This window comes from Catharus ustulatus, chromosome 4 (genome assembly GCF_009819885.2).
Source record: "Catharus ustulatus isolate bCatUst1 chromosome 4, bCatUst1.pri.v2, whole genome shotgun sequence".
NCBI lineage: Eukaryota > Metazoa > Chordata > Aves > Passeriformes > Turdidae > Catharus > Catharus ustulatus.
The window spans coordinates 62,592,579-62,864,576 of NC_046224.1; the positions used below are offsets into that span (position 1 = coordinate 62,592,579).

Genomic DNA, 271,998 nt, shown 5'->3' on the forward strand with positions numbered 1-271,998 from the left:
AGACCTGTACTTGTGAGTTTCCACAGGGCATTCATCACAGCAGGACCTCCCAGTTTTCTGTATTGGAGTTAAAAGCCTCACTATGGCAGCCTTTAAAATTTGGGTTTCCCTCCTGTAGGTGGGGCTGCTGTTCCACCGCCAGCTGTGCTGCAGATGTGGGCAGATGTGCTGGAGAAGCAGCCTGCATCCAACTGCGATGGCTAGCAAGTCACCACCTCGTCTAGCAAACCAAGCAATGCAAAGTGACCATAGCTTTAAAATATTTTGTTTTATTAAATGTTTCAAATAACATAAACATCATATTAACAATTTTATGGCTGAGGTTCACGTAATTTGTGGTTTGATAATTTTATCTGATTTGAGAGCTCAAAAGGTTATGCCTTAACATTAGAAACTCTGTAATTAAGATTTATAACAGGAAGTTGTCTCATAGCTAACAAGAGGATAGAAATAGCAGATAGAACCATAGAAACTCTGGACAGTGGGAAAGTACATATTTTACTATAAACTGGGGTCTCCCAAGATCATGTGAGACAAGAAACCTTTTGTAAGTGGCTTTATGTTCATCTGAAAAAAACAATTCATAGTTGGTTTTTAAGCAATAGAGAAAAGTGGGATAGTACATCTTTAATTATTCCCCAAATACGTTTTATTTTTTGGATTTTAATTCTCTTTAAAAGTTAATCTGTACCACCTTCATACCAATATTTAGCACCATGTAATGGGGTGTTCACCACTTACCTTCTGGGGAATGTTATTTGCTCTGTGCTAGAATAAGGGGTCCAATTGTACTAAAATTGTACTGAAAGTTCATCCTTGTTTTCAGCGGTAGAACGTCAATGCTGGAAGAGCAACAGCATGCTTTCAACCATGAAGCTGTAGCCTATTTACAAACAAAAGGATGCCCCCCTCCCTCTTTTCCCAGTTGCTTATTTGTGATAATGACTCAATTAACAGCTACAGGTTAGGTTCCCTTTACACTGGAAATGAGGGTATGTTTTAATTGCTTCCTTGTGAACTGAAGTGGAACAGGGCACACCAAACAAGCACAGCCTGGCACTTCAGGATGAGCTCCACTGCTTTTACCATGTCTGTTGTCTGGTGGTGGAAGATGCAGCTGTACACACAGGCATATGTACTCATGCTTCCTTAGAAAATGTAAAAGAACACATTTCTGCCGGGGGTGGGTAATGGGCCAACAACCTGTGATTTATCAGTGGGTCTGGTTACCCCTCCCTCCCTTCTGTGGATGAATTGTTTCTCAACAAGGAATAGAGGAGGGTGAAAGGGTAAGAAATTTTTTTTTTTTAGTAACAGACATGCTGAAGATAAACAGCTTTGGTTGTCATTCAAAAGGCAGTTAAAACACAGATTAATTGCAGGGATTTGTTGTGGTTGGTTTGTTTGTTTTGTTATCGCTGTTTCATTAAAAGAAGATACTTGTGAATTGCAAGCTTCTGCCCATTGCTTGATGGTGAAATGATATACTCAGTTTTCTTTCAGATATGTTCCCCAAGGCTTGGGTTTCTTCAGAGCACAAACAAATCCACTGAGGAGCACAAAGTAAACTATAGAACATCAGCCACTGCTTGAGGTGAAAACAAATTCTTATGCCCAGCTCCTCATGATGACAGTCACAACTGGCACTCAAGGGCCACTGCCACACATCATCCCCTGCATGAGGCTTTCTGAAATATGTCTGTGCTTTAGACAATCAGCTGGAAACATCTCAAGCCACAAGAAAATGTATTAAAGATTCAAGTTCCCCTGCATGTTACGTGTGTGTTAAGACAAGCTAACAGCTTGATCCCGCCCCAGGCAAGGCCAGAGCTCTGGAGCCAGCTGCTGGCAATGCTGTCTGGGCTATTCAAGGTCTCCAGAAGAGCAGACACCATCTGCAACAGCTCTGTTTTTCCAACCCAAACAACTCCTGCTGTTTGTTTGGGGCTGAGTAGCTTTTCTGCAGCTGTTTCCTTCAGCAAAATGCTGAAGAGCCTTAAAATGTCACACCACTACTGTTCTGAGCGCAGCACCTTTTTGTGTGTTCAGAAAACCAGGTCTGGATATGTTCAGGGGAGCAAAAAATACACCTCAGACTTGTGGGGACAATACAGCCCGTGCATACAACTGTGAATGCCTGCAGGCATATTGTGAGGAATCCCTGGCATGAGTAAGAGGGGAAGAAAAGGTGGGACACTTTACTCTCTGGAGAGCTGACTGATGTTGGTGTAGCAGCTCTGCACCTTTGACTTTTCTGAGACCGAAGCTTTTGTCTGTCGCGTGCACAGCCCAAGACTTATGATCCCTACTGTTGCTTCTCTTTGTCCATAAGGCAGGCACTTAAAAAGACTTTCAGGATAAGTGCTGAAATGATTTCTTAATGTTTGAGTGGAAGTTTGTTTCAAAGTGATCTACAGTTTCAGTTTGCTTTGTTTTTCAGCCTTTCCTATGAGGACTGCAAGCCGCCTCTTCCTGGAGGGAATGCACTCTTCCTGGAGGAATCCCTGCAGCAACCTGCTTCAGCCCCACCAAGGTAGCAAAGTATAGTGCCATAACCTTCACCAAAATATTGCTGTGGCAGCACTGGGCAGGAAGCGCTGGTCTCCAGCCCCTAAACGCACAGCTCCAGGTTTCTCAGGTGCTGACACTTTGCACAGCATGCCCTGAAGCTGAAAACACTCATCCAACAACCACTTACGCTACAGAAAGCACATTTCCAAGGCAAGAGCTTCAGAAATTTGCATCTTTGTAAACTGGGTGCTTGACCTATTTCAGCACAGATCAAAAGCAGTTTGTGACAAAGCAGAGGTCTGTGGCAGGCAATGCCAGGGCCCTGCCATCCTGGACACCACGTTTCTGGTCAGGTTCTCCTGTAGGCACCCTTTGGAAATTGCTTGGAACCAGATCTCTGGGGCATATGGGGCAAGATTAATTCCTTGAACCTTAAGAAAGATTTCTGAGCCAGCTCGAAGTGCTCAGATATCCACTGTCATAATTTGCTCTTGCCTTCACTACCAAAACCAAGTAAAACTTTTGAGGAATGCCAGTTTTGTAAATTCTCTGCTCTTCTCAGCTCACAAAAGAGCAACTGTGTCACTTTGTTGTGTTTTTTGTGTATCGTTATTTTTTCAGACAGCTGGCATGACACAAGACTAGAGAAACTGGGTGCTGCATTGAAGACTGATCATCTTAAAAGCACCTGTTCAGTGTTATCTGAATAAAAAGTATTTTGGTGTAAGATTTGACACTGAAAATCTGACAACACAGTACATTTGTTGTTGTTGCACCAGCTACTTTCAAGAAGGCTCTCTCTCTACCCTCAATTCGCTACAAGAAACAAGAATCTCCAACAGCCATGAGCATTGGGAATGTCCTTGGGTTCCTTTCCACATTGCAATTTAATTCTAAAACTCTGAAAATCAAGTTCTGAAAATTCTAACTGCAGGACAAAGTGTGTTACCTTCACAGCTGCATGACTGTTCTTACAGAGAAGTCAAAGAATCACAGAGCTGCTTACGTCAGAGAAGACCTTTAAGATCATTAAATCCAACATTTAACCTATTCTCAAGAAAAACTGGTTTCAGACTTTTTAATTCCTCCTGACAGGAGTGGCAGCAGAACAGGCCCAGTGATGTTTCCTCCATGTATGTTTTTACACTTTCTTTGCTGGTGGAAATGATCAGCTGCAAAGGGATTTAGCTGTAATGAAAGCCCAGTATCAGGCTGGTTTTGAGCTACAGGGAGAAAGATTTCCGGCAGGGGAAAAAAGACCTATACTTCAAAAATAATGATGGGTTTCTGTATTTTTCTTCCAATTTTTATGAAGTCTTCTCTTCATTCTCAGAATTAATACAGCATTTTCAAGACCCCAAAAATGTTCCAAGCAAATGTGATAAATGCAAGACCAGGAATTTTTTAACAGACTGAAACCTTAACCACAGGGAGAAAAGAAGACCTCTCTGTAAGAAAGCAGCTTGTGAGTGAGCAGAGTTAACACAAGTGCATGAATTCTATGTGTCTTCAGGCACGGCCTGAAAGCATCAGTCCTCAACAGCAATACAAGACAAGATCTGAAAACTATTCCTTGTGTTCACTGGCCTTGTGTGACTGATCTTTCCTCCTCCTAAGTTTAGAAAAACTGAGAAGGTGCAATCTTGTTTTTGCAATAAGGTACCATTTCACTAAATGAGAAAGAAGGAACAGCTGCTAGAAAGACCTCTTACAGGTTAATTTCCTTGGCTGGGTCTTCTCTGGTAGCACCCTTGTCTTTTCAAGGTCATACTTTAAATTTGCCTCTTTTGAGGAAGAAGATGGGATTAAGATAGTCTAGGGAGTAGTACATGGGAAGACAATGACTTTGGTTAATCCTTACTCTTGCACATGACTCTAAATGAGGGGTCCCAGCTTGACCTGTTCCTAAAGCTTCAGTTATGGCTTTAAAAATTGGCCTGGTCCTATGGAAGAAAGACCACCATGTATGAGAGCATTAGTTAAAATTGAAAAGGTGAGGATGTAACAGTGTACAATAAATGCCAGCTGCTGTTGGAGGGAGTGGATTTTTCTGCTACTTTCAGACCCCGATGCCCACAGTTGCTGATCAGAGGAGATGGAGGTCCTTCTGGAAGAGGCTGGTTGCTGATGGATGGCTTCAGTGCCTGAGGGTGCTGGATGCCCTGAAGTAGGACAGGAACTTGTAGCAGAGGCTCACCACAAAGTACCAGATGTTTCGAGCCATCTGCGACCTCGCGATGAAGATGCGCCAGATGATCACGAGAAGGGTGGTGTTGAATGCATATCGGATGTTCCTCAGCCTGGGAAAGAGGCAGCTTGTCAAGAAACACACAAACAAGAAGCTCACCAGCTCCCTGCATTTCCTACAGGTAGTTCAGGAATAAATCCTATTTACAAATGGCCCTTGGGCTTTTTGCTATTCCTGTTTTAGTGGAGGCTGTGCTGGAGGTCCTTGGTCTTGCCAAGGACTGCGCTGAAGCTGGAGCACAGTGAATAAATAGTTCATGGTGTAGGTGGAACAGCTGTACTAGAATTCTCTCTTGTTCTGTACGCTCATTTCAAACTAGAGCAAAGTCATATGGGGAGGTTTTTCTTTAGGACAGTCTGAGTCCAATACTTTCTGCTTTGCTTTCACGTATTGGTTATCTCTCACTTTTCAGGATTTGAGGCAGGCTAGAGAACCTTCAGAGGAATTGACAAGCAAGGTTCTCTTGTCTGGGTGAAACCTGTCTTTAGAGTTGTGAAATTATGTAATGATCATAAATGGTCTTAACTGTTACAATACTGCAAGGATTTGTTATATTTCAGGGGGGAGTGGGTTAGTTTACAGCATCAATTTCAGTGGTATTACTGAATTTTTCAGATCCTAACCATCTTGGCTTCTTTTTGTCAGGTAAAGTTTCTGCAGTTCTGTAATTGTCAATTTTCCCAGTACCTGACCAAGGGAAAAAAGACATCTAAAGACCGCAAGACTTGCTTCATTTTTATAAGAGCCCTTTTTTTAAAGCTAAACTTTATCACTGCACCACAGCCCATGGTCTGAGGCAGTCAGTAGCCCATTCCTGAGGTCATTATAAACCTCCTAAAAGTGATCCATGTATGATGAACTTGTTTAGGATTCCTTGCTATGGCAAACTATTCCCTTATTCTGTGTTTGTAAATACTGACAAACCGCTGTGATAAGAAATAAGTTATTTATCTCAATTTTAATTAATAATAATAATAATAATAATAATAATTTTGCAATGTAGCTTATTTTCCCCAAAGGAAGCCAGGAGCTCTTATCTTTGTCCCTGGGTGTGACTTACTTGCGTAGATGCTGCTTTGCTGCTGGAATGCCAGCCATGTCCTCGTTTAGCAAGTACTTCTTAGCACCTATGCAGTAGCTCTCGATGTACTCTGACCAGTGCAGCTGGCGAACATCAAAGTTGTATAACTGGGATTTAAAGACAAACAGCGAAAGCTGAACACTAGAGTTCAAAACCAGTTCACTTGAAGCATCAATTCTTCATTGATCTCTGTTCCTGACAAGGCCCTCTCTCTGAAATTCTCAAAGCCACCAAGGCACTGCCAGACTGTGTTTCACAGCTGCTGATTAATGTCCCACCCAGATGGGAATCTGGGCAAAGCAAGCAGAAATGCAGTGAAAGTTGGCAGAAAATAAAGGTGTTTATCTTTCAGGTGGCAACTCTTCCATAAATACATGTACTTGTACACACACACATACACACATAAACATGGAAGAAAAATGGTATTCCACAAAGGCAAACAGATTCAAATTAAAACCTCCACACAGTTTCAATGTGTCACTAGAATTATGTGTAAATAAATTAACTGGACAGAGTCAACAGGTGCCTCTGCATCAGTGTTACTCTCAGCTGTGCTGTATTCTCTTTTGGCAGCTAGATCAACAGCAGTCCAGGAAATGGGTCACTCTGGTGTTTGGCATAATCAAAATCTCGTTGCAGAGCCAACTATCCCAGTTCATTTTAGGTACTCATACTGGACAAATTAGCAAGCTCTCAGGCATCTGTTTGTCTCCTAGAGCAAAGAAAGGCTTTGTAGAGAGGAAGTAGTTTGCACAGAATAGGCTGGGTTGTAAGTGACCTGAAAACATTATCTTGTAATAAATGGAAAGCTCCTGAAATAAAGAAATTATTTCAGATTAAAATAAATCCAAATCATCCAGATATCATTTAAAAGCTCAACAATACAGCAAAAATAATTGCTGCAGATGAACAAAATCTGAAATTAACAATTCGTATTCAAAACATATTTACCTTTCTGTCTTCTGTGTTAAGGTGACTCATTAACATATTCATATTATCTGAAGACCAGTTCCAGGACTGGGTGGAGAAATACTGCAGGAGCGTCATAGACTTGTGCAGCCGATTGATGATCTTCATCATTCTGAAACAATGGGGGAGCATCAGAGGTGAGCAGGATGTCTGACCTTATGTAGAGGCTGCTGGTTTGTGTTTCCACCAATTAGGTAAATAAACATTGCAATTCCTCCTGAGCACTGCCCTGCTACTCACTAGGCTGAGAACTTACTCAGCAAGTCCAAACTGCTCCAGCTGAGCCCTTGAGCCTAGAGCTACCCAGCTTTTATTGTCGGCTCCAAAATGGGAGCAAATGTGTCTGCCACTGATGTCCAACTCACTGGTCTGACCTAAGCAGGGGTAGGAAGCTGCATCTACCTCCTGTCCTGTTGTGGAGGGAAGAGCCCATCTGAGCTAGCATGAAGTCTGCACCACAAAGGTACAGTGCTTCTCTTCCCAAGGTGGATACTTTCTTTCTGCCACAGGAATTCTCTTCTGCTCCCAAGCCTGAGTTGTGTACTGAAGCAAGGATCTGATTTTTGGCATTAGCTCCAGTATTTGGTGACCACATCTGCAGTGTGGACATTGAGCTCAGAAGTTATTTGCCCGACTTCAGTTTTCAGACAGAATCAAAGAATCACAGAGTGGCTTGGGTTGGAAGGGAGCTTAAACATCATCTGGTTCCAACCACGGGCAGGGACACCTTCCAGTGTCCCAGGTTGCTCAGAGCCCCATCCAGCCTGGCCTGGAACACTGCCAGGGATGGGGCAGCCACAGCTTCTCTGGGCAACCTGTGCCAGGGCCTGCCCACCCTCACAGAGAAGAATTTCCTCATATATAATCTAAATGTAATTTCTTTCAGTTTGAAACCATTCCCTCGTCCCCCACGCTATGATTATGCTCCATGGTAAGAGTTCCTCCCCTTCTTTCCCCCATGGCCTGCTTAAAGTACTGAAAAAATGTTACCAGGTTTCCCATGCGCCTTCTCTTCTCCAACCTCAACATTCCTGGCTCTCTCAACCTGTCCTCACAGGAGAGGTGCTCCAGCCCCTCTGACCATCTTCATGGTCCTCCTCTAGACCCACTCCAACAGCTCCATGCTTTTGTTGTCTTGCTTCAGAGGCAAAACTGCTTAAGGACTTGGGAAATGCAGTTTCAGGTCCTCTCATGTGTCTTGGACTTTTCTTACTAATTTTTTTTATATAAAAGTGGATGACAGTAATGCTGTCCTACCCTGCAGGATTATTTCAGTTGTCCCAGTGGTCATGGCTAAAAAAGGCCTCTGGCAGTTGTTTTGAAGTGTGATGTACAGAGCTTGGTCAATTCTGAGAGGACACCACGTCCTCTCAGACTGGGTAAGGGCAAGAGAAAGCATTAAAAGGCTGATTTTTGTGGAGAACAGAGCTGTTTTCATGCGAAATATTGAGCTGCCCAGAGGGGAACACAGTTGCTGTGACAAATAAAAGGCGGCAGTCTGGGGGAGAATGGTGCCAGGCTGGCCTCTCCCCACGCAGACGTGACTGCCACGGCGATAAGCACTCAGCACAGCACAGAAAGACACAATGAGTCCATCAGCTCAGAGCAAAACTGTGCAGCTCAACCAAACCAACTGGAAAGAGCACTAAAACCTTAGACAAGTGGTTTCATTTTAGAAGCAAAGCAGGCTATCAGATTAAAGGAACCTTCATTCTGAATAATTACGTGCATGCTGACTGAATGCAGTTTATCTGAACTGCTTTAAAATTATTTCAGATTAATCTTCCCATGTAGGGCAAACACCATGAGGCAAAGCTTTGTGAATATTTTAATATATTTTAGGAACTTGGGGAAAAGAAATTATGCAGCTAGATTGGAAAGATCTGAAGCTGCCCCTCAAGCTGACTCCCCAAAATCTTTAAAGTGCTTAGGACTAATGGAAACTGACAGGGAACAAAAAGGGTAAGAGAACCAACTCTTTAGTATATGGAAAAAATTGTTCCCTGTGAGGGTGGAGAGGCCCTGGCACAGGTTTCTCTGAGAAGCTGTGGCTGCCCCATCTCTGGAAGTGTCCAAGGCCAGGCTGGATGGGGCTCTGAGCAACCTGAGATAGTGGCAGGTGTCCCTGCCCATGGCAGGGGTGAAACTGATCTTTAAGTTTCCTTCCAACCTAAACCAGTCTGCGATTCTATGATCTGACAAGGTGTCTGTAAAAACTGTGTTTTATGTCAACTGCCTGAGTTCAGTTGTTGTGACCACATTCCAAACACTGACTAATAATCTGTACGAAGGAAAGGTCTTCTGAAAAACATCAACAGAGTAGAAACATGGCAAAGATTTCTTACAGGAAGTCTCATCCTCCACTGTGGAGGAACTAAGAGGAATAAATTGAGTATTAGCTCTCACTAGAGCCACACTTCAGACATGCATTTTGTCTTCTAGGAAACTGTTTACAGCAATGATTTCTTATTCGCTCCCATACAGAGCCTTGCACGAGCAGATCCTCAGGCGAGACAGGACTGCCCCAAGAGACTACTAAGGGTATAAACCACATTATGCTCTAAGTCATGATGGATGTGCAGCACTCACAGGAAACCATTTAGGGCAGTTTTGCTTGGTATCTGGAATGTTATGTGAAATTAACTTACACCTAAAAAGGCTTTTTTTAAAATTGGATGTGGTTTATTGCTTGATATCTGGAAAGTTATGTGAAAGGAGCTTAAACCTAAAAAGGCTTCTTTTATTTGATGTGGTTTACTGCTCTTAGACCATAAAGGTCTGATATTCAGGTAGCTGGGAAAAGAAGAAACAATGAGCTGCTACTGTGCTTCCTACCACACTGCAGCAATACCTAGATGAGCTGAAGCAGTGTGTAAAAATAAAAGGAGAATTATATTAAAAAAAAAAAAAACTTAGAAAACTCCCAACTTCACTGGTGAGCCATCTTTGCTGATGCTGCAAATCTTAAAGTTCAGAAGATCATGCAGAGGCCTTTTTGACATTTAACTACAGCACTGCAGGTAATGTCCACTGGTTAATTATGCCAATCAGCTTTGTGAAAAGAAATGTCAATTGTAATGGCAGTGCCAAGATTCTACTGCTGTCCATTTCAACAAAGACTAGAGATTCCAGCCTTATTTTCAGTTTACCTCTATTTCTAGGATAATTCTTTCCTCCTGGATAACTGAAAGTCTTTTTACAGACCAATCTGCCTCCGAAGCAGAATGTCAGGGATAAATCAGAGCAATGCCAGGGATTTCTTGCAAACAGCTGAAGCCAGCTTTCTAGCTGCAGAGGAGCACAAGAGCAGCTGACATCAGCTCTGGCATCCTGTTCTCACATTGCACAATAAATCCTCCTCTGTGGTGGTAGGGAGCAATGGAGGACAATGTCTGGAGTAAAGTTACTTACAAGAGGATTCCTTCCACATGGGACATGGATATTGCTGTTTCTCCAAGCTATACCACTGCCAGGGCTCAAACACCACTCATAATGGTGAACTGCCCTCCCAAATACAATGAGAATTTACTCATACTCAGAAACAACTGCTTCCTAGATTTCAGGCCAGTGGTGGAAACAGCTACTTAGACATCTGATTTATGGGGAAAACACGTATTAGCTGGTACCTTCTAAACTTTTTCAGTGTGAAGTCCTTATGCAAGCTCATGCCAGACACGGGTGATCTCACTGGAAAGTTGAAGTGGTGGAGATCTGGATATAGATAAGACAGAAGACTACCAGCCCTCCTCTGCCTTGGGAAGCTCTGAAGTGTGTAAAACTGAGTTCAAAACTTGTGCTGGTCTCCAGGTGGTGGGAAGTGTGCGAGCCCTTAGCTACAGCCACGCGTTTTCCTCAAGAGGTGGAGACGGGAAGAAGCTCAAGGACTCCAGTTCTCATCACAGGTGCAAGCTCTGCTCTCCACAGGAGTGGCAGGTGTGCAGAGGCTGAGGGCACCATTCCTTACCTGGGCTTTCTCCCCGTGAGCCTCATGTACAGGTCGTAGAGGATGGCGGGTGCCTTGTGGCTGACAGTGATCCAGTACTGGTTTATCAAGTAGCTGGAGGTCATGTGAGCGTTGGGGGTTCGGAAGGCCTGCTCCAGGGGGTTCCTTTTGAACGTGGACATGACATACTGCCCTGCAAGGGAACATGCATTTGTCACTGGCAATCACTCACTTCCAGCTGGGCTGGAACCACGGTGTAGCACAGGCCCAAGTTGTTGTGCTTCACACCTGCAGCCCACAGCTCTCTGAACTGTGTCACCAGAGCTTGGACCAGGTTGTCCCTTCTGCCATGAAAATTGATGACTCCATCTATCGCCTGTTTGAAACCCAATCCTGCTCCACACTTAACACTGGCAGACAAAAACCTCCTCGTCAAAACACCAAAACACAAAGGAGAGAAACCAGGCAGCTCTAAGAGCTTTAAGGAGATGCAGTTCTGCTTTCACCTGCAGCAGATGTAAAAGAAATTGTTAAGTGCTAACATTTCTTTAGATCACTGAAAGCAAACTTTGATCTGCTAGCATAAAATAAAAATGACATTTCTAATTTCCAATCAGATTTTCCAAAGGGCTGATGTCCGCGTTAGTCTGTGCTTACACAGGGTGATAGCTTTAAAAAGACTTCATTATATCCTTTCAAACCATATTTGACCCACACCACCAAATGTCTGCCTGTTTTCAGAAGATCTCTGGATGCTCTAAGGCAGCAAACCGTCTCACTCTTAACTGAAAAACAAATGATAGGGTGGGAATCTTCCCTTCCCTTTGCATTTTGAGGCACAAAATATTCTGGGTCTGATTCTGAGCTCTGGCAATGGCACAGTGCCACGAAGTGGTATCTAGATGTGCATATCTGGGGCATTTGCATATTGCAGAGGCTTAATAGAACTGCAGTAGTTGAGTGTGAGTCTATCATCCTAGGGACTGATAAACAGATGGTGCTGCTATTCCCTGAGCCCCAGCAAGCTCAAGAAAGAAGAATATGTGGGCTTTTTTCACTTTCTAAAAAATTGATTTGAGAGTTAACGACATCAATCTGTGCTCATATTATAGTTTAGTCTCTAAGCTTATGTTACAAATAGAAAATCAGATGAGAATTTGCAAGCCACAAGAAACATCCAGATCATCCTCAGATAAGTAGATTCCAATTGTAACATTCAGACAGGACTCTCCAGTGTCTATGGTCAGCTCATTACTGCATTTCAAGTAGTGACTTTTGCTGCATTTCTTCTAAGCACCCCAAACCAGAAATCTGTCACCTCTAGGAGCTACTGCAATGACTTAGTGGGTGGTCTTTCCCCTCCAACCTCAACAAAAAAATGCAGCAGCAAATTTTACAACTCAAAGGCAGGTTCTGCAGGGGAAGAATCAGACACAGGTCTCACCCAGGTAGACTGTCAAGAATAAATTGAACTTAATTTTTGCTATGTTGAACATAATTTTCCAGACTCTTTTAAGGTTTTGTTTTGAGGAGAAACTGCAAAATATACTTCACTAAGTCAGACTAACCAGATTCACACTGCAGCAAAGCAAAATATGCTTCTTCAGATACAAATTTAGTTGTTTGACCACATCTTTGTAACAGCAGGGAAAGTAATGAGAAAGTATGGGAAAAAACCAAACTCAAGGCATAGCATCATTTAGAAAAGAAATAAATCAGTTAAGGTGCCTTTTAACACTAAGAGCTTTTATCTCTGTCTGAGGAGCTTTAGAATGAACTGCCTTACAATGAATGTTTAAACATAAACTCTCTTCTAGATCTCTTTCTCCTCCCTCTCTCCTCCAAGCTCATCACTTAGAGCATACTCAAAACGTCACCATCTCAGTCACTTCTGTTCCCAACCCTCAGTATCCTCAGCCTAATCCAGCCTCAATTTCCCTGTTTTATCTTTCTTCCCTTGAAAAATCCCTGCTCCCTTGTGTCCACTTGTCACCCCTAGAGCACGTCCTGGTGTCACCTGGTCCCATGTTTGCTTTGCACTAAAATGCTCAATGCCAGGTGACTCCCATTCCCCTCCCTGCTTTCTCAGCAGCTTACAGACACTCAGGACCTTCCACTCTGATGACCAGTCACACACCCTGACTCCTTGAACAGAATAATGTCTGTTTCCCAGAAAGAAATTGGTAGGAGACTTGAATTGAGGATTCAGACTGGATGGCTGCAGTCATAAAATCGTGATGCAGTAAATCTTTCCCAAACTCATTTTTTCAGCCATGCAACATCTTCAAAGGCAAAATTTTGCACTTTAATACTCCATCCTAATTCTCTGCAGCATGCTGCTCTCAGGAAAACTGTGGCAACAACATGAAAGAGCTTCACAGTGTCATCCAAGGAGAAAATTTTGCCTTCAGTTCCACCACAGAGATGAGCTGCTCAGGGAAGCTGCTGCTGCTCCCAGATGATTTCATGGCTAAATCCACAGTTATAAGCAGAGGAACAGAATAAAAGGAGGAATGAATAAAACGCAGAATAAAACAAATTACAATACACTAATACATTGCTGTTTTCATCAGTAAATCTACATTGAAGAAAGGCAAACCTCAGAAAGTGGTGCTATGGTGGCTTTTGCTGAAGTAGCAGCCTTTGAAGAGCTTTGCATTTACTCCTGTGAAAAAGCCACAGAAGGTCTGTGACTAACCACAAAATTTTATCTCACATTAAAAAAAAAAAAAAAAAAAAAGACAGGAGCTTGGTGTGATGTCCTTAGCACTCAGTCAGTTGCTGAAACCTCTTCCCTGCTAGATCAAATATCATGGTTAAGACACTTATTCTGTAAATGCAATTTTGGTCTCTTTCTCTGCTGACTTAGTTTGCCATGTAAATAATGCAAAGGGAAAAGCAAAGCAAAGGCTGAGAGATGGAGTAGCCAGCCTCCTGTATTTAAAGCACAGAGATATGAATGCAGGGGCAACAGAAAGTAAACCAGGCCCAATACATCTGTCCATGAATGTACTAACTGTACACAGTATTTCACAGTACACAGCTGAGACAAATCCTGCTGCTTAGCTTCAGCATGAGTTTTTCTCTGCAAGCGTGTGAGGATCTGTCTCCCTTTCTTTCACCCCTACCTTGGAAGTACATCCACTTAAAGAAAAGTCATCCATGAAAATAATTTGATTTTTTTCCCCACAAAACTCATGATGAAAATACAAACTGTTTTTGAAGCCCACATGTCATCTCAGTGTTTTCCTCCTCAAGTGCAAACCTTTTACTTCTGTTCAGAATTTTCTGATGGGCAAGAAAAACCACTTCACTTGTATAGCATCACAGAATCCTAGAATGGTTTGGTTTTGAAGTACCCTTTGCCTCACAGGACCCTCACCCACTGCAGCTGGTCCCCAAAATGCAGTTTGAATGGCAGACACTGAATGCCACCTGAACTGTGGAAACCAATTTTTCAAAGTATAAGGAACACTATGGATGTTCTCCATTTAAATGAGACCTTACCCATTTCTCCCCAGAAGAAAGGGTTGATTCCCCCTGTTGTGCAGTTGTACACCAACAGGTTTTTTGGTCTGGAAAACAGAAAGAAGTATTATTTTGAGATGTGAAGAAAAACTCAATTTCCTAGGACGGGATTTAAAAAATCAATCAATTTCAAGAAAATTCCCAGTTTAATATCAAAAGTTTGCATTTTTTGGTGTGGAACTAAACATGGATCACACTAGTTTTATTTCTTCCTTCCAACTTCCTTCAGTTCTTCAAGTCAAGAATTAATCCAACAGTTTTCTTGACCTAAGCCTGCCTTGCCAGGGGTGTCAAGTGATGACATCAATACACCATTTTTCTTACTGTATGCTTAAAAACTGCAGTTTTAATTTGGTGGATTTCTTAATAATGCTTTGAGGGGAAAGCTGGTGAGCTGCTCTTCAAGGTCCTTTCAGGATCCGTATTTAACTTACTGGATGTAGCTCTACCATCAGCTCAGAGGGCTTGCTCTGTCTTTCAGAGTAAGACACTTCTGCCTTTTATTTGCCTGGGTTTGATTTCTCAGAGTTGCATAAAGCTCCAGAATAATTCATGTGGTTTATTCTCTGTACACCTACCTAAATGATTAAAGGCCATGCCAGAGGTTCACAGGAAAATACCTTAAATCCTTAGTATCACTTCTACAGACTCTTCTCTACAATGGAAAGAAGGGGGATTTTTTTAGATCATATAACCTATAAGCCCATAATATATTTACATTGTGCAGTGTTTCCCAAGGAAAACACACAGAGCTTTTTTACCAAGAAAACTCCCAGAAGACACTTGAAAAGCAACTCAATGAAAAGGAGGCCCAAAAAACCACTGCTGCAAAGCTCTTGGCCTTCAGAAGAGTAACTTCTGAGAGGCAAGGAACAGGTCTCACCTTAGCTCTAGAGATTTCCTAACTCTAAGCCCTGCCTTTACTGCATCTACGCGCTCAGTCCTTGCCCCACCACAGGGAGAAAACACCAACCAGAAAATCAACCAACCAGCCTCATGCACTGGTTTTTAATCAGCTCCTGGTTCCTTTTAAGGCACAGGGAGCAAGTATTCCAGGTGTGTGGCCAAAGAGGAATGCTAGGAAGAGGGATGCCCTCCCACCTGTGCACAGCCGTGTACCACCCGGCTGCCAGAGTCAGGTTGATGGCGACGTCGACAGGAATCATGTCTGCCACCGCTTCGTTGTTGGCAATGACGCTCCGCAGGATCCCTTTGCCTGCCTGTGGGACACAGGGACACAGTCACCCACTTCAGGCTGGGTTGAGATTTAGCTGGCAGGACTCCAGCAGCATGCACCGGGCACCGGCCAGCACCACAGCAAGTTTTTTTTTTCTGCTGCAGATTATTTGGTTTCTGTGACAACAAAGATGGCTCAGCCCTGGATCCCACTGTCCTGCATTTTCAGGGGACACCTGGAAACATGATGATGTCTGTGCTGTGTACAACAAGAAAAGCTGGGACTCTTAATTTAACTCAACATGGAAGAAATACCCAGGGAAAGAAATGTATCTGAATTTGCTGCTGTTACATTTTCTTAAATGACACAGGCAGACAAAGGCCTGAGTGTTCCTCAGAGACTGCAGTCACTTTGGAAATGACACCAGGAAAAAAGTTGACTACCTTTCCCTTGGATGTATTCACACACTCCTCTTTTCCAATACTGTCTGTTAAACACAAAGATACAAAGGATGGCCCCTGCCTTGAAGAGCACATCACTCACCAAAACTCACTAAAAGGAATCAGTGCAAATACAAAGTACTGACAACCAAAAAGAAGAAATAGGCAAGAACAAAAAGATTTCACCTTGCTTTGGTTGGAAGTGCATTTTTCAGGGGATCAGGCTCTCCAGAATATATACATTTAACCTGAGTGCTTATCAAGGGGTTTCCATGATGACCAGTCAGGCTTTGGAGGTTCCACAGTCTGCCATGGCAACAGCACGGCAGACTGGATCAGAGAGGACAAGGTGAAATACAGAAATGTGGGAGTGAAATGGGGTGAAGGAACTTTACTTTGTGTGTCATGGATGAGGGCTGAACAGAGCACAGAAGAGAGGAAACCCCACATGGCAGAGTCAAGGTTGCAATCAAGTTATTTCTCATGTGGGAAACAAGGCAGTGAAGCTGAGGAGATGGGGAAAAAGCTGAGAGGATAAAAGTGCTGGTGAAGCAAGGAAGGATAAAAGCTCTTGTAATTTAGATCCGTGCAAAAGCAGAGGGAAGGCTGAGTGAAGGGTCAAAAGAGCATCTGCTACAGATCCATCAATATTTAAAAGTTACGGCAAAAGAAATGTTACAGCTTTTCTTAAATTATTTTTATACAATCTGAAACTCCAATTTCATTATAAAATAGATTAAATTTTTTCTACAGCAACTAAACAGGAAGTGCCTAATAGTGGAAAACCTTGCCTAAAGTTTAAGGAGAGAAAAAAAAGTGATTAAAAAAGCATTTAAGACTTGCTATTAACCTGTAATGCACATGCCATTGACTAGTAGTTATTGGTGGATTTTAAGGGACACTATCCCCTTTGTGGGAGGTGTTTATCTTTTGGGGTCATTTTGGTGGCTGTTCTCCTCCTCCTTTCCCCTTCTGCAATCAGATGTGTTTGTTACATTTCACAGCTTGCAAGCAAGGGAATACCACTCCTGACTGATTTTATTTTATTCTGAGCAGTCCCATCTCATCCTCGGTGCATGTGGCAGAGGGATCGAAGACTCTGACACAGATAACAGTGCAAGATTCCCCACACGGCTCACTCCATCCTCCTCAAACCTGGGTCATGCATCGAACTCTGCTGCCCTAAGCTGAACTATGGTTAGGCTCAAACACTAAAACTTCAACTTGCAACATCATGATTTTCTTTGGGCTCTTACTACTGGGTTTTTTCAAGGGGGGAAAAAAAAGGCTGAAAGAAACAAAGGAGTCAACCAAGCTCAGCTCTGAATTTTCCACTGCTATGAACACATGCCCACTAGAGACCACTGTGTGATCAACTATTACATTTTCACACTAAAAACCTTTCTGAGGTCTTCAAAATGAAAATGTTTGATGGATCTGCTGTAAAATGTGTTCAGAGCAGCATGTGATGGTAGTACACACATGAATGATTTGGAGATTTCCTATGTTTTGTATTTAACAAAGGCTTGAGGTTTATATTTCTTAGGCTACTTTTTACATTGAAAATGGTTCAGTGGTACTTCCAGCAGGTATGGCTTGCTTTTCATTTATGGATGCTGACATTTTTCTCTTTAGTGAAATAGAAGCTACTGCAAAGTGAAGCCTTCAAAATAATTTCCTGGTCAGAGTCTGATGTTTCTGGACAGCCTCTCAGCTGAGGTGCTTCGGGGCCAGTCACTGTCCAGACCACAAATCAAACCAGTTGTGCCCTACAGCTTCACTGCCTTGCGGGAGGAAGGTCTCTGCATGTAATAGGGAACAGGGAGACAAAATGCCTTAATTACACTCCAGCAGAAATGTAATTAATTTCATTTTGGTCCTCAATCAACAAACACAGCTCCCCACAGCAGCTGGAGCAACTGTAGGCGAAATAAACATAATTAGATTATCAAGAACAACTCGGACTCCCATATTTCATGAATATTTAAAAGAAATGTGTCTGTTTATGGAATGAAACGATCAGACTAATACACTGCAACCGAGGAAAAAGGCTTTGCAAGATCTGGAGTCCAGATTCTGCCCAAGTGACATCAAAGACCATCTGAACCAAAGCTGGGGGATTCTCCAGTTCTCCATATAGGATGAGCTTGGTCAGAAGTCGAAAGTGAATATTTTGGTATGGAGAAACACTTAAATGCACAAAACCAAACCACCAAAACCACTTCCCTTTTGCTTCTTTCAACACTTAATTAAAGCAAATAAAGCTACTCATCTAACAATCACAGTTTAAAATACATTTGGCCAGGAGAGCTGGTTGTACTGACACAATTTTCAGGTAATCAAACTGATGCATCACTCAGACCTTTAAGGGTTCATTTTTAAACAACTCACCACATTCAAGCACATTAATTCATGCACTTAATTCCACCCCTTCAAAAGAAAAAGGTCTCTTGGGTTCCTAATAATAAACACTTCTCCCTTCCGGAAAACGTTCCAAAAAACTTTGTTTCTACACTCTGCATCCTTATCATTGTTTTTTGTCTTTTTGTTGGCCAACTCTCAGTGTAGTTACAGATCACATTTCAACACCCAACAGCTCAGTGTTCATGACACAAATTTTATTGTCTCTTTTTCTACCACACTGAGAAACCTCAGAGCTTCAAACCTGGACCAAAAAATACCACCTCTTTTTCAAATCTCAGTGCAAGTCTAATCTCTGATATAAAAAGAGAAGCTATTTCCCACAGAGACCCTAGAATCTCATAATCTTTGCATTCCATGGAGCTAGCTTGGATCTAAAGATACAGGCTGCATCTGCATACAAAACCTGGCCAAAGACTTCTTGCAAAGCAGTTCTGGATAAATTTTGTGACAGGCATCATCAAAAGTTATGATTTTAAAAAAACCCAAACACACCAAAACAAAGAAAACGCCCAAAAAATTCATGTAATTGCAAAAGTTAGAACCTGACACATGAAAATGTAAGAAGTGCATCTGCAAAATTAAGGAATTGCAAAACATTCCTTGATCTCGACAACATCACGAAAGAACCCAGAAACCAGCACAAGATGCTGCGACTAGAGCAGAGAGGCAGTACAAGCTTCTGGAGTGTCAACAAGGAATAGAAGGCTTTTCTAAAGAAACTGTGACATGATCAAAAGTCAATCATTTGTGAACAAAAAGTGAATGCCTCTGAAATGTATAGATGGGATTCACATGAAAGCATTATTTGTCCTGTGCATTCCACAACTCTAACAGTTTCTATTTATGCTCTACTTCAGATAAAAATGAGCTTTTTTTAACAAGATCACATTTGGTTTTTATTCTGCTCTCCTATGACTGCAGACCTCTAATCCTTTTATACACTGCACCAGGCTGATTAGAACACATTTTTGACAAATTAATGAAGTCGGACAACTCATACATGAACATAAATATCTGCCCAGAGCTATACAGCATTATGGATTGACAGAGAGACCTAAGGCAGTGATTTTAGTTCAGAAAAAAAAAATAAGGCAGGAGAAAAGGTATGCAACTTTACTCTTTCCATGTATTAATTGTAATGATTATTTTCATCTTAGAGGCAGTATTTTATCAAGTTAGGAAAAAACATAGCAGATTATCCATGTGACTGGCAGAGTCTGAATCAATCATACACATTATTTAGGTGTAGTCTGTACAGGGAGAAATCCTGTACAAAGCAGTTGCAAGTGGGAGCAAGAATCTTCGGTAATGTGGAGAGATAACAAGAGGATTTGGAAATAATATACACAGAGACAAATGGAAGGATATATACTGCTGCCTTGTATTGACAGTGTGGTAACCGGGCCTGGAAAATAAAGTTATGTTAAAAGATTCAAGCTGTGGCACCTGTGAATTACCCTCATTTCAAGGATACATCTTTTGCCTTTTCTTTGAAAATTTGGCCAAATGTGTCCAAATCTTTGGTTTTTTTCAGAGTTCACGTTTTAGTGAACCAGCAATATGAATACTTTCTCATTATCATTTTTTGAGCTCAGCACAAACAGACCATCCTCTGGATCCTGCTGGCTGACAAATGTGTGGCAAGTGTGTGACATCCTTCTCCCAGACTCAGAAAACTCCTGTGGTCCTTTATTGCACACAGTTTCTAAGTGAGGCTGTGGAGTAGCATCAGAATTGTTATTTTAGTAATTCAAACTCTGCTTTAAGGGGAGCTTAAATAGTAACCAGACGTACCGCAATAAATATTCCACTGGTCCCATTGAAGTTGTCAATCCAACCCTGTGGAAAAGAAGAATGATTAGTGCTCCCTTCAATGATGTACTGCTTACACACAGTCTTCTAAAGGATGACAGTGGTGTAGTGTAGACAAAGAAGGAAGGAGAACACCAGTTTAGATGGATGCCAGCCCATCTGGGACAGCTGCCAGGATGCCAACCAGTACCAGGGGATGCATTGCCTGCAATTTACTCATCAACAACAGAATTCAAGTTTGTTCTTAGAAACCACTTCTTTCCTATCCTCTGGCCTCAGGAATAAAATTTGGTTTTAAACACCACAGTGTCTTGGTGCTGCCACACTTGCTGAAAACAGCTGGAGTGATACTTACCCTTTACAGACAACATGCAGCTGTCACCAAGAGTGATTTGGTCACTGCAGCTAATTTCACCAAACCAAACCACACCACTCATATTAAATCCTACCCTACTTCAGGTCAGGGAAGCTGCCACTTGTGGGAGCTGGAGCTCAGAGCAGTGATGAGCTGTTTGACCTGGAACAGGTTGTGACACCAAACAGAGCTCTCTGCCTTTCCAAGATGGGGAGCTTGGCCCAGAGCCTTGGCTGTATCTCAGCCATCTCTGGCACAATTCAGGCTGCATGAAAGCCAAAGGTGACTTTGTACTGCCTTTCCAATTTGGCTGCAATGTTAGGGCACGTTATTCCTATTAGTATATTTAGCTTAATGAATGATCTCATTCCAAAGTACAGCTGCATTTAATTACTGAGTGCCTGACATTTGTACCTCAACCAGAATGCACCAGGAGTATGACTGACCCTCAGATCCCACACTCTGAGCACAGAAACTCCCCTCGTGTGCCTGAATGGACAATCAATTGCAAGACCAGCATTCTGCACCATAACTATCCCAGATCTTGTTATAATTGCTTAAATTTCACAGGAGTTCTTCCTGAAAATGCTGAAGGCAGCTTGCTGCTCTGCTCCAGCACAGGATCTCCACCTCTTCCACACATTTCCCTATGAGGTGGACACCTGTTTCTCAAGACACTGCTACAAGAAGGGACAGATTCCTGACAGTACCACAGCTCCAGCTGCATCCAACGGTTCTTGGTAGGGAATTGTGTATTCATGCTTACCGGGAAAGGCTCATGCCAGCTGGCTCCCACGATGGATGGCCTGATGATAGCAATGTTCAAGTTTCCTTTCTCTTGCTGAATCAGGTACTCTGACAAGGCTTTGGTGTAGGTGTAAGTGTTGGGCCACTCCCCAAGCAGCTTGGGTGTGATGTCTTGAATGATGGATTCATCCAACCACCTACAGGAAGCAAGGAGAACATCATCATCCACCTGCAGGGACAGAAAAGACTTGGGCAAAACTGACCAGTGAGACAGGAATCCTCACCTGAAACACATGATAAGCCAAAACTATTTTAGGTTTGGATTTAAAACAGCTCTGTGTGAGAAGGTTACTTTTGTCTTCAAAGTGAAAAATAAACCCAGTGAGCTTCATGGTACAATGTCCAGCTCCAATTCAGGTACTCTACAAACTCACTTCAGAGTAATCTCTTGCAAGGTTAACGCTTCACTGCAGACTGTAACATAAATATTGCCATGGTCTACAGCCTGATGGAACTCTCCCAGCTAGGAATCCCACCAGGCAGTGCTCATCCTTAGCCAACACAGTCCCTGTATATGCCCAAATATGTTTCTGGATATTCCAGGTAACCTAGAATTAGCAAGTCATGTAACAACACAAAGGTCTCAAAAGCTGGAACAACGTCCTACAGGATATTATTCCAACAGTGGATTTCCACCATTTGCAGTGTTAGATGTTCCTTCTAGCAGGCTTTCCACAGGTTTGTTCACACATGAAACTGCTGGTGCTTAAAAAAAACCAACCAAAACCAAACCACCAAAAAACCCCAAAAGAACTCAGCCAAGTTGTTTTCTATTTTTTGAAGATATTCAAGCACTTAATCTGTCAGAAGCAGTTATGCAGATAGCTTTTAAAAAGCAGCCCTTACCACCATGGAGCTGCAGGAAGGGCCTTACACCCAAAGGCTCTTCCCTGGCACAGCACCAGGACCTCACAGGGCCTGCCAGCATCTGGGTCTAAAGGACAAGAACTGGCTGTGCTTCCAGAGCCCTCGCTGCCAGTCCCTGACAGGCTCCCAGCAGCCTGGTGTTACACCACAGAATCGAAGATTAGCTCCTATAATCCAATTTGTAATTAAGTCAACAGACTTACGGTTCAGTCTGAAGGGGTGGACTCTTCCCAGGGGCATTGCAAGGATACTGCTTCCTGCAGATCCTCACTTCACCCCTCCTTGTCTTGAATTTCAGAAAAAGGCAGAGGTCAAGGGGAGAGAAATACGATGCTGACTGTCACACCTGAAAAATTGCTCGATCCTGTCAAGCCTTCAAAGACAGGTGGCTCAGGTGGCACAGCACTTTTCAGATGGCTCTCATTAGGCACAGATCGGAAATTGTTTTATGAGAAAGCACTGATTCACAGGAGAAGGCTGGACACAGCAAATCTCACAGTTTTGGAATGCATTAAAAATGGAACAATTTGTAGTATATAGGATATTTTTCTTTAAATAAAAAAGCCCTATGGAGGCACAAACACCTTCCTTTGCAGGCCTGGTCCGTGCTGCAGAAACAAGGCAGAAGAAAGCATTTGAACATAAAATGTGAACTATGCAGAGGTTACAAGCAGCACTTAATATTGACATATTCTGCAAAGCCACTTAGGCAGCCACTGAACCTCAGGGTCTCAGCTAAACTGCTACTGTTTGAATCTGTGGAGTAGCTAATTACCAGCATACCAAAAGGAGATGGCTATTTCTACAGAGCCTGCAGGAAGACTAAGTTAATTTGGGAACTCAGGTTAAGCTGTATGCAAGTCTTTTTGGCCTTCCCTTTTTGTTTTTCATAATAGTGTGTTGTAGATTTGCATTCTCACCAAGCAAGAACGGGTGTAGAAGTACAAGCAGAGGCAATTTCCCCTTGCCCTTATCCTTCCAGAGAGGTCTCTGCATTATCTGAGGACCTGTCCCAAGGGTACTATCCTGCCAGGTGATCTGATTGACCAACATTCCCATCAGGGAAGCTGAGCTGACACTTCAGCAAGGGGAACTGCTTTGTGACCTGCTTGGAAGATTCTGGAATGCTAACTCACAAAAGCTGCTGCTTCTGTTAACTGCTGCATTTGGCCCTTCCTAGCAAACAATGCAAATTAAACAATTAATAACTTCTCCATTATATGCACCAAATTACTCTACCATGGGGAAACACAACTTTCTGTGTTAATGGCTTTGCATTAGTAAGACTCTTGTAAGCAATGATGGATCTGTATTTTCTGCAATAACCAACCTCAGCTTCAGCTGAGACTTTGCTGTGTGCTGTGTTCCTTACCTCAGCACACCCTTCAAAGCTGATTTCCTTCAGCTTTAGATTAAGGCAAACCATGCCTGATGCAGCAGATTACATGTTTCCCCTATTGGCCTGGCAGCACTTAGAAGTGTGACTTTTGGTTTACACAGCTTAAGCCTCAGGGTTTACTTGCAGGTTAAATATCAGAATACTGAAACAGCAAGATGTAACAGGAGGACAAGAGCAGAAAAAGAAACAGCTGGGAGTCCTCCTTGAGACTTCAAGGGAATAAGTAATCATAAACACATATCACGTGCATGGCCAAAAGCACTGTTAAATGGATGTTATTGCATCCAGTTGTTCAATTATCCCTCTTAAAGCACTTGCAGAGCAGCGGCTTAAGACAAGGCTGGCAGTGAAGGGAATCATCCACAGCTGGCTGATGCAAAACATAATCTGTATTTCTCCCCGTTTTTGAAGGTAGTTTATATTGCCTTGTCTGCTTTCCCTCCCTCCCCTTCGAAGGTAAAATTCTGATCCTTCTTACTCCTCTCTCTGAAACCTTCTGTATCCTGATATCCACACACTATTTCTTTCACTTGCATGGCAAATATTAAAGGTGCATCTCAAACATCATCCTCTCTGCTGCATTTTCAAGCTATGATACATAAATTCTTAATGTTTTATATGAAGCAGCTCAAGTAACAACCTCTGAGGTAGCCAAGCCCTTCTCCACACTTCTGACTAGCAATCAGACCTGTGCTGCAGTCTTTTTTCTAATCTGAGCCAGCAACACTAATTGTTTTCAGAGTTGCGAGTGATGATAAGCTTTTTGGGACAGTGAAATGGAGTCTTGACACTGATGAACGCCAAAGGACTTAAAACTGAGTGAGTGAGCAAAAAGATGACAGAGCAGCTTTACTTTTAGGGAAAAGCAGTCTATCAGAACTGGTGTTAGAGGTTGCTGAGCTCAGAACTGGAGACTGTAGCTCTTGAATCACAGCTGACAGCTCTGAAACCTCCCTGTCAGTGAGTAGCAGCAGACAAAAAAACCCCAAAAAACCAACTAAATGCTGGCCATCATCAGGTACTGAGAATGAGACCAGCGGTGTAATTTTGAAGCTATTTAAATAAAACTTTGAGTGACCTCATCCTGAGTACTGCATGAAGTTTTGTCTGACTCCACAGCTCAGGGAGGGAGTAAAGTTAAAGAACAGGTAGAGAGGAAGGACAACTAACATCAGCACATGAGGAGACAGTAAAAAGGCTGAGACTCTTCAGCTTTCTGTGAGGGGAACAGAAAGGAGTATCCAGGCTGGTGCAGTTACCCTAAATAGCATCTCTCAGTGACACTCTTGAGGGCAAGGTACTGGGCCAGGGAGCCCATTGCTCTAATGCACTGAGACATTTCTCAAGTTTTTATCATGCTCCACTTACTGAATAAATGATAAATCATTGATGACTGCTAGCTGGAAGTAAACATACCCAAAAACATGGGCTACTAGAGAAATTCAAATAGAAAAACTAGTTTGTACTAGCTTTTCTGGAGTGGTGCTTAGACAGTTAAATTATTTCTTAAGATAAACTTTTATTAAAAAAAATAAATTAAAAATCAGAGGTTCTCTTGGTGGATATTAATTAATTTCATCTTCCATTACCCTAAATAAAGAAGAATACAGATTTTATACCAGCTTTTTGGGTTAAGAGATCACAGATCAGTTGCTTACATCACCCACTAGAAAATAATGAAAATAAATCAACAGTTGTAGGAAAATTATTTTAAGGAGAATGTCTCCTGGGGCTTTTATCAGCTGTTTTTGTTATTCTTTCTAATTATTCTTTATTTTGGTAAGTTCAGTTAACCAAACTTTTTTTGTTGTTTCATCGAAGCCCTGTATTCCTGTCCAGGTTGAGAGGACATAGCCTCATGCTGTGCCAGAAGAGGTTCAGGTGGAAATCACCAAGATTTTCTTCACTGAAAAGGCAGCCAGGCATTGGAAGGAGTTGCCCAAGCACATGGTAAAGTCACCAATCCTGTAAGTGTTCAAAACCCAGCAGTATGTGGCACTCTGTGCTCTGGTTTGTTTGACAAAGTGGTGATCAAAGCTTGGACTTGGTGATCTTAGAGGTCTTTTCCAACCTAAATGATTCACACTGAACTGTCTAAAAAGGCCTGTTTCTTACTCATCCCCATAGAACTCCAGTTAAGTGCCACAGGATTTCTGAATGAAATGGAAACAACGTTGGGTAGCTGAAGAGATAAAAGAAATAAGGTATATGAAAGAAATCAGTTCTTACTAAGGCAGCAGCAGAGCTGAGTGTTACAGAAAGCGGCAGCTCCATTCCGGGCAGAAAATACACTCCTGCACAACTTAATACTGCACTCTCATGAAAACAGAGTCTTTAAAAAAACCCAAGAAACAGCGGTAACTAAACAGAAATCCCACTTGATCCTGTTCCCAGGAACAGGAACAGTTCCTGAACAGTTCCCAGGTCTGCTGCAGATGAAGGGAAGCCAGCACTGGAAGGGGCAGTGCAGTTCCTACTTACTCTACTAAATCAAAGAGCTTCTGGGGCTCGGCTGGGGGTGGGTAGATGATCTCCTCGATGCATTTCCGCACGCAGTTTGCATAGGCAGTGGAGATGTGGATGAAGGCCTCGAGGTTCCGCATCTGCCGGGCCAGCTCGAGGAGCCGCTGCGTGCCCATCACGTTCAGCTGCAGGGCATGTCTAAGGAATAAGAAAAAAGCATTTCACTGGGAAGAATGTATGAAGGCTGAGCCTTACCTAAACCTCATCGTGGAAAGGGAAGTCAGGGAAGAGCAGGGGGCATGGGGGAGCAGAAAGTGTCAGTGAAATGCAAGTGTGAAAGCAGCTTTGAAAGCAATGCTGTTGGATTCACTGCTCCAGACACTGAATGTCTCTCAAATATTACTCAAATATTACTCAGTTTGAAGGGTCACAAGACCTCACTCACATCTCTAAATGTGACCTGGTGGCTACCCCTTCCTGGAATATGACCATGTATTTCTCATCCACTGTGGCACTGTGGTTCCTATGGCACACATTCAGTCTTCTCTGGAAGACCACTGCCAAGTCAGATGAACACATGGTTTCAGAAAGCAGGAAAGGGTCCTTGGGCCCAGAAATAAAACAAATTCATAGCATCACAGAAAGGGACCTTACAGATCATCCAGTCCCACAGGGACACCTTCCACTAGCCCAGGTTGCTCAGAGCCCCATCCAACCTGACCTGAAACACTGCCAGAGATGGGGCAGACACAGCTTCTCTGGGAAACCTGTGCCAGGGCCCCAGCACCCTCACAGGGAGGAATTTCATCCTAATATCTAATCTAAACCCACTCTCATTCGGTTAGAAGCTACTCATAATCAAAGAAGACACAATTAGAGATAACAGCTTAAGTTCCCAAGGAACGGAGACAGAAACTGATAAGCATAAGAGAAAGAATGTCCTGGTTAGCAAGGCTGACCTTCAAGCACTCAGCATAGCTAGAAGTTGTCCTAGAGACAATCTGCAACAGATCTCAGCCAGCAGACTCTGCTGCATGCTTTCTACTGGAATAGAGACACTTTCCTGTACAGAAGGGAGTAGGCTCAGGAATATGCAATCTGCTCAGCCCAGGAGCAGAAGCTTTCAAAGACATGTACAGTGCTAGGAATTATGCCATCAAGCACAGAGTACACTAAAAACACTTAATTATGTTGAAGAGAAATTGTAAATAGTCCAAAGGAATGAAAACATCAACTAAAGAGCATGATCAATATTTGGATTACAGTATCTAAAACTAGAGATACTTTTCTTTTACATGCTGCAATTAAAGAGAAGCATTTTCTGTAGATTCTAATTTTCTCCCACCCTTCTAGCAGGATGAATACTTCTACTTGAGCTACCCTTCTGACAAAACTTACTTTTCTATGCACATTTCTTTTTGACTGCATCCCTTCTGAGAAGTGGTAAACAAAAGTGTGTTCATAACATGGGCCTAGCACAGACTTCTGCTGAGTTTCTTGGAGGTCCTTTAGCCTTCCAAGGGAATATCATCTAACCCTGGTGGGTTTTTTTGCTTGTTTCTCCAGCATCTTCACAGCAAAGCTTTTGTCCCTTCCTTATCTACTGGCTTTACATACTCTGCTGTTATCTTGGAGTTTCTGCCACGTTGAAAAAATAATTATATTTGTGTCATCATCAAGTTGCTGCTCAAAATTCTTAACTGAGTAGCAATATTGTGCTTCCACGTTGGTAAAACTTTTACCCATCTGGTATATTTTATTATTCAGTCAGGAATAATTTGAGTTCAAGAACTTCTCATATTTTGCCTTCTAATCATAATTTTTCTTGTTCTGTTAGATTTTGACAGATCACATACAATCAGTCTTTAAATAGTTTCTCCACTGCCTGCAAGCTGATAACCTTTTAAATTTTTAGCTTCTTTCTAACTATCCTCCCTAGTAAAAATGTGGTTTCCCTTTGATGTTTCATGCCACAGAGACTTATTTTTAAAGTGAGCTAATTTGTGCATTGATTTAAGAACATTTGTGGTTACTTATGTATTGGCTGAAGACCACATCAAGAGCTGCTTTCTCTCTGGAGTTTCTCTAATTAGTTGTTTTAAAAAGCAAGTATTTATGGTGGACATAGTGGGTATCTCTTTAGCTTATGAGCAAATAAAGACTGATACTGTGATTGATGAATTGTGTTTTCTACTCTCACAGCTTCAGTGTTTTTCAAAAAGAGTAGGAGGATCTGGCAGTGCAGATCATCCACCTTGGTTTGAACCGGACAATCTGCACATAAGCACTTACACATCTAATCTTGTTTCAGTGGTTTATTTCTGCTAGTTTTTCTTAATGGAAAAACCTGCCTGGACAGGCATTTCCAAAGGAACTCCTTCAGAAACCAAGCACTTATTGTAAACAGTTAATTACAGTGAGAGCTGGGTGTTTTAAAGGTTGTGATGGGCTGTTCTCTCAAACCACAGCTCATTTCCCTCTCCAGCTACTCAGCGACAAAGAAAGGCCATTAACAACACCAGCTTTAGAGACAGACACAACACAGTTTCACTTCAAGCTGTCTCCAGCTCTGCCAAAACATCTCCCTGATGGCTTAAACCACACATTTCCCCATCCAGTTTTAGGTCACTCCCTTATTACAAGCCAATCCTGCAGTTCTTCCTTCTGTTCCCGTGGGACTGTGCCAAGACAGCTCCCTTTTGACATGCATCCACACACGGCCTTTTCCGAGCACACCCCCTGCACGTTCAGCATAGAACCACGGGGAGCACGAACATGGAAGTGGGGAATTAGCACTGCAGCCATGCAAGGGATGCTCTGGGCAGTGCCATGGTGCACCCTGGATCACACTGAGCACACACAGACAAGCAGGACGTACTTGAGGGGTTCGTCAAAGCGAACTGTGGCTGCACAGTGGAACACAACATTGACCCGGGTCAGAAGCTCCTCCTCGTCTTCAGCACTGATGGCCAGCTTGGGCTGAGTGAGTTCAGCATTAATAGGCTTAATCTTCTCGTGGAAATTAGGGCAATCTTCTCGGACCCTGTCAAAGACCTTGAAGCACAAACAGAGAGAGATCAGGTACAGAATTAGGCTGCTGAGATCGCTTTCATTAGCAGCCAGTCTGATTACATCAATCAATGCAAAAGAGAATTCCTGTCTGGGGGGACACAGGTGAGACAATAAAATAGTCCATTCACCTGTTCCCTCACAAGGGAAATAGAACAAAAATACAGGGGGTAATGCACGGCCCTGAAGAGATATATGAATATTCTCTGTCACCACTCATATCCTCAGAGAGCCACCAAAATTCCTGTGTGTCCACATCTGCAATCACTTGCTACTTGACCTCGAGGGCTGCCTGTAGGACCTAAACAGGAGATAAAGAGCAGGAGAGCAGAGTGTGGAGTGGGAAAGCCTGTGCAGCATTAGCTCAGGCTAGGTGGTTCTACCAAGGACTTGCAGAGAGGAGGGGAACTGGGCACAGTCTTGCTCCTCCTCTTCCTTTGCTGCTCTTTGTCTGCTATCACTCTTTGTTCATGGCAGAGGAGTCCAGTGCTTTTGGGATGAAAGTATGGGGCATCTCAATAATCCCCACTCCTGAAGCTGCTGAGTGCCACCAACAGTTTTAACTGAATATGTGTGCATCTTGTTTGCCTCTCAAGCCATCTTCCAGCCCTTTTTTCCTATAAGTATGATCCATAGCTCTTTCCAAGACACATTTCTGTAGGATTGTACGTGAGCCATTTCAAGTGGATTAATAGAAACTGTTAAGTACAAAAAGATCCTTTCCTTTTTTTTTCTTTTTCCATTTTTTTTTTTGGGGGGGGGGGTGGGGGGGGTGGAGCAAAGGGACATCATGAAAGGTAGAAGGAATCAATAGCACAGAATGTCTGTGGGATCTGAAGAGGTATAATCTAGATTCCAAAGGATAATCACACCTCCAAGGTAACAAGTCTATTGACAGGAACACATAATACTGAGAGAGGGTGATTACTGAGGGATACAAAGGATGAACCACACCACCTTTGGACACCTTTAAGAGCTGCCTAGATAAACAGTGCCAGGAAAGGCAGGGAACAGCTGAACCTGCCTTGGGGCAGGAGGATGAACCAACTGACTTTTCAGTAGCTCTGTGTTTTTGGGGTGTCTGCTTTCCTCTGTAGCCTACACACCAAGTGTAGCAAGTGACACCAAGTTTGGAAATACCTTCACTACCATAGCTTCTTGTTTTCTTAGAGTTTCTTCTGCCTTTGATGTGCCCAGTGCTTATAAACAAGCAGAAATTGTGTGACATGAATTAAACGTATTAAGAGACACATGAAAGATTAAACTGATCCTAACAGCAGTATTTTTTTGTTTGTTTGACTAAAGGATTATCATCTTCCTGCTTATCTGACAAGCAAATCCAGATAAACCTTGAGGATCTTAGGGATGAAGAGGTGATAAAAGAATCATTAGCCTTCTCCATTATGCACAACAGCTCTGTACTTAAATTGCCACACAGCTGCACATCCTTCGTAAACATGAAACTTTAGCCCAAGCTAGGACAAGACAAAACCATTTCACTGTTCTCAGCTGCCCCTGAATGCACACATCTTTCATCAGTGTGGCTAGGCCAGAAAATAGATAGCCTTATTAATGGGCAAAGGTGTTGGTGAGAGCTGGCTGGACTGTAGGAACTGAATCCCCGGGCACCAACAGCCCTAAATGTCTGCAAAAAGCTTGTTTTCTAACAAAATGCTACACTGGCTCTCCAAATATACATCATGTCCTGAGAGATGCCAGCAAACCCTGATGGGATACAAAATGGAAAGGTTTCTCAGAGAACACATGAGACCAAAGCCATCTTGTGGGACTCCCAGAAATATTAGTTCACATTTGTTCTGTTGCAAAGAGGGTGGCAAACACCATGAAATGAGTTATTTTCTATTTGCTTGGCATAAATAATGCAAAGGCAGAGAAATAATGAATCAGCCCTTTCTCCATTTCCGTCACAGCATATAAAGTAAGAGCAGCACTTCTGCAGTGCCAGCCTTGGACAGTTAAATTCTTCCTACATCTCCTCCTGACATTCCCACTGCAGATTCCCTTCGGCTTCTGTGCCTGCTGCTACCACGTGCCACTCAGCTGCTGCAGTTTTTCATCCCCTCCAATGATTCACTGCATTCCTCTGAAGGATGAAGGCAATTTCCAAATGCAAGTGCACAAGTCAGCACACTGCTTTGGAAACCTTCTGCACCACAGGAACATTCAGTACCATTGTCACCATTAAATCAGATAACAGGAGCAGCTGCTTAATCAAAGTCTGCTGCTTCTTTTATGGGAGCTGAAGGGTTCAGACTTGTCTGTGCTTTACAGGGAAATGAAGGGAGATTTAAAGGCAAAACAAATGCAACTTATTTTATACTGCTTCCTGCAGTTCAAGGAGTACTTAACATAAAGATGATGCTTAGTCTGAAGGTAAACCGTAATTGCATCCCTAAATTCTGATGAACTCACCAAGAGCATAAATAATAAATCCCCAGTAACTGTGTGAGGCCTAAGGATTGTTCTGTGTTTTCTTTTTAGAAGCCATCTGCCAATATAAAACACACTCAGTGGACTGGCCTGATGTACTGTTGGAATTACATGAAGAGATTGGCCAGGTCAGCAGCACTTCTGAAGGGACTGCCACAAAATTACACTGAAGAGAAAGGAAAGGCCTTTGACTTCAAGTTGTCCAATATTATTGAAACCAAAAACCAGTAATAACCTTACCCTGATTGCAGTGTCTTTTTGAGAATCCTAATGCTGCTATTCTCATTTTTAACCTCAAGCTAGGATGTAAGTTCAGTATGGGCTGTGCTGCCCCTCAACAGAGGGGAGAATTTCTTATTTCATATTCTATAATCAGGAAATTCCCATTTATAATACTAACCAGAGCTCTGTATTTTCACCATACATTGTCAAAAATGTGAAAACAGGACATCTGGAATTTCTCCCAACATTCTAGCTGAGTGTGTCTGATGGACACTTCCCCTAGTGCTGCCCTCCTAAGCTCTGACCTCCCTTTCCAAAGAACATCTGCAGCTCTTGGTATTTCCTGCTCTTGCCTTGAAGCATGCGATAATTCAGAGAGGTTTCTGCCTACCAATCCTTCAATCAGAAATTTTTCCAAAGATACAAAAACCTCAAAGAAAGGGTAAATTGCACATCTGTGGAACAGCACGGCTGAGAAATAAAGGAACCACTGAGCAGTGCAAAATGTCAAAGGCTTCACATCTTCCTCAGGAGGCACTTTCAGTGAAGCAAATACAAGGTAATGAAAAATAGAGTGCCTAAGCCATGGTCCACTTTAAAAAAAGAGCTTACGTGAGTTAGCCTTATCAAAGCCTTCTCAAAGGCCTGGGTATTCCTTCCTTTTCTGGACAGCACTCCTGGATCTCCCTCCACCCCATCAGGCATTGGTGACTGATCCAGAAAGCATCAAATTTTTAAGAGTGAGCAAGACAGACAACCTTTTTTTCCTCAGGTGTGTGGTGTGTTTAATAGGCGCCAGGAAATCAGCTTCTCTAGGAGGATTGGTAGCTTACATCACAACATGAACATTTCAAGGCATGACAACCTTTAAAATGGAGAAAATCCAATAATTTTCACAAAATGGAACTCATATGTGATGAACCAATGAGAACATTAAGGTTGAGAGAGCTCAATTGAAAAAAAAAAGAAAAAATAGTAAAAATCTTCCACCTCTCAGACAGAGAACTGGAAGGGATTGCTTTGCATGATTCAGGAGAATAAAGGCAAGAATTGCTCCTTGTGAAGGAAATAAATAACTCATCCTAAGAGAGACACAGGCCAAGCAGTAAAATATCAGGCCAAGAATTTCTTCAAAGAAAAAGGTGTTCACTGGCTGTGTGGAACAATTTTAAACCCAGGGTGTTTGAAATCCCTCTTCTGAAAAGAGCATTGGTATACAAATGGAGGGGAACAACCTATGTATAAATACATAAAATAACACCCCCAGGGTGTTGTCCCTCAGTGATTTCAATGACAGCATCATAAATATACAAGTGATCATCACAAATTCCAACTACTGAAGGTACAAAAGTCATGAAAACAACTCTTAAAAAAAAAAATCAGATGTCTGCAGTTTAGTGCTGCTGAAAGGGTTTATCAGACTTGTGTTTGCCATTGATAAAATCCTCCAATACATTTAAGGAAGGAAAGTACACAACTATTCAAGAATTGCCATTGTAGCGAATTTGAGATATAACTGGGCAGCTTCAAAGTAATTAGCCAGCAATTAATCTTTAGCCTGGAAGATTTCCAGCAATAAACACCAGGATTATTTAGACAAGAAATGTGCGAAAATGCAGATCAGGAAGCTTTAATTGGGATAGAGACTTCCCCCTCCTTTTTGCACTCTCTGCCTCATTTTCTCGACAGAAAATTGATTTTAAGTACAGTTCTTCTCAAGGCAAATAAAGCATAATTCATCTCATCAGTTGCAAAGCAGGCAGCAGAGCGTTCCTCATTACAGAAAAACAAATGGCTTATGCTTCAATCCAGAGCTATTACTTTCCCCTGAGTAAAGCTAATGTAGTGGAAATACAGAACCCACCACCACCATCTAGTAAACAAAACAACTGATTATTTAAAGATGAAGACTACAGAAACAAGGAGAGGGACAGAAAGTTTCAATAAAGGTCAGCTAAGACTAATATGTATATTTAGCTATTTGGGATGTGGTTTTGAATAGCCAGTTTCCTTGAAAATTGGCTGCTGACCAAGCCTGCTGTTTTCTAGCAAGAATACTCAAATTACACAGCAGTGAATCTGGAACATGGAATTTCCAAGTCAGATGCTGTGGACAGGAGCATGAGGGATTTGAGAGACATGGAAAAGCTTTCCATGATCTCTAGGGCCATGTTACAGGTGGGTGGATAAGTCATGGATAGAACAAGGAGTTTTCTGATGTTTATCACAGATGCTCCTGGTGCCCCATGGGTGGTACTTTGACATCAGCATCAGTGTTTGACGGGGAAGGAGAATAACAACACTTGGAGCTTTTCCTACAGGAATCACTGAAAATGTTTCTTCTTACACATTTCCTAGGACTGTTTTCCTTCTCATCCTTCTCCATAACTCTGCCCCAATGAGGCCATGGGTCAAGAGGAGTCAATTGCTAAAGCATGTCAGCAGTCACAACCAGAGTCAGATCCCTGTGCCCTTCCTCAGTTCCTGCCCTGCAGAATTTATTAACACTGGCTTTGAGAGTCATTGTATGGACTTGGAAATATCAGTAAGGATAAAGTTATCCCAACATGAGATCTTTCTCTGCTTTTCCATATCCACTGCTTTTAATCACAGATCTTCAAAGTTTCACTGCCACATCTGCTTGGACACCAGAGAACTTCAGGAGTGTTTGCTGAGAGTTCCTGAGGATAACCAGCCAGGATTAAGGACTGTGTCAAACAGAGACGTTTTGGAGATGTTGTTAGAAATTACCAAGAAAGACTTGGAAAGACATTTAAAGAAATTATCAAAAATTACTTTCCCATTTGAGAGCATATTGGCTGTCACACAGACACAGAGGAGGCAGCACTCTGTAAAACACAGTGCTAGGATGCAATTCCAAATTTTGCTTCAAGGACAAAACATCTGGGCCATTTAGCTCCTAGGAGCACATCTGGGCAAGTCCTGAAATGCAGTCTTCTGAACTTGGGTCCCTCCAAAGAGCTCTTCCAAAGGAATGGCAGCTTAGGGTGGATGTCCTGCACTTCCTCATCCATCCTCCTTCTGAGGCAGAAAGCAGAGAATGTCACCATGAAGAGGATTAGGGGTAATGTGGGCACCAAAGTGCACCTTAATTGAAAGGGTAAAGGGAGGTAAAAATTCTTTGATGTCACACACAGTAGAAGCTGAACAAATCAAGAAAAATGAATCAAGTATTTAAAGTTACTCAAATAAAAGACAAAGATTCTTCAAACACTGCAGTGAGAGGGTACTCAAGTGTAGAGAGCTGAACATCAGGGAAATGAGTACAGTAGAATAGTAATTCAATATTCTAGAATTAACTGTGCTGGAAGATTACCAGAAAAAAGAACAAGTCACTGGTCACAAGTGAGGAGTTAACCTGGAAAAGCCAGGGCTTTTCCCAACAGATATCCTACCTGTGGCCATGATGTCTTGGAACGAAAGAAAGCTTTCTGGCACGAGTGTGAGCCATTTCCTGCCAGCTGGTCTCAGTGACTGAAATTCATGCCAAGAATACTGAATTTATGAACATGTCAAACAGTACAAGCAATTAAAGATGGAAGTTTTGCAGGAGGTTCCTGGAATGTATTGATGAGAACTTTCTTCTCCAAGTGATAGAGGAGTCAATGAGGAGAGGTGTTGTGCTGGACCTTGTTCTCATCAACAGGTTCACATGGGATATTCTTGGCAATTCTTCCCTGCGAGGGTGGGGAGACCCTGGCACAGGTTGTCCAGAGCAGCTGTGGCTGCCCCATCCCTGGAAGCATCCCAGGTTGGACAGAGTGTGGAGCAAGCTGGTACAGTAGAAGGTGTCCCTGCCTATGGCAAGGAGTGGAACTGGTGATGGTCCTTTCTAACGTAAACCATTTGATGATTTTGTGATTTACCTAGGACAATTTCTCATTTCAGCATTTTTCTTTTGTGCTCATCTGACACAAGTATTTTGGCCTTCTTATGTCATCACACATATGTTTTTGTCATCTCTATCACGACAACATAATTTTTGAGCGGTGCTTAAAAGAAAATCCCTAAGTTGAGGTACCCCAGCCTGTTAAATACCTGCCTTTTTTTCCTTCCTATCACTTAACTAGTGAACATATTCCCACAGTCAGGCTACAGGCAGCAAACAGAGTGAGAAAACTAACAGGAAAATCCCTGAGAGATTATCAGAAGCTAATGCAATTTAGAAGACTGATAGGAAGAGCAGGGACACTACTAGAAGTAAGGGGCCTTGTGAATGAGGGACCAACCCAGTGAAGAAGAAAACAGTTGATACTCTATGAAAACATCCAAGAAAGGATGTCTTAATCATTGTAAACCGATTTTCTGTAGTGTCACTATTCCAAGCAAGCAAGGAAGTAAGAGAGTTACAAGTAATCCTTGATTTCCATCCAAGGAGCCTTCAGCTTAGGGAAATTAAAACTTCTCTAAGAAGATAGAACCATCTGTCCAAATAGAGTCAGCTACTTGCAGCACAGTCTAGCTCTACAAGTACCCCTGCTACTGGAGACAAACTGTAACCAATGCCTCTGATTATAGCCAGCTCTCAAAAGAATCCATAGAAACCTTCTGGATATGGTTATAGAAGCTCGTCTGGAATCACAGATCAAAACTTCTCTCTGAATCCAGCCTCTTTGTATGTTATTCAAAATATGGACTTCTTTTTAATCATGCTTGGCTCAATTGGTTCTGCCCATAATGAACATTCTTAAAATTCACCAACTGCTGGCCATGGGTAAAAACAAAATAAAAAAGAGTTATTAATAAAATCAATTCCACTGAACTTCGTCAGATTATCTGGATGTAGGGAAAAGCCAGAGCTATCCCAGGAAGTCTGTAGCAGCCTTTTGTCACGCAGACTGCCTTTTCCAGTCACTTGGGTCTCATGAAACAGGAGGTGTTGTCTTGTTTCACAACAAAGATACCTGTTGTCAGGAGGGCCATTTCCCGTCAGCCTGCGATAGTAACACGTCTGCCAGGAGCAGATGTCGCTCACTTCTCTGTACAAAGATCAGAGCATTGCCACAGATGGCTCAGCTACACCCTCTGAAGTGTTTCTCCCTCTCTGCCATTGCAGTTGCACCCCACTAGAATATTCTGACAGGCCTGATTGTAAAAGACAAGAGAGGTATTTCACACACCCCACAAGACTGTTCCTCTCTAAGGCAGGGAAAGATGAGTTTTGTCTGCAGTCAGGTAGCACTTTATCTGTGTTTTGTTTTCATTGTCTGTTTTTGTCTGGTTTTTTTAACAATAGTGAAATCCAGTTATTTTAGTACGGAAAGAAACACATACATATTTTAAACAGTATGAAGAAAGCCATATCAAATGTCCTTAAGCCAGGCTCAGGTTTTAGCTTGCTCTGGCACCTCAGAGACTACTGAGGGTAATCAACAAGCCTAATTTATAATCTCTGGCACTCTGCCAATTCTTCCAGTTAAACCAGAATGTTAAAACTTTCTGAGCACAGGATTTGTGGCTCAAGACATCTTTCACACTGACGTGCATTTTTCAATGCATCTAACAAGAGAAAAGTTGCTTTTCTCTGCAAGTATATTTTCAACTCATACTGCTTCCAAGGGAGACCAAAGAGGATAATCCATGTAAGCTGAGCTGGAATTCATGCTTGCTGCCTTTAGCTTCCAACTCTAGACTGCACCAATTAATTTTGTGTTACCCAGTCCATACAAGGCAGAAAAATGAACACTTGGGCTAATTATGCCTCAGGTGTAACAAATCACTTGACCTTGTGTCACCAGAATGAGCAATGTTTCCAACCAGGTTAAACTGTGCAGGGCCAGGAGTTGGATTTGATGATCCTTGTGGACCCTTTTCAACTCGGGGTATTCTATGATTCTGTGAACAACAAAAAGCTGTTTGTACACAAAAGCCTCCCCATCTGTCTGAGCAGGGATTACCAGTAATGAGCCTGTGTCCTTGGCCATGGTCCCACGAGGTTATAAATTCTTTTAATGCTTTAATCTACTGGTGAAAAAACCCTGATAGAAGGAGAGGAGGAGAAACAAACAGAACATACCCCAACCAAGCATCTAGAGGTACTGAAATGCACCTCTCCTCCCACACAAGTAAGAAATACACAATGTTTGCAAATACTGCTTGCATGAGGCTATACTCAATCTCCTAACTATGTATTTCACTGAGGGAAGTACAGGTCATTTCTCCACCTGTTCTGCCACAATCAGTAGAGGCAGCCTACAGGTTTTCCAGATTCCTGGGGGAAAAAACCAACCCAATACATAAAGATCTGCCCTAAACTACGTGGTTGTAAAGTTAGGATCTCTAGAGAATACAGTACAGCTACCACAGTGGGATAAGCTGTTTGAAGGAGGTCCTGATGGAGCACCAAAAAATGCTTCTTCTGAGAATTTATGAAGAAAAATATTAAAACAGCTCAAGAACAACAAGCTGCAGGAGCACAAAACCAGAGTGTGACAAACACTTTGGTGCTGTGTTATGCAGGCTGTGCTCAAGAGGAGTAACTGCTTGTCCTTAATTAGAACCACATGGAAGAGTCAAAACTAAAATAAAAGTGTCTTAGTGAGTGAATATGGTAAACAATATGAGCCAGCATGAAGTGGATACTGGCAGGGCAGTTTTGTGATGCAAAGTCTTCAAAGCCACCTGTACCCAGGCAATCATGCAAGTAAAACGATACAAATCAAGACTGCCTGAGTAAAGGCACTGAAAACATTCACCAAACTTGAGTATGAATACAGCATTAATGGGATCAACTAGGAGAAAAAGTAACTGGAGACAGACTATTTGAGAAGAGCTGGGATAAAGTGAAGTGCAAGTGTGGTCCAAAAACCAAACATCCAAAAACAGAAAACAGGAAGATATAAAATCAGGTAAAAAATAAAAGAGGACAGGGTGGTTTTTTTGTTTTTTTTCTTCTGGAGTGTGGACAACTACAGATGGTGATGAATCCAAGTCCACAGTAATGTAAAAAAGATCCCTACTGGGTAATTTGTTGGAGTTTCCATCATGTCTTCATCTGAAAAGACCTGGTATGAGACAGTGGAGAAAGTGGGGGATAGACATGAAGTGATTAGGGAGATAGATTTATAACGCAACTGAAGTTGGATATGATTCAGAATATTTATAATGATAATTAGTAGTTTCATAGTTGCGTGTGCTTTTAGATTAGTTATCATTTAATTCCTTTATTAGTCCCTTAGCAGTGCATTGCCTAATTTAATATCATCATAATCTCTTAATTCTGGTTATGTCTCAAGCCTGGACCCTGCAGGGGAGAGCCAGGCTTGTAAGGTAACATATGGCTACCTGCTTTGGCTCAGCAGCCTGAAAGACCAGCTCTATCCTTCAATCAACAGGCACAGCCTTCAACCCACCTCCAGATGGATGCTCAGCCTCACACCCAGCCAGTCTCTGTCTCCATTCACCCACCAAATCACACCTGTAATTCCAAATAACTTGTAACAGAATGAGAAAACACTAATCTTGGTGTTCTTGGATTTTCTGTGCTCAGCACATGACATTTCTGCTTCTCACACTTGTACAGGAAAATGACAAGCCCACTGCTGTGTTTTAATCTAAGAGAGATTCTGGAATTGTTTTGTGGTGTCATCCCTGTCAGCCTGAGGGAACCACAACAGCACAAGCAGATTTTCACCACTGAAGCTGCAATTGTGATGGGAGGACTCTCATACTCAACTGGACTTCCACCTTCCTCCGTGCTCTTCTTTTGCAAAACCCTTTTTTGGGGTTGCCATACCAATGAATCTCCAGCTCTCTGGGACTCTTTGTACCTCCCATGAGTCAGGGTCCCCAAGCAGCCAAATGGGGTGCCCAAGCAGGAAAGGAGAAATACTGCTGTGCTGCAGCTGCAGAAATGACCTCTGAAGTGGCATGTGCCCCGTGGTGAATGTGTGTTCTGTATTCTCCAGCAATATCTGAGTTAATGGCCAAGTATCTCACATACTGATTGCTCTAACTGCAGAGATATGCTGCTTTCAGACTCATTTTCACAGCAAAAAGGTTTTAGCTCACCAGGTCAGCAGAACTACGAGGAAAGGAAAAGGAAAATCCTGGTCCATGCAATTTTCCTTATGTGAAACATTTTATGGCAACTCACCCCTTTCAAACGAAAGGCATTCAGTTTTGGCATCCTCTCTCCGGGAATAACAGCACATCTATTATCTCCCCATCATTTGGCCAATTCATCACTCAGAGCATTTCAATTTTGTCTAAATCAGAGAGAGTAAAAACGTACTAAACCAAGAATATCTTCTTCCCTTTTAAACTGGAAGAGATGACTCTCCAAAACACTGTTTTTTCTTCCCTCCCACATGCCCAAAAGCATCTCCTGAAAACACTCACTTTATATAATAATATCTGATCATCACTCTCTGAACCAAGAGAAATAACAACTAATATACAACACTGATAATGCTGGAGCCATCTGTGTTCTACAGGGTAGAAAGATCAGTGATGTGCCACCACAGAAACAGGAGATCAGAAGATCATCTCCAAGATTAAAGCCTGATTCCAAAAGGATGCTAATCTGTGTTCAGTATTGCAGCATGGAAATCTGCATTTCTTTGCATGTTGCTCAAAAGACCTTGCCAGTTTAGGTATGATTTTACCAGGGCAGATTCCATTTCTGAAACATTACTGCAGGATGTTTTGTACTGGATAGCCCTTAGTCCTGCAGTTTAATATCAGTTTTTGTAGCTAAGTATGGTTTAGAGCATATACTGTCATTCAATTTAAAAATGGACATTTTTACTGTAATGTCAAAGGGAAGGAGAATTTAAGTCTCAGACTGCTTAGCATTGCTATTAAACCCGAGTGAAACTACCTTGTCTGCTACATTTTTAGTAGCAACTGCAGAGTATCCTGGACTACTGGCTAACATAAGAGGTTGAGAATTCCCTACTACATTGCAGTCAGCCCTGAACTGAAAAGTTTGCCATAGATATGGACTTCTAAATAATCTCCCCTGAGCTGTGCTGGGTCTGCAGGCCTAACAAACCTAAAATTGCATTTCAATCAGTACAGCAACCAAAGAAGTCCTGAAAAAATACTGCCATATAAGAAAGGGCCACTCCATTGAACCACTTTCAGATGTCACACTGGGACATCACGCTGAGATGCTAACTCCCAGCTGGTGGGATTGCTAAACATCCTGAAAATGAAACATCAGCGTATCAAATGGCTGACAAGGAGCTCTTAAGAGATTATTCAGGACTGAGCAGTAACCCACAGTCCTGGGCACTTATTTTGTAGAGGAAAACCCGTTTCATAGGGAGAGGCTTTAATTCCTGACTCGGAGATTGTTCGGTATCGGTCATTAAAGTCGTTATCAGCGCCAGTAATTAAACCATGACCTTTAAGGGATAAGTGTGGTTTTATCAACACTAGTGGACTGAAATGAGCTTAAGAATTTTTCCCTTCCAATTGTATATATTGGTGGATCTTCCACCCTTAATGGTTTCCACTTCAAGAAGGCAGACACAAATCTGTGGATGCAAAGTTTCGCCTAGTGCAGAATTCTTTTTTTTTCATTCTGAGTTTTGAGAGCCTGGTTTTCTGCCCTCTTGTTCTCAATGATAAATAAATTTGCATTTGAAAAAGAAACAGCTTGGAGAATCCCCTTCATAAGAGAGCTATTAAAAAGCAATTTCTTTACCAGGGAGAAATACTGCTGTCAAGCATGCAACAGGCAGCCTTGCTTCATCTTTCATTTTTGCATTTGTATTATGGTTATTTTTCCTATTTCTGTTCATCTGCAAATCAGCTTGATAGATTAATTCTTTTTTGAGAGTCGGTCTTAGTCACTGGAGTCTGTTAACCAAGAACCATCTGTTCCCCAAGATTTCCCTCCCACACACCACAGCAGAATTACGCCTACAACCAGTTTCTTGTATTAGGAAAGAAACGACTGTAACAAGCTGGGTGATGAGTCCCCAGAGAGACAATACACGAACTCGTAACTTTGTTCATCATTATTATAAAGCAATACACATTACTCAAAGACTGACTCTGGAGGGTAAGTGAACCTGTCTACCCCTTCCCTCCCACTCTTCTTGCTACAGTACCAAAAAGTCAAGACCTGTCCAAGAAGTGGGAATGGGGAAGACTGGATCATGTCCTGGCAGCCCTTCTTCCTCTCCCACAGCCTGGGCCCCAATTTCATGGAATGTTTTTATGTGTGAGTTAGGGATGATGCTCCTCAAATTCTTTCCTCTGCCTCCAACCTTTTAATGATCATGCAGAAGTCTCCTAATCTTTCTGACTCCGACTCATCCCATCTACCCTACCTAAGCAGGTGACTGGGAGAGTTTAATCAGATTAAACTGAACAAGCTAATAGATCTATTATGAAGGTATCACCTCACATCAAATCCATGACATCTGCCAAACAGCAGCAGTGAAGTGGGAGCCTCATCCCAAGTGCAGGACACAGGCAGAAGGTGGACTGCAGCCTGTGCCAGGCATTCCAAGGCCAGGATCAACTCTGGGTAGCTGCCACCTTTGCTCCTGTCATTCAAGCAAGAAGCCATATTGCCAAACTGCAGTGGGGGACAGAGCGAGTAAATACGTGCCTGGCCTTCCACAGCAGACTCTCTCCTGGGAAGGACTGAGAAAGGGAATTGCTGGTTTCAGGTTAAAGACAGCACTTCTCTTCCCTCTCACCTCCACAACATTTTCCCTCAGTCCCTAAAGTGACCTGCTGAACCAACTCCCTGGAGTGTGCTGATGTCAGAGAAAAATCTCATCTCTTTTAATAGAATGTTAATCTTTTCAGAACAGAAATGGCATTTCTTGCCACTTCCTCTTTTCAGTGCTGCAGCTCAGAAGTCCTGGCACCTTCCCAGTGCACAGCCTCAGCTGTGCCTTTGGAGCTGGAATCCATCTAGCCTTGCAGGCAGAATAAAAACTAACAAAAAGAAGGGAAAAGGACTGGTGAGTTAATTAAATGCAGCTCCTGTCAGAGGATGGGAGCACAAAAGCAGGTGTAGGCAGAGAAATTATCCAGGGGCACAAAAACTACCATGCAGGAGCACAGCAAAGATGTATTTGATTTGAGCCACCATCTGACAAGACCTACAAGAAATGTTTCAAAGAAAGATGTAATTCAACAAATTACAGCCTCCTCGTCAGGTCTCATCATGGTTTACAGAAGGCAGGGAGTGGTTTAAGTGTTAATTTGCAACATTATCTTCCATATATTTTAAAATATGTATTTTTAACCATACAAATTTTTAGTGCAGCTTAAAGCCTCATTGACTAAGCATCATACATAATTAATTTAAAAATCTAGCTATTATTTAGTAAAATACTCTTTCCTTCAGTGCTGAATAACTTTCACTGAATGCTGCCTTTCCTGGACACTGAGCTTATCTTACTTTGGGTTTATTTATTTTTAGCACAGCTGTCTCTCACCACTCTGGTTTCATGTTCTACTGATTCCCCTGATGCCAGGGATTTGAAAATCTATTAGTACCTGAACAGTCCACAGACAAGCACACAAAGCTGACTGCTTTCCTAGAGAGCACCTGGCACTCCAAGGAACTCACTGCTTCCATGGGTGCACACAGAAAGCAAACTGAAAAAGGATGGTCTCAAAGTTGTATCAAGTGACCAGGGAATGACACTGATTAAATGTCCCTCAACCTCCAGATTAGATATTAGGCAGAAGGGAGAGAAGGGTAACTAAAGGTCTCCAGACACGTATTTTGCATTTCAAATATTCAAAATTCAGTATTTTTTAAAAAAATTAAATATTCCATTGATACCTATTACACAGTCTTCTTAATCAGTAAGTTCTTTATAAAGAAGAGGCACATAATTTTTCACAGGAAGAGACACAGATTCGAAGTGACTTACTCAAGGTCACACAAGTGGAAGGAGAACCATATGCCTTCCTTAACCAAGCGCTTCTTCCCTGACAGCTGCCTTTTGAGGGCCAAATTAACATCAACATTTTGGCCCTAACTCAAAGCCTGATCTATGAGTAAAAATATATATATACCACACGTTTAGGCTTGGGAGTATTATCTCTCTGTAACTGGTTAATAAGAAACTTTGTTTAAGAAAGGCAAGACTCATTGGGGTGAATAGTAGAAAACCTGGGTAACAGGCTTGTATAAAAACCTGCTTGTTTTTGTTGGTTCCATGTGCTCTCCTCACACATTGTTCATTGCTTTTCCAGCCCTTTTTCAGCACAGGGCCCCAGGGAGAAGCAAGGGAGAAACACGTGGGTGAGGCAGAGGAACATCAGCCCCAGAGCACCTACCAGCCCTGAGAAAACATGAAGTTAACTGGAGAATGCCTCTTGCCTCCAAGCAGGCTGGGAACATCATTCTTTCCAGCTCCAAGCTTACTAAGAAACAGGATACAAATAACTGCTTTGCTCTCCATGCCTTTCCCACCCACCATAAACTGCTTTTGACCCCCTGTGATCAGGAACTAACATTTATCTGGAGGAAAACTGCCCAGAGGTAGCAATCCTGATGTGTCTGCAGAGTTAACAAGGAAAGGAAACACAGAAATTGCCATTTGGTGATCTGGGGGTTTCATCTAAACCAAAGGAAAGCAGCAAAACCTGTCCTCAGAGGACACATCTGAGAGGGACCAAGGATTGAGTAATGTGTGACCAAAGCAGACACTGTAAATGGAAAAAATTGATGGATAGCAACTAAGGCAGGAAATCAAAAGAATCTTCTCTGCAATGCATAGATGAGCAGAGGCAGCTGTACCAACTCTTGTTTGATGCAGCACAGACCCCAAATCAGTGCTGAAATGGTACATGAAAAACACTGACAGAAAGAGTCACAGATCTCAAAAGCACCTATTCCAGAGCTTTTCAGAGTCCTTTTTGTGCTGATGGATGGGTGGCACACAATTGGATGAGGTTAATGTACACCACTGCTATAAACAGCAGCAGGGAAGCGATGCCTTGGGATTGCTGGTGCTTGTTTTTCCATACCCACTTCAGCAGGAGGTTAATTTTTATCACGGACATAAGTAAGGTTTCAGTTTAGCCACACCTCTGAGCCTCTAGCACAAAAAATGTTTGGTCTTATAACAGTTGCTCAGTCATCCCATGCTCTTATTCCAAATAAGGAATCCATTATGTTCTCTAAAATCTGGATCCTCCCAGGAAAACTAACATTACATTCCATTTTGACAAATTACATACCACTGCATTTCTTCTGCAGTTCATTCTGTCCAGCACAATGGCTAATTTCACAGCATGTATTTCTGTGTAAAAGTTAGGACTTCTACCTGAATTATTTGCTTTCTCCTACTGTTACTGGAGAAATGTTCATCTCTGAATCAAAACCAATGTACAAATTCATAGGAACACAGAGACATATCCCACATGCACCTACTTCAGGTTATGCCCTGCTATTTAAAATACACAATAGCACACATGGAGAGTTAATACCACATACAACTGGCTTCCCAGTTAAGTGGAAAATTTAACATGAGAGAATTTGGTTTTCAGCCCGGTTTCCTAGGAAACATTTCCAGCTACTATTGGTGGAGGCTACAGGTTGACTGTCAAGCCGATGATTTCCTTTGTTCCCAATCCATCAGTTTGATTTCTTTTATCATCTGGTCTTCCCTACTGAAATACATCTAATATAGGGGGAGGGGTTCCTTAACACATGCAAAATAATCAGTATTTCCCAAACAGCCTCCCCAAAAGAGAGACACAAAGTGATTAAAGAAGAATAAATGAAGTTATTAGTATCAATTTAAAATGTGATATCCAGATTTGTATATATTTGAGTCTGCACAATGTTGATAAATATCTGCTAGAGATAATCTACAATTTTACTATTTACCCCTAACAAACAGATGGGCTTCTGCATTGCCATTTACGGGAGTATAAACACATTCTGAAAACAAGAACAAAACAAGGAAGAATTTAGGAATATGTGCACAGGTTTTTAACCGAATGTGCTGTTACTTAGGTGAGACTTTATAACCCTTTAGAACACCTGCATTTTCTAAAATTAAAGCATTACAGATAATAAGGACTGCAGAAAATCTATCCCCAACATCACTGCTCTTTGAAGACAAGAGGCAAAACACACTGGAGTATATCTACAGGAGAAAAAACAGGTCCCAGTCCCACAGACAGGCACTGACCTGGGCACGGTGCCTAGGTCTGGAACCTTCCTGGTTTTGTTTCTTACCAAAAAAAGGGATTGGTCCAGAGAAAGAGAAGGCATCTGGATATCTTCATGCATGCAGAAATGAAGCCTTGCTTGCAGTGCTTAATGAAGTTATGCAGACTCAAAGGTATATCACTGCTTCTGTTGTCACTTGCCTTTCTGCTCGCTCTTTCTTTGAGCCTTGGCAGGGAAAAATATGGGCAACTGTGGTGGTGGATCACTACTTCTTCCCTGGTGGAAGGAGACTGGACACCTCCCTTCTGCCCAAGAAATTCACCTGAGCTCAGACTGCAGTATTTTTGCAGGTCCTCTACCTGTTCCAAACCCATGGTAGTGGCAGAAGGCTGGTACAGCTCTTTCTAAGGACGCTATTAATATCATCCTTCAGACACCAGAGAAAATTTCTAGTAGCTATTCCCTTTATGCCCATGGAATAGCCAGTCTCCCTCCTCAGCTGTTTCAGTCATAAAAATGGGCATACAAGTGGGTATTGGTTTTGTGGTTTTTGGGGTTTTTTTTGTTTAACAGACAACATTTCCAGTGCCTTTCCAGCATACTTTATATGACTCCTTCAGCTTATGTACCCAGTGGTGACTAAGGCAATCAGGAGTAGAGATTAGAGACTGTGCTTTACGTTAATAGCATGATTGTGGGTGATGATCCAGGCCTAATAACCTCAAAACTGGAGAAAGACCTGCCCTGCTCATGTAGAAATACCAAAGCTGCTACGAGCCGAACCTGCCCTTGTGAAATGGCCTCCTTGATTCCCACAGAGCAACACTTACTCCCTGAATTTTCCCTTCAGACATCCATAATTTTGGATTATGAGGATAAAGGTGAAACTTCTTCAATCATGTTATTGAAACAGGAATGCCAGAACACCATAAGAGCTCACCTTTCTCTCCTGAGCTAAACTACCTGGAGATACTACATTGTTATGAAAAAACTGTGGGTAGCACAAGAGCAGTATAATTTTTTGGTACTAATCACTGAAATTGTTGGAGAAATAAAATGCTGTCATTTCACTTAAAGCCTGCAGCAAAATCCACCTAGTTGATGGTGCACATTACAAAGGTTCATTTATTTTATGCCTTTCAATTCTCAGCATGACACACCTTCTATTCAGGGATGTGAATATATCTGCAGTGTACCTCAGGAGATGGAATACATCCATCAACAAATTCCACTGTTTATTCATGGTTAATATTTCACAGCAATAAACATTAAATATGTTCCTGTTCGATAAGATAACAATCTGAGGCCAGCACCTTCCCTTCTGAGGCTCCCAGTAAAATGATAACCTTTGAAACACATCAGCTGCCTGATGTAAAAGCTGAGAACTGTCTCCACCAAACAACTCAATAACTGATCTATATCTTTATGACTACAACTTCTCATTATGGAAGATGTAGATACCACCTAAACCACTTCAGTAAGACACAAGCAAATGTGGGGTTAGCTCAGGTTATCAAGACACTGAAGAGGAAGTTCTGCTGGGATGTCTTCCCAACTGGACAAATCGCAAACCACAGGGCATTTTTTTGGTATCAATGGGCTGCATAGCTAATATTCCTGCAGTGCACTTCAGCTGTGAACTGGAAGAGAGGCACACAAAAAATCCAAGAAAAGGAAAAAAAATAGTTAATCCCATTTGGGAAGAGGGCAGACACTCAGGAATACAAGGTTTGTATTAAGCTGAGAGGCAGCACAGATGTACAGACTGGTATGGAATAAAGGACTTAAAAGGAGATGGCCTTTAGTATCACCTGGTTTAGTGAAAGGTGTTCCAGCATGGCAGAGGGCTGGAATGAGATGAGCTTGAAGGTTCCTATCACCAAACCAAACCAAACCAAACCAAACCATGATGTGAAGATGGGACCAAGCAGATCATGGCTGTAAGGAACTGCAGATCATTAAACATATATGAGTAGTAGAGCTGCACATTGGATTTAGGGCAGAGCTGACTTGGAAAAGCTAAAGCTAAAACTGATGATGATTGAGTGATGTTCTGACCAAAACCTTCACTAGAGATTTCTGGGGTTAGTGTAAAGTGGGGAAGTGGGTTGTGAGGCCCCAAGGCAGCAAATCCTCTCTGTCAGAAACAGAAGAAGTGATAGGGGAAGGGCAGAATGAATGATCGTCTTCCAAGCTGCAAAAGGAAAGGCTGAAGGGCAGAATTTTGGAAGGATGACAAAATGATTTACTGCTTCCATGCCCTATGGAAGCTCAAGGTCTCCATGCTGCTAAGAATGGTTACTGTCTTCTCACTCAATGTACTGTGCACATAAAAAATCTGACAGGGAAGAATCTAATTATCATTCCCTAAAGGCTCAGAGACTCTCCATTGATAAAACTCCATCAAAAGCATACAGGCACTACATTAACAATTCTGAATTGCAGCAAACTTGATTTATTCTGTATTCCTGTCCTGTTCAGGCTGCAGTGCAGAGTCCTGATGCCCTTTGGACATCCCAACAGAACCCAGACCATTGCCTTTGATTAGTTTGTATTTCTGCTCACCATGAAACAGAAACAAGCAAAATCAGTACTCAGGATTCGTGGAGACACTAATCTTTTAAAGGATCAGGTTTAATGGTTTAAAAATATTAGAATGAGACTCATATCTATGTGCCACAACATATTTTTAGCACATACAGGACTTCACAGACAAGAATTCTTTCCCCCTCTGAAATTCCACGCTTTGATCTCTTGTGCATCCTTTCTTAGTGCAAATCCTTTAAATAGATTATATTTAAAGAACCACTCATTTGATGCTAGGAAGAGATGCTAAAGCAATATTTTGGCAGGTGTTTATGAAGTGATTAAAATCTTCTATTTATTCTGCACAGATATAAAAAAAGGACGGTCACTTATTTTGCTAATTGATATGAAATGGTAAGGACTAGAACTTTAAATTGGTGGAAGGAGAGAAATCAGAAACTGATTGTCCTTTCTTCACTGGACAAAGCAAGAGCCCCATGCAGAGAAAATCCTGTCCTTGAGGAACCTGTGCAGCGACAGAACAAAACAAAACAAAACCCCAAACAAAGGAACAAACCAAACAAAAAACACCGAACCTATCTCAGCTTTTCTACTACCTTCACAACAATAAAACAGCAAATCCTATTTTCAGAGAGCAAATCCTTGTCATGTTGTAGGTTTAGGCCTTACCTCTCAAAAAGATGCATCACTTTCCTGATATTACATATGTGGAGAGAATGTAACATGGGAAGTAGTCAAATGACAATGACATTTTAGAAGAAGAAGTTACAAGCCTCACCTCCAACTTCTTAGAACTAGGTAACTTGGATAGGGTACTTGGAAAGCTGAGATGCACCTTGGGCATTAAGTTTGGAAGAGAAACCAGCTGGCAAGAGCATATTTGAACAAGCAGCCACATGAATGAGCTCTCAAATACATTCTGGGTATCTCTGGCAGCACAGTGTGGAATTCTGTGGCTGTGGAACTTTACCCACAGCATGGGAATAGATTTCACAGCTTAGTATTCTAACTGGGGAAGATGAACCCTGCTCTTACAGGTCTTGGATTAAAAAAATCAGAACTCATGAGACACAAGCTCCTTGCTTGCTTTCTGCTGACACAGGTCAAATAAACCTTGCTCCAGTCTAAGTAGGTATTTTAGTTAAAGGATATTTGTTGAAATGGGAACTCACTGCAAATTTCATATGAGCTTCTGACACACTGCATCTGTAAGACACACATCCGGTTTATCCCACATAAAAAGAGGGAATACAATTTTCATTTATTCAACAGAAGGGGTAACTGATTAATCTAGATATTTAAACAGTTGTCCTTGAAGGAAGAACAGGAAGTTTTGATGTATTTCATATCTTCTCAAGTCCTTCTTCAGCTTTCCCATGAGCCTCCTTTAGGCACTGGAAGCACTTTGTCCTTCCTAACCTGCTCCCTGGATAGTTGAAATCCCCCATGAGGACCAGGTACTGTGAACGTGAACTTTAAGTGCTGTTAATGGCACTCCCTCTGTTTTAATCCCTTTCCTGCCAGCTACTCACTTGCTTCACTATCACCAAGTGCAGTAATTCCTGTGACTTAAAACACCCTGCCAGCACATGCTGAGCAGCTGGGAGAGCTTATCTCACTAAGGTTTGTTTAGGGAGTGACCTCTGGAACACAGAAACTTCCTTGTAATGAACACTGCCCAGCAGAGGCAGAAAAGCAAAAGCCAAAGGATGTATATAAGGACCAGGAAAGCTACCAGCACCCAGGAGTTCAGAGATCCAGATCCTGTTTCCCTTCTCCAGCTTCTTAAATTAGATATTACTTATGACAGCCCTGCCAGACACCAGTACAGCCTGTGGCATAAAGAATGCACTACAACCTGGGGATTTTTTCTTTTTTTAGGGTACTAAACATGGTAAGTTTCCAGACAAACCCTCAGGGAATTCTGCTTATAGGCGCCTCCAGGCAAACCACGAACCATTAAACTCTTGCAATCTGAATGTCCAGCCAGATTTCTTTTCCCCACCTTGACTATAATACCCTTATCTGCATGTTGGCAATGTGATGGAGACAATGAGGAAAACTTTGCTATTGACAAGGTAAATGTTACCCATGGCTTTCCCCTCATCCACAAATTCAGTCATTTTATCACAGGACCAGATTGGTCCAGCTGTGTGTACCATAAAAGGGTAAACCATAAAATCATGGAAGGGTTTAGGCTGGAAGTGACTTTAAATATCAGGGATCCAGAGGCAGCCACAGCTTCTCTGGACTGCCTGTCCCAGGCCCTCAACCACCCTAAAAGGGAAGAATTTAATTCCAATATCCAAGCTAAATCTATTCTCTTTCAGTCTGAAACCATTCCATCTTGTCTTGTCACTCCAGGCTCTTGTCAACTGAGTCTCTCCATCTTTCTTGCAGGCTCCCTTCAGGTACTGGAAGACTGCAATTAGGTCACCTCTTTTTGCAAAACCATGCTGACCTTCAAGTCACCTCCTTTTTCTTCATGCACCCAGAAATGTGTCAAAAAAAATCACACCATGATTTTCTTATTCAGAGACAGAAGTGAAACTGCCTGGTCTGCAGCTGCCTGAATTATCCCTCTTGCCCTTTCTGACAAAGGGTGAACATTTGCCCTTTTTTCCAGCCATGTCTCCAGAATGTAGAAATCCTGAAGGCTTCTGAAATAAATGGAATACACAGTTCTTCATGCTCTCTTTACCCCCCTCTGGCAAAGAAATTTGCTGCAAAACATACCCACACACACAGAGTTCTGGTAAAGTCAGCTTCCTGGAGATCAGAGAAAGGGCAGCAGCTTGGGAACTGCCCACATCCAACAGGGAATCAACTATCAGGGAAACAGTGTGCCTCCAGGCATGGATACAGCCCAATAAGGAACACATCAGCTTTCTGAACAGGTTACTGCAAGCAACCTCCCCAAGCAGAGATCTACCCATAAAAATGCTTTTCCCTCCTCCGCCACTGAGAATTTTGACACACTTTGTATGGAAATGTCCTTCCCAGTGCTGAAATTATCTGTGGGTGGATAGTTCAGGTGGTTAATTCCTCGGCTGTGGGCATACATACAATGCCAGAAGTGGCACAGCTGTATTCACTTGGTCTTCTGAAACATGAGCTTATCACTTGAAGAGTCATAAACCCTTTTCGTACCCTTTTCTTACTGTTGTGCTCTCACAGTCTGCTTTATACCTGAACACCTTGAATAATGAGTGAGGTATTCCTAAAAAATGTTTCAAGATGTCAGACTGAGAGCTGTTACAGAAAGTATCATGAAACTTTTGAGTGGAGGTGTAATTACCCATACTTACAGTGTGTGTGTGTGTCTTAGCAGATTTTGATACAACTTTAATAAATAAACCATTAATATAATTTTCAGACCAGTACAGAGTCTTCTGGAAACACTAATTTTTCAAGATACAGTCACTAAAAAGAAGAGAACCTAAATAACTTATTCTTGCTTCATCCAAAAGGGTAATTTTCAATATCATGGAAAAAACAGGCAACTGACTAGAAATTTTTGTTGTAATTTAAAGTTCTAGTTCCGCAATTATGAAAATAAAAAACTGAAATAATTAAAATAGTAAATTGTTACTTTAGAAGAGTATTTTGAGGCTTGGGGATTTTTCCCCCCTCTTTCTAGAGCCCTGGGTTTGGAGCTCTACCAAAGCAATCAAGGTAATTCAAGAAAAAAGTCCAAGTCCATTTTGCTTGTCCTTATCCGTATTTTCTATGCCAGAAAAACATGTGGGAGACATTTTTCTCCCCTGCCAACTAGGAAAATACTGAGTGTTCACTGTAAACATTTTATTATACAGATGAAGTATCAGTAGTATTATATACAACTGTAATCCCAGTGATGCCCAGTTTGGAACCTTGTTTTGCTGAGTTCAGCAGCAGATTGAAGGCTTGAAAACACATTTTAGTGTTTTGCAGATACAAAAACAAAAAAAGAGACCTTTGTTCCTAAACTAAGCTATGAAATCCCACTTTTAGGATGAGCTGGAACACAAGGCGACAACTGGCAGAATAGACAAGAAAGATGAGAAGAAGACACAAAATAATAGAGATCAAAAGTACACACACAGTTAGTTAGTATCAAAGGTTTGTTTGGTTTTTAAACAAGCCACAAGTCAGTGATTGTTTTTGTTATTCATATTTGCTATTCCTACTGCAGCAGTGCCCAGAAGTCCCATCAGGACATCCCATGCTCAGTCCCTGCTTTTAAATCTTGATGCAATCAGACACTGACTATCCCAAAGCTTCATGGAGACCACTCTAAATTTTCTCTCTTGTCTATCTCATACAAATAATAAGCTACACATTTGGAAAAACTCACCCAATTCAGATTGTAACAACACAAGGCAAGTTTCTGTTAACTCTTCAGTGGCACCCACTTTGACACAATCTCCTTGAATGTGGGATAAAAGACCCAAAACTGCAGCACAAGACTGATGCACCACTGAGGACACACTAACCTTCTTCAATGAAAACAAGTCCAAGTACAGTAACTGAATATATAGGGTCAAAAATCAGTCTAATGATAATTTTCAATAGAATTAATAAAGCATGCCTTGATTTAAAAAATATTTAGCTAGACTAGCAACCCTTTGCCAACTCCAGATCAAACACAAATCAGGCAAAAACAGCAGGCTCTGGACAACCACCTCCACAGTCCAGAGTGCAGCAGTGAATCATCCCTGTTCCCAGAATTAATAGGGTTTCCCTCTGCAGAGTCAGACCAGCTCAATCTGGAAATGTGGCTGCAGACAGTTTGTGCTGTTCAGAGTCACACCATCGTTCACATTTAACTTTGAATGGAAGAGCTGTTTCATTTCGAGAAGCAAAATGAATTTACAACACTAATAATACTCTTGCTCCCAGTTCCCTTAAAAGAAAACAAAAGGCCTAATACAAGCACCCAGAAAATTACCAAAGCCCAGTTTTCAGGCTTGGGTTCCTTGGCACAATTTAGACATTTTGATTTGTGTATGCAATGATACGGGTCAGAACCTCACAGTTTTTTAAAGCAATCTCCCTAATGTATTTGGCAGTCCTTATGGGTCTGGTAGTTGTAGTAAAAACAGCAGGTTGGATTTGCCAGAGTAAACTGCAGTCAAAGATGACCTCCAGACAACTTTTAAGCTGTGTGATCCTCCAGAGGATGGATTTTAGGATCAACTGTGGGACACTCAGAAGATCAAAGGCTCTAGATTGTGAATATCAGGACATACCCCACAAGTGGGAGCTCTCTCAGAGGCCCAAAGGATCAAAGTACTTCCCCCACTTCTCCCCAGTATTTCAACAACTTTGTTTATCCATGCACTAGCCAGGGCTCAGGTTTTGAGAGGGAAGTAAAAACAGAAGTTTAAAGATTCTGCCCCACTATTTTTAAGATTTCTTCTTAAACTGCTGTGTTGACAACAAAACGTGTTTCTTTGCAGGGTGTCCCATTCAACCCACAACACAGGGTCTTCTGACAAATTTGGTTTTAGCCTTCGTCATTCAGTCACAATCTGCTGCCAGAGAAGAAAAAATACTGGTAAGGAAGGCCAGAGTTCAATTTAGGAAAACAGAAAAGCTGTCTATAATAAAAAAATTGAGGATAGAATGGAATAAACATCAGACACAATGCATAAAGCATGAGTTAACTTTACATTGTGTAGAATGACCAAATAGCCAATTCTGCTCTTTGGGTGCTGACTGATGGCTCTACTGCCAACCTACTCCAGAAAAAGATGAGCCTGTGTCCCTAGCTATGATTTGCAGGCCCTGAATCAGAGGTTGTCTGAGGTCAGCTGTCCTCATTCAGCCCCCGTTCCAAGCACAGAACCCATGCCTGCAGATGAGCTGTGGTACACGAGCAGCTCTGCCGGCATCCAGAGCGGTTCTGAAGTGCAACAGCCCAAAAAGGAATAGTGCCAACTCGCACACATCAAGAGCCAAGTCCCAGGCTCCAGCAAAATGACAAACATTGTTTAAAAACGTGTTTGCTGAAGGCCTTGTTGGTGAACGGGTCACTTGGCAAAACTCTGAACACAAGGCATGCTGTGCAGCTGCCTAAAAGCTCAGCTCTCCCGTGTGCCTGAGCAAAACCAGGATCCAGGAGGAATCGGCAGCTCACAAAGGATGCCCAACAGGACTTCTCTAATGACGCTGCTCCATGGCCTTGCTGCCAGCAAAAGCTGCTGGGAAATGGCTCTGATTTCTGCTACTGATGTAAAACCCTCAAGCCTGCATAGGAGAGGTTTTCTCTCCAACGCTCTTTGTTCTTTTCCCATTCCTCTTGAAAATGCCATGCTGAGCTCCTCTATCCCTCTTATGCACACTGTCCCACTTCCTTGACTTTTTCCTTTAGGATGTGTAGACAACAGTGGTGGTGATGCTGCAAGTTTTATCCTGGCAAGGAGACCTGGAAAGGCACAACCTTCTGGATGGAGAGATCTCCAACTGGCATAACAGTAAATTTTGTAGATTAGAGAATCTAAAGCTTCCCTTTAGTCACATGAAAAAAAAGTCTAACATTAGGATACTATTTCCATCTCCAAATCAACACACAAGGCTGAGTTCAGATGGAATCATGTGGGGAAAGAGGTGGATGAGAGCAGTACCATAAAGGTGGATGGTCAGCAGTACAATTACTTCTTGGGTTTGGTAGCTTGCAAACCCAGAAACTGTCTAGCTTGCTTAGGCTCCAAGGCTGGAATCACACAGTATTGATTTCCCAAATTTAGAAGTGTGATTAACTGCATTTTAATTTCTGTACTAAACACTTTCCCCTGTGTTTAAATAACTATCATCTGAAGTTGAAATACTGGCAGGGAAATCAAACTCATACATGTAATCATCCTGAACAACACCAGCAATGCCACAGAATTAAAAGGACAACTAGTGAACTACTTATCTGGGCCCATCACCTCTTTGAAATCTACTCTTCACAAGAAACAAAACCAAAGCTAAATGAAGGTACCAAGAGAAATTGTTCTGATTCCAGGAACAGGGCCTTGGCTGCAAACCAGAAAGTATGCAGGCATAACAGCAAATTCAAGCAATGAAGATCCTTTAAAGCTGTGACTCAACTGCAATCGTAGTTTGCTATCTCCCTTATGAGATTCCCTCTTTCTTCTGCATGACACCCATGCACATTAAAGAAAAAATATTGTGAAGTTACAGGCTGTAAGTGTCCCAAAATATCACTGCTTATGGAGCACTAAAAACGTATTTCATTTTACAGATGGCAGCAAATGCAGCTTAACTGCAACCTCTATGGTGTTACTGGCAAGAGAAAATCTTATTGTTGATGTTTTTTTAATTGCATCATTCTCTAGGTACTGCCTGCTCATTTGCTTTAAGGGATGAACTTTCATTTTGCCGTTTATCAGCTGGCAGAATCTCCACTGCAGAATCTTCACTAACAAAGAAATCCCTTGGGATACCCACCAATAAATAAAACAATAATGGCTAGCTTGAAAGATAGTGCCCATATGCATTTGTGTCTGTATAAACATGTATCTATTAATTGGGCTGAAGAGCACAGTTTTGTGCTGGTTGCATATGGAGCTTTTCCATAACATTCCTTGGACAAAGTGAGGTATCTGACCATCAGAGTTCTCAGATAGCAGCATATGATTAACCACAATGTCTTTACAGATTTAGCAGAGTAACTGAATATTAATATTTAAACATGTGCACAGCTCTTGTTAGATATCTTACGTGAAACTGAGAAAATTCTCCTTTGTTTCCAGCTTTTTTAAAACTTTACTGCATGAGCAGCACATGCATTAGCATACAGTTGGCTACAGGGATTTTTCTGGAATGCATCTATTTGAGGCTCTGTATTCTCTCCTGGAGGTGTTGCTGTTTAGATCACGATCTACTTTACATCATGAAGGGATTTTAAGGGGAAAAAACCCAGACAAACGAAAAACCCATTCTGAAGTCTGATGATTTACTGTGATTCCAGTCCAGGCCACAGAAAAGTTGCATGAAACCAAGAAGTAAAAGATAAAAGTGAGGGGCAGCTTTTACAGATTGCTCTGCAGGTGGTGGGTACGCGTGTAGAATGACATGAAGACAGAAACCATTAACCCCCTTGCTGTTGCAGCTGAGCAAGTAGGCACAGAGAAAGCTGAGCTGCACAAAAAGATCTTGCTACAAGGCAATTTGTCTCTACACACACCTTGCAAAGATCAAGACTCTGCTGAGCTGGCAGCTGCTGCCAGGCAGGTGGCCCCTGGTTGATGCCAGACTACCCTGATTCATGCTGGGTTTCTCTTTCCAGTGGAAGATGAGGAAACTGATGTGTCAGGTTTTGACACCAAAACATTTTTCTTCACAGAATGATGAAGACACTTGAACTGAGAAGTATCTTTGCTTTTAATGACTTACTAATTTCAGAGTAATCCACCTCATTTCTACAGTTTTATATAATACTGTGCTCTTGTTTTTCATTTAAAATCTTATGTCATTTAAACAGTCTTAATTCCGTTGTGATTTACTGTGTCTTTGTGCAACTGGAGGAAACTGAAAATTGCAGTCTATTTTTTTTTAAAAAGAGTTGACTTTACTATTGTGAATACCCGCAGGAGCAGAAGGACTGAAGACAGTTTGCAAAGATGGAGCATTACACTGTGACCTCTCCTTGACAGTGATAAAAGTGAGGTTTGAATTCTGCACCATCTGGCAGAGCTTGTGACCTGGAGACAAACGGCATCCCCCAAGGCTTGTCTGGGTTTCAGCAGCATTGTTTCTTTTAATAAAAGACAACGTGGCACACCATTAGGGTCATAATCCTTCCTAGAGCTTCCAGGACTGCAAGTTCTGCTTTTAAGGGGCAAGATCAGCAGGAACCATGCTGATAACATACAGAACTGCATCTCTAAGTGGTCAGAGACTGACGTTTCAGGCAGAGAGTCATGAAGGAGTACAAGGAGAAGCCATGTAATGTAAGGGACACAGCTCCATGCAGTCCAAAATGCCTTCGGGAAGGGTCTAAAGCACAAGTCTTAGGAGGAATGGCTTAGAGAGGTGGGGTTGTTTGACCTAGAGAAAAGAAGGCTCAGGGCTCTCTACTACTACCTGAAAGGAGGTTTTAAGAAAGTAGGGGCCAGTCTCTTCTCCCAGGTAACAAGTGATAAAATGGAAAGGAAATGGTCTCAAGTTGTGTCAGGGAAGGGTTAGACTGGAGATCAGGAAATAATTTTTTCATCAAAAGGGTTAGCAAGCATTGAAACAGGCTGGGAGTGGTTGAGTCACCATTCCTGGACGTATTTAAAAGATGTGAAGATGTGATGCTGAAGGACATGGTTTAGTGGTGGACATGGCAGTGCTGGGTTAACAGCTGGACTCCATCCATGATCATAAGAGTTTTTTTCCCCAAGACAACTGATGCAATGACTCTATGACTCTGTAACTCATTTGTTTGAAGAAGACAGAAAAGGTATTATTTCAGTCTTAGCCTTGAACACTTCAAGGGATGGGGCACGTACAGAATCAGAGAATGAGTTAGGTTGAGAAAGATGTCTGAGATCATCAAGTCCAACCCATGACCTAACATCACCATGTTCCATCAACCTAAAAACCTCATAAACCCTGATCCAAGTTCAGGCCCCTCTACAGTGGTCCCAGCAGATTTCAGGGATGCTGTTCCAGATGGAGTGGCACTGCACCAGTTTGGCATGGAGAGCTTTTATTGCTTATGGTGATGAGTGAGGGGGCAAAGACAAGGACAGTCATAGGAGGAGGAGAAAGATAAATCTGGAATAATGTGCTGAAATGTACAGGGCCTTGCTGGATATTTGTTGATAAACATAGCACACTTCATGAGGAAATACTGAAGAGACAAAGGTGTCTGATAGGATTGCCCATCCCAATGTGCAGCTCCAAAGCTTTGTAGGGAAGAGAAGCTCTGTAGCATCCACTGTAGCTAGAAGGGTTAACTGGTTGGACGACAGGAAAAAGCAGCAGCATTTTACAGTCACACCTAATTTCCCATTTTCAGCAGCCTCATTCACAGCCTCCCCATTTTCTCTCTGAATTATCAGAGACATTAATAAGAGCCTTTTCCACTCTCCACTTTGTCTGATCTTTCTAATTAGGAACACTGAACGTACGTATCTGAGAAACAGCCTGGCAGCAGCAAGTGGCCTTGGTTCACTGCATGCAGGGCATGGAAAATGCTCTGCTCTCCCAGGGACATGGAAGGCGACAACCAGTGATTCAGCATTAGCCCAGTAACTGCTCTCCAGGGAATCCAAGACAACCCTCCAAGCATTTCTGCCTATTTCTGTGCACAGAGGGATCAGACAGCAAAAAATGCTCCTTGAAACAATTCCCTGCTTCTGATAAAGACACATCTCCCATCAACAAACAATTATATAGTCCAGGCAAGCTTTGCCTCATGATCCACATCTCTGGACACATCCAGGCAGCAGCCAATACTGAAATCTGGGTTTTTTTGTGTAACAGCTGTGCTCTGTGCAAGGCAGACGTGGCATTTCATTAAACACAGGGTAATAGCTTGATTCCCTTAGGGACTTGCTGCTGGAAAATAGAACATCTCCTTTCATAAATAGGCAAGGTCACCATGCTTGTTTTGGATTTGATGCTGAGATAATTGAGTATCTGTTCATTATACATTGAATACTAATGCACTAATGCACCTGCATGTAAAACTTATTTTACTAGACCTAAGGAAAGCAACCTTATATCAAATTTCAACACCTATTCAGCTACAGAATGCAGTCAAAGAATTCTGATTTATACCCAAACTATTTTCTGTATTTTTTCTTTCCATGTTGGATTCAGAAGTTGAAAAATTTCAAGTAACCAACTGTTGAAAAGCACAAACTAAATTATTTTGCCTGTTCACACTGTACCACCCTTTTGTAACCCACAGCTGCTTTTCTATTTAACAGGAGTCATCTTCCAGCATATTCACATGTACACACTGTGAACAAGACAGCGCACAAATGTGACACCTCAGTGTTTAAACCCCTGTAGATATAATGATAAAAGCCACACAGATTTCACAGAGATTTAGGAAAATAGATCAAAACTCTAGGCAAGTTCTTTCAAAGTATTTCTAAGTACTAACAAAACTCAGGAGTCCCCAGAGGACCTTACCTGAAGAACCTAAACATTATGCAACTAATTCACTTCAATCTTACTTCATCTCAAATAGTCATTTTATCTCTCTGTTTAGAATGTTTAGAAATCAGCAACCTATATTTTTCTGTTCCTTTGGTTCCTGGAATACTTCCTTTCTGGGTGTGCAAACAGGAAAATCCAGAACACAATACTAGGTAAAAGCTAAATGCAAAAGAAGAAAGTTACTTACAAACTGAAAGTGTCATAGGTCAGTACAAAAGATTGCATAGGGTAGGATATGAAAGAAGAAATAAAGTGTGTTCTCCTAAACTCAGATACAAATATTAAATCAGTTGGGAAAAGGAATAATTATTCACTAGAGTTTAGAAATCATGAAGATACATGTAAATAGTACACATAAATAAGAAAAAGGATTTTATTCTTAAGTTTCCTGTGCTTACTCCAATATATCTCAGCAGAGATTATGATCAAAAATTTCAAATGGGAATGCTGTCTGAAGATCTGGAACAAAATTTTGCTGCATTTTTATTCATTATATACTTCTGGGATTTCTCAAATTGGAAGATGCAAACCACAACTGTAAATGAAAGGGCAGTCTCTAGATTGTGATCAACTAGAAAAGAGCTGAAAAAACATTAAGAACAATGTTTCCTGCCCTCATCTGTCATTAAATTAACATCTAGTGGAATTAACAGTTTCATTTCTAGAAAAAAAAATCTGCAAGGGTGTCAGCATTTGTACATGGCAAACACCTGCGAGGAGTAGGGTTTCTGCCTCAGGCAATGATTTTTGAGTAATTTTTAAATGATCAGCATCAGAAAGACACCTTCCTTGAGAGGACTTGGATGACTTGTGAAAGTTTTTTTCCTCCCAAGGCTGCAGCAGCCTAATTTAGGGCTCTGCCTTCTCCTTTTGTTAAATTTGAAACACGCTGGAGCAGGCTGCCAAAGGTTCAAGGAGAGGTTATCAGGTCCTGTTTGCTGCTGGCATGTCTAAAACTGCTGACACATGCTAGGAAGAAAAATGGGTACATCTAATAGAGCTGCAGCAATAAAACAGTTACTAGGGAACCTCACCTAGACCTAACAACACCTCCAAGCTGTGCTGCTCAACTGAAGAGATAAGCCAGTATTTACATTGCAGTATTTATACATAAAATGCAAATAGAGCTTACAGAAGTCTTTATATATACACACCTAGGTTTATCATTTCCTCAAGTGTTTTAAAACACAAAAGGCAAAAATACACCATATTTGGGATTTTGTTGGTTGGTGATAAAAAACATTATCCACTATGATGAAAGGTGAGGGTGGACTTGGCAGTGTTAGTTAAGGGTTGGACTCAAAGACCTTGAGGGTCTTTTCCAATCTAAATCATTCTATGACAGACTTGTAAAAAGCAATGAAAACAATCTACCCTTTGTTAAAAACACACCAAAACAAAACAAACTCTGTTCTTGGACATACATAAGATTTTCCTAGCTTAATGCCTCAAAATATTAAAAGGAAAAAAGCATGTTTTCTGACAGACCTACTTGTCTCTAAGTCATTTACTTTACCTCTAACTTCTGCAGAAGGAGGAGATTCTTCCAGTCAAGTCTTGTTTAAACTTTTAGAACAATACTCCATAAAGATATGTTGACATTTCTCAGATTAATTCCAAGTAATTCCTTGCCTGCTAGGGTCAGATCTGTCCCTTCCTCTCATTTCACATCAGCTATGTACAAATTCACACTAGCATTAGGCATGAGCTTGAACTCTGGCATTTATCATAGCTGGAGGAGTCTGAGCAAGTTCACAACCTCACTACTGGTTTAAGATCCAGAGGATCTTGAGAATCCTGGGAGCCTCAGGCCAAGTCAGTGCTTCCTTACAAATGTTTACATAAAGTACAGCAACATCCTTCTTGCCACTGGAGATTTCTTCGCTGGGATGGCAAACTAAACAGGATTAAGACACATGGGTGGAGGTGATGCAAAAAGGGATGTAGAAAGATTACAATGTGACAGTGTAAAATGCTGTGGCACCCATCACAATCAGACATTTACAGGTTTGTTCATGTACAATTCTTTTGGCTGTTCGTCTTAGACACAGCAAAAATACACAGTTGTTAGAGCAGAAGTCAGCATTTTGTTCTTCATGAACAGAGTAAGACAGCAGCACTTTGCTCCACCCAGCTAAATGGATTTCAGATGATATTCCAGAATATACCATATGAATAAACCATATGAACTTACCTTACATTTCAACATGTTGGCCACTCTCTCTTGCATTGACTGTCCAGCCTTTGGCCTGACAAGAATGTAAACTGCTTTCACTTCAGGGCTGGAACGCAGAAGTTTTTCCATCAGCACTTTGCCCATGAAACCTGTAGCTCCTGTGATAAGTACGGTCTTTCCATTGTAATAAGCTGAGACTGAAGACATGGTGCTTTCTTGTTCTGTCCCTTCCTGCAGCAGGTACCTGAGAAGATGCAGAAATAAAGATTTACAGGCTTTTGGGATAACCTTTTTAGTCACATACCTCAACTAAAATTAGTTCAGTCACTGGCAATTTAAAAATTATTTTTCTTAAAAAAATCTTTGTTGTGAAAATAAACCACAAATATCAGAGAAGCTAAAAAAAAAAATCTAGCTCAGCCCTATCCTCCATGTGATACCACAGCTGTACAGAGAGGTCAAACACAGCTCATGCTGTCCAAGGCTCCCAGCAGGAGATGCTCACTGCAGTGCTGAACTGTGTTTATCTGCTACTGTGAAGTGGCAGCCATGAAGATATGCAGCTATTCTTACAAGACAAAGGAGAAAGAGATTTCCTCAAAAACACTGCTGTGTTTTCCACTTCAATTCCACTGTGCCTATGGCATTTCTTGTCAGCCATCACTCATTGACACGCTCAGCCTTTTCCTGTTGCCTTGGCTTGGAATAACACCATGAAGAAAGCTCTTCCTCATGGAAGATACAGTGCAGTGACACTGCTCAGCACAACTGCAATACCACGTGCAGGTCACCACACCTTATGAGCTCTTATGTCCAGAATTCATCCCAGTTCACTCTAAGGAGTGTAGATGTGATAGGCTCCCCTTTGGAGATCCACTGACCAAGCTCCCACATGACGTGTCCCAGTTAAATATTTTAATTAGATGCAATGGTTTCAGGTCTGAATGTTCCCAGCCACCCTGATTCAAACTCTTAAGTTGATTAAACGCAAAACAAGGCCAGACTGAATCCTCTTAGAAAAGCCCCTCTTCCCTTATTAGCCTAATGGAAGCAAAACAACCATCTCTGAAGTGGGGCAGACCACAGCAAGCACGAAACACACACTGCAAGGAAAAGGCTAATGAAAAATGCCAGTAAATGTTTTGAAAAAAGCCTACTGAATTTGAAACAAAAAGAAACAAGAATAGTAGAATGCTGTCAATCATGTATTTAAGAACCAGAATGATGATTTTCAAGTATCCCAGAAAAACTCTTCCTCCAGTAGAAGCTTCAGAGACACAAACTAGGGATTCAAGCCTAACAAAATATTACATTTCTCTCCCAGTGCTGCCTGGGACCACAGTATCCAGTACCAAACAAATGAAAATCTCCAAATTTCTTTATCCACAACGAATCATCAGGAGTAGAATCCAGTTCAGAAAGTGGGCCAAGCAGAATAACCTCTCAGGGACACTCTTTTACAACTAATAGCTGTGGGTATTCTGCCTCAGTGAATTTGGTTATTAGCCTACTTTCAGATGTCGTCTAGATTATAACTTAGATGAATGCAGAAGGCTCATCTAGGCCTATTAAAAACCTGTTCTTATTAAAGAGCTGGCCACTTGGGAAGTTAAACCAACAGGTTAAAACTATTGGATAATTAACTTATTTATAACAAAATCTCACATCTTGTTCCAGTTCAAAAAAAATGACTCATACTAGAAGACAGAAAGTTGAAGAGCCTGGAAGCGAGTGAAAGGTGTGTAGGGCCAGAAGGAGGTTGTAGTTTAGCCAAATGAAGACAAAAGACCTCAGAAATTTGGCATGACACGTGCAATGTAGAAAAATGAAGAAGTCCTTAGTCACTAGAGACCATACCAATCCCACTGAAAAACAGGAAACAAAAAGATAAAACATAATGACCACTTCCAGCTACTGGATACTTGCTTTCAATTCGGATCCAGAAGATCAATCTGCACAAACAATGGTACATTTATAGAGTACTTTGCACCACAAACTTGGAGACTACCAGAGGAGTTACTCTCCTTCCAACACTTCAGGAGTAGAGAGCATTTCCAACCTGCATCACAAGCATTGCTGCTCTGCCTTAAAGAGCTGTAGACAACTGCATAAATAACTGTGAAAGTCTTCCAAGTGTGGACATCAATTTATTATGTTGTTTCATTTGGGTTCCCTGCTTCAGTTATCTAAAAAGGGCTTCATTTGTTTTGGCCAGATGCTCAACGCCTGCTAGAATAGTTAAGTAAATAAATCACACTACTTTGAAGTGTCCCTATAATTAACCATGCAGCCATGTTTCATTAAGCATTTCTAACAAGGACTACATGCACATAGCTGACAGTTCCTCTCCATCTAGTCTGAGACCATTTTGAATGTCTGACTCCAAACAAACCCAAAAATTTCATCTTCCAAGCCATTCTGGTATGATGAAAATGGAAGTACCAAACACAACCACTGAAAAAGTAACTTTCAAGGCAATCTCCTGTTATTCTTGATTACTGGCTTATCCTTCTAGGGTTAAAAGAAAAGAGAAGAAAAATCCCATCCTTTCTATTTTTCATAATAAAGCAGTCCAAGTTAGGCAGCCCAGAGTTAGTAGGGCCAATTTCAGAGTTGGATCCAGTTGCTCAGGGCCTCATCCGCAATAGAAAAAAACCACAAAAAATGAGACGGTGTTTGCCTGTTATGGGAGCAGATTTGTATCTCTTTGCACTACATTTATTTTTCTATTTCTTAAGTGAGCTTCAGAAAAAATTATAAAAATCTTGTACCCATCGGATGCCATGCTAATTATCAGAAAGAAAATCTGTGAATTTGTTTAATGTACACAAAGTAAGTCATGTTTTGAGATCACTACACAAAAACCAGAATGCTGCCATTTGAAATGTTCAGACAGATCCCTAAATCTCCACTGTTCAAGTAAATTTTAAAAGAGGTTTTCATTACATTCAGTTCAAAAACAGATTCCAATTTATACATAGGATTGCCAGGACATTTTCCTTTCAACTTAGTCTTGAATTTCTCATTTTGTACAACTATCTTTGGTTTTTTTATATTTTTAAGAGTGTAATTGATTTTTCTCTGTTTTTATTGATTTTGCTTGGCCTTTGTAAAGAAAATACTGAAGAACATATGGAGATTCTAAGGAACCAGAGGATTTCTGAGGTCAAAGGGCATGACCCAAGTAATGCCTGCTGACCTGACCCTTTGGAAGTCTACCTCAAACAAGGGAGAACTATATCCACGCCTTTTTGGCTTTTTACACTCAAATTGTTTCCTGCAGAAGGTTATACTTGGCCTTTCATTTTAAGGAATACATAGTCAATACTAAGCACTGACTATTTTCTAGTCAATCAAATTACAAGGGATTAAGTGTCTGGTAGAACTGTTTGAACTACAGCCAGAAGTTGCAGTGAGGTGTCCCTTAGTGAGGTACAGAAGGATAAAGACTATTTCATAGGCTGAGGTTCCTGGCTCTTCCAAATCCAACTGGAGGTGAGAAAGCCACTGAATTGTGGAGAAAAGCCTACACAAAGGCATCCTGAAGCCCAGTCCGAGTGTATAGGCAAGTCAGATGTTTTAGGCACTAACTAGAGCAAGAAAGTAATCACTGATGCCACCTGAATCACTGAGCACAGCATCTCTGCAGCAGCACAAATCTCTCTGATGCTGACTCATCTCCAGCCAGAGCATGAAAAAGCCACGAGCCAGGCACCCCACTGAGCCAGGAATCCCACTGAGCATCTCTGCAGACACAAGTGCACAAGCTGCTCTGAGGGTACTGCTGTCTCTCACAGTCTCCTCTGGATCAAACAGAAAGGACGAGCTAAAGCACTGCATTACAAACAAAGCCGTGATGTTGTGCCAAAGGACAAGCAAAGGGAAAGGTGGGAATCCTAATCCTACCAACCTAACACATCCCTCCTGTGAAAGACAACCCTTTTATCTTCACCTGAATAGCATGGGAGAACTTACCCCAGCTGAGAGCAGGTATGACTGAGCTGATATTTAGCAGAATGACTACTCCACTGTCCTCATCTTTTAGATAGTCCAGTGATGCCAAATCTGCACCCAGACTGGCATGGTGTAATGCAGAGAGTGGCTGCTCTCAGAGCCAGAGTGGAGGGAAGGGAAATGTGGACCTGAACCTCCCTGAATGCTGCCACTGCCCACGGCAGCCCCATGACTGCAGGGGTCAAGGAGGGACAGCAAAAGGGAGGATGAGCAGTGGAGGTGGACTATTTCAGTATGGTTTGGATCACTGCCCTATTCAAACAGGACAGCAGCCATTTCAGAAGCTTATCGGTTGAGATATATGTCTTTTCAACTTACCAGCATAAAATGAAAAAGAAAAAGAAGTTCTGTGCAAGAGTAAAACACCATACGCCTATAAACGTACATCTAGATTCAAAAATGGTCTCTCTGGCGTCTCCTTGTACTTAGGCTGGTTTTGATGAGCTTTATGCAGGGATGGAACTGCCATAAACAAGAGGGTCAGCCTGTTCAGATGAGTCTTTCAGAGATCATATTAAACGTAATGAACCGGTTTCAACCAAAATTACACTAAATGGCAAGCAATAGTTTTTGAAACAAAGCTACAGACAGCAAGAGTCCTTTAAGACAAAATAATTCCTGGCCACTTTCTGAAAATAAATTTTTAATCTTGAGTAAAAATATCCAATCATACCTAAGACAATTTTCTTTAATCAGGATTCTGGAAGAGTTATAATTAACCTGGAACATGCAGAGAAAGAATAATTCCTCTGTTGTTTCAGAGAACTTGTATAGCTGAGGTCAGAAAAAGCAATATAGACTAGTCATAGACTATTTCCATTTCATCAATTTACTTCTTCAGTCTATTAATTATTTTATGAGTTTTAAATGGACTGAACGCTAGGGATGTCTGAAAAATACATCTTCATATAATTATTTTCTCTTTCACATTTTGTCCCAGAATGTATTACAGAGATTCTCCAAAGTAGGCAAGTAATTATAATACATAAAAGCAATTATTTCTAGTATGTGGGGTTTTTTTGCCTGAAAGCATTTATTGCTTGTTTAATCATCAGAAAATACACACTATGCATGCTAGATATAGCTGAAATACTAACTTAACTCCTGGCTCCCCAGGAGTAACACCAGAAGAAGGTCACTCAGCTCGCTTGATTTCATTTCTCTGGGCCAAACTCACGTGCAGGGAAGTTCCACTGCAATGACCAACGTTGCAACAAGGATTAATGTGAATTATCTTAGATCTGAGCCTTTGGATTTAAAATATTTCCTGCATTTTCAGTAATAAGCAACAGTGAATCAGAGCAGAAAATGGCTGTAGTTCAACACTGCACACTATCTGTGACAACAGCACTGCTGACACAAACAAGCAGAAAGCACCAGCAAGGAGGCACTGAAGTTACATAACGCATTTCCAAAGGTCTTTAGGCACAGAAAGATTTGTACAGCCTATGAAGGCAGGGAGAATTTACTGATGACAGAAAATGAAGCAAAGAGGATGATAAAATGGTTGTTCTGCAGAAAAATTAAAAGTTCCTTATGGTTTGTTGAACTTCCACAGTTATTTAACATCACCTAACAGCCAAAACAACGATTAAACTCCTCTCATTTAGCTACAGAATTAAAAGGAAGGTCATAATCCACCTTTTGTACAGGCACTATAGAAGCTAATGCAGCATAAAGAAATAAAACCCTGTGATTCAAAGATGGGCACATTTACAGCCAGACTGAACTCCTGATGATAATCCTCTTCGCAAAAGAGATTTTGCTCCAAGCAATTTACACCAAATATAAATGTTGTTGTTAGAAGCCTGAAGGTTAAATCACTTTTCTCCAGCTAATACATTTCAAATCATTTTTTTGTTTGGCAACAGTAGCAATTCAAATCCATAACAGCATCCCCAAGTAGCAACATGCAAGTAGAAATTCATTGCTCCCAGAAACCCTTCATGACTTGAAAAACCACACCAGTTTTGCAATCCATTTTAATTTACAGCAGTTAAATCTAAAGAGACAGGGAAGTGTGACAGCATAATTAAGAGTTGGAGACAATGAGTAGCGTGCACAGCTGGATCCTGCAAACTGCTGAGCGCTACATGACAGGCAGGCAGACACAGAAACCTCTGGGAATTGTGGCTGCCAGGTCAAAGACCTGCCCCCAGAACAGATGTGGGCAGGAGCTGGAATTTCCAGATTGCTTAGCATTACCTACACAGCTTCACAGATGTTCTGACTCTCCCAGGCAGCACAAACTGTCTGACCACCGTGAAGAAAGAGAGAAAAAAGAAAGAAGCAGAAGGGCTGCTGATGCAACACAACACAGGAGGAGCCTCTTGATTTTTTAGTAAAACCTGTTAGTCTTGCTCAATTTCACAATGTTTTCTCTCTAAAATTAAGGAAAACAAGTCTGTAAAGATTCTAGAGCTGAGACAAGGCAGTGGTGTTGAGGACATACCTACGTGTGTCACGTAGGATTTTAAAGAACAAATATTTCTCAGTAGCCCAAATATCAATATATTCTGCCTCAACCCTATTTAATTATCCACCCGGTAAGAAAAGTAGCTACCAGAGACTTCAAAGAGGCATTTTCTGCAAGCTCCTTTCTGCATTACATAGTCCAGCATAGGTATCCACTCTCTCTTTTTTTTAAAGCTAGTTGTTGCAAAGCCATTGAGCAGGTTACAGGATCAAAGCATAGATCAAGACTAGAAGGAAGTTTTTGCTCTGCCTCAGCATAATTAAATGCAGACATCCTACATCACAGCTTTTATGCAGGCAATCCTTCCCCTTATCATTCCCCCAATTCACACTTCACAGCCGTTTTCCTCTCTCTACAACCAGCAGTCCTCTCCCAAAACCCTAAATCAAAACCAATTGCCATGCCCTCTGTACACCAATCACTCTGTACCCCAGCATTGCACAAGTGTGGTCTCATTGAAGTCAGGAGTTGATAACTCTGTGTGATAACAGACCTGTCTGGCACATTTATTTTATTTTAGACATCTCAGTTGGTAACTACTTATTAGCATCCAACAGCTAATGTATTAACAATGTTTTTCTGTCCTTTTTGCACTACTCATCCTTATCTCCCATCAAAAACAGTGGCACCAGCATTTATGACATTTGCCTTTTTTTTTTTTTCCCTCCTGAAGTAGTTATCAAACATTGGAATAGGCTTCCCAGGGAAGTGATGGAATCACCAACCCTAGAGGTATTCAAAGATGTGCAGTTGTGGCACCTGGGGACATGGTTAAGTGGTGGACTTGGCAGCATCAGAAGCACAGAACCACAACACGGTTTGGGTTGGAAGGGACCTTACAGATCATCCAGCTCACCCTTCACAAACTGAAAAGCTGTTTTAAGGTCACCCAGAGCCTTCTCCTCTCTAAGCTGAACAATCCCAATTCCCTCATCCTTCCTTCTCAGCAGAGCTCCTCCATCCCTCTGATCCCTTGGTGTCCCTGCTCTGGCTCCAGCAGTTCCCTGTCCTTGATGTGCTGGGATCCCAGGGCTGCAGGAGCTCTGCAGGGCAGGGGTGTCTCACCTGAGCAGTGCAGAGGGGCAGAATCCCCCCCCGCCCTCCCCTGCTGCCCAGGCTGGGGGCTCAGCACAGCACAGGGGTGGGGTCACTGCCCACTCACACATTGCAGAGACATGCTGAGCTCTGCGGCCACCAACACCCTCCAGTCCCCTTCCTCAATGATCTTTAAAATCTTTTTCAATCTAAATGATTCTGTGGCTCAGCCAGTTCAAGAATACTCACAATTTGAGGGTAACCAGTGGCTGAGGTATTTTGGTGGTTTTTTCCAAGCTCCACTTTTGGAAAAGTCCAACTAGCACAGCTGCTCTGAAGAACAGCAGCTGCAGGACTGCTACCTCTCCAGCAATTTCCATATTTCAGCACTTATGGAAAACTACCCCATTGTGGCCCCAAAAAGGATTGGGTGCCTAAAAACTGCCTACATTTCTGTAACAAATGAAAATGAAGTGGTGATTGACAGCAGCAGTGCAAATACTTCCGTGATTACAGCAACCACATTCTTCACAAAGGCACTGTCATGACATAAAGAAGAATGGTCTTCACTCAAGATTTAGAGTCAACAGCAATACTGATCCAAGTAAATCAATATCACTGATCATTATCTAGAGAGTAAATTTATGCCATGGAACGATGGAGAGAGTGCCTTCCTGAAACTGCCTTCCTTTTTTCTACTGTCACTCCATCCAGTGCTCCTGTCAAGTAAATATCTAAGCACAACACTCCAGTCTTAATGAAATCAAATAAAACTGAATTTCTATGCTTTCCTAAGAAAACCTAAAAAAAAAAAAAAAATCCCTGCAGAGAACAACAAAAGAAGAAACTGAGAACAATGTATAGGAACATGGTCAAAATGATGACCCTCCTAATGACCATGCTTTTAAAAACAATTATCTAAGCCATGCTACCTTTCTATTTTCACAACTTTTCTCCCACAGCTATGTCCAGTGGAAGATTTAAATAGAAAATACAAGTAGCTTTGTAGTCCTGTGCAGATTTATCACTAGAAATGTATATTTTTTTTTGTATTAAGCTTCAAAACAGATGCAAAATAATTAATCATTGACTGAATAATATAAGCTGAAAGAAAGACAGCTGTGAGGATTCAAACATCCATTTTTGGGTCATCAAGTCCACAAAGGCAGTGGCTACAGAATACCTCACACTATGAACTTTTACAAGCTGTAACAGGGCAAATATCCCTTTTCCTCTATCCCTCTATAACATCTGAATTTGTTCATACCTTCCTTATAAGACAGAAGAAACCACTTATCAGCTGAGAAGCTTTTGACATGTTGTGAGGGAAATGTCTCCATGAGTTCAGATAATACAATAGCTGTGGTGACTGTAACCAAGAAGTTTAGCAGTCCTGTGACAGAAAGCTAAAATGACATTTCACACTTCAGATCTCAGATCTAACAGAGTGGAAAAATTACCTGCTGTGTTCAGACACAGATTTAAGGTTAACTGTAATTATTTTTCTTTCCAATAGGAAGCCAAGCTCAGTAGTCTGAGTAGTTTTATATTGATGTTTCATTAAGAAGTGCAGTCTAGAACCCCACTCTTGTCTTGGTTGGAGCTGAAAGACAAAAATGCATGAAGTATTTCCCACCAAGAAGACTCTTAAAAGGATGACCAGATGAATATGAGAGTCTATACTATTAATTTCATAGCAAAGCATATATATAGACACATATTTTCAAACCCAAAGATTTAAGATACCCACAGGTTGGGCTTTAACTGCAACCTGAAAGAGAACGTTATCAATCAAAAGATCACAGCTCTGCCTTTTCCCTCACACAAACAAAAATCTTTTTTTATTTATTTTTTTTTTTTATTTTATTTTCCCCACATTTCTCTATCTTTCAGACTTAGAGCATTTGATGCACTGGCAAAGCTGTTCTGCCCAGAGCTGGATTGAACTCTTCAGGAGCAGGGAAGAAGTGTGACCAAAGTCTATTTAATTCCAGGAAGTCCACAGGGAATTTTACACTGGTTATTGCACACTGCTAGCTGGCTTATTCTGCAGCAAGCTGGGAAATCAGCACCTGTGACCAGCCCTCCAGTAACTCTCTGCATCCCCTGTTTTTCTGAAGACAATTCTGGAGCTACTGGAATCAGAACCGTGACACACTGACAGATTTGCTGTTGGAGTCTTGGAACTGGAATAACGAGGCAACACAAGGTGCAGAGACTATGGCAGCTCCAGCCTGGTTGTTGCCTTGTCACGACTCTCACTGCGCAGATGCGATGGACTGACAAACACCTCGCTCCCCCTTTGGAAAAGCAAGAAACCACAGTGAGGAGAATCTAGGAGGCTGCTTTCTCCTACAAGGATCCAGAGTTGGAGCATTGGGAAGGGGCAATGGAGACACTGGTATGGGGCTTGAGGGCTTCTGGAGAGAGAGTGGAGAAAAGGCAGAAGTAAAAAAAATTAGACTTCATGTGCATAATGTAGAAAAATTATAAACTGTACAAGTTCTTAAGATATATGAGCCAGTGAGACACAAGGCACTTCCCAGATTCTGCATATTTCTGCCTCCCATTACACCTCACCAATTTGGGTAGAATTTCCCACTGCTTTGTCTGACTGTCCCTGTCTGGACGCAATCCCAACCTCTTTAATCCTCGATCTAGTGCTTCTAGCAAGAGATACATGGAGTTGCACACACAGTGATCCCTGCTGCTCCTCCTGAGGATGTGGGATAGCTCAGGGTCAGGGAATGAATGAGATGACATGCCCAGTGAGACTACTGGTTTTGCCTCTTCCCCCTCCAACAGCAAATGTTATCCTAAGAGTTTGCAAGTTTTGTTTTTCAAGCACAGCACACAGGCCTTCGTCTCTGGAAACTCTGACAGGGAATACAGAAGCAAGCCAGCTAAGCCAGAACTTTCACTGGTCGTATCAAAGCGAACCATGCAAGTTTTGTTTTTCAAGCACAGCACACAGGCCTTCGTCCCTGGAAACTCTGACAGGGAATACAGAAGCAAGCCAGCTAAGCCAGAACTTTCACTGGTCGTATCAAAGCGAACCAGGTATTAATGGAAATCTCCAAGGTAGCTACTCAGATTTTCAGAGTAAAGACAGAGTAAAGCACTGTTTGATCAAAGTGGAAAACTGAAGACAACCAAGTGTGAACAGGGTGAACATGTCTTGGAGATGCTGCAATTGCAAAATGAACCTTTAAAAAACCCAAAAAAAGTAAGAAAAAGTAAGACAGCAGCAAAGAGGAGAGTTTGCAGTCCTCAGTGATTAGTATCTGAGTCAGTGTGTTTGTGGAGGACTTTCCATTCAGCTTCTACCAGGAGGCACCTCACAGGAACTGGGAGTGCCAATCTCCTCACCCAGCCATAACCAGAATTACTCACAGCAGCTTCAAGTAGTTCTGAGATCTCTAAACACACGAAGCTGAACTACTCCTGGGAGATATCCTGGCAGTCTGCAACATGGATGAAGTGGAAAAGGAGCTCTTCCAGAAAACAGTTTCCTCAACACTGAGAAGAAATTCAAAAACACCTATAAGGGTCTCTTCACATGCTCTGGAAAATTCATCCTCCTCATGGAATTTGCCAAGTGGCTTGCTGTGGATAGCTGGCAACACAGTCTGCTAACACAGGTGCTGCTCAAAGCTGGCTTTGGTCAAGCATGGCACAGTTCATTAGGAAATAATTTCCTGGCATCTGACAGCCACTGTCATAACATTTTGTGACAGATTTTAAAGGTGCAGTTCGCAAGAAGGTATAAACAAAACACAGAAACCATGGTGTTATTTGCACTTATAAATGTATTAACACTTCTTTTTCTACCCCCATCAACTCTTCCCTAATTTGAAACTCAGCTACAAGTATGCAGAGAACATTCTCCTTCTCCTGCTGCTAAAAATGCTTTTTTAAAATGCAGTACTGTATTTGTGCAATCCTTGTTTTATACACCTCAATTAATGATCTCTGAAGTACCCTGGTGAGACAATGTAAACATGCATTTTATTATTCCCATTATCAGAAACACGACCAATTAAGGGGCTGGCAATGAATTAATGATGCAGTGCCCACCAAACACTTTCTTGGTGTTTTGGAGAATTGTGTTTTATTCCTTGATTGTTTATGTCACACTGTAACAGGGATCAGAAGCAAGACCCATTTCACAAGCCAAAGAGCCCATCAGCAAGATAGATCACACATGCTGTAACATACTGTAACAACAAATTCGATGAAATCAATGTATAACAATTTCATCATTACTGACTGAATATATTAATTTTAAGAAGCATTTCGTTGCTGTTGTTGTTTTGGTTCTTGGTGGTTTCTGGTTTGCTCCTACATTTTTTTTTGCTATGCAGTTACTTCTCTCACTCGAGCAAAAAGACAAAACTGTGGATACAGGAGGGAAATGATAATTATATGTGGAAGAAGCCAAACTAGAATATCAAAATGATATCCTTCCAAATTAGATTTTCTCACTGCAAGGAAAACATACCCTAAAATCTCCTTGGTTTCTGTGGAAGACAGGCAGCACAGCCTGCAGATTTTTCTGCCCTAAGTTCTCCAAGAAACACAAACATTTACTCTGCAGATAAAGGGAAAAGAGCAGGAAAAGGAAACTAAAGAGAATTCCCTGGAGTTAGTGAAAACTGCATTAAGGAACTTTCCTCTTCACATCAGCAGCTCGGAATAATGAGGCAGCAGAAAGCTTTGCAGCACTGGGAGCCTTTGAAACACTTCTACAAAAAGAAGAGACAATAAAATGTCAATAGAAAATGACTCTTGGTTGGCACGCACTGGTACAGTGAAAACTTTTCCTCCTTTTGCACATAAAGGGACCAATTCTTTTCTTCCCCTCTTCTCCAATATTTAGAAGACAAGCTGATGAGAGATGACAAGGCACATTTACAGAAGTTCAAAAAAACCCAGTACTGAATAAAACATAAGTGAAGCATCAGGAAAGGATATTCAGACTGTACCAATGTCATCTAATACATTCTCTGTGCACTGACATTCAAGCAGGGAATAGAAAGAAGAAATTCAATGATGATTTGGTCCAAAACCTCTGAGAGAAGTCTGAATTAAGTTTAAAGCACTTGAATAATCCTGTTGTAATCAGTGCTACATTCAAGTTAGTGTAGAGGTTTGCTTACTCACAATCTTCCTTCTCACCCCTTAGAAGTTCTGCATTCAAAGTTTCCACTATTAAATTAAAAATACTCCAAAATTAGAGAGAATAAAGGTTTTTAATTACTTTTATTATATTTAACAATATCTTAATTATCTGATAAAGAAAAATACCCACAGTTTACAATGCTAGATTCCCCCACCCCTCAATCTCATCCTAGCATGATCTATAAAATAAAGAATAAATAAAATAAAGAAATCCTTATTTCTAGGGAATCCCATATGGCCCTATTAAAAATCGACTCAATTTAAATTTTGAAATAATTTTAAACCTGAAAATGAGGTATGTGCTGACTTCACAGGCCTCAGGAAGTCCAATCCCATGGAACAATCCAATGTCAATCCTTGCATCCTATCTGGTGGTAGTGCCTCTGGAGGGACTAATATGTCCATGCCCTAAACTCACAGCACCACACAAAGTTGGTATATTAGCACAGCTTCATGGACCACAAAGAGGTACAGAAATAAATATGCCTCCTGATTGTTCTCTTTTTCAAGTCTTTCCCATTCTTGCAGGGACAGGAGATTGTTACATGCCAAAGTGAAGGTATTTCGGACCCATCTAAAACGAAGGATTTATTTGTATAATTTGAGAAAAAAACCAACTTATTACTCAATTTTAAAAAATATATTTTTTTATTTTTTCCAATAGATCATGCCTTCTTTAACTTTGGTATGACTTCATGATCTTGGAGACAAAGCCCAGAATCTGAAGATGGAAATATCAAGCATTACTAGCTCTGAAGAACTCCCAAGCTGCTTTGTGCTTTTAGCTCCATCACACTAAGACATAGAAAGCGGGCATACTATCTTAAACCTCTCTGTTCTGTGTATTTTAAACTTTGATATTCAGAACAAGCCACATCTCCCTCTCTTAATTAATCTGTGCCAAGCAGAAATAAAAAAGATCTGCATCTTACATCAGTCTCTTAGCTCCCTACATCTCTGCAATCACAGAATCAGTCTGTCGTCAGCCCAAACCCTGGAGATGCTGTGAAAATAAACATCAAGTGACTTAGTGCCGCAACTCAACTTTTACAAATCCCTGCTTTCTCCGAACAGCAGCCAAAAGGCACAAGGTCCACTTGCTGGTGTCACCAACTTAATTATTATTCACATTCTCCAAACCTTGTGACATTTGTTGGCTATCCCTCATCCTGGATTTCTTCCTGCTAATCTCAGGTCCAGATAAGAGTCCTATTAGGAAGGGCTGACGTGAGGTGCACACAGATTTGCCAGGTTGGAAAGTTGCTGCCAAAATACACAGCTCAGTTGGCCAAGGGACATAATAAGTAGCATGTAACCCCACCAGGCTTGCCACAAGAAAGAAAAAAATTTTGTTATTAACAGCCAAAACATACACTGACCTTGACAAAGAGAAGTCTTTGAGGCAGGATACTTTGTGCAACACAGAGACATTTACTAAAATCTGCACAGAGATTAGGGCTCCCACTCAACTACACACTTCTTACAAAAGTAGAAGAGTTTAGTACATGGTAGCAGCAACAGTATTTTTTTTACAGTTTAATAGCATGAAACAACTTCTCTGCTGTCATGAGAGCAAAGAAAAACAAAGCAGGAGAGGTGTTTCACTCTGCTCAAAATTTCAGTTCTTGAAATCTCTGTAGCACAAAATGCTATTTTTAGGAAAAAACATATTTTCCCCCACTCCTTCCCCGGCAGTGCAAAACAGCCTGAAACTCAGCATATTTGGCTTCCTGAAAATTTTTCCTGGCTAAGTACTGACAGCCTACAGAGATTCTCTGTTAAAATTGTTGCCAGTTCTCTTTCTTGACCCCATTCCAACAGGATGAGAAGAGAAAAAAGGTGGCAGTCAGAGAAACAGTAGAGCCCAAGGATGCCTGTTTTATCTAAAGGTTCTTGAAACCACAGTAAACAGTGCACCAAGGTGGCCTTAATTTGCACTGGAAGTCGGTGTAGGTTTTGGGAGACTGCCACCACATCCATTGTAGCTTTTGCCACCCCATCCCTCCTCTTTGATCCTATACTGCAGACATGCCAAGAAACCTAGATTTTAACAACTGAATGGTAGAGATGTCCTGCAAGAGAGAGAGTCCTTAATGACCAGAAGGGAAAGAAATCATGTCTGGGAATGCAGCGTGAGCCTTTTGTTACAGAAGAAGTTCAAACACAGATACAGGAGGGAGATGGCATGTGATTTGTGCTGAGAGAGAAAAAATCTTGTTTAGATGATACTTACTCGAGAATTATTTGATCTAGCTGCAATCTCCTAGAAACACATGATAAAATGGTTGCTGTGAAGACATACAAACTGAGGGGCTGAACAATAAATGCAATAGAGTAATCCTGTGTACCCCAACTTCAAAGAATATAGAGATCAAGTCTAAGGAGACTGGATGATCGTTTCTTACAAATTAAAGGCATTTTTGTACATTTTCATGCCTTTCAGAAAACTTCAGCATTCAAATTCAAGTTAGAAAGTCACAGTGTTTAGCAGGACAGAAAGAATTTAATGTAAGTATTTCACAGAACAAGTAGATCATCTTAGAAACAGTGACAGAAGATGAAAACTTATCTCTGGCCTAGAAGTCAAATGATGACCACACGGAAGAATAGAAGAAAGGCACCTTCGCACTGCTGGTTGTGGGACCTCAGGTTTGCCAGGTGCCAAACACTCCATGAAAACTATTAGCAGCTTTAATCACCATACAAAACAGTGATGCCCACAGGTGATACTGAAAGTTTTAGATAATCTTTACACTACAGAGAAGTTTTCCTACAGCAGGTTGATTCTTCCAGATTTTTTTACCCGTAGTTTAACCCTGAGACAGAGCCTGGGCCAATGCATTTACTAAAGGTGTACACATTCATGAGCCTTAATTTCAACACTCTTCAGGTCTGACAGCAAGCCTAAGACAATCTATGCAGTATATTCACAGGGGAAGCTCATCCCAATCCTCTGCTGCTCTCTTTTATGAAACCCAAAATGCACTATGCTTAAACACAGAGGGTTTGGTCGTAGCTTTAAGGTTTTCTAGAAATTCTTACCTGTTACAATTCATGTGTGAAGAGGGACATGACCAGTATTGCCATCAGCCCTTCAAATGGCATTCCCACCAGTCCTTTATCAGCAAACTCTATATGCCTTCTTCTCTTAATGAACTTCTTTCCTCACAACTCTCACTCCTTCTTTCATAGACCTCTCTCTCATGCAACTCTGACTCCTTCTTTCATAGGCAACTTCACACAGTACTGATTCCTTCTCCTACAGCAGCTCCACACAGCACTGACTCCTCCTTTACCTTTGCATGACTGGATCAACCCAAGCTGTCCCTTTCCCAGCCACCTAACCCCAACTGTCCCTCACACAACACTGTCTCACCATATCTGTCTCTTGCACGACCCTTACCTCCTCACAGCACAGCCAGCAGACTCCATCCCAGACTGCAGCAGACCCCGGACTTCAAGCTTCAACTCAAACTGCAAGTACTTGTAAGTGGTGGTTTCATATCCCCCAAACTGATTGGGTAGACACTCCTGCAAGTCATTGTGAAAGATTCCCTCTTGCACTATCCTTTCAACCTAGCTACCTACATTTACCTTTAGCAACTCAGGCCACATTTTTCTTGTCACTTTACACGTGTAGGAAGAAATCTTGTGGGATCAAGTTTTGAATTAAACAAATACACCAGACTGGTTTATGATGAGGCTTGGAGAAAGAGCTGTGTCAACACTGCTGAGGGGTGCAGCGAAGCAGCAGTGGGATGAGAGGCAAGGGCAGGAAAGAGCAAGAATCTGCTGCTCCTGTATCACTACCCAGACTTTCCCTCAGTGAAAACACTGGCCTCTCCAGGAACATTTCATCCACCTTTTTTCAGCAAGTATTCCAGTTTTACTGTTTAACAATCATAACAGTTACAGCAACTTTCTCCTGGATTTGCATGATGCCTCAAATAATTTCAGATTATCTCTACATCTCCTTGTGGATGTTTTGCCAATACTCTGCTAATTCTCCTTCAAAGACTTTCTTTTCTATCCCTTTATTTATAGAATCATAACTTTGTTTAGAATGGAAAAGACTTTTAAGTCCAACCTGAAGTTTTGTCTCCTGAACTGTGAAACTTAAGGTAGGAACAGATCCTCTATGGCTACAAAGCAAGAAGGAATAAAAGAAACTCCTGATAGCCACTATCAGCCTTAATCCATCCCTTCTATAACAGAGTCACAGCCAGTAGTGGAAAAGTGAGGACCAAGGATCACTTAAAAGGGAAAATCCCAGCCTAACACTGAAGAAGAGGTCTACTACCACTTATAAGGCAAGGATTTAGGAACACGACTCACCTGAAAAAATCAGCTGCTACCAAAGTTTATCTGCAAGTAGTTAGTTTGGTCTAAAAAGTCAGCTAAACTCTCAGGTAGCATGGGAACATTTATTGCATAATGTGGAGATCAGCTAGCTTTGTGTCTGTCACGAGGGAGATACTGGGAGGTTTTCAGTAGAAGCCATCGGTTATTAGGAAATAAAATGGCTCTAAGGACACATGCAATCGTGACACACCACACAATCATGGTGCACCATGAAACACACTAAAAGAATTGCAACATCTGCAGACAAGTTGACACTATAGCCCAGGTGAGCTTTTTGTTTGACAGCTATTTCTAGAAGATATAACCTGCTCTTTCCGCAATAGGTTTAGCATTTTTCATTTTCAGCTGAATTGAAAGGTAAGTCACTTTATCACAGAACAACTCCAGCATAGTTCAGGTTTCAGCCTGTCAGAGAACTATCGTGCACATAATATAATCTATTAAGACAATCTGACACTCCTTTCCTAATGCCTAGGAAAAAACAGCCCCTTTATGCCAGAGTTTATTGCATCTTTATTTTCACTGAAATAGCCTAATATGATGCTTTCATGCTTTTCTCCACATATCAGAGCAAACAGATCTCAGGCTATAAGTCTTCCCTGTGCCCTATCTTAGAGCAAAATCATTCAGTTCAGCAAGAAAGCAGAAGAAACCCAGGATAAAAATAAAAATTTCTTTCTTTCCCCACAGAGAATACTTATCTCAGCTGTATCCAACGTATTTTCTTGAAAATCATTGTGAAGTCCAAGTGAAAAGATGTTTTACTCATGCAACTTGCCCTCCCACTAACAAAGGACAATATTGACACAGTCAAGATATACAAGAAGAGCTTGCTGCTGGTACTGTAAGGACTTTAAACTACAGTCCTAAGGAAACAGTGAGCAGCTTCTAACCTCCTACTGAAACCAGCCTTCCTTGACTCCCAGGGCATTGCTGTGGGGAGGAAGGTGGGAGAGAAGGGCATGAAACACCTTGAAAAGCAAGACCAATGATCTCTACCCTGTGTCTCTTGTCTGCTGGCATCAGCACAGGGAACCTCCTCACTCTGAGATCCAGGAAAGGGCCCTTGTTTCCAAGGAGGCTTCCAAGATCTGCTGGAATGCTGAACCACCCAAACACAGTTCTGGATCAAGGGACCAGCCCCGAGCCACCTGCACTTCATTATTCCTTACCCACTGTAACTTCCATTTCCCTTGCAGGAGTCACTTTAGCCCACAGACTAAAAACTAATCAAATAATAGTTTGATTATCTTTGTAGCATGACACCTCAAATGAGCTAGCTGGGCTTTTTTCCCTGTTATTGTGACTCCTAGGGCAGGTGTTTTAGAGACTCTCAATGAAGAAAGAAGTTTGTGTGAGCTCCTACAGAGGCCTTTTCTCCCTAAAAAATTACATAAAGAGCATCTCAATTAAATCCTATTCCACATGAATAAATATCCCTTTCACAGAAGTATCTGTTGCAGAGTAACAGCTGATGCCTGCTGTACAGCCAGTAGATGAAACACACCTGCTGACCTGGAGATCTTAATGATAAAAATGACTTAAACATGAACTTCATAAAGGGTTGCATAAATGTCCTGCTTTTCTCTCTCATTATAAAACCTACGTGTTATCCCAATAAGCTTCCAGAAATGATGTATTTTACTTTCCCTTTTCTACCCAGAACACCATGTGTCATGGTTTTCCTTTGAGAGCACACACCACCTTCCTCCATTTCTTACACACATGACAATGTTCCCCCCTTTGTCACAACCTACAATCCATTATCACTATCAGCTGCACCTCTTGACAGGCTGTATCTCCCAACAGAGACACTCTCAGTGCTGGCATGTGCTATGACCTCCACTCTGCAAGAGCTGGCAGAGCAGGAGGTGTATCAATATCCCTCACCAGGGCAAAATGCTTGGTCAGTGATCAATGTAGAGATCTCTGAATTGCCATTCCCAGGACTCATTCAAAGTAGTGGGGGAAGACAAATGTCAAAATTGGTCCTTAAAAAAACCTCCATACTGTCCTTTTGAAAACAAGGGGTTTTCATAACCCTAGATTCCAGCACAGAAATTAGAATTTATTTTTTTTATTCCTATCCAACCTAAAGATAAACGCTGAAGTTAGGAGAATTCCCTGAGGGAAGGAAACACCAAGTTTTAAGTCAGCTCTAATTATTCCTCCTCCTCATTTCTTCTCAATCAGTGAGACTGACACTCAGATAGAAGACTATGTCTTCTACTATTAACTGTTTCTCATTTATATTTCCCAGTCAAATCTTTTTGTTTAAGCTGTTCTTTAAAAACTCCTTCTGATTTGCTGACTGTTACCAGAGTGAGATGAGGTACAGAATTACAGTCCTCCCTCCCAGGGAAGCATCACAACACCTTTGCCTAAACACATGAAACTATACTGGGTTCATCTCCATTCCATATTTCAGCAGCTTGGGAGCTCCTCTTGCCTGATTACTACAGAACAGCATCTGCCTTTTTATCAGCCCTCCCTGCTGGACTTCATTTTATTACCTTCTGTGAGCCCTTAATTTCTTTGGACTGCCTGTGCAGAAAGTGAAAATTGTCTTGGGTTGCTCATAAAATCCATTCTGTCAGAGTGGAGCATCACCAGTTCCACCAGTTACAGAGGCTGGAAAATTGTAGGGTAGGACATGCTCAAGGCACTGCACTCTCCTAGCACTGTACAATCACAGCAGGAAAAGCAGTCAGAACTGCAAAAAGATTAAGTTAGAAGTCTTCACTTTGGAGGTAAAAAAAACCCCAACCAACCAAACCCTCACAAGCTTTTCAAAACCACTCCAGGTTTCCTGCAACTTGAAGGTGAAATGAAACTCGCCATATTCCAAACTGCTTTAGATCAACTCCACATGGAAGTTTCTGTGTTTAAAACTCAACATTTTAAATTGTATCTTTTTATATAGTATGTGAAAGTACATGAAATACGTATTCTTTTTCTAATTATCACTCTTTTGATTTTTCTTCATTTTGCCTTCTCCTTCCCTTTGTTTATGCAATGTGGCAAATCACATTGCATACTCCAGTATAATTAAGCCTATAATTAAATAATTTTAAGTGAAAAAATGATGAAGTTACAGCTGGTTTTGCCCAGTTTGAGTGGAATAAGTTATTATTTGCAAAAATCCCAAACACTGATGCATGGGATGTGAGAAAACCAGGGTTCCATCAGTTAGTCCTTTTTTTTTTTTTCTGCTAAATTACTTAAGTCCTGATGTCCATTCACAGATATTTGGATAGAAACTGTAACTTCAGTAGAGTAAATTCTCTTAATTTTTGCTACATCTGTGTAGAAAATATGAATTTGTAAGTCTGCTCTCTAGACTTCTCAGGTGCCTGTGTCTCATAGAGGAATCTGAGGGAGAAAAGTGTTACCCCTGGTACAGGAAGATGGAGTGTGGCACTGGATGGGAAGCATCCAAGGGGCCTGAATAAAGTTGTTGATGTCACTGGAAGTAAACAATCTGGTATTTTGGGAATGCCACGGAGACTGAGAACAGACCTATGGACAATAAAAGCCAAATGTCCACCTTCAGGATGGGGAAGGAGAAAGAAATTTCCAGAGGTGGAAGATGACCCATTCTGTATTTCTGTAGTTGTGTGTTTCATATTACTCTGACTGTAACCACATTTCATAGCATTTTTTCCTTTGAAAAAGACAAGGAAGAAGAAAACAAACACATAGAATGGGAAAGAGGAGCAGAAGTTTAGTTTCCTTTCTGGGATGGCATTTGGTTTTTGCTTGCTGTAAATGGTATGCTGGCCCCTGGGAAATGTATCCAAATACAGGCCTTAAAAACAGCCTTCATTAACACTAATGAAGATCATGAAAAAAAAATAAAACTCAACACAAATCATCCTGTAGCTTACGCAAAAACAACTTAGACATTATAGACAGACATAAATACGACTAATTTTTCCATGTAGTTAATTTTTCCAAGCTAAATAAAGAACTCTATCCAGAAAAGAAGTAAAAATACTTACAAAACCACAGAGTTACACAGAGTTATGCAACTTCTATAGTTTTGTTTTCTTTAGTGTACTAATCAAACACCTAGATTCTGAGTATGACAATTCCTGGTTTTGTACAATAGATTACCATGGAGCCCAACAATTATTTTGGTCAGAAAGGCTTTCCTGAGATGTCTCAGTCTCCTGCCTCAACCTGCTCCCCAGAAAACAATTCATTTTCATTGAGGGAACACTGCTTGCTTAATGACAACCAAAACCAAATATTTTTATCTTTCCCGCATTGGGAAAGCCTCCAAATAGCTACTGAATGACTAAAAGCAGGGAGTGTCCAAGCAGGGAGACTGAATCAGAAAAAAAGGCTTTGTCTCTGCTCTCTGGAAGCCACAGCCTGTGAGCTAGCTTATTCTATTCCTGTTACCCTGGGAGCAGATTTCTACATCTTTCTGAAGGGTTGTTCCATCAGAATGAAAATCCAAAATGTAACCTTACTAGTCCAGTGATGTTTCCATTAAGGCTTCTGTGGGAAGCTGGGATGAGCAGGGGCTCTGTTCCATGAACAGCCAAGTGCTGTTCTTCTGGTTGCTGCTGTTACTCAAGGTCACTAATGTGGACAGCCCAAAATACAAAAAAACCCCAAACAAACAAACAAAAAAACAGCAAAAAAATCCAATGGAAATTCTCGAATTCTGACTCTCCTTGTTGGACACTTCACTTGAAAATATGAGAAACAAGAAGTATTTGGCCTTTAACTTTGAGGTCTCATATGCAAGAGCAGAGAGACTACATATTACTATTTTACTGTTACTGACACTAGCCCCAAAAAAGGGCCACAAAGTGAAAGAGTACAAAAAGTAAGAAATAAATCAGCACCTAGAGCAGAGAAATTATTAGAGATGAATGACTGTTTCAGATACCATATAAATAAAAGAATATGTTTAATTGAAGATGTTCTGGTGTGTCAACAAAACAAAAGCAAAAAGGTATTGGTGAGGAGGTTGTTTTTTTGAGAGGGTGTCTTGAGAAGTTCTTTACAGGAAAATAATTTCCTGACCACCAAAAGATAGATAAATTTTGGTTTTGTTTTGTGAAATATTTATTACTTGTCTTGATCATTCTCTGTCTTTCCATGATGCTTATGCTGCTCTGGGGTTTTTTCTTTTTCTGCAGATCTCTATCTTTCTCCCCAGAGTGCTTTTTCCCTTAGCTCTGAAATATTTCACTTTAAAAATAAATATAGAGGAACTGCTGCTTCCCTAGAGCATTCCCAGTGACAGCTGTAAAGGACTTTCAATGTAATTCTCCTTCCTGGGTCATCCACCTGATCTGGCCTTTTCTTCATTAAGTCAAATCAGAAAATACACAACATTTAAAAGCCCTGCAAAGTGGGAAACCTGCATGGCTAAAATTTAGAATTCTTGTATTCTCTGTAAAAGACTGCCAAGAAATGGTACCATAATATAGCTGCCTGAATAGCTATGGTAGATTTGAATTAATTTACTTTAAAATGCACAAAATACATATTTGCTGCTGAGAAAGTTATTTCATGTCACCCTGCAGCTTTTGATTTTCACCCTCTGACTTTCCCACACAAAATCACAGTTAAGGAATAAGGGAAGGTATGTCCATCTACTTTCAGAGCTGCTTAAGGTGCAGGACAGCTGGTAGTATTTATTGTAATATGCACTGCAGTAATTAATTGACTTCATGACAGGGCTTTGGATTCAAGAAGGGCCTCTGGAAGACCAGACCCCACAACAACTGGACTCTGTTTCTAGTCATTGCACTCTTTCTAGACAACCTTTCAAGTCAAATCCAAAAAAAGCTTTATGATTTTTTACTAACTTCTCCTGCATATTATACTGTTCTAATCTAAGCCATACATAGCAGTTTCCAGCACACTGCATCATTGTAAGGTAGAGAAATAGTGCTGCATTTAATTTAGATCTCTTAATCTAATAAAAGAATAAGGAATCTGATCAAAGGAGACAGCAATTACATAGAGGAAAAAAGGAGGAGAAACAATCTGCCCTGGTGGTTTTCATTCTTCTATAGTGTTCATTCAGTGCCCATTAATTCAGGCTGGAATGGGGATGCACCTGGGTTTGGGTGCATTCCCTCTGACATAATAGGAACATTGTAAAGCAAGAAATATCTAACAAATAACAGATGCAAAACAATTTTAGTTGCTGCCCAGCTATGACAAAAACCTTGTTCTTATCTGCTTAAATAGAGAAACTGAAAACAGCTGTTGGAGCTGCTGAAGATGATGAGCAATTGTTGAGTGAAATTGTTATGGCAATTGACAAAATCAGACTGCATCCTGCAGGCTGGAGCTGGGTCAGGGGAGGGTCAGGGTGGATATCAGGGAAAGGTTCTGCCCCCAGAGGGTGTCAGGCACTGCCCAGGCTCCCCAGGGAATGGTCACAGCCCCAAGGCTGCCAGAGCTCCAGGAGTGTTTGGAGAACTCTCTCAGGGATGCACAGGGTGGGATTGTTGGGGTGTCTGTGCACGGCCAGGAGTTGGGCTGGATGATCCTTGTGGGTCCCTTCCAACTCCAGATATTCTACAATTCTAGGGTTCTAAGGAGGGATTCCAGAGAAAACTGAAGGAGGAAAAAACCTGGAGCGAGAAGCAGAGGACAAGGCATTGTTGACTGAGCAGTTTAACACACCAGCTGTGTCCTCCAGGGAGCTGTGAACAGTGTGCAGAAGGCCACATGGTGAGAGGAGAGGAAAGCAGAGGGTGACTATGAGTGCAGCCAGAGCCTGCTGAGGACTAAAAGCAGCTCCTGGGTCAAGGGAGGACAAGTAAAGGCACTGACCTCTGAGGAGTCTTCAGAAAAAAGCATTTTTCTGCACACTTGAAATACTGATTTTCTAATTGCACCAGAATGACCAGTTAAAGAGCTTGTCCTGCAAAGTTATTAACCTCAACAGATATTATTAAGCACCCAGCTTCTAAGTGTTTTAGATCTCCTTGGAGGGAGGAAAACGGAACACGGTGATAACATGACTTTCCACTATTAGGTATGACAACTCTGTAGCTGCAGAGGCTGATACTTGCATAACCTCCTTCTTCCAACTCCAAAACTGAAAGAGCCAAAATTGTCAGTGCAGTTGCACACAGTGTGAACTGGTTTGTCCATTCTTTCTCCAAAACCACAGCTAGTTTAGAAAGGTAACAACAGAAATCGTTGTTGAATTGTAACCTACCCTTTATCATTGTCTGAAACAGGATTTCCTCACCTGTCCTGGTTAACATGCCACAGACAGAATTCCACTTAAAGCCATCTAAAAAAAACCCCTTATTTGCAGCCCTTCCTACACAAGGAGGCTCTTGGTAGTCCCAGAGAGTTGGTACACAAACAGACTTCATCTAACTTAGAATGGCAAAAGAAAAATCCATAAGTCTTAAAAATATTATTAAAGCACAGTGACATTAGAGTGCTGCTTCCTTCAAATCACTCACAGCATCAAATCTTTTCTTAGGTTGCTCTCTCTTCAGTGAGGGATGATGGGATGAATTTGGCTGAGTGCTGGGAAGGGAAGCTTGCTGTGCTGTGCAGAATTAAGCACTGATACTGCATTAGGGCCAGGGAGGGAGCAGGAAGCATGGAAAGGTAAGGAACACAGGATACATGCTGGGGAGACACATAACAGAAAGAAAATCAGGGGTTAACAGCATTCACCTAGAAACTCAGAGAGGTTGAGAAGCCTGACACTTACTGCCAGTGAAGCTGATCTGGAGGCACCAAACTCCTCCCAGAGCTAAGTCACAGGCAGGCCTAGGAACACTTCAGAGTCAATCAGTAGAACTAATCCAAGCCTAGACTTACAGTTCATTCAATTCACAAGTCAGAAAGGCATCTATAGTTAGAAATAAAATTTGCTGGATAACCACTGGTAGAACTTGTACAAGCCTCAGACTGTCTTCACATGCACTGAAGAATCAGGCTTCTTCTCTGTCACCAAGTACATACTAAAAATACTGCTTTTAATCTTTTGGCATTGTTCAGGGAACATTTTTTATTTAAGGCCAAGTTCGTTTATGTTTTTATATGGGAACGGTTAAGTAGGGAGTTCTTTGAAAACCTTGATGCAATATAAATATTTAATCCTTAAGTAAATCCATTGGAACTTGCTCCTCGGTTCTCAAGCTTAGAATCTACCAAAGGCAGCAACAGAAATGACAGAGTTCTGTTGTAATTCCTAAGAAAACAAAGGAACTCTGTCACAGGACAGGTGTTTAGCAAGCACATTTGAAGATAGCAATACACACTCGTGTAAGCAGAGGTTACGCCCACACACAGACACCTGTAGGACAGAGAAGATGAGAATTGGGGTCAGAATTCAAAGCAAAGCTTTGGGTGGCGGCAGCGTGTTCAAGTCAGTGAGGTATTGCTTTTACAACTACTTTCAGACACACAAAAAAAGTCAGCTTTTAAAAAAATACTTCAAATGCTGGAAAGCTTAAAAATTTGCTTATTTCATAACGATGTAATATCTACCATTTCAGTGTCATCTGAGAATATATTCACAACCTTTCAATGAACTTTTGTACTCCAAACGTCACTGCAAAGTAAAAAACTCATTACTTCATTAAAATAATGTTCTTGCTGTGTCTAGAAAGGAATAGAAATAGGATAAAATCCTATGACACGCCTGTCATTTTTTAAATTATTTCATAGCTGGGTGCTTTTTGTATACGTCATTGATTAAATTAGAATAACAGTAGAAGTAACTATAAAGTTTTCCATTCTCAAAATTATTGATTTCTCTGACATAAAAGTCAGAGCTATTAAACACGGTGATCTGGTTGTACTGTCCATTCAGAGGAGTGTTCCAAACTTGTTTGTGCAAAGGAACATCTGTTCAGGTAGGGCAGCTTTCCAAATTTGCTCATATATCTGGCTGCCCTAACAGCTACGTTGCCATCCTGCCACCAAAGCTGCAAATGACCAGGAACTTCATGAGGGAAAATAGTTCTTATCTTACAGCCACTCGTGGACAATTCTCAACTGTAACTGTAAATATGAGCAATGCTTTCTTTTCCAGTCCCCTCCTGAGACTAAAACACGGCAAAAGACACACAACCTGAAAAATCCTGGTTCTGATGTAGACATTGGTGAAGGACTGCTCCTTCCAACAGAACTGAGGATTCAGGCCCTATCTCCAAGCCACCTGACCATCCTGTCACCATCAGAAACGCCTCCTCATTTTCTCACAACAGCCTGGAAAAAAGAGGCGTGGATTTGTCTGTTTTCAATTGCATCAGTCAATTAATTGGGAGAGGACTTGAAACCTTTGTTGCCCAAGACATCTTATGTGACAAGGAAGGTGTCACCTCCTTCTCTTCATCAAGAGGAGGTAACACCTTCATCTTCTCCCTCGGTCCAGGGGCCTTCCCTCCCTGCACATCTTTGACTCTTCCAGTCAGAGGACGCACTTGTTTTGCTGAGCACCAGCTGCACTCTTCAGAAAGCTGATGTCACCAAAAGTGACTGAATTAGTGCCATTCTCTGCCGTGAACCTCTGCAGTCTCTCCCAGAGCAGGGTAAGGCAAGTCCCATGCCACTGCATGGGAGTGACCATCGTGTTGACCACTGGGTCACTGGCCAGTTTTAAAATCTTTCACATAAATATGAATCAATTCAATCTGTCCCCTTGCCGCTGGCAGCCCTGTCTCCTCTGACTGGATCCTGTAACCTTCCTCCTTCTCTCCCAACTATTATGCCTTTTTTACCTGCTTCAACTCAAAATGTGGTGGGGTGTGGAACAGAAGTAGCAGGAAGCACCCAGGAGTCTTGGGTGACTGCAGAGCTAAAAAGGAAAGCACAAAGCTCAATGAATATTCCTAAATATTTCTAGATTACAGGAAGAAAGGAAAAAAGAGAGATGAAAGCTGACCTTGCTTCTTAAACAATCAGCAGACTGCAGTTAGAGAGGAGGGACATGTTGTTTTCAAAACAATAAAACACAACAAGCACGCATCATTCTGCAACTACCATTCTTAATAGCACTCTTCACACAATGCTCTTCTGTCACACACTAAAACCAGATCCTTTGTTTCTACTAATAAAAAACCAAAACACCAGTGTAAGAAAACAACAAACCAACCCAAAAAACAATCCCTTCTTCCTACAACAAAACAAAAATGCCCAGAGGCAATCCCAGCATTCTCAGTGCTCTAAAGACGTGATACACCCACCAAAGCAAAACAGATAGAGACATGTTTACCGAACCCTTTCACTTGTAGCATCCAAACCATCAGCCAAGGGGAGAACATCCTGAAACGACCCTGAAGCCGCAGGGGACTGCAGGGATAACCTGGTCTAGCTGTGATCAAGCTGCTTCCTGCACCAGGAGTGCTAAAATCCCCTCCAGACAGCACTGCTCCTCAATTAATTAACACTGCTCGTTTAAGCCATGTGCCAGCTGACACTTTGGATGTCCCTGTGAAGTTCTCAGCTCACATCATGCTCCAGCTCTGCCAGACTAAGGTGCAGCACAGACGTGCCCTCAGCTGACACAGACCCTTATCCCTTTTTTTTTAAACATCTCACCTAACAGCAATCTCCTTGCACAAGGGAAAGGCAGCCACCTCAGCCAGCAAAAGTGACAGGCTTGGAGCAAACACACCCTGCTGCTTGCCCCAAGCCAAGCAGAGCAGTGGATTTGAATGCTGGGGCAGTCATTCTGGATCTGCATGAAGAATGGCAAGCAAACAGATGTGATTTGAGAGAGAATACAAATATGAGCATGTGCCACATTTAATGCTGCAAAAGACTTAGAGCTGTGGGCAGTACCTTCCTATTTTGACCATTTCACATTCAGAGAAATGGGGCTTTGCAACATAGACAAATCCTAATCCTCAGGAGGAAGACTCTTAAATTTTAATTAGTCAAACCATATTTTAACCAGATTACAGTAATTTCACGATTATAAGCCGCACTGAGTATAAGCCGCACTTCTGGGTTTCAGCAACTTTTTGGTTTTTTGTCCATACATAAGCCGCACCTGATTATAAGCCGCACGTTACAATACAGAGTGTGATAAAAGGTATCTGTTCTATCACCATCTGTTGAGGGTGGGGGCAGTGATCCTTATCTCAATGGCAGATAATCTGCTAATGGGCCATCCATTGAAACCAGGCAGGGCATTGTTCTTTATCTTTTCACAACCCATCCTTCCTCCAGCGAGTTGTTTTCTGCTAATGGCCCAGTGAGTCCCACTGTGGGACTGATAAAATTACTGCATCCCATTGGAAGTTGCTCCAACCAGGGGGAAGAGCCCAACATTTCTTACCAAGATAAAAACAGAGGCTTTGGGACACTAAGGTAGCCCTTTCTCCACTGGACTCCAGAGGAAAACTGGATTTCTCCACATCACCACTGGACCTCCGGAGGGAAACTGCACCTTCTACAGGAGCACTGGCTTCAACTGAATCACATCTGTCACTGCAGCAGGATGCAGCCACCATTTAATGGGACTGCTACCAACACCCTGCCTGATGGGGTGTCAGGTTGTACTCTGACTTTGTCAGGGTTTGGAGTTTGTTTCTTTGTAGCACTGTATTTCTATTTTAATTTCCCTAGAAAAGAACTGTTATTCCTAATTCCCATATTTTTGCCTGAAAGCCCCTTGATTTCCAAATTATAATAATTTGGAGAGAGGGGGTTTACATTCTGTATTTCAAAGAGAAGTTCCTGCCTCTCTCAGAAGACATCTGTCCTCCAAACTAAAACAGCAACTTTTTGTTCTTTGTCCATGTATAAGCCGCACCTGATTATAAGCCGCACTTTGGGTTCGGACCAAAATTTTAGTCAAAATGGTGCGGCTTATAATCGTGAAATTACTGTAAGTTGTTATAGGATGAGGATTTCAAATCAGAATTTATGCCTCAGCCATTTCTGTGCCTACGTGTCGATTGTCAGCTCGCCCTATTCGCCAGCAGCACTGAAGATCAGAGTTGTGTAAAGACAAAAAAACCCACTAAGACACACCAAAAAACCACCCCAAAACTTGCCAGACTTTGCCAGGAACTTGTCAAGCCAGTAAGTGCGGGGGGTTTGTTGGAGACGGTTGTGAATGTTTCCTCCTCTTTGCATTGTCAGTAATTCCAAGAAAGTTTAAATAACAAAACTTCTTTTTGCTTTGTCACAACTTAATTTGAATCACTGTTCTGATAAGGAAGAGTGTGTGACTACAGGAGTAAATTCTGCCTACTAGAAGTCTTTCCACATGGGTGCCACGGCAATGGGACAGCAACATAATATTCTCTCAAGAAGAACAAACGTAGCTTTATTAGGAGAAATACAACCAGGAGAAAAGATTAAATCCATACCATTAATATTATAAGAAATTGCCAAACAACTGAGTTTTACTCAGTGCTAGTACTTAAAGGGTTTTGAAAAACCTATAATTTCCTTTCTCAAAGTCCATGATATTTTTAGATAGATCTATTAGAATTCTGGTGGTTTTCTCATAACAAAATGAAAGGTAGAAGGTTTTTTTCCTTTCTGGAATATATATTTAGGGGGAGTTTTCCTATGCTAAAGGCTGCATTCCAGTTGGCAGCAGTATGAGGAGTGTTAGTGTGTTAAGCCTAAGATAATGTCTACTTTAATATTTTGTGTTATCAAGGGCACAGTGACAAGAGGCAGTAAAGCCTGTCATTACAGGTCAGCCCTTATCCTGAGCTCTGTTCCCAGCTTGATCCACCTGGAAACAGGTATCTCAGCTATTGTGTCTAATCTAGATGGATATGATCTGATTTGGGCTGCAGAGATTAAAGTGCTCTGTACCCACTGCAAACTGGTACTTCACCAAAACTGACCCAGGACCTTCTTCCTAGATTGATTCCTTTAACAGGAATCAATGCTCTCCTCATAAGAGAGCAGGAGGAATCCCAAGCAAAAGTGAGAGGGAGATGAAGTTTTGCATGAAAAAAGGGTGTAGGAGTAGGAAGGCATCTGTGATGCACTCTGTAATGAAACATCACTGAGGTGCAGGAGTTGAGACATATGCTCTGATTCCCAGCTGGCTGACAAATGTGTATCCAGCCCTGAGGCTTAGGACTGTTTCCAAAGCAGCTGGCTGGCAATATAGGAAGTTCTCCTAAGGTGAGGAGAATTTTTCTAGGACTGACCAAAGAACAGAACTGATGCTCCTTATTACCTGCTGGGAGGAGTCAGGTCTACAGGACTGATTTAATGCAAAACCTGGGTGATGAGTTTACTAGAGCAGCCACAGCATTGTCCTGGTGTGAAAGGAAGACAGCCCAGCACGTGATGCTTCCACAAGACTTGGGATCTGCTCCTAGAGCAGAAATTGAGAGGCAAACTGGAGAAAATCATAGTCATAATCTCACTTACAAAGCCAAGACAGACAACTGAATTGTCACTGCTGTCTCTGTAAAAGGAACAGATACTCTCAAAACTACGTTAATTATACGTCATAGGTTTAGTACTTCAGGGTGATGAGCAGACTTTCAAACAGAGAACCGTAAAACTGTAACTGTTTTTATTTCAAAATTTAAAAACTGAAACAACTTTTAAAGTTTTAAACTTTTAAAGTGTAAACTTTTAAAAAAGCTTTCAAAATGTTATCTTTGTGATAAACTTTGGTTTATCACTTGGGGTGAGGTGGCTGACAACCTGGACAGTTTAACGAGAACCGTTTTCCCCCTCAAATTCACAGGCCAGTAATTTTTCCTCTCTGATTTTTCAGATAGCACTGAATTCTAATGGTAAATAATCCTTATCCAACACCTTCACCTGTGTAATCTGCCCAGAGACATTTTGTTTTGTTTTATCTTTCAAAATACTGTAGAAAACCAACTAATCCTTCCTTAGGAAAGGAAAAGATAAAGAACTTGTAGAAGGAGTTTCTTTTTGTTCTGCCCAGCTCCCACCTGCACCTGCAGACAAAATTCAGGAGCAGAATGGGGGAAGCCAGCCCAGAATGAGGGATATGAAATGTTTCCAGCCATCCACATCTGAGTTGCAATGTGTTCCCCTCCTCCTCCTCGCCAGATGGGTGTGAAAAATCAAAATGTGGAGTAACTGCTCAGGTTCTAGCTTCTCCCTCCTAATCCACAGAGGAATGCAGCCTCTTCATTTATCTCCATACTTTTCTTACCTGCCAGCACACGTGCTGTGGTGTAGCAAGGTGGAGGACACTTACTAAGTACACTATTATCTGCAATCTTTGCAAAATGTTGTCCCCCCTTCTGCATCTCCTGTGTTAATTAAACATGCCTTTAACCAATGGAAAATTTAGAAATTATATTATTGCTTGTGCTATTTTAGCTTCTTGGAATAACAAGCTTCTATTACATATGTGCCTTCAACTCTAATTTAAGACCACAGAGACTGCAAAGATGTAACAATATTAATTTAAAAAACCCTCTTGACTCCAAGAATATTGTTCTTACGTATCATTAATACAGCCTTACTGACATTTCCTGTTGGACATAAACAACCATAGAAAAGGAGGACAAGACTCCCCTCCACTGGAAAAAGATGAAGAGTTATAGGTACCCCTCTACATTCATTTTGTCTTTTACACTGCAGCCTGTGACTGTGCACGCCACCAAAGAAACTGATTTTTCATGTCTTTCACTGACAGGGCTGTTGAAAGATGAACTGTCTGCTCCCAACTGTTATACTATTCAAATTCTCTTAAACTCCTATGAGAAAAGGCTGGGAGAGTTGGGATTGTTCATCCTGGAGAAGAGAAGACCTCATTGGAGCCTTCTGGTATCTGAAAGAGCTGACAGGAAAGATGGAGAGACTCTTGGCAAGGGCCTGGAGCGACAGGACAAGGGGCAATGGCTTCAAAATTACAGAGAGTAGGTTTAGATTAGACAGTAAGAAAAAATTCTTCACTGTGAGAGTGATAAGATCCTGGAACAGTTTATCAAGAGAAGCTGAGGCTGCCCCACACCTGGAAATGTTCAAAGCCAGGTTGGTGGCGAACTGGAGAACCTGGTCTAGGGGAAGGTGTCACTGCCCATGGCAGGGGATTGGAACAAGATGATCTTTAAGGTCTCTTCCAACCAAAACCATGCTATGACTCTGTGATTCCATATCCAGTACCTGGAAAGCACCTGCTGAGCAAAGCAGATGGCTGGTCAGAACAGACTAGACCCTCAGAAGAATACAACAGTTCTCCTAATAGTGTTTTCCTCACTTGGCATGCAGGACTCCACAACCTGTATTTGGTAACAAGAGCAGCATTTCCCCAGGAGGCTGCAGGTAGAAGGGGTTGCTGGAAGCAGGTTCCCTGGTTGCACTGCTTCTCCATGCCATCACACCTTCGACACAAACCTGGCTGATCCCCTCACGTTACATGAGCAAGGGAATGATTGTGAAACTGCCCTCAAAAGCCCCAGAGAGGCAGAGAGAGTACTCCAGAGTCCCCCTGCAGTTTATGTAACTTGTTTGGTCTGCACACATCTTGCAGTCTGTTACATCCTCCAGTGTTTCACAGGTGCTCCAAATTATGTTAGGAACTTTGTCTTATCATGGGTGTGTGCTGCTGCGCCCACAGATGTCGATAGACAGAAAGGCAATTTTTTTTCCCAAGCAATCCCAAGGTTGACTAAAACTGTGCATCAGCATCTTCATAACGTACTTTATAGTGCACAGTCCACTGATGACACCCTTGTCTTGCTGGTGTGCAAGGATAAGCAGCTTCTTTCTGACAGTGACATCTAGATCGCTTTCTGTCTTCACGGAAAAGCAGGACAACAGACCCCTGCATCACACAAGGACCGTGATTCCTATTCAAGAGCTGCCTTGAGGCTATGGCCTCAAGGAACAGCTGTTACCTTCACCTACTCTAGCAGGCCCCTGGACTGCAGAATTCACTTGGCAAAAGGCATTGGCATGGAAAACATAAGTAACCAGTACAACAGCAAAGCTGCAGATTACCATCGTGAGGCTGATACAATGGCTGTGATGATAGCAGCTGATAAAGTGACTGGTAAGACCAAGTACAGCAATCAGTGACTCTTACCTAAGGGTGGAGGATGATGAGATGAAATGTTTATCACCTTGTTATTGCTGTTGGCTGACATCAGGATGAAAGAAAGGGTGGAAAAATATTATACAGGTATCTGATACAAGATGCATAGCCCTTCCCACTTTATAGCCCCTACAAACTTAATTTTTAATTACAGTCTTACTAGCAGATTGATCAGATTGGAGAAAAACAAGAAAAAGAGGTGGCAGGCAGAGATTTTTACACTAACACATATCTACCAGTATTTTAAGAAAAATAGGCAAAGAAAACAACAGGAAAAATGTCAACCAAGTGCACACAGTGCTCGTTAAACATAAGTGAGGACCTTTAACTTGTAGGTCCTTCTTGGATGAAAGAGAAACAACTTACAGCTCCAACTTTGGTGCTACTAATTTTTTCAGTGATTTAAGAAGTTGCCCTTGGTATTCCTACAGTTTGGTATTCGGTAGGCATTTGGGCTTCAGTGCCTAACAGACAGAGATAACTGTGAATCAGGTAATTTCCTTTGTGTGATTTAAGACTGCAATTTCTTTATAGGTACATTTATAGGAGTGAAACTATCCCTTCCAGGGGTGAAAAGGTGCAATTCTCAGTCTAAGAATCCAAAAATCTAAAAAAAGAGGTGACAACCTGGCTGGCAGAAAACAACAACCTGCTTTTTATCAGACAGTGTTTTTCATTCTATTAATCTGTTTCAGAAAGTTTACCTGCTTGTTTCAGAAAGGTATAGAAAACCCTGTTTCCCAAGTCACATCACTAAATTCCAGTCATGGGCCCAGAACTCCTTATGTAAGTCTGCATCAACACAAAGGAATGAAGCAGTTCCTGACCAAAAAAGCCCAACTGTTTAAAGCAGTACCTGGAAGAAGTTTTGACAGTGAAAGTATGCATATATGCATATCTGGAAGAAAATATATTCCAATCAGTTCTACTTAACACATTATGCAGGAGCAATAATTTATGAATAGCAGTTTTGTAATTAATTATGTGTACCTGACACACCTAGTGTGACACAGTATCATATGAGCTTTCTTAATATGCTGCCTGGGGAAAAAAAAGTATTATACCTCTAAATATCATGCATGCATTTGTAATCATCTTTTGCTAATGGGAAAACACGCATGGAAATGAAAAATCTGTTTTAATATTTGCTATTCAAAAATTTAAAAAGAGGCACAAGCGAGCAATCTAGAATTGATCATCTTCTGCTTATTTTAGGATATTGGAGTGGAGGGGGAAGCAAAGGAAAAACTTTCTGCAGATCTCATTTATGGAAAATGTGGCATTACATAAAAAGCCAATCACAGCGGGATTCTTTCCATTTCTCAGATACCTTGAAATGCTTCTAGGAAGCCACATTAAGAGTTATTTTTAAGAAAGATTTATGACTTGTTAAGAACTTCCAATTAAGCTTCCCACCCTTCCATGGTATTTCCACGAAACATTTTTAAACAGCATTGAGCAAATGCCTCCAGCTATCCCTGTCTGGCTGCTTTTTAATTTTCATCTTTCCAGCTACTGTGGAAAAGCAACTTAGTTTATCTCCCAGGTTTCAAAAGCCCTCACTCCTCTTCCCTTCCCGCAGGGGGACAGGTGATGGAAACAATTAAATCCTTACCATCTCCAGCAAGTGGATTTGTTGGGTGCATACCCTGCACGTGAATGACAATAAAACTCCAGGTAGTAGCACCTGACCTGCCAAATCAGTGGCTTTGAAGCAAGGAGAACCAAGAAAGGAGCAGCTGCTTAGTTTTCTCTGCTGAAAATCACTCATTGCATAGCTTACAACGAAGATGTTTTCAGCCTGACACTATCAAATCAGCAGGCAACAAACACTATTCTTTCCTCACATCTCTCTACAGGTTTCCTGCCACTGATCCAGGTCCCTGACTGTGGCCACAGAGACTCCTGTGGGGATCTATGAATCACTGTCAAAATCTGCAGGTAGAAGGAACAGAGAGAGATATATTGTAATATAGGCGATATATTGGAGTTTCCACAAAGATATTGCAATTTCCACAAATCAAAAAAGGTTCAGAAACACTGCTTACGCCAATTCCATCAATTTACTGTGCACCACACCAGGTGCTGAGACTGGAAGGCAGTGAAAGTAACATCAGGTCCCAAGTTGATGCTTTCATAGATGCTGGTACCTTCTGCTGTTTTTCATGTCACCTTACCTTGGGGCAGTATGGAACACATGAAACAGTCAGTAAATGAGTAGATGACAAGTCAGTACTTATCTGAATTTTCCATGTCTTTGCCCTCAGGTTTGATGCTGTAATTCAAGATTGCTCTCATGTTATCACTTCTACATACTCTTATCTAAACCTAGACTCACCCCTAGAAGCTTTCACACTAGCATTTATTAATAAATTAAAAAAAAAGAAAATACTCTAGTTTTTTACAGTGGTAGAAACATAATTAAAAGAAAAATATAAAATTAAAGAGAGTTCAAGATGAAAGAAAAAGTCCCAGAAAGCCAAATAAACAGCTACCATTAAATATAAACACGATTATCTTTTTAGGCTCTCTAACATAGAGGTCACAATAACCTTGATGTATTAGCACCACTGAGACACAAGATGAAGTTCCTGTGCTCACATGGGTCTACTTCTCTTTGAGCCTGCCATGCTGGGATGGTGCATACACGTTAAGAACTACTGCTTTTCACCAAAAAGGTAAAATACCATGTCTGCCAAGGCAGTCATTACTCCATAATGCTTGGTGTAAAAAAATCAAACAAAACAAACAAAAAACCAAAAATTCCTTCTTTTCTTTCCTTTTCCTTTCTGCAGTGAAAATTTCTTGAGAAGATGGTAAAAGAAGGCATTCTTGTTCATCTTTTCTTATATTTACCAGTACAAACAAGATAATCCCTTTATAAATAAACAAAATATTTCAGGAAACCCATGACATACAGAAGCATGGAACAAACCCAAATGAAAAAATGCATATCCATTTTTTCTAGTTTATTCACCTTTGACTTTGTAGCAAGCACATTCCCATCCCTGAGATCTGCTACAGGGCAGAACATGTGGGAGGATAATGGTACAATTAAAGTTTTATCAGGATTTTAAACAAGAGAGACAAAAGCAGTAAGTCAGCCTGAACACAGAGTCGTGATTGCACTGTGGTTAAGATGTACTTTTATCACTAATTCCAGAGATCATTAGTTTAACAACTGTTCAACTGAGCCAAAAACCTTTAGAGTTAAAAGAAGGGTTAGTGCCCTGGCAGAGATGTAAAAAATATCCTACCTTCCATCCTCTTACAGGTGTTAGACAAATCAGGAAAGAACTGTATATATTATATACAGGGCACATACACACTGTATGGTCATAAACTTAGAGAATGGTTTAGATTGGAAGAAACCTTAAAGACCATCTCATTCCACCCCCTCCCATGGGCAGGGACACCTTCTCCACTATCCCAGGTTGCTCAGAGCCCCATCCAGCCTGGCCTTGGACACTTCCAGGGATGGGGCAGCCACAGCTTCTCTGGGAAACCTGTGCCAGGGCCTCAGCACCCTCATAGGGAACAATTCCTCCCCAATATCCAATCTAACCCTGCCCTCTGTCAGTGTGAAGCCATTGCCCCTTGTCCTGTCACTCCAGGTCCTTGTCAAGAGTCTCTCTCCATCTTTCCTGTGGCTCCCTTCAGGCACTGCAAGGCCACAATGAGGTCACCCAAAGCCTTCTCCTCTCCAGGCTGCACAATCCCAATTCCCTCAGCCTTTGCTCCCAGCAGAGCTGCTCCATCCCTCTGATCCCTTGGTGTCCCTTCTCTGGACTCACACCAACAGATCCCTGTCCTTCCTGTGTTGGGGATCCCAGATTCTCTGGAGTACTACTGTGCTCCTGTAGGTGGATAGTCAGTAATTCCTAAGGACTTTCTTAGTTATTTGTAATTACTATTTTTATCAGTATTTTTTGGTGTTCAAAGATGCTACTGTACATTCATAGCAAGATGTAAGAAACACCCAGCAGCTCTTGGCTGCAGTGCCCTTCCAGGAAGACTAACAGTTCCAGGAGCAAAACAATCCCAAAAACCCTTTCAAATAATTTGAAGAAGGACAACAATAACAAAAAAATTCTTAAATTATGCCAAAACCCGTAATTTCACCTTTTGACACCATGCCCTTCCCATAAAAAAATCCACAAGTATCTTTAATACACAGGTCAAAGAGTCTCAGGATTGACCCTCACAGCTCTCTGCTCCACAGAGCATTGAAGGTTGAGGTCACAGCCTTCAAACTGAGGCTTCCAGGGCTTTATCCCTTTCCCTCTCCATGACAAACACCCTATTGTCCTGGGCCAGGCGCTGCCCACAGAGCAGCAGTATTTGGGTGCTGTGGATCCTTCGGAGGCAGGCAGAAATGTGCCAGAGCACAACATTTGCAAAAGTTGTTTTATTGGAATTTTTCCAACTAGATCTGATTATCAGATCCCCTTTTCCCATATATGTAAATGGATTGGTTGAAGTTGTAAAACTGGGTGCCTGGCCAAGTGTCAAAACAGTTCCAAAGGCATAATTCTGAATAACAGTGACAAGGTGCTTGTTTTGATTCTCCCTGGCACTTACGGGGAACAAGCCTTGGTCAAATGAAATGCATGACAAAAAAATTGTCCAATGTTCATAAATTCAGAAACAGTTCAGAGTTAAAAATCAGAAAGACAGCACAACAAACCATGTTAATATATTCCCAAGCCAGTCTGAAAACTGACTTTCCTAAGGAATTTTTCCTCCTGCACAGTTCTACTCAGAATTAGCAAAATACAAATTCCTAACTTTTCCATCTATATTCTGAGCCTGACTTGTGAAATGAATTTTGAACAGTAGCTTTAAAAAGCTTCTGAGTTGTCTGAAAGGAAGCCTGTTAGAGAGATGACTGTGTTCCATAATGTTATTAGGTTTTAGCTGTTCTCATGAATCAAAGAAATGATACCAGGAATGCTCGGCTCCAAAGCCAGTTAGGAATTATGGAGATGGCGCTGCCCTTTCCAATTTTCAAATGCACATTTATCAGGTCTTGTGGACCTTTTACAGTCTAGTGAAGCTTTAATTCTAAAAGATACAGACATACAGCTTAGTAGAAGTGGCATCTTCAGTCTCTGTTTCCTTATCTTCTCCAAAACAGCTTTGAGAGTTAAGCACATGGATTTTGCAGAGTGCTGCACTCTCATCCCCCATTTTTATCAGCTGTTCAGCTTTGAATAGCAGTTCGGTATTCACCGTGTCAGCAGTACTGCCCTCCAGGAGCTGCATCCCCAGCCAAACCTCAAAAGAAAGAATCACTTCTTGGCATAGGCAGCTCCTCACAAGCTGCTCTGCTTCCTGCCAGCCACTGTGGGTCAAGGCTCAGCTTCCACCACCCAGTCACAGAAGATGCTACCCATAGCAGCACAACTGATGCTCTCGACCCACCCAGCTCCTCTCATCTCAGAGCAGTACCAGAAATAGTTGCAAAAATCTGCAGTGGCTTAGAAGACCCACTTGTGCTCTGGCAGGATTTTTAGGGCACAAATGGAAGGCATCTTCTTACGGTGATAACTTTTTCCTCTGAGGGAAATGCTCAGTGGAAGCTGTTTTCTTTTAACACCATTTCACAACACAGTCTGTGCCATCTGAAGTTTAGCATTAAGCAGAAATTCCTCTTGGTTGTCAAGTATTTGTTTGACTCAGATCCCACTGAAACACGTTTAGCATGACTGGGATAAAAGAGGTTTTATTTTAATGTACTGCTTAGCAAGGGGGAAAAAACCCTATAAACAACTAAAAAGCCAACCACATCCAAAATTAGATTTAATTGCAAATTAGCAAGGACAATTGAATAGCACTTAATGCAGCCACAGATCAAGAGAGAAGATTCAATGGTTCACCAGAGACTCCTTGAGATACATAATTTTGTAATTAATGGCACTGTTTTCTGTACTTTAGGGTACAATGTGTATCACCCCTCCTGGAGCGAAACATGGGTTTTGTTCTGTGGTTTTATTTAAGCACACTGTTGACCAAAATTACAGGAATAGAAATTATGCATTTATATGTCATCTAAATTAATGGTTTTTTGAGAAGTCTTTCAGATCTCCCAAATACCAAATCAAGGCCCAAAAGTAATTCAAGCATGCTATAGGCATGCCCTAAATATCGACATGCCATTTCTGAGAGTAAAACCAAATCAAACCAGAAAAAACCTCATCATCAGGTTAAATAACTCTGTTTCCGCTGGAAGATCCCCTCAGAACCAAAAGGGTGAGCAAGAGCAAGCTTCTCTCAGGAGAGCTGGTAAAGGCCTTGGGGCATGAAGTGCAAGGATTTTTCCAAGTGCATCATGAAGTTGTAAGCTCACCACTAATAAAAGCTCACACAAGTAGAAGATGAAGAAATAAGGCAATTCATGTCAGAATAAAGCCCTTGGTGGTCTGTATTTTGAGTGGTACTGAATTCACAGTTGCTGCTGCACCAAAACTGTAGCATTCCTTACCCAGCTTGGTCATACGTCCTTTCTCCTAGGAGTGCATGTCCTTTAATTATTTCTGGTCAGACTGCAATAATCTGTAAGACAGGTGATGTTATACACAGTTGCTATAAATGCTCCTTAACTGTCAGGATGGCTTTTCACTTCAAGTACTATTTTCTGAACTCATTTATTTAAAAAGAAACAGCGAATATGAATTCCTTACATCTAAAATGCATGCTAGAGTACAATTTCTAAGCTTTCTATGAGCATAAAGAGTTTAAAAAAAATTACAGAAATGAATCTGTGGTTAGTAAACCTCTTCAAAACAATTACAGAGAAATTTCGTAACACTGACTTTTGGAACATACTCTGCTTGCTTGACTACATTTCAAGAATTACAAATGTGTTTAATTTTATTGGCCTCATCTGAAAAATTATTGTTAAGAGTTTCATAATGAATGAGCTCGTAAGAGAATTACAAGGACATAATGCATTGCCTTAACATAGTAAAGAATAAGACAGGCTGACCTCATTAAATCCATGAATTTGGGAAATGTTCCTGTTCATGACAGCATCTGAAGCACTTTTTTCAACTGGACACAAATTATAATGTCCTAAAAGGTTACTACTTCAATGAGTTTCAGGACTATATGTACCTGTTTAGATAACAGGACTTTAGCTGAATATGAATTACAGAAGACATTAAATATTCAAAAGCCAAGGTGCTTAAATGCAAAATATTAATAAAGTACAACACTGTCTTTAACTCTTATGATAATTCACACTTTAAGTGAACTTCAGATCTTTGCACTTCACTGTCAGATACAGACTGTAAGTACCTGCACAAGTCTGCACGAAAAGAACAGACACTCATGGGGTTGTTGTTGTTGTTATGCATGCCACACTTCCTTTCCCTTCCTGATGAACACCCATCTGCTTTCACTTAGAGTAAACTTGTCAGACAGCAAAATTAAGATGTTCCAAAATATTTAATTTCACTGGCCTGTGGCAAATAGTCAAAAGAAAGATTACAGCACTACATGCCCATCCAAATTTGCAAGTAAAAACCATTACACTCCATGATATTTTTAATGAAAATTAAAGTGAAAGTAAATTGTTTTGTAAATCAAGATGCTACATATTAGATGTGGAAGTCCTTGGAATGGAGACAATAAATATTCCCTACTGAAAACAAAAACCAACGAAACAAACCCCTTAGGAGATGCTTATGTATAGGACTGCTAGATCTTAATTTAAAGTTCACCATGACTGCCGTTGAAACACATCATTCCAGCAGTTGTTACATCAATTAAATCAGCAGCAGCCAAACGGTGTTTATCAGATAATAAAACTGCACAATGCCCACAATCCCACACATAAAGCCACATAATCTGGTTTCAAATGGTAACTACCCAGATCAAATTTGCTAAAAGGAGTTTAGACATTTACTACTAAAATCAGAAGTTTACAGATGATTACCATATGAGGCTGGAGAAGAACCTGTTTTATTTCCATCTTCAGCAACATCAAAAAACAAGCTTGAAATGAAAACTGAGGAAAACAAGGGGTTGTAAGATGACTGATAAATTAAAATTCTTGCTCATGCATGAACCAGTTGTTTCTCTCCACATCCCGTTCTACTTCTAAAATACAAACACCCAAAGTCTGGGGAGCAAAAGAACACTTGACTGCTTATCACCAAAATTTGTATTCTGGTAAAAGCTTTGAGTGGATACATGGATACACAGCATGCTGTGCCCAAAGGAAACAAACAAACAAAACCAAACAAACCAGAAAGATCAAAATGAAAACTACACAGAGTTCAACCACACCTCGTCATGACCTTTTTGGGTGAGGTGTGATTGTATTTGCATCAAGGAGAACAGAGAAGATCAAAACAGTTGCATTTTCTGGCAAGTTTTGCACTCATAGCACAACAGTTTTCGCAATAAGTAACCCCTATGTGATTTTAGTGGTTTCTTCCTTCAACTAAGTAAAACAGAAACATTGCCCTGCATGTAAGCAAATTGAATTGACAGCTTATGTACGGAGAAAGCTTAGTCTACAAGAACCAGTAGACATCATCCAACACACCATATTGGTTTTAGCTGTAGCTAAAATCTGTTACAGACTATGCCCACATTACAGTATTCCCATCCTTAACAATACCAGAGCAATACCTGCAGTAATACTTTTGTTGAACAGCCAGCTCCTGGACTCCTTGATTACATGTGGATTTTGCCCTTCTCGCCTCAATTACTGCAGGGAAAAGACTAAAGCTCAGGAATTCAAACAGATTTGCTCATTTGTCTGATTGTTTTCTCATTCAGTGCTTTCTCATGGTTTTTTAGGACATGCTTTACGTTTCCTGAATAGCCAAGCTTGGCAAAACCAGCACCATTTGAAGATAACAGAATCTAAGGAGAATCATCCCTGAAGCTGAATCAAAATGTCTTCGAGTCAGGCACAGAGGAAGGGTTCCAAGGTTATGCACTCCCAACTCATCTGCTCAGTTTATAGGTTTCATTAAGCAAAACTAAATTTACAGCAGCCAAATTTAAAAAGAAAAGTGACAGTTCACTTCGCAGATGTATTTACACAGCATTTCATAACACTCTGTAGCAAGAAAATGAAGCATTTTCAAAAACTTTAAAAACCCCTAAACTAACACAGTTGACAAGCCTCATACCTGAATGAAAACCATTTACTTGAGTCATTTAGTAAACTTACATTCAGCTTGACAATGCATTTCCCTTTCAGTCTGCAGCACACAGACACTAATACCCTCTAGCATTTGGAGGATACACAAGGCAGTTTTGAGGCATTAGACCTACCCAAGTAACTACCATGTAGGACAGTACACTCCCTTCACTGACCTTTTGAACTATTCTGGTTCATAAAAACATGCTGAATACTTTTACAATTAGGAGATTTAGTAAGGCGCATAACACAAAAAACCAAAGAAAGCTTGCCTTCAAATTTGGCCAAACTGTATTTCTGCAGTTAGTAGCGTTTGCAGCGTGCAGACTGACTCCATCCCATGGCAGCAGGCCACAGAAATGCAGACTGCTGCTCTGGTAATGCCTTGTGGTTTGGGTTTTTGCTGTTGCTTAGCAGTTATGAAAACAATCCACTTGACAAGGTCAGAATTCATGACCAAGAAGTGTGGCGAGCAGAGCAAAACTTACATATAGAGCCCTATCTTTTGAAATACCAGTTAAGGCCTTAAAAAGAAAGTTGCTGTAGTCATGATATCAAGGTCACAAATAATGTATTTTCTAGTAGGAAATCAGAACAAACCTTGACACTTTTTTGCTCCCCAACTTATCCCACACTGATGCACAAAAAAAGATTTTTGCTGGTTCCCAAGTTCTCTGCAATTCTAGCTCACCTAAACATCTTTTTTAACCATGAAAAAAGTAAACCAAGAATCTTCAGCGACCATAAACCAGTGCACATCACTCATTCTGCTGAAATCCCATTGTAAATAAAAAAAAATAAAAATCTAAAATTAACATCAAAATATTAAATGACACCATCCAGGTTATTCCAGCACCAACAGGAAAGCAGACTCAGCACTAACATAGTGGAAAGAAGTGATAGATCACGGTCTTGAGGGCACATGTTAGGCTTTCAGGTCATGAAGAAAGTGAGCATTCCATGCCCAACATCTCACAGGCAGGCTTGGCTGGAAGGCAAAACCAGTCCCACATAACGTTGTCTCTCCAGCACTACCAATATACCACCAGCAGTAGCCTGCAGTCAGAGAAACTATCCACAAAGAATTTTAGAGAAGAGAGGCCAGTGAACTGAGTCTTACATGTGAAGCATGAGACTCACAGGCCTGTGTCAGAAATGGCTCACAGCCTTTGGGACCCACATTCACACATAAAAAGTTTTGCCTACAAATGCCATGTTATACTTCGTAATCTCATGCTGATGTTCATATAAAATTTCCATTAGGAAATTAAAATTCCAATTTAAAATTAGCATTCCAAAATGACAACAGGCTGCATGCTTGTCATATGTATAAAGTTCATGTTGACTCCTGGGTTAAGTAGCTTGCAACCAGTTTAACTACAAGATTTAGAGCACTGGGGTGCTTCCAGTAACTCTGCGGTGGCCACATGGTGATGACACTAGTCACATACCAACTAGCTTTGTTTTAAACATGTCTGGGCTTAAAAACTCATCTGTGCAACGTGATGCTCCCTGATGATAAAGCTTTAGCCATACGCTTCACTCCTCTCCTTCTCTCCAGCGACACAAGTGATTTTACCTCTACCCTAGAGGTTTTTATGGCATAACAAGCATTTCTTAATTCCTTTCAGTTTAGAGCACCAAGCACCCAGAGAGAGGTATTAGCAGGGCTCTTCTGCAGGGGCAATTTCAGGAGAGGGGCAACTAACTTATACCCTGAGGTAGAGATGAGTCTATTCTCAGAACTCACTGAAAAATAAAGAGAAGGGGTGGGATCATACTAACACAATGATTTTTGTACAAGGGACCCAAAACCACTTCTCACCTGTTCCACAGAGACAAAGGACCTTCAGCAAATTGTATTTATATCACACCTTAAGAGCCTTGACTCTCTCAAATAAAATCCAGTCTAAACTCTAAGCACGAAGTAGAATTTAAAATGAACAGGCCACTTATTACAAGATAAACAGAACCTAGAAACCCAGGTAAAGCTGGAATTTATTTCAAAGCTATGTGACTGCAAACTCAGCTCAGAATTCCCAGCTGGGCTGCTCAGAGAAGAAAGAGCAGATCATATCCAAGAAATTAAAACTAATTTATGCTTTTGTTTTTATAACAATGACCCCTCAGCTTCTTGAACAAAATGCAATTACAAATGACTGATTGCACTCTTACCTTAGATGCTGTCACTCTGCAGTTCTTAAGTTCATTTCATAAATGCTCTTGCATAATGTACAGGGTTTAACCAGAATCAGGTTTGTATATTCTAATTCCTACATGCTTGTGGGTTTATGCATGCAGTCTAACAATGAGATTTGCTGGTTGCAGTAACACAGTTCACTTTCAGGCAGCACACACAAGAAGACAGGTACTGACCTTCCCATCCTTAAGACACCCCTTGTGCATACCCCTACTTCTGAATTCTGGACTGAAAACAGAAACATGAACAAAGACATAGTCCTATTACATTAATAATGTGATTTACACAAGAAATGTTTACCAGGAACATTTTCTCTTTGAAATACACTTTCAAGATGTTACACATGTAAATAATTTCCTTTTTTTCATCTGTCTCCTCTGAGATCTATACAAGGTCATAATTAACCCACCAATATATCCAGCAGAGGCAGAACATTCCTAACAAGAACCTTTCCAGTAAAACTGCCACAGTGAACACTGATGCTTAAATTAAGCTACAATAAACATACTAAATCCAGAGACTGAAAAACTCTATTCACATCTAAAAACAACTTACTGAAAAACTGAATTCCTAAAAATAAAAGTATTTTGTTGATATGAAAACTGAGGTTTGGTGGGGGGCGAAGAGGAAAAGCAGGTATTTATTTCATTTGACATTTATTGCTTAATACAGATATAATTTATTACATAAAAGATCAATGGTAACTTTTATAATTACAGTTATGGCTTGGAGGGAAATGTTGCTATAGCAATACCAACCATAAGAAGGAAATCCACATCTCCTCAGAGCAGCACTTCCACATTGTGTTATTTTTATAGCAAAGCCCTTTAGCACAGAAGAGTGCAGTAAATGAAGAGTAACGCCAATTTTAATCACACAGACATAGTCTGGAAAAGTATTTCACAGAAATGTCCTGAATGGGGAAATGATGACCACACATCAAGTAAATTTTTGTTCGGTTTCGTGCTTTCATTCAGGTTATGTCAAAGTCAGGAGTTTAAATTCAGGTTTTCCTAAGCCAACCTCTCCTGCATTCAGAACACAAAATATTTAGGGGTTGGGTGGGTGTTTTCCCCCTCTTCTCTACATAATCCCAAGCAACCAAAACGAGATCTGATCCTCCTTAAAATGGTTTGAGTTAGGTCTGCAGGGTTGCTTGGCTCAGGCAGTAAGTGAAAGAAATAAAACTGGTTTGGAACTGCAATCAGCCCTGAAATGAATACAGCCACATTTGCATGATCCTACCCCTGGTGCAGCTGGCATCTGTGTTGATCTAAGAGTCAGATAAAACAGGAAGGATGACGAACATACCATTGCAATACCTTCTCCTGGCCAGCCTCAAGGGAGAGAATTCCCACCCACAGGTTTCTAGCAATGGCACTTGGACTGTGGGTTTGGGGAACCAGGAATTTGGGTGTTTCTTCTTATCTTGTCAAAGGTTGACCCCATTCTGTCTCTGCTCCTACCCTGGATTACCGATAAAATCATGCTTCCAATTATCCTGCCTTTTAAGCTGACTACTTTTTCACCTTTCCACGAGTTGGCCTCTTCAATTAAATCTTGCAGCACTCGCAATCAATCACAGTCAGATTTAAAACAAAGATCAAATCAATTGAAAACAATCATCAACACCAGTCTGTGAAAACAGATCTATTATGATTCTGAGAGCTGATTTTCTCACATCTCTTTCTTACTTTTGACAAATTAACTTTCAAAAACAGATTTAATACATTTCTACAATTCCTAGAACACCTACAAAGAGAGAAGCAATGACTACAGTAGACACAATGCTCAATAAATAACAAACGAAATAATTCTGATAAAATACAAATTACCTGGCTTCCTGTGGTCACGTGAAAATTGTGGTGTTTATTCCCAAGGCACGTCAAAAGAACAGAAAATTTGAAAATGGCTAGATAATATAAACTCACATCTCATACAACGTCAAGGACTCCCGTCCATGGATACATTTCAAGCTGACAGTCAGGAGGAAATCTTTATAGAAGGACTACCACTGTCCATCATTTCATATTCACCCTCCTGGACAAAGGAATGTCACAACTGTACAAATTTCTTCCTCTGCACTGCTCAGCCCTGATGTCCTGGGCAGAATCTCAGAAAACCACAATAATTCTTTGCAGATCAGCAGTTTGTTTCTCTGCTGGGAGAAGGACTCCCATCAGTGCTAGACGAGGTCTGCCCCAGCTTGGTCCAGCTGAGTCTCAAAAACACCCAAGGAATGATTCCATCACCTCTCCAGGTGGCAAGTTAAAACTCTTAGGCTACTCAGTGGTGAAAAACATTTTCCTAATGGCCAGTCTGAGCTGCTATTTGTGGCAGTTGTTCCTTGTTTTCACTATCTGCCACAAACAGGAGTTCATCTCCATGAACTTGTCTTCAAGAAGCCACAGGCTTCTATAAGATGGCGCCTTTGCCTCCTTTTTTGGCCAGACTAAAACAGCCCAAGGACACTAACCTCTCCTCATTAGTTATGGTTTCCATGGCTCAGAATCACCTTGGTAGTCCTCTCTCCATTTTCCAAACACTTGCTTTTCATTTGAGGAACCTCAGGATTGACAAGAACCAGAGTACTCAGCAATGCTGAGAAGGACAATTACTCCCCCTCATCTGCTGGTCATGGAGGCCACTATGCTGTTTGCCTTATTTACAATGAAAATGTATCTTTAACTCATTTCCAACCTGGCAGCAATCATTATATCCCATAGCTTCCCCACAAATGCTCTGTTCAGCTACTGCCTCCCAGACTATGCTGCTGCAAGAAGTTGATCTGGATCTGCACAGGCACAGAACTTCATGTTTATTCTCACTGAACTTCATGAGCTCTCTCTTAGCCAAATCTCAGGGTTCCCAAGACTCAGCCGAATTTCTACCCACTTAATGCACTGAACTCTCTCTGGTGCAAATTTAATGTGATCTGTAATTTTTTCCAGGTGCATTCCATCTCACCATCTAAGTAATTAATAGAGAGGCGACATCACTGGCCCAACACCTCACAGGCCACCTCTTATTTGTCTCCAGTGAGACACTGAGCCATGCATCTACATATTTGGTCATTTAATTACAAAAGGCATTCAGGTTCATCAAATACGTTTTGCCCCTGGTACATTTGGGTCAACTATTCTCTATTATCTTCTCATTCTTCTCATATTTGGAAACAAAGTCCATGGAGACATGATACATAAATATTTCTAGAGATTGCAGAAGGTTGACTAGCCCTGAACTACCCTTCTTTCTCTTTGTAAAAAGATGGGTGTAATAAATAAAGCCTTTCCCTAGTTTTCAGGAACCACTCAGATATATTTTCACAGAGAATTGCAATTACATCACCTATGGCTTTCAGCATCCCACCATCAAGCCCAACCAGCCTGAGGGATTTGAACCTAGCCAGCTTTTTAAAATAGTTCTGAGTAGTAAAATATTCTGTTTCCTGTGCTGCACTGCTTATTTAAGTTCTTCTCTTTGCTCTTCTACAAAACTGTATTCGGAACAAGAACATATCATGCCTCTTGCTTGGTGGGACAAATTGCAAGACAGGCACCTCTTGCCTGTGCACTCAAACCCACACTGCTTGGGTTCTAAGGACACAGCATTTATCCCCACCCTTATAAAACAGGAAAGGGCTCTACCCTCAAGCTCCATGAGCAGCTATCTACCAAAAAGTGCTTCTCACAACTAGTCAGTGATATTAAAAAGAAGAGAATCCAAATATTCAGAGCAATAGCCTCAAAATACTGAGAACAGAGCCAAGAAATACCCACAGCACAAAGAAAACTTTCAAAGCTTCTCTTACTTGGTATCTCCAAAGTAACTGAAGGAATTAAGAAAAATACTAACTCACCTTTCTGACAAATGACCTTAAACTTACTTAACAGGACTAAAATAACTACATTCCATGCAGATTCTACTAGGATGTGGCTCCCCCAGGGGACTAGCAGAGACCCAGCGAGACTCCAATGACATTAAAGAATCTCACTGCTGTCTTGACAGATCTGCCAGGTTACCTTCCTGGATCTCAGTGCAAGTTTGCTACCTACCCTCTGATTTTACCAGGGACTTGCAATCTGGTGCAGACTTGTCACTACTTGTTTCTGAGTAGAGAAACAGGAGGACCCAAAAGCCCACTGTGCAGTTGCCAATTCTCAGTGCTCAGAACAAAAGAAGGAAGCCCTTTCCACCGTATGCAGTTTTTGAACACTGTTCCCTACTCCATGTGTTCAGACAATGCATACACTCTGTTTCAGAATCCCAGGATGGCTCAGGCTGGAAGGGACCACAGAGGGTCACTGGTGCCACCTCCCTGCTCCAGCAGGGCCATCCCAGAGCACAGGGCACAGCATTGTGTCCAGCTGGCTCTGGAATATCCCCAGTGAGGAGACTCCACACCCTGTGTGGTCTCTGTTCAGCACTGCCCAGGGAAGAAGTTGTGCCTCCTGTGCAGGTGGAACCCCCTGGGCTCAGTCCCTGCCCGTGGCTCTGGTGCCATTGCTGGGCCCCCGGAGCAGAGCCTGGGCCCTGCTCGGAGCCCTCCCTGCACACAGGGACACCCAGGGCTGAGGGCCCCTCTCAGCTGGGGCTCCTCTCCAGCCTGGACAGCCCCAGCTCCCTCAGCCTTTCCCTGGCACAGACGCTCCAGGCCCTAAATAATCTCCACAGCCTCCGCTGGCCCCGCTCCAGGAGCTCCCTGTCCCTCCTGTGCTGGTGATCCCAGAGCTGGACACAGCTCTCCACATGTGCCTCCCAGGGCTGGGCAGAGTTAATCTCATATTCTTTGTTAACAGTGAAGTGTTTAACACAAATGCAAAGCACTGCCTTGCTCCTCTTCATTCAGCCTGTGTCACACTGGCAGACCTCTGTGTCTGATTCCAAATCTAACACGTTTACTTAATTTACAAATACAGTAATTTCACAATTATAAGCCGCACTTCCGGGTGCCAGCAACTTTTAATTCTTTGTCCATATATGAGCCGCACCTGATTATAAGCCGCACATTACAATACAGAGTGTGATAAAAGGTATCTGTTCTATCACCATCTGTTGAGGGTGGGAGCAGTGATCCTTATCTCCATGGGAGATATTCTGCTAATGGGCCATCCATTGAAACCAGGCAGGGCATTGTTCTTTATCTTTTCACAACCCATCCTTCCTCCAGCCAGTCATTTTCTGCTCATGGCCATTGAGTCCCACTGTGGGACTGATAAAATTACTGCATCCCATTGGAAGTTGCTCCAGCCAGGGGGAAGAGCCCAACATTTCCTACCAAGATAAAACAGAGGTTTTGGGACACTAAGGGAGCCCCTTTCTCCACTGGACTCCAGAGGAAAACCGGATTTCTCCACATCACCACTGGACCTCCGGAGGGAAACTGCACCTTGTACAGGAGCACTGCTCCAACTGAGCCACATCTGTCACTGCAGGAGGATGCAGCCACCATTTAATGGGACTGCTACCAACACCCTGCCTGACGGGGTGTCAGGTTGTACTCTGACTTTGTCAGGGTTTGGAGTTTGTTTCTTCGTAGTACTGTATTTCTATCTTAATTTCCCTAGAAAAGAACTGTTATTCCTAATTCCCATATCTTTGCCTGAAAGCCCCTTGCTTTCAAAATTCTAATAATTTGGAGGGAGGGGGTTTACATTCTCCATTTCAAAGAGAAGTTCCTGCCTTTTTCAGCAGACACCTGTCCTCCAAACTAAAACGGCAACTTTTCATTCTTTGTCCATATATAAGCCGCGCTTCGGGTTCGGACCAAAATTTTAGTCAAAATAGTACGCTCTGCTACATTCCCTTTGCTTTCCAGTACTAATGCCATTTTCTCTTACAAAGAAAATGCGTATCTCCAATGAGTGTGCAAGTAAACACGAAGTGCAGACTTAACAGGACCACTAAAATCAACATTTTCTGACAGAAAACATTCTCAAGAGGATGGAGACCACACTACCTGTGGCCCAGCATATCTCGTTCTTGTGGCATGCAGTCCTGGTGGAGAAATATTAGCAGAACTTTCATGTTTATGCTAAAACATCAGAATATATGTTCCCCTGCTAACACTACACCAGATATTTATTTGCAATATATTAAAGAAATTATTTAATCAATGAAGAAACAGTCAAAACAAACAAAATCCAAAACCAAAACAAAACAAAAAAACAAGAGTTCTACAGCTGTAAGCTTACAACTTATGAGTAGGTGGACAATAAAAACAGAAAATTGATATATTTTACCCTAACAGTGCATTGAGATCAGAATTTGCTTTTTAAAGGAATTAAGGTAAACCTCCATAAAATATGAAAAACATGGCATTTTAAAAAGTTATGGCAATGAAGTATGACCTTTTCATCACAGAATTAGTTATCCTTACTGTATTTTCTGGGCCTTAATCTTCCTGAACTTTCAAAACAGTTATCAAATAGATGCAGCATCTCTATTAGTGCAAGTGGAACTTTCTTGGTTGCTAAGATTTTTGCACAGCACTGTACAGAATAAAAACCCATCTACCTATGGAACACTCCAGTGAAAAGTCTGTAAATGATTTAAAGGAAGCTGCTGCTAGCAATTATGAGCACTTCAGATAAAAAGCATCTCAGACAGGATATTTTGGGCAGTATACTTTGTATGGAAAGGACATAAGGTTGTACATAGCAGGTAGGATTTTTGAAGTCTGAAAGACAGAAAAAAAGGAGAAAAAATAAGTGCAAGGAAGTACCCATTTTATTTTATAAATGAGTCAGCAGTACTGGGTGGTATTTTTACAAAGCACCAAATGCTGCCAATGCTACTCTAGAGTGATAATATAGACACACTGAAAATTGTATGTTTAGAGTAAAAATCCATATGAGGACTTGCATGCATTTCATAAAACCAAATCCTACTGTCTTAATTAATTCCAAAAATCAGATGTAATAAATCCAGCTTACTCTTCTTGAGAGGAGACAAGGTACCAGTTTCTTGTTCTGTATCTAGGAATGCTGAGACCTACTTCTAGAATTCCACTCTTTATCTAAGGGCTCACAGTCACAATCATATTAGTCACACTCAGTGTAGGCGTATGTAGAAACTAAGAGAACTACTCTCTTTGAAGGCACCCTGTCATTTAATGAAAGGCTTAGAGTATTGTGACTGTTTTAACATTTTGAACACATGAACCTCAGATCAGAAACAAGCTCCCAGGAAGGGCTCCAAATCACCTTACTTCATCTTCCAGAACAAGACTTACCTAGGCTACCAGAGAAATTAAATGTTAGTGACAAGCAGAGGAGTTGGGTTTTGATAAATGCAGATTATGTCACTTCAGAAGGCAAGAACTTCCCCATCTTCAAGGATGCAATCCACAGTCAGCAATGGAATCTCTAGCACTGTGTATTATTTTTTTCTTTTTTTCAACATGCTTATCTAATTTTTAAGGTTAAATACTAAAAAAAAGCTAGATGTGCCAACCTATAAAGACTGGAAGTTTAAAACCATATTGAATGTCAAGAGCAAAGCAACATGTATATCAGCATCCTGGGCTGGGGGAATTCTGCCTTCCAGAAAAGGTGGCAAATATGTTCAGTATTAATGCAACTTCAGCCTGCTGATGATTCACCAGCAGAGGGGTGACTATTGAAACACAAACATTCATTACTTGAAAACAAATGCTGCAGTAAATGGAGCATTGACAGGCAAAAATTTCCAAGTGGAACCTGAGAATTAAGACACACACCCCCTGTCCAAGTAAAATAGTATGAGCAGCTAATGCATCTGTAGGCTGTGATTGACTTGCTGTCAGATCACAGTTTCGTTTTGCATATGTGGTTGGTTCAACAGTATTACTGTGTTGGCAGAGTCCAGAGATCTCATCTTTAAAATATGGGTGGGTTGTCATCACATCATCTTGGAAGCACACAGTTCCACCTTCTCCTTGATCTGCTTACTGGGAACTCTTTGTGAACAAGTTTATCGGCTGTAAGCAATGCCTTATCAGTCCCTGAGGCAGCCAAAGCAATAGGCTTTCCCCTTGGTGGAAAACTGAGCACTCCCAATGGCAGGAAAACAATCTCAGCTGTATATGGGCCAATACAAACAGCCAGCAGAAAAAAAATGCTGGGACAAAACACCTGAGGCCCCATGTATGGAGCATTCCAGTACCAGGAACTGATACTTCTCCACAAATCAGTTGATTTGGACCCTGCAGCAAACAGCAGAATGCCAGATTTGAGACAGGTGCCTGTAAAAGCATTGATTTTAGTGTAAATAAAGACAACTTTAGAACATGGTGAAGATGGGTTCATTTCTACTCTGAGCCAAAGAGATTAATACACAGTTAGCAGTGTGCCTGACACTACAGAGGAATTGGGGTCAGGAACAGGCCAAAACAAAGGTGAAGTGATACACCTCTGGCAGGAAATGAGTCTTTGTGGACACAGCCTGAGCACTCTCAGCTTAGAGAAGTGACAGCAGAACCACACAAAGGAACAAACCAAAATGCCTGGGAAAGGACACAGATTAGGAAATAAGGGAAATGAGAAAATATTAACTGAGAAATGAATCAAGGATCCAGCACTTCCTATGAAATCATCAGTTGTTTAGGGTATTCTGAAACATTAAATTCAACTATAGTAGAAACCCACGGGTTGCTTTCAGGATGCACAGCAGTCACAACATAAATGTAAGAACAAAGAAAAACTAAACCATAGCGAGACACTGTAATAGCAAATGTTACTGGTTATCTGCAGAACCACAAAGGTTTTCCAATGAGCTGGCAAGTTCAAATACTGCATCTAAATGCGAGATTTGGTTACTTTGCCACACACAGCAGAGCATGGCATAAACACCCTGGTAAGCCCTGGGCTCCTCACCCTCTCCTGTCTGCAAGCGTCATCAACTTCATTTCACATGCAAAGAAAGGCTCAAAGAAGTGCAGAAGTGACCACTGACATTTTGTAATGTACTAAGAATGTATTGTTCTGGAATATCTAATGAAGACAGCAGCAATGAGGACTCAAAGGAGGTCACCAGTGCCATTCAATGTCTGTAACATCTTGACCTGGGATTTCACTTCTTCCTGCAGCAGGGCTCCACAGGGAAGTAGAAGCAGAACCACATCAAAGCCATAATGTACATCACTGGAGAAGGCATCACAGGGCATGTAAAGAGCTAGGCTGAGAAGTTCCAGCTGCAGTCACAGGAATAAAGAAGAATCTACTGCACACACAGCATGGCTATCAGAGCTCCAAGGCTGCATAAACAGATCTTTTATCACAAAGGCAAGCAGCTTGTTTCTTTTCAGACTGCAGAGTCATAAGTAGAGCAGCAAAGATGCAGTTATATGAGCTGAGGGTTAACTAAGGGTGTAATTCTGTCTGTCACAATCAATTTAGGAATGTGAATACATTTCACATGAGTTTGGGTGTCTTATTAATGGCCTGGGGACCAACGGCCTCAGCCTCTTCAACAATTTTTTGTCCAACAAAGGAGTTGAGTCCTTTACAGCAATGACATTTAATTCAATAGCCTAAGGAAATCTAGAAGCAGTCCTGGACTGTGATGTTCCTCTTGACTTAAAGCTAGAAGCAATGAATAAGCTGATGTCAGTATATGCAATAGTTTTGCTAAGGGCTCCTTCTGTAACAAAATTTCACCCTCAAAATTGTCCTTAAAATTAGGTTTAAACAGAATCATGCCATGCATTTCAGACCAACAGATAACAAAAATAGAAGAGCTCTGTGAGCATCTACTACATCAGAAAGTGCTTTATGTCAGGGAGGCAAGTCCTTTTATCTCTCTCCCTCCACTCTCCCTCACAACACAGAGCACTTCTGAAACTCCTCCATTGTATACCCACAGCTCAAACATGGGACTGCAGAAGAAACCTATTTATTCCTGTACTTACAAAGAAAGATTTTTAATACTAATGCCCAACAAGACCGCATGTTAGTGAATAAGCAGTGACAGGTGGTAAAAGCAGATGGTTTTGAAAAGATTTGTGGCAGTCCCTGGCTCCACCATCCTAGAAGCTCCACAGGGTACTGGCAGAAGTGGTTCTCTTTTCCTTTTCTTTCCTTACTCAGCAGCTGATCTCACTGGTTGCCACAAAGGCAGGAAAGGACAGGCCAAACTCACTCATGTTCTTCATCCCACCTCCAAACTGCTTTTGCCTCTCTGTAGAAGCCCAGCTGAACACAAGCCTAGAGCCTTGTTGCTCTAAGTTGAGCAGCCAGATGTCCACCTGACAGGAGACACAAACCCACCCCCGTGTTTGCTGGTCCCAGCCAGGACCAGAGTGGCAGAGCTTTGGGGTTTGGCAGTCACTCACCACAGACCAGGACCACTTTGCTTCCAACCACAGCAGAGGACGGTACCTAATAGAGAGCATCATAGCACGCCCCAGTGCTGAACCCCGGCACACACACCTGCCTGCCTGCCAGGGCTCTGCTCAAAGCACCAGCACCTGTTTCTGAAGGCCCTAGTGATGGAGGGGACTTCTCAGATGCTGCAACCTTGCACAGCCAAACTTTGACAAATGGTGGATAACTTCATGTCAGTTAATCATAGAACAATACTGCAGTGGGAGCGAAGCTCATGGCAGCACAGCTATTCACATTACATGTCAAAACAGAGAAGTGGGCCAAAAACCCCATTATTCAATGTGTAAATGACAAATATTTCCAATGAGTGCTGTGTGCTTGGCCAAAGCAATGTTGACTCCTACAGATGCAACCTTCTCCTAGTTACTGCTATTTATGCTCGGGGAACAAGGATCCACTAATGACGAAGAGTTTTGGGCACTCTGCCTCAGCTGGAGCACAGCACCAGCTCCAGCCAGCTGTAACTCTCCTCTGAGCTGTCACTGCACACCTGAAAAGATGACTCAGACGATTTCTTATTCTGCCAATGAATCACTACATGGTGCCACCTCTGGCTACTATCAAAGCCACCTGTAACCATCTCAGCCATTAACTCCACAGTACACCCATTCCAGAGAACCTTTCAGAACACTGTTCTGCTCTGTCAATACCCACACATTTTGTGAGTGAATTAAGAATTTCTCTTTCAGCATTTACTAAAGTGAAGTATAGGAACTACACTCCTGAAAAGGCCTGGTACTTTTCCTGCACAGCATCTCCATTTTTCAGATTTCCCTTAGAAACAGGAATGATTGCCTCAATAGCAACATAACATTTATTTTTCCTTTACATTTCTTTAAACAATACAACTTCATCGCTTTTTCTTGTTGTTTATCTATTGAACTGCTTACAAATTTGCAGTAAATTAACACTTTCATAATTTCACCCACAGTATCAAGGTAGTTTCTGAAGGAATATTCTGGAGAGGTTTGTAATACTACAGTGGAATTATATTCAGCAGCCTCCAAATAAGAAAAGGCTTTTTTGAACCATCTACAGCAAAATAACCCCCCCCCTTTACAATAAATGAGGGAACCTTTCCTTCAAACAGTTAGGTTTATGGCTTCTTTTAGGAAGGTAAAACAGAAAACAAACAAACAAAGGAATTGTCAGTCCAGCCAGTCCCGATTTTATACTGCACAAACAGTACCGAAAACTGAGTCTGCTACAAAGGTAAACACAAGCCACTCAAAACTGGAATCAAAACCTTGTATTTGTGTCCAGAGAACGCCCCATGGTAAAACTGCCTCTTACCTTTGGACACAATAAAACATGGATATGGGCTTGGAAAAAGGCAAGGCCAAAAGATGGGTTTAGAAATCACACTGCAAGCATCCAGGCATGAGACCAGTCCTGTCATTCTTGAATGCATTAATCAGCCACCAAGTTTTGTGGTTGTTTTTTGTTAACCCCACAAGACAACCACCCACTACTCAAAGAAGATATGGAAGATGGATACTGGTATAGAGGGTTAAAGATCAATTGTTGAAGTATGAGGAAAAACCTATTATAAACCATATTTTATGGGCACAGCTGCACCACAATTACATTGTGGAAGGAGAAAAACTAATTGGGAAGGAGAAAACTTTGGAGTCAAACACAACAGCGTATTTTTGAGGCATAAGATACCTTTTTCTGTGAGCATGGGTGGAAGAACAGAGCCCCATGCAATTTTCAGCCACTTGAAACTGCCTAAGCAGAGGTAAACACAAAGAGAAACACATTCAAGTAACTCTTGCAAAACACAGCTAATACAAGCTTAGAAGAGAACACAATCATGACTGAATTACAGGTATTTTTGCCAAACCTTCAATATGCCTCATGCTTTAACAACAAATGCAGCCAGAGATTTGAGGGAGAAAGGGTTTCCAGTTTTCAGTAATTATCAACAGAACATTAATTACATGCCTACTGTTATTATTCCACTATGTAAAGACCTAGTTGGCTGTAATTTTAATGCTGCCTGTCACTCAAAGACAGCTCCATTTTCTAAAGAAAGCCTTAAAGCACTATGAAAATAAGAGTTTTTTAAAAACACCACAGACAAAATGTCTGCCTCGGATGGCATTAAAAAATGGGAAATACAGGCTTACCATTCAAAAACTGAATGGAAAAGAACTGTAATAAAAGAAAAAGCATCTGCTGTAGCTCTATCTTGAAGGACATGAAGTCTCCTCTTTGGCTCAGTTCAGCAGACCCTTGAAGGGTATGTCTACACAGGTGACTGGAGACAGGAGGCACCTCTCCTCCCTATCCAAATTGGCCAGATAGGAAGCCAAATTACATCTGGAGGCTGTGCAGAAGCATCAGCACAGCACCAAGCGAGCTCCTGAGGCTGAAGGTCCCTTTCTGTGAGCAGGGGGGACCAAGTGCACCATCCCTGCCAATTCCCAATTCCTTGGTGTGTTTTAGTCAGGCGTTCAGTCAGACCCAGGAACTCACCCAGCTGAAAACCAGGCCAAGAGCAACAGCGAGAGCAGATCTGCATTTGGCCAGGAGCAATAGTCCCATCCCAAGCAGGAGGTCGGGAATGCATAGCCAGAGGTGCAGCAGGCAGGCGGGCTGACCCCCTGGCCAGGCAGGGGCCCACATTTAAGGAGCAGGGTTTGGGAAGTGCCAGCACAGCTCCACACGGGCACAGGTGAAGAGCTCCCAAACCAGGATTGCCTTGGTGAAACAGCTGCCAGAGTCAGGGAAGTGAATGTGCTTCAGATTATTCTGATTTCCAGACACATCTGGTAATGCCTGACTCTTTCCATGACCCACTCCAAGTAACAGATAATTTTAATCTCACTGGACAATACTCAAACTTCCATTTCCAAAGCCTCCTTTGTGGACTCCAGACCCTTAAGGAAACAGAATGCTTTAATTTTTCATAGTGATAATGCAAAATAACGCAACTATAGGACAATGCTAACTTTATCCCCTGCAGCTGTTATTCCCAATATTTTCTTCCAAACACAGCAAAATGAAAAAACATAGTACGATAAGCAACAGCCCCCAGATTAGTCAGGTACTAATCAACACAGTTTTCTCTACCCCAATGAGTTGCTCACATGCTCTGTCCCTTGAATAGGTCAAAATAACTTGCTATTGAGGGAAAACCTGGCAAACTCTTCAGAACTAGGATCTTTCTATGTGAAATGTTTGGGGGGGAAAATAAAGGGTTTTTTTCCACTGACAGTCTAATTCTGCAGGTTGCTTCTCTGGATCAAGGATCTACACTCTTCCACTGGACTTGAAACCATCACTATCCAGAAGATTTCTGGAGACAATGACCACTTGTGCTCCCTACTGCATCACGCAGACAAATGACAGTTTCTGTACCTTTGGTCCTACTGCCAACAGTGCCTGTCACAATCCTTCTGCCCTGTCATCATCCATGCTCTCCCTGCCAGCACTCCCACACCTTCCCAACTCACCCACCTCCCCAAGATTCAGGTTTGTCTGAACTGACTGTGGGGAAAGTACAAGCAGCTTACCAGTCCAAGCTGCCTCTTGTAACAGAGCCACAACTTTGTGCCTCTGTTCAAAGAGGCCATTTCCTACTATTTTTCTAGCAGTTGATCTCTAGATATTTTTCCCAGCTGACATGCTATGGGTTCCATTTACACAGCCTTTTCTCACATGTACTTCAAGATGTTTTAAAACTACATTTTCCCACCACTAATTTAAAGAAGCCTTGACAGGGATTAGACTTGAATCCTAAACTGGAAGAACTGAAGAATTTGCAGCTTTGTTACAATATCAGATGCACCCTCAAACATACTCTAAATATAGTAGAAGGCTGGCCTAAATCTGCTATTGCTCCATGTTTAATTTAGATAGCTTTGAGTGAATACATCCCAACCCCCCTCAATTTTCTCATCACCTATGTGCTGAAATTTATGTTGACTTCACCTTAGACAAACAACCCAAAACACAGAGGAAATGTTTCAAAACACTATGCAGAAACAAGTTGTCAGAATAACAGAAGAGATCTAGAGGTTAAAGCATTACATTGCAGCAGGGATTTTACAACTTCACTAAAGCAGTATCAGTAATTTTTAAACTGTGTAGCTCCTTCAAAGAGAAGACAAGTAGCTAACTCGGTAATGAACAGACCTTGCACATTTCTAGTCAAGAACATTACAAGTAAGCAGAAAGTGACGATGCTTTTGATACAGCAGTACAAATCAAAACAAACTCCAGCAGCAAATCTCTGGGCCACCAACTTCTTAAATGGGGATGAAGGCTCCCAGAATGCCAGCACGCACAGAAAGTTACACTCTAAAGTAACAACCCAAAACAATGTGAGCCTTGGTACTGAAAGTTTCTGAAAGGCCTTGCAGTTATGTTTCTGGGATCATCTTATAGTTCAACCATACACTTGTTTTAATACAAATTCAAGTGAACCAGGATTAGAGCTGATATGGATTTTGGAACACATTTTTCTAGCGTAATAATGACCTTCAGCGATAGCAAACTCTCAGTCTAAATTAAGACGCAAAATTAGCCTTTTGATTGAATTTATAGTGCAACATTTCTGGGTGAACTCCCACTCAGTTTTACTGCTTCCCCCCACTAGATAGTGGTCTGTCCTTAGTTATTTGTTTCCCTAGCTATGCCCTTAAAAGGCTCCAAGGCAAACACATAAAAACAAATTGTTCTGAGTAACATTACTGAAAAGGACTGTATAAGACAAGACAAGGTCACATGTCTGTAGCTTCCAGAGAACCGAGGATATCCTCACAGGACCCTGTACCAAAATTTCTGTTTGTGGTGCCGTGCGGGTGGGGGGTAGCAGGGATATCCAGTCATTTCCCAACCAAGAGACAGAAAACAGCACCAAGGCTCTGCGTAAGGGTCTTTCCTCATATGATTAAAACTCTACTGCTGTCTAATACTACACTTCTGGTAAAAAAAACCCAACACCAACGTGTGGGCCTAACAGCAGGAAAACAAAAAGGCAACCCTCCCCCAAAATCAGATTAGATCTTCCTTTATTTTTAACAGCATCGCACTGACGATTTACCCCCAGCCGGAGCCAACCCTGCGGCGAGGCAGCGCGGGAGCCGCTCGCCACATCCTCTCCTCGTTCACGGGGTCGCAGCCCGGCTTCAGCTCACCCAAGGAGGAGCCCCGGGGCACGGCCCGGTGCCAGGGGCCCGAACCGGCCGCTCCCGGCCCCCGGTACCTGCCCGGCCCGGCCCGGCCCGACCCTCCCGGGCATCCTCCCTCTCCAGCGTCGCCTGCTCCTCTCCCTCGCCCCCACACCACCTTCCTGGGTGCTTTCGGGTTTTTAAAATTTGCTTCCCTCTGCCGTGCCCCAGCGGGTTGTTACCTTCAATTGCCGCTTTTCCGACCAATTCCTGTTTCCAAAGCGCTGCCCCCCACCTTCCCCAGCACGCAAGCAACTACCGGCAAAGAAGAGGAGGAAAAGAGGGAAAAAACCCAAAACCAAAAAACCCAAATAAAATGAACAAACCTCTCGTGGAGCTCGGGGTGTGACAGTGTGTATCCGGCCGGGGGAGGAGGGAGGCGGGGAGCAGCAGCGCCTGCCCCGCTGCTCCGAGCGCGGACCGGGGAGGATGCGCGCCCGCCCGGGGTGCGGAGCGGGGCCGGCTCCGCGCCGCGGGCTCTGCAGCAGGAGCCGCCGGGCACGGCCGAGGAGGAGAGCGGGGCCAGCCCCGGGCAACTCGGGCCCGCGTGTGCCCGTGAACCCCCGCCTCAGGCCGCCCCTTCCTCCGCGGCCGCCGTCGCCCCTCAGCTGCGGGGCACAGGCGCGTTCGGCGGCCCGGCCGCTCCCCGCCGCGGCCGTGCCGCAGGAGCTGCGGGCACGCCGCGCCAGCAATGCAGGAACCAGCAGGGCAGGCGACAAGAGGCTCCCTCTCTCCCTTCCCTTTTTTCCTCTCCCTTCCCTCTTCCCCCTCCTTACCAGGCTGCCGGGGCTCCTCTGCCGCCCTGCGGGCTCGCTGGGGCCGGAGCGAGTGGCAGCGGCGGCTCCTCCTCAGCGCCTCCCCGAGCCCCTTCCCCACCCTGGTCCTCCCCCGCCCCGCCTGCGCCGGCGTGAGCCGCCGGCCGGGAATGCGGGCAGCGCGGCCGGCCTGCGCCGGAGCCCCGCGGGCAGCCGGGGAGGGCGGGGGAGCCCCGAACGCCCCCAAACCCACGGTGAAGGGGCAGGGCGAGCGGTCCCTCGGGTGTCCTGCAAGGTTATTGCACCTCCTTACCTTCTTCAGCTTACAGCAGAATTTAGGGCTGCGATTAAAATGACCACGAAGAATGCTGAAGAAACGGAGTTATAAAATAGGCATATTAAGTTAATTACGCAATTTGTCTTATAAGCGTTAGGGGAAAACCGAGATATGCAGCATACCTACTCAGCCCGGAATATCTGCTTTTGCCACCAATATTAATTTTCTCGCTTTGGCAATAGAAGATACACCCTTAGATCTTTTCAACTCAGCATCAGAAACAGCAAGATGTGACGTTTTTATAGCCTCTTATTACACTTAGAGCATGTATGAATATTCATTAATTTTACAAGGTTGTGTTTATTTCATTATTTCCTTCTGTTTATTAGTGCTGGGAAAAAGCCAGCCCGAGAGAGGTTGGGTAAGATGCTCGCTGATGAGTGAGTAGCTGAGAGCTGTCATCAGAACACCCCACACAAAGGGACTAGGTACTGCACCCCCAGCTCTTCTAGCTCCGTGCTTGGGGAATTTACCAGCTGCAGGAATTAGAGATTTACGGGAGTTATGGGCTACAGGTGCCTGCCACTTCCACATGAGACCTTAGCAGCACCTGGGCACACCTGGGCACGATCTAAGGCTAGGTGGAGTCTCCAAAGTCTCTTCCTGCTTTCACCTCGTTCTGCCAGGTGTCCTTGCAGTACACGTGCCGCTCCCCTTCATGTCACACAGGATATAGGGCTCTAAGGCCCAGGCAGACCATAAAAATCCAGCCATGACACAGGGTCTGTGTCACCTGCTCTCTGCATTACACCTATGGATCGGAGAAGGGTCGTACAGAGCTTTGCACTAATTCACCCCACAGAAATGGGAGTGATGTACAGCACCTTGCCTCCATAATTCATACAGATGGAAGAAAAACTCTGCCTTCTCCAATACCCAGGTGCTGTCACAATGGTTTGGAGCACTCAGAAGGAGAGTGGAAGCTCTGTTTCAATTTCATTTTTGCATTTGCAAGGAAAAACAACCTACAGCTTCTTTTACGGTTGGACTCAGTGATCTTAAGGGTCTTTTCCAACCTCTGTGATTCCAGCAAAGGAGTTTCAGATTTCATTCAGTGGAAATGTAGCAGGAGGAAACTTGCAAGGAAAGAAACCACAGGATGTGGTTCTGCCGGAGTAGACCCCAGCTGTCTGCAGAAAGTGACTGATGGTTGCTGGGATGGTTCTGAGTAAACAGAGTTTTGGTTGCCTGCATCACAGGCATGTTTTTTAACATAAACATCGGCCTTGACAGGCTGGCCAGGCTCTGTTGAGACTGAAAAGGCCATCCCTGAACTGATGGTGACTGTTTGACACCAAAATGAGGAACAAGTAGACAAAGAACTGAATTAAAAGAATAGTCAGTGAGGAGTGGCTTTGTTCAAACCGTGATCTTGCTGTTTGAAAACTAACCAGATGGAAAGTTTTTTGGAAGCCCAGAATGAGAGAGAGCTATTGCAAGTATTATCTTTCAGGACACCGAATAAAGAACTTGATAAGCATCAGTTCCTTGAGAAACTCTTCCAAGAGACATTGAATAGGGGACATACATATCTGCAAACTTAGAGAAATTTCTTTGGGAAATTTCCAACAAGCAGGCAGGCTAGAAGAACAGTTCCTAACAGAGAACCAATTAGGACATTAAATTGCTCGCGTGTCAGAGTCGTTTCATGACAACTTCCCAGAAATCTCTAGAAAAAAATGCTGAGAGCATGATTTGATTAAGGAGATGAAGAAACTTCAGGGAATTGCGCCAACCTGAGGAGGCTGCCCTTTGAACCCAGGAAATGAAGGTAGCAGTGAAGCTCTCAAATGTGTCAGGGGCTGGGGAGAATGTGGAGGCTTCAGCTTGAGAAGCAGTAATAATCTGTCTGAAGCCTTGTGACAGTTTGTAGGAGAAAAGTGTTACATGCTTTTTTGGAAAGAGATGGACAAAGATGAACTGCGTGAAAAGAGCACAAAGTCAAAACATTGGCAGGTTCCTCTGAAGAGGACTGCAAATAGTTTGATACACTGGGAAATATGCTACAGGTCTTTCAAACTCACTCTGGAGCATCTATTTTTTTGTTGTTTTTTATTTCATTTAATTAAAAGATAAGCTTTCCTTGGCTCCTTCCCAGATGTCAGTTTTCCTCTGAATTCTTGCCAATGCAAGCAATTCAATCTTGGTGAGGTACTCACTCTGAGCAAAGCAATCATTTTTCCATTAAGCATCCTGAGGGGAAAAGAAATATAACAGAAAACATGCAAAAGTAATTAACCTTGATTTTTCCCCCAGAAATTTCTACCTGTAGCTTTGCAAAGTAGCAGCTTGATCTGTGAGATTTGTGTTGCTTCGAGGCTGACAAAAAAGAAAAAGAAGTCAAATGCAATAGTTATTAAGTTTATTCTAAGCAGAAAATCATGTCTCTATTAAAATGATTTTTACCTACCACTCACTCCTACTTATGACTGCCAAGCTTCAGTGAGCTGAGGGGTTGAATTGAAATCTTTTTTATATAATGCTTATTTAGCAACAAAATGTTAAATGGACACTTGTTATCTCTATGACTCCCAATACCTACTTCTTATATTTCTGATTTAGCAAGTCAGCTTGCCCTCTAACCTTTCCTCCAGTTTGGTTGTTCCTCTGGATTTGGAAAGCTTATATCTTCTGCAGTTTTTAGATGCCCCAGACTAAATGATTCCATGATTCCATAATACAGACCAAGTGAAGCAAACTGAAACGTAAAGGAAGATGTTGATGATTTTTGAACCATCTATTAGACAAATACTGATCAATGGAGTGCCATATATTGAAAAGTCATAAAGGAGTCAAACTCCAAACAGAATATTAATTGCCACATATTGCAAACATGTTTTTAAAAATCATTTTGCTACTGATAAATATTTATTTCTTTTTCCTTGTGAGAGGGAGGGAATTAATTAAGTAATGTTGCTTTTATTTTCTTAATACAAGGAATTCACATTCCACTTTTTTTCCAATGATGTGTTAGCCTTCAGCCAAAGTACAGGTGAAGATCAGGGACTCTGAGAAGAAAATTTTAAAATAAAGCCTACAATTAATGCAATTAATATTTAAAAGTAAGAAGATGTTATTAACAGATCTTGTCATCTGTCAGCCTGGTCAAGTTGTATCAAACCTGGTGTTTATGATGAAGGAAGATCATAACTATGCATGGAAATCTGCCTAAGAGACTTTGGACAGGTTAATTTAGTAAATAATAGTAATTTAACTGACTTACAGCTTCCTCATGTGGACATAATACCTGAAGTGAAAGAGAAGGTGGCAAGTTGTTGAGTGCAAATTAAAAAAAATAAAAAGACAAATGTTGATTTTTAAAAAGAGGATCCTACTAGTGCAAGTACTGTAGTGCACAGAGGGGGTTGGGCTCTGCTCCCAGGGACAAGCAAGAGGAAACAGCCTCAAGTTGCACCAGTGGAAGTTTAGATTGGATAACAGGGAAAATTTCCTCACTGAAATGGTTGTCAAGCATTGGCACAGGCTGCTCAGGGCTGTGGTGGAGTCCTATCCCTGGAAGTGTTAAAAAACACATAGATGTGGCACTTGAGGACGTGGGTTAGTGGTGGGCAGTGCTGGGTTTAGGGTTGGACTTGATGATCTTTACAGGTCCTTTCCTACCAAAACCATTACATAATTCTGATTTGAAATTCCTTGCTGCTTTTCACTGATTTAGTGGCATCACTGAGTACTGAGTAACCAGTAGTGAAATGTCATAGTGCTGCAAATAATTAGTTAAATATCTCATGTTTTCAGGTCAAATTATGCCTAAACGGATAACAGTCTGTGCATGTCTGAAGTGCCTCACATCACAAAATGTAAAGCCACTTTGCATTAAGTGATTGATGCCAGACACAAATAGGCTCCTTGTCACATAAGCCTTAATCTTGCTTTTTTAACCATAAACCTTACAATGTTTGTACTGTAATCTTCCAACTTTTTAATGGGAATCCAAAGATAGATTGGTTATTTCCCAATTGGCTGATCTGTAAACCTGTAATTCCACACCTGTGAGCAGTTTTCTGCTATGGCAAATTTTTAATTATTTTGATCTGTATCCACAACAGTTTGATCTGAAAATCAGGACAGAAAAGTGAACTGACAACGTCCCAGTATTTCCTGTATTTCAGAAATGAAACTGAGCTTCCAAAACCTTACAGAAGTCAGGCAAAGCCCAGTCCTGGGGTATGCACTTACAAGATTTTTTCATTTTATTGTATTTTGCCATCCTGGAATAAAATTGGAGAAATACTACCATGAGAGAATGCCTAGTAGTATTGTTCAGAAAGTCAGAAATGCACACTTCATTTTCTGTTTTTTTTATATATGTGAGATCATGCTATCCATTATTCCCTACTAATGTCTGGCCTATGATAGTCCAGATATTCCTTGAGAATACTAGAGAAAGTGTAGACACATTGGTAACCCCTCTAAAGAAAGCATAAACCCAGTTTATTAATAAAATTACTACAGAATATTCATCATAATAATCAGCTACAATATACAGCTTGTTACTTCTATGCCTCATTTGGTAGTATTAATTTTTTACAAGTTCAGATGTTTTGTCTTTTTGCAGTTGGATAGCACAGGCTCTTCCTTCAGATATTTTCAGTTCCTCACTGACATTTCTTCCTGGTACAATCCTTACTATAAACTGTCTTTGCATGAGTAGGGAGTTTCAGCATTTCAACAAGAGATTCACAGTGTGGTAAACTCTTAGTAAACCATTAGAAGCAGACTTAAAACACCAAATGGCTGATAAGTATTATTAAATAATTATGAAATGTTGGGCTCCAAAACACTTAAAAAGGTCCAGAACAAATGACTGTGCCATGTACAGGAGTTCACCTATCCCTGACCACTGCCTGCCTTCTAAAAGCACAGGCTGTGTGATCTCAGCAAGCTGTGAAAGAAGATTTTTTTTTGGCTGAGTTTTTTTTACATCTTGTGCAATGTACATAAAGACTGAAGTGAAATTGAGACAGCAGCGAGAGAAAAAGAGAATCAAGAGAAAAAAGAGCGACGTGGAAAATAACCTCAAACTATAATATTGTAAGTCAGAAGTCAACACAGCAAGAATTAGGATGATCCTGTTTAAATAGCAGAGGGCAATGGTTTCCCAATGGATTGCCAGCTGCCCAGCCAGCAAGCCCAACATCTGTGTGCATGGGAGTGGTAGGCTTTTTAGGAAAGGCAGGACGTGTGGGGTAGCCTTCTTGAGATTTATAGGATTCCTTTGCCTCTCGAGATCTCTATTCCCAGCATTTGCCCGATCTAATTTGTCAGGAAGAGGAAAGACAAGAATATGTTTGAGCAAATTGCCATCCTTTTGTTAAAAAGTAATCTAAATGAGTGAAAAGATGTGTGTATTTTATGAAAGCTGCACTTCTCAACATCCTCAGACTGTGTGGAGAACTTAACAAAGTAGAACCCCTTAAAAGCAAATTATTTGACTTAAGAAATAAAATTTTCAGGAAGCCTAAATTGCCCTGATGAGCTTTCTTTATGCATTGTTTTCACTGCAGGGAGATATTCAGATCACAGTAAACACAGCTGAACTAAGACAGCCGTAGTTTAACAAAAAGGAACCTCAAATTACTAATTATGCAGGAGTGCAGAAATGAGTTGTCAGAAAAAATCAGGATCAAAGGTTTTTCAGTTTTCAATTTTTCAGAATTCAAAAGAACACTCAGCTATTTTAGCTATTCCTCTTTCAAAGGGCTCTGATTGTGAACTGGAAAAAATTAAAATGAGGACCACAACAAAAAGAAGACAACTTGTAACTGAGACAAAGATGAGAGAGCTCAAGTACCTGTGGTAATCTGGGCAGTTGAACTAAGATGTGGAAAGATGACTGGATGGTTTTGGTTTTGTCCTTTTAACTACCACATAACAACAACACTGTGAAAAACGACGATATATGTAAAAACATTAAAACACAGACACGACCTTCTGAGTACAAAGAGATAATAGCTAGATATTAATAGTTATTTTTCATATGTGACCCAGGGTCTATTTTCTTTTAGTCTGGTAGGAATGTTTTTTATCAACAAATCATTATTTTTCCTTTATAAAAGCTTACAGTGGCAGTTCATTTATAACAGGCTGCTTCATTCTCTTCTGTGCTGCTCTATTTAGTTACTACAGCATGGCATTACCTGGGGTAGCCAATACTGCATTTGGAATAAACAACAGCAATTTATTGAAGCATGAGATGATGTTATTCATTTCCATCTCAGGCCACCATGTGCACACATGAAGTAACAGAGCACTGAGCCCAAAATACCTTAGAAGGTCCTGTGCATGTGTGTGTGTGGATTTTCAGCAATTCCATTGCCTACTAAATCCTTCCACCTCTTCAGCTTCCAGTGATTTGATCAGATTTGTGATCAGCTTTGTTGCTCAAGCCCTCGTTTTGACTACCCTGTGTAGAAATATTCTACCACAACAGAAGCTGATAGGATGGCACATCAGTCAAACCTTGTGGGCAGTACAGCAAGGTACTTTCATAAAGTAAATTGATTTTCATAAGGCAAGAAGAGACAAATGCATCAACCTCCTCTATGCATAAATACTCTCTTAGCAAATGCTTTTTTGGGGCATCAGGATGGAAGCACCTTCACTGATAATTTATTGTCAGGCTCTACCATTTTGACTCTGCAAGCATGGCCCTCAGGAGGTTTCTGAGGGGGTAAATCTGGATTGAGTTTTAGCACTTAAAAATGTTAATAAAAAAATCAAAGTAAAATAAAAAGGAACTCCAAGCTGCCTGTGTGATTTTGCAATTGGTCACTGAGAATGCTCATTTTTCTCACATGAGAAGTTATTTGTTTGTGTGAAAAAGAAAGCAAGCTTGAGAGAATGGTAAATTTGCTTGTCTTTCATTATATAGAAGAGAGAGAGGAAATTAACTTTCAGAAATTACAAATAAAAAGTATAGTAAGTGAAGCCATAATCTTCTACTGATTTCATGATGCATGTGATTAAAAAAAATTATAAAGAAAAATTGTATTTTAAATTAAACTTTAAGAAGATTTGTTGCTGTTTGTAGCTCTTTTTTAGTTTAGAAGTCCTTATATAATGGATTCTAGACAGTAGAGGCAATTTCAGCAATCTGGGTTTTTTGAAGGATTACTTTTCCTGCTTCTGAATTAACTCGAGTAAAGAGATTAGATTTCATAGCAAAGATGAATATATATACAAATTTCAGGAGGCGAGACAATACTGAAACTGAATTATTCCATCATATCCAAGAGGATGCTAGGAGAAAAAACAAATCACCAAAACCTCCAGGAAACACTGTGTGTGGAGTAGGAAAGGCAAAGGCTTAGTTTAATTAAAAGATTTGGTTGGAGAAGAGGTTGAAGAAACTCACAGAAGATGTTAGGCTGCACCAGAGAGGCCTGGGGGATTCCTGGGTTATCTGACATGGACAGAGCATCCCATCTCTATCCACTCCTTTTTCAAACAACACCTAGGCTAAGCTTTGCAATACATGGCTTAGAAATTGTCCCCCTTGAAACCTGCAATGCAGAAGGCTGAGCACTTTCCTTGCTGAAGTTATGAGGCAAAAAGAAGAGTTATTTATCATCCAGCTTTGGAAGAAGTTGGAGAAAACAATTCCCTCCAGTTCAGATAGAAAATGCATTGCATGATTCAGCCTCCCTGTTTGGATCTGAAGGTGGTGACATTGAAGTGACACTGAAAAATGGGTGTTGAGCGACCTCACGGGTGTCATTCAAACCCTTCTTGTATCAGAGTCTTCAGGACAAATGCAAGTGTCCGACATTTATTGGACCTGCAAAGTTGTTTGAAAAGCATTGTTTGAATGTTCATCAACATTAGGCAGAAGAGAAGGGAAGTCCTAATGGAGGCAGGATGACAGCTTTCCACCCTGAGGGGGAGATTTACTTGGCAGCAGGAGCCTCTCTTCTCCTGAACTCCTTGCAGTCCTCATCCATACCAGTCATCTGGCTTTGAAACCTCCAGTCATCATTATTCACTCTATTCCTAGCATGACATTTTCTTCAGCAGAATTTCATATGGCTTCTGTGGCATGTTATTGTTTCTTTTATGTATGTTAATAAGATTTTCCTGAAGGGAACTGGGGAAAATAAAAAAATTTAAAAGAAGAAATTGAACAATTGAACTCCTGAGGAAAACAGAAAGGAATAAAAAAAATCAATCAGTAAAAACAGCTCTAGATTTTAAATTAAAAACAAATTTCTTCATCTACTTTAATAAAAGATTATCCTAGCATCTTGAAATGTTAATATGGGGGAGTAGAGAATTAGTATCATGTTGACAATGGAAGACATGGGTAACTGAGAGGAAGGTTGTTAAAATACTTAAAATGAAATTTGTCTTTCTTCATTCATACTATTTTCAGGATTGAATTTACATGTAAGAAACAATCCCATTGCTAAACACTTACTATTACCATTGCTTCAGTAAAAATGTGAGAGTTCAGGGGACATATGTGGAATATTGCAATCCAGGGAGGAAAGGAAGGAAAAAATAACATGCTCCTGGGACTTCTGAGGAAAAAGAAAGAGCACTCCTGCCATGACTTTAAACTGCAGTGAAAATGTATGCTGTCTATTAATCACTGCAAAGTTCCAAGGCGTTTGAAAAAGAGAAAAAAAAAATCCTTCTGCATATAAAATAGCATTATTAATTGTTTTACAGAAAAGCAAAAATGCATGTACACAACATTGGCTTGTAATTGTGCATCAGGTGGTGCAGCATTAACTCTGTTTAGTAAGGATTCTGCCAGAATCAGTTCCCTGGGGGAGAACTCAAGCCTTCTGCTGTTTCCAAAGCAGCACTTCTTACAGGGGATGGAGCATTTCTTTACTGGTGATGTGCTGCCAGTGTTTGAGGCTGCAAAGTGACACTGACTTCGTGCTGTGATGAAAATACACCCTTGGGGGGCTGTGTGCTGACATAATGAACTGCTCCTAATAGATATTGTCTGACTACTACCCAAAGCTTTGATCATTCTTGAGCACAGAAGAACCTCCTACATGGGGGATGAAGAGGCAAAGTACCTAGTTGTTTATTTTTGACTGTTGTACATTAATTATGATCTCTTCACTTTGTTTTATTCAAACCTCAGTTTTTCCCAACAGAAAATTGATATACTAAAATCTGTCAGCCTCATAAATGTGGCAGGAGGACTAATCAATCTGCTTTTACAACAATCCTGGGAGACTAGGAATTTTTGAGACTGTTTACTTCCAGAAACTTTTTCCTTCTTCAGCTGCCTACCATTTTTAAAATATGTTGCTCCAGCTTTTCGGAAACATTTTTTTTAGCTACAGATCATTTAAAGCAGAGGAAAATTCTAAAAATACTCTCAATGTGTGAATATAGTCCCTCAAAGTTTATTTTCTTAACTGTATTTACTAAAGCCATAGCACTTCAGAGATGATGTAAAAATATACATGAGGATTTGCAGACTTTTGTGACATGCACTTTTCCCGACAAATAAAAACTGTAAGGCTTTACCAGTATATTAACTAAAACTGTGCACCTAGGTAGGGTTTAAATCATGAGTATTTAAAGATCTGTTGGATCAAGATCCATATTCTTTTTGAAAACAGATGTTGCTATAAATAAGACTCCTCCATTTTGTAAGAAGTAAATTTGTGCATATACCCGAGCAAGCAGGTTTTCAGTATTTTGCAAAAAGTGTGAAATATCTTATTTACATCATTCTTTCTGAAATTCCAGGTAATTTCCCCAGGAGATTTTGTGGACATGCACATCCCAGCAGGGCTCTCAGGAAAGAAAGGTAAAAATGGTGTTATGATTTCAGTGGAAATACTAACAAAAGCTAAATCTTGAACATGACTTTTAGAGCTAGGACTTTGAAATCTCTGCCTAGTGGTCTCTTTGGCAGCTTGAAAAAGGAGACAGCTCATAAAAACTGCTTCCAAGTCATTATTTAATGGATCAAGGAAAAATATGTACATCAATTTAATAAATTTTTAAAAAGAGTCTTGAAAAACCATCACTGGGCACAAGATGCCCAAATATCTCAATAACAGGCCCCAAATAAAGATGATTTTGAAATCTTGCTGTGAGTTCAAGGGAACAGTTAGCAGAGCAAATTAAACACACCACTTGAGGGATGATATTTAGCCATACATTTTGGCAACTTCCAGCAACCACAAACTGCATCACATTATCAGAATCTAAATTAGTATTTTGAGCTGGGGCATCTTCTGCCCTTGGAGCTCCATTCTTCTGGATTCTGTAAGAAGGGCACTTTCCTTCTCTAGATTAATATTTTAATGTTTTTTTTTTCTAATTGTTCTGCTTGCTGCTCTGAGTTAGATTGCCTGGAAGCAAAATCTGTGTGACTCAATCATTTGTATATTCTAAACAGAGATTGAGAGAGGGGAAGGAAGTAGCATGAATAAAATATAAAAATAAAATGCATTGCTTTGTCTGACCTGCTTTAAATGCCAAATTAATGTCTGCTTGATTTAGGTTTATTTTTTTCCTCTTGTTTATCTAACAAATGGTTTCATAGCAATGTGTTGAACACAGTTTAATTTTACCACTAAAGCCCTGGATCCCAGTAGGGGTTATTAGTACTACAAAAGGAGCTCTAAAAGCTCAATACCATGAACACAAATCTTTTTAAAGAGAAAAGATTTCATGTGCATCGCTCCTGAATCAATTTAACTCTAAAGCACCTTCTCTAAATTGGAATATGTTTCCTATTCATTTCTTGAGCTATTGTGTTTAAATAAAAGCTTCCTTATGGTCCATTTAGTTTTACTACCTGTGCTTTAACCATTGGACCAAGGAACACAAAGACCTGGCAGTCAGGATGCCTGCTCTCTATATCCAGCTCTGTCATTCTCCTAGCACTCCTTGCTGTTTCAATTTCCTCAGCAGAGAGGGAATAGGTGATAAAATTTGCAGATATTTAAAGCAATTTATACCAAGTCTGTGGCTGTTATTAAGTTCCAAAAGGTTGGCTTGCACTTTATCTCTTACCATAATAAATTCCAGTGCAGAAACATTTTACAAATTATTATTGCAAGTTATTGCAGCCCTTCTTTTAGAAAAAAGTCAGAAGGGATCTCATCCTGTCAGCTTCTTTTGCCCAGAGAAGCTGTGGGTGCCCCATCCCTGGAAGTGTCCAAGGTCAGGCTGGATGGGGCTTGGAGCAACCTGAGATGGTGGAAGGTGTCCCTGCCCATGGCAGGGGGTGGAAGATGGGCTTTAAGGTCCCTTCCAATAGAATATGGTTCTGTTATATAATTTAGCTATAAAATACAGCATTCTGCTGATACTCATTAGTAGAACTGTTTAAATTTCCATTTCTGTTTTTTGGTTAAGTTTTGAAATTTGTCGTTGTTTAAACAACGATTTAAAAATCAGTTTGTGGAACCAGTTTGCCTTTGGTTTTGTTTTGCAGAGCTAAGAAAATGTCATTGAAGAAAATTGCTTTAGGGAATTTGCAATTTTTCAATTGCACTTTGAAATATGAAGTGTCAACCACAACATGGCCTTTAAAAAAATATTATTTATTGATTTTTCACTACTAACAATAACAACATTAGAGTAATAGTGCTTCCAGTAGTCTACTTTAGTATGAAATAAAACATTTGAGGGCTTTTAAGTAGTATGGACATCCAGGTGATTGTGGTGTCCTGTGTTTGATCTGAGTAAGGCCAGATGAAAGAGAACAAATAAATGAGGAAAACAGAGTAGGATAACCCTCATCTCTGCTAGTATTAATTCAATAATTAAGAATTTACTCTGAGATAATCTGTGAGCATGTTGTTCATTCTCAGGAAAGGAAAAGGATGGAGGGCATATGGGGGTTGTGTGTGTGTATTAAATTTCTGTGAAGTGCACACTGTGTTTAGAGTGAATGATTAGGACAGTAATTAATATAGTTAAGCTTCCTCCTCCTCCTTCTCCAATGGGCAGCTTCAGCCAGAGCAAACCTGTCTTCACAGAGCCCTTCTGCAGTCCCTGAAAAGAGGGAGGCTCATCCAGATTCTGACACAGCACATCTCTTCAGTGCTGAAAGGCACACTAGGACAACCTCTCCATTTTTTCCTCAACCACAAAGCAATAATCCTATCCTGTATTCCATGGGTACCTCTAAGGGTGCTGCAAGGTGTACCTCAGAGCAGCAAACATTTTCACAGTGTATTTGAATTCGGCTTGCACACAATTTTTCACCTGCAGTCAGAAATTGTTAAGGACTGCAACGAAAAGAAATTGAAAATCACCGCTTTAGATGCAGCCTAGTAAGATTGTTCTTGTGGATCTAAAGTTAGCTGCTGTGAAAAAGATTTATATGCTGTTTTCCATTTTCAAAGCTGTGCAAACGTGAGATTTAATCCGCTGAATGAGCTCTGTGAAAGCTTAGATCTTCCTGCAGAGTTGCACTGTGTGGTGTGACACACTTACATAGCAGTTCTAGGATGCACCCAATTACCAATGCCTTACTCTGATTTCAGCTTACTGCCCTACACTGCTTTGGCACATTTTCTCTCTCCTTTTATTTTTCCTTTCTTAAGGATTCTTTGCTGCCATCTACCTGGCACAGTCAATTACAGCAGCCCAAAACGCTACCAAAGCAGAACAGAAACATCCAACCTTCACTTGAATAAGGTGCAAATCAACTGAACGAGTATTTCCCTGTGTTCTTTTTCTTTTCTTGAACACCTTTTTATGACAGTCAAATTCTTTCAGCAGAACACTGAGGTGACTGCTGCTTCATAGTTCATCAAAAGCAGTTTTGGAAAGTGCTGGAGCAGGGCACAGCTCCTTTGAAATCTATGAAAATTTATAGTGGCGTTGTGCAGTTGGGCCTGGGGAGATTTATTTTCTATTTTGCATTGTTGTGTATTCAAATTTATTTTGTTGATAATGCAGGAGAACATCTGTGCATTTCCAGGTCCCTATTTCTTCTCGAAGCTAAGGAAGATACATCAGAGGGGTTAATTCACCTTAGTCACCAGCAGGGAGGAGTGGAGACACAGTGCAGAGAAGGGATTCACCAGTGAACTGCTGCTTTCTCCATCCCGAGGCCTTGAAGATGCACCCAAGAAATGCTAATGAGAGATGAGGAAGGTGTAGCAACTCCCTGACTCTGGTAAACACAGTCCCAGCCCAGACAGATCAGTAATCTTCCAGCTCACTCTTCCATCAGCACCTCAGCTGGCTCTGCCAGTTCTTGCAGTGAGCTCTGATTAAGCTGTAGCAAAATATATCAGTCGAGGAAACAAAGGCACCTTTCCCCTTGCTGCGTCTGTGTTTGCAGAACAGCAAGCATGTCAGAACAGCCCTGCGTGGTGGCTGCGCTGTGCTCTGTGGAAGCAAGAGGATGAATGGAAGGCAGTGTTTCAGGGCAGGGCTGCTTTGGAAACCATCCATCCAACCAAAAAACAACCCCAAACAGAAACAGGCAGCGTTCCTCCTACATGGCTTAGTAGCCAGGTCATGTTAAATGGCAGAGATCAGGTATCCCCTATCTTATCAGGGGTTAAAAGCTTGAGCTGTCACAATTAATTTGATATGGTTGATGGGCGGTAAGAGAAGAAGTTGTGCCTCATATCTAAAATTACATTCAGGAGACTGTAGGGTTTTTTTCAACAATAACTTTCAGCCTAAAGAACAAGAATAGCAAGAGAGCAGTATCACATATGCTGGCTGTATTGTCTGTTGTATGATTACCAGGAATGGATTTTATACATGCTACCACTAAGCAGCACCAATGACAAGTAACTGGTTTTGAAATGTTTTGGCTGACAAGGAACTTGAAGATTTAAAAAATTATTTTAGCAAGGGATGTAAAGGGTGCTGTCTCTTCCAACCTTTTTTTTTCATTTTTTAATTTTTAATTTATTTAAATCAGTAATTTCAGTTTATCTAGTCTGTTCCAACATTCTGGGCAAAGAGGATGCTTGTGATCATCTAGACCTGTTTTATCACCCTGGTTGGTGATATCCCACAATAAACTCCAAAGGGTGTTCCAGAAAGAAAGATATCAGACATCTCAGCAGGCTGCTGAACGTTTTTACTTTCCTGATTTGAGCTTTGTACTTGCAGCATAAAAGAAGACAGACACGACCAGGTTCTTTACAGGATTTGTGTGTGAGGACGGTAAGAGGAGGAAACAGGGAATGACAAAACGCCCACAAAATGACAAAAGCCCCACAAAGCATCTAGAAAAGCCCACAGAGAAACAGGAAAAGTGAAGATGGTTAAGATGCATTAATTTCTCAGGGACTGGGAAGAGGAGACTGTTGGATGGCACACAGGCTCCATGCAACTTGTGAAGGAAAAGCTGACATACAAGAAAAGGTGTTCTATAAGGGATGTGCTGTTCTCTCTCTTCTCCTGCATCGGGTTACATCATAGGTGGCTAACACATGAGTGCTGCTGTCAGACCTCATTAGACCTCTTCTTTGCTCCTGGGGTTCCCCAGAGCCTTTCTCCAGAGCTGCCTTTGGAGTCCAGGGCTGAGGAGGGATATGGCACATGCCAGGTGTTCCTGGCAGCTCAACAGGTGCTCAGAAAATGGACCAGATGAGTGATTGCAATGCTGAGCACAGAGCTCCCCAGATCGCAGGGGTGTCTCCAAATGTTCCTCAGTACCCTCATCCTGAAGCAAAGTGGCTTCCTGATGTCTCTGTAGACCTATAAGGTGTTGACACAGGGTAGAATTCAAATTTTAATCGAATTACCTTTGTGAAGATGTCACTGAAATGTAAAGATAGCCCAGTTTATTTATATGTGAAATCATGTAGTACATGAAATCACTAGGTTGTCCTGGGTTTGTTTCTGTAACAAAGATGAAGGCTAATTTTAGAAGTACCTTTCTTAAAGAAGTGTTATTTATTGCAAAACAATTTTGTTCATTTGCTTCTCTAGTGAATTTTTTATTCTGATTAATTTACTCCTTTAGCTATGTTATCTTCAGTATAATGTTTTGCTAATTTATTATGTCTGTTCCTGACTTTATTGTGTTGTTATTTCAGAGATACTACAGTTCCAAAGGTGCAATAGGGGATCAGCTCAGTGGAGATTTGAATTCTGTGCCCCTGCACTGGGCCATTAGGTAATGCTGCCTGCAGCCCCTAACAGCAAATCAGTTGGTATTTACAGCTGTGGTACTGTTTTCTGAGATCCAGAGAACAAAGAACTGGTTATCTTGAGAAAACAAAACCTGAAAAAATAATTCTGGGAAAACTTCTTTGCTTGTGAATTCTCCCATTGGAAGATCAGTGCTTTCTTCTGGACTATCAGTCTTTTGCCAGAGTCAGAGATTTGGATGACTGCTCACAGCAGAAATTACATAGAATAACCACTGTAGTCTAAATTAACACTTTGTCCTAGCCTCGTTTATTAAGGTGTATATATTTAATATAATTTCCTAAATAAAATTCCATGAGAATCTGAAAGAAAACTGGTTTTTTTTGTGGGGTCTCTATGAGAACTATTATGGCAATGGTTTCATTAAAATACCCATTTTTTTGATCACCTCTATACCTTGTTATAGACAAGGACACTTTCATAGGGGAAGGCAGCCTCCAAAGGAGCTGTGCAGGGACACACAGATGCCAAAAGGGGCTCTAGGATAGTTGGACACACCCCAGCCTCCTGTGCTGGGGCAGGGAAAGAGCTTGAGGAGGCTAAAATAAAAATAAAATTGAAGAATAAAACCAGAATATAATAAAATGAAGAATAAAAACCCGAAAAGTAGAACTAAAAACAAAGAAGGAAAAATTAGGGGAAAAAAAAGAGAAAAAATGTAAATGAGAAGAAAGACTGAGAATAAGATACCTGGAAAGAGAAGAAAGAGGAGAAGAAAACCAGGAAGGTGAAGAAAAACAAGGAGGAGGAAAAATAGCAAGAAGGGGAGAAATGAGCCAGAGGACCAAAGCCTAGGACAGAGCAGTGATTCCCAACACAAGTGCTCAGCACCCTCTGCCTGATGCCCAGCCAATCCCACCAGGGACCAGCCTCTCTTGACCACCTTCCCCAGTTGTTAGACTGAGCAGGACATCCTGTGGTCTGGAATACTCCTCTGTCCAGTCCAGGTCAGCTGTCCTGAACATGCTCCCTCCAGGCTCTCTGCCTCGATGGCAGAGCACAGGACATGGAGTGGCTTGTAGGAACCAGCAGAGTCCTTGAAGAGGGCAAGCCCTGCTTAGAACCAACCAAACAATCCACAGCATTCCCAGCTTGTGTCTAAACCCAACACTGTGCCAGTTTCTGGGAAGAAAGGAAGCCCAGTGAAATCCAGAACAGTGGGAACACTCAGTTCTCTGCAAAAATCCTAATTTATTTAACACCAATGCTGCTAAAAAGATGTGGCCTCCATCTGTACAGATACAATTCATACGGAAGCTTGGAGTCTTCCCCACTGGAACAGCCACTGTGTCTTGGGAGCTGTAGGCTCTGAACTAAGTGGCTCAAGATACTTGCTGCTGGGACACATGCGTCTAGGAAAATCATCTTGGAGAGAGCTGGGATCCCATTTTTACTTCCAGGCGTTTCATGGCCATCTGCATCCTCAGGGATGAGCAGGCTCAGCTGATAGCCACAGCTCTGAGGGAGCAGGGACAGCTCTTCAAAGGGCTGCATCCCTCTGCAGTCCAGAAGCTCTCACAGCATTCTGGGAGTGGTGAAGGCTCTTGACAGAAATATCCCAAGGCTGGAGATCTTCCTCTTCATGCTCCTGCACTGCTGATGGCAGGGCATGGCAGGAATGAGCAGCAATCCCTGGGCTGGTGGACAAGATGTCTCAGAGAACTCCGCGACTGTAGCTGGAGCTGCTGCATGTCCCAGCAGGGCAGGGGTGCAGGGCTACAGTGCAGAGAAACACAGAGCAGTGCCAAGGAGCGGCAGGGGTGGGGCAGACACAGTGGGCTCGGGATTCCCGGAGCTCGAGCACATGGGGATAGGTCCCTCCTTTAGTGAGGTAGGTGATAATAAGGTCCAGGGTCAGGGGCTGCTCTCATGAGCAGAGGCTCACCCCACAGACGGCGGTGGTAGCGAATTCCCTTCCCCAAAGCAGCAGCTCTGACCGTCCTCCTCTGAAGCCCAGAGAGACAGCGACTCTCTCTCTCTCTGCCCTTTATCTGCCCACTTCTCAAGGTATCTCTACCCCTCGGAGAGAAACTCCCAGATGAGAGAAGTTCAACCAGATGCCCCCCTCCCACAGCTCGATTACTTCTTTTGTTTTCTTAAGAACCCAGTTCCTAGCAACTTATGGGCAAAAAATTCTGTAAATAAAAAAGAACAAAAGGAAAGAAACCGAAACCCCAAAAGAACGCTATTCAGTCAAGGCTGGAGAGATGTAAAAAATTTCTAAACTGGAGTAAGTAGCAGACATACAGTCCTTTGGAGAAGAAATTGTTCTACAAGCACTTGTCTTAAGGAAAAAGACTAATGTTGCTACTAGGGAATTGACCATGTATATTATTGCTTAGCTGAAAGCTGAGCATTTCTAATATAGCCTATCCAGGCTCATGCTATTCTAACCTGACAGCAAAAAAGCTGTCAGCAAGAAAGGCAATATACTCTTCTAAGAAAGGTTTCCAGTTGTATCACAGCTGCACATGGGAATGCCTGCTGCCTTGTCTTCTGGACGATCTGGTCCAGCAGCACCAAGGCAGAACATGGCACAACAGCATTTTCCACACAGTCAAACAGTGGCAATTTGCACTTCCAGCATATTTGCACCTGGGACACATGGTTCTGGTATTGTCTTACTGCTATGGGCTGGACTCACAGCTTTTTCTTTCAGGCTTTTCCTGCCCATCTGCACCCTTAGGGATGAGGGTGTTTGACCCATAGCCGTGGTTCTGAGGGAATGATAGCTCCTGGAAGTGAGCAACAGCAAGACTCTTCTTCTGTGGCACCGTCACTGCATGGTAAAGCCGTGGCCTAAGAAGTGACAGCTCCTGGACATTGCTGCCTTGTCTCTGGCTGCAGGAAACAGCTTCTGGAATGGCTGTGGCCCCCAGTTTTATCTTCTGGATTTCCTTAGAAAATCTGCATGCTCAGGGAAGACCATGTCCTGCAATTACAGGACATGGGGAAGTTACATGCAATTACATGGGGGAAAAGACAAAGACAATTTTGAGTAAGAAACCAATGCCCCCACCCTCAACAGATGGTGATAGAATAGATACCTTTTATCACACTCTGTATTGTAACCCAAGACAGTTGCCAACACCCAGACGTGTGGCTTCTAATCAGGTGCGGCTTATAATCGTGAAATTACTGTAAGTAGCAGAAGTAAGGTTGTTTGCAGAAGAAATTGTTCTACAAGCACTTGTCCTAGGGGAAAAAATTTGATGTTGCTGCTAGGGAATTGACCTTGTATATAATTGTTAGCTGACAGCTGAGCATTTATACTATTGCCTACCCAGGCTCAAGCTAATCTAACCAGATAGCCAAAAGTTATCAAATTTAGGTACATTTTTAAGAAAGCCTTCCAGATATATGAAGACTGGGTACGAGAATCTGTCCTACCTTACAGATGCCCATGGATCTGAGGGTGCAGGCAGTTCTGTCCAAAGGGCTTCCTCCCTCTCCAGTCTGGCAGCTCCCATGCAGGATCTGGGAGCTATGGAGACTCTTGCCAGAAGTAATCCAGTTCTGCAGCTCTTGCTCTTCCTCCTCCTGCATTGCCTGCTCCAGACACTGAGCTGTGTCCAGAGAAAGGAACTGAGCTGGGGCAGGCTCTGGAGCACAAATCAGATGAGAAGTGGCTGAGGGAGATGGAGGGCTCAACCTGCAGGAAAGGAGGCTCAGGGAGGACCTTCTCTCTCGCTACAACTCCCTGGCAGGATACTGGCTTGGAGGGGATTCCTAGCGATCAAGTACCTATCCCATGACCCTTTGTGCCAAAACAATCATGACTGTGTCTTTAGGATTTGACAGCAGGAAGCCTTGAGCAGGATGGAAGGATTTGCTTGAGGGCATGTGTTTTTAAAGGCTGCCTAGGCAGTTGCACTTTGTGCAAAAGGTGAGACTTGTGGGGGGTGGGTCCTGCCTGTCAGAGACTGGAAAAGGTAATCTTGTTGAGACATCCTGAGGAGCTAGGGGGTGGATCAGCCCTTGCTCTGGGGAGGCAGTGCTCTGCCCCACAATGTCAGCCATGGCACACTGGAGGCAGCCCCAGTTTTGCATAACCCAGTCCCCGAGTGGCCAAGAAACCAGAAGTCCCTCCTGGGAGGAAGGCCTAGGATGGGCTGAAAAGGTTGGGGGCCACCATAAGGAAGAAGGGTCACCACGAGGCAAGCACATGGCCCTTTATCCCTACCTTCATCTTGGAGTTTTACATCACTGGAACCCAGGACTCGGTAGATAGAGGTTGTTTTTCTAGATCTTTTCTGTCTTTCTGGTTTCCTCCTCTCAGCCACCTTCCTTAGCAGACACCTTCCCTTTTTAAACAAGATAATTTGTTAAAAAAAAAAAAACAAATCTGGGAAAATTTCATGATTCCGTTTACTACATGATTCACATATAAAGAAACATATAAAACCTTTCAATTTCAGTGGCATTTTCACAAAGGCATTTGTGCATTAAAATTTGAATGCTACCCTTTTCTTCTCCAGCAGTGCATTCCTTTGTCTTCAAGTACAAAAGCAACAGAGTCTTTACAGGTAACAGTGGCAAAACAGGATGTGTCACTGTCACAGAGACTCCCAGCTCTCTTCACCAGCTCCTCTCTGTTGTTTACCACTCCCTCATGAAGAAGAGTCACATTTTCTTTGTCTGATTGTCGAACATCATATCCTGCTTCTACCAGTTCTTTGCATTGCTCTGGCACTCCACTCCTTAAATGAGGAAAAAAAAAATCCATTTACTTACCATTTTTTCAGTATTCTCCAATCTGGAGACGGTTGCATTCAACAGAAAAAATCCATCACCCAGAAGTCCCTACTTGAGCAAATTCCACATGGCATTCAAAGGAAACCTTGTAAAAAGGGTGAGGTTGTACCCTGAGGAGTAGAAGTTTCTACTTAATACACCTGCCTGAACTGCTTTTGCTTTATTTACAATAGTAGCTGTGATTTTTTTTTCTTCCACTGCAGGGAGAAAGTGAAACTGAAAATGTTTCCTTTGTAAAGTGGAAGCTTTGTAACAATGGACATCCTGCTGCTGGAGAAAATGTGTCACGTCTCTTGAAGAATTGGCAGTCACCACTCACAAGACATTAGAAAAGGGATAATGATCACTCTCAGCTCAGCCTCCAGACCAGGGCTGACACACAGCTCTCACCAGCCTCTCACAGTGGGGTCCTGGCTGGAAGCATCAGAGTTCAGGTCAGGCCTTTGGATAGAGACATTCAGGGTACAAAAGGGTTGGCAGCCCTCTTAAAAGACAAGAAAAATGAAAGCACATGTGCATTTATGGAAAAAAATAATTAAAAAAAAAATCCCCCAAACCCTGTTTTAGGAGGTCAAGGCAGTAGACAGAAAGTGGCACAGATTTGTAGCTGGCACCTGGGTGAGTTCTTGTAACTAGACTGGTTACTGTACATTCCATCTCCATCACTTGTTTTTGGGGTAGAAGAAGATGTTTTGGAGGGCACAATGGGCCCAACACCATGGGAGCAAGTTCAGGATCTCAACAGCTTTCAGTTATGAAAGGGGAAACAAAGAATTAAAAAATAAAATCCTTGGAAGCAAAGCAGATAAAACCAGAACTAGGTGGCAAAAATAGTAAATAAATGTATCTCTCTGAGCAGTGCATGCCCTATTAAAATCCCTCCCTGATTTCTAGGTGGTAAAGCCGTGCGGGCAGCTGGCTGCCAAGCCTCTTCCATGATAGCAGGAATCTTAGAAGCAAGGAACCATAGAATGGTTTGGCTTGAAAGGGTCCTTTAAAGGTTGTCAAACACCAAATCTTCCTCAAAGACCATTGGTATAAATTTCTGAGGCTCAGTTACTTACCACAAGATGCCCACACAGGAAAGACCTTTCCCAACTGCAATTCCACTTGGATTGTAACTCCCCTCCAAACTGAAATTTTCTCCAGAAAGAGGATTTAGCTTTCCTCCTTTACAACATATTTTTAGTGAGTTTCTGCTCCTTAGTAGAGAACCACCATACACTAGATCACTCACAGTTCTTACTCATGGGAAGCTTAAACAATTTTCGTGTTTTCTTCAGCCACTGTTCTTGCTGCTTCCCTTATGACAGATGATGAAGCCTACTCAACAATTTTACATTTTGTCCTGGCTGGTTTGCTCCAAGTCATGCAAGTCTGTAACTTCCTCAGCCTTCCAGACCCATTAATTTTGGGAAAACTTCTGACTGATCTTAAAACCAAGATCTGTGGCCATTTCATGAGGAGTGTTGGTTCAAGGTATTTTTTTGATTCTGAAAGAGAAAGCTTAAGTCATCCCACAGTCATGTCAGTGCAGAGCAGCTTAAGGGGAAAATGCAGAACAGCAGCTTGGAATGATGAGAGATAAGCTCTGTGATTAAAAATTTTCCTCACTGGCATATTGGCTAGTGGGGTGCTGCTAAAACTTCATCACTTCAGTTGATTTTCCTGATGCATTCAGTGGTGGGCCAGGGAATCAGCTGTGCCTCAGCTGATTCCATCCAAGAGCTCAGACTCACCATACCAAAGGATCTGTACAGCCTGTGGCTTTGGGCCCACCATTATGACTTGTGAAAGCTGGTGTTTGCTGGGTTAAGGAGGGGCAGGAATTATCTTCAGTATAATATTTTCCTTGGTCTCTGAAATAGCCTCTGCCTTGTTTCAGTCTCATTTCATCCTTTTCCCAAATTACATTTATACTTGTTCACTTGTAAAATCCCTGGAGTTTTTGGACTGCAGAGCAGGAAGAGCTAACTGTTGACTTCTGATACTTGCTTCTTGTATCTCCAAAGGCCTTTCAGAACATGGGGCAATGGTTTGTGCACTGCATGGAAGATTGCTTGGGAAAGGGTTGCTGTTCTAAAGAAGGACATGAACCAGACGATGACTAGAGCATGCTCTGCTCCAGAAACTGAAACTCTGGCAACAACAGCCAACAGGCTCAAGGAATCCCATGAGTGTGCAGTGTGGAGAAATTTGTCTGACTGGGGACAAGGTGTGAGTGGATGACTCCTGATTTCACTTATTGCCGCAGACTGGAGCCAGCTGATCCCTCCAGAGGGGAGGTCATGCATTCCTCGGGTCACTTCCCCTTTATTCCATCCTGGAGGCACTGAAAGGCGTTCAATGCATTTGTGCCCTGGAAATTAAGAGGTGTATCACAGCTGGTTTTGGTGAGGGTGGTCCCAGTTCTGTGTGTGCATGATCTGCCTGACATGTGGGACATGCCTGATGGCTGTCAGTTTGCCTAGAACGATTTTGACTGATGTTCAGGATGTGTGGAAGGGTCACAACTTACCCAATTCCTTTGGCCATGATAAAACTTCAAGGGAATGAAACTGTTTCCAAGACACTTGCTTGAAGCCATCTTTGATCTGCCTATCCAAACACCATTAAGTGAGTGGAAACAGTGAGCAGAGACAACAGTGTATTTTATCTTTACCTTTGTTTAGCAGAGTCTTGCATGGTAGCACCATTGCTGTGTTAAATGCAGGAGAAGTTTGTGGGAAAGGGAAGAAAAATCTGGATGCAGAGAAATATAGAACATCGCCCAAGAATTTTTATGTGTGGACCCTTCCAGACAAAATATCTTCTTGGTTATAAATAGAAAACAATAAAAGAAAAAAGAAAGAGAAATAGAGAAGAAATTTCTTTTTTTCCATTCTCTTAGCATTCAATTGTGTAAAAATGATACAATGGTTAAGGAAATGCAAATAACAAACATTACAGCCCATATATGGGTCTACAGCACTTAAACACATCACTCATAATTCCATTTTGAAGTCAATGTGAATTAACTGTCTATATTTGGTTTGGGGACTTGAAATCCAGCTCTGATTTTCTTGCGTTCATTTCACTCTAGCAAACTCCTCAGCACCAGAGGAGAACTTAGTACTATCTGTTAGATAATCCTTTCAGTATCCAGTAGCTGCTGTTAAAGCTTTATTGGTGTTATCCCTGCCTCTGTCTGAATCTTTGCACCTTCCCCCCCACCTGTGCACCACAAGCTGCTCCTTAGAAAAAAAAAAAATAATATCACCAGAAGTGCACAGGAATTCCCACAGAAATTTTGGATGGATCACAGTATAATGCCTCCATGGGGAAAAATATACTTTTGGTCTGGAATTAGGTAAGCGCCACTGGAGCAGCACTGCTCTATAGCCCAGCTGGATTTTTCATATGAGCCATCTTTCAGAGCTATATAAGTAAGGAATAGTGGATTCTAGTATTTAAGTGGCCTACAGAATTACTTGAGTGATGCCCACCCACCCACTATTATTATACCTACTTCCTCCCTATGGACACAGATGCTAATGTTTATGTTAGCTGGTCTAAATTTTCTACTGCCATTTATCAGGAAGTGAGCACTAAGTTGGATTTGGGAGCAGTTCCAAATTCAGCCAAGGGAGTTTATTTTCCAAAGAAAATACTGTTGACAATAGAATCAGAGTTTACACACAGGATATTCTGAATGCACAGAGACATTCAAAAGCTGCTCCCTAAAATATGGAGTAAATACATGAACTGGCCTCTACTTACTGTCCTAACACTGTCCCTGTGTATTTGTGCTTTTGAAAAAAGGCTCAAGGTGAGGGATTTCAGCAGCTCACAAAGTTTAATGTTGCATGGCACAGTCTGACTTTTTGCAGGTTTATATTGGCCAATATTTATTGAATTTTATTGAAGAGCTGTATTTTGTTTATATTCTGGCTGGGATTTTGAGATCCCTTCGCCAGACACCCACAAATACCTAACTGCTCCTAAAAGTACAGGTTGTACAAGAAGAAGCAAGAGACAGCCTGTCAAAGCCACGTTAAAGGGAACAGAGCGTTACTGAAACTCTGATCCTGCAATTTTGGTGGCACTGAGGGCCTTTGCAGGATCTGCCCAGCCTTGGTAATTTAGCACAGGCTGTAGGAGAAAGACCTGGCAAGACCTAGAGAGGTTTCTGGAGTCTCCAGGAGCACAGAAAGAGAAGGAAGCACAAGGCTAGAGCTGGGCTGAGACTCGTCCTTGCTGCACAAAGCCAACTCCCACAGAACAGGGAAGAGCCCATCCAGCCTAAAAATCTCTCAAGGAGCAAAATCACAGGAGAATAACAATAGGAAAAGAGCCTTGAAAACTTTTCCTTGGTTCTTAAAATAGCTCTTCCCTGTGTGCCTGCTCCCCTGCCCTCCCCACCATTTATTGGCAGCTCTAGCAAGTAATTAGAAAGAGACTTTCATACTGGGATAAACATGCAGAAAGGAAAACATTTTACATTTTTCTTTGCCAGTATGTATATTTCTGAGTAAATATTATTAAAGATACTTGCATGAGCAAGAGAACTTCTTCTCCTGGAAGCCAGATGACTTTTTCTGGTTTTATTCTGTAGTTGACAAGATGATGTCTGGTTACAGTAGAGTAATAAAGTAATTATTCCCTGATAAAATTATAAAGAAAGGTTTCATTTTACAATTATCCATGGACAGAGTGAAGGAGATGCTGTTGTATAAATCAGAAAGAGCATTTGTCAAATATCAATCACTACAATATACCGTGTGAAAGAGAAAACTGGCTTAGACTTTTTTAGACTTGTGCTTTTCATTCTTAAATTTGATTTCATTTTCATTTGGAAACCAAACAAACTTGACCAGAAAAAACTCCACCAAAACCAACAAACAAAACCTCCCAAACCCAAGATCAGTTTAAGAAGACTTTTAAAAACAGCATATGCAGCAAAAATCCTTTCCAGAAAAAAATTTGTCTGGACCAGGGAATCAGGACCACTCCTGGAAAGACTTGTGTCAAACTCATTCAGAATCAGTGGTCTCCTCAAAGGATTTATTTTATTTTCATAATGTTGCAGCACAACCCAATCTTCCACTTTAGTTTACTGCTTGTTTTGTGATGGAAAATTGTCCTTCCACAAGAGCAGCATCAGCTTTAGTTTTATAAATATCTTCCTCCACGATCAAGATTTATGTTTATAAAAATATTTATGCTTCCTCTCGTGTTAGGAGAGGAAAAAATTTATTTTATAATTAGGCAAGAGCAACAAACAAGATGCGTGTTTGTATTATTAGCATGTGTGAATTCAGAATAGGAAGCCCTGTGAAGCTTTGCTCGGAAAAAAATGTCCTGGGCTTGCACAGTAGGTGACTGTTAGCTTGCCAGCTCTTGCCAGTCTCAAAATACCAAGACTTACCATAGTAGTTCACTATGGGTCAGAGTCATTCCCCAGCAGTGGGCACTCACGTGTTTATTAGGTCTCACTGAGCCTATGACAGTGGAACATCAATTATCCCTTTTCTACTTGTTCTTCTCTTCCAGACAGGTAAGCCTAACAGCAAAGAGACATATAAAGAAATGAAATAAAAACAGCATCAGACAAATTTTTAATTTATGTATCTGTAGAAATATATCTGTGCATGTTTATCCCCAACAACAGATTTGCCTTCTTAACTTCACGGACTTCCACTATTACCAAATATGAAAATTCATAAACCCAGAGAGATTAAAATATATTCTAAAAATGTTTCTTTATGGCTGAATTAAAATTTATAACCTTTAAAATAGCCCCTAAGATTAGAGAAACTATTTAGCCTAATTACGTTTTAGTGCTGCACACCAGAGTTACATTCTAGCACATAAGATAAAAGCAGGTGCTTTGCATTAAAATTCCTGGACACCACCTCTTACACAATAATTACACTGAGGTTTAGCCTTTGGATGCTGCTACTTTGAATAAGCAAGCTGAAGTTTGTATAAGTGCTAGTTTAACCAAGTGAGGTTCAGGACATGGTCTGGAACCTGGATAAGAGTAGGTGCTGGTTAGCCAGGGAGAACAATTTGCAGTATGTGGCAACATGTGTTACTTCTGTTCAAAAGGATTTTTGTTTCTCCATCAAGGCTCAATTGTTTTGTACTCTTGAATAAAATAATGTAAATTTACTATCTTTTCTGACATCAGGGAAATACTTGTGAAGTCCTCCTCTTAGCAAAATGCCAATAATTAATAAATGTCTTTTTCAGTTTGAGCATTTCTGTTAACAGAGTGCAGCCACTATAGCAATTAGTGCATACCAAGGCAGGCATGAAACCACCACCCTTTAAGAGGGAATTTATGACCAGCTGATGTGGTTTTAAGCGTGTGATGCTTCCAAAGGGATTACTCCTGCCCTCCCTCTACTCACAAATACTAGAAAAGAGTCCTTGTTGTGTAATTTATTTCCTCATCATCTGTGGACAAATGTGGTCTGCTGGGAGTGTCCTGTAAGTCCCCAGGGCAGCTCAGAGCACCAGGGACTGTGACAGAAACAGCAGAGAAGGAAACTCCTCATGGGTATTTATCCAGCTGTAAATCCGGTGTGCTGAGTGAACTGGTTGGGTGTGTGATGATCCCTGAACCCCAGAGAGACTTTTGCTTTGGCTGTACCCACTGTCCTTTGTAATGTGTGACCCCATGAGCCTCCCTGCATGGACAGCCCGTGGCGGGGACCTGCTGGACAGATGACCACTGCTGGTGGATCTTACCTGGGTGCTCAGCCTCCTCTACAAGCTCACAGCCAGCAGTGTGGGATGGCTTCAGGTCCAGTCAGGTCATCTGGATCTCTCAGGGACTTTAAATAAGTCCTGTAAGTCACCCATCACCTTCAGGCCACACTGCTGTGTGAAGGGAATGTCATGGACAGCATTCAGCCTTCTTCTGCAGGCTGGCTCACCCTGGCACTCCAGGTGCACAGAGGATACACCTCACCCTCAAACCTTCCAAATAAACAGGAGCAGAGGCTCTGTGCTTGCAGGCAGCCCGTCAGGCTCTCACAGGTGCAAACAATTCAATGTTCAAGGTGAGGCTTAATTTGCTGGGCTGTCATTGGGCTGCCATTTGTGATCTGCCCAACACAAGCAGCATGTGGTTGGCTTGCCCACTGACATTTAGTAGCTGTATATGCCCGCAGATACACACACCATGCATGGATACAGGTTTCTTTTATAGAAAATAAATGTATTTTATTTCTTTTCTATAAAAGAAATATATCTATTTCTAGAATATAATTTTATTTTACAATTATATTATAACTGTATTATAACTATATATAATATTTTACTTCCTAATTATACTTTATAACATATTATATTTTTATTTTATGGCTGAGTTTCTCTCTGCTTGTACTTCAGCACTTTCCTGCTGACAGTTTTATTCTGAAAACCAAGCTTCCGAGGAGCTGCCACAGGAGGGCTCCCGTGTTTAAGGTTTCCAGATAGGAGCACATTGGCAGGGCATGCAAAGGGCTTTATTTCCCTTCACTCCTCCCTTCAGCACTAGGGAGGTCTGGCTCACAGAGGCAGGGAACAAACACTTGTACTTTGAGCCACTCACAGTGGCTGCTATGACCAGGCTGTGTTACACTGGAGCTCACCCTCCATGTCTGTCCCATTATATCACTGTTCCCCTGGCCTTCACAATTTCCTAATATTTCCAAACTTAAACTCCTGGTGTGGTAAGTTGGATGATATTCTTAAAGAAACACATGATGGAGACCTGTAAAATGAATTTGCCTAATTCACTTTCACTGGCTGAAGCAATTTCTCTGCTCAAGTTTAACCAAATGCAATGGCTTTATCTTCCTGGTCCTCTCATCAGATAGGACTAACCCTGCTGGATCACTCTGAAGCAGCTGAATGAATCAGGAAGGAGTTCCAGGAATGCTACAGCCCACTGGTCTGTATAATTGCCCATGGGGAAAGAGAGCTCAGCTATGACAAAGGCTGTGGCCCAGGATCCTCACAGAAAGGTTTAGCTCCTCAGACTGGTTTAATGAAACAATTTCCTGTCCAAAGATGCAAACATTAAATGACTTTTTGGAAAAGTCTAGAAGATAAAGACCAGAAAAAAAAGAGATGTGGAAATATGAACTCCTACCTTTTTTTCCTTCTTTTTCTGTATGAAAATTTCTAGCACATCTTAAAACTTCTAGTACAAGATCTTTTCCATTTCTTTCTCACTAAGTTTTTCTCTAGACTCAGCAAAACAAGCTCCATTTATTAATGTGAGCTTGTCCCAAGGTCTGGTTTTGCCAAGTCTTGAGCATTAGAAATCCCCTAAAAATCCCTTCCTTCTCATCCATCCTCCTAGCCCTTCTCTCCCACAACATACACAAGGCACTTCCTTAAGGTTTGCTCTGAGATCAGAGTTTCCTCAGGATGTTCAGCCTCAAAACTCAAGAAACACTGCAACACATTAGTCACCTCCCTCACCACAGTTCCCAAACAGCAGCAAGCCAGACTTCCAGCTGATGCAATTCACCAATATTACCCTGTCAAGTTTCACTAAGGACCTGATCCATGGCCACTTGCTGGCCTTGTTTTGTGGGTAACCAGAGAGGCAAAACAAAAGTGGGAGAAACTCATCCCGTGTGCTTAAGGTCATCTGAAGATTAAATTTTTGCTTGGAGTCAGATACAGATAAAAAGAATGGGATTTTTGTATATGCCTGTTATTGAGATTTGTAGAAATGTGTTGATAGTAGTATTATCCTGTAGGAATCTCTTTGCCTTTTGTGTCCCCCACTACTAGAAACAATAAAAGCACATACAAGAAACGTCAACAGAGGGAGTGCATACCAAATGATATTTACTTAATCATGTGTGAGACTTCACAGTGGATATAATTCATCCAAGGTGAATTAATTATTTTTCTTTTCTCTTGTGTCCTCTCTGGATTTCCAGGTTCCCAATGCCATTTGCTAGAGGACAGTTTGTACAGCAGAGCTGTGGTGTCTGTCCTGATGTGGGGCAGCCACAGGGTAGGGACTGTACTTGTTGCTTACGCAGTGGTGACACTCACATTCCTCTGAGGAGCAACACACTCGCATTCCCAGCACATTCCCAAAGATAACTCCAGTGCTGCGGTAAAATGCTATCTAACTCCATTGTCCCCTAACTGTGCAAGCAAAGGGTGAAATCAGGAGAGATGAGTAAAGAGATGAGGAGAGATCAGGAGTAAATCTACAGGAAATCATGTCTTTAAAAACATCTAATCAGCTTCCTCGTCAAAGCCCAGCTGTGTTTTCTGCTTGTGTTTTTCTCACTGGATGTGCAAGTTAATATATTCTTAAATAATTTTCCAGAGAAGTTTTGTTTTGTTTTCCAGTTTCACAGGATGGTTGAATGGATTTTCCTCAGACTTTCTCCCAGAAGCCATTGGCTGAGCATAGTGATGGAAAATTTCAGCCTAGAAAGTAGAACCTTTCAGAAACTCAGGAGCAAGGGAAAACACTGGACTTGGAACAAAAACTGTTTTGAAGCCTTAACTACAATACTACATCAACACCCATGTGGGTGCTATGGTACAGACATAGCATTGATTTACACACACGAGTTTTGAGGCTGAGGCAATCCGTGTTAGTTATTTTATGGACCAGTAACACAAGAAAAACAGAAGATGCACACAGCTGGGTTGTGCTGCTGGCCTGATTTGACTCACCAGACTTTCTCAGGAAATGCTTGAGCGTGTTTCATTCAGCAGGTACAGGTGGCAAGCCTGGGCAGAGCACCCCTCTCCTGTTTGATGTGGTTCCTCGGGCTTGCACATCCTTTGTATCACACCGGCTCGTGGGCGCTCGGGGCAAACTGAAATTGGCTGATGATTAAATGGCAGGCAAATACAGTGGCACCCTCCTGAAGTCCTCTGATGCTGTTGGAACATACAAATCAGAACCTGGGTGACAAACTCATCTCTCAGTTCACTCCCTGAAACCACATGATGGTGCAGAGGAGGAGAAGGAGCAAATCTAAGGCCAGAAACTTGGTAAGCACTCATGGAATTTAATCCTCTGCAGGGACACCATCATTTATCTTCTGTATGAGAATCAGAAGACAACTTGCTTGTGGGGGCAGGCAGCAAAATTATTTGGAATCATCCTGGATATGTGATGTAGCCTTCCCATTTTGCTTTCATCCTCTGTGAAAAACTTCTGCTGATAGGTAAGAGAGGGTTTGCTAAAACAGCCTTAGCCATCGGATTGCAGCTCACGCTGCTTCATATGGAAGAACTCAGAAGCCTAATTGTGCAAGAACAAGTGCTCACAGAATAGCAATCACTGTGTCCTTCCATGCTGTGGAACAATTATTGCTCTCTTATAATACCAGCAGCAGCTCAGGAGAAACCCATTTGCTGCTGCTGCACTTTGAAGGAGGAAAAATAGTTAACTTAAACAGAAGCAATCTAAACAAAGTGGTCTTTGGCCTCAGTAGCCGGAGCTCCTGCGTTAATTTACAGCTTGGACCACCAGTTGCCAAGATACTTTTTAGTCTTCAGGTTGGTAAAGCGGTTTTGGGTTCTGTGCAGAAGGTGTGGGGGTTTTTTTGGTGAGCTTTGATCTGCAATGAAAAAAAGGTTTTCATTTTACATTTAAAAGGCAGAACATCTAGCCATTCCTTTGAGAGTAGGAGAGGGATTGATTCTTGCATAAGCTTAGCATAAATACCCGGAGAAGAGAAAATGTATGTTCCCTACCCTAAATGCTTGTGGTTGCTTTGTCATTCTTGTTTCCATTAGAGGGTGCCCTTGTTTCAAAATTCCCCAGTCTGGGGTTTCTTCTGTCAAAGGGTTGCCTTTAAGCAGGTCTTCAAGTTAGGTGGTCCAGTCCAGTTAGCAAATGCTAAGCAAGGTAGAAGACAGCATGATTAAACAAGATAGCATTACTTATTTTCCCTGCTGTACAAGTCAAGAGCACCGCAGACATTAAAGATCAGGAGGCAGCAGCTGCTCTCCTTGGAGTCTCTCATTACACAGACCCTGCACAGAGCCTCACCAACAGGCTAAAAACACTTTTCACAATTTCATTCTTTCTTTCTTTTCAAAGGGAAGAAGCCAAAGGACTGTTTACATTTGCATTTTAAAGTCCATTTATATAAAAACCTTCCACTTTTTACTGAATACTGGAAAGAAGGTGCATCTGATATTTACAAGACTTTACAACTAGGTGCATTTTAAACAAACCAAATAAAGGACAATCAAGTGCTGGATAGGTTTTTCTACTGTCACGTTGGCAGCAATGACTCAGGAAGAGGAGATGCTTGGTCTCTGCAGCTGTCCAGCCCAATAACCTGCACATGATATCCTCCTTCCTGCAGAGCCTTCCATCTAAAAGGCAGCAGGATAATATTTGAGGGAGATGCTGGCACAAAAGGCACAACACAGCCACTTTCCGTTCCTCTCTTCCCTTCTGTTCTTCCCAGCACTGTTTCTGTAGATGATGCAAATTGCCATCAACTGTCCTCAATAGGTGTCCTCCTTCTTCTTTGCTAGCACCTGGTGTCATGAAGCCTGTATCCCAGCTCTATCCTGACAATCCATATGGATGCTTTTTTTTAAAGTGCTCAGATTTGAATGATTTTAAAAGGAGATAGCAACAATGACATCAAGTTCCTGGAAGTACAGTGTTGGCTAAGCACTGTCAATAATTGAGAGTCTTGCAGATAAACATGTCTGCATCTGCCTTGGAGAAGAGGCAGTTGACCCTTCAAGCGTTGTGGAAGCCCACCCCACCCCCAAGATTCAGCTGCAGGCTGGGGAGAAACCAAACTCTCCCAGCACTTCAGTTTCAGGCTTCAGCATTTGCAAGTGACACTCCTGGCTATGATTTCTACCAGTGCTCAGCAGCAGCTGTGCCCCCAGCTGGGAGCTTTCACTTTCTATTTTTAAAAACAGTGAAATCAGGAGCATATGTGGCCTATAATTTACCATGTATTTTTAATAATAAAATCCACTCAGCAGTGTATCAGTCTGTAACTCGCTGCAGTAGATGCTTTGCTCCCTAGGAGATCCTTTATCAGGGTTTAATATACCTGCTTATATTGGGGGACTGATATCCTCTGCAATTTGCCATCATCAAACTACACAGTACATCACACAAAAGCCTAAATCATACAAAGTTTGTTGCCCAGAACCAGGCTCAGAAGCAAATAAGTGAAAATAGCTTCTCACTTTGGTGAAATTGGAAACAGCATGACAGCCAGTTACATCCCAGATATTCTCTTATTCCTGGATTGTGACACAGTTAGTGAATACAATATATTTTGATTCACATTTGTGAATTTAAGTGGTTTGTTCATTTAAGTGCACATGTATTTTAAGCATTGTTGTATTTTCAGGTGGAACTATTTCTAGCTAGAAGACAAAATGCAACAGGAGAAGGAGGAAGGAAAGAAAGTAATATCTGGCTAAGGGTGAAAAGAAAACAAATGAAAAAAAAATGGCAAAAAATCACTATAGGTGACATAATTTTTTGCTTGCCACAAACAAGAGTAATTTGGGATTTACCGTGTCAATTTATAGTGTTTTGCTTTTTTCCCCTTTGCCCCTTAGAATTAAGACTACCTTTTTCATTTCAGAGAGGTGTAAACCACTTGTGCTACAGCCTAATCTGTGTGTCTATCAGAAACAGACCTGCTTCTGACTTAGGTTGCTCTAATGTTTACATTGAAAGGTTTTGGAATAATTTTTTGTTGAAGTCAGTAGAGTTACATGTGTAGTCTGTAAGAAAAGCTAGAATGGCAAATCACACAGGCCTTAAAAGAAACACAGCACGTTTCAAGCACCTCTACATGGGCAGGTAAGCAACTAATTACATAGCAACCCTTCTGGTTTTCCCATGCATGTAAAGGTTCTACCTTTAGCCAAGAGACCTTTTTATGTTAATTGTCTTCCCTAGGTGAATTTAAAAGGCCACCCAGAACTTTCTACAGTCTGTCCCTGGGGTGCTAAGAAGACTTGAGTAGGCTTATGAGGTTCTGATTAGGAATGATCTCTGACGTTCAAAGAGTGCCTATTTCTCATTTGCTTTGCCTTATTATGATTTGCTGTAACCAGTTAAGCACTTAAGATTTCCGCTGGGGACCATCCATCCTCCTCTGAAGTGCCAATGCAGAGGAAACATGTGGCCCTGAGGTGCCACTGATTTGCAAAGGAATCAGTCTTGCAAAGACTTCTCACACATTCTCTATATGTTTGCTGTCAGACTATGCCCAACAGGCTTTCCTCTTCCTGGAGGTGTTATGTGGACTAAAACCTGGTCAGGTCTCCATCCCTGGTATACCTGATGAGTCTTATAGTCGCTCCTGGAATGAAACTGAGCTACAGTTGGTGGTGATCTCCTTTAATGACCAATCAAGTTTATATTCAGTCTCTCAGTAGTGTTTATATTATATCATATCACTGCACTATATTGTAGTTTTATTCTTGCTGCCTGGAATGGAGAGTGGAGGAAGGGGTAGAAAAATTCTGCCTACCTACCTGTGTAGAAGTTGTCATATCCCATTCATAATTTCATTATAATACTGCAAGGAAAGTGACAAGTATAAGTGTTCAGATGATTGTTTCAGGGTCTTACATCTAGGATCTGGGAAATTATATCTTTGACTTGGAGGTTTGACTATGAATGAGATGGGCAATGAATTCCATCCTCAGGACTAGGATGTCCTGACAGGACAACCGGGGAAAGTTTGCCAAGCTGCTACCTAGCTCATAGGTACACAGAGAAGCCAGCATCTAAGACTGAAAGGCCTGCACTTTTCAACAGCTCTAAATTCATGTGAAATAAAATAATGTCAAGCAGAAAAGACTGGATCCTGTTGGCAAACACCAAGAGTGGAACAAAACTGATGAGAATGATGTGGACAAAGCTCCTAAGTTGAATATCTCTAGACCTTGGAGCCAGAATTGTTTTCCCAGTGTGATCTCCCCTGCTTTGAAGCTTCTGGGTATGATGTTGCTGACAGGTTTAACCCAAAGGTTAACTGGTGAAAAATAAACACGACTTCATAGAACCTTCTACTCAGTCATCAAATTGTATTTGTGTCTTATTTGCTTCTCCTCTCAAAATATTTCCAGCTTTCATACTCAGTTATCTGTGAAACTCACAAGTAGTAACTGTCTCACTGGGACCAGTACTGTTTGATATCTTCCTTAATGGAGCAGACAAGGGATCAAGTGCGCCTTCACCCTCACAGGGACACCAAGGGATCAGAGGGATGGAGCAGCTCTGCTGGGAGGAAAGACTGAGGGAATTGGGATTGTTGTGCCTGGAGAAGGAAAGGCTCCAGGGCATCTTTCAGTACTTACAGGGGGCATATAACAGAGGCAAACTTTTTATCAAGGCATTTTTGACAGGACAAGGGAGGATGTTTTGAAACTGAAGGAAGGTCAATTTTGATTAGATTTGAGGAAGAAATCTTACAATGAGGGTGGTAACACCATAATAAATTAACCAGAGAGATGGTGGATGCCTCATCCCTGGAAAAATTGGATGGAGCTCTAAGCAAACTGGTGTGGTTGAAGATGTCCCTGCTCATTGCAGGGGAGGGATGAGTAGCTGACCTTTAAATGTTCCATCTGATCCAAACTATTATATGATTCTATGGTCACTGTCCAGGACACCACTTATTTACAAGAGCAGTGCTCATTATTCATAAACATCTGCTCAATTCTGCTCAGAACTTTGTAAACAAGGCTCTGGAGAACCAAGCAAACTCTTTAGCTTTTACAAGATTAGACTGTTCTGCTCTAGCACCATCTGATATAGATATGGTCGACTCACTTAAAAGACAGAAGTGGAAACTGAAAAGTAAATTGGCTAATAATATCCCATACTTGAACCTGCTTTGGCAGTGCGTTAGATAATAAAATGTAATAGGGCTTTTCCTTCTCTGGTTTCTAAAGTCACCATAGGACTCAGGAAATGGTGAGTCAACCGTTTAGGAGATACTTTTGTTTGTCTGTTCTGCTGGCTTCTTTACTTGCTCTGCATCTCCTGGTTACCCTGGGAATAAAAGAAAACCCCAAAACATATGATGCAAGCAGGGAGACACAGAGGTGTGAGACAAATTAGGTTAAATAAAATTTTCTTATTACACGCTTCAGAAGGTAATTAATTCTGAGCTGTGCTTCAGGCTGTCTGGGCAACCTGGTTCAAAAATCTGCCTGAACCAGGCACATGAAATCAGAAACAGTTTTCATCCATGAAAAATGCCTTTCATATTGACAGCAAATTGACTGTCTTTCAGACCACAAAGACAGAATCCTTTCCAGAGGTGGACATCTATGAGGATTGCTTGATTTTTGTTAGTTAGGACAGGAAAGTGAAGGATTAGTGGTTAGAGTAAGAGTTGGTCGAAATCCTGGGATAGTTTGTGTGTAGAGATGCACTCAACATTGTCAGTGCATGAGAAAACTCCTGGTTTTTGAAGCCTGAAACTTTCCTATAAGCGGTTACCAAGCAGTTTAATTTCTTTGACAAACACAAACCTACAAAGAGCTAAGAAGAATGTAACTTAGTTATATTCACTTTTTGACCTGAGGTAGAAGTTCAGCTCATTTACCTGACAATGAAATGGTCTCAAAGCAGCCATTGTCTGTGTCCAAGATATTCCAAGAACAAAAAAGACAAAAGAACCCACCCACCTCATAAAATGCAACTTTAATGCTTAAACCCTCTGGTAAAAGAAGAAAGAGGAATTGAGGTTGAATTTTGGAACAGAGACTTCCAAGAGTAAGAACTACTGTTAGAAAAATAAAGAAACCAGACCAAGGCACACCCCTTTTTTATCTCCTGTTATGCCAGGGGAGGCTACTACTCCGATGAAACAGTGGAAGGGCAGAGGTATAGAGGAGACTCCGAGTAAAACTGAATGTGAATGCTGATGTCGGCAGTAGGTAAAGCAGCCCAGGGCAGAAGGTTCCAAGTTGCTCCAGTCAACTTGGCACATTCACATGGCACAAAGCCTTTCTGTGATACTAGATCAGGTCCAGCAGTACAGCTCAGCAGCCTCAGCTCTCCTGCTCATTCCATGGCGCGGTGAAAATAAACCCATTGTACCACCAGGGCTGAAATGCTGAGCCATTATTTTTCTTTCATAATGTCCATTTCTAAGCTGGCTGTGCCTCTGTGCCAGGTGTACTGTGGTAACGTTCACTGTAAAACACTGGCAGTGAGTGGGTCGTTTTCTAGGAGGCTTCTTTGCTCATTGACAGAGAGAAAATACCTTCTTCATACCCCCACACATGCTCTCCCGAAGCAACAAAGAACAGAGCAGTGCCTTTTCCAGATATGCACTTGACAGGTCTGTTCTTTAAAGAGCCTGCAAATCCCTGGGAGCACCAGGAACACTACCTGGAATGCCATACATATCCTACAAGATTCATTAATTCATGGATGTGCAGTCCTCCCACCTAGACTGTGCCTGCAGCCTCTTCTGAGACTGTCCCAGGGAGAACTGCTCCTGGCTGCATGTCCAACAGGAGTGTGACATCACCCAGGATCGCTGACAATGTCACTCACTGGCTGGAAACTGTGACACTGGAAAGCATGGTCCCTCTTCCTCCACATCGCCGCTTCCACTCCTGGCTCTTCCCATGGTGTCATCTGCCCAGCAGTGGGTCTGGGCAACTCAGAAAAACAGAGCTCTGCCTCTCACAGCAGGAGCTGAGCTATGCATTAAGCCTGCTTAGGAAGATTAAAGAGTAAGGAATATTAGGACCTTTTGTATCCTTCCTCCCTTTGTTCAGGTAAATGGCTCCTAAGAGGAGACAGAAGACCTCACCTTAAGCTCTTTCCAGAAAGAAAGCAAGCAAGCTCCCCTACCCAAGTCTGTCTGTTAATGTAAATTGTCAGGAATTATCCTTTTAAGTGATGAAGGGGAGAGAAGGAACAGAGAATATGATTGTGCCTTGCAGCCAATTTTAGAGGGAAGCTGATCTGGGTTTGGCATAATGCTGGCTCAAATTTCACCTGTAAAAGACCTGCAGACATTAAAAAAGCATTCATTATACTCCCAGACACAAAAACTCATTATGCACTATTTTTCCAATCTTGCTAACTGTGTTCTTGCTGAAGGACAGTATTACCTGCTTCCTTCAGATTGCATGCATCTCCTGGGGTTTTTTTTAATGACACTGAAGGGTCTTGGCTGAGCTTCTCCCAAATGACCATGGACCTACATTCCTGGTTCCTCTTTAAAGTGTTCAGGTACAACATGATCCCAAGGCCTGCCCATCTTTGCCATTTCTTGGGATATTCACACATAGCAATCAAGGGACTTGTTGCCCATAGCCAAAAGAATCTGATAGCCCAAGTGAGGTGTTTTCCACAGTTCTGAATATAACAAATCCTGTGCTATCTAACAAAGGACACTAAATGTCTTCCATGATCTATTTAGCCATTTTTCTACTATTTCCCTCCTGGATGGTCGAGAAAGGTCTATCCTGAATTTAATGATGAATGTAGACATCCCTATTAAAGGCTTAGCTGGACCCTATAATTAGGTTTTATTTCAATTCTGCTTAGACTTTTATTGGCACTTTGGCTTCAGGTGGAAATATGTTGTAGCTATCCTTAACCATGACATCACAGCTGTTAGCACAGCAATAACCTCCAAGAACCACAGACAGTGTTTTTTCTTGAGCAAAGGCAGCAATTGTACCTGATGGTCAGATGTTAAGAGAAGTTTTGGCACTTCATTATGCTGCAGGGCACACGTACCACCCTGGGTGTGCTGCCTGCCAGTCATCTCCAGGCTGAAGCCAGGGTCTGCCATCTGAAGGCACCAAGTCTGTCTGCCTACCCTGGTCACAGCAACCCCTGCAGCTCCAGCCTGGGGGCAGAGTGGTTGGGAAGTGCCTGGTGGGAAAGGCACTGGGGTGCTGGTTAACAGCAGCTGAAGATGAGACAGGTGTGGTCAGATGGCTGAGAAGGCCAATGGCATCTGGCTTGGATCAGCAATGGTGTGGCCAGCAGGACCAGGGCAGTGATTGTTCCCCTGTGTGGGCACTGGTGAGGCCACACCCCAAATCCTGTTTCCAGTTCTAGGCCTGTCACTGCAGGATGCACATTGAGGGGCTGGAGCACGTCCAGAGAAGAGGATGGAGCTGGGTATGATTTGGAACAGAAACCTGATGAGGAGTGGCTGAGGGAGCTGGCGAGGAAGGGGCTCAGCCTGGAGAAAAGGAGGTTCAGGAGGAACTTTCTCACTCTTCCTGACAGGAAGGTGCAACCAGGTCGGATTGATCTCTTCTCCTAGACCACAAGCAACAGGACAAGGGGAAATGGCATCAAGCTGCACAAGGGAGGTTCAGGTTGGACATCAGGGGATATTTTTTTCTGGAAAGGGTTGTCAAACATTGGAACAGGCTGCCCAGGGAGGTGGTAGAGAACCCATCTGTAGAGGTGCTCAAGAAACGACTGGACTCAGTGCTTTGGTCTAGTTGATGTGGTGGTGTTCGGTCAAAAGCTGGACTTGACCTTTGAGGTCTTTTCAAACCTGAATAATTCTGTGATTCTATGGCTGTGTAGACAGGACTTTACTGAGGAAACACCTGGCTTTTTTTTGGTGGCGTGACTAGTCAGAAATTTCTACCCAATTTACACCACCGCAGAACGTCTCTGCCTTCTCTGGGGCTGCTCTGCAAAGACCTTACACCAGAGCCATGCTGGTAGGAGGGAGAAAGTGTGTGGCACAAGCAGGGAGTTTGCTCTGGAGCTGAGCTTCCCAAAGATGTGGCACCTAAAGGCATTCTCTGGCTTGTGTCTGTGTGTGACAGCTGCTGCCTGTTCTATGAGAACTGAGTGCTTTTGGGAACCCTCACTCTAAGCATATTGCAGCTTTTTCCTCAAGACCCAAAGGTAACTTGGAACTACATTTTTTTCCTAAGAAACATAACTCTAGCTTGAATATGTACTTCTGTGGAGTTCTGATTGAAGAAAAGCAGTCACTGGCAGTAAGCAATGCTTAATAAAGCAGGTAAATGCTACCTAGATTCCCACAATGTGAAAGCATGACAGAGAGAGAGGTGTAGGGGAGGATTTTCTTGCCTTTAGGATGGCTAAAGGCATCCTGTGCTGAAAGGGTTTTTCCCTGTGCAGATTCCTCAGAAGAAAATAGGATGGTAGACTCAGTGGGACACAGTAGATGAATCACCTCTTATCTGGAAACCCCAGTCCCAGCGTGAATGGTGGCAGACAATTTGGTGCCATGCAGGATGAGATGGCCCCAGAGCCAGAGAGAAGCTGTGATGTGATGCCAAGTGAAGTGCCAGCCCTGCATTGATGGACTGTGAGACAGAAGACAGATGAGGGAATCTTCAACCAGAGATTGTGAGACTTGGCAGGTGCAAAGCTGTTGCAAAACTAGCTTGAAGTGACAGTGTTGTGTTTAAAGAATCTTGTATTTTCTGTACTTAAAAAGACAACAGAAAAATCACCAGCCTCAGGCTTTTTTCAGCTCTACAGTCACTTGTAAACTCTAGCAAAGATGTGTTTCAAGGTAAGGGCAAAAACGTAAGGAAGTGAATGAAGGATATTTGATGGTTTCCTGCAGCATTTGGTCTGTGCCTTTCCCACTAGGTGGCTGAATTCCTATTAAAGAAGTAGCATGGCAAACCTTTGCACATACATGGATCACCTGTGAGGATTATAACAAATGTTCTTCAATCCCATGTTTTTTTCTCCGAAGGGTGTGGAGGGAAGCAGCAAGAAAAGCCTTAAATGGTGAGAATTATTTGCAGGTGGATCCCCTGCACACTGTACCAAAGGCTCTTTCCCTCCTTAGTGTTCTTCTCCTCCCACATGTGGCCTTTATCTGTTTTTCCTCTTGAACCCTAGACGTTTTCTTTTCCCACAAGTTCCCATGCTGTACACTTACAATGCTACGATTTAAGAGTAGGAGAGGAGAATTCCTATTTTTAGTTCCAGCATATAGAATGTTATCTGGGGACAGGTCATTTTGTCCTAAGTGATCAAGCAGAGAAAGGACGTGGCAACAAATCAAACTTTAGAAAGGATATTCATGTGGTTAAGGCATTAGCCTGTTAATTCTTGAGATTTGTGTTCTTCTTCTGGCTCTCTGACAGCCTCCTTAGGCCCCTCATGGGTTAATTTCTGTTTCTCACTTCTTTTCCTGAAGTATGGGGGGATAATGCTAACTTAGCCAACAGCTTGGTGCAATGAGGATAAATTAATTACTCTGTGACAGATTTTCAAACACATTAGTGCTTGCTGCCACAACAAAGCCTTTTATGTAAACAAATACCCCTGGGAAAACAAGAGGCTGGATTTAGAGATTACTTTGGAGATAAATTCCTATACCAGCACTCCCACCATGGGCACACACCCACACCAAAGGGAGAAAAAACGGGACAAATGTATGGTGTCATGCTTTAAAGATTTTGAAAATCAGCCAAATCTGTGAAATGTTAAGGAGACTTAATGCAATACTTCTACATCCTGGGGCTAGTTCTCAGGAATGCTGAGTACCCTCTGCTCCCCACTGACTGCGACTTGTTGGCATTCTGCAAAATTCAGATGGAAAATAAACATGTAGTGAATAAAGGACATTTGAATTAAGCTTTATTCCTCAACCTGTGCATTTTCACAAACGCAAAGGCCCTTAACCGTAAGAAGTTCCACGAAGCTTAACTGCTGTAGCATCTGCATGCTTGGAGATCTGTATCTTAAAATACTAAACAGGGACGGATTGTCTCTTTTCTCCCACTCTGATTGTTCCCCCAACCCATGAAAATGTCCTTGTGTGGCTCCCAAGAAGGCAGCCAGGGAAGAAAATGGGGTGAGGATTATTTTCTCAATTCTCTAAGATCACCTTGGTTTTTCCCTTCTCTCATGTATACATCCTGGAATCCCAAAGCTTCAGCAGCCTGTAAGGCACACCCCAAAACCCACCAGCAGATTGGAATCCTTCTCCCTTGCACCCATTTCCCTTCATAAGATGTAGGGAGAAGAATATGATTTTCCACTTGGTCAAAACCAATGTGAGAGCTCTGAGTTTCTTGGAAAAGCAGCTAGTTTATTTCTGAAAATGGAATTTAATTACTTTCTGATCTGAGACAGCTTTTAAAACTTTTAAAACTCAATTGGCAGTAACACCTGGCTTTTGAGGATATGTTTGAACCAACACTTTCCCATCTCAAAACATGTCAACTTTGAGGAATTTTACACCCAGACCTGAGCTTGGTGTGGAGCTGAGTGTGTGTGGAGTGGGATTTTATGGGTGCAGAGGGATGAGGTGTGATGGCAGGAGCTGCTGCTGCTGGGGACACCACGTGTGACCAGACATGGCCTCAGCGAGGCCTGAAGGCCGGCGTGACACTCCCCTGGCTGGCACGGTGTCCGGGTGGATCCAAACCTGAAAAACAAACTGAAGCTAGCCCAGGCTGGAAGGCACACAGAACTCGTGCCCAGAGCGTGAGCCCCCATCCCTCACCCACACCTCACGGAACATTCGCTCAGAGCAGCGCACGCCGGGCACGGGAAGGGAAGGGAAGGGAAGGGAAGGGAAGGGAAGGGAAGGGAAGGGAAGGGAAGGGAAGGGAAGGGAAGGGAAGGGAAGGGAAATGCCGGAGGGGCTGCCGGTGCTGCGGGCCCTGTTTACCAACCGGGGCACGCTCCCTGGGCTTGGCCGCGTCACCCCTCCGCGCCGGTGACCAGCTTTGCCTCAGACCCACCTCAGAGCTCTGTTGTTTTTGGCGGGGCCTGCGACCCTGGGCAACCCAGCCCGGTGTTTGAGCCTTGCCCGGCGCGTTGCAGAACGGAGAACACATGGGTTTTTGTTTCAAAGATATTGCTTAAAATAACTCCATCTCTAGAAAGTTGAAGTTGGACACCGCCCCTTCTACCTTTTTCGCCTTGCTCTCCCCTCTTTGCACAGCTGTGGCTCCCATAGGGACCTAAAGACAGATGTGCCCTGAGGATCTGTTATCGATACTTGTTCCCACCCCCACAAAAAAAAAAAAAAGGAAAAAGAAAAAAAGGAAAAAAAAAGTATTCCTTTCTCTGGGCTGCTGGACAACAGCAAGTGTCTGTGAGAAGAAGGGGGGAAGTAAAGCATAGGCTGAAAAACATCCCCTGCTCCCTTTCGACCCCCCCGTCATCCTGTGCTCTCTTCAAACACGTTTTTAAACATACCAGTTTTGGTCTGGTTTCCTGCATGGCACATCTTCGTGTCTAGCTGGGCTCCATCCATTTCCTCATGAGACAGGGTAGAACCAAAGTGACAAGACGGATGAAACATTTTGAACGAGGGGAATGGGTGAGGAAACCCTCCCAGGAAATCTGTGGAAATGGGGCGAGGGAGTGCTTTTATGGAAAGGCAATGGGCAAATCTGTTTCAGGAGAGACAAGGTAATTTATATTCTAGAGACATAATTTGGCATTTCCTCTTGTTTGTCCTACCAAAATGATGAACTGACTAGTTTCATTTTATTTTATTTATTTTTTATTTTAAATTCAGTACCTGAATTTGCCCATGTTTCATTTTCTTTTGCGGTTTGGAGGTGGGTGAGTTAAAATGCCTGCCTCACCTAGAGTTCAGAAGCAACCAAGTTACTTCCACTTCTGGAGGGTCCTATATTTTATTCCAAATTGGCACAAGATCTGTTCAGTTATTCTTAGCCTTCCTGACACCTTTTTGCTTTTGTTACATTAATGCATGGATGTGAAGAGGGAAGGGACTCTGGCTTCTGGATCCTGTTCCACTGAGCTGCTAATTCACATTAAGAAAGGTCAAGTCTAATAGAGCACTGCCTTATGCTGAGGCCAAGAGGAAAAGGAGTTCATTTGAAAACTCACTTTCCAGGTGTATTAACCCCTTCAAGTGCCATTAGGCTGCGTATCTGTCACAGCAGCAGCTCTTTTGTGGGGGAGCCCAGATAAACTGGCTTATTTCTCAGCTTTCAACTCCAATTGTCTCCAGCTCAGATCACATCTCTGCTATGCTCCTACTGCTGCTTAATCTCACCTTGTATCAGTCTGTTGCCTGCCAGCAATAAAGACTCTCCTCCCTACTAGGGTGTGGAGTCTGTACATGTCTGTTTATTTATCAGGGCACTCTATGCAGAGTGAAAAAAGGCAGCAAAACCAACTAAACAGGATCACTTGATCAATTTTTCTTTTTTTTTAGGCAAATGCAAAGGTACCTTCATGGGTGTGGTTGGAAGAGTTTTGCTTCTTGGAGGAAGCTAGAACGCTGAGGGGATACCATGCACAGGGGAGCTGATCTTTGTTGTGAAATAAAGGACCTGAGTAGCCTAGATGTGCTGGCTTCTGCTTGACACCCTACATATGTGATTGTAAAATATGATGACAAAGGAGAGGAAGGCTGGATGGCTGCTCAGAAGGTGCTCAGGGAAATGGAAACAAAGTTCATCAGCTGACAGACAGAAATACATCTGTTTATCTTAAGCAGAAGTAGGAGGTATGAGAAGTGAAAGAAAATTTGCTTTTGTTGAAAAAGAGAAATACAGATCATGGTATTTGGCCACAACACAAAACCTGAAGCTGATTTGAACCCTTTAAGAAAACAGAACTCTGGGCTCAGCCTCAAGGGAAAGAACAAACAATTTACTTTTCACTCTGTCTCAGTTCAGGCCAAGTTAAGAAACACTTTTCTGTGACAGGGACAGTGCATGATGAAAAAAACAAAGCAAAACTATCACTCTGGGATTGTGGGTGGTTCTGCACAGAGTTTGGTACTGACCTGGCTTCTGCAAGGGGAGAGCCCCAGGCAGTCTAGTGAACATGGATGCACAGCCAACATTGGCTCACAGTGCCCAAATGAACTTGTTAAAATACAAAAATACTGAAAAAGGAAATGAAAACAAAACAAGAGAGATATCCCAGCTGTGTATATTCTACTCTTTCAGGATGTCTACTTCTACAGGGAACCTTTTTCCTTAACCTCAAAACAGTTCATTTTCAAATTTTTTTTTTCAAAGAGGAGCTACTTTAGTGGTGGGTTTTTCTTCTAAACATACGGTGTTTAGTTTATGTCTTGCAGTGAGACTACATGTGTGATACTTTTAATATATATTTCTATGCACATGGGAAACATAATGGTTCCTGAACCATTTAATGGAAGTGTTGTACAACGACCTTTTCCAAAGCTTCTGTGGACAGTGGCAATCTCAAATAAACCCTAGAGCTAGCACTAGCATTGGCACAATACACCAGATGTCCCTTTCCTCACGAATAAGGATGGTGAGAAGCCACACTGACCAGGTGACACAGTGGGGAGCAGAGGTGATGTTTGCTGGAGAGCAAAGGGATGAATCCTGAGTCGGTGGCACACGGTGCTCCTGGTCAGCACTGCCCTTTTCCAGGCACTCTGACGCCCCACGAAGCTGGCAGGCACCCTCCCTCCAGGAGGGGAACTCCCTCAGTGTTGGCTGGGAGAAGAAATTCAAGTCTTTGCCCTGTGTCCTTCGAGAAAACAAGAATCTCTCAGTTTGCGTTTATGAGAAGATTTCACATTTGATTCCAGCTGGAGGGAAATAGAGAAAAAAACACAGCCTTTCCTTAGCCAGGCTGGAGGTTGTCTGCACACACAGACTGGGACTGTAGGTTATTCCACAATGGTCTGAGTATGCCCCACTTCCCAGCCTTGCCAAGAAAGCCTTGATCCCGGGGGAAAGGAGCACATCCTCGGGTGTGAAGGCCTCAGAGGTGGGCAAAGCACGAGGTGTGGCTGAGACAGGCTTCGTGCCACTCCATTTGGCACAGCTCATGACAAGGTTACCCTGTGGCCTGCCAGGAGGGGCTGCTGCCTGCAGAGCACCTTCAGTGTGCAGCTCAGCTGTGAGAATATGCATATTGGGAAAGTCTGCTCAGGGCTTTCGTCGCCGGTTATTGGTTTCATGAAGGCCAAGGCATTTTTGCGCAGAATCAGAAATCCTAGAAAGAGTCCCAAAGCACAAAGTTGTTCAAAATCAGAACTATTTCTGGGGAAAGAGGCTGAGTTCAGGCTGTTATAGATGGAGAATGCCAAGTCTGGATCAAAACACAGATTTCTTGAGGAAAGCTCACGTGTAAGAGTGCAATCTCTTCTCCAAAGGAAATAAGGGTGAGATACGCGGTTCAAATTTTGCCACACTTTATGTGTTCATAAATGTGAAGCTCCAGGTGAGACATCTCTGCTTAAATCAACCAGGGACTCCCAGGTGCAGGCATAGGACAGCAGCCAGCGGTCCAGCTGGCCTTGCAGTCCTCTCTAGCTATGAAGGACAGGATCTGGCTTTGGAGAGGAATGGGAACCCAGATGGGAAGAAGATGGGAACCAAAGCGAGCACAAACTGTGCAGGAGTGGGAGAAAGCAGGAGTATTAAACAGATGTCACCCTGAAATCCCAGTTGTCCCTAGTTGTCTTTAACATGCTGCTGTGAGTAAAATACCTGGAAAATGGCATTTTGTGTCACCTCTGTCCTGCTCACCTTTCTGCTGCAGTGTCTGGTCTGCACTAGTGGGTGGGGTGAATGGTTTCATATAGCACCAGCTGTGGGCTCCAGCAGGATTGTGTTTAAACACCTCTGTGCTGTTTTCTCCACCTTCCATTGTTGTCCCACATTCTGCCATGGCTTCCAGCAGGGCTGGGGAGGCGGGCAGGACAATTAGACTCAGAGCATTAATGATCATGATAAGAACTGATGCTGAATGCAATTCCCATTTCTCATTACTATGCTACTGTAGCTATGGTTTGGCTGTCCTCCTGGCCTTGGCAAACACGATCCACTTCATCTCCTGCTTCTCCTGTTGGCAGGGCTCCCATCCTCCTCTTGGCTCCTGCAGCCAAACTCCTGGCTGGCTGCAGTAATCCCACATAATATTTCACGCAAATTTATATGAAGCCCGTTACAAAGCTCAGCAAGGAGACACTGTTTCTTTTTCTTGATACAATTAATCACTTGTAGCTCTGCTCCGAGGACCAGCCTGTCTCCTGTGTGACTGCTCCTTTCTGTCAAATGGGCTGAGAAAGTGCAGTACCACCGAGGGCAGGGAGGAACCCGGCTCTGCCTCCCTCTTCTACAACACCCCTGGTGAAATCACTCTCCTGAAAAGTCCCCCCTGCTTCCCTCCTACCTGTCTCACCCAGTGCTGGAGCAAGTGCTGGTGGAGACCCCCACCTTGTTGTGCAGACCACCCTCCCTCCCTGCAACCTGGGCTGCCCTCCTGCCTGCTCAACACTTTGGTGGACACACTCCAGCTGCTCCCCTTTCTCATCCTCTTGCTGGGAATATTGCACAGCATTGCCCTTGCCTCCTTTGGTTTCCATTGCTTCAGGCTGTCTAGTTAATCTTTTGGTACACAGCTCCTTCTTCACCCTTCCTTTTGCCCTCAGTCTTTTCAAGTATTTCTAGTGTTGTGGCTGGTTTGTTTTTGTTTTTTAGTTTTTTTTTTTAAATACCCCAGAAATTTAACACACAGTCTAATGTTTCTGTGGCTAAACAGAAGACCCAAGTCTCTGGGCTTGTCAGTCCAGGACCTCACACTAGTACTGAAATTCAGAGAAACAGGAAAAAATCCAGATCTCTTTTTGGCTTGTAACTGTGGGTGTCCACTCCTTCACCCGATACTTTCTTGCTTCAGTCCATCTGGCACACCTCCCGCTTTCTCATCTTCTTCCTTGTCTCAAGTATAAATCAAGAAAGTAATTAACAAACATGCTAATTACTTAACAAAAACCTATATCTCCCTTTTTAGTATCAGGCCCAGAAAACAATTGAAAGATGCAATCTGCTTTCTGCTATTTCTACCAAATTTGGAGTGGTCTTTGGGTTCAATAAGAGATAGTAAAGGAAAAAGTAGTTTAATTATGTGTTTCAGAATTCTTAAGACAAACGCTAGAACTGGCTGTATTTATTTTATAAGCTGAGTACCCAGAATGTCCCATTTTCTCTCCCAGAACAAACTCAGGCCATGTGTGGTAAAAGAAGGAAACAAAATAAGAAGTTGGCCTTTTTCTCTTTTTTCCCCACTCCACAGATCCATTATGGGAATGTTCTGTATTCTCTGAAGCACAACCACTGATTGCTGTTAAGTGAAACACTCTTGCCCAATAGCTGCGGTTCCTGTGTTCAAAGCATATTTACAAGTTCCCAAGGAATTTGGGGAACAAATCTATTCTACTCCAGAAATATTTTCCAGTTGCCACTGGCTTACCTGCCAGAGAAGTATTTCCTCTCAGCAGAGAGTTATCTTTCACTGGTTCTCCAAGTTGATGCATTTCAGGAACCTATTTGCAACCTGAGATTCAAAAAATAACAAACCAATGGGAAGGGAGGTTACAGTGTCTGAATGGCTGAACAGGCAGGAGTACTTGGTGGAACTTATTTAGAAATCATGGCATCACAGTGAATAAAATGTTGTCAGAACAAACCGTGAGAGATTCATGGTATGAATCTGATATTTACCCAACACTTCATCCTCTGATCAGGAAATCTCCAAACCATTGGCTTCCAGAGGATGACACAGCACACAAAGCGAAAGATCACACCTGGCAGAAATAGGCACCTGTTTCCTATATTTTTTTGGTAAGAAGATAATAATTTCCACTGTCAGAGAAAAGATATGGGGCTAGAAGAACCCTTTTCACCAGCCTCATTTTCCTACTGCCAAAACTACAAAATCATTGTGTGTGTCTGTGTGTTGTTTCATTTTGGGTTTTGGTTTTATTTCTTTGAGTTTTTGAGAGTTGAGTTATAGGTTGTTTGTTTTTCAGTCAGCAGCAAAATACTTTTCTGTCAGTTGCTTTTTTTTTTTTGTTATTAGACATGTATTTCATTCACACAATTTTTGAATAGAGTGCCATATATTTTTGCTAATGTGTTTTTGAAAGATAATAATTTCTTACCACTCTTTTAGTAAAAACTGCCACCATCTTTTACTTTAGACTTAGACCTGACCAAAGCTGGGATTAAAATGGTTATTACAGGGCCTTGAAGCAGCCAGAAGTTTGAGGGAGACTTACTTGCATGTTTTCCTTAAAGCAAGAATTCCCCTTGAGCATCAAAAGGAATTCCAAAACTCCAGATCTGGGGTTTATGAGAACCTAAATTAAAGCAGGGATATTTTTACAACATAGAGAATGAAGGTGTTCAGGTTAACACGTATGAAAACACAGGAATTTGACAATTATTCTCCCTGCCCATTGGAGGAGGTGATAATTTTTCTCAGGTTAGCTCATAACATGGCAGGATTTTGATGTGCACCATCTGCTTCCTGGGATACAGCAGCTCTGCCCAGGCTCCTCTGGATCCCTGGGAACAGCTCCTCTCTTCCCATCACCTGGGAGGCCTGGCTCTGTGTCTGCTCTCCTCAGCAGCCCATGATTTTCCCCCTGAGTTGATGTGTGCCTACCCCAGGATTTATCTGTTCAGATTCTCCCAAGGTGAGGAGCAATATTCCCACTTTCCCTCTTGTCCTGCAGTCAGGGCAAGGAAAAGAGGCATTTCTCTTTTCTATTGCCCAACCACTCCATCTAAAAGATACATTCCAAGGAAGACTGTCTTGTTCTTGGAAAAAATAAGTTGCCAGCAGACAAATCCAGAAACTTCCTGTTGCAAAACAACAACAAAAAATTCCTTAATTTTTGTTCTTTTAAAATAACACATTCTATAGAGAACACAGCTTGATGTCCCCTCTTGCTTCCTTCAGCTTCCAACCTGTGTATCCTGCTCTAAGTATCTTTGCAGGAGAACTGCCTGGTAACTGTTTTATCTATTGGAAAGTTCTTCAAGGGAGAAAATGATGCCAGTGTCTGTGTTGTTGTCTCCAGTGTTAGGTGGAAAATTGCAATGACAAGCTGTGGCACCTGCATTCCTGCACCTATGCCCTGGAGCCTGCCTCAGAGCACCTTCAAAGGTGAATCACAAGAGGCCTGCTCTTCCCAAAAGATTTTCAAAGATATTTTTAGGATGTTTGAGGTTTTTTCTTCTTGTGTGGTAAAGGGAGAGAGATAGTGTTGCACAAGAATCTGTTGATCTCTCAGCTGGAAAGGAGCAGTAATTGTCTTTGAGCACTGTGGCTGGGGATCCTAATTCCTGGGGAGTGAATGCTGCCAGATGTGCTTGACCTGGACGATGCATAGGGAACTGAGGAGGGGCTCCTGAATGTAAACCTGCCAGTACAGTGTGAGAGGAAATAGTTAGCCCAGCCTCTATTTTTGAGCCAACTGTGTGTGATTTCAGGGCTACCCAGAGATTTAGCTTAAGTGCTGTCTTCCGTACATCAAAGCTGTGAATCCAGGCTGGATGATAGAGAGAGCCATGGCCTGCAATATGATCCAGCATCCCCTTCAGACATGCCAGGATGTTTACTTAACTTTTTTATGAAAGCAGTTGGGAGGAAGAGCTTCTATTTGGCTGGAGAGGTTTATTTATTTATTTGCTCATATTTATAAAAATAAGTACAAAAGAAGTGCAAAAAATGCCACTCTTCTGAGACAGAAGTTACCAAAATAGCCTTTCAAAAGTCAGCAGCAACAACAAAACTTCCCTGCAAAACATTACCCACCAGTATTTGTTTCTGCTGAGTTACCTTTACAAACTGCTCTTTCTGCTTCTTTTGCCCTGAGGTCATAATATTTTTCCCCCAAGACAAAAGCTAAGCTCAATCAGGTTTCCAGGATGCTCCTTAGCAGGATCCCAGGGAAGACTGGCAGCAGGAATACACAGTACCTCCCCAAGGAGAGGACAGAAGAGGACAGCACCTGCAAAGCTGATGTGCTTTCACAGCCTCTGTCTGATGTCAAGTCAATCGATGGTGAGGGCCCATGGTTCTTCAGAGGCTAGAGGGGAGTTCCAGGGGCCAGTGGCTGAAGAACAAGCACCTGGAAGGACTTTTCAGTAGAAAGCACATGCTAGAGCAGATGTACAGTGCTGTACTGCTGCTTTTCAATATTCTGGGAGTCACAGGCTCTGTTTGTGAATCTTGAGCAGTTCATGCCATGCTGTAATGATTTAACATCCCATCTGTGTCTGGTCACTGACAGAAAATTCCCCTGGGCATAAGCTCTGGAAATTTGAGACACTATTTCTCCCATGGATGACCCATCCCAATGCAGGGCATAGCTGCTCTGTGGCAGAGATAAAAGAACGTGCTACAAGTTGCCTTGCATCATCTCCACTGATAATCTACCACACTCAGGAGAAGGAAAGCTTGAGTTAATTGGACACAGTCTGAGCCAGAGACATATGTCTTGTCCTACCACTCCCTCTGCTTGACAGCCAGCCCTGCCAGATGGCCCTGGCCCAGGAAAGCCCTGATGCACGTGAGTGTGTGACTTGGATAACTGAGCAGAGGCAGCTGGCTGCTGCACCGAGGACACCACGACAGCCACAGAGCCCTGATGAGACAACACGCTTCTCTCTACACCAGCACTGCCTTGAAGAGCTTCTCAGGAAAAAAAAAGGAGCCTATTGCCCTGTTTCCAGTAAGAAAAGGAGTTCACATTTGTTGCAATGTTAAAGGATTTTGGCTGGAAAAGAGCCTGTAGTTATTTGCACAATTTTACTTGTACAGACACCCAGGTACAGATGCCTTCATGGAAACTCTGGCGACATAACAGTATTAATTTTGTCTGAATCCTGAGACTATTTTTGGGAGCCTTCAGAAACTTACAGGAAGTACCTTTCATTTTCATTTATGTATAGATTTATTGTTATTTTCATGCATTAAACAAATAAATGGAGACACTTTTCCTTTGCCTCTGCTAGATTTCATGCTAAGAAAGAAGGTGTGGTGGAGGGGATGAAAGTCTTGGCCGAACTAATTCAAAAACAAGGCTCATGGCAACCCAAAAATTGAATGCTCTTTCTAGAAAACTTGGTCTTAAGAGCCGAGGGCTCCTCTGAGACTGCCTGGGCTACTGCTTGTGTTGTGGCAAAGCAAACAAACAAACAGAGTAAAGTAAAGATGAGAGGGTCCGCTGAGATTTGGGTCTTTCACTGTCTCTTTCATGAGTAATGAATGGGGTGACCGCACAGACTTGGAAAGCCCTGCAATGCTTGAAGCTGCTGCTGACTTTCAAGCAGGCAGAGTGCAGGTTTATCTGGGATCCACTGACAGTGTTTGGGAGAACATTTGAGGGGCTTCAAGGCAAACCAGGAGTTTTTATTGCTCACACACAGGAGGAAAAAATTTAACAGCTGCTCTTTACTCTCACCAGTGGTATGTAAGCAGAAACTTGAATTATACAAGAGAGTCCTAAGAAACTCCTGGAAAGGCTGTCTCCCCATCTTGGCTGCCTGGAGAGCCTTTTATGAGTATGAACTCAATTCTCAGCAGCAGTAGGGAATCTCCTGTTCAGCCTGAGGTGGCCATGTATCCCAAGGTACTTTTCTGAACATCTGGGTGGTCTCAGCCCCCCTGAAAAGAAAACGCTTTCTGCTGAGCAATGACACACCAGGTACAAGGAGCATGTGTTGGCCAGAAAAATGACACAGGCTCTCTGAACACAAGCATGCTGTGTTCCACTGCTCACAGCCCTTTGTTCTGTTTTCTCCTTGAGTTCTCTCAGCCTTGCCTCAGAGATCTGTAATCATGGCTTTAAGAACTTACTGCAGCAATTTCTTGCAAGTTACACGTGGCAAAAATGAGAAGAGCTGTTTACTAGGCAGAGCATATCTAGTCCTGTCCTCTGTGCCTACCTGAGAACACAAGACAAATCCTTTTGACTGCACGTTGTGACTGCAGCAATGGTTACCCCTTCGCTGCCAGCAAAGTACTTGGCTATGGCCTCTCTTTCCCCGTTGAAGTTCTTTCCTTTCTGCTTCATAGCCTCTCCTGAGACAGCATTAGCAAATCTTGAATGATCATATACGGGATTTGGACTTTTTTTGTCTTTAATCAAGACACTCCACTCATGAAGGTAAAATAAACTATTATTTTTTTTATCGAATGGAAGATTATATGTTATTTGAGGTACTTGTGAAGATGGAAAAATTTCTAGAAGTGCCTTGTGCTGTAGAATTCAGATATCTTAAGGGTAACAGAAAGAGAAAATTTCTGTCTCCGGTGCTGTCGTGGTCTGGTACTTTTCATGAGCACCAAATACATTTTTCAAGCCACTGTAAAGAATAAAAAGTCAGAGCTGATAAACTTAAAAAAATATACTATGGAAGAAACCCAGCAGTAGAAACATGCCATGAAAGAAATTAATTTCCCTTTGAAGCAGGCAATGGTATCATAAAGAGGGAAATGTATAAGAAAAATGGGGAAAACTAAATTAGGTTATTAATGACTAAAAGAAAACCCAACCCTAGAGCCGAAAAAAAAAGGAGGCTGCATGCTGAAAACCGTACAAGTTAGAAGAGGAATTAAACCAAAACCAAACAATAACTTTGCAGTCTTTGCTAGCACAGAGCTTGTCCTGACCACAGTGCTCTGTGCCCAGTGGGAATGCAGAACAATGGAGGGCTTTGAAGATTAGTGGTTGTTAAAGTCAGAAGCAGCTTGTTGGACTTTCCACAGATAATAAGTCATGGATCTTCAGCCAGCAAGAGGCCACAAAATGTCACTCAATATGAAGCCCAAAATATAAAGACTGAAGCCTTAGATTTGTTCTGTTTTCAACTAACTATAGGTTTCCTGAAGGAAATTAGATAGCTAGATATAGGATATGTATAATAGTCAGAACTGCCATTTATGAAGTGAATCATAATGACTAATCCTGGATCCATTAGGCTGGCCTTAGGTATTTCTTTCCCCAGTTGCAAATGGAAAAGATGTTTTTTTGTTTGGTGGGGTTTTTTTTTCCTTTTTTTTCCTTTTTTTTTTTTTTGAGGAGGGGGGGGTGTCAGAAATATTTGGCTTTCATAAGAAAATCAAAGTTGCAGACAGTCATAAAATTTTGAGACCAAGTTTGAGACAGTTTTTTTAAGAGCTTCTTTTCCCCTAAACACATTCACCCTCTAAAATTGCTGAACTCAGATGAATATCAGCTGAATCTCTTGATTGCTTAGAGGTAGATAATTATTCATGTCTGCTGTAAAAATAATAAGGAATAGTGGATCTTTGCATTACTGCTGCCATTAGGAGCACCCTCTAACTTTAGAACAGGGTGATGGGATTACACACATACTTTCAGTTCTCAAGGGCTTGGGAGAAAAAGAAAATTTGCTCATTATAATTCTGAGAAAAGATAGAAATAACCCACAAAAAAACCCCTCAAATCAGCCTGATCAAATTCTGTTCACCTGGAGAAGGCCAGCATAAGTTCTGAAATGCTGAGGAAAATCTCAGCTGTGTAGACTCCATGGTGCAGCTCCCATTCTTGCTCATCCTTCATCCATGCTAGGCTGGAGTGGACATGACCACTGTTGAGCTGTGCAGTGGTTGCAGAGCAGCAGGAAATTGTTGAGTGCTCTGGGGGTTGAGGAGCAGCTGCAGCTATGTCAGCTTTCCCTCCCTGTATGTGGAGCTGACACTCAGTGCTATTAAGAGGCTCAAAATGCTCCTCTATGTCACTATTCAGAGGTCCAGGACACAGCAGTCACTTTTTCTACAGTGTTTCTAGGACTTCCTGCTCTCTGGACCAGGTGCATTCAGAAAAAGGATGTTTTATATTATCTGGCATGCATCTATTGTGCTCTTCCAAGAGTCCACCTCAGGTGGGGATGATTTTCTCTGAAAAATGGCATGTAAGTTTTACCCTGAATCAGATGCACGAGGCTGGTGTCCACAGTACACAACATTACTGCAAATTGGATAGGAAGCCAATTTTATTTCTTAGAGCTCGCTGCCTGCCATAACATCTTGACTCGTTCCACATGTTCCCTACGCTATAAACAGAGCCCTGAGTAACCTGACACAGTGTCACAAATTAAAATAAGAAATACTGCTTTAATTAAAACACTAGAGTGAATTTGTTCAATAATTAACAGTTGGATTTGTTGGGGAGGTGGTGGGGTCTGCTGTGTATGTTCAGAAAGAGACCACAGGCTAAGACATACACCATCGCCCTTGAGGGCATGAAGTAAATTGATTAAACAGTGCCACAGGTCATGCTAAGATTTATAGCCAAGGTCTCTAATGTGTTTTTTGAATGAAAGAGTAAAACCCCTATGGTCTTCACTTCAAAACTTTTGGCAAGCTCTCTATTAACTCCACTCACGCGCCAGCATGGTGGGCAGTATTGGGAGGGTACTTTATTCTAAGGTACTAAAAACTGTGATTAGGCAGTGATTTATGACTTTCCTTAAACTCTGAAGTGACTTTTTTTTTTCATAGGAGTATTTTTGGCTGGGCTAATTGAACTAAAAGTTGACTGATTTATGATTTAATTTACAAAACCTTTTGCCACACCTTTAATGATGAAACCTCCTTTTTTTTTTTTTCCCACTGAGGCATATTTTCCATTACTGCTATGCCAGTATAGCATTAAAAAAGCAGTTGCCATCTCAAACATCACTGAAAGGCTCCATTTCTTCTTGGAAGATGTTTAAATTATATATTTAAACTCATCTTTCTTCACCTCCCTCTCCCCTCAAACGGTAAAAGAAATTATTCCTACAGCATTTTTAAAGCTTGCATGAAGCCTGAACTTCTGTCTTGCATGGAGCCAGTCAGTGAGATTAAGGCTTGTTCCATTGTTTTCTTTACAGAATACGTGAGCTTCTCATGCTATGGTACATAGACTCAAAGGGGTGAAATCACCCAAGAGCAACCTCTTTAGTACACCACTTCAAGCTGCTTTAAAGGCATAACAAAACTCTTTCTTCTCCTAAGGCAGTTTAGCATGGAAGTCACCAAACTGTTGCCATTTATTGATTTCATGGTGGTTTGTCTGAAGTGACAGGAGAACAAAAGCAGGACAGTTCTTTGCCAGTTCTTTTGGCCTCTAAATGGAGCTCTGGAGAGTCAGAATTGGCATGGCAAATGCTCTGCTGGAGTGACAGTGACTCGTCCCCATCTGTCCCTTTTCCTGGAAGCTGAAGCAATGAAGGAGTGGAGGCTGAAAAGGTTAAAATCTCCTGTTTCCTTATTTCAGTCACATAAATTCCATATCTTTTGAAAAATCTACCTAAACCTTTTGGAAATCTCCCCACTTTTAATTCTGCTATGGGCATCTCAGACACCATGGAATGTGGTTCTACTCTTTTTAAGGCTTTTCACAATTCACTTCTTACTGGTTCTAAACATTGCTGCTACAACTTCAACATTCACCATTCAAGCAAGCAGCCAGAGGGATCCACATTTTTTCAGAGTCTACCTGGATTTTTTAGTTATGTTTTGTGCTGCCAGTAAGACAGCACTTGAAACACATCTCAATGCTGTGTGAAATAATATCACCAGTAAAATTAACTGAGTCACTGAAAAACAGAGCAACTCTGGTCAATTCAAACTCCCCTTGGTGTATGGAGAACAACAGATCATATTCAGAAAAGCACGTTATTCTGTATATGTGAACAAAAGACACCAACCATAGAGACACCCCCAGATGATATGAAATCTGATTTTTTACAGTGATGGTTTTCATGTACTTGCTGTTTTCAGTAGTTTCTGGCTATTTCATTACAGAACAGTGTTAAAATACAAGAAATAGTAGAGCAATCAAAAAGGTTTAAAAACAAAGCTATAAAACTTGTTGTTTCACTCCTCTAAGGAAAGCTCCAAAGCTGGAAAAAAAATGGGCCTAGGGGAGTGTTGAAACAGGGATTTATGTCAGAATGTCTTGCAGAGCTTGTCAGAAGTCGCAAAATCAGTAAACAGATCTGTGACACACATAATACTCTGAGGCAATGATCAGTATTTGGAGAAAGACAATGGAACTTGGAGAGATTTGATTCTCAAAGATTCACATTCATCAGACAAATTGTTCGGAGCCAGAATTGACCATGAGTCTGCAAATGAAATAATTTTTTTAATGACTCATACAGAAATCCTTCTTATCTTTGTAATAAAATAGATCAAGGTAACAGAAATGGCATAGGTGAAAATTTAGATATTTATAGAAATTATAGATAACCCACACTGAAGATTATAAACTAAAATTAAGTAACATAATGGAAAAAAGAAGCATTTCTGATATGTCTTGGGGAAAAAATGAATGATAAATTACACAAAAAGAAATGGCAAACTTTTTGGTTCTTTTTTCTTTTTTGGTTGTTTTTTCATGTTTCTTTTTGTTTTATTTTGTTTTGTTTTGTTTTGTTTTGTTTTGTTTGTTTTGAGTGGGGTTGAATTTACTGAAGCAGGACACTGAAGGTTTTCATTGAAAAGTGTGGACAAGAGAACTCAGATGTCTCATGCTTTACTCTTTGTGAGTGTAAAGGAGATATAAGGAATGTAGTGTTGCAGGTAAAGTAATTTTCTGGGGATTAGGCAAATGATGGAAGACTTTACAGAACAGATGCACAAACTGGTAGAGAAGATACAAATAGCCTAAGGACGCAGTTCTCTCCATATGTTTGGAGACAAGCCTCAGGACAAATATTTTCATGTCCTGTGTGCCTTTATATGTCTGTAACTGCACTCTGAAAAACAGAGCATCCACCTGTGTGCACAGTAAGTTCACTTTTGGACAACACTCCTAAGGCACTGTGGCAGTAAAGCACAAAAGCAAAACTACCTGGGTGTATTTCCAGAGTTAAACAGCACAAATAGAATTCATAAATGTAATGACTGCTTCTGTTTGGCAAAGGTGATATCCATGCCTAAGGGAGACCTGAAGGCATACACAAGGATGATACTGCAGGAATTACTAAAACAGTGCTCCTTGGTTATTGGCTTGACTGGCAAAAAAATATGGAAAATAATTTCATGTTCAATCTGATTGTTAATTATTGCTTTTGTGACATCTTCTCTGGAAAGGAGCATGTGAGGACACTCCAGTGCCACAAAGCATCAGTGTGAAAGTTTTGGAAGCAGCTGTGGGAGGCTCTAGCACACAAGAAAAACTGCAGCTCAGACACTGAGTGAGACTCCCAGTCTGTGTTTGTTTTGCAGGTATCCGTGTATCCTTATGGTGGGTGTCTTTGCTGTGGCTGTTATGGGCTCCTTTAGAACTCAAAAACAACTGAACTGAACAAGTTGAAGACCTATCTGGCTCTTCAGTGTTAGTGAGATTTAAAAATCAGATTGTTTGGAAGGAGAAGTCTCAATTACTGCACAGTTATGTGAAGAAACAAAATCAACAGATCTTCAATGCTTGTATCCCTTAATTAAAATCCTCAGAAAGTGCATCAAGGATAAAGAACAGAAAAGTCTTACTCTATGCATGCAGGTAGTTAACTCTCTTAATTTGATAATAACTGAACTATTATCTCAAAATTGGCATTATTTATTAAGCTTGACTTCAGAAAGTAACATACCTTGAAGGTTTGCACTCCAAGCATTCAAACTTCTTCACAGAAGAAAGGATAATCTCTTTTTTATCCTTTTGTCTGTGTGTGCATGTGTGTGTGCGAGAACTCAAGGAGGGAATGGAAATGCACTTCTTTGTGGTGTGAGTAAAAGTTTTGAAAATTTCAGTTTCAGAAAATAAATGTATGAGCATCTGAAAAATAATAAAAGAATGACTTGGAACCTGACCAGAGCAGATGTTCTCTTCACCTGTTGCATTTAACAAAACACAATTAATTTTAAAATATTGTGTTTACCTCCTGCTTCTCTTTAGAGGTTATTCTGTGACATTGCAGATGTAGGAGAAAAGGGGAAGTACAGAGCAGCAGATTTGTGGGTGCCAGTCAAAAAGGGCCCATGGGGTCTGTAAAAAAGAGTAGTGCTGTTGGGCAAAAATCTTAAATTCGATTTTGGGGTAGTCAGTGGTATTACCTTTGGTGCTGTTCTGACTTCAGGCATTCTTGTCAACAGCTGTGTTCAGATGTCAAATTTTCAATATAATTTTTCCCCAGTTTGGTTTGGTAATTTTGAAAGATTGTGCAGGCCACTTTTGTACGTGTAAAAGACAATGCAAGTCATAGTTTTTTAGTTCCAGAGGAATAAAGACTGATCTTTTTTCATTTTTCTTTTTTTTTTAAACAAAATCCCACTTTACATAAGGTCTAAATAAGTGTTATATTTTCATCAGCTGTTTTCTAGGTCTTGATAGAATATTGGAAAGAATGCATAGAGGGAGAAAAAAATGGAGAATTCTGATCACAGGATTTTTTAAAATCTGGTGATGGAAAAGCAGATGATCAGTCAGTATTTTCACAGGACTTTACCTCCAGTGAGTGGAACAAATCACATATTTTCCACCCAGCCCATTTTAAGGAAAACTTTATGTCAAATAAAGTGTTCATCATAAAGTCACAATAACGTTTCTTAATACATTCCTTCAAGAATGTAACTCAACAAAGGCTTCTGGGATGTTTGCTGAAAACATCTTAAAGTTTTCTGAGAAAACAGAAAGGAATATATTCTCTTTTATCCCCTCTTTTCACAAGAGAGGAGTTTTCTGTAGCAAGAGGCTCTTGGAGCATACATGCAACTATGATTGTGTACATCTCCAACACGTATATTTGGGCAGGCACAGGCAGATTTAGCCTTGGGCAAGACACACATTCACATCAGAGGGCCCTGAGAATGCACAAAGCATTGGGTCAGAGCAAGCACTAGAGTTCAAGAGCAAGTTCTGAGCAAGGATTACCCACGGTGTGTCCGGGTAAATTCACACCAAGTGGTGTTTGCTGGCTCTTGTGCTGATAAACCTTATCAGGGCCATGTTTACCTTAGAAACTTTCTGCAGGACACAGCAACACCGAATCAACACCACCACATCAATCAGAGCATGGCACTGAGTCTTTCTTCAGACACCTCCTTAATTCAGCAGCTGTTTTTATTCCTATTGCTTCCACGCTTTATCTGTTTGATACCAGAATTTGAAATCTAGAACTTTCTTTTAACCTAGCAGCTAAGTACTATTTATTAAAAGGTCTTACTACTAATAAAGCTCAAAGTTGTATTCTCTGTTACTACTAGTAGTAGTTCTAAGGACAGTTCTCAGCCAGCCAGACCCAGAGAAATTTAACATTCTAGCAATTTTAAGATAGTTTAATTCTTAGAGAGACTATTTTCCATGGTGGATGAAAGGTTTGAGGTGAACCTGATTTTGTATTTGGACAGGGATAGCTACCTTGCTGTCTCTGAGCACACTGGACCTAGAAAAGAGGAAGGGAAATTGTTTCATGAATAGACAAAATATCAAGCAGGGATGTTCAATACAGAGACAGGACAAGGGGAAATGGTTTCAACCTGACAGATACTAGGTTTAGATTGGTTATCAGGAAGAAATTACTTACTGAGAGGGTGCTGAGGCCCTGGCACAGGTTTCCCAGAGAAGCTGTGGCTGCCCCATCCCTGGCAGTGTCCAAGGTCAGGTTGGATGGGACTGGGAGCAACCTGGGATAGTGGAAGGTGTCCCTGCCCATGGCAGGGGGTGGGAACTGGATGACTTTTAAGATTCCTTCCAACCCAACCCATTCTGTGGTTCTCTGAGGATTCTATGAATTCCAGATCGTAGAGAAAGGATGACCAGGGGTAGAAATGCTTTTTCATTCCACAAACACTGCCCCAGAACCACTTCCCCATGGACGTCTGACTCAGCAAAGCATCACATCGCTGTACATAGCTTTCACTGGTGGCCTTTGCTGTCACATGATTTATTCTCGTGGTTGAAGAAGTGAGAGACATTTTAGTCAAAAAGATGAACACGTTGTCATAACTGTATGGAGATTAAGAGAGAAAATATTAAAAGTACTCTCTGATGTCCCACTATGACAGAGAATACTATTGATACAAGATCTCTCCATACCAGTTCATTATTAGAAGCTGTTCTTTTTTTCATTCCAGTCTCAGTGACCTTTCTCATTTAATTTCTCTGTCACCTTCCTCACACTCTGAAGAAAGAATTCATGATTCCTATTGTCTAGTTGGGAGAAAGTAGAATGCCTCCAAAAGACATTCAGACCAGATTTTGCATAAGATCTTTAAGTAGTGCTCGGCTTTGGTATTTAAATAAATGGGCATCTTTGAAAATGTTTCTGGGCCATCTGCACACATTTATGTGACTCTGTCATAACTCCCCCCAACTTGACTTGAAAGGAATTGACTACCATACTGAAGAAAATCTTTAGCAGAACAAGGCAAAGAAAACAGTCTCCCAAGTCCACAACCGGTTCTTTCCTGACATTGTATTTGTCAAAGAACACCTGTGTGTATGTGTGTGTCTGTGCCTGCATTTGTCAATGTCAGCAATGCAGATTTATAAAAATCCTCTTTAGAAAGTACTAAGTCAAAAACATCTCTGCCATACTTTATTGATCTGTCTTGTTCCTCAAAAAACTGATCAGACCCAGTGAGATTTAAAACATACATTTAAAAATAGTTTTAAGAGTTTTTTGTTTTGTTTTGTTCCTAGTTAGTTAGCTAGTTTCCTCCAGATTTTAATGCAGCCTGGAGATGTGTCAGCTTCTTGCATTTATGCCATTTAAAGACTGGGATTAGCAGGACACCCCCAGCTAGGTCACAGCATCTTATTGTGCCAGAGTTTGGAGCAGTGAGAAGCAGCAGTTGCTGAGCCTTGCTGCATCCTGTCTATGCTCTGGGCAGTTCAGGGTGTGTGTACGTGTGTTTGTTTTATGCATGTCTGTCATAACTTGCTTTAGGGATTCAACCAAGCATTTCTCTGCAGCCTGGCTTAGTAATAAGTAAGTCAGAGGAAGGATGGGGCCCAGGGGAAAAAAGGTAAGACCTTACAGAAGCTTGAAAAATATAAATACTAGAAGAGAAAGAAATTACATAGAGGGTTTACACCATGGAGTAATAGGATTAAATTCAGCTGGGAAAAACTGATGAGAAATAAGGAAAGTATTGTTTGTCACTACAATGACATTTACAAACTGCTCTGGACAAAAGTATTATTAAATGTAGAGTATGAAACCAGTTAAAATAGATTGCCTGATTTTCTTATACAGCCTTTATTATAATTATGGAGACCCACATTGAAACGAAGAGATTCAAGGCTCTTTCTTTCTCACAGTCAGACTACTGTTGTGCAATTGCTACATCATCCAGGTTTGCTTCATCATCCAGTCTTTACACATGGCATATTTGCCTGTCAATCCATCTATGGAAAAACACTGGCCATCATCCATCTTACCTCACACAAAAAAGGCTCTGTGGTCTGAATGTTTTCAAACATGCATTAGACATGGAGTAAGTGCCTTGCATGATTGCTCTTCTACTTGCCCCAGGGTTTTGTAATCCATCTATCTGTGCCATAGCCCCTTTTCATCTGGGCAGCTGTGCTGTTATGGCTGCTGTTGTCCCTTTTTTAGTCTCTCTACAGCCATGGTCTCAGGGGACAAGCAGAAAGCATGTCTGTCCTTTTTCATGAATACATACCCCTGAATATGTTGATGGCCAGGGTGGTCTACCCCTTTGTTCATTACCCTATGCAATATCAAACAAACCAAGAGTCTCTGTGAAGTTTGATGAACAATAGAGCAGGCCCAGCAGCTCAGACAACTGGCCCCATATCTTGTCTCAGCCAGCAGTCACACTGGATGCTGGAAAGAAAAAGTAAAATAGCTCAAAGCAGTGAAACTTTCTCAGAATACCCTCCCACATCTCCAGCAATTTGTGGCGTGGAGGTTTCCCGAGCCAGAGGCAGTGGGGAATGCAGGAGCTCTCAGCTTGCCCTGCAGAGACTGCCAGCAGAAAGGACAGTGATGCACCACAGCTCCCCAGGCTCCCTGATGGAAGTGACCACTGAGTGAAGGAAGGAAGAAAAAACAGATGCATTTCCCTGCAGCATGCAAAATACATGCAATTTGGGGAGGTAGATGACAGGAAAAAATGTGAGAAATGTTTGAGCCTGTTTGCAACTCTTAGTTCTACCGTGAGATGTTTTAATTTTTTTTGCCTATTCATACATACAGTAATTGATTCATTCTCTAGCAATTCTAGATGTTTCTGCACCTTCACACGTAAGAGCTGGAGTACTAGCACACATATTGTAAACATATAAAGGTTATACTTCATTCTTCTTGCCTAAACAGTGCTTTATCTACATCATGTTTTTCCTCTATTTCACAATGTCACAGAACAGGAAGAAATTTTTATTGTCTTTTGAAAATAAAACAATGAAAACCAGACCAAAGGCAAGTGAAGGATCAGTCCATGGAATTATAAAGTGGAACATGGCATAGGTTCATCTCCTTCAGTTTTAGAAACTTGTCTCCAGAAGGAACAGTCAAGGAAAATTTCAAATCTGGGTGATACCCTGTCTGCCTGAATGGTCCAGGACTAAACTCTAACTTGCAGGTATGGGGAGAAAGGTATTTCATGTCTCATGCTTCACTTGTTATGTGTCTGTATTGAAACAGAGGAAGTCAACATCTGGAGTAAAACTCTTGTAAATTGATGGAAATATCTGAGAAATGATGGCAGTATCCTTCTAGCACAGGTTTATATTGTCATGTCAGTAGACTGTACTCTGAACTTGTGAGTTCAATCAGACATCTATAAAAGGCAGAAAAGACTCTATTAAATGTTTTAGTGATTAAAACATATTAGTTTTAATAATCAAGTGTGAAGGTTGAAGGTCTTGTTGAGGAAGAAAACTAGATATGCTCCTACATTATATGTTTGATGCAAAACAACTGAAACTGAGAATTCTTGAGATCAAACAAAAAATGAGACACATCTGTCCTGATTTGGGGGTGAGTGGTTTTCAGGGCATGGCTGAGGTGGCTGTTAAGTGTAGGTCAAAAGTTTTAGTGAGGTGAGCAGCAGAAATTATGACGCTTCAGTCTAGGATGCAGAGTCAGATTTAATGTAGGTTTTGCCTCTATTCACAACTTTTCTCAAATAATTTTAGCATATCTGTTGCAGAAACGAGAAAAAGCCAACCCTTATTGCTCGTTTCTATGTGCATTGACTTTTTTAGGGAAGGCGCATTCAGTCTCCAGTCATACTCCAGTCCATAATTTCCTAGGAACTTCACACCAGACCCAGACGGTGGATTTGGGGAATTAATGTCTCCTTATTCCTACATTGCCAAGAACAGTTTGGGTTCTACTGCCCAAGAAGCAAAACAATATCTAACAGGACTTCAGGTGTCCCAACAAGCTGTTGTAGGAGCCTGGATACACACAAACCTTTGCTGCATGGCTCACCTGGATCCAACACCTTAGGATGACAATGCCTGAACAGCCAAACATCACCTGGTTGGTCAGTTGGGCTCTTTCTTAGCCAAGCCAAGCTCATTACCCATCAATGATCACTCTAAGTGTCTTTTCATGGTCTTTAAAATCACGGACAAGAGTCATGACACAGCAATGGCTATATCAGGCCCACTAAGCCTTATTCCCTAAAATGTTGTTGTTTTCTTTAATTCCTTCTCTGAAAGAAAAGTGAAGAAATTAGAGAACATCACCATGAAACACATTGATTTCCTTATCTGTTGTCTAGATTGGAAGTTAAAACCTAAAACTGCATTTATTATCTATCCAGTACTCTTGTTTTAGGAGCTGGATGTATTGCTGCTATGAAGTGTGTTTTCTTTCCAGATATTAACAATAAAAAGGCAACAATTTTAAAGCCTTTGATATAATAGGCAAAATATTATTAGCTTTTTTCCCCCTAATCTTCTATATATGATATGAACCCAATGAAAAGCAGGTAATTTATTGATGCCTCCTTCATATCCAGGGGGATAAGGAAGAAATTTTGCTATTAAAGAATAAAGTCAAATTCCCCAGCCCTCCTGCATTATACACATCCAAGATTATTTAAAGCTCTTTAAATCAAAACAAAGATATGGAGTAGTGGGTGCTTCATTATAAGCATTAAACAATTCTGTCTGCACTGCATCATTTCTTACACTGCAATGATTAAACTCTCAAAGACCTGCCCAAGCAAGCTTTGAACTTAATTGGTAGAAAACTTGAGAGGAATTCTTTTGAGGGGCAATCATTTGTCTCTTTGGAAGCCACAGTGAGGAATTGGAAAGGGGTATATTGTGAGCTCTGTGCTTAGAGTAGGAAATAGCCACATGGTACCCATGGGCAGCCTGCTTCTGAGGAACAACCATGTTTTGGAAATGAGGACACAGGGCAAGCAAGCAAATAATCTAAAATATGGATTTCATTCTATCATTGCAGCCATGGTGACATCTAACATTGATGGTTTTCTTGTACTTTGGTACTCTGAACCAGTTTGCAAAGAGTAGAGCTAGGAGTTTATTTTTCTTTTAATTTCTTTGATAGGGAAAGAAGGAGGGAGAAGATGGGGAAACAAAACAGCCCAAAAATGCAGTCAGTGCAAAACAGAGTAGAACTTCTGGGAAATGCCTTGCTTATAAACTCTACCTTAACAGTGATACCACTTTTTCAGTTCAAGTGACATGAAACATTGACACAGCACAATGAAGTCTTTTAAGACTGGTTCCACACTTCAGCAAGTAACCAAGGCCAAGTACCATGCATCCAGCTGGTAATTTTTTGCTTCTGTGCATGTTAAAATACCCGATATGCCCCTGGCACAGGCAAAGCAGGTTTGATAGCATCCGCAGGAAGGAGGCCACTTATTTTTTCATGCGTAATTTATCACCACAGGTATTTTTGCCTACCTATGTGTCCTCTGCTTAAACTCATGGTAGCACGTACATTTGCAGCTGGACGTGCTGTTGCTGTAGCAATCATGCTCCACCCTTCAGCTCACTGGCAGATCCTGAAACAGGATGTCAGCATGAGTTGCCTGTCTGCAAAGCTACTGCCTATCAGAAAGAAACAGTCTTGAGACACCCTGTGGGGCACTTTTTGAGAGGAACAGGGGTAATTACTTAGGATATTTAAGTATAACATTAAATATTTGCTTCTCCTGAGAAAACATTTAAAGTGGCAGTACTTTATACGATTCCTGCAAATGCAAACTCACAAGCTTGGCCAGGACATTTTTCTCTTATTCTTCATAGAAGTAGAATTCCATGTTTTATTTCATATATATCTGCAGTTTTAAAGTTTATTGCTTCTCACTAGCCACCTTACTGAATTGCATTTTTTGTGAAGCAAAAGACAACAGTTCTGAAGCCTTCTTTTCATCCCAGTCTTGAACCTGTTTGACAAACCTCTGTGAGATTTTGGGGGAGTTTTGCTTCTGATCCTCATTACAGGCTTTTCATTCTCTTTACTTTAGATGTAGGCACACATGCCCTGTAATTATGGCTGTGCAGCTGATTTTGCTTTCCCTCACTGCTTTTGCCTTGTCTTATCATGAAAGGTCATGAGATGGAGTTATAATGATTGCTTTAAAGGAGTTGTGATGCATTTGAAACACAACTTACGACTCCAAGTACGTGTGCCTGTGCACACACCCTTTTGCTCCAGACATAACTCACTGTTCTTTACAAGCCTAACCAAATCTCACTGCACCCTCTTCCCACACACTCCAAGTACTTCCAGTTTGACATGTTATCTCTACACAGCTCCAGTTGTGATTAACAATTCCCCACCTTGTATTACAGACTTTAATAGCTGGTGTCTGTTGTGACAGGGCATGGGACAAGAAGAATGTCATAACATGCCTATTATGTACCTTCCTCCACCTAGGAAGATTTTCATCCGTCTATTTTTTTGGTGATTTGGCCTGTGTGGGAAGATTCAGGGAGTGTTGAGACATGGAAAGTTAAATCTCCAATTATCCTGAGGTCGTGACAGTCAGCCAAATTGTGCGCTTCCCTTTCCACCTCTACACCCACTGCACTGTCCTGCTGCTGACCCTGGAATGGAAAGACCACCCTCCTTTGAAACGAAATCAAATCCTCAGAACTTGCTCATCCTTGGGCCTCTCCCAAAAGCTCATGCTGCCAAACATGCCTAATTTCTGCGGTAGTTTCATAACCTGGTGGGCTTCTGCTCTCTTGCGACCTGAGCTGAGGTCATTGCATTCATTTCCATTTACGAAGTCGTCTTGCGATTAAATCTGTGCTGTCCCAGAGGCAAATGTGTGTCTGAATTTTTCCCACTGCGTGCACGCTGCCCTCCTCACACAGATGAGGTTTTTCTGGCAGCCTTCTGTCATGTTGTTATGCTTTGAATAATTATTTTTTTAAGAACTTCTCTGGTCCAAAGTTCATTTTTTCCCCTTCTTTCATGCTCTCCCTGCTTCTCTCCTGTTTGACTCCATCGCCATCCTCAACCCCTCCATTTTATCTCTGTGTTATTCTTGGCCTGTCTAGGTGCCAGTTGGGAGCTAAGTTAATTTAGGTATTTGTCTGCCTACCTGTCAGGTTCCATCAAGAGTAAAAAGAATGGCAAGTTAATAAACCCAAAATTATGTCAGGCATGAAGCAGACTCTTATCCCATGCTGTTTCTCTGGCAGCAGGTGCAAAAAAGACCAATAAAAGAGAAGAAATACGGCCTTTCACGCGCACACGCAGGCACACACGTGCACACGCTCCGGAAAGAGGGAGAATGGCTGCGTACTCCTGTCAGGTGGCCAGCACAGGATTAGCTGGTGGTCTCAGGCCAGACTTTATGGGGCAGGTGTCCATGGTACAGAAACCACAAGCACCATTCACAGGCTGCTTGGCAGCTGCAGCGCGGGGACTGACGCGCGCTCTCAGCGCTTCAGGCGAGTCACTCGGTAGGAATTCAGGAATGGAAGTGGGGAGGAGAAGAGGGTGAGTTTGTTGTGCTGCTGGTCAGACACCATGAAGAAAACACGTGGGCTCCAAAGGAAACAGCCTGGTTGTGCTAAGAAAATGGGAACCGTGGAGGTGGCCTGGTCCTTCGGAGAGTGTGTTGTGGACTCATGAAATTTGGAGCGAGTGCTATTGTACTAGAGACAAAAGTGTCAAACAGCACTACAAAAATCTGGCTTCTGGCATCATGGGGATTTTGTTCAACTTCATTGTGAAAGGATAAGTTAAGCTTTTTCAATATATTTTGGATAGTTTAGAACAATATATATTGGGACCAATACTAAAAAATGGCACTCAAAGATAGCAAAGTTTAGGAATAAAATGGGTTTGGAGACGTCAAGAAATCTACCCAGATTCTGATGCAAATAAGACAGAATCACCTAAATGGGAGGAACACAAAACCTCACTTATTTTCTTCCTGGTTTGCTTTATTGAGTTTCACACCTGTAATTTCCCTTTTTCTCCACTGTGAGAAACCTAATGTCCTGCCTCCCAAGATTCAGGGCTGTTTCTCAGCCTCCTTCCCTCAGCAGATGTCTTATGAGTTTCTTTCCTAAAACCTTTCTTCTCTATTTTTAATCCTGGAAAAAAATGGCAAGCTGTATGTTTCCTTATAGCTTGGATGAAAAGTGCCCAACATGATCTTGAATGGGAGTCATACCCAAGGAAAAAGCTGTGCCTTCAGGCAACTGGAAAAGTGGTGTACTTTTTGTTTCTGAGTTATCTTCCTCTTCCAATGTCTTCCTATTTATGTGGAGTTATCCTAGGCAACTGACTGACAAAATCAGAGCCTTGTGACTAAGTGAGAACATCTTAGTGATATCACTGCCAATGCATCCAGCTTTTCAGGACTAAACTTCTGAACTGCGTCAACAACCCAAATTTCCAGTGGACTTTATGAATGCAAGATCAGCATTTAACAGCTGGGTAGTTACTGAAAAATTAAAGCCTTAGTATGTGAAAAGACTTCAAAGGTTTGGCATCTGTAGTGGGTGGCAAAACACACATAATTAATTCATAGATCACAGCATGCCTTTCAGCAGCATTGCATATTATGTTTGATTATGTATTTTATCTGTGTTTATATGTGTATTCATAACTGTATAAATTAGACTTGTATAATTATGTATAATTACATACCTTTGTTTACCTTTGTGACCGGGAGTTTCCCATAACCACTGCTGCACTTTTGAAGTCACACACTTGTTGATAAGGATATAAAAGTTCCAGTACCATCTGGAAGTTTATACAGAATATCTTTCATTTAGACACTGGAAGGACCTGCTGAAAACATTGCCATTGTATTTGGTGTGCAGTCAACAATTTCATCCAAACCATGAAGAGCTCCTACTTATTTTTAATATTCTAATTAATACTTGAAACCTGACAGATGACTGGTATATGGCCCAAGGGGAAACCACAATATAAAGAATTATTTTCTTTTTTCGAAGGTTGTTTTCCTGTTTATATTTCTTTATATTTGTTTTAACTTCTTTTTAGTTGACTTCCTTAACCTATTAATTTTTCTTTCTGTTCCTCAGTAATTTCCTGTCTGGTCATGCTGATCTTGCTTTTACTGACACCATGGCTTAAAAGTGAAGAAATGGTGTTCTTAAAATCCTCCTGATTCCAAATGTTGCTGCTCAGAGTGGCTACATATTTCAAGAACTTAATTAATAGCACCTGTCTTGCAAAATAGGCATTTCACAAGGTGACAAAGTTTGCTCTGAAGGCAAAAGTGAAGGCAACTACAGTGAAGGCTGTCTTACCTCAAGAAGCCTAAACTAGCCTGGTTTTCCAAGGAAACAGCCTGCTTTACCCATCACACCTGTTGGACCATCTGCGTCTTTCTGACAACCTTTGAACCCAGGGCTGAATCCATCAAGCAAACCTGACAGAGGGATAGTGGCCTCATTATGGACATAATGGAGCAGTAAGCTGTTATTATTTGGGAATAAAGTGGGTATTTTGGGGACATGAGGAAGGAAGACACCTTGACAGAACCCTGAGGGAGGACTCAACCTTCACTCACTGCCTCTGTTGAATGTCTCAAACAAGAAGTAGCAGTCAGTCGAATGACAAGGAAAGCCACAGTATGGCACTCCCACCATGCTGCACATCTCCTGATCCCAAAAACACCAAAGGAGGTAAAAAGGATTGAGGATGACATGGGATTGGGTGGTTTGGGCAAGGTGGAATGAGCTACTGTCACTTTTTTCAGGCAGTGGGGAAGGTTCCTAGAGGGTGAGGATTTAGGGTATGCTAGGTGTGTATTAACAAGGATCTAGGCTTCATTAGTCCTACTGCTCATAGACCAGCTTCTGTTTCCAGGCTGCTGGGCCCCAGTTCATCATCACACCTCGGTGGGTGATTTGTTTTATGCAACTTAATGACAGTATTTAAGCAGTGGGACTGTTCACTGCTCACAGGCTTGCTGCAGAGCGGTGCTGGAGGATGGCCACAAATGACCGCAACAAAGGGCTGGGATGCATCCCACAGATAAAAGACATCAGTTCAACATGTGTAAACAAGCCCAGTGTCTCTTGCATTGAATTCCACTCTTGTTCAACATATCGTTTACAGCACCAGACCTCATCCCTGTGGAGCAATTTCTTTCCCGCTTGGTCTGCTTCTGATTAGTGTAAGAGAATGACGTATAGAAATGACACTGTAATAAAGATGATGGATAGTCAGTGAAGCAGCTGCAGATTAGGAGAAAAGGAAGCTGACTACTGAAGGTTGGCTTAGCAAAAAACAAAAAAACAAAAACCACAAACAACAATACAAGGTTCTAACTGTGCATAAAAAAGTCACTTGAAATTCTCCTACTGGTATTCTTACTGGCATGCCACTCAGAGCATGTAGAAAAGTAATTTCCCAGTGGAAACAAACTATTCAAAATCATGTTAGGGTACTAAATGCCTTTTAGATCTGGCCTTTAGATCAAGCACTTACCCTGAAATGCCTTCTCCTCTGAAATTCATACTTCACAGGGAATAGGAAAAAAAGATGAAACAGCTTTGAAAAACCCAAACAACATTCTCTTTAGATAAAGCTGTTAGACTAGGGTGTTAGTAAGTCTGTGGCTTCCTTAAGCTCATACATGGATTTTACAGACCAGGCTGAGTCAGTCTAGCGTGGGATGACTGGATGACTTTATATCCTTAATCAGATTTTGAGTGAATAGTTATTTTCCTTCTGTTTGCACCTGAGGAAAAGCTTACAAGTATTTGCACCACCTTCTAAGCAAACAAAATGAATTGGGCAACAGCAGCCTGGAATACTTTACTGTACTCCTGATTCTGTGGGGACCTTTCCTGCTTTTGCTGTCTTTCACTAAGAGGTAGCCTTTCATTTCACAAGGTGGCTCAACATGCCATTTTGAAAATGGGGAAGTGAGGTAGAAGAGAGGATGAGATGAGGGTGGGAGGGGGGCCACAGAAATTTTTACTTCATGAGTCAAGTAGCTCAGCTGTCCAAAAATTTCCCAGAAGATATTCACTTCTTATGTCTGTGTGAGCTCCTACAGAAAGGAATGGAATGTGCCATAGTTTTCCATAAAATCCTCCAAAGAGAGGATTGATCCACTGCTCTGTGCTGTGTTTATTCCCTGGTTACAGCAGGCTACACTAGTTTTGGGCCTGTTTGTTGAGTTTTCTGAATCTGACATACGTTCTCATAAAAGGATTTTGTACTGCAGCAGAACTGAAGATGATGGTAGTTCAGTCCACTTTTTTCACTCTTTCTAATCCGTTTCAGTATATTAAATTAAAACAAAATCAATCTTAATTTGCAATCCCTGAATGTGTTAAAGAAGCAATTTTGTCTGGCCATGCAAAGCAAAGAAACACACACCATGCTCAAAAGGAGGACACACCATAGAGAGAGGAGATGTGAAATTATTTTAAATAAACATATTTGAAGAAAGCAGTTTAGTGCCTGGTAAAGAATCTGGTTTGATGACCCAGTGATGGACATCTGATTGACAGGAAAATCAATCAGGCATTGATTTTTCAGCTGCATCAGGAGGGATGCTGTTGGGAAATTTGTTTCCCCTGTGAGCTGTGAGTCTTCCTCCAACAGAAAGACTGTAGCTAAGATGTTATCCATTTCTTTTTGCACTTTCTCTTCAGATTTCTTAACACAATCTTTTATGCTAATGACATGAATGCTAAGGGGAAAAAAATTCTCTTTCAGGTGGTTGTGCCAACATTTATTTCAGTTAATTTATTGGATCATCATCATCATAGATTTCTGCTTTTAAGTCATTAGTTTATCTGAACTTATTTAAAACATGTTAATTTAAATCCCTTCAGTTCAAATAGTTGGCTCCTAGTCCCACAGCTGTAATAAATTTTGACATTTTACTGGGGTTTTTGTGTCGTTTACAAATTTTCTGTAATTTCTTATTATGCAGCCTTAATAGTTGAGGCATTGCTTAAAGGTTGTTAGTGGTTTCTCTGTTATGATTTTAAAATGAAAACCAGTGCCAGCCAATGTGTCATGTGTCTCAGCACATGTAACCAGTCCCTAAAGCAAACTGATCTTCCCCTGTAGCACACATGAACAGTGCTACAACAGCCCTTGAACAGCACATCAGCTGGGAACAGCTCACTGTTTCTGGAGAAGTGTGTATGCCCCACTGAAATAAAAAGATACTTACAAATAAAACACGGATTTTTCAGTTTCAGGATTCCCAAGAGCTGTTACAGAGCAACTGAGGGTGAAAAATTACCATTAACCATTTCATCAAGAAATCTTTTGAATGATTCTTTACATCATTAATGAGTCATTTTAATGAGTAATTCTTGGTAGCCAAAACATCAGTGGCATTCATGGAAATTCACCTCATGATGGTAGCTGATCAAATTTTGCTGTCATTGTTACTGGTTTTGCTCAGATGCAGAAGTGGTCAAAAGTGAACAAAGCAGCTTACACTAATGTCTAATTTAAAAATAGTATTTGCACTCCCCAGACACTAAACACTCATTTGTTTTCACTTTCTTCCTATTTACTTGTTGCAAAAAATCTCTGGGGTGGGGAGTGCTTTTCTTCTGCATTCTGTTCTGGGAAAGTCTGAAGTAAAGGGAAAGTGCATCAAGGTGTCAGCAGTGTGAAACTGTATTGAAGATAAAGGTCAAGAGGCTTTGGACTTTACTGGACTCCAGGTTTTGCCCCATAATCTAAACTACACTCCTCTGAAATGAACAAGTGGGAGAACATAGATTGTTGGAAAAAAAAACCCCAATGTGCCTTTCTTTTCAGGGAGGTTTGTGTTACATCCTTCCACCTCTGTCCTGCTCTTTAGTCCAGCCTATTTTTGAAAGTGGAGGGTTGAAGAAAGTTTGATGGCTTTTCTGGAGTAGCTACTGCAGAATTTGATCCTCACCTCACAAAGAAGTTCTCTCCCATAAAATATCCCACTCAATTCTGCAGAACAAGAAAGGCTGAAAGCCTTGAATAAACCGTGAAGTTGTTGAAACAAATGCTCCAATGGTTTTTAAGCTCTACCTATGAATCCTTGTCGGGTCATTCATTATCACTGTCTGCCCATTTAGGAGAATAGGATGAAATAGATCCCAGTGGTTCAGCTGAAGTTATGTGAACCTTAGTGACACACTCATTTTCCTTCAGGGAATATTGAGTGTATCACTGGATAAGCCACAATCATAAACCATGATTTGGAAAGTAGACAGGATTGCTCCAGATTCTCTCTGTACCATAATAACATTAAAATTTGATACTACACTTCCAGTACAGATTAAATGCTGTTGAAAACAGGGGACACTTGCCTACTTTAAGAAGCCACTACCTCTCTGTAAGGAAAGTTAGAGCTAAGGCCACCAGCCTGAAGTTTTCAGAGAGAGAGATGTGACACTCAACCTGTACCAATACCTAAGTGATATCTTGTTTTTTGGGTGACAGGACCTGACACATGAAACTGCTACAGAACCTACCTGCCTGATAGAGGGGAAGGTGCTTTAGTAACTTAGGCATAATCCTATGTTTCATATTTTTCAAAACCTTGGCTGATGACTGTTGGCAAAAATGCTATACTTTCAGTAAGGGAGGTGGAAAAGGTCATAATTTGGTCATCAACATTTGATGCATCCCAGAAGAGGACCTAAAAAGGTATCCTGCTGGGAGTGATGTGTTATTGTTGGCTGTCCTTGTCCCCAGCTGCAATTGAAATGGATTCAGCATTTTAGGAGTGAGAATAAAAAAAGTAAATTGTTAAGTCCCTTAGCTGTTTTTTCACTTGGTTAAAAAATTATGAACTACTGTGATTTTCAGTCTGAGAAGAGACTACTTGTCTGTTTGATGGCTTTGAGTGTTTTTCAGTGAGATTTCTTTCAGTGGGAAAAAAACCATGGCAGATATCTTATTTTGCATACTTAGGTTTAAATATGGCAGCTTTCTGCCTTTCTGAACTTAAACTACTCTCCATCTAGATGTAATTTGTAGGCAGCAGAGCAGCCAACAATCTGAAGTGGCAAAACAGAATCCATTCTTCCCACACCTTCTAAAACCTGACCTTGCCCTAAGTTCACCTTATCTGTGTCTACAATGCCATGTAAATAGCAGAAAGTCTTGTTTCCCTTTAGTTTCCAGTTTCCTTCTTCAAAGTATTTTTAATTTTAGTGTGCTATTGATACATTATTGATGAAAGATGCCAAGTCAGAAATGATGGATAGGCATGTCAGTTCTCTAGGAAGACCAAGTCAATTTTTGCATTTCAAGATGATTGTCTGAAATGATGGCCTGAATATATTCCCCCTATTTCACACTTTTCCACATAAATCCATGTACCCTTTCTGTCCTTCTGTCCCCTCAGAAGATATGCCCTGGAAAGGATCAGACAACTTTGCCACAGCTGTGTGTGGTCCTCAAGTCACAACCTGGCTACATGCATCTCACAAGTGAAGTATGATACAGGGTGGCTGATGCTGTGTGCACTGGTAAAACCACAGGGCTAAGAGTTCAGCTGGAGCAAGAAACTGATTTTTCTTAATTATTTGAAGCTAATACAGAGTAGAAACCAGGTGCATAAGTCCTCAGAAACTAGAAGAATGTAAGAAGAGACAAGAGTCTGTGTTGGGGTGGCTTCAGGTCTAAAAGATGATAGTTACATCTTTTTTCAGAAGGATAAGAAATCACTTCTTGAAGTATTGAATTGATTGCTGTCTCTGCAGATTCCCTTGCCTTTGGCTGTGGAATTGAAAGGAATATGTAAAATGGTAAAAAAAACAGTAATGGGTTGCATTGTCTTTCCCATGTTGCCTTTCCTCTGGAGTAGTGCTGTGGCACTCCATGATGCATACTTCCATGTGAAATCACTTGCTGTAGACTCTGAGCTGGCCTGGGGAAAGCAAACTGTTTATGCATAGGTCAAATTTTACTGTTCTACTATTTTTTATTAAATGCGACAAATCTTAAAGGATTCCTTGATTCCTTCTATTCTTTTTATTCCTTTTTTTTTTTTTTTTTTTTCCAGTGGAGAAGTGAGCTCAGTGGGACTATGTACACTGTAGGAAACTACATCTAAAAATTCAAACCAAACCAAGTTCAATTAAAATTTCGAGTGAGCTCTAGGTAGACAAATTACAATTAGAATGGCAACATCCCGGACTCTTTGATGAGAAGATGTTGTAAACTGTGGTCAGTCCTTGAAATGTTACATTTTAATCAAGAGAAGGAACAAACAGGAAGCTTGTTGTCCTAATAACATCCCTGGGCATTAATGTTAGTGGTGAGCACCATCTCTCTACAGGATGCTGCAGTTTGCTTAAAAGATCAAATGATGACACACACTTGATTTGTTAGATCTGAAGAAATTCTGCAGTGAAGTGGATGCGTAATAAGCTACTTTGAAATCTTTGACCTGAGTCACAGAAGAAAAACAACTGCAGTGTGAATATTATACATGGAGTGAAGACATAGAAATAATTTTCATTTCCCACCTCATCTGTCCACCCACAAGTCTCTCCTTCTATTGGAAGAAAGGCAAACATATTTCCTTTTTTTCTGTGCCAGTAGTCCATCTTGTTTTCCTTGCATGACACCAGACGTGTTGGGAAGACAGAAGCCTTGAGGAGCAGAAACTGTGACTGTGTCCAAGATGCAAAGGCATTCTTGCAGCTTTTCAGCTTGGGGTTTGTTTCTAATCCAGGTATGTGCATTGGGTTATTTGGGAGTAGGGAAACTTCACATGGGGACAGGGAACACTCCTGGGTTGTGTTTGGAGATTGGATTCTTCCTTTGCCACCTTGTGCACAAAGTGCAGGACAGTCACAGAGGAGACAGCCAACTACATGACAGAGTAAGAGGGGGGTGGGATTCTTGGGCCTGTGCTGTGCAAGGCCAGGAGCTGGACTACAATGATCCTTGTGTGTCCCCTCTAACTCAGGATATTCTATGATTCTAGGTGCTACTTGGGCAAGTGCAGCCCTATTTGCATGAGACCCAAAGTCTAAGAGATTTTTAAGTCTCACTCTCCATCACTGAAACTTGTCCAGTCTGAATTGTGCCAACAAAGGAGCTCTGCTCTGCTTTCCTCCCCTATGTGCAAATTCCCCCTGCCAACCTCCTCCACCACCTGCTGTGCTTTCCATGTCACCACTGAAAGCAAGATACCCTCAAAATAGAAACAAACCAGCAGCAGTCAATGGCAACACCAGATATCTCACTGCCCGTTAGTCTGCCTCTGCAAGCATTCACTTTGCATCCCAAAGTTGGGCAAAAAAGGTCCAGCAGTCCAAAGAATGTCCTGGGAAAGGAGAGTCACAGCAAAAGATAGCGAGACACAGACTGAAAATGTGCTTGTGCATTGTCAGGGACACTTCTGAGCAGAAGGCAGTGCTGAGTACAAACGTGCCATCAACTCAAGAGAACATTCTCTGGTGATGGTGACAATAAATGCACAGAACTGCAGCTTTTGTCCAGACAGCACAAACTCTACTGCAAGATTAGGATCACGTTTCCTTAAAACTGACACAGAAAGGTTGTAGGTGATGTCACAGAGTGTTAACAAATGGAAGAGGCCTTAAAGATCATCTAGTCCTGATCCTCTCCCACGGGCAAGGACACCTCCCACTAAACCAGATTGCCCAAGGCCTTAGCTAACCTGACTTTGAACATTGCCAGGGATGGGACATCCACAGCCTCCCTGGGCAGCCTGTTCCAGTGCCTAACCAACCTCACAGGAAATAATTTATTTCTAATACCTGACCTAAATTTCCCTCCTTTCAACTTGCATCCATTACTCCTCATTCTATCACTGCAGCTCCTGATAAAGAGTCCCTCTTCAGCTTCCCTGTTGGTCCTCTTCAGATACTGGAAGGCTGCTCTGAACTCCCCTGGACACTTCAGGCTGCACAATCCCAATTCCCTCAACCTTTGCTCCCAGCAGAGCTGCTCCATCCCTCTGATCCCTTGGTGTCCCTGCTCTGGCTCCAGCAGCTCCCTGTCCTTGCTGTGCTGGAATCCCAGGGCTGGAGGAGCTCTGCAGGGCAGGGGTCTCAGGAGAGAGGGGCAGAGAGGCAGAATGCCCCCTCCCCTCCCCTGCTGCCTGCTCTGGGGGCTCAGCCCAGGACACAGTTGATTTCTGGCCAGCTCATGGTGAGTTTTCCACCACCCACCACCCCCAAACCCTTCTCCCAGGGCTGCTCTCCAACCTGTCAGTGTTCTGGGGATTGCCCTGACCTGGGTGCAGCACCTTGAATTTCACATTGTTGAACTTCATGAGGTTCATACAGACCTACATCCCCTACCTGTCCAGGTCCCTCTGGATCCATCCCTTCTCTCCAACGTGCTGACTGCACCACACAGCTCGGTGTCATCAGGAAACATGCTGGGGGTGCACTGATCCCATTGTCCCTGTCACTGACAGAGCCGTGGAACACCATCAGCTCCAGCACCAACCCCTGAGGGACACCACTTGTCACTGGTTTCCATGAGATAACACCTAAAGTTACTGTCACTTCCAGTCTTTTCTGACTTTCCCATCTCCTTTCAGTAGCTTGCCTGTTTGAAGAAATGCAAAGTTATTAAAAAATCAGCTGCAAGTAATTTCTCCATAATAAAAACAAACAGAAATTCTGAAACTAATCCCAAGGCAGCAGCAGGCTATGAACTAAGATCTAGTTCAAAGCCGGATCTCTATCTGCTAATACAGCCAGTTCAGCCAAAATAAATCTTTATTTTCACCAGATGCTACATGTGGCTTAAGTATTCCCACACATCTGCACTAGAATAATGTTCAGAGAGATAAGTCCTTTCTTGGACAATGAAAATGTAAGTTTTGTGGACTGGTCTTATGATGATCCTTGATTTTCCAGTCTTTTACACAATCCTCTGGCCTTTCTGGGATTAGCACATTAAACAAAGGTGGGGTCACCTCCCAGAAAGACTTGACTGTTGTGCCCAAATGATTTCTGGTCATGATCCAGACAGGTTACACTGTGCCAGCTGACATACACAAGTGCAGTTGAGTGAAACAACATGACAGAACTAAGACTAATCATTTTGGTGTGTTAGTCACATTTTTTGAAGGGCTTCATGAATTGAGACTTCTAAATTGCTCTTACTTTTCGCAGAGAAAGAAAAAGTTTCTGATTTATTTGAAGGCATCCTCTCTTTTTCTCATTATTACCTTAAACTGATCTGAGGCTGATGCTCTTCAGGTCACCACGGTTTAATAAATGAAAAAAAAAGAGAAAGTTTGAAGGATTCCTTAATTGGCTCGCAACCTTAAAAAAATTAGTTCTCATAACATATTTTCTTTAAATCACCAGTTCCTTAAGAAAGAAATGTTGCTTTCAGGACAGCAGCAATGAGGAGAGAACCTGGGAAAGAATGTATTGCATTTTACATTGGGAGAGGGAGAGCAGGAATAGCATTCAGATGTATTGAATAAGAGTTTCCAAGACTTCTTGTTCATGCTGTTCTGCCTTTCTAGCCCAGGATCTTCCTTTCCAACAAGCTGCTGGTGTTTGGTGCTTCACCCCAGCTTTAAGCATGTTAGCACTTACCTGCCATAGGGGTATGCAAAAGAAAACAGTTATTCAATGTGGAAGGCAAGAAACAAAAAAAAAAGGTGAAGTAAAAAATATCTGACTGCCTCAAGGAGACACATCAGTACTGGAGACACTACACAGAAGAAAGATGCAGTGTTTGAATGATGTGATCTTTATCACAAACTTTAACTCTTTAATTTTTTAATTCTGTGTATTGAGGAAATATTAAAAAAACCCGAAAAAAACAACAAAACAACACGAAACAACCAACCCAGAAAAACAGCAATTTTGACTGACAGGTTTAGCAGTGAATGAAAATTCCCAACCCTTCAGTGAGATGTGGTGACTGGAAAAAGTAAATATTAATGGAAAAGTTAGAATGAAGGACTTCAGGGAAAAGAGGCAGTTGTCATCTATCCAAAATGTCTGTTGAGCACTCTGAAAATGCAAGTTTCAGAGTCCCCAAGAAAGACTTCCAAGCCTCTGGAACGGCCCAAGCCACATGAATGTTAGGGAAGTGTACAAAACCACTGCTTTCCTTTGGCCCATTCACCTAGAGTTGTTAGAGTTTCCTGCCTAGAGAAAAAGAATCCACTACAGGGAATTCAGGAAAAATAGCTGCCTGGAACCACTATAGCTTTTTTCCTAAAACTATAATGATGCCCAATTCACAAAAAACACAAAAATGATAATGGAAGTATTTTAATCAACAGCAGGGGATTTCACTGATTCCAGCACTAGCCAACACAAAAATACTGCATTCATTAGAAAATCCTTCAGAAATAAAAACATGTCCCCACAGCAACAACAAAATATAAATGAACATTTAATTCTTTCTCACTCATAAAATGTCATCTTTCTATGAATCACTCTTCCTGCCTCTGTTGTGTACTAGATATGAGGCCACATCCTTAAAAAGGCTCCAAGAAAAGCTGGTACTAAAAAACGGGTAAGGGCAAGGAGGAGGAAGACAGACTGCAAGAAAACAAAGTACCAAACCCTGCATTTTTACTGAATGTGCTTATTTGAAAAGACATTTTCACATCAATATGGTGCTCAAGAGGATAGTGCCAGAGTGTTGGTTGTGTTTGTAAATCTCCCCGGGCAAAGCGTTGGATGGCGACTCCGGTTTGCTAAACGTGTGCTGTCCTCTGCAGCTCTCACGGCTTTCATTCCCAAGTTATCCAATGGAGTTTGGTGGAAACAGGCAGGGAAAGGAACCATCTGTTGTAGAATCACAGATTGTGCTGTGCTGGAAGGAGCATACACTTTGAGATTGCTTTTTTTCAGGGTTTGGTTGGTGATTCTTATTCCCTCTTCCCCATCAAATGGACAGCTGGATATTCTATTCTCTGTTCCTTCAGCTATCCCGTCATGCCTGCCTCGAGCTTTCTTTCTCTCTATTGAATTTCTATAATTTTCCATCTCCCTTTCCTGATGGTGTCTCCTCCAGTTTGTGCTTCACACAGGCCAGAAACTGCTTTGGAAATACCCTTCTAGCCCTCTCCCATGAGGAGTTAAACATAGCACTAGAGGGAAATTTAAGATTTTTCACATTTAAAATTCTGTGGCGTTCTGTCTGCTTCAGCCAAAGTTCCTGAGTGAAAAAGCTTGTTCCAAGGATGGGTGGTAGCACTGGGATTGCTTTTGATTCCTTGCTGGGGAGTGCATAAACTCGGGTTGAAATGGGAAGCTGCAGAAATGTGGCAGCAAAAGAGCACCTCTGTGAAAATCATGTGTTCACTGAAAGGGAAATGAGGGGATTGCCAGGAGGTCCCAACAGCCTATTAATACACTGTCAAACTTTTCACCCTCGCTGTTCCACCACACCCTATTTTAAATCCCTGCTCAGATTATTTTTACTTTTTTGCAAACAGCTCATGGTTTTGTTGGGCCTACAGCTCACAGAGACTGCGTTGCCACTAAAAACACATAGCTAAACACAAGCGGGCAGGACTCAAAGGGACAAAGCCGATATATTTATTTATCATCTATTAAAAGACTCTGAATACAGATTAATGTTCCTTACTCGATATTTTTTTATTGTTTCACCTGCTCTACAGTGGGAATTGGAAAGGATCTCTGGTCATCTAATCTGGCTGTAGCTGCTTGAAGTGTCTGAGGATTCTCTGAGGAAATATAAACTAAGAAACCACCCACAGTAATGCTTCCCAGCTGCCCTCTAAGGTCAAGGCTCCCTGTGGGGCTGCTCCAGGCTCTCCCAAGTCACACGAGATCTGCTTCCCATGCCCCAGTGACAACCACCCCTCCTGCTGGTGTTTGTCTGCTTGGATCAGAGGAGGTGGCATGGATATGTCCTGCAATTCATGTAATGAGCCAGGAGTCTTATCTTGGACCCCCCAAATGTGCCTGTCAAAGTACTCATTATTTTTTTATACACAGGTATATTTTTTGACGCTCTGATGGATTCTCTTGCCCTTCTCTGTGCTGACCATCTGGAGACCAGAAGCAGCAAGCTCAAATATGTTTTTTTAAAATTCATTCTTGCAGGCACAAAGGGCAATGTTTATGGAATCCAAAGTGGTGTGTGTTGTTTGGAATTTTCTGTTAATTATCCTCTGTTATGCTCTTACATCTTCCCTCCAGGCTCTCATTCCTTGTTTGTTTTCAGGTCTGCCTGTCATATGTGGTTAGATGATGATGGCTCCTCCATGCCTTCTTTCTTTTCCTAGACTGTTACTGAACCTTAATTTTGAAATTTCTGGGTCATCTCTCTGTTACCAAAGTCCGTGTTGCACTTTTCCTAAAGCCAGAAGGAGATATACTGTATTTGGTAGAGGAATCCTGTTTTATAGCATAATATTAAGGGGCTCTGCATGCAGCCATTGTTTTGCTTCCTTAAACTCAGTCTGTGCCAAAAAAAGGCCAGATTCATATTTCACTCCACAGTGAGATATTTCCCACACCTAAACCAGCCTGCAGACACATTGTCCATTGGGAACATGGAATCTGTATACTACTTTTTCTCCTGGTTTCAAGTGCCAGTTGTGACCTAGTAGCTGACCTTGGGGTTGGCTGAGCATTCTTGGCTTTATCTGGAGAAGAATAATTCATGTCATGATCAGACTTCCAGTGGTGAAGAGTATTTCTCAAGTAGAATAAGGAAATTTCTGCAATTAAAATCATTAGACCTGATTCCACTGAGGTAGAATTGCATTTTGCATGCTATGCTAGCAAAGACAGGATTTTTTTTTTGTTAGAAGCAAGCAGTTTCCTTTTCCTTTTGTTCTGGGACTAAAGAATCTTGCATGAGGCAAACAAGTTTTACAGAAGAAAATTAAAACTATAACAGAAAATCTAATGAAATGTCACTTTGGGGTTCAACAGTTCAGTAACAACAGCCCTGCCCAATGGGGAAATTATATATATATATATGTCTATTTATTTTTTTTTTTTAAATACAACAGAAAAGGAGTCTCTTGCGAACTTTTGAACCTTAAAACTTTTTTTTTCAATAAAAATATCTAAATTAACAGAGGAAAAATAAGGTTTCTAAATAAAGTCTTCCCCTAGGACGGCATTTTTGTCCTGCCAAATTAAACTAACCAAAACTTTTGTTTCTCTAGCAATTTAGCTTCCCAAGAAAAATACACCTGCAGCTATCAGCAGCTTTGCTTGAGCATGCAGGCCTTCTGTGTCGTGAACAACATCAGAGGGCACTTCTGCACTGTGGGAGGTTTCAGCCCAAGAAAGGGACAAGCCAGACCTTTCTGGCTGAAATGCTCCTGAATTCAGAGGGAGCCTGAGATCTGCTCCAGTCTTACTGGGGTTAATAACTTGTTCTGCAGGTAGCCTCTTTGATCCTTTCAAAGCTGATCTGTGCCTGTAAGGCTTCGAGGGAAGGTGGGAGCTGGGGTGTGATGAGCAGGTCAGAGGTCTGGGAGGTGAGGCTGAGACCTGGGCTCCCATCCTGCCTCCCCTGCACTGCAGAGATCTCACCAGGGCTTCACTGCTTTGGTATCTTTCAGCATCTGGGGCTCTTATAGCTTCCTTTGACAAAGGCAGGTGATTCAGTTATAATTGCTGCCTGAACTGATTAGGAAAACCCACCAAAATCCTCTTTTCAATCTGGGTGATTATACAGGAAAACCTGGAGAGGAGATCGAAAACCGAAAAATCAGAAGGTCGTTGGAAGGGAGGGTGAGAACTCAAATATGGTTTTAATTTTTTTTTTTTTTAATGTCATGACCTTTTTTTAACCAATTTCCTCATTTTGAGGGTGCTGACTTATGTTTTATGAAAGTTTCAGGTTAGCAGTGCTGGCAAAAGCAAACAAAAATTATCAATATCATTAAATAGCTCTAGTTTATTGGAAACCTTCTAAGCAGCCTTTTCAATATATGCTTTTCTTCAATGATGTGATCTCTTTGAAAGGGTTGTAAAAAATTACCAGCACACTCACAGAGGGCTCATTGAGTTAATTTTCCAGTTCTTGACTTTATTTACCATTCTTCAAGACCTGACCTATGGAACTGAGCTCCTGAACCCAAACTGCTGTGGAAACGCAGTTGTGACTTGAAGTCTCTCTCCCCATTGCAGGGTTGGATTTCACAATATGCCTCAAGAGCAACCTTCAGTGTTTATTATTGTACAGACTAACTGGGCAAGGTCTACTTCAAAGTCTGGTTCAGGCATCAAAATCCCATTTGCTCTGACCCTGCCCTTTTTCACTCATAATGCCAGGGAAATGTTGTAGGAGTTGTTTGAGTGTTTCCTCCCAGTCTCTCTGCGGAAATAAGGAAATGAACAAAGACACAACATTGATGGGGCATCGTGAAAACAGCAGCCATTCTTTTCTGGAGTGAATTACTCTGACCTCTTCATGGTGAGCTCCAAATTTAGACCTGGAATTCCAAGAATAAGCAATTTCTTTCCAGCGTTTACTTATTATTCAAGTCATTCTTAACACTCAGCCTTCTTTCTTAACACAGCAGCTGCACACAGAAACCATGGAACCACAGAATGGCCTGGGTTGGAAGGAACCTTAGAGACCATGAGCAGGGACACCTTCCACTGTCCCAGGTTGCTCAGAGCCCCATCCAGCCTGGCCTTGGACACTGCCAGGGATGGGGCAGCCACAGCTTCTCTGGGAAACCTGTGCCAGGGCCTCAGCACCTCACAGGGAATAATTTCTTCCTAATATTTAACCTGAATCTCTCCTCTTCTAGCTTAAGACTGTTCTTAGTCATCCTATCACCATGTGCCTGTGTATGAAGTTGCTCAGACCAGAAGCCCCCACAGATTCCCAGTGGGAAGCATTTCCTTGTGTGCTGCCTGGTTTGCTGTGGTGGGCTGCATCCCACCTTGCACCACTGGTACCACATCCACCATAAAGACAGCGAGTGCAGCTGGGGTGGGGAGCAGCTTTCTGTGATATTTCCTGGGCTGGGCTCAAAGCTTCACTATGGCAATGGCAACTCAGACTCGAGATTTTTCCTGTTCTGGTCTTGAAGCCAACATTCCATGTTTAGAAAGATTTGTGAAGCACGGTGAAGGAGAGGTCTGAAACTTCCCTCAGAAACAGGTCAGCTCTGAAGATGTTGCTGCCTAACTGAGGTCTGCATTGACCCACAAGACAGAATTCCTGCAGAACTAAGACATGAGCAGCATCTGACACAGGAATGGGGCCCCCGTTTTGGCCAGGCACAGGAGTGAACAACAACCTTGTAGCTGTGTCATTAAAGTTACCTGGTACAATGCAGACAGCTTGGAGGGAGCACGAACGCTTGTGCATCTGTTCCTCTCCCTCCCTCCTCCCCATTCAGAAACCTGCCTGTCCCTCATCTTGGCAGCCACTCTCTTCAAGTTTCAACCATCTGATTCATGCAGCAAAAAGTCTCCCCATAGAAAACATACTGGCTGAACCGCTTTGTTTTTCCTAGAGCAGTGCAAACAGTTACTGCAAGGGGAATTTTAGGAAGATTGTGCCTGGCAAGGAAAGCTCACTAAATAAATACATGATGTTAATTATCCTTTGCCTATTTCAACAGAGCGTTTCAAAGAGCTTTGCAAACCATTAATTAAGCTGCAATTTAGTACCATGTGGTAGTCAAATATTATCAACACTGTTTTTTGCAGGTGGGACACTATGACACAGAGGGTGAAAGGACCTGGATGAAGACTATCAACAGCAGAACTGAGCCCCAAACCTACCAATTTTGGCTCACCAGTTCCCTGCTCCGTTAGACCTCTGTAACTGTGAAAAGACGGGTTTGCCTTGTGGGCAATGATGCATTATCTGGTTTTGAGTCCTTCCTTTGACACATCTCCCATCAGATGCTACATTAGTTTCTGTATTCTCCCACCATCTTAGCCAGCCTTCTTCCTTTGTTTAATCACCTGAAGCCTGTTCTCAGTGGAAACTCCAAATCAATGAAAGAAAAAAAGAACAGGAAAAGTTAAGAACGAAGCATTCGGCTTTGAGCGTTCATTTGTCAGAGGGACATGTAGAGCAAAGAGCAGGTGCAAATGCTGCAGACCTACCTGGGCATCAGCCATCCCTCTTTTCTGTTGGTTTGTACCATTTTGGGCTACATGGATATTTGGGTTAACAGAGATGGGTGATATGGCAGATGGACAGATGTGGGGAGCCACCAGATGGGGCTCCAGGAGGAAGAAGACAACTGTGGGATCAGGAAACCCATCAGGATCAAGCTGAGTTGTGTGTTTAGCATCCTAACCTGTGTGGGAATCTTTATTGGAAAAGATCAACCATAACAGCAGCATGCAGCACCTGTGCTCTCACCATGGGAAGGGAAGCAAGCATGCCTTCCAAGCCAAAATGCTCAGTATTTTACCAGGAAAAAAAATTGTATCCCTTCAATTGTAAACTCTGGGTGAATGTGCTTATACATTCAGAGCAGGAGGCAGATGGTAACAAACCACATGCTTGTGGATTATCCCACTTTTTCCACATTTGCATTCTCAAAACCACTTTTGGTGCCAGTGGTTTAACCTCTGTTTCCCTAACTTCTGTTTATGAGTGGAATGGTCACATGTCATCATGTTGAGTGGGAAAGTGTGTTCAGGGGATAAGGAGGTAGAAGTGGTTCCATATGGTGAAAGAAGGGACTATGCCAAAGTATTAAAAAAATATAGAAAGAGGGAAAAGCAAGAGTAAAATCTTTTGAGGAGATCAGGAATCTAAAATGCTTGCGGCCTCCTAGGAAGAAAACTATTATCTGCGCCTGAAAGGGAAATTTATGGTTTGAAATGCTGATAATACAAATGTCAGTGTTTGGAGAGGGGTTAAGCAGGTTAAGCAGTGTTAAGCAGGTTTACCTTTCTCTGCTCTAGGCATAGCTCAGGCTGAAGGCTGAAAGATTCCAGTCAGAGGCCACCGAGACACTGTGAAACTACCATCTTCAGTTCTTCTGAAAGTTCTTCTTTAATCTGTTGATCAGAATGAAAAAAACTCCAAAACCCACACAAAACCAAAAACCAACCAACCAAAAAAATCCCAAGCAAACAAGCAAACAAACAGCCCCCAAAAAACCAAAACCCGACAAAAAACACATTAGAAAATTACTTCTGTTCACAATAGCATTATGAAGTTGCTGGCATGGTATTAAGTACATGCTTGCAGTCTCTTGAGAAAATTCTGCCAGCAAAGGAGTCCTTATGCTTCAGGGAAAGGTAAACAAAACACAACAGATGCCCTCTATTGAGAGTGTAGCAAGGGTCAAATTTATTATAATAGTGCATAGTAAATGAAATGCCAAAAAACTATGAAAAAACCCCAAACTAATGAGAAATGACCTCTTTCAAAAATTTTTGTTGAAAATTTAAAATTAAAAAAAAATCTGATATTAGAATAAAAAAGCAGACAACAGTGTACAAAAGCCCTTATTCTTGGGCAGGAATTTAATATTCTTTGTCCTGCCAAGACAAGCTTTAGAACCCCTTTTGCCACCATAATAGGTTACCAGTCCTGGTAGTTTTATTTAGAAAGCTTAACCAAAGAAACATGACTGGAAATTCAAACCCAAATCCTACTTCTACAATATAAGCATTCATTTATGCTGTGTGCCATAAAAATTTGGTAAAGGAAAGGATATTTCAGTAACCAAATGTGTCTTAGGCAACCAAATTCTTATTAAGTGTCATGAAGCAATTTGAGAAGCAATTTTTAGAAGGACCCTTCTAAAAATCAAGTGTCTCTGACAGATTTCCAGCTGGGTACCCAAAAGGCAAAGCATTTCTGAATATTCAGGTCAAAGGAAAAGGCTTTGGTTTTGAGAACCAATTATGTAATCATAAGCCAGTCCCAAAACAGGATTCAAAGACCAGATCAGCTGGCATCTATACAGTAAATTATTGGTGGTCCTGGGGGTTGCAGTCTTGAGCTGGGAGTGGTTTCAGAAGTGAGACTAAGAAAAGCTGCTTGTGGTTCAAAAGCACTTAACTCTGCCTTCAAGGGGAAGCAGACTTTGCAATAGTCTTTGCCAATACAGCAGATGATGCATAGACATCGAGCTGAAATTCCAATTTCTCTTTGCCATCAGCTTCAGTGTGGCCAGGATTCAAACCCAGTTATTTTAGGGACACATCCAATACTCATTTTATCAACTCAAAGACTTCCATTGACTTAAATGGGAGATGGATCTCAGTCTCAGAAGTCAGTAAACTCACAATTTCAGCTCAGGAAAAAGTGTGCCACTTCATTAATTCAGAAGTGGAAGTAGAAAGGATTAGACTGGAAATGAGGGAGAAAGCAGAATGACGCTCACAGGTCCAGACTACTCCAGTTATCCCCAGGGTGGCAAACCCAAACCCGCTTCATCCCCGAAAAGAGAATTGGATTTCTCGCAGCAGGCCTGAAACTTTCCCTGGGGTAGGTTTAAACCAGCAAATTGTACAGAAACACTTTCCATCCAACAAGACATCCTATTACAGACCTGTTCTATATTCTGTAGGGCTGGTGGTGGGTGGCTTTCAGTTGACTTCCTCCCCACACACTTTGCTGCCAAGTCAGAAAGACGAAAAATCATATATACTTGCATTCACCAAGTGATCTCCAAAGCAACTTAATACTGGTTCAAGTCTTCCTTGTCTTATAAATCGGATTCTTTCTGTAGATTGTTTACCTACCACTTCTAGTGTGTCTCCAATAAATTAAATCCTGCTGAAGTGGTAAAATATACGAAAGATATACTGGATGGTCTGCAGGCTGTACAGTGGAGCCATTATTTTAAGAGGAAGTAGGAAAGGCAATCATAAAATTTTGAAAAATTATGCAATAACTTTGTAGTTATTGCCCATCTGTATTCATTACAATGATCTACTTCACAGGCATATAAATAGAACTGGCAAGAAAAAGATGTGCTGTTTGCCTCCAGGCATGGCACCAGACTTCAACAAGTGAAATTTAACTGAAGATTTTAGAAAAAGTGCAGTAAGTGTTCATCCACAGACGGAATCTAATCACCATCTCCCCCCACTTCCCTTTCCCCCCTGCCCCCCCTTCCCATTTTACATTCCCCCATGCTTGTTCTTATCCCCAGTCAGGGCACCTTTGGAAGAAGGATGACAGAATTTAATTGCTTCATTTGCAGGGCAACCCTGATACACTACATGACTTCATTCTCACAAGGCAACAAGTCCCATAAATCACACCTACTGAGTGCACCCATTAGAGCTCCAGTATGACAACTTTATGCCTAATACTCTCCAAACAAGGACCACACAAAACTAAGACTGTAAAATTACTGTTGACTCACAGCAGCTTTTATAACATGCACTCAGCTCAAAAAGACTTAACTTATATGGGGTTTAATCATATTTGGGCAAAGGAGACCTCTCACTGATTCAAGACAACATATGTTTAAAAAAGAAGAAAAAGCAGAATATATTTGGCTTAGCTCTTTCCCTGCAGTTCCCACAGAGAAATACGTCAGATTAACGGAAAAATGAATGCTTTATTTTGTAATGAAAGAGGATTCTGAGAAGTGTTTCTTCCTAAAATTGAGGGGAAAAAAAGGTATTTTATGCCACCATGGGTTGGGAAAGGTGTAGGAAAGTTGCTGTTTCTGGGCTAGGTGCTTCACTGGTGTATACCTGCACAAAGCTGTGGAGACAGCTGGAGCTACACACTCTTCTCAGGAGTCCCAGTGCCACCAGGTGATGTGGCTTAATCCCAGCTGGCAGCTCAGCCCCATGCAGCCACCACTCCCTCCTGCTCTGGAGGGGTGGGGGACACACTCAGAAGAGCAAAAGTGAGAGAAGTCCTGTGCTGAGACAAAGGTAGTTTAATTGATAAAGTAAAAGCTGCACACATGAGCAAAGCAAACCAAGGAATTTATTTCCCACTTGCCATGGGCAGGCAGATGTTCAGCCATCCCCAGAAAAGCCAGATTCCACCACTCATGATGGTGCCTTGGGAAGACAACTCCATCACTACTTGTGTGCTCCCGTATCTGCTTCTTCTCCCAGCTCCATGCTGAGCACAATGCCATATGGTCTGGAATGTCCCTCTGGGCCATTTGGATCAGCTGTCCCATCTGTGTTGCCTCCCAGCTCCCCATGCAGCCTCAGCCTCCTCCCTGGTGGCATGGAACGAGATGCAGAAAAAGCCTTGATGCTGTACAAGCCCTGCTCATCAATAACGAAAACATCCCTGAGTTACCAGCCCTGCTTCCACCACAAGTCCAAAACACAGCCCCACACCAGCTACTGTGAAGAAAACTGAGTCTGTCCCAGCCAAAACCAACACAAAGGGTCTGTCCTGCCCCCAAAATACTTGACCCATAAGGTCAGTGGGCAGCTTCCACAGTAATGGTCCCACTTTTCCCGACTGCATGGACACAGTTGCATTGTGATGCTGCAGCAGTGTGCTAACACCAGAGAGGAGTCAGCCCTGGCAGGGGGGTCTAACTGACTATCCACAATTTAAAACCAGCTGGCCTGAAGCCCTGGGTATTCAAAAATATCCCATCGGAGCTGCCTAGTGAAGCTGGGAGCCTGCGGAGCAGAGGCTGTCACTGCAGGCTCCCGCGTGAACAAAGGGTGCCTGTGAGTGTATCCAAGGATTTCCATGTGCTTCAGAGCAGGGCTCCCATTCCTTCCCTCCAACAATGTGACATGCATCACTGAGAATCTCTTATTTCTTTGCACAATAGCTTTTTTTGCCCCACCCTCCCTACGGCTACGATGGAGACGGAGGGGGTGAATCTTACAAGCTGTCCAACCAACTTCCTTGTGTTTGGAAGGCAAAACCAAGAGGTTTATATAATCAGGCTAACATGCAAACCAATTGAAATTACAATGGTATGTTAGATATATTCCTTAAGTATTCAAACCACAGCGAAAAAAAATCTCTTCCACTAAACTACAAGGGACTGACTGAAACCCGCAAAAGCTGGGAAACATGGTAAGGTCTGACTGAAAGCTTGTCCTTACTTCACCCCTGAGGAAAAGAGTAGAGAGTAGAGATGATACTGGCTGCTCTTTGGTGGGCCCTAAACATATAGCAAATTCCCACAAATAAATAGGAGGTTTGCCACCATATCCTCCCTCCCATTCCCACACAACCAGACCTCTAACTCACAGGCTTGCAGGACAGCTGCTTTCTATCTGTCCAGAACTTTGTTGTCACAGGCATCAGTCTTGGCTCTGCTTCCCTGTTTTATAAGTTTCCAGTTAACACCTGCTAAAATGCTTTTCTTGCTCCCTGCCCTTGCCAAAAAGGGTTCTGATAGCACCAGCTCCAGAGAAAAAAAACATCAAATAAAGCACAAGCAGAGTATCTCTGGATTCCTGGTTTCCTATGGGTTCTTCCCCAGTTCCCAAATTCCCCATTCCCATCATCTTTATCCCATCCACAGCATCTTTCCTGCTTCCCCCCTCCATGGTGGCATACTGTATATCATAGCAATAGGTTGGGAGAGTGGTCCCAGTTATTTCAGGGCAGTGCATGTTGCTGTTTTTTTAGATGCACAAGGAACTAAGCTAAAATTGCCATTTCTTCAGTAAAAGAGCTATTCTGAATCGTCTTTCTCCATCCTGCTACCCCTTCTCATGAAAATTCTCATGCACCATCTTCACTTTCATGCCACTGCTAAACTGAGCTGAAATGAGTAGTGAGTTCAGAAGTTATGGTGAGGGGTGGATGAACACACCATATGCTCACAGAAGCATTGTTTCTATATGAAACCAACCTATAAATAACTGCACCACAGAGACCTTTAAGACCAGTATTGAATGAACCAAAACTGTAGAGTTATGCACAGATGCCACTGCAACCACAGTGTGTTTTGTTGTCATCTAAGATTTGCATAACTAAAGTTACTCACCTGTGTAAGCCTCACCAAAGTGTCCTCTGAGTCTTCTGAGGTGGCTGCCAGGGTGACCAGTGAAGGAGGGATTAGGTTCCTTTGGGTTTTCCGTCTGAAAATACATTAATGTGTACACACGTATGAGACGTGTACATGCACGTGTAGCGCCCTCCTTATTTGTTCATAATTACAGGTTCCAAGTTTTTCAATATCTTTAATAATTTTTTTTTTTTACAAACCATACTTTCTACTCTCTAAAGTATTAAAGTACTTTTTTTTCTGTTTGTCAGTTGAAGAGCTGAAAAACTTTGAGGGCCAGGATCCTAGCGAAGTAACCAGTTTATTTGGCTTTCAGGAACAATTAATTACTTATGTACATCTGAGAAATTAGCACTATGGGCCTCAACCAAGGACTAAGGCAAAGCTCATAGAAAATAAAGGATTTGAATGTAGTTAAGATCCCACATGAATGCCCTGGTTCCATCCTCTTCCATCCACCCTCTAATGGATTACAAAGCAATTAACTGAGAATGAAAACAAAAACCCAAACCAAAATATATAGGAAAATGAGATAAAATAAAGAACGGTTCCACTTCTACTCATACAGTTTTCCTGTTCTTTGTTACATCTAGTCCAGACTCAGCTGTATTCTGAGGACACTTTAAATCACCCTAGAAAATTTGAGAGATCTTGAATAAGATGAAGTAAAGAGGCCTTGGAGAAGACAAAATCTCTTTCTGCCTTCTAAGCTCCTCCCGCTATTTAAAAGTTACTTTGGTTTAATGAAAATCAGATTATAAGACTCCATAAACTCCCCAGATTAACATCATTAGAATATGACTTTTTCTATGATGCTATCTTCTGAAGGAGAGGCAACATGCTGTACAGATGGAAGCAACTTCAAACTCTGCTTGAAGCTGCGGGAACAAAAGTCTCCCTGCAAACAAAAAATCATAAATTAAATTTTAAAAGCAATATTTCACTTGCTTTATGTGTTGGCATGAGCCTGCAGGCCCACGGTTTGAGACATTAAAACCATGGGTGCACCCCATGAAAGACAACCCAAAAGTTCTGACACTGAAGCATAATGGTTAGGGCTGCTCAAATATTTCATGTTTTTCTCTGTTTTTAAATGAGTACATGAAAAATACTTGAGGTTTTTTTGTGGTTTCTTTTTTTTCCCCCCCTCAGAGCAAGAGAGGGTATTGTTTTAGCTGTTAGACAAGGGAGCTGGGAAACCTAAGGACACATGGAATAAATAACACAGAAATTGGTATAAAGCCCCTTATATCACATGTAATCAGTTCTTATATCTGTAATCAGTTCTGCCTCAGAAAAAGAGGTAATTTCCAGGTTTGAAAAATTAGTGAAAAAAGAGAGGATTTCTTCATTTTAGAGAAGATGTGAATAGCAAGGGTCTAGGGACTGTACAATATCGCAGCAGTTTCAAAAAGTGAGAACAGTCACATTCAGGCAAGTTAAAGGGCAAGTCACTTAAATTCGGTGAAAATAAACACATTTTAGCAGAACATGCAACTATGTGATTGAAACAAAGAATTTAGCAAGATGCCAACAAGGAATACATATAAATATATACAAAAATAACAACTCTCTCATTGATATTTATGGATGAGAGGGTTAGCAGTACAATTATTGGGATTGGAGAGCTGGATAAACATGATGAGTTTTTCAAATGTCTGGAAAATTTAAAAGTCACAAGAGACACTCCTGCATAGTGTCACTTATTGTCACCCCAATCCCTTCACACTAAACCCAGACACTTGAGCTGCAAAATTTCTGGTCCCAAGAGAACATTCTGAACATGGTGAGTGGAGAGGACTGAATTGCCACCAGTGCTTGCAAAGTCAAGGAGGGGAGGACTGAAACTCTTGTAAAAGTGTAGCTGAAGTGCCAAAACATGAATTTGGAGTAATAGGGCTTAATCTTTTTGTGTGTCTGCCTTTTAAAATAGTTCATGTAAAGGGGACTGGGGAAAGACATATACCAGAAATACATTATTTGCCAAAACCTCAGTGCTCACTGGGATCTAAGGGTAGTTCTCAACAAAAGCACATCCTTCAGGAATTTGATGCTGACTGTTTTTTGTGTACCATACCCAGATCTTCTGGAAGATGAGAAACAATGCTCCACATGAAGCTTGCCTAAGATTCTGCTTTTTCTCTGCATCCTGCCCCACTTTTTGCATGTGTTCTGTAGCTTCAGCTGGTATTTTTAACTCTGCCATTAAGTAAACTGGGGAAAGAAGAAAGAAACCATCACAAATCCAGGGCACTTATGTAGAAAGGAGGAAGCATTCCAAAGAACTTGCCATGATGTAGATGAATGTACAAATACAACCATACCACTGTTGTTGAAAACAGGGTTTATTAAACCAGATTCCTAAATTCCAAGCCTGGCTGAAAAACAATTTTCTCCTAAAAGTTCTGTATTTGTGTATCATCCTTACTGCTTTTTCTATTTGAAGCAATTTTTTCAAACTTTTTTTTTTTTTTTAATGAAGAACATTGAATACCTACTCATGTATATAGCAACACATAAAACAACAAAAAACCAACAACAGAACACATGATGCTGGAAGCAACATTCTTGCCTAATTCCTCTAAAACAGGAACTACTTTCTGACACTACACTTTCAGAGACCAAAGCTCTTTTCGTCCATCAAGGAGTACATCAAAAAAGGAGGGAAATACATTATTTGTCACAGTACAACCTCTTGAAATTAATTTTGTACTATGTAAAGCAGTATTTATTGAAAATACTTGTTATTTAATATTTAATCAGTTTTCAATCAATCATAGAACCGTGGAATAATTTGGGACCTTGAAGATCATGTCATTCCAAACTCCCTGCCGTGGGCCGGGACAGTTTCCACTAGGACCTTGATGTACCTCGTGCATTCTAGAAATTTCTTTTTTAAATTATTATCTCTATCTCACTTTTGTTGTGTTTTGAATGCTCAGTTTATCAGCAACTCATATTTTGATGAATAGTCATAAACAGCACTTGCTTGGAAGAATTTTTGAAAACACACCTTGTATGTGAGACAGCTTCAGTGTCTGGTCTTACCAGTCAGGAGGTGAAATTCTCCACTTCTTTTAATACAATGTCAGAGTTGTATTAAAACTTTAGTTTTTATAGGAGGCAACAATGGATTTATGTAATACCTTTGATCTCAAACTTCTGCTCTGAAGAAACTAGAAGTTCTTTACAAGAAAAGAACTTTTTGACAAGATCCTCTCAAATTAAATTTCTGTGCACTTACACATGTATGTGAACAGAGTATGGGGTTTGCAAGCTGCACAGAACTTGTATTAATTAGATTATTGCATTAGATTAATTAGATTGTATTGAGACTGTCAAGAAATTGCACCAAATGTATTTGAAAAGTGCATTCAGACTTTGAACTCCAGACCTAGTTCCCATTTTTGGTATGGAATATTAAAGGTCATACCAGTGTGGAGAGCTATGGCCTTGGGGTTGTAAGGAGAAAGAGATTACAAGAATACTTATTGAAAAGGGCTACATAATTAGTATAATATCTGATAGATTGGAAAATCACACCTAAAGTGGAAGAAAATACTTGTGGGTATTTGTTGAAGGACTTGTATGCAAGTTTTAGAAACAGGAAAGAGAAAATAATGAACTGTAAGATTTGTATGATGGTTCAATGGACTGTGCAGAATATGTCCCTTCTGAGGACGGAATGCTTTTAACTGCACTGCCCTGGCCAGTTGAGTCCTAGCATGTCTAGCCAGCTGACAATGAGATGAATTAGGTGAAAGCCAAAATTTATTAGCAGGTAAGAGCGAAAAACTGTTGGTTTCATCCATAGAGAAGTGGTTTTCTTGTTTGAACCATTGTATTGGACTTAGAGGCAAAGTTTTGATAGTGAGGGGATTATAGGGGTGGTTCCTCTGGGAAGATATTGGAAGCTTCCCCCGTCTGACAGAGCAAATTCCAGCTGGCTCCAGGATGTACCCACCGCTGGCCAAGGCTGAACCCAGCAGGGATGGTAGGTAGCTATGCCTCTGCCTCTGAGATAACATATTTCAGAATGATGGTGATAAAACAGCACATTTTGCAGCTGGAGAGGGGAGACCATGTGAGAGGAACAGCCCTGCAGACACCCAGGTCAGGGCAGAAGGAGGGGCAGGAGCTGCTCCAGGTACTGCAGCTGAGGCTCCCCTGCAGCCCACAGAGGGCACAGGGATGCAGAGATCCACCCGCACCCCATGGAGGTCCATAGGGATGCAGAGAACCACCTGTACCCCATGGAGGGCACAGGGATGCAGAGATCCACCTGCAGCCCATGGAGGAGCCCGTGTTGGAACAGGGGCATGCCCAAAGTTTGCTGTGACTCTGTGGGAAGCCCACATTGAAGTAGGTTTGTTGCAAGTTTGGGACCTTGTGAAGGACCCAGTCTGGAGCAGGCTGCTCCTGAAGGACCAACGCTGTGGACGGAATCCATTCTGGAACAGATTGTGTAGAACTGCAGCCATTGGGAAGGGGTCACACTGGAGAAGTTCCTGGAGGACTGTCTCCCTGCACTGGAGCAGGGGAAGAGTGTGAGGAGTCCTTCCCTGAGGAGTGGCAGAGACAATGTGTGATGGACTGACCACAACCCTCTTTCCTTCTGCACCACTGTACAGGAGAAAGTAGAGAAAACTGGGAGTGAAGTTGAGGCTGGGAAGAAGGGAGGAGTGAAAGGCAGATGGTTTTAAGATTTGGGTTTATTGCTTATTGTGCTACTCTGATTCAATTGATAGTTAATTAAACCATTTTCTTTCTCCAGGTCCAGTCCATTTTGCCTGTGATGTTAATTTATGAGTGATCTTCCCCCGCCCACGGGCCCCTCATTGTTTCCTCTGCCCAGCTGAGGAGGGGGAAATGATGAATCAACTTTGGTGGGTACCTGGCATGCAGACAGGGTCAACCCACCACAATAATTTTCTCTGTGTTTGTGACATTCCTAATGAGAAGCTGAGCCATGTCACACTGTGGGAAAGGATGTTGGTACCATTGTATTCAGTAGAAATTTTACATCACAACTTGCCCATTTTTCCCTTAATGTGCATTATGACCTCATGTCCTTCCCTGACTCTGCCTAACCAGTCTTGTGGCATGCAAGGGCTGTGATGTTCTCCTTGGAGTGCTATTGGGCAGCCCAGTAATGAGCTGTGGATGGGCCCTTAGCAAGTCTGTCTTCCTAGATTGCTTGGAAATGTCCTTTATTTCTGACACACTCCATCCATCCTGCCCACCCTATTTCAGTCATAAAACCAGCACTGAGCTGCATCTGAGAAGCCCTTATTAAAAAAAGCTCCAAACTCCCTCTGCTTCCAGCAGGTTTTGCCTCATTGACAAGTGTAGAGCGTCCTCTCCTTCTTCCAGCAAGGTTGAAGGACAGTGGGAAAAGTAATTAGAATTTGACCCTGGTATTGTGAGAACCATCCAATTTCCATTTCCAAATGGTTCCAAGAATCATTTGAAGCCCGAAAGGGCATGCTTGAAGAGAGGAAAAGGTTCTGGCAGACAAGCTTTAGGTAGGGGGAAATTAGTATACCTCATGAAAAGCCCTGTAACCAGACTGGTGAAGATTTAAAAAGAGATGGGAAAAAACACTTGCAGTAAGCAGCTATCCAAGACTGAAAAGATCCAAGTACTTACAGGACTGATAGGTTTTTTTTTATAATTCTCAGTCATATCAGTGGTAGTAGGGCTGCAGAATCTGTTCCTATGTGGGTAATAGCCATTTTAATTCCCAATATTTTTAGGGGGATTGAAGAAGTTGGTTTTTCTCTCCCTATGTAAAACCATGATTCATCCATCATGTCTAGAGCATCATAACAATAAATATACCTTCATGGTTTCTGTTTTCAACTGAATTTGGCAAGTGTACATAGAGAGAAATGAAATAAAAATTTCAGGAATTGGGCTTGAAAGTTGTGAAAGAAGAGTGATGATGCTATCAATGTCAAGAGTTATGGGCTGCCTGGTTCTTCTGTTTTATGGAATAGCTCAGCCACAGCACAGGACCTACTTCACTGCCACTGGGGCCTGGTCCTGCCATGGCCTTAATTTTTCTGAGGATGTTATTCATAAATGTTCTCTTAATCAAGCTCAGGCCCAGAATTTTACTGTAGAGGCCAAGCTAATTGCCAGGATACACAAGAAGCCAAACCCTAGAAGGTAAAGCTAAAATTTGTGTGTCCTGGCTCAGAGAACCACTATGTTTCAAACCTGAAATAAAAAGTGGTTTTTTACATTTCTTAAATAGTTGATTTTTCCGCTTCAACAATTAGAACTCTGTGCTTCTCAAAGAATTTACACTGATTAACTACGTAACCTTCATATATTTTTTTAATTTGACCACAACAAAAAGAATTTTTTTTTCTTTTTTCTTTCTTTCTTTTTGTTTTTTTAAGAAAAAACAGAAAGAAGTAAGGATTTATTCCAAAATTATCCCTGGCTATCGTGCATGGTTACCACACTGAAAGAGGCAGCAGTTTTCTGGGTGGAATGGGCATTGCCCTGGGTGCCAAGACTCACATGGAAGTTATGCCAAGGACTGTGAAGATTTTTATCTCTCTCCTGCCATCATAAACACAAATGTTATATCTTTCAACTAGACAGCTGGCATGTACCCCATTTATTGCACCCTTTAATTGAGAAAGGGACAGATGAATGATTTTCTGTATTCTTTTCACATGTAAAAGCTTCTAAAACATTAGCAATCTCCTGATTATTGATCGAAATACAGGCTCCAACACAAAATCCTGTAAGATGTCATAATATCTTAATATTATGCTCATACTGTCATGAAACCATCATGCTGGAATAGTTTCATCCACCCTTAAGGAACTGGAATGCTGTTCAATAAGTGACATAACATCCACGGTGGGGTTTCTTAGTTCTAAATCTGCCAGCTCTCACTCTGTGGCAGTGCGAAACACTTGGCTTTGTCATCCTCAGTCACATGTGTAAGAGAAGTGAGATGAGGAGACATGAGGTGCATTGCCTGGGCAGAAAATCTGATGAACCTGAAAGCCTTTTCCTCTCTGTTTTACCCCTTGGTTTCATAAGAGAAGGCCATGCACCAGATCTGTGAGCACACCTCCCCATCTTGGAAAGTTTTGCTGCCTGGGCCCATGGCCATCTGAGATATGGCACATCCATAACATCCCCTGGTTCAGACGGTTGTGAAAGAACAGCTCTGGAGCAAAAGCTGTCTGACTGTGTGGGGCTTCCTTTTCTTGGAGATCATTTTTATGCTCAGCCCCTTGATGCTCATCTGAGTTGTGTTGCTGGTACATCACTGCCCAGTTTAACACCTTCCAAATATTGGCCCTCATCCCACAGATTCAAATTTCTAACTTGGTCTCACACCCTGTCTTGTAACTTTGGGATTTTTTGAACAATATAAGCTATGAGAATGTGTGGGATTTTGTGACCTTTAATAAGTGAATGCTACTGATGCAACAGGAATCCTAACCTGTCATCAGGAAAAGATACACAACCCAGCAAACTACTAGGCGGATACATTAGATATTGCCATCCTAAAGGAAATATTATTACTCACACCATCCCTCTACAAGGTGAACTTGGAATATTTCACTTGTCCTCTGGAGCTCTGAATTCAGAAGATTCTTCTGTTCTGTGCAGATAGTTCAGGGCTCTAAAGGCTGGGTCAGATGAGGGAAAGCTGAAGGACTGCAGTCACTGAAGAAAAAAGCTGTAAAGAAACCCCCACCAAAACTCAGCAGAGAACAACAAAAAGCACTAATTCTATTTCCTTTAATATCAAAGCCAAAAGGAATTTTGCCATAGACCTGACTAAGAACTGTTGAATGTAGAAACATGTTCTCATCAGCAGTTCTTAATTTATCTTTGCTTGTATTCCGGAGCAGTCATTTAAAATTTTGACACTAGTTGCAGGATTGGATAACATTTAAGTATCAGGAGCCTTTTGCAGAAGGCATGAATTAGACTTCCTGCATGTCAGGAGCAGGCTTTGTTGGAGTTAGATACCAAAGCATTTATGCTGGAGATTAGCTTCTTCTACAAAAAAATCCACTCAAGGCATCACCGCTTTTCAATATGTCTTAAGAAGTGGTACCCACAATTAAAATACAAGTTTTGCAGTGATCTTAGATCAATGAATCTTAACATTGCAGATGCTCTTCCCACAAAGAGTCTACAGATAGCCAAAGATTAGTTTTAGTGCCTTAAACCATGGTCACATCTTGGCAGCGCAGACAGGCTTTTTTCTTTCTACCCTGATGTTGGCACCTCAAACTCACTCTCCCACTACTGCAGGGTCATAATGAAACTAAATTATGAAAAAGCTGTGGATTGGAAATGACCCATCAGGGAAAATAGGAGTTGACTGAAAAGGATAAATCAAGGAAGTCCACAAGTAATTGTTGCCAGAACGATAGACAGGGCAGTCAGGGAACGGAAATGAGCAGCTGCTGTTGGAAGGAAGGGCATGGAATGGCTTCAACTGATTTTCTCAATGAGAAAAATGTCTGTGGAACTGTGATGTGACACAGTGTAAGCATCACTGACTTCAAAGCTTGCAATTTTGGGCACTATTTTCAAGACAAAGCCGCAGGTCCTTGTTTTCTTAAGGGGATCAGAAGTGTTACTCATTTGCCACAGAAGTATAAGCACAGATTTGAGCTCACTATGCAAATAGAAATAAACAATTTAAACATTCATTTCCCCTCTTTCCATTTTTCATAATAGGATATCACAGAATCACAGAACATCCTGAACTGGAGAGGACCCACAGGGATCATCAAAAGATGCTTGAGGACAATTTACAAAATTCTCATCTCTGCTTTAATTCAAAACATTTGTGAATATCCTCAGCAGACTGGTACTGTTGTGGAATATTGTGTGCAATATAGATAATTTCCATGTACACTTACAACATTAGGCACTGTGGGCTGCATGGTTGAATGGAAAATTAAAAAGTCACTATGCAGTGAAACATTGCTGTGGACAGCTCAGAACTCAAACTACAGTAAAAAGAATGTGTTTTCCATGAGAATTCTGCTAAGAAATCTCAGCCATTCAGTAAAAGTGTACAATGAAGGACATGAAATGCACTTCTGAAGTTAAATGGACAGCTATATGACAAATAAAGTTTTGTTTTATTTATTCAAGCTCATAAAATACATGATATAATAATATATAATATATATTATAATATAATAATAGATGAATAGGGGAAACATTGTGTTGTTGTTCCAGATATGCACTCAGAAGTTTCAGTTCTTATCCAGTTATCCAGATCATTTGGGCATGGAAAAGCTGGGAGGGGAATTGTATGAGATCAGGGTAGAAAAGAGGAAATCTCATGAGAAAAGTGCTACAAGGATTGCTGCTTAGAGTGTTTTGGCAGTTTCTCAGCCCAGAAGCGCACAGCAAATGAAAACCAGCAATAACAAACTCCAGATATTGTTGGGAATTCACCAAACTGCCAAGAACAGGGCAGTTTCTGGGACCCTATGCACAGATAGAGAGGGCTTGTGTCATGCCATCCTCTGCTCAGTTGCTTGTGTAGTGGTCCAGGGATGGTGTTTACTGCTGACTCACGCTGGCAGACAAACCTTATTTATGCCAAGCATGATCCAAGAGGGTCTGGAGTGCACTGTGGGACAGAGGAAACTTGCAGCTGCAGCAGAGGAATCCCCCAGAGAGAACTCCAAGAGCAGTTGAGCTTGAGAAGAATAGTTGGACTCTCTCCTTACTGTGCCTATTGAAATGACAGAAGTGAGGGGGTTTGCCTCAGCCTGCAGCATGTAGAGTCTGTTCAGAAAAGGGTGGGAACTTCAGCTGCTTACAAACACTTTCCTGACCTGTATCACTTTTTTCTAACAGATTAATCATTTACAAAAGCAGATCCTGCCTGTTTGTTGTCTACTGTAACCTTTTTGCATACCAGCACTGATTTTATTAGCTTCAGTTGCTCTCCCTGTGACACATTCTCTTGTTATGTTGGAAAAGGAACCTTGAACACAAACATTCTCATGTGGTTTTTGTTTTGCATTTGTCCTGCATTGAGTAGAAATTATTACAAGAACTATAGGACAAAGAAACTCAAGAGTCTGAGGGTGTCTTATGGTAACCTGGTAACCTTCCAGCCTGATCTTCAGGATGTGTTGTTGACCTTTTGGTAAGAATCCACAGATGGAGCTGCATTGAAAGGAATTTGTTCTTACTTTGGGTTTTATTCTAGAATGACACAGGCTGGCACAGCCCCAGTAAGTCTGAAGGAGCTGAGCAGTCAAGAGCAGTGGAGGAGCCCAGTGGGTTTTCAAGGAGTACATTTAAAATACGCCCTCCTAATAACAAGGTGAGATCATATCCTGGCATAGTCTCAAAACATAAAGGATCTGAAAGACCAAGCTGATGTGTTACACCATGATAAAATGAATAATAGAACTCTCTGTGTAGTGCACAACAAGGAAACACCCCACTCCCCCCCAAAAAAAAAGAAAATATGGACAGACCTCCACCAGCCAGCTGGGCGCTCTTCTGCCTCAGCCACCAAACAGCAGCAGCAGAGAGCTCTTGGTCCCAGGGATCAGCAGCACCAGGGCTGCACCAGGGACAGCCCCAGCTCAGGCAGTGATGGTGCCTGCACCCCCAGGACAATTCCAGAGGTCTGAACCTCGTGGTCTGGGCAGGGTGCTCGTAACAGGGTCCAGCAATCCAGGCTGGGGATGGACAGGTGGAGTAGCCCTGGGAGAAGGACTCGGGTGCTGAGAGCTTGCCCTGCTGTGCCCCAGAACCCACCATGACCTGGTCTGATCCCCCAGTGTGGGCATCAGGAGAGGGGAGATTCTACCTCTCTTCCCCACTCAGGTGAGCTCCACCTGCAGAGCTCCTCCAGCCCTGGGATCCCAGCACAGCAAGGACAGGGAGCTGCTGGAGCCAGAGCAGGGACACCAAGGGATCAGAGGGATGGAGCAGCTCTGCTGGGAGCAAAGGCTGAGGGAATTGGGATTGTTCAGCCTGGAGAGGAGAAGGCTTTGGGGTGACCTCATTGTGGCCTTGCAGTGCCTGCAGGGAGCCACAGGAAAGATGGAGAGAGACTCTTGACAAGGGCCTGGAGTGACAGGACAAGGGGCAATGGCTTCCCACTGACAGAGGGCAGGGTTGGATTGGATATTGGGAAGGAATCGTTCCCTGTGAGGGTGCTGAGGCCCTGGCACAGGTTTCCCAGAGAAGCTGTGGCTGCTCCATCCCTGGAAGTGTCCAAGGCCAGGTTGGATGGGGTTCTGAGCAACCTGGGATAGTGGAAGGTGTCCCTGCCCAGGGCAGGGGTGAAACTGGATGATCTTTAAGATCCCTTCCAACCCAGACAATTCTCTGATTCTGTAATTCTGTGATCCAACCCCAGGCAAAATTAGCAAGACAAGACCAGCAGCAGGAGTGGAGAAGAAGCTTCCTACAGCATTCATGTAGAGTCCTTCAGCCAAGTCCTGTGAGCAAGCAGGAACAGCCAGGCCTGGACACATGATGGAACTAGAATTGGAGGTGGAGCTGCTGGGGCAATGGGCAGGAGGAAGATAGGCAGGAGTTTTTGGTGCTTTCAAGGCATGAATACTTGGGTTACAACAGAAGACAAATCTTCATGTGAAATTCTGTTGGAAATCTGAAGCAAGCTGCCAAAAATATGTTGCTAAAAATTTGTCTCTCTAAAAAGGGCAAGATGTTCTGCTTCTAAGTTTGATGTCAGAATAATAGTTTAAAATAACTTTAAGGAAAATGGTTAATTTGAAACTTGTACACACAGATAAAACCACATCAGTTCCAGGGTATGCACCACACTGCCAGGTCATCAGCACCTCAACGGCACAGGCAAGGACTGTAATAATGATAATGAGCTCTCTCACGGTACAGATATCGACTCTGAGAGTCACTTGTTTTTGAATGAGGAAGATTCTCCACCATGCCATCCTGGAAGGACAAAGTTTTCACAACATGTATTTCAAGCAAATGGAAGCTGTCATCTATGTTGCTGCTGTAGTACTTTCAAACAAAGACATCAAAATCAAAGGAATAAGGAGAGGGAGAAGAAGAACGTCTTAGCTGGTAATTCTGTACAATACTCCTATAAAATTATTGAAAGCATCTCTCAGAAGAGCTAAATTAAATGATATATACTGTCTGAAGTAAACCTTAGACATATTTCAGACTATCTCTTCTACTATCAGACTATTGATATGGGGTGGAAGAGCATTGCTGCTTTTTTATAATAAGGAATTAATTAATAAATTAACTGATTAGAAAATTTTCTCATGAACTGGTGTAATTTCAGACAAAGAGTGATGCTCAGCATGGCTATTGTTTTGGAGACAGAGTAAATCAGGAGAGTAGAAACTGCTCTGTAGAGGACTTTAAGATGACATCTGCCTTGTAGGCATCCAGCACTGATGTTTCTCTAGGAGTACTCACAAGTCCACTTCTGGTTGTTTTCAAAAGAACCTATGACAGAATTTTTGTGTTATTTGTAAGCCATCCTTAAGCTGTGCTTTAATCATACTATTTCTCCTCAGGTGAGATGGATACATTTCCTTCAAACATACAACATCTGGAAGCTTTTCCCCTCTTTGGAATAGTTCTGCCCAAACAAATTCATCTTCATACAATACAAAAGCCAATTTACTAAAAATTTATGGGGAAATAACAAAACCCATAACAGTACTGGTTTTTATACTTTCTTACAGAAGATTACAGCAAAAAAACTGTGGTATAATTGGTAATGCTTGGATTACATCAGGTTAGCACTTCAGCCAGATATGTGTGTGACTCCTTCTGCTTGTTCATTGATATAATAATGATCCCTTTGACAGGACCAGAACACATTTGAAATATTATAAACACATTGTGTCACTCTCCACCTATTACATCTGAGACTGTGGCAGTCAAGGTGCCTGCCACATACAAGATTTAAGAGCGGAATTGGGGTTTGACCAGAATTCTCCTTCCTGCTGGTAGATTTCTTTACTTGCCATGGTCATTGTGCTTTTGTGCTGCCACAAAATCTAATGAAAACAAATTGATTTTGTCTCTTAGGAGTGCCTTGGAAATGTCAAGTATTTTGCCAGTGTAAGGAAAGCCACTTCACGTTTACCCCTGTCGAGTTTTTTTCCCCATCTTACTTTGGAACTGTCATGCCTTGATTCAAGTACTGATACAGCCTTGCCAGACACAATGACCGAGATTTCTTTGCCCCCTTCCATCTGCAGTTGCTGCAGCTGGTTGAATTTTGTACCTCTACTGAATGCCTGGCCTAGAGTCCAAAGACTGACTGTTATCCCTCCCCTGAGTGGAATAGAGTTAATTACTAGTCGTGCAGAATAACAGGAAACCCACAGAATTTCTTACAATAAGAAATCATAATAATTTTACCATCTGCGGAAGTTTTTTGAGCCACAGCCATCCAAAGGCAGGATTTCTGATGTAAGTCCAGCAGGTATTCACAGTTTTAATTTAATTAAAACCTGTAAAAGCTTTTACTCCACTGGCTCTGGGCATGAGAAAATCTAAATTACCTACATTTTCAAAACACAGAAAGATCAAATGAATTTCAGGTTGTCATGGAAGCAGATTGTTGTTCCAATAGCAGACCTCTGTAACTGCATATAATTAACCTTAATTACTCTGACGTACTGTTACCAAAAATATTTGGTTACCTATGATGCTTGTGGTGTAAAAGTTGTGCTCACTTTGGGCTGTGTGGTGTGATAGCTAAATGTATTTCACAGAAATTTGATTGTGCAGCATGATAGCATTTTAGCCATGCTCAGGCTAACAGTCCACCTTCCAAAATTGCTGTGTCTGAACACACCAAGCTCTACATGTTGAAGCAAATTATTCAGGGAAAAAAAATAATTGGCAGTTTCATTTATTATTCTTGTGGGTTTTTTTGCCAACAAATATACACTATGCATCACCTAATTCTTCTTCTTTACTAGCCTGGCAGAATGAGGAGGAAAACAAGTTTTTCAGGTTCCAAATACCAACATGAAAAGCCTGGCAACCAACCCGTATTTTGCTTCATTATGAAAAAAATCAATTTTGCATTTTAAGAATAGTGGGATAGCGACACAAGACCAACAAATGTCACAGTCACATTGCTCCCAGCTAAGAGCAACAGCTTTCGTGCTGCCATTCTGAAGATCTAACTAATTTTTTTCCCTTTTCCTCCTTTTATGATATTCCATTACAAAGGCTGGCATGTCAGTCTAAACCCCAAATTTTTATGGTTTTCATGGAATTGAGATACAACTTTTATGTGAAATAAAATGGTTTGGAAGAATAAGGTTAGAAGTACAATTTTAGTACTTAATTTCTTTCTTTTTCTTGTGATGAGTGGGGTCCAGTAATAGAAAGAAAGAGTTTAGGGTTCAGGACACATTCCTGAGACTGACTTAAGACAAAAAATGGAGCACCTACTGATGCTTGCGGGGTATTTTAGGTGCTTGGTCTCTCTTTATGTTTTCCTCTGCTTTCTAAAGAATTCCCAACAGCAGCTGAAATTGTTCTACATTCTGTAATTTGAGCTGAGGGTATTACACCCCAGACCACACTTACCTTTCCACCTGAGGGCCTTTATTAAAACTCTTTTTGTCTTGCAAAATAAGCAGTCCTGAGCCCCTGCTGGTGGGTGCCAAGATAACTCGTTCCTTCTCGTGGCCACAACACCAAAACTGATATACAACTATAATCATCACAAGAAGAGGATCAGCTTTGTTTTGAAGTTCCTATCAATCTTTGTATGTATATCACCACCTTCCTCAGATAATACTTATGAATTTGTAAAGAATATGGTAAGCCTCAGAAACTAATTAACTCAAACTTTTAAAACGTGCATTACTAATACGCTATTTGATTTATAACATTATGGTAAACCCTAGCTGAAGGTTTTAAGTTCTGAAACCAAATCAGAATAAGAGAAGAATATTAGAAAGATTCTAGTAAGAGCCTTGTCTAAAGCAGAAAAGTTGTCTGCCAGTCACTGTTGGCATCCAAATGAACACAGCTAACAGGCTGCTGTTTAGATCAAAGTGCTGAGAATAAAATATATTTGCAACCGTGTTCCGGGATAAATATTGCAAATGGCTTATTTTTCCCTTGACCTGCAGGGAAATTATCTTCAGTGTTGGTTGTGGTGTTATTTTCTAACACAGACAAAATTTGGAAGGATAAATGCTAAATAATGACAAAAAATATCCACCCTAAGAAAAAGAAACCCCAAAACACCCACAACTAAACAACATCCTCACCAACAAATAAACAAACAAATAAAGCAAACCAACAAACTCCAAAAATTCAAACCAGTAGTTGCATAAGGAATAGTGGCCATAAATACAAATACAGAGAATTCCACCTTGGCATGAGCAAGATCTTCCTTCCATTGAGGGTGGCAGAGCACTGGAACAGCTGGCCAGGGAGGTTTTGGAGTTCCTTCTCTGGAGGCATTCCATACCCACCTGGATGTGTCCCTGTGTCACCTGCCCTTGGTGACCCTGCCTGGACCGGGGGGTTGGACTGCATGAACTCCAGAAGTCCCTTCCAACCTCAGGATTTTGTGATTCTGTGCAATGCATACAAGAAATGGCACTACTGCTGCAGTCCTCATGCCTTTTTTGTTTTGACTTTTGATACTTCCACGGGAAGGGAATGCACAATGTTGTAGCCAATCACTCTTGTGTTCACAAATGGCCTTGGAGTAGGGAGAACTGGTTGTTGAATTTGACCCTTATTCAGGTCTTCTTTCTCCTGGTTCACCAAATTCCCAATAATCTAACCCATAGCATGGCTATGATCTTCAGTTCCATCTTATTTACAGAAATAGGAAAAAACAAATAGTTTAAACCCTCGAGGCTGAGTTCTGACAACAGCAAAGATGCCTCATCTTGGGACATACATTATTCTATAATACCAGTAGATATCCCTTTGAAATGAAAGACATGCATCCCAGAATAATTGATACACCTTTCAGAAATGGTTTTTGATATATGTCAGAGTGTGCAGCATCTTTGGGACAAAAAACTTTGTGCTAATATTGTAAAGTAGAAGGGAATAGCAGCTTTTGGATCATCATAAAACAGTGTGATAATTGAAACCTGAATTAAGTAGTATGCAGATAAAATTATTTGTGTTGGATATGGCGCTGCCCATTTTTGTTTCTTTCAGGAGTGAACCATATGAACACAATTTGCTGCCATGAACAATCTCAATAAATTCTGAGGAACACTGAGAGAGCATTCATAAGAAGCAAAGTCCTCATTCTGACAGATTGAATGAATTCAGAATGAATTCAAAATACTCATTCACCACAGACCTACTTGAGACCAAACAATGCCATGTGATTCATGCATCCAACTGAAATGGGAGAACAAAGATTAAATTTCAATTTTTAAAAGGGAGTGGCTATCTAAGCCATTTATAGATGTGGTTTTACAGCATAACCAAGCAAAAGATGAATGGAAGAACATTGAAAATACTTATGGATGTGCCACAAAATGCAAGAGAGAGTAAATTGGGTGAATAGCGATTATTCACAAAGGAATAATATAACACTTCACAGTAAGGCATTGATTCAGACAAACAGGGGAATTGGAGGCTGAGAAAAAGGTAGAATTATGCAGAGTGATGCAGAGGAAGCCTGGCTTCCAGCAGCCTTGTGTCTCATAGCTCAGTTCCTTGGTGTCTAATGACAGAAGGGCTCACAGCCCATCCTTGCCCTCAGAAAGGCTCTTTCTAACCATTGTCAGAAAACTTGGTGCAAAATTCCCATGGTTAAGACAGTGGCTGCAAGTCTATGATCAGCTCATGATTTCTTAATTGGATTAAAACAGCACCAGTAATCACAGAACCACAGAATGGGCTGGATTTGAAGGAACCTTAAAGATCATCTCATTCAAACCTGCCTGCCGTGGGCATGAGCACCTTCCACTAGAACAGGTGACTTCAGGGCCACATCCAATCTGGCCTGGAACACTTCCAGGGATGGGGCAGCCACAGCTGCTCTGGGAAACCACTGGGTGAAAATGTACACACACACTTTTGAAGGTGGTCTCGGATGCACCACTGAACTGTGTGCAGCGCAGGAGAAATCTGGTTTAAATGACATTCCTCCCAGGGATGGTGTGGGCCCAGACAGAGTTCAGCTTCTCTCAGACACTTGGGATCCTTGGGGTATCCTGCATAGGGCCAGGAGTTGGATTTGATGATCCTGATGGGTCTCTTTCATCTCAGCATATTCTATGATTCTGTGATTTCCTTGGTGCAACTCTCATTTCTGCTGACACACAATCATCCATGAACCCTCCACATGTTAGTTAATTTTTAATTTTTTACATATTTTTTTGAGAAGGATAATTCATTCTAAGAAAGAGTTGAAAAAAAGAAAAACATAAAAATATTTATTTCAAATGGTAAATTTATGGATCTGAACTCTGAGCTGGCATCACTACAAGCCTGGGAATGAGAGATTACTGCTCTTCAGAGAGACAGTGCTGATTTCTGTTGGGTATTTCTAAGCCTTAATGTTCCAGGCTGGAGAGTTTTTCACAGTTATTCATTAGGTTGGTTGCTTCTTGGGAGGGCAGTTAATCCCTTCCTTTACCTCTGTGTTCCCTCTCTTCCTCTCAGCCTCCCATGGAGCCGTCTCCAAACAGCCAGGTTGCCCTGCCTGGGTGTTACCACATGGAAACTCACAGAATTCCTCCACAGGCTTTCCTGTAAGTGTGGAGAAGAGCAGGCATGATGGAATGGTTGCAGGATTACAGCTCTGGAGCAGTGTTGCTCATGGAGGTGATTAGAGGCATGTTTTCTACCACCTACAAGAGTCAACGCCGGGTATCCTGCTGGACAGATTCCATGTTCCTCAATATGTCCTTCCATAACAAATTTATAAGGCCACCAGAGGCCTGTTAGCTAGAAACAAATCTCAAATCATAATGATGCTACAACTATTCACTCTTTATTATAGAAATAAATCAAAAGCAGGCTTTCAGCAAGAAAAAATCCCCATGGCTGGAATAACCACTGCCGGGTCCCTGAAGATGCCAAAGCCCCAATGTCTTTAACATTTCAGTTTGTATTCTGGCCACTGGAGGCTCCGTTTTTCAATTAAGGATCAAAAACTCAGCTTCGGGTAAATTTCCAACATAGACAATGAGATTCTTGTTCTTAATGAAAAATTGTATTTATTTAAGCTTTAAATTTGCATGCATATTTACTTTTAAAGAGTGCAGTGGTGCTGGAACTGGACTGTATCATGTTTAAGAAAAAGAAAATTTTGGAATCGGATTGAAAACAGAGCAAGAGAGTCACATGAAGATGCTGACAATTATGTGTCAGAGGACAAGTGGCTCCAGGGAAAGGAGAATTTCAACTCAAGTGGAAGTGAGGGCTCTTTTGCTTTTTTGCTGTCTTGTCTGTATAAGGGAACACATCCCTTGATCAACCCCAATCCCTAGCTCCCTACAACCCATAGGGAACATTTTTGTACCACTGTCATTGCAAACAGAGAAAAAAATGGGAGGTTTTTTTTTTTTAATCAGTCAGGAAAGGAAGTATATTCAAAAATCCTCATTGGAACAGTTCTTGGGTCTCATATGCTGCACTCAGGAATAGAAAGGCTTTACTATAGCATCTAGCAAACTATATAGCAAACTTCCCAATGAAGCAAACCAGGTTTTACCTGGTTCTGGGGTACTGAATGCAGGTCTCCTCCCTTCACAGGAATGTTAATAGTGCACTGTGAATTGCAGACCATTTACCTACTTTTATACATTTTCAGGATGACTCTTCCAGTTCACAGAGACGCCTCTGGGCCCCCTCCAAGCTGCAGCAGTAAAGTTAAAACCATAACCTCCTCTGTTACCCTCTTTGTATTTAAGTCTTTTTCCAGTCATTTTCCAGCAAGAGCTGGAAAGCTGCAATGCCAAGGGAACACTGGTCAAAAGTGGAAGAGAGAGAAACTAATTTATTTGTGATTATTACGAGAACCCCTGTGATATCAGTGGGTGTAACACAGCAGAATCAGGAAGGAGTATTTTCACCTCAATTTTAAACTCAAGAAATCTGAGCATAAAAGTGCTTACCAGAATCAATGAAACCCCAAAAAATTGTGTTTATCACAACATATTAACCCTTTCATCTCTTCCAATATTCTGCCTATAAGCAAAATTCTTTGCTTAGCTTTGATGGTGAGTATTGTAAATCATTCATATGGGATTTCAAGCACTCCTTTGAAGCAGTTATGGATATCTCAAATATCTGAACATTTAAAGTATAGTTGTCATTTGAGGGCCCTCAGGAATTCCAGGTTCTTTACATACTTTCCACTATCCATGTGGAAAGTTCCAGTATCCATATGAAATAAATAAAGAGATGGTTGCTGTGGAGAAGTCTGTGGCGAGTGACTAGATGGGTACCCTACATTTTAATACCAAAAGAAAACATCTGATTGTCTGTGTCATTGATTGCACATGGCTTAACAGCTACAGTTAATGAGACAGACAGGTTAATGTGCACCCTGCTGCACTTTCAGAAACAAGGGCCTTGTGGAGGGATGTTAAGAAGGCTGGAAAATCAAAGGTGCTAAAACAGACAAGAAAGGTTGGAGTTTGGACTATGCAGACAAGTTTCTTTTAAATTCAGGTTATTTCAAGGGAGTAGCAGCTTGCTAAAATTTTTTATTATTTAGTATAGAATACAGATTGCACTGAAAAACACTTTTTTTTCAGAATACTGAAAAAAAGTGTGCCTTTCAAAACCATCTGCTAGAGAGAAGCAGAATAATCAGTGTATCTGTGCAGTACATTTCTCTAATTATGAGGTAAATCCCTTCTATACTTGTAGTGCCCTCTCACATCCCAAATCATTCTAATTTTGCTCATCTTTTTCAGCACAGCAGTTCATTTTATAGGAAAAAAACCCAGATAAAAATCTGTGGTGAAGGATTTTTGGTGTCTATCAAATTTTCAAAGGTGAAAACTGAGAGAGGTCAAAGAAGTATTTTCATTGTGTTGCAGTCAGATTGCCTGCATTAAAAACTCCAGACCCAAATGCAGCTTGGATGGATCTTAACAAAAGTGATGGCAAGCAGGAATTTGCATCAATGAGGACAGGGAAGTGAGCATAAAACTCACTTTTAGGAGACTTTTACTTCCTATAGTAATTTACATTTTCTTGGTAGTCTGCCTGAATTTTTTCGATTTTCTATAGTGTTTAGATTCCAAAAGCTTCAACCTTGTTTTAGGAATTTCTAAGTTTTACTTATCTAGTATATACTCTAGAAAATTATCACATACTGACTATTTTATCCTCTTTTGCCCTCAAACCCAAGTAATTTATTTAGATATAATTCTAATTTCTATTAGAATCTCTTTATTCTTGATGATTTAAATCCCATAACTTTCAGAGAAACTTCTTAATCTTAGTCATTGTTATAAATCACGACTCTGTTGAATTTGTTCTGTGAAATAGCTTTTGCTTGATTATTTATAATTTAGCAGTAAGTCTAATTTTGTGAGAAGAAGCTCAAGGAAATAGATAAACTCTCTTTCTGAGGGTTAAATAATTTTAACTTTGGGTAATTTTCTACTCATAGTCCTGATGCAGACATGCAAACATTCTGTGAACAGCATTGTAGGATTTGCTGTAAAGCTATTTTTATTTTTCCTCCTTCTGAATTTTATGACTATCATTTACGCATCTTGGAATGATATAATTTAGGTGTCTTGAAAATAAGGATGAAAAGATGACAAAAACAAGGAAATACTCAACACACTCTCTAAGAATGGAGATAAATGCAACATTAGATGCAAGGTAACTGCAAATATTATAGCTGAATTTTCTCTGCTGTAGCAATTTCACAGAAGGGTGATTGACAGAAGAGCACACTCCAGAGCAAAAAGCAGGTTCCGTACATTTCATTATAAAATTCAGATCTTTGTTCTCAGATATGAGAAACCTCTAATAGCTCTGCTACCAATGCCTATGAGACTGGAGCACTGCTGTTACTTACTTGGAATCTGATGGATTGGATTTGTGGTTTCCATCACTTCTCCAATCCCTCCATTTGACAGGGTAGAGAAATAAACCAGAAAGGACTGAACTACCAAGTTAACTGAAAATTTGCAGTTTAATTCTGGAGTCCAACAAATTGCTGGCCGAAGTTTCAGTTTCTTTAAATAAACAAACAACCAAAAATATTACAACATAAAAGAAACCTAAAGTACTAAAGTTAATATTGAAAAGCTGGAATTGTCCAGCTAGGTGATGCAGTTCACAATATAATACTTTATTGTGTTCATTATTGGTAATAGTAGTACAAGGAGTGCTAATGTTTTGATTATGGGATATAAAAAGTAGCTAACCAGGATGGGAATGTCATTATGCAACATACTGTACAAACAGAGGATGACACAATGAGATATGACCTCCTGCTACTTACACTGCCCAACAAACATTATTTCCATCCTTAGCTTCTTCTGAAAACACGCTGCTGGGTGCAAGAGGCTGATACGTGCTGGCTCTTGAGACTGAAGAGTGGATTTTCAAAGCAGTGTAATTCTAAACTCATCAAATTAAGAGTCTGGATTCTACAAGTTTTCTCAGTATTATGTGTTGAAAAAGTGTTAAAATAGATTTATAGCTTTATAGACTATATTTTGTTTATAGATTTATATTTCTTATTTAAAAATAGATTTTATAGGAATGAAGTGATTGTCTTGCTAGGTTTTGCACATTAATATTGGGTTGTAGGTGTGAAGACACATCCTTAGAGTTCATGTTTTTGACTGGTGGCTGAAGGTGGTGAGCACACAATGGTGCCAGATTTTATGAATCACTTTAGCAATGGGAGATTTCTCTTGTTTTTGATTACTGCATTCCTTTCTCTGCTCCCCTCCCATATTACTTGAAGGTATCAATGCTTAAGGTCAAAGAGCAAAAAGACAAGTGAAAGAATGCTAAAATACTTTTTCAATCTCATGATTCGTAAGTTTATCCTGTGATTCTGGGAGGATGGACTTCTGAACTTTCAGGCTTTAAGATTTAGCCAATTCCAAGAATAAGAAAGAGTGTCTGTATGTTGCCATGAGGAATAACACGCTGGGATAGGACACTGCATCTTTCTGCAGGCTGGAGCTTATGCTGCTAAAATGCCACAGATGCCAGAAGGGAATCTGTACCCCTTGATAAATGCCTAGAGCTAGTTAATTATGGGAAAGTGAGCAAGCATGTATGTCTGTGTAATTATAATGGTGCATGCTGAAGCAAGTAGGTGCTTAGAGTAGGAAAGTCAAATCCATTGGGCACCCAATTTCTCTTACAAATGTGCCTGGAGGAACAGCAGAGGTAATTGACTTAATAAATGTGAAAAGAAGACCTTAAAATCTGGAAAGAGAGGAAGGGTTTCTCCCTGTTATCCTGTGGCTGGCAGCTGTAGAAGACTGGACTCAGTGTCCTCCTGGGTGATTCCTCCAGGTGCTTGTGGAGGATCCTATCCCATCTGTCTGTGGAGTTTGGTGGTGTATCCCTCTGATTTGTAGAGGACAAGAGGCTCACCAAAAACATCTGATGAGTAGCTTGAGTTCTGCTTCTTCCACCCCTGAAGGTTTTTGTCTGGGGACCCAATTGCCAGTACCCTGAGATGCAGGAGACTGGACATTCCAGAGCTGGTGCTGTGTTAGAGTCTGGAATACTGATATCAGCTAGGGACTCTCTTGGTTGGTCTGATGGTCTGCAAGTCATGGTTACTGAAGAAGCTTCTTTCTAAAGAAGGCAGTTCAGTGTATTTCTGGTACAGCTCCATGTATTCATAAGAATAATTTAGTCCCAACACCTTTTTAGAGCCTTTTTGTGAACAGAAGAGTGATACTGTATCAAGGACTATCAATAAAGCTATTAAATAAATGATCAATTTTGTTTGAACCAATTCAATGTCCATTCATTCAGGTTTCATTGTGGATTGACAAATTATGTCAATGGGCCCAGTTGGAACAACTGGAAACTGTCAGCCTGAAAATATGACTAAAACCAGAAAGTTTTAAAATAAGATTTTCTTTTTTCAAAAAAGCCCATAACAGAGTACTTAGGTGATTTAAATTTTGTTCAAAGAGCTGCTTAAAAATAATAAATTGCTTCCCAATATCTGAAATTCAGACCTTTGAGAAATCAAAGTGAAATCACTTCAAGCTTGTCCAAAACCAATTGGGTCAATTATTTTCCCACTCAAATGTATGTAGATGCAAAAAAGAAGAAAAATCTCTGTTAATTAAAAAAAGTAAACTGGTTTTTAGATGGCCATGTTGGCTAATTTCAGTAGTTACTGTGATAAACAGAAGTGCTTTTTTTGTTTCTCTGAGTGGCTTTGAATATGAAAGGAGCATGAGTTGAGCCACAGCAGCACATGGACCTTAGTGCAGCCATGTTCTGCTCAAACAAAACTCTGATGACTTATATTTATAATGCCTCTTGCTCATTTGCATTTTGTATAAGATAAAATTCTATCTTTTTTAGCAGAAAAAAAAAACAACTCAGCATTTGCATGGATTTTTTTGTTAAAAACATCTTGCTTTTATTTTCCCTGACATGAGGCTAAGTGCCTGATTGCACTCCTAAGTACATATGGGCTAGCTTGGGTCAGGTTTGTTCACAATTCATGTCTCTGAGGAAGAGAAAATAGCTGTCTGCTGAAATTGGGAGATATCTGTAATTCAGCAGAACTACTATTTCTTCGTCCTAATAGTTTGGGGTCAGGCAAACAGTACTGCACCTTCCCATAAGACCAGGAACAGTGGTTCAAGCACACCTTTTTAGTTCTTCTATGGAAGCACAGGTTGGCAGCTGTAGTGAAGTGATGGATCAGCCAACTATAACAAAATCAGCCCCTATATTTTGCTGTTGATAGGCCCCTATCTCTGCCTCTTGATGCAGGCCAGCATCTTTTCTGAGAAATGATGTTACACAGCACACAATTTCTCTGAGTTCAGTCATCTCTGTCATGACTTAATTGGCTCTAAATAGCGAGTTTGCACTGCTATGGAGCACCCCCAGCAGGTTTCAGGTACTGTGAATCAGATGTGAATGGGGCTGCTTGGGTACTCATGTGTAGGAATGATACCCTTGGTGCAGGAGCTAAGAAGTTCCCAGGCAAAAAAAAGTTTACTTATTCCAACTGGCAACTATACAATAATTGTTGTCAACTAAAATGGAACAGCTTCTGGGGGAGGAGAGCAACAGAGATGAGAGATTTACCTCTATTACATGGTAGATTACAGACACAGCTACTGTGGCCAAATTGTTGGTGTACCAAGCCCCCTAATTCTTGTATAAATTTCTATTGGATATTTGCTCTTTGTACTTCAGCAAAAAAAAATTACTTGGACGATGTGGCCAACTGAATGGATTACTTTGCCTCTTGCACTTTCACTCTATAAAAGATTAAAGTTTGGGACAGCACTGGTGGGATTGGCTCCTATTGCTTCCAAGCAACGTTTTATTTTGAAGTGGATGCTTAGAGAACTGAAGTCAACTCTTTAAGTGTTCTGTTTGGGATATCTTACATGATCTCCTAGGAAACTGACTGTCATTCTGCAACCATCAGTATGCAGCCTCCAAATTTTACTTATACCTTTGGAAAAATACAGAATATTCCTGGAACTCTCCTTCTCATCCTCCATGCTCCCTCTTTTGGTATAATTGCTCTTGAGAAACAGAATAATTTTTCAAATTACCCAATCCTTTGCTCAACTACCAGCCAATGCAGTCTGGCAGCAAGATGCATACTTCAAGTTGGAATTGTTCTAACGTGAAAAATGAGCTCAGAAGTATTTTTTTTCAGAGGTGGTTTTTAAGTTGTTTATATTAAAAAATAAAATCTTGGCTATGAACCCATTGAATAATTTCTTCAGAGATTTTTTCTAACATAATCGTATTTGTAGAGACAAAAGAGTCATCCTTGCAGGCATTCAGGGCTGCATAGCTGGATGTTCTGCTCACAGAACACACTTTAATAGGCCTCTCTCCTTGGCCACAGAGCCATGGAATGACACAAAGCAGACCTTCTATTTTGCAACCTAGAGGGACATGTTAATTATTTATACCTTTCCTTAATGGACCACCACCATGGTAAAGCTGTGAACCAAGCTGTGAAAACACCATCTACTCATATTAAACTCATGTTTAGACAGTGGAAGATGTAATTTTTAATAAGCCTGTCTGTGTTTTTTATTTATTAAGGTTACTTTAGTAGCCATAAGTCTATCACTTGGAGCTGTAGAAGCTGTTCCCTGTCTAAATTCAAGTGAAACACTGCCTCCACTATCAACATTTCTTAAACCAGTTTTTTTAAAACAATACAGTATTTTTGAGAAAATACAAAACACGGTTGGTTATCATCTGAAAAAGCCTTCCGCTTTGGATTTATGGCTTATTTTGAGCATGAAATGGTGCTGGCACAGGCAGCCTGTAAGAGAAGGACAGGATGTGAAAAATCTCTTTTTATTACAAATGGACTTGTCTGTCTTCTGGTTGTGGAATGCTAACAATGAGAACAATTGGGGTGCCTCTGGCCAGTTTTCAGACAGGCACAGATGAATGGAAGCAGCAAGGAATTTCCTTAGTGAGGAGGAATGAATTCATAGCTGTCAGAAACAGGCAGTCTAAATTTGGAAAGTATGGCCTAAACACCTGTTTTCAAGCCCAAATCTCATTAAGAATGGAAGCTGAAGGGAAGAGATGAAATAAATGGGAAGAAATTCCCATTCACTGAAACATTTTCAGAGACAAGTCCAGGATGGGAAAACTATCTAAGTAAAACTTTGGCTTAGAGGAGGTCAAAAAGTAAAAAAATCCCCTTACCTTCGCTCCTGGAATATTGCCCCTCTTGGACAATTCTAGGACTGTAAGAGCTGGAACAGGGCATGCTGAGTAAAGCTTAGGCAAAAGCCTCAAAAATTCCATTATAATGAAAGGATATTAGCTTCATGACTTTAGCAGACCAACCTCAAAGGAATTTTAAATTAATTTGCCTTCCCTACAGCAAAACCAATGCGTTGCTGTGCATATTTCCCTGTACTTCCTGCAGCTGGTGTGACAAAGCAAATTTTAAAAATGGGGAATGTGCCATAGAGGCCTGGATGGAAGAGGCTGCTTGGAGTCAACTACCTAATGGGCCTTGGATTTGGTTAACTGAAAGACATTGTGGTTTATTCAGTGTAGCTGAGAATGAGTGCATCAGTTTGGGCATGAGAGAACAGGCCTGAACCTCAGCCTGAAAGTCAGACTTCAGATCCCTTGTCCCATCTCTGAATCTCCAAGCTGAAGCAAGAAGCCAAGGTACAAAACTCTCAGGCAAAGCCCTTCTTGGGAAAACTCTTCCTGTTGAAAACCTGGTGAGAGGTAGCAATACCCTAAGTCTGCCACTCAGTTAGGGTACACTTGAGTAAACCTAATACATATTTTTAGAAGTGTGCAGGTTGGGATGGGGTTAATTTTCTTCCTAGCAGCCTCTGCGGTGCTGCAGCTTGGCTGGGACACTCACAAGGTGTTGATGACACATCAGCGCTTTAGTTCTTGCTGACCAGCCCTTTCCCAGCCTCAAGGCACGATCTCTCCTTGCTCTCCATGTCCAGTGAGGAGGCTGAGGGCACACAGACAAATGGGTGACCCAGACTGGTAGGAAGAATTGTCCGTACTCTACAACATAATGCTCAGCAGTAAAACTGGGGAGCATTTTTTCCAGAGTACTGGTAGCTCCGAGGCTTTTTGGGTGTGAGTCTATTGGTGGTGGCTGCTTTGGCACCACTTGTTCCTTTGCTCACCTTTACCCCCCACCTTTATTAAAAAACCTGCTTTTCTCTTGACCCACAATGTGTGTGAGAGTTAGTCCCTTTTCCCCTTCTGATTCTCTCCTCTATCCTGCTTTGGAGGAGTGAGAGACAGGGTTGGGGCTTATACTGCCAGCCTAGGTCAATATGCCCCAAAACACAAAGTTCCTAAAAGCTTTTTTAATGTCATTGGATGAATTGTGTGTGTAAAACCTTGTTTATCTGGGCTCTTTGCTGATTCAAGGTAGGGTTAAGGTGATGAGCATAATTTCACAGACCATAGGATGAGAAGTGCTTTAAGAGTACCTGGAGTAATTTAATCAGAAATGCGCTTGTCTCTGGATTTTTGAGGATGTTTAGGAACGATTTCCATGGATGTCATTAATGGTGTTATTGCTATGACCTCAGGGGCTGACTCATGAATGATAACATTCAGTTCAGAATTCTTCTCTCATCACAGGCTTGAGAGAGTGACATTTCCAGTGCCGAGCCCCTTCAGTCTGAGTGCACACCTTGTCGAATGGGACAGCCAGGCTCTCTTTTACCTGCAGAGCTGGCAAAGCAGGGTAACACCCTGCAATTCGTCCCTTCTTTCCGTGCACTCTGCTGATGACCTGCATGAAGACATTTTAGAGAGGGCAGGCCAAGCCCATCTGTGGGGTGGAAGCAGCTTCCTCACCTGAGCTGCCTGAAGCAGATGAGAGGTGACAGCTCCTTTCCTCATGGCCAGTCTCACCACTTGTGTGATCCCGTTCAGCTTTCACCCCTTTGATATTGGCAACATTAACAACAATCTCTCCTCTTTTAACTAGAATTAAAGCTTTTATTTTTGTTTTTATTTTATTTTAAGAACAACAAAGCACACGTGCCAGCAGTGGATAAGACACTGGCCAAAGTCTACAGGCTTCTGGCACTGTGGCCCTGCTTCTTCCAGCTGAGGAGTAATAATTTGACACCTCTGAAGCAGCAGGACCTCATACTCTGACAACTGCAGCCTTGTTCTACAGCTCTAAGCCATTCGAGCACATGACAAAAATCACAGTCAGCAACATCCATAGTGGATTTTTCTCCCACCTTAGCAGTTCTTTCTCTCCTCTGATGTGGGCTTGCAGATATACTCTGCGGTGTCACTGTTAAGCTTTTCATTTATTTTTCCACCCTTACCTACACAGAATGAAACACTCCTTTCTAGACGCCAGCCCAAATTATTCAAGAATACTTTTGACAGCTGCCAAGTAATTTAGAATGATACCTTCTTAACACCTTCTCAAAACAGACCTGACAACCCTGAAGAGTAAAATTCCCGCTTTTAACCATTTGGTACATACTGGATTTATCAAGGCTGCCAATTTCATTGAAGCACAATTTTTTTACTTCTTAGTTGGGTGAAGGGGCTTCATGTTTCTCTGGGCTAGAGTACACATTGCTGTTTATAAATTATCTTAATTTTCCTCCACTTGTCACCATGAAAATCCACAGTTTGGCTGATGAGAACTGAACACAATGGGGAGTGTTTTAAAGGATGTATTTGCTTTCAGAGAATGTCTCCTTGAAATGCTTGATGGGTTCTACAAAAAACAAGCAAGGTACTGAACTGATCAAACTAAAGTCTTGCTTTCAAAGGCCTGATTGCACCACTTTAATACTTAGAGTGCAGCAACTACAAAATCACCTGATTTGTTTAATTCACCTTCTTATCTGGGTTACCCCTCATTTTTATTGTAACACTCCAGAGTAATTTACTGGAAAATAAGGTGGGATGCTGGTTGGTTCCTTTTGCAACCCTGAGAAGTGGCCTATGGATAGAGCAGGGAAAAGCTGGCATGTGTTCAGAATGAATGCTGTCACGGAGGGTGGCTCACTATCAATAAATATTAATAAAACATGGAACTTCAAATGAAGCCCTCACAAAGATCCCATTAGAGGGCAAGTAGCCAGGAACGCTTTCAGGTATGTGGTCTTCTTTTAGTGCATATGGCCATGAGCAGAAACCCTTGGGAGCATGAGTATTTGGTTCAGGAAACAACCCCAAAATGGAAAAAAAAAAAAAGCCGCATCACTTACCTAAAACAATGTGCCCCTGTGAAATATATGGCTATATAATACCTAGGTAGCATAAACCATGTGTTCATCATTATGGATAAATACATCTCTCAGCACTAGACATTTTAGAAAGTAGATGAAAAAAGAAAGCCCCAAGCAGTGTTAAAAAAAAAAAAAAAGCTAAAATAAAACAAAACTGAACAAAAAGTCAGGAAGGACCTGTCAGTGCTGCAGCAATTAACTCTTCTACCTTATCCCTCAATCCTAAGCCCCTGATGACTATAAGTCCAAGTAGCAGGAAAATTAAAAGAGATAAATATATATACATACATATATATAGTATACTTACACATACACCCACCCACCCACCAATAATCAGATTTCTCCTCCCATTCAAGAACCCAAGGGCCAGACTGAAGAGGCTGCTCATCACCACAGGCTCCCAGGAACACTGCCTGCTTTTCCACTAAGTATTGAACTGACAAAAGCCAACCCAGACCGTTTATTCTCTCATTATGCCAAACACTTTTTGTTTCTTTCCTTTTTAAACTGCAAATATGAAGCCTTGAGGGTACACTCTTTAGAAAAACAAACATTTTTGATTTTGTTGCATTTGGGCAGTAAATGTAGGTCACTCTTCCTATCTACAGACACCTGTCCTAGTCTATGGCCACTGATTTCAGTAATACAGGGAATAATTTTTTTTCCCCACATTCCTCTTTATATAGGGATGATTGCTCACACTGCCACACATACGCACCAAAACCTGACACAAGGTGGTAGTGGAGAGAAGGGAAAGAGGAGGGTGAAAGCATTTAGAACTATTGTAGAGATCAAATATTTTACATGTTTTGTGTGAGGAAAGCTCCCAGCAGACTGGAAATTAAGAGTCCAGCAATACGAATGTGATATACAACTTTTAATTTAATATGAAAAGCTTAAAAATTTGAACTAGAAAAAAATGCATTGATGAAGAAATAGTGTGGGAGTCAATGTTCTGGACGTTCCCAAGGAGTGACTTTGGCACAGAATGAGAATCATGATCGCAGAGAACTAGAAAAGAAATTTAAATCCTTACAGTTGCAATTGGAATAAGAACTTTAGGATCCTAAATTTGGAATTCCTTTGGTAAAAGAGCATGAAGGGAAGAAAAAAGGACATGCCACACCCAGCAGAAGAAGGAGAGTATGTCATCAATGCTTTTAGCAGCTCTCCCAAACTAGTCAGCACCTTGGAACAGCTACATGCTGTCTCAAACTGTGACACGACAAACCATCTGCACAGAAATTCAGGGGAACCTGTGTGGAATAGAAGCCTTTGGTATTTATGGAACCAAAGAAGGAATTCAAGAGTAGGGATACTTGAGATTGATTGTACATTTTGTAGACTTCTTAAAAAAACCCTAAATTCTGAGATTGATTTATATGATAGGATCATAGGACATTAAGGTTGACAAAGACCTCCAAGATCATCATGTCCAACCTTGGACTGAACACCACCTTGTCAATTAGTCCAGTGCACTGAGTGCCACGCCCGTTTGTTTCTTGAACAATTCCAGGGATGGTGACTTCACCACCACTCTGGGCACCCTGTCCATCCTGTGTGAGCATTGCAAGGGACAGACAAAGCTGAAATAACTTACAGACTTTCTATTCTTTTACTTTCAATACACAAATGCTGATAGAGAAGAAAGATGAAAGCAGGAAACCTTTCACTGGGAGTAGAACACAATGAAGTTAACCATAATTTTTGGTGCATGTGATATTAATTCACTGGCTTGGGACAGGTCCCAAGAAAACTCAGTGATTTGCTTAAAGCAGCTATTTCTGAGCAGATCTGCTGGGCAGGTTCTACCAGAGATGCTTCTGATAGGGTTGTAAGGTAGTTGTAACTACTCAGCTTGGGTACATCTCATGATGTAGTTCTGCCTTACCAGAGCCCTGATGAGCTATCAGCAGATTCCAAAATGGGTTTTGTTTACCTTTCACACTTTTCCCCCGCCTGTGCTGCAATGCTGGCCATTGCAGGTGCCCTGGTAGCAGCACACATGGCCACTACAGGTAAATAAAGAGCAGCTACACCCATGCTTTGAAGTGAATGTTGCTAACTGATCCCTTAGGTGCTCAGATCTTTGAATATGACTGGAAATGTCATTTACATTGAGACACACTGTAAATAGATAAATATATAAATACGTGAATATGTCTCCAATGGCTCCAGCGTCAAGTCAGTACTGCTTTCCTGATACTGGGTGTGATAGACACATGGGAGTCCCTGATGCAAAGAGCTCTAACAAACTTGAAGTTCATTTCTTCAAAAGAAGACTGGACAAATGTACTGAGGAGAAAAGCACTGTAACTAATTGGACAAAGGCTCAGAAATTACCCTAAGACTGGGAGAGCAGTATGAAAGTATAGTACACTTTGATCTTGGCTTTGCTAGTTAAGCATCTGCTTATGGCCAGTGTTGGAGGACACTCCCTTGCTAGATGGTTTCTGATGACCCTTAGTGCAGCCATTCTTGATCAGCCAGATGCACTTTGGATTTCCTGGAAAAAGAGATGTAACATGACTGTGTAGACAATGCTTGTGCACATGGGATTTGGCTTGAGACTGAACATAATTCATGCATGAACAGTCCTCAGATGCAGAATCTAAATGGCATCAAGAGACTTCACTAGTTTACTATAGCCCTGTGCAAAATAGGTGAAAATATGCTGATTAAAAACTTAATGCTCTGAACTACACAAAGCAGATGAATAAATTGAATAAATTATTTGTTTCTTGGTTTTGGCATCTGAAAGAAACATTTAAAATGGTTAATAGAAAAGCTTTCTACTTTTAGATAAAAACTACTGAAAGGGCTGACTCTGAAATATTTGAGAAGTTTGGTTTGTATTAATGTTTAAAGGTTGAATTCTTATCCCAAACTTTTTGGACATTCTTGGGCAGTGGATTGTATGTGAATGAGTTTTCCCATGTGGTTTGTAGGCCTTTTGCTTGGCAGAGTCAGAATTACCACAGGAAGAGCTTTTTCTCATGGCATTTTGGCTTCCGGTCACAAGTGTAGCCTGGAAGTCAAGAGGCGTGGGAAATTAAAAGAGGAAGGGAAACAGTTAACCAAAATTCTTTGAAAAGGCTTTGGATTCACTGGAAATTATGGGAAGGACAGTCCTTATTGTATCCAAATCCATTCTCCCATGCCTAATAAATTACAGGATTAGGTCAACCCAGTTCAATATATAAAGAAACACTAAAATGTCTTATGTCTCTCAGTTTGCCAGCTGAGGACTTTTCACCCACCCTGTAGACAAATAGTTGACACCCTAGTTAAGAGAATCCTTATTTCTTCTCTTGGGAGTCCACACCACAATTAAGTTTGTAGTGCCTCAATGCTCTTCTCCCCCTGGTATTTAGAAATATTGGTTAATGATATTATTTTTTAATCTAGTTACCCCTCTGAATGCCTTTGGGTTTTATGGGTTTATCTTATTACATCTCTGTAAAGCAGGAGAACATCTTTTCATTTTTACAAAATGCATAATATGCATTCATGCCCATAAAATGGCTAAAAGTGGACATATGACATGCCATAGACTACACACAGAATCTGAGACAAATTGGGAAACAGAAGTCAGTTGTTCAGTTTTTGGACAAGGCTTTTAACTCCAGGTTTATCCATGTGCTGTTGGAAGATCCAGTTTGGTCCAAACAGTTGTTCAAAACCACATCTGATTTAGAACTCATCAACCCTGCCCCACTCTCATCATTATTTAATCAGATGCTCTTGCCTTGGGAGCATACCCTTCAATTTTCTCCTGAGACATTTGCTTTATCCTTAGTATTGGTTTTTGAGTTGGTTTTTTTCCCCCTTCTTTTTTCAAAGATTACCACAGAGTAGCTTTTCCTTTTTCACCAGGGCACAGATAATTCTGTGTTTTCCCTTTATGATTCCCACCTCTGCCTTTTACTGAGAATGGAAACAACCTCACAGTAGAAAGAGAGGAATAGAGGTAGCTTAACCTTCAAATTTAATGGAAACTTGAAGCAAGAAGTGTGAAAACTTCATTTGCATAATCCAGGTAATTTGGAAAGCTCGAGTTTTCTTCCTGAATTAGAAGACCTTTTCAGAAGGGATTTCTAAGTTAAGTTGCCTGTTCATCAGTTGACCCCATGGTATCGTTCTACTTTGTTTCAATAATGTCAATCATCCAAGTAAGTGAGATATCTGTTTTTGTATGGAGGGAGTTAATTTTAGAGAGGTGGATTTCAGGTGTCGAAAAGCACACATCAGATTTAGATGCATATTTGTTTGCACAAGTATGTAATCTGAAAGTCCAGCAAAGAACGGTTGGTTTCACCTTCAAGCATTATCACCAATTTATTTCTGTAGAGGGTAATGTTTTAGTAATGTTTGGAAAAGTAAGCAATAGAGACAGTATTTTCCTCTTCTAAATAAAAATGGGAATGTTACATATTATGATAGGGAGGGCTAACTCATGTGAAATATTCAAACATCCTAGAAATTGTTAAAATACAGGAAGTCCACCTCATATATGAGTTGGAAGAGAGTGACAACTAAAGGAACATTTCAGTAGACCAGAGTTTGGGCTGTATCCAAGGGTTTGTGCTCAGCAAAATGAGCTAAAATGATCCTGTTCAACCCTGTCCTTCCCCATAGGAGAGGCAGCATCTTCCTGTTACATCCCCAAGCTGTTAAAATCAGCGTAAGCTCCTGGCTGCGAGATTCATTGGCCCAGAAGAAAGGGAAGTGGTGGTACAGTTACGCAAGGACAGTTTTCCTCGGGAAATCTTTGGTCCTTCTGATTAAACTACTCAGTATTCATCTGTCTCCTGGATTTATTGCAACAACTGTCTTTTAAGAAGGACTTCAGGGTGCTGGGATATTGCTCACAGGACACAGGTGAGATAAGTGGGTCTTTGCTGGGGAGAAGGTGTGAAGGTGTGGGAGAGGGACAGTTTATAAATGCTTTGTTTCTCGAGTCCCACAGCAGCTGGGATGATTGGTGTGTGGGAAACAGGATTTTAATCCTTAATCTTTGACATGGAATTGACAGTTTGGGAGAGACGTCCTATTCAACTGATTTGCTATAAATCAAATATTTATATATGGAAATAGCATTTGATTAGAAACTGTCTACTTTTCCTCAGCAGACATAAGGGCTCTGGTTTCAGAGCATCCGTCTTAATATGTTTATCTTCAGAGACATCCAGAATATTTTACCACAGAAAAGTGATATGCAGAGATTAAATGACTCTCTCAAAGTCATATAGGAAGTCTGTGGCAGAGCAAGGAAATGAATCCACATCTCCTGAATCCTTGGCTACTATCTTAGCCACCTTTTTTTTCCCCTGCAAAATAAATTTTATGTTAGAATTTAAATTTCTGGGTGTACCTCAAGTCTCATTGAGAGTCTGGCTCCATACATTTAGTAGGGTCACTGTAAATTTTATCCAAAGCTCTTCTGACTCGGAAAGTAGAAAAATAAAGTAGGTCTTTTATGTAACTGTGTCAGAGGCAACTTAGACAGCAGCCAAGCCTTTCAAGGAAAGTGGATTTCCCTGTGTGTTCTGGCTTATAAATTCCGTTTCTTTTATTTTAGGAATATAATTGTTGCACCTTCCAAAACAACACACAAAGAGCCAACTGCAACAGTCAGTGTCTTGTGTGCCTGTAATGGCCTTGGCCAATGCAAGGAGAGAGGGGTTGATATAAAATTAATGAGAAGGAAGGACAGAAAAACCAAAACAAGCGTGTTTAATGACTACAAATAACTCACTTTTGGCAAAACATCATCTGTTGGGTGTACATAGATGAGTCATTTTGTCTCTTGTGATCACTCTAATCAAAGGGGAGGATTGGACCCTGATGCTGGTGCTGATTCAGTCCTCCTGAGATAGTTTCTAAAATAAGTGTGATGAATCATTTTCTAGCAGCTCCTGTCTCCACTGACTGTAGAGCCCCTTACAGTGGACACATGACTTGGACACAAGAGAAAAGCCAAACGTTATTTCTCTCATGTAGGTGCCACTTGCAAAGTTTGTCCTAAGTTGTAGGTGAAGTGATTAAGTCATCTTTGTATTTTTCACTCTGATTTGCTCCAGTCACAAGTTCATCTGTAGACATTGCCTAAGAGGAAAAAGAACCCACAAAACATGGTGAATGAAGAATGTCCAAAATCTTTAAATTATGCAGAAGACATTTTCTTATACATAAGTATAACTTCCTTACTCCATGTACATTTGAAATTCTTCATGAACGTAAAATCTGTTTAACCAATTACTTGTATTTCTTCTTCAGTTAGTTAATGAGGGAAAGTGATAAGGATGAACTAAAATCAGAATCTGCCCTGAAAAGATACTGTGTTGTGGAATCTTTTAGTTTTCCAGAAAATCCTCTTTGTCACTTGTCAGTACAGAAAAAGAACATCAAAACTCATAAACAGATGAGCTGTTGTATCCTGTTACCAGGACATCAGGGACCAGCTGATGCTGCTGCCTAAGGTAAATAAGTTCTTTTAGGGTAATGAAAAGTAGCTTCCTCTAATTTCCTTTCACTTTCCTGGCTGGCTTTCACCTATTATCTTCTTTAAGTTATACATTTAGGGCATTTTTCACTTTAGAATCTTTCTTAAACCATATTATTTGACAAGAAATATCTTACCATTTATACTATGTCTAATGTCTAGCACAGCAGCACGTTGATATTTCTAAGTGCTACATATATATTATTAATGATTATAAACATAATGTACTGGTATTGAGTTAACAAATATAAATGTTAATATTAATAAATATGCTAATAATTAATATTTTAATAACATAAAAGCATAAAGCAAATGAAAAATCCAACCTAAGTGATAACAGTACCCACAATGCAAAAGCCCAGTGCAACACCAAAAGCCAATTTTTGTCTCATGATGCTAGGAGTCTCATTCCTGCTTTGTAAGTCTGTAGCTTTCTGTAGTGATTTAATATCGAATTAAACTTTGAGGAAGCTTCAGCAGAAATGCTCTTAGGACAAATGTGATTATTTTACTTTAAATTCTAGGAACAAAATGGGGAAAAATAATATTTTTTTCCCATAATGATTGTGCAACTGCAGAATAATCACATAGTTCTTTGCTACTAGCTGTTTAATAACACTGTTTTCCTAGGGAGCTCTTTCTGCCTTTTACTTTTGCATTGTTTACATTTTTGTGCTTGCTTTCTTGGCAGTTCTGCTGGTGCAGGTTCTTGCACCTGAGCAGCACAGGGAACCACCCAGGCTGCCTCTGCTGAGCTCACCAGTCAAGTTGTTGACTCCGAAACATCCTCTGGCCTCAGGATTCCCTTCTGGCAGCACAAGACCTGAGCTCACATCATTGGGCAAAGACAAAACAGGAACCCAGCTTAAAATAGTAGATGATGCCATATAGCTTGTCTGGATTTTGTTTTTAACTGGGTCAACAGTGTGCCAGTGGAAGTGATGGCTGAGATGTCCATTTAAAGTCATTAAATGATCTGGCTTGCTGGTGAGGACCATCTCCCTCCAGGCTGTGCCAGGGTAACCCAGTCCAGAGCTACCTCCAAGCCTGATATTCCATTCTTTCTCCTAATATCTCTTCAAATCTTTGACCATATCTGCATTAGCTTTGCAGTGTGCCTCAGTCCCAGCTCATCCCTTCTGCCTGCTCTTCCTGTCCTGCCTGTCTCCTAAATCCCTGCTAATTCTTCAAGGCACTCTGACACAACTGTAGGAAGGCACTTCCTATCCCACTGCAGGGTCGTTTGGAATAAATAATTCCCAGTTATTTCATCTGCAGCGCTGTGGGTTGCTTGGAGATGAAACTGAAACGTTCTAATCCTGCACGGGAAATTATCAAGCCTGGTAAAGAAAAAGCAGATGTGTACAGCTCTTGCAGTGCACCTGGGTTTTGTTCTCTAGGAAAGCAACAGGATTATGCTTCTTTTCAATGAAAATAAAGTAGGTATCCTTTCTTCAGACAACAGTTATTAAACTGTGGTGATTGAAGGAAACCATAGTTTTTACTTGCAGGAATAGATAATTTGCACTAAACAATATTTAAATAATTGTCCAAGGAGGTCTCAGAAGCCTAATTAACATTGGTTTTTAAGAGAAATTGGGACACCAAGAAACTCTAAAGGTTTGATAAGAAACTATTAGCAGTTTAAAATTCAGTTGGGCCAGGACAAGATGAGCCTGACACTGGTCTTACCAAAATCAGAGAGCAGAGTGGCTGCTGTGTGACACTATCCAACAGGAATGAAGAAATTGTAACATCAAGGTGAAAATTATGCTGCCATAAAAAGCTTTTTACTGTTTTCTGATTATTTCCTTTCTTTTCAAGACTACAGGGTGGATGGTTAGAGATAGTTACAGCAGTTTTTGTGAAAAATAGGATCATCAACCACTGCTGCTAATACTGGTATCCCACGGGCTCCTTTTCCTGCCTTGCTCCTACTCAGTGTTTTTGTAAGAGATCTCAAAGGCTATTAGCAAAATAAAAATATGTGCATTTACAGGTGTTGACACTGCAAGAGATGCCATATTAACCTGGGTACAAATTAACAGAGATCATAGGGTAGAGTGAGATTACTAAAACAGGTGCATTCTAAACTCTGTGAACAAGAGGAGGTGGTCATGCCTTTGAAATAGGCAAGTTAATGCTGCAAATCAGTAGCTCTGGAAAACATGAGGATTCCAACTAATGGTTATTTGTGAGTTCTAGTGATGTGTTGAGACTCTTTACTGATATAAATTTTGGTTACAAAAGGAGCAGACAGAGTAGAAAAATAAATGGAATATTGCTCCTCCATCTGGCATCAGGGAGAGCTTTTTGGGAGTCATCCATCCAGTTGGATGTCTACCCCGGCAAAAGAAAGCAGAAAAACTGGGAAGTGTTGAGAAAAAGCTGTGACAATGACCTGAGATTACAAATACTGATTTAGAAATACCACAGACTGAAAGCAATTTCATGTAATAGACAGCTTTCTAATCCAGCAGGACAGGATGTAAACAAGATTCAATGACTGGAAGCTGCAGTTAGACATAATCCAGACTAGAAATTTGCCTTTTTAACAGGGTGACAACTCAGCCATTGGGATTATGGTGCTTTGTCTCTTCAGCTGAGAGCTTGAAATACAGCCCAGGCCTGGACACTTGGCCTCAGTCCGCCTGAGCTCCGGGCGTGAAACAGAAATTTCTGGGAGAGAGATGCTGTAGCCTGTACTATGTAATAGTCAGTATAATTTATAATTTTCCTGTGCATCTTTTGAACCCTCTGAAAAACTCTATTTACTTCTTGTGGAAAACAGGAGCATCATTCTTGTGTCTTCAGGAGAGATGTGGCCATCCACTGAAAGTGCACTCTGCAGAACTAGAGAAGGGGAAGAGTTTTATGAGGAATGTGCCCCACTGGATTGTTTAAACTCACTACATCTGTGGCAGACCTGAATGAGGTTTTAATGTACATTAAAATGATTCCGTAGGCAGTTATATACTGTGAAGCCAAAACATTTCCTTTCCTCCCCCTTTCCCTCCTCCCAAGCCCTAAGGCTTTTGATTTACAGTAGAAAATGGAGCCAGTAAATCTATACTGTTCTATAAACAGGGCGGCACAATGTGTGTTAAAATTCTGGGCAATTTCTTGTAATCGTATGTACTTAAGTAAAATTTACATGACCATTATGGGCTGCTCTTGGGCAATGGCTCTTTGTCAGCCTATAGTGATTAGCACATTGGTGCTGCCAGGACAAAATTCTGTCAGCACCACAAGAAGCAATTTCATCAGGTTTCTTTTTTCATAGGCTTGTGGCTCGCACCGGCCCTGCAGCCCACTAGATTTTTTATATTTTTTTTTTCCCTAGCCATACAGTCTGACTCTTGGGATGGAAATTAAAACAATTTTAAGAATGAGGAGTTTTATCCTGTTTCTAAAAATAGCCCTGATCTTCAGCAGGGGATGTGATTCCTTAGCCATGTGCAACAAAGATGACCTCTTTGTCAGGTCTAGCCTGCAGCAGGAGGTGTCTGCTCCTGGTCTACTTTTACATGGGTTCAAAAATAAACAGGCAGTTCCTCTGGCTGGCCTCCCTCTCCCTCTCCAAAGGCAGGCAAGGAACATTCTGTACAAGCAAGCACTCACAATCATTCGAGGGGCCAAGCCTAATGAAGTTAATTGATGCATCAAGGACGTGTGTGAAGGATTTGACTAACATGTCCATGGGTTGCACAGCTACATATTATATCAGTGCACAGTAAACACAGTGCCGTAAGTTTGGGATACCCTACGGACGTGAGTTGAAAGAGAATGCATTTATTTTTGCAAAATAGAGTCTTTGTGCTCAGATCTGAAACTTATGTAACATGCCAGGGACACCAGAATATATCACTTTTCTAAAAACAGTTGAGTAAACTAGAAATGCGTGTGATATTTTACAGGGGGGAAAAAAAAGCGAATTAAAAAAAGGGTCACTTGAGTCCTATATGAATTACATCTTTTAGAAAAACATAACAGGGAAGGGAAAATTTTAAAGTTAAAGCAACATGAAAGTCATTGCAATGTGAACATGATGGAAAATTAACCCCTCTTTTAACAATCTTTAGTATCCAGGAATTAGAAACCTACATTACAGCAGCAGGCTCACTGGGAACAGTAAAATTTGAAATGATGAATGGGTGTCCAGTGCCCCATTCCAGCAGTGCAGAAGAATTAGCTGGAATAAAAGAAAAATGTACATTCAAACATGCTTTCTTTGTGAGAGAGATGCTCAGTACTGTTAGAACAAGAATCTGGGTGGGTCACCTTGACAATTAGCTCCATTAAAGTGAGTTGTGACACTAAAAAATGTTGATATGTAAATATGTGGAGGAAGGTCATCTCCACACACACAGAGGTGCACAAGGAGAAAAAGGCAAGAAGGGGAGCCCAGGTAAAACCCTGACATGGATACTATCCCAGGAGGCATCAACCCCTCAGTGGTTCATCTCCTCCTCTGGGAGGAACAGAGCGGGGGAACCCCAAAAACCTCCTCAGAGAAATGTAGCCTCATGCTGGCCCCTCCAAAGGCAGTCATAGGGGATTGCCAGCCCCAGCACCCACCAGTGAGATAAAATCACCCAGAACATCTCTCCAGGCCACCTCACAAATGGAGGGATCACAGTCTGAGGAATGGGAGACTTTACAGGATGCAGGGGACTGTACCAGATTTTTGGGGTGGTTTGTGAAGGAAACAAGAGCTGGGAAAGGGAGAAATCAAGGTGGTTTGGGAAGGAGGAAGCATGGAAATTAGGGAGAAAGGGGACAAAAGGGCTGATGTAAACTGTTTCTTGCCCATATATTCTTCCAGTTGCACCCTCTGCCTGCCCTGGCCATTCCAGTCAGTCCTGCCTTCCCAATACACAAGCTGCTCCTCAGGGCTTACCTGTGTTTGCAGGTCTGAGTGGCAACCACTGAGAGGAGACCACTGGCCCAGGCTGGAGGCACTGCTCAGGGCTTCTTATGGTGAGAAGCAAGATCTAATTTCCCTGTGAGGAACGGGTTATCTTTCTTCCAACAGTGTTAAAATTTAATTTAAATAATTTAATTTAAATTTAAAATTTAAATAATTTAAATTTAATTTAAATAATTGCTTAATTTTCTGGAGTAGTAATTGAGTAAAGAACTTGAACATGGACTTTAGCAGAAGAAATCTGGAGAAGTACCCAGAAGAGTGACTGTGACTCTAGGTACACTATTCAATGATTTTCTGGGTCTTTCTAAGTTTACTTTTCTTAAAAAAAAAACCCCAAACAACCAAGCAACCCAGAGATTCTGGGTGACTGGGCACATCATAAGGAAAGCATCCAGAAATAAATGTTGGTGTCACCACATAGACAACTGGACAGAGAGTGGTAGAGTGAGTTCCTCCTCTGCCACAGTCTTACAGTATGAGCTTAGATCTGCTGTATAAATTCTTTGCACAATGGTTTTCCCATTTGTAAAGATGAGTGTAACTGCCCTTCCTTAACTCACAGTAATTTTGTTTGAGGCTAAAAGATGGTATGGGGTGAGGATCTAAAAGATGTACCATGGGGAAAGATACAAGTGGGTAGGTGAAATGACAGTCTGCATAAAAACCCAAAATCTTTACTAGTGAACTTTGTAGAGAGAGGTGCTTGGACAAGCTGGACAGATAAAAAACTAGGCTCTCATTGTTTATTGTTATTTTATAAAGTTTTAAATTAGTTTTTCTCCACTTAAGCATTCTATTTATCTCCATGTTTCCCATTTTCTCTTTCCCATTTTTTCTGGCACTGAAGCTACCATTAGGCACTTGAGCCAGAGAATCCCAGATCTAAACTGTTTCAAAGGCTGGAAGATGAGGGATGAAAACAGAGTTTTGGCTCCCAAAATGTAAGGTCAGCTGGGGATTCAAGTTCCACTGAGTTTCGGATTGTGTGATTGTGAGATTCCAGTTCAAGCCCATCTCTCCAGTCATAAGGTGGAATTCATGACATTAAAATTCTTTCCACAGCACGAAAGGGATGTCATCATAAACACTACATTATGACTGCCCTACAGGTTGCTGCAGAAGAGGAATCTAACCCAGGAACAGCAGAGACATTTAAAAAACATCATGACCTTTGAGTAACAGAAAACATGGGAAAATCTAAGTCTTAAAGAAACTAATTTGATTCTGGTTTGGCACTCTGTGCAAATCCCTGCATAAAGAGAAGTTTAGGCCAGGGATTTCTACTCTGCTGCCTCTTTAAACTTCAGGCACAGTTTTGCATATAAATGTTTTAAATCTGAGATCTTCATGTATCCCTAACCAGGCATTGATGCTTCTAAAGTGTAGCAATTAATTAGGAGAGTGCCATTGTGAGAAAGGCAACCACAGTAACACTGAACCTCTGAATCTGGACATGGAAAAAATAACAAAGCAGAAACAAAAACAAAGAAAAGAAACACAGTCTGTGTTGGAGCCTTTCTAAAAATCATATGCAAGAATCCAGATGGAGAGAGTGCTGGCTGCTGTTCATGTCTAACATGATCAGCAGATAGATGAGTGGCTTGGAGACGTGAGAAGTGGGCTAGAGAAAGTGCCAGACTGCTAGCTGGGATTTCAAGGAGTGTTTGTGGTAAGCCACAGTACAGATCTTTTTTTCTCTGCTGTGGCCTGAGTGCTGTCTTAGAGACCATGAATGGAAACTTAAGGACCAAATATTTTGGGGCTGGTCATGATTTCAAGATAGTGATCCCATTTTCCAACCTGTAAGCCATTTCCCATTTAAATCTTGTGAGCACCACTGAATCAAAAAAACAAGCCAGTCTCACTACACCAAAAGGCTTGTAGCACACATGTCATGGTATCAATAAAGGAAAGGGCTGCATAGGAATTCTCCTCTTCCCAAATTTTAAACTTTTCTTGCAATTACCTCTCAATTCTCCTCAGCCTTAACTACCCAAGGGTTTAGTCTGGGTAAAGTCTCTTCCTCTTTGCATCTCTCTGCCCTGCTGCTACTGGCAATGCCCTCACCCTCCCAACTTCTTCTCCCAGCGGACATTTTGTGTTTCAGTGGTCACTTTTTAGTCTGTGAGGTTCTGTCCAGGCTTGTCCAAGTGGTTTAGACTCCTTTCTTTTCCCTTTCACCACTGCTGTTACGTAAGGAGGCAGCGAAAGACAGACCTGGTAAAATTCCTGCTGTGAGTATGTGTGGTCAGGCTTTTGTGGACAAAAGTGGTGGTTTCCTATTCCCAGACTTGCTAGAGTGCAGAAGAAAAGGGATGAAAGCCAAAAAGGACATGCAGTGTTTATGCCATCCAAAGTATCTCAGCCCTTTGGTTGGTGTCAGGTCCATTGACTCAGCCGTGGACTTTTTCTTATTTTCTCAAAGAGAGAAGCTGCAATTACACTTTGACAGGTGACAGTGTTGTCTTCCTTGCTTTCTATATTCTCTGGAATATCTGATAATGCTTGCTTAGACCATCCCAGGTTCTCAGCACAAGAGTAAGATCTGGAAAGGGTTATTTGACATTCTGATTTGCAGCAGAACTTGAACTAACCCAGAAAGCGAGGAACCAATTGGCCCGCAGATTATGCTTTTTAGTCTGTTAAAAATCCTTTACCAAATGGGAAACACCAGGAAAGGCAAGGTTCCCAGATATTGGAATGATGTTCCAGGCCCCTAGGGTAAAACAGTCATTAAGGCCTGAGCAGTTACTGCAGATGTCAGGTTGTTTTATAGGCTTGATTCAAAGCCCATTAAAGTCAGCAAGCATCTTTATCTTGACAGGTTTTGGATGAGGCCTCTGCATGTGGAGGGGTCTTAAATGACAGCTGGCCTGAGTAGAGCTGATAGAAACTCTTTAGGGAGTGCATGGGAAGGGGATTTCCAAGCAGAACACCCATGGAGTATTTCTGTCTCTATACTTGTGCCATGGGTTTACACGTACACTGCTCCAGGAAAGGGCCCAGCACTCTGTGCCTCTCAGTGCTCCAGCACCATCTACAAGCTGGATAGGAAGAAAAGCCCTTTTCCTGTTGGATTTCCCCTTTAGCACAGCTTTATGTGTTTGAATAATAGGAAACAGCCCTTTCTATTTCTGTTCAAGCTCCAGAGGCTTGGATTTTCCCCAGAATTTTTGATTAACAGCTGAGCCTAAATCAGATCTGCCTGGGGTCTCCTTTGCTTTACTGACACATCATAATATCCTTTCATCTGCTATTCCAGGCCAGTTCCTCGTTCTGTCAAGCAGCTCACTCTCTCCAAGAGAGACCACGTCAGTCCCTCTCTCTTCCTTAGACCTTCCTGAGCTGTTTCAAAGCAGGATTTCCATCACAACAGGGAAAACCTCTTTGTTTGACAGCCTCTGAACCAGACTCCAAAGGACACTGGACTATGCAGGCTGTGAGATGGATTTTGTTAAAGGTAATCAGCTTCTGTATACTCAAGTGCACTTCAGGTTTACCTGGGTAGCTCAGGGGCCAGCACAGTAAAGCCACAGCAGTGGATTTTCACAGTGTTAAAAGTAAATTAAAGCACTCCCACAGCACTAGCTGGGATCTGTACATTATTCCTCACCATCAGTCATACAGAGAAAATCCCTCTGTGTGGTTTGAACTTGAATAGATTCATTTCTTGGAGGTGGAGGAGACCAGACTAAACCAAATAAAACTGATTTGCAGTTTTATATGGGCTGCCATTTAATCATCTATCATCTCTGAATTAACTGAGTCACACAGGATTTTTTTTTTTTTTTTTTTTTTTTTGAAACTTGGTGCAGCTTGATAGCACTGGCAATGTAAACAGCAAAAACTGTAAAAGGTGAATGGCCAAATGGTAAGATTACTCATGTGTGAACTGCATGAGTAGGAATGCAGCCAGGACAAAGCCAAAGCTCAGATGGAGTTGAAACGATCAAGGAAAGCAAGAATCAGAAGGTTTTGTGTGTACATGGGTGGAAGAAAGGGCAAAGACAGCATGAATCCATTGCTCAGTGGGTTCAGGGTCCTACTGACAAGCTGCAGGGAAAAAGATGTAATTCACAGCTCAGATTTCACATCAGAGACTTGTCCTCAGGCCTCCTGAGTTTCTGAGCCTCCTATTACAGCCTGTCAGTGCCCACAGGAACAAGAGCTGGGGATCCTCTCACCCAGCTGAGGCACAGAGGTCCATGGTTGATGTCACTGAGGAGCTCATTTCTATCCCCTCTGACAGGTCCTGGCAATGAGGGAAAATTCCTAATGCCTGGCAAAAAGCAGGTGTTGTACTGACCCCACAAAAGGGTCAGAAGGATCCAGGGTATTTGTACCTGGCCATCATAACTTCAGTCCCCGGGAAAAGGACTCCAAGAAGCTACTTTTTAAACACATGAAGGATGAGAGAATAACTGGAGGGAGCTGCAATGGATTTTCCAAGGGAATTTATTGCCTGCCCAGCTTCCTTGCCTTCTACAGTAGGGCCTGACATTGTGGACAAGGGGAAGGACACGGATGCTGAATTCCCTGATTCTCACCAGGCCTTCAAACAGCCTCTTGTGGTATCACAGTGAGTTACGAGATATTTAGAGATACAGCTGAATAAGAAAATGGAGTAAGCTTTTACTCTTTACCCTTAGAACTCAGCATGTCAGATTCTGAACCATTCTCTAAGTGACATTAGGAGCCCCTTTGCACTTCCCTTCATTGTGGGACAAGATAGACAGTGGCTGATCTCTAAGGAGAGTTAGGACCTTCCCAAACATAGAACCCGCCGCCTAGCTGGAGTCAGTGGAGACAGCAGTAGATGAGACCAGAAAGACAAGAGTGTTTAAAATGCTTTGCCCTCTGGTTATCCTCAGAGAACACTACAGTTGAGAAGGGAATTTGGGTCAGAATAATTTAACAAAGCACTTATTTAAGTTGCACGAATGTTACCCAAACTCATTCCTACCTCCAAGCAAGCACCAGTTAAAGCCAGAGGAACATAATGATGAAGGAAAACCATCTTCTTCCCACTCTATCAACTCGAGATCAGCACTGAGGAAAGCTCAGCCAACTCCCAAGCAGTTGTCTCCATTGAATATTCCCATTGAATATTCTTCCAAAATCTTCACATTTATGCTTTAAATTATGCTGGCCATGTTTTATAACATTTTTCCCTAAGTATACACATCTGTTCATCCTGCCTCCTCATGACTCATGGAAGTCTCAGATGTTTCATTAACTAATCTGTAGCTGACAAATATATTGCTCCTTCTTACACAAGAAAGGACAATCAGGTAATGACTTCAACCATAAGCTCACTCAAATCATTGGGAATTTAAACAACAGAGGCGTGGAACAAAACTATGAAAAGGAAAAGAGGAGTAGGGCATTACTGTAGTGCTAAATTTTGTCTGGGTATTTAAACAAAAATTATTTTTTTTTTCCCAAAAATGTGTCTTCTCACTTCCTATTCAACACTTGCATTATATAGTGTCAAGTATGTCAAAACGTCTCCAAATTCCCTCACACTGACAATCAGGTTATGCTTACACAAAGTTTGTGTGTGTCCTTCTCTGGCAGATACCAATTAAATGACACTGTTTTAATTGCTGTTTTTAGAACTGGCTTTTATTTGTTGCCAGATGAGGTCACAAACTGCTTCCTGTTGGTTGCTAGACATTTTCCTAAAATTCAGAGCTGACAGCAGAGGCGCTTTCTGTTGTCCACTTGATTGCCTTACGCAAAAGGAAGGAAGTGTTTGGAGAGAAGTGAAGCCATGGGACACTGGTCAAGAGGTTGGGAAATGTTCATCCCCCAGGCAGTCCCTGCAGCACAGGAAGGTTTCAGCCACTCCAAGCTCCAAACAGACAGCTGTGTCACTTCAAGTGTGGCTCTTTCAGGATGCCAGGGTGCTTCATCACCGCTCGCCACAGCGCAGCCTTCGTGCTTCACACAAGTTCCCCATCCAGAATCAGACTTCTCTGCAATGCCCAATTTTTGCGCAGAGGCCAAGTACCAGAACAAGTTTGCAGTCTTGTGCTGCAATACAGTCTGATGATGTGAGCCTGGGATACTTCCAGGGAACTCACTTCTCCCCATCCCAGCACGGCTGTAGCACACCATCACTCTCGAGGTGGGTGTCAGGAGACATCCCAGCACTTTCCCACTCATTCTTTCCATGGTCTGTTCATGTGAGGACCTTCTGTTTATTCCCCTGAGTCCCTGTGTAAACTAACACTAACTCCTGATCCCCTGTGGTACAGGCAGCCCATAACTCTCACAGGCCTCGGAGTGAAGGCTGTGGGAACATTTGCCAGATGAACCAGATGATATCCCCTGTCACACCTGCTCTAGAACTCTGAGAGACCAGGTTAAGTGTGATATTGGCATCCACTACATCTGCACAGACTGACACACTGCTTTAAATTGTCTGAAACATCAAGATGAGACCCCAGGAGACAGCATGGAAAAAATAAGATTTTTGAAAAATGCAAGAAAAATTAATTCCTCAGCAAATTACATTCTGTTCACTGGGAAAGTTTTCCCCCAATGCTTTACCATTTGAAAAATACAGTTAATCAAACACAGCTCCTGATATAAAGTGCAAATCAAAGCTTCCTTGAAGCAACAATTACCAGATTGATTCTATACATAACATAAATTCTCAATGAAAATGGCTTAAGACAGCAAGTGAATGGAAATAGAACAAACTATTTGGTGACCACCTGATCCCAATCAACTCATCCAGATGAGATTTTGTGGGATGCTGTAGTGAAGACAGAGGGTTTTCTATCCAGTCTCTTTGGAGAGTATGTAATCTTTAAAAGGCCTTTGCAGTGTCATTGCTCAGCATGTGTCTTTGAGCAGGAGAGCTTAGATGGCATTGTTCTTCCCTCCTTCCACAACAGTGGTCTCTGCAAGGATGAAACTGAGGAACTTTCAAGAAATCAAAAGAATAAGGTGCTATATATATGCCAGGAGGGATAGCAACGGAGTAGTTTCCTTCAGAGTCCCGTGCACACAGCTTTGCAGACCATTCACCTTTTTCCCAAAACAGCTATCAGACCCAAGTCCGTGCATTGAACAGGAGATCATGAATCCAGCCTTGCAGAGGGCAGAGAGGAGGGAGATCTGGAGGGATTGCAGCAGCTGTGAGGAGTGTATGTTAGTCCTCACAGGTGGAGTCTGACTCTCAGAAGCTGCCAGCTAATTCCAGCATCCAAAGGAGGCTTATGAAGATGGTGAAGGGCATAGTGGAGAAGCCATATGAGGAGTATCTGAGGTCACTTGTTCAGCTGGAGAAGAGCAGACTGAGGTCAGAGCTCACTGCAGTTCTGCGGCTTTCTCATGAGGGGAGCAGGGGCAGGCTCTGATCTCTGCTCTGTGTGACGAGGGAAGGGCTGGAGCTGGGTCAGGGGAGGGTCAGGCTGGATATCAGGGAAAGGTTCTTCCCCCAGAGGGTGCTGGGCACTGCCCAGGCTCCCCAGGGAATGGTCACAGCCCCAAGGCTGCCAGAGCTCCAGGAGTGTTTGGAGAACTCTCTCAGGGATGCACAGGGTGGCATTGTTGGGGTGTCTGTGCAGGGCCAGGAGTTGGACTCAATGAGCCTTGTCTGTGCCTTCCAACACAGGATAGTCTCCAGTTCTGATTCTGTGAATCACTACAACTCCCATCTCTGTGCATGCCAAAGCACGTCCCAAGTTTTGATGCCTGCCATGCTGCTGGAACTCCTCTCAGTTCAAACCAACAGTGTGCACCAGCACAAGCCCCAGTTCACAGTTCCCCACCAAAAGCATTTGGCAGTGTGCTCACCATGAAGCTTTAGGTCAGACACACCATTCCCACATTCCTTGCAGCTCCCCTTTGGTTCCAGGCTGTGTGGAGTTTGTGGCAGGAGTACATCAGCTGTTTATGGACCACAGTGGATGGCTGCATAAAGACAAATCACATACAGCTTCCTTTGTCTCACACACATACCAGGCTTTTCAAAAAACATACTCACACATCATGAATTCAGGATTTTAGGAGTATTGGGGGTTATTATGTTAATGCTTTTCACTCACTGACTTCCACAACATCTCAGGCAATAGATCTGTATCTCTCACTGAAACCTCTCTATGACCAGTCATTGATCTTTTCACTTTCTCCCAAGCACTTTGGTTGTACTGGAAATATTTTAAAATTATGAATATATTTGACTTAAAGTTGTCTTTCTGCTTACTTCAATCACTTTTAAATCTGTCTCTGAATTGCCCTTGGAAATATATATGCAGTGGCACGGTGACTGAAGGAAACAGCCGTGCTGGTCTGAACATCTGTGAGATGGGAGTGAAAAGCAAAAAAAGTTCAAGTTACCCCTCCTAAAAAAAGTGACAGATGTGAGTAAGAGGTACCGCTCATGAGACACCTCTGTGGAGTAAACATTTTGGAATAATATTCCAGGCAACAACTACAGAGGCTCTAACAACAGATTGACCAGCCATTTATTACATTTCAAACAAAATGACTCAAAGGAAAATGTTCCAAACAGGCACCACTGGGCATTTGACTCAGCCCAAGCAGTGTTTTAACTATTTCTTGGCCACACAGCACACACGTGCCTCCTGCAACCCATGCCCTTCTACATATGCACAGCACATCTGACTGGTTTTTCCACCAACTTTCTAAAGCCTTTAGCCATCACAGGGTGCTGTTGCTTCCTCTCACTGTAGGATGTCAGGTCAAAACTAATTATTTAGCTATTTAGAACTTTTTCTTATTTTGTTTCTTTTCTTTCTTTTTTTCCCCTTTCTTAAATAACATTAGCATTCTGGGTTAGCTGAAGGGCTAAAACCTGGTTTTAATTTAAATATAAATAAAACCAGAAGTGACCGTGTGATTGTACTAAAAATAAATTGTTTTCTTTTCTAAATGTTTCACCGATCTTAAAATTGGGGGAGGAGGGAAACAGGACAGGACGTCCAATCTTTTTTAGTCTGAGGGTGCCTCAAATCTGTGGCATTCTGTCTCCAGAGAAGTGGGTCATTTCTGAGATACCATCATTTTATCTGGAAATGTATTTACCACATTTTACCAGCACATCTATTCAGAATGTGGTTCAGAAATCATGAGGGGAAATCACACACTGTTAAGACAGAGCATTCTTGAGCGAGCCCCAGTTATGGCAAATTCAGCAGCAGAAAAAGAGGCTGTGGCGAGCGCAGTTACTGAAATTTTCCAAATAAATAAAGCAAACAAGTTGCTCCAGGAACAAACTTGTACCTATATGATTTATAATAGCAGGAGTTGGGCCATGAAGGCAAGATGAACCCAGTGAACCAGCAGTCCCAGGCCACCCGTGGGCTGCAGGGCTCGTAACCAGTCCGTGACAGCTGGGACAGACCTCATCTGCTCCGAGGTGTGTGTGGCTTCTAGCAGTGCTCAGCAACTTCTACTGGCTTGCAGGCTGCTGATGAGCTCCAATGTGGGTTAGTATCAACAGGGAAAAATATAGGGATCCTATTTACAGCCTGCTGGCAGCAGATAGGTAAAAAAAAAAAAAAAAAGCCCTTCTCCAAAATCAATGTTTGCTTTACTGAGGGCCTCCTTAGGTGTACATTGGAAACAATTCTGTCTGTCTTCCACCACAGTTCAGTCACCCTACAGTTTGGTGTGCCAGCCAGTAGTAGTTAGCAGTCCAGAATCAACAGGTTTCTGCTGTTGAGCACTACCAGACCATATTGGCCAAAAGCAAATGGAAAATGTTGAATGTGACATGCCACCTGATGAATGGTGATAAAGAACAAAAGGTAAAGTAGGGACTGTGGGCACCTTGGCTCATTTTTACCCTAGTTGTGGCATGACACACTGGCCCACACCTCTGATGTGAGCAATGTTTGAGCAGCAGGACTCTTCCCCTGCAGCATAAACCAGCCCCTCCCCTCACTGCTTCTCCTCAACCTCTCTAAGTTCAAAGGATGTCAAGGGACTGACTGCCACCCTGGGCAGCCATTTCATCCCGGGCAAAGCCACTAAAAATAAAACCAGTGTGAACTCTCAGTTAATGTCCTTTGATAGCAGGAACTTTACCTGCTGTTCAAAACCATGGCTGGCCATCTGATGCACAGAGAAGGAGGGAGAAGTGCACAGAGAAAGAGGAAGAAGTGCAGTCTCTAAGACATGCTGAAAGCACCTGTGCACTTTGTCCCCTTTCTGATTATCCTGTCCACATGTAATCCTCTGTGCCCACACCTCTGCACATGAGCTTTTCAATGTGAGGGGCTCACGCATCCAGAAAATGTGTGTTACTAACTCTTGGCATTCTGATTTAAGGTTAAAATAATTTATTTTCTCTTTACTGCTCTAAGTCAGGTTATAGCGTTCAAGCGCTACATTGTCCATGTCCATTCTGACCTCATTCCTTGGATTCTTGGTGCTAATGGAAAGGTAATATGAAGGCCCTTGCTAAGGAGTATAACTTTTTTCTCAACAAGTCAGTGGAGTGACCTTTCAGAACCACAAACTCTGTCACGTCAGATTTCTGCCTGTTTTTCCAAGTGGCGGGTGCTCCTCAGACACTGCATTCTGTGACAAAGGGTTTTGGCAGGCATGGCAATCTCTGTGTTTGCTAACACACCAGCAGAGCAGCTGAGATCCAAACAGCTTTGACACTGCTGGAGATGCGTTGCTGTTTGGTGAGGCTGCCTGCTGTAACCAGCCAGATGCACACATGGAATGAAACAGGGGATGGGTTTCTGGAGTTGGCCATGAAGCCAAGCAGCCCCGAGCAGTGAAGGCAAGGATGGATTTTTATCAATGTGATTTCCCTGGAAGCAGAAGGAAGAGCAGTCACTTGCTACCTAAAAGCCATTTTCCAGCATTTAGCTCCCCTGCTGCACAGCTTTGTCTGGGGCCAGTGGATAAAAGTGCTGTCCCAGAGGCTGAAGTCAAAGGGACTCTGCACGACTCTGCCCTCAGGTAGAGCCGATTGCAAGATCAGGCTGCAAGCATGGGAGGGTTTTTGTGGACACAAAACTGGAACTCCAGTCCCTCCAACAAGGAGCAACCCATGCAGCGCAAATTGACTACAGGAGGAGAGTGTTTGGAAAAACTCCTCCCTTTCAGTGTGCCACCAAAGAAGCAAAACTGCGTGCCAGTGGACAGAGATGCTGCATTGCTAAATAGTTATTTCATCTCCAGCTAGCTGGTGGCACTGCACACACCTTCCCCTTGGTGTTGTGCTAACAAACAACACACTCCTCAGGGCTTGACCTTCTCCAGGCTGGCCAGTTCTGCCAGGGCTTAATTTGTGCGCCTGGCACACACTTCCATGGGCCACACTGGAGCAGGCAGCTAAAATAAGCTTTTTTCTCCTCAAAACGAGAAGAAAGGGTTTTTTGCAAATCATTCCAGCACTATCAGAACCCCTTTCCCTACCCACCCCCATGTCTTACTAAGAGGAATGTGCATGGTTATTATACCGATTCCATGTTGTCACAGCTAGATCCTGAAAAGAGTGTGAAATGTGCTTTTCCACATAATTTACTGCTTCCCTGTGAATCATGAAGCCTCTTTTTCACATGAATAATTGGTCACTTCTTGTTTATGTATCACCATGGTACACAGCTCCTAGCAGGCCAAAAAAATAGGCGCAAAGCTAACATTTAATCACTAGAACCACATGCAACCTTCCCCCCACCCTTGCTCCAAACTCTTTGCTTTTTACCTCCTCCCATAAAAAAGGGTACAGATTTTTTTATGAAGGAAATTATTCTTAAAAAAAAAAAAAATCCCAGCAGTTTTACCTTCCTTAGCACTCATTAGCAATTTTTTTTCTCCATGCTTATTTTGCGTTTCACATTTTCCAGTATAAAGAAAACAACTGAAGAGTCCCTTACAAAAAAAGTGAGAAGGTGGAGAAGAAGGAATGTTCTAATTGCATGGGTGCTGGGAATGCCAGCTTTCCAAGCACAAATTTGTTTATTTCTCAGGGGAGATACAGTCGGGACATCGTTTACCAATGGTCACCTGAATTAGAAAGACCTCAGCATGTTCTCAGAATACCATTTCAGCTTCTAGACACTTTAATGACACTTAGTTTTTACAGTGCAGTAAACTGAGGTACAAACTAATTTATTTACAGTGTCTACTCAGTGAGTCATTGCTTAAGCAACTCTGCAGTCAAGCTTTGATTTGCAAAACTCCTCCTCTGTCTTAAACTACAGCTTCTTAAACACGCATGCTTAGCTCAACGTGACAACGTCTGTGATGGGTAAGTGTGGATTTCCATGTGTGTGGGTATTGGTGCTTCCTGCCTGGAAAGCTGAGGACCACCTTGTGCAGTATTTTGATAATATGAAAAAGAAAAAAAATCAAACAGACATTTTGTTTTGAGAGTATCATACCATGGTAAGCCACAAGCCCATCAGAAAACAGCAGTCATCAGGGACACTTAACAGCACAGGAAAAAAACATATTGGCTTAATACTGGCTATCAATCCAGCCCAGTAGGTCGTGTGATTCTACAGAATGAATGCAATCTCCTTCTTTACCACAAACCCAAAGCAACATCAGGTTTTAAGGCTGGAGGAAAAAAAAAAAAAAAAGCTGAATGGTTTTTACCTCATATAGACATGAGGCAAAACCTAAGCCTCAAGATCTGATCTTGTTAAAAAAAACCAGAAGGGTGAGCTGTGGCATTTTTGTTTTCCTTTTTTTTGGCAGCCAGGTAGAAACAGGAGGGAGTGAAACTTTTGTGAGTGTTGGGGGTTAGAACATCGGAGGAGAGAAGAGGACAAAGGAGAGAGAAAAACAACTGCTCAGAGTTGACTTTTTTGATTCAAATACACCTTAGCAGCACTCAGTGGAAAGCAGACTCAGAAGTGGAAAGAATTTCTGGATCCAGATCAAGACAGCAGAAATATCTTAATCTTTGCTGGGCCATAATCTCCTGAGAAGGCTTGTGAGAATTTGATCCTGTCATTCCCAAACTAGAACCTTAAAACGGATTTGGACCAGAACTATAGTTGGTTTGAAAATATTATTACTTCTTCCTGTGGAAAAAAAATAAAAGGAACAAAAATGGAAAATAATTCAGCCAAACCCAAAGTGCATGGACTCATTACAAGCTCAGGAAATCAACTCTATTTAAATCCCTTTCAGCACCACTCTCCAACTTTAATAGTGCGTGTGTGGAAGCAAACATTACACAGAAGTTCATCCTGGTCTCCTGCCTCCCTCTCCCCACCCCAAACCGAGTTCTGTATCTCAATGGTCACTATTTTTGTATTTCCTTTCTGATTAGCCTTGTCAAGCCTTTCTCTCACTAAACACCATTTTCATTCTTTTTGGTATTGCTCACTCCAAGGTTTCTGTGATCCTCAGTATGGCACCCTTGCACTCTTGTGTTCACTCCACTCCCTGCTCTGCTGACTTCTCTGGTGCCAGCTCCCAGTGCTGCCTGCTCTTTTCTTGTGAGCTGCTGTTATTCCTTTATTTTGTCTTCTCTCATCCAGTCTTTGACGGTCTTCAGGACAGAATATCTCAATGTTGGCTGAGTTCACCCAAATCTGTTTGCTCTTCTCTTCTGCTGCTGGGACCCTCATCAGGAAATGTGTGCTAAGGAAGGAAGGACTTGGGAAAAAGGAGCAGTGCCTCCCCTGGCATTGGCACTGCATGCCAACCTCTTTATCTAGGCTATGCCCTTTCCCCCTTCTTCCCCCTTCTTATTCTCCCAGCTTCTGATGGCAATAGAACAGTGTGAGATGAGGAAAGAGCTGTGGGAGAGTTTGCGTTGGTTTTCCAGCCCCATTGACACCACAGGAGTGGGATCCACTTAGAGGAGCTGTCACTGAGGCTCCATTGTCAGGGCATGTCTGGTGGGTTGTCCTTGGCTGGCTCTGGATCCCCACCCAGCTGCTTGATCACTCTCCTTCCTTAACAGAACAGAGAGAGAAAAACAAGAAGAAAAATCTCATGGGTTTGAGGTACAGGGAGCTCATCTTACCATCAACAAAACAGGTTCATCTTGGGGAAAATGAATTTAATTTGACGCCAATTAAAATTGAGTTGGACGGTGAGAAACAAATGAAAAATTAAAAAACTTATCTTCCTGGCTTGTTTTTTACCCCCAGGCTCAAATTCCCCTGTGGGACATACAGGCTATCTGGCACAAGGCAGCCTCTGCAGTTCCCCTGCACCAAAACCTTGACACCAACACCCAGTACAGTATGTATTTTATTATTTTATTATTACAAAGCTCCAGGTTCCAGCATCTAGAAGTTCACCTCTTGTTCTGAATCAGCTCTAACTTCTGCAGGTGGATTCACTGATCTATTCCTCTGCATGTTGCTGAAAAGATTAAGGAGAATTTTTAGAATTGTGAATTAGTAAGAGCTTTTAGATTTGTTTCTTTTCAAAGACTAGCAGTATGTTTCTTATTTTAGTTACAAATGTATGGCCTTGTTATTTTAATTTCATGCTTAGTGCAGTTTTTGCCTGTGCCATTTTTTAGCCTTGGACTGTCTTTAGGTTTAGGCAAATTTTTCTTGGATGGTCTTCATTTCTCTTTAGTGTTAGATACTCCTTTCTTTAGGGAAATAAATGGTTTTATCTAGCCCTGAAAGTTGATAGCCCCTGTATGATGGTAACTCAAAATCACTTTTTTGCAATAATTGCTTTTTTTCCCCTTGCTTGACAGGTAACTCTCAGATACTGAATTCACTTTGAAATGAGCAGACTTCATACATGAGCAGAATCTACATAGCTCAGAATTATCACAGTAATCCATGGTTTCATCTCGAAGTGGTGGATCACACCTTTCCCAGGGAACACTAAAACCCTGATTATTCTGAGCAAGTTTACCTAGTTGTTTTTTAGTTTTCCTCTAAGCTGATGGTGATGAGCCATTTGCTCCACCTTCCTTTTGCTCCATGCAGTGCTTGTCTCCTTGGGATATGCACAGCAGCAGACCTACTTCAAAGGACAATAAAAATTACTCTCCAGCATGGCCGTTTATTCATGTTTTCCATTATCTTACATGTCAAATATTGCAGCATTGGAAAAAAGAATATTCATAAGTCACATTATTAACTCGGTCTTAGTCCAGTATTAAATCATTATTTACTTACAGTACTAAATTTAATCTTCTTACACTGGTGATGGATCATTATTCTTCCACAATTTTTCCCTTTTTTCCATTGAAAGACACAAGCTACCTTTTGGTATTGATTTGTACAATGAGAACCAGTAATTTTCTTCTACTTTTCCAGTCAATTTGGGATGTGAATTGCACACTCTGTGCTCTAATGGGTCAAAGTCCATTGCATTGTCTTTGCTTTAATGAACTTTAGGAGGACACAATAGACTTTGAAAATTTCTGTCTATGTCTGCTGAGGACCTGTGGTTAGCCAATTTTGTTTATGCTCTTTGTTTTAAACCCTAATTTAGATACCCATAGGGTAACCAACAGGGAAAAGGATTACTACTTTTCCACAGCAGTACCAAGCTTTCCTTCTATTCATTGGCAATCATGTTTGAAATAGAATTGCTGAGATTTAAGCCATAGATACTGCAAATATATGTTTTGACCACTCTATCTCTGCACATTTTATCTTGCTGTTCAGTGTGCTGGAATGAGGCAAGACTTGGAATTTCTAATGTGAAGAAACCTTCCCATACGCAGGATCATCGACAGAAATCTGACACATGGAGCACACATCAGCTCCCAATCTTTGCTTTACCTGCATCCAAGCTGCCTAGCAGCCTGTCAGCTTTGTATGGCGTGAGCCAAATAATGTGGAAGTGGTTAATTCAGGGACTGCATGATTTTATTCATATTTGTGGCTGCCTTTCAACAGGAGCTAGTGAGGACGCTCAAAACACAGAGGCTACTCCTCTGGGAAATGCAGCATAGGCAGTTGGTCAATTTTTTACACAAAGTTGCTCTGTTTTCTAGTGTATCCTACAGCAGTGACATTTGGGATGTTTTGTCCTGCAAAATCTTAACAAAAAATATTTACTGAGAGTTTTGAGGTTATATGATATAGGATGACTTGACAGGGTGGCACAGTGCTTATGTTGTCTCAGTAGTACCAAAGACTCTAGAATCCCAAATGAAGATCCTTTTACTGGAAACCCATTGTGCAAATTGGCCCCAAGCCCTCACCCTGAGGGGCAAGTGAAGTTATGACCACATAAGTGAAGTTACAGCAGGACAGGAGAGGCAGGACAGAAGTGTGACACCTTCCCTCAGGAGAGCCACATTCCAGCCATGGCTGCTCCCCTGGTGTAGCCATGGCTGGAATTTATAATATTGGATGTTTTCTTTAATACCATACCTCTTGATAAAGGGGAAAAAAGATGTTCCAGCACTTGCATTTCCAGTGGAAAGCTTGATTGTTAAGGAGTTCAAAACCACAAAGCACAATCAAAAACATGATTATTATTAAAATTACTAAAGCCACTCTGTGACTTTTAAAAATACCTAAAGATCTTGGCATATTTGATTATAATGTTTGACTAGGATTTTCTAGCATTGTCAAGCATGTATATATTGGGCCACTAGTTTACAGGCCATTTAATGAGAGGAAAACACAAGGGCAATTCCTCAAAAGAACTCCACATGCCATATTGCTACCAAATCTGAACCTAAAGTTGCATGATATATGATACCATTTCTGCAAAAAAACCCAAATTCCTAAGTTGGGGAGGAAGTGTTCTGTCCCATTAGCCCATTTTAAGCACTAAGGACAAAGGACTCATGTTTGAAGATGTGCAGTAGGATCCATACCCTACTTATCACTAGAAGAATGCAAAAGTTTTGCAGTACTGTCAACCTCCACCTTCTCCATGCAAAGGCATATCACAAGTTTCACTAATAAAAAAGAACAGAAAATTTAAGATCTAAGTTTTCTTTCAGTATAGTATCTGAAGTGAGTTTAACACAATGCACAAGAGGCAGCTACAGAAAATTCATTAAAAGGCCAAGACAGTAGCATAGCATGTCAGGAACCACTGCTGAGCACCAGATGTATCCTCACTGTGTAAGTGTACTAAAACATTTCCTCCAAGGCTCAGAACATCATACTCTATGTAAAGTGGGGGAGTTCCCCCTGCAGATTTGGAGTACAATGACAGATTTGGCTAGAGAAGTTGACAGGATGGTGTCTTTGGAGATGGAAGCACCATGTTTCCATCTGGACTCCAGGCTGTAATACTTTTCAGTGTTTTTCTCCATCAGAGTCCTTTCTAAGGGTGGTATATCTGACTTTTCCCCAAAGCTCCATTGTGAAGAAGGCAAGGCATTAGCTAGAAACAATGAGCAAAGTCCCGGCCTTGCTATTCAACAGCGGGAGTAAAATCCACTAGCAAACTTCGACTTGCAAAATCAGCAAACACATCTGTTCTGGTTGATTTCTGGATGCTTTCATAACTGTATGTATTCTTTTCAGAGTACTGTGAGAAATTTGACTGACCAACAGGCTTTCTTGATTAATAAAACCAAACAAGTTGGCACTCCAGTTTTGCCTTCTTTAAAGGAAAAATGCATTCATTTCATGGAGCTCAACAACGAAGTCTACAAAGTGTGGATCAACTCTTGCTATAATGTAGAAAACCTTTTTTAAAGTTGTTAACTGGCTTGTCCTGGAGATGGTTGGGAATAAATTTTGCATAATACCAAGAGTATACGAGGGATATAAAAGACTTTAATCCATTTAACAGTTTAACCAAGAGGAAAAAATTGATCAAAACATGAAATTGCTAAAGAAAACCATATGATTCCTCTGCGAAAACCAGCACAAACCTCTGAATGCTTATGCTTCAAAACAAATATTAACATGTGGTTCCAACAATCAGTCAGTCAATCAATCAATCATCCATTTGAATATTTCTTAAATATAGTGGAGAACGACTGTGTCATCCCTGCCTTCAACTCACCTGTTCTTTGAAAAATTTGTTGAAGAAAAATTGTGTTGAAAATGTGCACAAACACTGTGATTATGACATTTATATTACACATTTATAGAGCCAAATTGATTGCAACTTGAAGCTCACACTACTGGTGATAATCTCTGTTCTTCTGAGTAGTCTTGTCATTCCTGTGCAACCATCAGTCCTTTCTGCGCTTGCTGTCTGGAGCTTACAGGAATTTTTGTTCCAATCTCTGCAAGTGAAAAATTATTTAATATGAGAAGAAAACACATTTCTGATTCCCAAGAAGATGATTAGATGATACATTATCTTTGGACACAACATCTGGATCCTCTTCCATTTTATTTGGCAGACATGTAAAGACTTCTCCATTGTGTATATAACTTTGTTTTTAATACTAGTGTGGCAATCAAGCAAGAATATGTTCATCATCCTGATTCAGTCACATCCCCAACAAGCTCCAGAGAAGCTCCTAAAACATCAGGCTCAGGATGCTCAGGAAACACTGACATTTGTCAGACTAATGTATTCGGGTGTCAACATGTCAACCTTGCAATTCTTCTAAGTTTTAAAAAGCATAAACTTACATTTTAAAATTTGATTTAATTTTATTTTAATTAATTTAAATTTAATTTTGGGGGGTTTTGGACATAATTTTGAAATACAAAATCTCATGTCATATTATTTTCTGAGATGAGACCTTCTTAGCAGCAGTAGAGTAATAACGAGACACAAGTTTTTCCCCTCATCAACATCTCCAGACAATAGATAATCCCCCTTCTCCAGGACAGCACCAGCAGAACAAGTGCTGACACTTTCTTCAAAGAGCTGATCACAAAATCTGCTCTTGATTTCTTGGTATATTTCTAGAACCATGCAAAGATAAAACTGTGTGTGTTATATTCATTGTGATCACAAATGCAAGAAATGTGGAAGACAT

General features: G+C 41.6%; 1 protein-coding gene across 4 annotated transcripts; it reads right to left on the bottom strand.

The window, feature by feature from the left end:
* Nucleotides 1–249: 249 nt before the first annotated feature.
* Nucleotides 250–122,611, bottom strand: FAR2 (fatty acyl-CoA reductase 2). 4 transcript variants are annotated; one of them, XM_033057391.1, is made up of 13 exons: nt 122,532–122,602; nt 72,684–72,809; nt 61,784–62,009; nt 28,903–29,078; nt 26,043–26,222; nt 21,255–21,432; nt 20,116–20,160; nt 15,382–15,500; nt 14,260–14,327; nt 10,774–10,945; nt 6,792–6,921; nt 5,820–5,947; nt 250–4,811 (listed from the first exon to the last, which is right to left on the bottom strand). In XM_033057391.1, the coding sequence occupies exons 3-13, from the start codon at nt 61,970–61,972 to the stop codon at nt 4,649–4,651; spliced, it is 1,548 nt and encodes a 515-aa protein (XP_032913282.1). In that variant the 5' UTR covers nt 61,973–62,009; nt 72,684–72,809; nt 122,532–122,602; the 3' UTR covers nt 250–4,648. The 4 variants fall into 4 exon arrangements, with proteins under 4 accessions (XP_032913282.1, XP_032913286.1, XP_032913284.1 ...); XM_033057395.1 differs by lacking the exon at nt 72,684–72,809 and having other exon boundaries at nt 122,532–122,611; XM_033057393.2 differs by lacking the exons at nt 72,684–72,809; nt 122,532–122,602 and adding an exon at nt 122,082–122,187.
* Nucleotides 122,612–271,998: the final 149,387 nt, after the last annotated feature.

Bases quoted from the DNA above. Each gene is read 5' to 3' on its own strand.
- FAR2 (XM_033057395.1), bottom strand. From the start codon at position 61,972: ATGTCTTCAGTCTCAGCTTATTACAATGGAAAGACCGTACTTATCACA. The intron at 29,079-61,783 runs GTAAGTTCATAT...TTGTGCTTCAAG, and splicing joins CCAACATGTTGAAATGTAAG to GTCTTTGACAGGGTCCGAGA. The intron at 6,922-10,773 runs GTAAGGAATGGT...CCATTGTTTCAG, and splicing joins CTCACGGGGAGAAAGCCCAG to AATGATGAAGATCATCAATC.